At 54.1% G+C, this 224,348-nt stretch overlaps 3 protein-coding genes across 3 annotated transcripts in view; 2 read left to right on the forward strand and 1 right to left on the reverse strand.

Moving 5' to 3' along the window:
- Positions 1-3,134, forward strand: part of MSX1 (msh homeobox 1) — a 4,042-nt gene extending 908 nt beyond the window's left edge. The window contains exon 2 of the mRNA XM_087828320.1: positions 1,903-3,134. Within this exon, the coding sequence (XP_087684446.1) occupies positions 1,903-2,345 (443 nt within the window). The 3' untranslated portion in view covers positions 2,346-3,134. The remainder of the gene's footprint in view (positions 1-1,902) is intronic.
- A 67,537-nt stretch (positions 3,135-70,671) lies between these two features.
- Positions 70,672-74,749, reverse strand: CYTL1 (cytokine like 1). Its single transcript, XM_016203717.2, has 4 exons — positions 74,506-74,749; positions 72,379-72,423; positions 72,120-72,248; positions 70,672-70,968 (listed from the first exon to the last, which is right to left on the reverse strand). The coding sequence occupies exons 1-4, from the start codon at positions 74,653-74,655 to the stop codon at positions 70,885-70,887; spliced, it is 408 nt and encodes a 135-aa protein (XP_016059203.2). The 5' UTR covers positions 74,656-74,749; the 3' UTR covers positions 70,672-70,884.
- A 17,498-nt stretch (positions 74,750-92,247) lies between these two features.
- STK32B (serine/threonine kinase 32B) lies at positions 92,248-215,457 on the forward strand. Its single transcript, XM_087828332.1, has 12 exons — positions 92,248-92,336; positions 124,038-124,093; positions 139,823-139,974; positions 172,342-172,515; positions 196,852-196,889; positions 199,500-199,589; positions 204,644-204,747; positions 205,844-205,960; positions 207,996-208,121; positions 209,541-209,672; positions 211,242-211,306; positions 214,841-215,457. The coding sequence occupies exons 1-12, from the start codon at positions 92,285-92,287 to the stop codon at positions 214,977-214,979; spliced, it is 1,245 nt and encodes a 414-aa protein (XP_087684458.1). The 5' UTR covers positions 92,248-92,284; the 3' UTR covers positions 214,980-215,457.
- Positions 215,458-224,348: the final 8,891 nt, after the last annotated feature.

A 224,348-nucleotide genomic window follows, 5' to 3' on the forward strand; every position in this document is an offset into this window, starting at 1 on the left:
CTGACCCTAAGCCCTGCTCCTTCGCCTTCACCCAAACGGGTGGGTCCGAGTGGCGCCGACGGCTTCCCGGTGCGCAGAGTTTCACTTTCTCCTGCAGAAGCCTGGGGCCTCGCCCCCACCCCCATTAAAGTCTCCCTCTGCCCGAAGGTTCTGGAGCTCTAGCAGGATTCCCCCTCCCCCCTCCAAGTTTGGGGCAGATTCTCGGTGCTTTGGGTGGGTTGGGGAGGGGGCGGGGCGCCGAGTCAATTAGTGGGAGGCGCCCCCTCGGCTCCGGTCGCGGGCGCTCCGACGCTCGGCCTGGGCCGCCGACGCGGACTCGGCCCCCAAGGGCGCTTTCGGGGTGGTTCCGAGGCCTTGCGGGGCCCCCGGCTTCTCTACCCAGCGCACAGGCTCGAAGATATTTCAGGAGCACGGGAAATTCCCAAGTTTTCCTCGTTTCCTCCGATTATTTTGCGCGGCATAATAGCAACCCGAATTCAATGGCGTGATGCTGAGGAATGATTTTTATCTGGGGATTAAACGTCTTTGAAAGGCAAGCCCCTCCCCGGGCCTAATGGCCGGAGAAGGTGGCCCAGCGCTGGCCTGTCGCCGCTGAAAGGAGTGTCCGCCCCTCGGGGGGCCCGGCGGAAATTGAGTCGGGGGCCCACGGCTTCCCCCAGACTCTCAGAGTCTTTGGGCAAGAAGGAGGGATGTTAACCCGAGATTTCGTTTGACTCACATCCTGGTGGTCGGAGGGCCCGAGGGATCATTTGTTTTTGTTTGTTTAAGGCATGAAAAAAATGCGTAATTAGGCAAAACCCGCATGGTGAAACATTCCAGATTTGAATTCATTTTACCCCAGAGGGAAGCTGCTGAGTATGCGGAACGTCCTTCCCGGGGCTTGGGAATTCGGTCGGGGCCTCTGCCGGGACCCTAAAGTTGGCAGGGTCCCCATTGTCCTGGGTGTAATTCGTTTCACCTCTTATCCGGCCACAGCCCCCTGGTGTGGCAGGAGTTGGCTGGACCAGTGGACCGGCCCCCCGACCTGCTCCAGCCCATCCTTGCGGTCTCTGTTGAAGCCGTAAGAAAAAGACCCCCGAGCGCCGTGGATCTCTGCGGGACTGAGCCACAGGTCGAGAAGCCCCCAGCGGTTGCACACACCGCCTTCCAAGGGGACCCCACATTTGAGTGTGACCAGAGGACCAAGGCACTTGGGGCGGGAGAGGCCCAACGTACAACTGAGATAATCATAAGATCTGAAGAAGCCCGTTAGCATGGAGCTCCTCTCCCTGCTCCCTGCCCCCCGACACACAGGGCACTTTATATATTTAAGAGGCTTGGCCTAGGTGTGGCCTTGCGCCTGGGGACTGCCCCTGGAGCCCGGGAGGAACTTGCTGTTCCGAGGTAGAGACTGGAATTTGGAGATCCGGAGTCTACCACTCAGTGGCCTAGCCCAGCGCTGAGCGCTTGGTGAGCACAGATCAGTGTTCAGCCAGCACACCAAACCAAATGTGGTCTTGGGCTGGGCGCGGGGCGCTTCCTGCACGTTTGGTCACCCCTATTAGTAGGTCCATGGCCCCAATGTGCCTGGCAGTGGGAGGAGGTCCCGCTGAGACAGGCCTCCCTAAGCGGCCAGCTAGCATTCAGGCCGTTTGCTTCTTCCCAGTTAAGTTCGGGCTTTGAACATGGGTATGTTCCACCTGAGATTTCAGTTTCATCATTTGCAAAAAGTAGACAAGACCGTCTACCCTGCGGGGTTGTGGTGGGAATTGGAGAAAAATTACTTTCCAAGCGCCAACGCGCACAGTGGCCTGGCCCCAAGCATGAATTGCCGGAATTGTTACCCGCATTACTACTTTAGGGGGCAGGTGAAGCTCCTCAAGCTCTCTTAACCCCCTGCCTCTTTCTCTCTCGGCCCCCTAGGGCGGCTGAGCCCCCCAGCCTGCACCCTGCGCAAGCACAAGACCAACCGCAAGCCGAGGACGCCCTTCACCACGGCGCAGCTGCTGGCGCTGGAGCGCAAGTTCCGCCAGAAGCAGTACCTGTCCATCGCCGAGCGCGCCGAGTTCTCCAGCTCGCTCAGCCTCACCGAGACGCAGGTGAAGATCTGGTTCCAGAACCGCCGCGCCAAGGCCAAGAGACTGCAGGAGGCCGAGCTGGAGAAGCTGAAGATGGCCGCCAAGCCCATGCTGCCCCCGGCCGCCTTCGGCCTCTCCTTCCCGCTGGGCGGCCCTGCGGCCGTGGCAGCCGCGGCCGGCGCCTCGCTCTACGGTGCCTCTGGCCCCTTCCAGCGCGCTGCGCTGCCTGTGGCGCCCGTGGGACTCTACACGGCCCACGTCGGCTACAGCATGTACCACCTGACATAGAGGGGCCCAGGGTCGCCTGCCTGTGGCACCAGCTGATTCCTCCAGCCCCGGCCTTCTGCCAGCAGCAGAGGCCTTCCCCGGCGAGCTCCTGGAGCTCCCCTGTTCGGCACCGCCTGGCTCCTTCCCTTTAGCTCCCGCACTGCTCTGGTTTTCTCCTAGGTTGCTCCCTGACTTCACTCTCTGAAGTCTGATCCTCTCCCAAAAGGAGTGACTGGAAGGGTCCCTTTTGTTCTAGAATCTAGACCCATCCCCTCCTGTTACAGATGGGGAAACAGAGGCCAGAGGGGTTAAGAAATGTAACCACCGGGTCCCCAGCAGAGTTAGTGGTTGGATCAGGACTCAAGGCCACTTCTCCGGCATCCCTGCCTCCTGTCCTGACACCAGGCAGGAAAAGCCCAGAGAAATTCATGTTGGAAGATTTCGGAAAGAACCCAGTGGGAGAGAAGAGCGCCCCGGAGAGATGGGCCCCGGGCAGGTCCTTCCATTGGACACACAACTGCAACAGCAAACCATTCGCTTTGGGTGGAGGGGGAGGGGGGGATACACTGATGCGTTACAAAGGTAGGTTGAGGGGACCTCTCTCTTACCAGTACCAGAAAAAAAAAATTGTATAATAAAAATTTTAAATTCTGTTTCTATTTAACAGTACATTTGTGTGGCTCTCGAGTATCCCTTTGGAAGGGATTGGGTGTAATATACTGTATATTTGAAATTTTATTATCATTTATATTATAGCTATATTTGTTAAATAAATTAATTTTAAGCTACAAGAAATGATCTCTGTACTGATTTCGTCTTTCGTTTGGATTCTGCTTCTTGCCATCTCCTCCCGTCCATGATCGCTTCTCAGTGTGATGGTAGTTTTTATACCAGCCCCTTTCAGAGGTGCCAGCTGGACATTCAGGGACAGAAGGGGGTGTCCTTTTGAACACACCGGACAGATCTGCATTAGCAGAGTCAAGTGGACAATTGAAGCAATTACCTAGGATAATTAGGCTCAATTTTCCAATTCACTTTAAGCTGAAATCGACACTTGTTCAGGCGACCCAGAACCGACTCTTTCTCTCCCTCCCCCCCCTTTAACCTGTCTTTGAAACAAAGCGAATCACCCAAGTGGTTTGATGACTGCGGACAGCTAATCCAGGCAATTCCCACCCCGCCAACCTGTTTTTCCCACCAGAGGCCAGGTGGGGTTGGAGGTATTGCTTTGCTGCTCTCCCATCCCGGGGCGGGTTTGTGGAACTAATTTTGAGCTGCCAGAATGTGAGCGCCTTCACACCCTAATTACGGCTCCTAAAAAAAAAAAATACTGAAAGCCCAGGGCCACCGCTTCCCGCCTTTGCGTGAGTCCTGCCTCCAGACTCTCACAAACCTGTGTTTCTTTTATATAGAAGGTTAAGTTCAGGCTTCCAGAAGAATATTTTGGAGTGAGCGCCACGTGGAGCCTTCTGGGGGGAATTCTGCTAGGATGTTGGGGGCAGAAAATCACTTCTTAGCCAATAAAGCCTACTATGTTCCAGGCACCGCTCGCTCTGTTCTTTCGAGTTGGGGGCCCCCGGCTTAATTCTTAATTCTCACAAGATCTGCGTGCGCCTCTCCCCACCACCCTGCCTCGGTCCCGCAGGGGCTGGCGCCTCCAAACCCCACGCAGGACAGCCCCGGCCGCCACTGCAGTGGGGCGAGCCCTTAAGACAGGAAGCCAGCAGATGAATGGTTGTTAAAACCTGAAGTACCTGGCGTTGGACTTGGGGAGAGTGGACGTCTCCACAGATAGAAACCGTTGCGCACTGTGGGAACAGTCTGGGGCGCGCTGTGTAAATCTAGCCGCAGGAACGGAGGTCTGCCCAGGAATTCCCAGAGAGCGCAGGGTTTCGTTACAGGGTACCCTGGATCTCGGATCCTTCAGCGTCTGTCGCTCCAGCAGATACTCCGTTCGTGTGGCTGGGTCTGCAGTCCGAACTTGTCACAACTCCCTTTTGCGGCACCAGAGAGTCTGGGGGATCCCCGGCCTCTGGGCTTCCAGAAGCGCAGCCAGAACCCGAATCTGGGCCTCTCGTCCCCAAGAGCATAGAGTTACATTTTTAAAAGTTCTCAGACTCGCATGTCCGCACGGCCCTTTAGAGACGTTGAGGGCTGAGGTACATCGCGGCTTCTTGCAGACAGAGAAATGGTTTTTCCCCCTTATAAACTAAGCAACCCGAGTGGCCATGCGCAGGACACCCTGGCTCCCACAAACCTTATGGGTTCCTTTCTGGAACACCCCCTGGCAACCCTCCTTTCCTGGGGATAACCCTGAACTTGAAGTCAGACAAAACAATGTGGTTCCTCCCAGCCCTGCTACTGACTGACTTTGGGTAGAGAGGAACTCTGCCTCTTCCTTCCTCAGTTTTCTCACCTGTGAAATGGGCCTGGGAAGCTTTGCCCCGCCCCTAGAATTTTGGAGAAGCGGCACCGAGCCCTGTGCATAAGGGCACCCAGGGAATACTGGGTGGATCTGAATTTTCTCAGTCCATGGCGTGTCCGCGGCACCCGAGTGATTTCAGCACGCGTAGGATTAGGGGAATGGTGAGGCTCATTCGGGTGTCTCCTTCGGCTGGGGTTTGACAATTTAGGGCCCAGGCAAACTCAGAGCAGCATAATTGCAATAATGGCAAGAGCTCGTGTTCTACTGGCGCCTGGGCTCCAGTGAGGCGGTAGCTGCAGGCGAGGCTGGCGCTCCCCCTTCCCCGACCCAGGGACTGCTCGGGAGTGGAAGGGGACCCCACCCTGAGACCCCGCCAGCTGGCCTTGGGTCCAGGTTTCCTTCCACTTCTATGCCCCTAGTTTTCTCATTTTTATTTCTTTTCGTTCAGCCCTTTCTCTGCCCCCTCTTCTGCTTCTGAATTCCCTCTCTCGACAGGGCGTGCGCACAGAAGGCGCTCAATAAATGTTTGCTGGATCGGAGCGGAGCGCTGGTGTGGGGCGAGGGCCCCCAGCAAGGTTCTGCCTGGCCGGGTGGGACGGACACTGCTTTTCATGCACCCCAGTCCTTCAAACTCCACTGCTTGTTTATCAAGCGACGGCAGAGCGGGCTGGGGGTTCCCAGGCCCCATCAATCACGGCGGAGTCTCCACCGAGGCGTCCCTCCGCAGGGTTCCAGCACCGGAGGCCCCCTCCGAGCCTCCCCAACAATCCCAGGAGATTTTTTTTTTTTTTTAACCAGGGAGATGACTGTGGTCCAGAGAAGTTACATGATTTTCCCAGGTCACACAGCCAATAAGGGGCAGAGCAGGGATTTGAATACAGATTCCACTGCGGAACCCACGCTTTCCTCTGGGCACTGCCCAGTTCCCTCTCCTTGGGGGTCGCATGTACCAGTCCCACTCTGCTGTAGATGGCCAGAGAAATGGGCTTGTTGCTGGAAAACGGGGCCGGCTCTAGCTCTACGAATTTAACTCCTTCCTGCTCTGACCCCGAGCAAAGGAGCAAGCGCAATCCTTTGGGGAAAAAGAGGGCATCCCCCCTGCCCTGCCTGCCGTTGTGAGGGCGTTCTCATTTTATTGGGGAGGAGACTGAAGCCTCAATCTGCAAACTGAGCTTCTGGCCACGCTGGCAGGGCAAAGAGGCCCGTGCGCGGTCCCTGGCGTGGAAACCCGGGCAGGAACGAGATTAGCGGGCGGCAGGGGATGTGGGGCGCTCCCAGCCCTGGGTGTAGGTCGGAGGGGCCAGAGGGTCGGGGATCTGTGAGGCTGAGGTGGGGCCACTAAGAGCGCCTTTTTTAGGGTTCGTTCCTCTGCTCCCTGACCGTGGGGCTGAAGGCCCATGTCGTGCCAGAGACCCCGTGAAGACAGTGACTCACGAGGCGGGAGACCTCCAGTGGCAATCGATGGCTGTGAAGCTGTGAACGTGCCTGCACCACCCCACCACGCCCCACGCACCGAAGGATCCCCCACTCTCGGCCTGGAGGTGAGCCCGGCGGCCTGCGCCCTGCCCGGAGCCCTCCGAGGCGCAATGGGAGGCAGCGCGGAGAGGCCACAGCCGCCTTTCAACTTGGCGCTGGCGCCGCTTGGCCGGGCCCCGGCCGGAGGCCTCCCCAGCTCTGCCCCAGCCGATCCCACAGTGGCACGGCCGGAGGTCCCCGGAAGCACCTTAACCTGCCCTCCCCGCCCCCACGACCGCTAAGTGTCCATTCCCTGGAGTACCTGGGAGCCTCACTGCAGGGTCTCGGGTTTCCTTCTGCTGGACCAGACAGCGCCCGCCCTCAGCGCCCCGCCCGCCGTCCGGGCCTGGAGGACCCTCTCCCACTCCGCTGCTTCCCCCACAGCGCCCTCCCGCGGCCCGTGGGCCCACAGCCCAGGCTCTTTGCAGCGCCTGCTGGGCCTGACGCTGGACTAGGCTCCCTCCACGGCAGAGAGCGCCTGCCCACACCTGCACCCACGCGGGCGCGGGGCGCACACGCACACGGGACCAACACACATCAATGCATGCGTACACAGCATGCCAGCATGCACCGCAACAAACACACATCTAACATGCAAAACCAGCACAACACATGCAACACACACACAACCAATGCGCAGATACCCAAACACACCCAAACAGCATACACCATACACACAAACACAAGCAGGACACATCACCAACCACACACACAGCCAGCAAGTACACACCCCAGATAATACCTCCCAAACACACGCAATACAACGCACATCTCATACACACACACACAGCCAAACACAGACCCCAACCACACGCAAGCTGCGTAGGCTGAACACTCAGCACACACAAAACTAATGCCCACAATCAACCCACGCATCCTAATAAACACACAGCCCATTGAAGAGGCAAATATGCACCCTCAAGGTCACCACCCTCTAACATCTTACAGTTCTGCCACCTAGGACCTGGTGACACTGGCAGACACACATAATCTTGGGGGAGAAGACCCAGAGATAGACATTGATTGGGCGCCAGATAAACCCCCTGGAAATGATGTCCTGAGAGATGCCCAGCAGAGAGGCCCAGAGATGCCACTGGAAGCCCCTAGGGTGCCACAGGAGTGAGCTCCAAGCAGTTTGCTGAGTGGAGGAGTCGGGGGCGGGTATGTGGGAGTCTGGATCCCCTGCCTGTCCCTGCAGTCAATCAATCCCAAGTCACAGACTTTTCGCTGGGAGGCAGCAAGGATCCACTGAGGGATCGCTGGGTACTTCCTTACAAAACTGAGGTGACTTCAGCTCTCCTTTTTCCTCCGGGGGCTTCTCCTCTGCAACCCCCCCGCCCCTCCGTCTTGCATACCCGCCTTCTCCTGCCTCTGCAGAGAGCCTAGGAATGCCTTCCCCGGAATCAGATCCCGAGCTCTGCTGTGCTTGCTGAACGCAGGCCCAGGATCTGGAATGTCACTCAGTAACCCAGCTCCCCCACCCCCCACCTCTGACGGAGAAGGTGGTGCTTCAAGAAGCAGTCTTCATCCCGAGGGGCAGGCGGTGAAACCACCTGGTCTTAGGAATCCTGGCTTGGGCACTTAGTAGCTGTGTGACCTTGGGCAAGTTACTTAACCTCTCTGAGTCCCACTTTCTTTATATATAGAGTGTGGAGTCATGGTAACAACCTCTTTATATTATAATGGGTATAAAATGAAATGTTCTTGAGATGTTTGGCACTGCGAGCATTAAACGTTGATTGTGACTACTTAAAAGAGACGATCTTGGGGGTAGGTGTCAGTATCTCCCTGGAGACTCCAAAAGACAGTTCTGCCAATGACTCAAACAAGAGGCTTGAATCTCAGTGTCTGTCTCTCTGATGGCCATCTCTGGCAAGTTAGTGCGCCCTGCTCCCATGCTTTGCATTTTCCCTCTAAAGTCTGGCTTCTCTCTCTTGGGGTCTAGGGGCCTAGAGCGCCAAAGTGAGGGTGCAATAAAGACGTGTCTTTGGGGTAGTTAAAAGCGAGTTCCATAGCCTGTTCTTAATTCATGATCTGACTGGAGGCAGATAGAGGGAAGGGCCTCAACCAGAGACCCTAAGTGAGGTCAGGGCAGTTCCCTTCCTGGAGGCCTTTGCTCTCTATTTTATATGCGAAGAGACTGAAGCTCCAGGTGGTGCTCAGAGGAGGCTGGATCTCAGCTGCCTCCCCCCCACCCCCCACCCCAGGAGGCTGTGATCTGACTGGGGGTCTCCTCTAGCACGCCTGCAGGGGGTTAAGGTGGTGGGCCCAAACTCACCCCCACCCCCACCCCCACCCCCACCCCCACCCCCGTGAGGGTCCAGTTCTCTGTCTCCCACTCCTGGCACCTCCAGACTCCTGCACGAAGCCCTGTCCCTTTGTCGAAGCTCAGATGAGCCACCTGGGGGTAGGCTGGACTCTGGCCCTTTGGGATGCTACTTTAAAAGATACTTTGTTATCTCTCTGATGCCCTCCCCAGTAGTAGTGGGGACTCCTCCACGGAAGGAATGACCGTTGTCAGGGCCACACGGACTGGAATCGAATGTTTGGGGCAGGCTGAATGCCCCATCTCTCCAGCTCTCTAAGCCTCAGGTTCCACTTCTGTTAAATGGGTACAACAATGACTCCTGGCAGGGAGCTCTCCCCCTCGCCCATTCTGCTGGTCTGTGATGCCACCTGCATTCCCAGCTGGGGGAGAGGAATCACAGCAGACCTGACTCTCCTGATGTGATAGCAGCGGATACCATGGAGCCCTCGCATGCTCCGCAATGACTGCAAGAGCGCCCTGCGGATTGTGGCCACAGTTCCTCACTAGCCAGCAGGTGTGCATCATGGGTAATCCCACTTCTCAGACCAGGAAACTGAGGCACAGAGCTGAAGGACTCAGGTAGGATCATGCGGCTGGTGAGAGCTGGAGCAGAGCTGCTAACCCCGGCTGACTTTGCTGGGTGCTGTCGCCTAGCCTCTCTGAGCCTGTGTCCTGGTCTGGGAATGGCATCATCTCAGGGCTGGTGCAGAGGAAGCTGTGGGTGACTTGAATTGGAACTTGCCTTGAGAACTGGGGCTCAGGAAGCGGAGGGGGGAATGGCCATAGTCTCGCTCTTGGTCCGTGACCTCAGTGGCCCCTCTGGCCATTCGGAAGTGGGGAAGTTCCAATCCCCAGAGAGGTTGGGGGTGGGGCAGATCAGAGGCTGGGGGGATGAGTGGGGCCGACTCAAGAGGCGTTCTTGTCCGGGGATGGTGACGGGAGGACGGGAGACTGTGCCACTGTGGACCCAGAATGAGAAGAGCTTCGGCCTTTAACACTCTGCCCGTGACTCAGCACTTTCACAGCTCACACTACAAGCAAGGAAACCGAGGCACAGAGCAGACTTGCCAAAGGTCACACAGGCGTCCTAGCCCACCAACCTTTGCTGCCACCTCGGCTGAATGCAGAAAATCATCTAAATGATGAGTTTGGTTGGCTGGGGCCCCAGAAGCCTTGGGTGCCCGGGCTGGGGCTCTTGGCGGAGCCCTCCTCCAACCATGGGCAGGCCTGACCAGGCCGCCTGTTCCAGGCGCTTGGGGCATCCCTAAGCCTGGTCATGGGACTTGGAGAAAGCCTTCTGGATGGCGATTCAGAGATGTGCGGTTGTCACCGGGGGGCCAATGTCCTAATTTATAGACCAGAAAACCGAGGCTTAAGAAGGTTGTGTGATTTGGCCAAGGTCAAAGAAAGTCCAGGCTGAGCCTGGATCCCCAGTTTTATCCAGTGTTATTATTTTTTATAAACTCACTTAATGGCATGGAACAAGACCAATGCACTTACAGATAAGTGGGAATTTAAGGAGGAGGTGAATGCTGGGGTGGGAATAACGTCAGGGTCTGGAGCGAGGCGGGGATGGGAAAATCCTGCGTGAGGGCCTTCACCAGTCCTCCTCCCCTGCCTTTTGGACAAGGGCCTGTGCATTTAGATTTGGCACTGGACCCCATAAATTATCTTGTGAGTCCTGCCCCCATGTATTGGGTGGTTTGTGGGTATCTCTTCCTGGGGGCTCGGTGCCACTGACCCGGTCAGCAGAGCTGGGCCTCCAGGGGGCCGGGCACAGGGAACAGCAACCTCTGAGCTCATAAACAAGTCTTCGTGAAACAGGGCGCCCCCTCCCTAGGGACCCCAGCTTTACGAGGAGGTACTCTTGGCGGGACACCAGCAGGAGCTGCTGCCCAGTTCAGGGTGACGCGTCTGCAGTGGGGGGCCCTGGAAACTGAAGACTCGGAGTCAGAGCTGGCAGGGCACACAGACGGCCAGCAATTGGTACACGTCCTGACGGGCCACAGGGGGAAACTGAGGCCCAGGGAGAGGCGGTGACAGCCTCAGGAAAAAGACAGACTCTCTGCCCTCTGGCATCTAGAGTCTAGGGGGAGACAGGTATTAATTAGAGATTACACAAATACGCATGAAAAAATCATTTTAATAATTACAACTGCACCGAGGTGATTGCATTAATAATCACCTTTATCAAAAGGTCGCCGCAGCACGTGACCATGTCATCGTTCCTCTTCTGCTGGCAGGCAAGTCCAGCCCTGAGAGGAAGACACTGACGCTCAGAGACGTGGGCACACAGGGGGGCTGAGCTGAGAGTAGGATTCGAGCTCAGGTCTGGTTTTCTTTTTCTTTTTTTTAAAACATATCTTTATTGATCTCAGAGAGAGGAAAGCGGAGAGAGAGAGAGAGAAACATCAATGATGGGAGAGTCATTGATCGGCTAGCCCACCACCCGGGCATGTGCCCTGACCGGGAATCGAACCCCGATCGCCTGGATCCTAGGTCGACGCTCAACTACCCAGCCACGCCGGCCGGGCCCAGGCCTGCTTTTCACATCCAGGGCTCTTCCTTCTGTTTGCCAAGTGAAACCTGCCTCTTCCTGGGTTCAATCTTCTTGTTCGTTGCCTTCTCCCCAGTTCACTCCTGTCCTGTGGGGGGCCCCTGGACAGCGTTTGGTGAAAACCGTTGAACAGTGTGATGAATCTGCCCGCGCGCCAGTCACCGGCTGAGCCCTCGCCGCAGCTTCTCATCCAAATACGGTCAATAATCTAACGGACGGGCACTAGACTTATCGGGGTGATCACTCTGTAAGGTACATCAACGCCTAAGAGCTGTGTTGTACCCCTGAAATAACATGATACTGTATCTCACTAGGCCAGGGCACAGCCATGAGACTCCAAGGCTGTCTAGGAAGCTTTCGCCAGGCCCGGTCCCCCGTCTGTGCCTGAGACAGTCACCCACAGGCACTTCCCAGGAGTGCTCAGAACGCGTGTGGCGGTGGGAAACTCGGGCGGGATGGACTTAGGGCCAGTCGTTGGAGTCACTAGTATCTGAGTCCTTTTCTGTATATGTGATTGGGGGGAGAGGGGTGATTTCTGTTTGCTGAGCACCTACTGGGTTCCTCTCTCATATTCTTTAATGTAATATTCACATCAACAGCGGGGGAGGGGGGAGGCCAGTCCCTGTTGTTCAGGGAACACTGGAAACCAGGGCAGGTGGGTCAGGGGCTCAAGATCCCACCGGAAGTGAGCCACCATTTGGAATTCACGTAAGTTCGGCGTGAGTCCCATGCACGGGCCCTTTCGGACCCCACACTTGCCCTAAGCACCCTTTTCACACATTCTTAAGCTCTGAAAGCACTCTGGAGGTGCCTGAAAACACTCAAATCAAGGAAAAACTTATACAAAAAAGAAAGAATGCTTTAAAAAAAAAGCAAACAAACCCCCAACTGTCTCCCAGTGTTGATGGTTTTCCCTGGGGAAACAGTTATTATAAAGAAACAGAAACTCTTAAAATCAGTCTTTGGACTCGTTAATAACAGGCTGGTAAGAGAATGCTAATGAAATGTTATTAGTTTTTTTTCTCGTTAAAATCTCATTTCAAATAATTCCGTTCGTCATCTTTTTTTTAACGAGGAATGAAAACAAATGTTTTCCAAAGCTTCAAACCAAAACCTCTGTGTGGGTTTCTTGTTTCAAGACAAATATTCCACGTCTTCTCCCAGCTGGGAATTCCCTCCCCTGGGTCCCTCTGTTCTTCCAAGTCCCACAGGTCCTGCTGGTCCAACTGTCCCCTTCCCAGTCCTCAGATTCTGGTCCTGTCCTGACAGAATCAGAGACTGGGTTCAAATCCGAAATCCTTTCTCGTAAACCATTAAAACATTAGTTGTGTTTTAATATAAGTCATACTTAAATACACTTTCACTGTAAAATAAGTACAGGGTTGTTTTTTGGTTTTTTTTTTAAAGGTGTCTTTATTGATTTCAGAGAGAGGAAGGGAGAGGGAGAGAGAAACATCAATGACGAGAGAGTCATGGATCAGCTGCCTCTTGCACGCCCCCCACTGGGGATCGAGCCCGAAGCCCAGGCATGTGCCCTGACTGGGAATCGAACCCCGATCGCCTGGATCCTAGGTTGATGCTCAACCGCTGAGCCACGCCCGGCCGAGCAGTACAGGAGTCTTAAGAGTATAGTTCCACGCTTCTCCCCAGAGATGACTGGCTTTTAAAACTTGTCTTTAGGATTAATTTTGATTTTTTATTAAAAACATACATTTATATAGTTTTAAAGGTCAAATGGTTCTTCTAAAAGACTTATAATGAAAAAGAGCAGCCTCCCCCCTGCCCCCCCAGCTTACCTCAAGTCTTCTGCCCAGAGGCACCCATCTCCAACTTTTCTTTATTTCTTCTGGCATTTTCTTACCTGTTTCTGAATAACACCTCTTGGTTTTTCTGTATTAAATATTACTGATGGACTTTCTACTACAAAGAAGATTCACTTTTACACTGGCTCCCCCAATTACCCTCTCACGATTCTAATTCATTTTTGTTGTTGTTGTTAAACCAAAATAAATCGAAATGTGAGAGCAGATTGAACACCGTCTTAATAATAAAATTTTATTAAGTTTATTATTATTACTCTGGACTGTTCACTAGTATAATAATAGTCGTGGCAGACTATGCTAACTCTAATTACATTTCTTGTCTTGTATGACTTTTTCTTTTTCCCGGAGTCGATCATTGCCTTTATGTTTCATGTAGAGTCCTATATGCCTGTCATTAATTCATCTCTTTATTCTCTGAGAAATGGAAACTACTCTGGGCAAAGTCACACACACCAGGTAATGTCTCAGTTCCACGGTTTTTCCTCCCTGGAGTCATTTCTCCTGGAGCACATTGCTCTGGCCCTGTTCACCCTCTAGGCCACTGCCTAGCTGTCAGTCTCAGATGTCTCTTCCCCATCATCCACAAGCTCCCTTGTTCTCTGCTGGGTTCCAGGCCTTTTTTTGTTTGGTTTGTTTCCTATCTTTGTGGAGTGTCTCTTCCTGAGGTGGGCTCATGGGAGGTGAAATTTTCAAAATTTTGCATGCCTGAGATGGTGTTCAGTCTGCTCTCACATTTCGACAATAGTTTGCTTGAGTGTAGAATTGTGGCTCCTTCAACCTGGAACAATCTCTCCGTGGTCCTCTCAATTCCAGCTGTGGGGAGTCTGATGTCATTGGACTTCCTGTCCCAGGCACTCTCGCATGTCACTGTTGTCTTTGATGCCTGTCTCTGCTATCAGGGATCTAGCTCCTGGCCCATAGGGACCCTGGCTGTCCTGCTCACTGTTGCATTCTCCATTTCTACACAATGCCTGACACTTAGGGGCTTAATAAATACCAGCTAAATGAATATACTATTGCTCTTGTTACTATGATATTGCATGATGTAGGATTAGGAAAAATCTTCTGTCGGGGTGGGTGAAAAAGGGGAAGGGGGTTAAGAACTGCAAACTACCAGTTATAAAATTAGTTATGGGCCCGGCTGGGCGTGGCTCAGTGGTTGAGCGCCGACCTGGGATCCAGGCGATCAGGGTTCGATTCCTGGTCAGGGCACATGCCCAGGTTGCGGGCTCGATCAATGACTCTCTCATCATTGATATTTCTATCTCTCTCTCTCCCTCTCCTTTCCTCTCTCTGAGATCAATAAAGATATATTAAAAAAAAAATAAATAAAATAAATAAAATAAAATTAGTTATGGGATGTAAGGTACAACACAGGGAATATAGTCGATAATGTAATAATAGCTATGTATGGTGACAGATGGTTACTAGACTTATCGGAGTGACCCCTCCGTAAGGTATATAAATATCTAATAACTCTGTCGTACCCCTGAAACTAATAAAACATTGTATATCAACTATAATTAAAAATTTTAAAAATCTTGTGTGTCATTAATAGAGCGTTATATACCAGATTTTGTATTTATGAGCTGGGACCTTCTCCCAATCATCCCACCTTGAGCCTGATGACCTCCATGCCCGCCCATGCCCTCTCAGCCCCTCCTCCTCTGCCCTCCCAGGCAGGCCCCTACTCTTTCCCATGGGATATTTCCAGACCCAGGTCTGGGGCCCTTTGGAGCCCCAAATCCAGGTTCTGGTGTGGCCCAGAGCTGGTCACAGTGACGGGCCTGGGCTGGGTATGAGCCCCCTGATGGACATGAGAAGATGCCAGGAATCTGAGAAAATCTATGCTTTGGCTGGAGTCCCACCTCAACCTCTCAGGAGCTGTCTTAGTTGAAAGGCGTTTTTTTCTTTTTTCTTTCTTTCTTTCTTTTTCTTTTCTTGCGTGCAGATTATCTGAGAACTGCTTGGCACTTGGGAATTTTCCATTGGCGCGAGCTGAGCCTGCCAGTGCCAAGAAAGGAGAGCAGGAATATCAGAGAAAACGGGCCCCGCTCTCCTGCCAGTCTCAATTTGGGAGACTTTTTCCATCCTTGGGGCCATTTGTGAGAAATCAAGCTCCGAGGCCTTCTAGGGAAAATCTCCTGACTCGACTCTCCAGTGTGGAAATTCTCCGCATCTGAATATTAAGTGGTGACATGAGAAGGCTGTGGGGCAGCGAGGCCAGGAACGTCGTGTGCCCCGATCACTCTCTGCCTTTCACGATAGGGAGGCAGCGCCGTTCCCACACCGAAAGCCTCCATCAGGCTGCGGCTTCATCCCCACGGCCGCGTGGACCCGGCCGCCTCTCCACCTCCGGGTCCCTTCCTGCCCCGGACTCCCTTCCTCGAGTTATTGTGAGGAGGACTGAGCTCTGTGCTGTCCCTCCGTGTGGGGGCTGCCCCCATGTCAATGCCCCCCTTATCTCACCTGATATTTCACCTCTTTTTTTTGTTTTTTGTTAATCTTCACCTGGGGATATTTTTTCCATTGATCTTTAGAGAGAGTGGGAGGGAGGGAGGGACACACACGCACACACACACACACACACAGAAACATTGATATGAGAGAGACACATCGATTGGTTGCCTCCTGAATGTGCCCTGACCGAGGTTGGGGATCTAATCGGCAACCCAGGTACACGCCCTTGACCAGGAATTGAACCCGAGGCTCTTCGGTGCCTGGGCCGGCGCTCTCACCGTTTAGCACCACTGGCCAGAGCTGATGTTTCACCTCTTTGATTCAGTACCATCAGGTCCCCTCCCAGGGCGACGTCAGCTTCCCGCTGGTACGCGGTGACCAGTCCTGGAAGTGTTTGGGACACATTGTCCCCGTCCTGCCTTAGAAGGCTTGGCACCCCCCAAGTGGTCCTGCTGAGACTGGCCCTAAGGATCGATCCGTCCGATGGCTGGAAGGGGGGGCAGGTGCCACAGGGGATGCATATTGTCTTGTGAGGCACCCATCTCAGTGGAGGCTTCTGCATAGTCTTCAAGCAGGGGTCCCTTTACCTTCTGACGAGGGGGATGGGTCACTCTACGGGTCAGAGGGTTCAAGGACTTTCAAAGTTCTCAGCTACACCTCTTCAGAGGTCTCTAGTTTGAGTCTAACACCCTGATACTGGCACAGGACACTGCCAGGCTGCACCCCACCACCTGACAGTGAATCTTGGGCTGAGTCTTCAGCTTCGTCCGCCCTCCCGCCGCAGGGACGAAAGTCTCTGAGACACGGCCAAGGGCATCCTCTGACTTCTCCATTTGGCTTCTAGTGGGTGATTAATCAATCCGAGCCCGTCGTTCCCTCCCTCTAGTTCATCAGCATTGTTTAGCGCACTAAGGTCCACAGGTTTTGTCGTCCCTGTTTCTCCTGCACCCCTCCAACTCCAGACACTGCGCGGGAGAATGCACCTCCCTTCCGCCTATCACCCCAAATGCTGTGGGTGAGACAATCGGCCCTTGCACGGGTCCAGCATGCCAGGGACCCCCTGCCGCCAGCGATGAGGGCCTCATGGCGTCTGGTCGACGAGAGAACCAACCCCGCGTTTTGTCCTGAGGATCTGCTCCCTAAGACTAGTCTTGGTACCAAAAGTGTTGTGTTGAGTTCCCCAGGATCAGAGTCCCAAAAAGGGACCCTTGTCGAATTGCTGTGTGGAGGGGATACTTTCTGACAGAGAGAGAGATGCGTGAGAGAGGCAAGGGGCAGGGGACACGGCTTGGCAGAGATGTGGGTTCAGCTAAAGTCTAGCCTCAGCTTGATCCCATGGGGAGCTCTGGACAATCTCACTCCGAGTGGTGAGCGAGACTTTGTATACACATATTAGTCAGAAATTGGCTGCAGGCAGACCTCGGCCAGCGTGGGGACAGGGCGTAGTTCCTCAAACAGATTCCAAAAACTGGAGGGCACTGCTCCAGAGACGGGGCAGCTCGAGCCCTAGCAGCCGCCATCACAGTGTGGGAGGGATGGGTGCCCACCCTGGGGGGCAGAGTGTGGCTGAACACCGCCAGCATCCACCACAGTGTATCTTGGAACAAGACGTTTTCGGTTCTCCTGCCTTCTAAAGTCAGCATCTTCGTGAGCACCTTCGATTTTTGTCCCAGAAATCCTAAAATGAAGTGAAACTGGTCAAGGGTGACCAAGAAAATAGTACAGAAACTATGAGAGGTTGTACTTAGCCAATGAAAACACTTCGACTGCCCTAGTTGGGTGGCTCTGTTGGTTGGAGTGTCGGCCCATACGCCAAAAGTTTGCGGGTTCAGTTCCCGGTCGGGGCGCGTATGGGAGGCAACTGATATCTCTCTCTCTCTCTCCTTTCCTCTCTTTCTAAAATCAATTAAAAACACACACATATCCTCGGGTCAGGATTTAAAAAAATGCTTTGACGCAAACATTTCTGTTAACAAAAAAATCACTTTTATTGCTTTACAAAGCGCTCTCAAGTCTCGACTCTCATGATTCTCACGGCATCACTGCAGTGGGGTGACAGGGATCCTCACTGTTCCAGAGCAGTGACGTCACCACTCTAAGGCCACAGAGCTGGTGAGCGGCAGAGCCGGAGAGGCGCCAGGCCCGACTCCTCCCGTCAGGCACCGACAGCCTCGTGCGCATCCCGGGGCTACCATTTGATCTCAAACGCGGGCTTTCTCCCTGGTTCACAGAGGGGATGGGCGAGCGTGGAGCAGGACCTTCCTGACCTGTAGCCTAATGTCTTATGCTACAGATGTGAGTATATCATGTTTTCAAGTTAGCTGTGGCGCCCTGGCCAGTTGGCTCAGCGGTGAGAGCACCGGCCCGTGGACTGGAGGGTTCGATTCGGGCCCAGGGCACGTACCTGGGTTGCAGGCTCGGTCCCCAGCCCCGGTCGGGGCGCGTGCAGGGGGCAACCGATCGATGTGTCTCTCTCACATCGATGTTCCTCTCTCTCCTTCCCACTCTCTCTGGAAAGCGATGGAAAGAATGTCCTCAAGCGAGGATTAAAAATAAATAAAAATAAACAAACAGCCGTGTAAGTTTCCCTCTCGCTCTGTAAACGGAGGAGCGCCAGGGAGTGAAGCCGCATCCTGCTCTCGGGCCCCACCTCCCATCCTTTCTGGGTTTAAATCAAGGTTCGCTTTGCCCTGACTTGAGGAGAGGGCTGGACGCTTGACGAGTGGAAACATTTGGTGCCATTAACGGCTGACAGCTGTCTGGCAGCAGCGGGAGAGCCGATGGGCTCTGCGCACAGTAGGCAGTTTTTCAAAGTCCTCAGCCTGGAGCCGAGCAAGGCGGGGTGTCCAAGAAGCTGTCTGGTGGGCGCTGCCTTGTGTGCCTCTGCAGGTCCCTAGAGCGTGCCCTGACGCTTTCCACGCTGCTCGCTGGGCGGGCACCTGTCTCTCCCCCTCTCCAGGTGACAGAAAATCGCAGACGTGAACACCCAGGCCAGCGGTCCCTCCTCCCACCCTGGCTGCTTGGATCGCCCACTGCCATCACCTCTCTTCCACAGCCTGGACACATTTCGAAGCTCTTTTTTGGTCCCCCGCAAACCACGTCTTCCTGCCCTAGCCCATTTGGCTCAGGGGTTAGAGTGTCAGCCCGAGGAGTGGAGGGGTCTGGGGTTCGATTCCAGTCAAGGGCACATACCTCGCTTGCAGAGTCATCCCCGGCCCCGGTCGGGCGTGTGCAGCGGACAACCAATCGATGTGTCTCACATCAATGTTTCTCTCTCTCCCTTCCCTCTCTCTGAAAAGCGATGGAAGAAATATCCTTGGGATTAAAAAACAACACTCTTCTCGGAATTCGTAACTCTGAAATTTGAGCATCCATCAGTAACCATCTCAAGAGCTGTTTTAAGTCTCTGCATCACCCTTGTCACCATCATTTCCCAGGTGATGTATTTATTTAAGGCCTGTCCCCTTACCCCGCAGAGTGTGAGCTCCATAAGGGCAGGAATTGCACCTGTCCTATTTACTGCTGAATCCCCAGTGCCCTGGCACATAGTAGGTGTTCAGTAAATATTTACTGAAGGCATACCTCATGCTTTGTATCTGAATCCTTTCAACCCACCTCCAACCCGGAGGTAAGCAGTGTGACAGACAAGGAGATGGTCTAGGACGGTCAATGATTTTTCTAGAATTGCACTGCTGACTCGACCACTCTCCCCCCAGAACTCCACAGACATGGGCCTCACAGCCCACATCAGACCCTGCCTCAGCTGAGACCCCCTTGTGACCACTCTGCAGAGAGTAAAACCAGACGGACAGCGGATGGTCAGCCAGAAGGAGGTTCATGGACGCTTCCTGATGGACCAAGTGTCACCTAGGAGAAGCGAGGCATGAATGGGGCAGTGCCTGAGCTAACACTATGTCCACTGTGACATCTTAGGATGACACCAGTGAAACCAGGAAAGCTCAAGGCAGTGGAGGTGAGCAGGACACTCCTAAAGGCACACCAGATTCTTGGCCTATGGACCAAAACCCGTTGCCAGACCCCATTTGCCAGGTCCAGCGAGGCTTGTGTCGTTATAGGAGAAGGGCACAGGGAGCAACGTTTGTCTGAGCACAGGTTAGGTGTCCCCGCCGTGTACATGGGCCATGTTGATTCCTCCATCTGTCTCCTTGTCTAGTTTCCATCTAACAACCCATTGACTCGTCCCCGGAGAGCTAGAGCGACTTACAAATACTCAGAGTCTAACCTGGTTAAAAACAAAGCAGAGAAAACAACTTCAGCTCACAGAGGAAATCAGAGTGGAAAAAAAATCCAAGGCAGGCAGCGGGAATAGCCCACAGATCTGGACGGCGAGGTCCTGGAGACTCGGTGGGGTGAGCTGGCCGTTCAGCTCTGACCTCGCGGCCAGTGCAAAGGGCTATGCGACCTGGCACACGATGCCGGGCCCACCGGGTAAAACTAAACTCACAGTTGCTCAGAAGCCGGGCTGGGCTGAGACCAACACAACTACTTCTGGTCCCAAAGCAGAAAGAAATGCCTCCCGTGGGGTTCAGGACGACACAGTGTGAAGCTGTGGGCAGTGTCCTCAACAACGCCCTGCAGTCACTGTGGTGTCCCCGAACGCAGGCACCTGCAGCACACCAGGATGAAAGCCAGTAACAACACCGTGTGTGTGTGTGTATGGGGAGCGATTAAGTGGGATAAAATTTAGAGTCTTTAGGAAAATAGATAAACTCCAAGTCTCCAGGGACTCCTCCAGCAACACTTTCTCTCAACTGGGCTTCTGATGCTACCAGGTGATAGTCCCTGGAGTTCTATGCTCTGTTGCCAACCGTGTGCCACCCACCTGTCCCTTGCATGGTCTTCCGCACCGATCGTTTTAAACCCTCGCCCTAACACTGTGTGGTGCGCATTTCAGCTTCAGTGGGAGACAAGAGGACCTAGCAACTTACCCAACTAGTAAGCAATGAACTTGGGCTCCAAACCCACGGCGGTCTGACCCCAGAGCCGCGGTCTTTCCCCTGCACCGCAGGCTCAGATCCTGCTCCTCCAGGTGAGCGGCCCGGGAAGGTGAGAGCTCCAGGTCTTCCTAACCTGACTGAATGGCGACCACGTGGCTTCCGTCCGGACTCGGGGCCCGCTCTCTCCTCCGGAGTCCCTGGGAACCCACGGAACAGCCTGTTCTCTTGGCTGGAAGGAAATCAGAAAGCATTTCAATATTTTCTAGCTGGGCCTCACCCTTCTCACTCTTGCCTTTGTTTGGAGATCTGTAGTTTTCCAAACCCAAACCCCCTGATTGACTGTGGGCAGCTGCCAAACACATCTGGAGCAGAGGAAGTCCAGGAGAACAGTCAGCCATCCAGGTGTTGGGGAGACCCAGCCAGCGGGTCATCCGCGGTCAGCTGGGCAGCCTCCTGGTTGGTGGAGGTCTGGCCCTCCCCCCTTATCTTTGGAGCCTTCCTCCTGAGGACAGGCAGCGAGGGGGAGGCTGGGTTGGGGGGGGGCGTACTGGGCCAAACATTTGGAAACGCTTGCCTTGCAAAGACTCGGCCAAAAAAGGAGATTTAAACATTTCTTCTACCCACACAATTCAGGAAAGCTTAGCTTGGAATGTCCCAATTTGTATGCTTAATTAAGATAAGTGTCAGAGAGAGCACGCAGGAGAACTTTTGTTTGGCCCGAGGAGGCAGGAACCACCGTGGACCCCTGGCCTGGGGAAGCTGCGAGAAACCAGGGAGACTCCAACACAAGCCTCTTATAAAAATGTGGAAATAGCCCAGACACGGGAGAGGGACTCGCCCATGATCGTGCAGAGAGAGAGTGGCCGGATCTGACCCCGGCTCAGGAGCACCGGTCCTGTTCCCTCTGCCCCGCAAGCCTGCTCATGGAAGGGAAGGGCCAGCCCAGGGTGGAGGGCGCAGGTTGAGTGCAGGGTGTCGAGGCCTCACTCAGAAATGACAGCCACTGTCTGAAGACTGCGGGCCTTCGTTCCCAGAAAGTGCCGGTGTTTTGGAGATACTACCGTTGTTTAAATTCAGGATCCAGGCCAACTGGCCAAGTGGCCTTGGCCGGATGCTTTCCACAGTACCATGGGTCACCCTGTCCATCAGCGCTCTAGGTTACAGATGAGGAAACTGAGGCACAGAAACTGAAGCAGGAGGGGAGAGCAGCCGGGACTTGCACCAGGTGACCCTTCATCCCCTGCGCACCCGTGAGACGTTTACACGAACACGACTGTAGACGCACAGCGTCGGCGGGAAGGGAACCCCACTGGAAAGGGCCCACGGAGGCGAGCGTAGTGAAGGGGTCACATGGGAGCTGCGGGCAGGGTGACAGGCCCAGCAGGGATGTAGAGGCTCCTGGCGGCGCCAACACAGCAAGTCATTACCTCCCTCCCATCTGAGGAGAGGAGGGGACGAAGTCATGGCATCGGTGCCCAAAAGGAGCTGGAGCCGTGAGTCAGGGTGGCCCCTGTCACCCCTGTGGAGCTGGCCCCACCCTGGAGCTGTTTGAGTTTGCACCGTGGTCATCAGACAAACAAACCCCTGCCCCCCTCTTGCTCCCTCCCCAGTGTCCCCAGTTGCTGACCACACTGGAAGCCAGGACGCACAGGACCCTTCGCGAATGGTGCGGAAAATGGGCCAACCCTTGGAGATATGCCCTGTTTGAACCATAGGGTGCTTTTTTCCACTGAAAAACAGACTTAGGTGCCAATTTTAAAACATTGGAGCCATCGCATAAAATGTGGACGTGGGGCTTTCTCTGGAAAAGCAGGAAGACTTGTTCCACTGGCCTCGCGCAGGTCTGCCTGGCGGGAGGGGCTCCGGCGGAACACCTGAGCCTGCACCAAGGCCCTGCCCTCCCAGCCACCTCGCATGGTCTCACACCCCGGCCACCTTCGCCCCAGGTGTCACCTGCCTGGGCCTCGGAGTCAGTCATGTGCCCATAGAAATGGTGGGAAGCCAGAGGCCAGGGAGGACTTCCCCAAGGTCACCAGAGCCAGGACCTGCCCACAGGTGCCCCCGCCCAGGCTGGGTGCTCTCTCAAGGCACAAACAGCTGTCTCACTAGGGGCTTTGTTGGCCATGGTGATGTCCCCAGATCCCAACTGGGTCTGGGACTCTGTGGGGTATGACACGGGGTGAAGACCCCTGCGGAGCCCACCCTTTTCTGAGTCCATATCAGAGATCAGGTTTCACTTCACGTCAGCTTTTCCCAGGTGTCCCATGTGTGCAGGGCCACTCAGGAACGCAAATCTCTCCCCTGGGCTGTGGGTGTTACTCTCTCAGCCAGGCTCCCTGTGAGGACAGTTCTGAGGGGGCCCAGACCATCATCCCCCTTCCAGATGAGAGGAGGGCCCGGCAATGTGCGCAGTGGCTGGGGCTGTGCTGGGATTAGACACCGCTTGTCTCCCTGGGGCTTCACTGCCAGTGTCCCCAGTTACCAGGTTGACCAGATGTGGTGATCCACAGGGCAGCTCTTTGGGGCGGGGCAGAGGCTTCTTGGCCTGGTGTCTGCCCTGGGAGTCTGTCTTTCTTTCTCCCCCGATGCATCTCTGCTTTGTCCCTGTATGTTGGGGGACCCAGACAGAGGGGACAGACTTGGGCCATAATTTATAGGAAGTGCCAGAACTCGTGGACATGAAGGACAGGCCCTGGGAGGCGAGAGCGGACGGGTGTCCCATCTGGTTAACCTGCAGGGCCTCGGGCGCCTGTCTTGCTGACTAGGATGCCCCATTCGCCAGGTCCCGGCGTCCCAAGCTCTTGGGAGAAGACGAGTCCTATGCATCCAACTTCCCGAGCTGCTCGCCTGGGTTCACTTCACTGGAAGCAGCGCTGAGCTCCTGGACAAGGCCGTGCCTGTGGTTGCTGCCCAGAATAGTCCAGAGGGGATGCGCAGAGAAACCCATGACCGGGAGCTCTCAGAGGGCGGAGAGGACCAGTGCTCAACGCGAGGGGTTACCGTAAAGGCACCGAGAGTGTGGCCGAGACCGCAGCTACCAGCATGCCCGGCACCTGCTGCGATCCAGGCGCCCACAGAGCGTGCTCCTCGGCCGCAGGGGGCTTGAGGTCAGCCGAGCTGGTCGCCGCAGGGGGCCTGGCTCTCTTGTGCTGTACAGCCAGTCCCTCTGAATCATGGCGCCTCTGGTTGCCCAGCCAGGTCCCCAGCCAGCCCTTCTGCACAGCTGGGTAACATTAAGGACTTGGCATCCCTCGCAGTGTGCATCAGTCCTCTGGGCCTTTCCTTTGCTGTTGTTGTTGTCAGATGCTGATGGGAGTTTGGGAAGCAAGGGCGGAATGTGCTCATTCTAGGCCAGGTTGAAACTGGGCTACAGGGCGGGGCTGGCCGGAGGTGAGCGCCTCCAGGCCTTCGCCTCCATCTCTAGGTGGCAGCTCTGGGTGGCCAGTTCCAAGCCCTGGGTGCTTTGCTAGGCTTCTCCAAGTGCCAGTTTTCCCGTCTATAAAAAGGAGGGTAACTGTGGGACCTACGCCCCAGACCCAGGAGTATTAAGTGGGAGTGCGCATGGGAAGTGCCTGGAACAAGCACAGAGGATGTGCCCTGTCAAACCCCCTTGGTGCCTCAGTCTCCCCATCTGCGCCCCTCCGTTTGCCCTCCGTCTGCCCTCCGCCTCTGCCACCCATTCACACTGGCCGCAGTTTGGAGACATCCAAGATCCTCATAAGGCCGCACGGAGGCCCTGCCACCCTCCCCAGCCTCTCTCCCACCACGCTTTCCCCGATGTTCCAGGCTCTAGGGCTCTGGGACATTCTGTGTTCCAGTGCTCTAGAGCTTTCTAGGCTCTGGAACAGACATGGGCACTTCCCACCAAGCACTCCTCTGTGCTTTTGCTTTCTCTGTTCCCTCCGCCTTCACTGTCCTTCCCCACCTTCCTCACCTGGCCGACTCTTCCCCTCTTGTGGCGGGAAGTAGTGGGATGAGACTGGGCCTCCCATCCACACCCAGGTGACATTCCTCAGCTCAAATCACCTCTCCTGAGAAGCCGTCCCTGACCTCGCCTGCCCCCAGGTGGACTTAGCCTCCTCGGTGTCCCTGGGAGATGCAGACAGACGCCTCCCACCAGGGCCCCCCTCTCGTTGCTGGGGGCCCTTCTCTGGTTTCTTCCCTGGCTGTGAGCTCCTTCACCCAGACATGAGCCTCATCTCTGCACCCCCCGGCAGGCCTGTAGGGCGCACCCTCGGACACATTTTGATAGACCGAATGGCGGACTGGCAGGCATGGGCGGACGCTGGCCTTCCAGCTAGGAGAGCAAAGCTTCCACAGCCATCCCCAGTGTTTGTCCCCACCCCCGACCCAGTCTGGCCGCACTTTCCATTTGAGGACCCCCAGACTTCTGAGAAGACCCAAATCAAGGCCTGCTCAGCCGCCAGCAGAGAACCTTGGTCCATAAAAGTCATTGAAGATGGCCTCCAGCCCCAATTATTATACAGACGGTCATGGTGTGAGACGAGAGAGATGGAATTGGAAAGTCTGCTGTGATACTTCCGCTGGTAAAAAAAAAAAATTAAAAAAAAATCCTCACCCAAGGATACGTTTATTAATTTTAGAGAGAAGGGGAGGGTGAGAGAGAGAGAAACATCAATGTGAGAGAGAAACTTCAACTGGTTGCCTCGTGCCCGACTGGGGACCGAACCACAGCCTTTCCGTTTACCAGACAACGTGCCAGCCTATGGAGCCACACGGGCCAGGGAGTTGATAGTCTTCACAGCTCCTCTCGAGTCCACATTGCGTGTGCGTTTGTAGGGAGGTGTGCGGGTGGGCGGCCGAGCGTGTGGAGGACATGGTGGGCGTGCTGGGGGGCATCTAAGATTCTTAAGGATCCATTTTTTAAAGCTACTCAAAGATACCTGGAAGGTTCGAGCTCTGGAAACCTGAACACTGAGGGCTGATTTGTCCAAATAGAAACTCTTCTCCCTAGAGGATCGCCCGGCCCCTGGGACCCTGTGCCTTCGAGCCAGGAGCCGAGTTGGCAGAGAGTAGGGACCCTGCCCTGCCAGCCTCTATTCTTCTCTCCTTTGTCTTCTGACTGCCCTAGCACCCTCCATTGAGGTTATTATTATTATTATTTAAATATATCTTTACTGATTTCAGAGGGAGGAGAAGGGACAGATAGAAACATCAATGATGAGAGTCACTGATTGGCCGCCTCCTGCATGCCCCCCGACTGCGGATCGAACCCACAACCCGGGCATGTGCCCTGACCGGGAATCGAACCTCAGTCTCCTGGATCCTAGGTTGACGCTCAATCGCTGAGCCACGCCGGCCGGGCGCCTCGAGGTTCTGATGGTCCCTGGGTGACCTCAGCAAAGTGACCCCGGGCTGCAGTTAATAGAGAAACTGTCCGTCTCTGCCACCCTCACAGGAATGCTGTGAAGATAACTAAACACCAGAAACTAGTTTTTTCTATTAAATGCAGAGTGGGGAGCAGGGAAAGGCAGAGGGCTGGGGGCCGGGGCCGGGGATCCGAGCCCTGGCTTTCTCTACTGCACACAGAGATGGGCCCGTGGGTGACTCACCCTTTCTGCACGCCCACTTTCCTGCTGATGTCGAGGGCCCTGCCAGCCCTGGCCCTTGAGAAGCCTGAAATCTCATTTCTTCTCGACGTAACAGCCCCTGTGGGGAAGCTCCATCAGATTCGGTGCAAGGTGCTTCTCAGAGGATGGAGCCACAGTGCTGGCTCGGGACCCACCAAGAGGCCAAGACCACCCCCCCCATGGGCCACAGCAGCTGGGACAGTGGCCCCCCATTTTCCCAGCATGCCGTGCAGCCTGACCTGGCCTGGCTTCGCTGGCAGCGGGGCCGTAGCCTTCGGACTTGGCCGGCTGAGGGAGGAGACGGGAGCGGGCCTGGTTCTCCGAGGCTGACTCACGCTGTGAAACCCGCTCAGCTCTGCTGCTCTTCCTGGGCGCGGCTCTGCTCCCGGTAGAAAGTCCTCCAGGGCCTGTTTCTCGCAGGAATGGGCTCTCCCACCACTGTCGCCTGGAGAGCTGAGGGGTCGGAGCCTCTGGCCGACCGTGACAAAGTCGGGGACTTACATCCCACATCCTAGCAATGCCAGCACTAAGCTGTGACAAGTCTCTCAGTCAATTCATGTTGCCTAAAAGGGGACGGTTAAGGAGGGCAGACCGCCCCGATGATATGCAGCGGAAAGAACGTGAGAAGGAGAGTCAGCTCCGCCACCACTCACCACCCCCGCAACCGAGGTGGCCCCCACACCTGGCTGCTCAGCCCTGAACAGGGACAGTGATAAAGTTGTCCAGTAATCAGGTTGGGCTCCCCCAAAAGACTCCAACACATAGATTTGACTCAAGTAATTTACTTGGGTGATGGCAGGAAGCTCGGGGAAGGAGAGGGGAGTGGAGGTGGGAAGAGAAGGGAGGTGGTAAAGGGGGTGACATGGGGAGACCTCCACTGCGGGTGATGGGGCTCGATCCCCCGGAGCCTCTGAGTGTGTGGAACACTCAGAGTTGCCCCATGGGAGTTGGGGAGCCTAGGGTTTCACACACCCACTGCGGGTTGCTCTTGGGGTGTTAAAGCCCCAGAATGTCCCACAGCATGGCCCTGTGACCAGAGAGCACCTCCAGGCAGAGATGCAGGAAGCCCTGGATATGTTGGGGACTCTGGGTGATGGCATGGGGCCAGGTGCCGACAGTGACTTCTCCGCCACCTCTTAGGCTATATGAAGGTGACGTGTGGTTGTGGAGGAAAAACCAGAACCTTCTCTTTGTGGCCATGGGCTTCCAGGGAGGCTGCCTCCAGCCCGGCTGCAGGGCTGGGACCTTGATTGGTATGAGTCCCGGCATCCAGGGCCTCTTGCCGGTGACTGTTTTAGACACAAATCTGGGATGTCTTTCTGGGCCATGAGACACAATGGGGAGTGGGCTCGGGGCTAAGAAAGACCCAGGAAGAAAGAGGGTCTCCTGCAAGCCCCTGCAGGTTCCTGAGCCTGGAGTCCCTCCTGGGCCGTGGCCACCACCTCATCATGGTTCAGGTGGCCTCAGCTGGGGCAGGGACCACGTTCCAGAAACTTCTAGAAGATGGTTCCAGCCTGATGGCTCCACACTGAAACTTCCTTCTTGGGGGGAGGGCGGACCAGCACAGGTTTTGCTCCAAAATAAGCTTCCTACGCGATCAACGTGCATGTATTTCCTCCGTTAAGAAAAAAATAGAGGAATGCTCTGGCGTTTTCCCTCCAGAGCGGCCCTTGGTCTCCACAAATGGATCACATTTGCAATCAACGTGCGTGTTTCCCATTCTAAAGGTCTGGAGAGCAGGGCCTAGGAAGGAGGCAGGCGGCCGTTGGAGACACTAGGGGAGGGTTGGAGAAGTGTCCGCATTCCTGCAAATTCACACCTCTCTGAGACAGGCTCAGGGCTGCACTTAGCATGTCCCGAGGACTTCCAGCTCCTTCTGGGAGCTGAGAGGCCAGATGAAATCATTGGGTTATGAAGCAATTTTACTTGGAATGAACAGGCGAATTCTTTTTCCTTTGACAAAGAAACGCCAGCCTGTATTGGCCTTCTTTTCCTTGGTAATTAATTTTGGGAAGGACTTTTGAATACAGTTAAGATGAGGTTGGACAAGGTCGTCCTTGGGTTGTCTTGGAGCTGCAAGGCCAGCAATGGCCAGAACCAAGAAGGAGCTGGAGGGCGGTGGGGCTTGTAACGGACGTGGGCCTCTGCTGGCTGGAGGGATGGGGACTCAGGCTGGGATGTGGGCCACGCCTGAGGCCCCGAGCCTTCCCTGAGCCCTTCCTGGAGAGACAATGCATCGGGGAGAAAGCCTTCCCTTTGGCTGCTTTCCAATGGGCCCATGGAGCTACACACACTGTCTTGGTAAACTCAGGCATGGCCGCGGTAAAACAGGAGCCCGGGAGGGGAGAGGGCAGGCTGTTAAGCACTATGACAGCCACTCTGCACAAGGCAGCTTTCTTGACCCCGTGGCTTTCCCGCAAGGCAGACGTTATTGTTTGCATTTTATATGCGAGAAAGTTGAGGTGCACAGGAGTTGTTAACTTCCCCAGGATCACCTGTCTGGCAGGAGGGTGACCAGCTGTCCTGGTTTGCCCCAGGTGGTCCTGGTTTTAGCATTAAGATTTCCACATCCCTGGAAACCTTCAGTGCTGGGCCAACCAGGCCAACTGGTCACCCTAGAGGCGTCAGAGCCAAGACTAAAGCCAAGTCCGCCTGGCCCACAAAGCTGTTGCTCTCCCATCCACACCACGGCCACTGCTGGCTTCCAGCCTGTGGGGTCCTCACCTGCAAGGTGGAGCCCTTATTCCATTTGAACCCAGGTAAGGCCTCCTCTCCAGGAGCACCTTGCTGTTTATACACAATGGCGGAAGGTTCCAGAATGCCATCAGCCCCGAGCTGCTGCGGGCGGGAGGCCTGCCTCCCGGTTGCACTTTCCCGGGGACGGCATCGTGGGCACCCTTGCCTGCCCCGGAGCCCTGGCCTGACGGAGGGCAGGTGGCGTGAAAGCTCCTGGGACCAGGAGACAGAGATGCCACATGGGTTTGCTTTCATTTCAACAGCAGCACAAACGTTCAGTAATTGGCAGCCAGAAATACAGATGCAGAACAAGGACCCGTTTTAAAAGAACTGCAAACATGTCAGTACAATGTGGTAACTTTTCCCATTAGAATCAACTGCTGTCCCTTGTTGTGTGACATGATCTAGCTCTGATGTTCTTCCAGAGCCGGCTGAGCTGAGATCGCTCCCAGGCTCTCTCCCTGTGCCGGGCGGTGTGCGTGTGCGTGTGCGTGTGTGCATGTGTGTGTGTGCCCGCGCGTGCGCACATCCCCGTGAACACAGTCACAGAGGTTTTTCAAGCTGTCTTTCCTTTACTGAAGGAAGCTGTTTTGAATTTATGAGCAACTGCCGTGGAAAACTTGCTCTTTCACTGTGGCTGGCATGAAGCAGCACATTTAGCTGCTTGTCCTAATTACTCGAAGATTTGTTTCTCTGTTTCGCTACCACCCGGCATCTCTCTCCCCAGCCCCGCTGCTTCCAGGGCCCCGCATCCTCTTGCTTGCAGCTGGAACGGAGCCCGAGCGGGATGACATGCGAGCTGAGCCTAGTCTGAGTGATTTCTGAGTCCGCTGTTGGCAGGCCGCTGGTGTAGTCTGAGAGCCACTCTCCTCTCTCCCTGTGGCAATAGAAGCCTGACGTTCTGGCTGAGCACGTGGCCTCCCCTACCGTGAGGACGACATTTCTCAGCAGTCCTTGCAGCCAGCTGTGGCTCTCTGATGAAGTTTTGCCCGAAATATGTGAGTGGGGCTTGCTCAAGCTCTGGGCTGTGCTTGTACTGGAGAGTTGTACCCTCTTCAGCGGTTCCTTCCCTTCCCGCTGGTCGGAATACAAATGCAGTTCTGCTCGGCGCTGCGGGAACATTTGTCCACTCGCTTAACCGACGTCATCAAATGAACAAGGAAGGGACACTCTGCGAGGGACAACCTGCAGAGGTAAGAGACAACAGAAATAGACCTACAAAGGTGTCAGACACTGGACCGATCAGAGGCAGGCTATAAAACAACACCATGGAGATGACAGAACAGGAGCCAGGAGAAGCGTGGGTCCCTGAACCACAGCTGAGGGAGAGACGCGGGTTTCTCGGGCCTCTGCTGCAGTCCCTGAGTCCACGATCACACACGGCCTTTCAGCAGCAGCTGTGTCCACGCACGGCTCATCGCATTCCAATATTTTGAAATATGTTTTTATTGATCTTAGACAGAGGAAGGGACAGGGAGAGAGAGAAACGTCAATGAGAGAGAAACATGGATCAGCAGCCTCTTGCACGCCCCGACGGGGGATCGAGCCCACAACCTGGGCATGTGTCCTGACCAGGAATTGAACCCGTAACCTCTCGGTGCACAGGGTGACGCCCAACCAACTGAGCCACACTGGCCAGGACCACTGTTTCCCAATATTAGTACACACCGGCATACCAGCGAGCACGGATGTTGCCATGGAATAGCTTAAGCTGACACCAAACGCAATCTTCACATCTAAGGGTTGTTGTTGTTTTTCATCAGAACTTTAATCAGAATCTAGCCAACTCTTAAACGAGGGCAATGGGGAGGCAATGGCAAGGGTCTGGTGATGGGGATCTAGACTTGGTTGGAGGTGGCAGGAAAGAGAGGGAGATGATGATGCCGAAGATGGTAAAGGCACCCAACCTTTACCGAGCTGTAACTACCCACCAGATGCTGTTCTACCCCCTTCACACTAACAGTCCTGTGTGCCAGGCACTCTTACAACCCCCATTTTACAGATGAGGAAACCGAGGCTCTCTGTGCCCAGTCACGTGGTCATCCTACGGTTCCTCGCTCATGCCACGCTTCCTCCTGTGACCATGGCTTCCCACATGCTGTTCCCTCTATCCGGAATTCCCTCTCAACCCCGGCTGCCAGACACTCAAACAAAACAAATAAACAAAAATAAGAGGTGCGTGCAGTTGAATTTGAATATCACATAAACAATAAAAAGAATGTCTCTTACAGCATGTTCCAGGGACTTAGGACATTCTTCTGCTGAACACTACTGGGCGTTCTGTGTTTCATCTGGCAACTCCATTTCCACTCCTGCCTCCTTCCCTTCCCTGGTACGTCCTGCTTGTCCTCCCGGTCTCAGCTCCTGCGCAGGCTCCTTAGGGAGACCTTGGCTGACTCCCAGCCCAGACTGGGCCCCTTTGTTATAGCTTCTCCCAGCTATAACTGTGCTCCTTGCCCTCCAAGCTTTGATCTCCATTTGGCCATCTGATGAACCCCTTTCTGCTCAGGTAGGCCGTGGGTACCTTGATGGCAGGGTTCACACCTGCGTTTGCCCTCACTGTGTGTCTTCTCCCACCCCAGCTCTGCGTCTGGCACATAGTAGGTGCACAGTAAATAGTTGTGGAATGAAACAAAGGGTGGTTGAGTAACTCAGCCAAGGCATTCTCCTTAGCAAATAGGAGAATTAGGACTCAAATCTAAGGAGCAAAGGGAAGAGACGTTAGAATGGAAAACGTAGGCTCCTTCGCATGGCCTCTGAGGTCCCTGCAGCCTCCGCTTGTGGAAGGCAGCTCAGTGGGTCAGGCAGGGCTCTGGAGCAGGACTGCCTGAGACTGAGTCCAGGTCAACTACTGATTCTGGGTCTCGACTTCTCTATCTGTAAAATTTTGAAAGAAAAGTACCCCTCTCATAGGATTGTTATAAGGATTAAATGAATCAGTTCCTCTGGCACCTTAGAACATGGCCTGGCACATGATAAGGGCTCAGTTATGTCATCTTCGCTTAGTCCACTATATTCCAGCCACACCCACTGCACTCGTTCCTGCCTCAGGGCCTTTGCATGTGCGGTTTCCTCTGCTTTCAAAGCCCTTCTCTTGCTTTCATTGCCTGGTCAGTTCCTTCTCATTCTTTGGATCTCAACTCCTTTCTGAGAAGGGCCCTCTCTCCACCGTCCCATAGATGTTTTGTATTCATGCCCCATTCCGTCCTGTCCTGACCACAATATGTGATGAATGTGTGTTTGGTATGTATTTGTTGAGGGTCTGTTTTCTTCCACTAGATTGTAAGTTCCACGAGAGTGGGGACTGCTTCTAGCTTGCTCCGTATGAGATCCACAGTGCCAGTCATACTGTAGGTGCTCAAGGCAGTGTTTGGCGAAGACAAAACCAGCAGGACCTGGTAGAGGGTAAGAGGGATGTGAGAGAGAACAGCTTGGCCTTTAACGGAATCAGGGAGCCGCTCAGTAGGTGTTTAGTGAGTGTTCTGCCCGTGTTCTATTTCTTTCCATCAGTTAATCACACACACTCGTGCATGAAAACCTCTCATGGGCCAAATAGCACAGATGAAAGCTCTTATGCCCTTGAAAGCTATTTCCTCCCGCAGTGGCTGCCGTGAGAGTTCTGTGCGCGTCTCAGGGGGGGATGAAAATGAGAGATTGCTGCCAGGAGCTGCCAGTTGAGAAATACACACAATATAGCCTAATTCTTAAAAATTCCACAAGGTACTCTCCTGGCCCATTTCACAGATGTGTTCACTGGTCTTAAAAGGAGCCAGTGATTTACCCGGAGAGGTAGGAAGTAGCAGGGCTGTGGGATTTGAACCCTTGTCTGCCTGGCTCTAAAGACCCGCGTCCTTGCCATCTGCCCAACAGCCCCCGAAGAGCTGGACCTCGATGCGACTGGTCTGGCTGCCGGTCGGCACGAAGCACAGGAGTGTGAGGGCCGGGGCCTGTGCTTCAGGTCCCACGAGGGGGCCGCAGGTTCCAGGTGAGCGTGTCAGCAGAGCTGTGTGCATCAGGAAGTGGAGTCAACACAGCGGAGGTCGCTCTGTGCAGCGTTTCCACGGTTCTGATAAAAACGACCTGTACACACGCAGACGCGTGCACACGCACACACACGCACCCAGAGCAACTGCTTGTCAAGGCCGTGAGGACGTGAAGATCAGCCAAGGGTAAGATGTGCCTGGGCCCCCCCAGGTGTCTGCCTGGACACCATCCTGGAGGTTAAGGGGCCCGTCTGGTCCCTGAACCCCAGGGTCCCTGGCAATACAAGAGCCAGCCCTCCCCAGTGCCTGCCATGCCAAGGCGGTAACATTTCCCTGTGGTTTCCTGGGCGTGTGTCCGCCTTTTGCAATTCCTTTTACCGAATGAATGAATGAATGAATGAATGAATGAATGGATTGATCAGTGGATCAGAAGACGAAACAATGGGGGAAGGAGTAGCGTGCTAGAGTAACGGCCGCTGAGCTTACCCCCCGCCGCACGCTCCGTCTCGGGTCACAGACCAGTGAGGTAGGACTGGAAGGGAGACGGGGTTACCCCGTCTTGCGTTTCCTTCTGGGTCATTAGTTTCAGCGCAAGTGCCTGGCTGATACCGGGGAGTGATGAGAGTGAGAAGGGTGTGAGAGGGATGCTCGCCCCTTCTTTTTCAGAGTGTCGTTGCCTTCTTTCTGCATCTGACGCAGGTTCTGTTTGTCACAGAAAGTGGGGCCTCTGGGGGGCTGTCAGAGCCCCTGCTCCTTGCTTCGGGTCTTGCTGAGCTCACTCTCTGCACCCTGAGTCCATAGGACTTCTGTGCTCGTGGGGCCCCGCGAACGCTGGGTGTGGACACAGGGCCAGGAACCCCACACACGCGTGTTGTATGCGTCTCCTCTGCCCGTGAGCACGCTCTGCCACCCCATTGCCTTTCATTCACAAACACAATTCAAAGACCAAAGCATTAAAAATTTCAAGATGACAGCAGAGCGTGAAACCAAGCATGGGGCCCTCTGCGTGTGGAGCCCGCGCAAACCAAACAGCGCCCATGCCCGTGAACCTGGCTCCGTTCCCACGGCCTTGGGGAACTTTGGCTGCTGAGTGAAAATCTTCCCTAAGGTGATTGTATTTGATTCAGCATCGATTTGCCAAATGGAAGACTCCCAGGCGGAGAAAGGGGTCAAGACAGGGAGGCCGAACAGAGGCAGGAGGCACTGCAGGATGGGAATTGTGGTCAAACTGGCAGGGCTCAGGGGTCCTGTGCCAGGGAGGGAGGGAGATGATGAGGCTGGATGGGGAGCTGGAACCAGGCTGGAAAGGTCTTTGTTTCCAAACAAAGGAAACTGGACCTCTACCCACTGGCAACGGGAAACCCCTGAAGACACCTAGGCCTTGGGTTTAGAAAGGAGGCTCTGCTGCAGGGGAGGCCGGATCAGAGGGGAGCAGGAATGTCAAGGCCAGAGGTGCTGGGTCGGCGCCTGGGTGGGGCTGCAGGGCTGGGAGGAGAGGCCCACCCGGGGGCGAGCTCAGAGGCCCAACAGATAGGGCTCGGTGAGCGGATGCAGGTGGGGCAGACAGGTGGAAGCGGAGGGTTTCTCAGGTGGGCAGCTGGGTTCTCTAACTTCTAAACCTGGACGGCTTAGCAATACCCAGATCTGCAGACCTCTGGAGAGCCCCCTGGGGAGCCGCTGCCAGCAAACTCTTCCATTTCCTCTTCTCTCTTGCTCAGGACCAGAGCATCGGGGCACAGAAAGGAAAACAGCACAGAGCAGGTTGTTTTTCAGAAAGCCCATGGGGCACCTAAAAAATACAATGTTTCCAGGCTTTGTTTATTTACAGGGAAGAGACCCTGTGGGTCTGGGGTCTGGACAGAGCCCACCCCCGCTTGCCGCTGTGCACACGCCGGGGCAGGAATCACAGCAGCCCCAGTGTTGGAGCCCCCGGCTCGCGGGGGTTGGCACGAGCGCGCTGGGATTTCGGGTCCCTCCTGAGTGGTGTGTGGTTCTCTGGAATTCCAGGGACAGGACCTACAGCTTGTGGTTTCTACGCGCAGCTATTTCCAGAGGGGGCTGGAAAGGCGAGTCTATCAACAGAGACTTGTGGTCGTTACTGTTCTTGAGTTATTGGGCCATAAGGGTCCTTCATACTTTCTGCTCGCACCATAAATTCCCTTACGTGGCCCGGCCAGGGTGGCTCAATGGTTGAGCATCGACCTAGGAACCAGGAGGTCATGGTTCCATTCCCGGTCAGGGCACACGCCCGGGTTTCGGGCTCGATCCTGTGAGAAGGAGATAAGCTTTTCCGTGAAAGGGATTAGAACAGGCCAAGCTGAATAGGCGCCCCGCTCAGCACCCTCCATGTCAGTATGTGCAGGCACCTGTCCATCCCAAAGGTGCGCCCCGCGCGTTGTCCACGTTGGGCTGCGGGTTTAGGCCGTGAAGCCCCCCCAGCCAGCCGGGCCTGGCGCCGCGGCGCTCGCGTGAGGGGTGAAAGCCGAGCGGGCTCCCGTGCTGGGCCCGCCTGCCTGCCTGATTCGGGTAGCCCCGCACCCTCTGCAGAAGGAAGGTTTGCCTCGCCCAGTTACTCTCCATTCCCTGTGTCTTTATTTGGGGCACAGTTGAAACCTATTCCCAACAATCCCCAGTTGGGGGCGTGCAGGAGGCAGCCAGTCAATGACTCTTATCATTGATGTTTCTCTCTCTCCCTCCCTCCCCCTTCCTCTCTCTGAAATTAAAAAAAAAATAAAAAATTGAATTCCCTTATGTTATCTGATCTTCCCCACACGCCTATGGGGGAGCCTGGGCCCCTCAAAGAAATGAGAAAAAAGAGGCTCCTGGAGGGTAGGGACTTGCCTAAGGCCATACAGCTGGGAAACACTAGAACTTTCTCCCAGTGCTTCTTGGTCCAAGTTCCCATTAGATCAGGGCTTCGTTTTCCCACAGAAATATGCCTGTGAAAGAGAGGTCATCTCGGGGGCTCTGGGAGAGAAGTTGACAGCGGTCCCTTCCTATAAGGAAAGTGTAATTTAAGTCTGATATCGTCTCTTAATTCATGCAAACCTTGTATCTCGCAGTGTATCATAACCAAGTGTGTTTTTTAACACAGACATAAGGACTCGTCCAGTGAGACAGACGCTCTGAGAAGGCGCGCAGCATTCATCCTGCCTTCGCCACTGGGTAGGCCCTCAGGTGCTTCACTGCGCGTGGAGGTGAGCTGCTTCCCAAGGTAGCCGCCCCTGTGGCCAGGCCGGGGCTGGGATGACGGACGAGCTACCCACACTAACGCTGTGTAACAGGCAAGCCTGGGGTCTCGGTGGCTCACAGCAACGGGCATTTATTTAGCTCACCGGTCAGCTGGGCTTGGTCACACATCTGCTGGCCTGTCGATCTCAGCTCGCGTGTCTCGTCTGTATAACAGGAGCATCGTTCCATTTCCCAGAGGGATGTCAGCAGGAAGAAGTAAGTGACCTTATGGGAAAGCACGTCATGGGGAAGCAGGGCCTTCAGGTGTCCTGACCATTCCTCCATTTAATCCATCGCCTGAGTTGCTATACTTAGCGCCAAATAACTTTTAACTTTAAAAATAATCGAACCAGGCTACTGAAGGTTTTAGAACAGCGACAGCAATACAAAAAATGAAACTACCAACCGCCACAGCATCGATGATAAAATCACCACAGCAACTGGTCTGTGTCCACGACCGCCTTGCCTGGTACCTCCAACCCTGAGACGTAGCATTTGCTCTAGTGAGCATCTCCTGAATGAATGAACTAATCAACAACCACAATCATGCATTTAAAAAAACATGGCTCTGCCCTAGCTGGTTTGGCTCAGTGGTTAGAGCGTCGGCCCACGGACTGAAGGGTCCCGGGTTCGATTCCAGCCAAGGGCATGTACCTGGGTTGCAGGCTTGATCCCGGGGCCTGGGTCGGTGCTCGAGCAGGAGGCAGGCAATCGATGCGTCTCTCTTACATTGATGTTTCTCTCTCTCTCTCTCTCTCTCCCTCTCTCTCTCTCCCCTTTCCACTCTGTCTAAAAAGCAATGGAAAAAGTATCCTCCGGTGAGGGTTTAAAAAAAAAAAATTGCTCTGGTTCTAAAATTAGTTTCCAATGATGAACTCTAGAAAAACATTCAGGCGAGGGAGCCCCTGGAAACCAGTTTCAGCTGCTTTGAGGAGGAAAGAGGCATCTCCACAGATGCATTGTAGCACCTGCTGGAGCACACAGAGCCACACTAAGCATTTGTCTTTTCTCTCGAGCCAAGGAAAACAATTCCTGGAGCCAAATACCCTTATCTTTTTTCTCTGTAGCCCAGGCAAGCACCTCAGCCTGGACTTCCTTAGGAAAGACAAATTTGCATTTTATTGAGGACCACAGAGCTGTAAGTCATCCCCACGTATGTCAGTCCCCAGGCGTCACTGGCAGAGGGAGGCCCTAGTGCCTGCGATGTGTAGGCGGGCTCTGAGCTCAGAGAGCACATGGGGTTTGAATTCAGGGACTAGCTTAGGCTGGTTCCAGCTTGTTCTAGCTGACATTAGCATTAAATACTTGCTACTTGATAGCTCTATCAACTAACAGGTTGGAAGAGCTACGATTGAGGTAATAGTAACTCGGCATAAAGTTCCAATGTGGGACAAATGGATGTAATACCTGTCCCTACCCCAGCACTTAGGACGGTGACCTGCACCCAGAAGGGCTCAGTGAAGGGTGGCAGTGACGATGATGCTATCAGGAAGAGATTTCTGGAACAGAATTCTTTTTCTTTGGAGACCAGGACTTTAAATTAGGCCAAACATATGCAGAAATTTCTAGGATTCTCCTGGGTTTGAAAACACGGTGTAGTCCAAATGCCTTGTTTTCCAGATGAAAAACCTAGATCCAGAAATGTGAGTGACTTTTTAGGGTCACCCGGCCAGTCAGGGGCAGAGTTTGGGTTTGCCAGATAGGTCTCTCTTCCCTCTCCCACTGGCTCACACACACTCAGCTGAGCTGGGGCAGGACTGGGGGTGGGTGCGAGTACTGGCCGCTTCTTACAGGGAGCCTTCAGACCACAAACAGTGCCCATGATCGCTGTCTGCCTTTCAGAGGAGTGTTGAGAGACTGGGGAAGGCTGAGGGCCTCATGCCCCGGAGGCCACGAGAGTCCGTGAACGCTTATCACGTTGGAACGCCAGCCCTTCCAGCCATCCACGCGAGCGGCTGTCCGTGGGACGGATCGCCCTCCCCCGGGATCCTCAGTGAAAGCACAGGGCGGCCGAGGAGAGGCCCCGGTGAGAGCCGTGGCACAGTGGGCAGCCGAGCTGTCAACGCAGGGAACGGATTCGCCACGGCCGCGGGCGCGAGGGAAGCAGCGCGGCGGGGACGGCAGCTGTGGGCGGCTCGGCGAGACTCGCGCCTCGCCCGTGGCTGGGGCCGTCAGATGGTCCAGATGGCTGCCCCTCTGCCTCTTGGAGCGAAGGGCTGTCGCGAGCCGATGGTGCCTAATGACCGGCTCTGCCTCCTGCGAGGGGGGCTCCGGGCCGGAGCGCTGCGGCCTCCCCACTCACTGCCCCGGGGCCGCGGCAAACCGCCTCCTCTCTGTGCCTCAGTTCCCTCCTCTTTTAAAAGAAATTTTTAAAAATATGTTTTTATTGGCTTTTAGAGAGAGAGAGGAAGGGGGAAAGAGAAACATCGGTGAGCGAGAGCCAGCCATTGGCTGCCTCCCGCACGCCCCCTACTGGGGACTGAGCACGAAACCAGGACATGTGCCCCGGCTGGGAATCGAACCCGCAACCCTCCCGGTGCAGGGGTGGAGGGGGGGGTGCTCAACCAACTGAGCCACACGGGCCAGGGCTCAGTCTCCTCCTCTTAAAAATGAGGGCAATAATAGAGACTGAATTTAACTCACTGTTGATCAGCTCGTCCGTGTATATTAGCGGAGCTTCAAGTCCACTATTTAACTCGTAGTTAAATAACTCATCCCCCCATTTAACGGAGATTAAATCACATATCTTAGAATTTGGAAGGATGCAAACAGGAGGCGCGCAGCCAAGTGTGGCTGATGTTTTCACCACTTCTGGCCTTGTACCTTCCGACTTGGAGCCAACGGAAGGGGCCCTGGCTACTTCGGCTCTCCCCAGGGGCATCAGCGCGGGTTTGCCGGACGAGCACCCCTGTTTTCTCCCCGAAGTTCACGTCTGTCGCTGACGGACACCTGCTGTAGGCCGGCATTGTGCTGGGCTCTGGCACACAGCACCCCTCTTACTGAAGAAGCCCGGTGACTGGAAAGGTTACCCTCAGTGATTGTCGTTGCAAGTTGATTAAGTTTTTATTGTAAAACCATAAACCGCCGTCGCCGCTTCCTGTCCATAAGGAGAGGTGTCCCCAGAAGGGGCGCTTTGCCGCTGCACTGGGCCAGCCCTGCCGGCCTGGGCTCCTTCGCATGCGAACGAGGCCCGGTGCGCACAGGGAGGCGGCCCGCGGCGCCCCCAGGCCCGGAGCGCAGCGCCAGGCGCTGAGAACGCGGGCTGGCACACAGGCTGCCCGGGTTCGAATCCCACCTCGCCGGCGTAACCTCCGGCAGGGGCGCTTAACCTCTGTGCTTAATGTCCTCGCCTCAAACAAGGGGCAGAAATGCGACCTGCCGCTTACACTTCCTTTTCCCCCTGTGGAAATTCAGTGAGGTGAGTAGTACATGCCCTATGCTTATGAGTGTCTGGCATACACTAATTAATGTTAATATAATATTATGTTAATACATAATATTATAATTATATATTATATAAATACATATTATAATATATTAATAATTATATAATATATAACATATCGATACTTAATATTATTATATCATTATATTAATATGCTATTATATAATTATATAAGATAATTATATAATTACATAGTTATACAGTACTTAATATTATGTTATATATAATGTACTGTATAATTATTAACATATAATATATTGTATAATTATTATATATTATGTAATATAAATATATTATAATCAGTATTATAATACAACATTAACAATATAATATTAACACTACTGATATAATAATAGGACTGTTGCTTCTACGGTTATTGGTAAGCAGTCCCTCCCTGTGGGTTATTGTTATTATTATTAGAGGGACTTGAATGTGTCAATAGGTCAAAAGGGCTGTAAGAAATAGTAAAATAATTAAAATCACTGTGATTTCATCACACAGACACACTTAAAATATTCAGCTTTATACTTTGCTTCTGATCATCGCTTATATGGGAATGCAGGCATGTGGTCACACATGTTATTATTATGGCCATGGGCTGTCTGGGAACACCTCCCGTGCGCCTGCAGTTCCATCTGGTACGTCCCATGGGTGACAGCGTCTCCCCCAGTCCTGTGAGGCAGGCGGTACCAAGGTCCAAGGGCCACTTGGCAGAGCACAGCCTGGGCAGGAGGCGGGCGGAGGCTGGGGCCCAGTCAGCTCTGTGTGACCCCTGCTTTGGGGCGACTTCCTTGGGATCAGTTTCCAGGATAAGTGACTTCTCGCTCTCAGAGTCCATCTTCTAACCTCTGTGCTTCCTCTCAGGGCGCTGAGGACGTTATAATTCCCCCAAACCCCAACATCTGGATTGAATTAATGAGCCAAACAAAGCACCAAAGCAAGGCGTTGATCCTGCCCCCCGGCTCCCGCCAGCTAGGCGGCCTCAGGCTCCTTGTTACCTGAACCCCGCGAAGTGGGGTAGCTTCTGCCTTCAGACTGATTCTGCACCTTGGCTGCAGGCAGGTGCTGGGGCCTGGACCCACCGTGGAAGCCTGGGGCCGGGACTCGGTTCCTGGATGGGAGTCACGTTTTGCCTCTGTCAAGCTATCCCTGTGGAAGGAGGAAAAGGTGCCAGATGTTTCTTGCTCCCCAGGAGTTCCCCTCTGCCTGTGGTTGTCCTTTGTCCCTGGGACTAAACACTCCCTTTCCAGGAACAGCTTGGGGGTCTGACCACCTCCAGGAAATCAGGACCCCCAGGGGCACCTGCAGGGGGAGGGAGGGAAGAGATGCGTTCACCACCGTGACTACCTGGAGCAACCAGAAACGTGCCTCAGGAAGGGCTCTGGAGTCCTTGGTTGGTGGTACCGGTGACACCTGGAAAACCTCAGGCTCAGCAGTACGTGGGAGAAGCCTCCTCAGGGACCCATCCCTGGGACCTCAGGACTCCCCAAACAGCCCGCACCCCCATCACAGCCCTCGCACTCTGCAAAGTGATGTGACCATTGTTTCATTCTGACCTCCCAGCAGCCTAGGGGAGCAGAAATGGTAGGCGTGGTTAGTCCCACTTCTCAGATCAGCAAACAGAATCAGAGAGGTTAGGCCATTTGCCCAAGGTCACACAGCCAGTGGGTGACCCAGCCAGGACTGCGGGCCAGGCCTATCTCACACCAGTCTGTGGTCTTTTCTACCATTTCTCTGAGTTAACTTATTCCCCTCACACGAAAAACCCAGATCTCAGCATCGGGGAGGCAACGTCAAAATGCCCTCACCCGAGGGAGCCTGAAGCACCTGCCTGAGCTGAACCCGCCCCCCCAGCCATGCCAGGCCATGGGGACAGTGGCATGGCTCCCGGAACCTAGTTCTCCTGGGGCAGTCCCATGTGCTTCGTGACCCCGGCCAGCTGTGCGTGACTGTAGGGCTGGGCGCAGCAGAAAGAGGGGCCTTGGGAGTGAGGTTGGTTCCTTGGCAGGTATCCCAAAGGGGTCCTTAGCAATAACTCATTCAGCTTAAATCCCAGTTTCTCTAGCCTTTTACACAGGTCAAGCGAATTACTTGCTGAAGCCCCGTGTTCATCCGGCTTTTGTCGTTGGGGGGCATATCATCCATCCGAACCTGGTTTCTCTTGCCTTCTGATGTAATCAGAGGGTTGGCCTGGCCCCCCGTTTTTCTGCTAGTCTTTGCTTATACCCCACAAATATGAATAAGGGAGGGAAACATTCTCCTTCATTACCTTCTAAGAACTGTTTCAGGGTCCTGGTTCTCAGAGTGTGGTCTTCAGATCACCAATGACCTTGTTAGAAAGGCAAGTGAACGGGAGCTCCCGGGTGGGGCCCAGCACCCCGTTCCCACAAGCCTCTGGGGCGGCTAGTGCTCACTCAAGTTTCAGAACCTCTGGTTCCAGAAACGGCCTTCACTTAGGAAGCGGAGCGGCTGGCACCCCACTCCACCCCTCCCTGGCTGGGCGACCTCATGCAAATCGCTGCCTCTCCACCTCTCCCCCTGTCCGGGGCAGGGGTGGAACCACGGACCCCAGGGCCCGTCCAGCCTGGCTGTGTGTCAGACTTCCTCTGCCCCCACCCCCCATGAAGGCAGCGTGCTGGGGGGTCCCTGGGCACCGTGCCACCAGAGTGGGAGCAGTCCGCTAGGTAGAGGCCCATGATGCCTCCCGTCTGGGTCTCTCCACACCGCCTGCTCCCTGCCACCCAGCCTGCGGGTCCCCAGCCAAGAACAAAACGGCACGTGCTGCCAGCTGGCCTCGGAAGGGAGGTGGCCCGGTGCCAGCCCCTGCTAATTGCTAATTTGCACTGAAACAGCAAACAAAGCCCCTCGTGTGAACGCCCTGGTACTTGGCCAGTCCTCCCCAGTCTCCTTCAGCCATCGCCTAGGGGGCCAGGCCCCAAATCTGGAGCCATTCACCCCAGGGTTCCAGGGGGCCATGCCAGCCGGGGGCGCTCCCCCAGCCCTGGGAAAGCCAGCGTCTCTCCCAGCTAATGGGGGAGGGGAGGGCTTGCTGTTGGCCCGACGGTTTTCTCTCCCGTTGACGCCCTTCATGAAGAAAAGGTACAAGGATTTCTCTCCCGGGCACAGAGCTTGCGAGAGGAAGGAGGAGGCGGCGGGAAGAGCTGACCCTCAGCGGGCCCTGTACCCCGAGACTGGCCAGGTCTTCTAGCAGCTGAGACTACCCCACCCCTGTGATGCGGGGACCGTGGGGGGCTCCCCAGCACCCAGACCCAGACCCAGGTAGGACTGCCTGGAATCCCAATTCCTCAGCCAGAGAGAAAACACCAAATCTCCCCAGAGAGTCTGCGGAGCCCTGGTTTTCACTCCCGTGTCTTCATTCTCGGTCCCCGCGTCACCCTGAGGCCCACAGCTCCGCATCGTCACGTCCCACAAAGAAAACCCCCACAGGCTCCAGGCGTTCGGCAATTCTGCAGCACTGATGGAAGACTGGCAGGACCGGGGAGGGTTACGGAGTGAGGTGGGTGGTGCGTCCCACGCTTTAGCTCCGCCCCTGTCCCCGCCTTGTCACCTGCAGCTTCCCAGGTCTCTGATCCTGGTGCCAGCTCTCACCGGTGCCCCGCCAGGCCTCCCTCACCTGGAGCAGGCTCCAGGCCCTCTCTCAGCAGGGGCGGCTGTCTTTCTCAGAGGAACTCCCGTCCCAGAGGACAAACGTCTCCTCATCTTGTCACCAGTGAACATGGACGAAGTCCCTGTCCTCCGGGAAGGAAAAGGCACACCGACAGGTGAGTATAGAGCGGGCCAGGTGGTGGCAAGAGCCAGCGTGTCAGGGTTTGGACCGATTCTCTTCGTTTGTGCCACTAGAATGTAAACTGCACGAGACGAGATTTTTACAAAGAGCTTTCCTGAGTCTAATTAATGTGCTGTAAACTGCACATGAAGCGTGCAACCGATCAGTTTTGGCAGATGTGTACACGGGTGAAACCGTCACCACAATCCAGACAGTGGACGGACACAGGGCCCCCATGTTTTCTGGGGACCCCTGTGCACAGTTTCTGGGCTCCTTCCATGTGCTCCCATCCCCCCTGGTTGGTAGCGACCACTCACCTCCTGTCGCTGTGGACGGCTTTGTGTTGTCTGGAGTTTTATTTAAATGAAATCATGCAGTAGGTGTTCTTGCACGTCTGGCTTCTTCCACACAGCAAAATTATTTTGAGGTTCACCGATGTCGCCATGCTGATCGATAGTTTATTTCCTTTTATTGCTGAGTGATTTCCGTTGTATGGATATACCACAACTTGCGCATTCACCGGTTGATGGACATTTGGGCCGTTCCAATTTTTTGACTATTAAAAATAAAGCTGCTGCCCTTGTTGGTTTGGCTTAGTAGTTAGGGTGTCAGCCCTCGGACTGAAGGGTCCCCGGTTCTATTCCGATCAAGGGCAAGTATCTGGGTTGCAGGCTCCATACCTGGCCCTGTCAGGGCCCTTGCAGGAGGCAACCAACTGATGTGTCTCTCTCGCATCTATGTTTCTCTCTCTCTCCCTCTCTCTCTGCCCCCTTCCACTCTCCGAAAGCAATGGAAAAAATATCCTCTGGTGCGGATTAAAAAATAATAATAAAGCTGCTATGGACATTTGTATATAAGTCTTCACACAACAGGCATATATTTTCATTTATCATGCTTAAATAGCTAAGGGTGGAGATGACTGGGTCATATGGTAGATTTATGTTTAACTTTTTAAAAAACCTGCTAAATTGATTTCCAAAGTCGTATTATCAATCTTTTAAATGTGAGACAGTTTGATAGACATTTAGTGGTATCTCGTGGTTTAATTTGCATTTCATGACTAGTAATGCTGAGCATCTTCCCAGGAGTTTATTTATCATGATCCCTAGTGAAATGCATGTTCAAATTTTGCCCATGTAAAAAAATTGGGTTGTTTGTTTTCTTATTATTGAGTCTTAAACGTTGTTTATATGTCCTGGATGTAAGTCTTTTATCAGATACACACTTTCCCAAGATTTTTCTTTTCTCTCTGTGGTTTGTCATTTTATTCTCAACAGTGTCATTTGAAGAACAAAAGTTTTAAATTTTGGTAACGTCCAATTTATCCATTTTTTTCTTTTGTGGATCACGCTTTTGGTGTCACATCGAAAACCTTGCCTAACTCAAGGCGACAAACATTTTCTCCAGTGTCTTCTTTTAGATGCTGTATGACTTTAAGCATTACGTTCAGGTCCATGATTTATTTTCGTTAACGACTGTACACGGTCCAAGGTGGAGATCAAAGTTCGTTTTATTGCATCAGATATCCAATTGTTCCAGCCTCATTGTTGAAAAGACTACCTTCGCGTCACCAAATTCCCTTTGTACCTTTGTTGAAAATCAACTGACCATAGGCTTGTGCCTCTATTTATGGACCCTGTATTCTGTTCTGTTGGTTTATTTGTCTGTCTTTACACCAATAATGCATGTCATGGGTAGTGTAGATTTACAATGTCCTGAAGTCAAGTAGTTTAAGTTCTCCAAGTTCATTCTTTTTCAAATTTGTTTTGGTCTTTTTGTTTCTATATGAATTTTAGAATCAGTTTGTCCATTTCTACAGAAGAACCTGCTGGGAATAAATTGGGAAAGGGTTGACTCTATAGATCAATTTGGGGGGAATTGACATTGAACAATATAGAGTCTTCTGATCCGTGAGCACAGTATATCTTGCCATTTATCTAGATTTTCTTCATTTTCTCTCAGCAACATTTGTGGTTTTTCTATTTATTTTTATTTGAAAATATCTTGCATACTTTTAACAGATCATCTCACATGATAATTAATTTTTTTATGCTAGTGTAAATGTACTTTTGATTTCTGATTGTTAATAATTAATATTTAGAGATATGATGGAATTTTGTATTATGATTTTATAGCCTAAAAAGTTGATAAGCTCACTTAGTAGTTCCAGTAGCTTAAAAAGTTTTTTTTTAATTTAATCAGATTTTCTGCATAGAGGATCATGTTATCTGTGAGTCAAGACAGTTTTACTACTTCCTTTCCCATCGGGATACTTTTTATTTCCTTTACTTGCCTTATTGCACTGGTTACAATCTCCAGTAAAATGTTGGATACAAGAGGTGAAACCGACACCCTTGTCTTGTTCTTTGGGGGAAAGTATTGCCTCTTTCACCATAAATTATGATATTAGTTGTAAATTTTTCATAGATGCTCATTACCAGGGTAAGGAAGTTGTGATATTCTGAGTCTATTAAGATTTTTAAAAAAAATCAGAAATGGATGTTGGGTTTTATAAAGTGTGTTTTCTGTATTTATCATGATGATACTTGCTTTTCCGTATTTATTCTGTTAATGTGAATTACATGGAGTTTTAAAAATGTAAACCCATCAGGTATTCCTGGGATAAATCCCACTTGGTCTTGATGTATTATTGGTTTTTATATATTATTGGATTCTAAAATTTTGATATTTTTTGCATCTGTGTTTATGAGGGATATTCGTCTTTGGTTTTCTTTTCTTGTGTGTTTTTGTCCAGTTTTGGTATCACATTAGTACTGGCTGAAGAGAATGGGCTGAGGAATATCCCCTCTTGTTCAATTTCTGGAAGAGTTTGTACAGAATTGATATTATTTATTTCTTATGTGAATTGATATTATTGATTTCTTACATGCTTGATAGAATTCACCAGTGAAGCCTACTGGGCATAAAGCTTTCTTCATGGGAAGATTTCAAACTGCAAATTCAATTATTTAGATAGATTTAGGGTCATTCAGGCTATCTGTTTATTCTTCAGAGAACTTTGGTAGTTTGTGTCTTCCAAGGAATTTGTTCATTTCGTCTAATTTGTTGAATTTATTGATATAAATTTCTTTATAATACTCTCTCATTATCTTTTTAATAACTGCAGAATCTGTAGTGATATTACCACTCTCATTCTCTATGTTGGTAATATATGTATTTATCTTTTACTGTACTGATCAGTCTGGCTAGGAGTTGATTAATTTTTATCATTAAACATCTCAAAGAACCAACTTTGGTTTCATCAATGTTTTTGCTTTAAAAATTTTTATTTTATTGATTTCACCCTTATTATTTACTTTTTTCTATTTATTTTGATTTCATTTGTACTTTCTTTTCTTAGCTTTTTAAGGTGCCAGTTAAGGTCATTGGTTTGAGACCTTACTCTTTTTAAGTATAGGCATTTTGTGCTAAACATACACCTCTAAGTACTGCTTTAGCTGCATCCCATAACTTTTGTGTTTTTATTTTTATTCAATTCAAAATATTTCAAATTTCTCTTTTGATTTCGGTTTTTACCCATAGGTTCCTTAGAAGTGCATTATTTAGTTTTCAAATATTTGAGGGTTTTTCATATAGTTTTCTGTTTATGATTCCTAATTCAATTTTCTCATGACCAGAGAACATACTTTGCTTTTTAGTGTTTTACATTTATTGAAACTTAATTTATAACCAAAAATATGGACTATCTTGGTAAATATTTTATATGCACTTGAAAATAATGTGAGTTCCCCTATTGTTCAGTAGAACATTATCTAAAAGTTAATTAGGTTAAGCTGGTTGATAGTGTGATTTAAATAAATAATATCCTTACTAATTTTCTGTTTATTTTTTCTATCAATGATCTAGATGGAGTGTTAAGATCTCCAGTTATGAATTGTGGGTTTCTCTATTTATTTTTTCAGTTCTGTAGTTTTTGCATAATGTGTTTTGAAACTCTGTTATTGTGGGAAAATAAATGTTTGTTATGTCCTCTTGATGAATTGGCTCCTTCATTACTATGAAATTATACTCTTTGTTCCTGGCAGTATTCTTTGCTCTGAAATCTTTTGATAAGGTGTAGCATTGTGTATCTTTTCTCATATCTTACTTTTAACACTACCTGCATCTTTACATTTATAAGGTTTTCTTTTTGTTTGATCCAGACTTCATCTGGTATTATTTTTATTTTGTCCAAGAGTCTTCCTTTAACATTTATTATAGTACAGGTCTGGTGTTGATGAATTCCTTTAGTTTTTGTATCTTTGAAAATGTCTCCGTTTTGTCTTCATTTTTGAAAGATAGTTTTGCTGGGTGTAGGATTATAGATTGACAGTTTCTTTTTTAATTTTCATTTGTTGAACCATTTGTTTTTTGCTTTGGTTTTTGACATTTCCTTTTTATCTGCACTCTAAAGATGTTGCTCCACTGCCTTATGGCTTCATTATTTCTTACTAGTAGGCTGTCTGCCATTCTTATCTGTGCCTTCTGTATGTGACATGTGTTCTTTCCTCTGGCTGCTTTAATGTTTTCTCTTCATCACTGGTTTGAAGCAAAAACAGTTTATGATATTCATTAGTGTTATCTTCTTCAGGTTTCTTGTGTTTGGGCTATATTGAACTTCTTGGATCTGTGGGTTTATGGTTTTAATAACTTTGGAAATTTTGGCTACTATTTCTTTAAATAATTTTTCTTCCCATCCTTCTCTCTCTCTTCTTTTTTCCATGACTCCAATTATACATGTCTGCTCATTTTTCAGTCATTTTTATCTCTTTCTGTTACTTTGAATAATATGTATTGTTATATTTTAAATGTCACTAATATTTTCTTCTGTAGTATAAAACCTGCCACTAAACTTATCCAGTGTCTTGTTTATCTCAGTTGTTATGGCTTTCATCTCTAGAGGCTCAATGTGGGTTTGTAAAAATATCTTATACATTGCTTCTCAATATACTCAATCTTTCACTTAGATTTTTGGGCATGCAGAATATATTTATCATAATAGTTTTGATGTACTAGTTTTATCTTCTATATCATTCCTGGATGTGCTTGTGCTGAAGTTCATCACCATGTCTGGGGTAAACAGAACTTTTCTGACAGCTGACCTTGGCTAGAAGATACCCCTGTGGCCTTGTGGGACCTTCTTAAGACCACATGGTCTACCAACCTTCCTTCCCTCTCCCTTTCTCGGGACAGACTGCATCAAGGTCAGTCCACTGTCCTGGCTTTTTTGGCTCCTCTCACAGGTAGTTTCCTTACACTACCCTTGCACATTTAACCCCATCTTGGCATCTGCTTCCTGGAGGACCTGGACCAACATGGAGGGAGGCATGGACAGAGGAGCAGCTTCGGGGTCTGAGATACTGAGTCCCAGTCTCAGCTATGCCCACCACTAGCTGTACAAATGTGGGCAGGTGACTTTCCCTCTCTGAAGCTCAGTTTCTGCATCTGAAACATGAGGATTTATGATACACACTTTGCAATGTTATTGTGAAAACTAAGTGAAACCCTCTATGTGAAATGTACAGATGTGGCCACATTTCCCTCCTTCACGGTTAACAGAAACAGTGGCCTATTTAAACATGTGCAAAAGGATAGTGATGACACAGAGGCCTCCACATGCCCAGGACCCAGTTATAACCTGAGCTATCACTTCAGGGCCCTTTCTGATGGGAAACTTTGGAACACTGCCCTCCAAGCATCAACCTTGGGCTAAACTTTAGTGACTCATGGGAACTCAAGCCAGACCCTGCCCAGGAAGCCTCTTTTGCATGAATCAGAAAACACACATCTCAGCTCATGGCCTTGGCTCAGAACTCATCCACTGACCTGGGGTGGGGTTTCTAGGAGAGCTTGTTTGGAGGAAAAATCCACATAATTATAAGATTCAACAAGTTCCTGAAACCAGAGGAGCATCACAGGGTTAACAGAATCTGTTCTGGAGCCATGGCAGGGGACAGTCCAATTCCTCTCAATCTTATGCAGTGTGACTTTCGGCAAGCACTCTCTGAGCCTTGATTTTTAAATCTCCAGCGTGACAAATATTTGTCACTGCTGATTCTCTGTTGATTATCTTATTTTTAAGAAGTCCTGGAGTTTGACCTCCAGTTTGAGAGAAAGGTCGTGGATAACAAAAGCTTTTACCATGCTTGATTTTCCTCTTCATAGCTGGTAAATGACTGGGGGTTGAGGGAAGAGTATTATCTGAGTGATCAGAAGACACCAACATTTACTGAGTGATCATGATGTGGCAGGAGCTGCAGAACCCAGCCATTTAATTCCCACAACAATCCTGTGAAGGAGCTGTTTATGCTGCCTCTATATTTAGATGACAAAACTAAGGCTCAGAGAGGGAAAATAAGCAGGCCTGCTATGGACTGAATGCTTGTATCCCCCCCAAAATTCATATGTTGAAGCCCTAATTCTCAATGTGGCTATATTAGGAGGTGGAGCCTTTGGGTGCTGATTAGGTGATGAGGGTGGAGCTCCAATGATGGGATTAGTGCCCTTGTAAGAAGAGACAGCTGAAAGCTTGCTTCTCTCCCAAGATCTGAGGATGTAAGGAGATGGTGGTTGCCAGCAAACTTGGAAGTGAGCCCTCATCAGAACCCAATTCTGCCAGCACCTTGATCTTGGACTTTTAGCATCAAAAATAAATTGTGAGAAATAAATTTCTGTTGTTTCAGTGCCCCTGTCTATGGTATCTGTTATAGCAGCCTGAGGTGACTAAGTCAGGGGCCAAGTTTACGGTACTTTCTAGTGTCCTTTAGTGGAGCTGTAGGCTTCCTGCCAGGACTGAGGGTGCTTGTGAGCTGGTGTCTGACTCTGATCCAGTGAGCAGCTCTTTCCTTTTGTCTTTTTTTTTGGTCTTAATTGAAAAATTTCAAACATACTAAAAGTACTGAGAGCTACATAACAAACAGCAGTGCAGCACCACTAAAATTTTTCAATGTTAACATTTTGTCTTTTTGCTCAGATTTTTATTTCTAAAAGCAATGAAATGCTACAGATAGAGTTGGGGTCCCATCTCTCCCCTTTCCCTTTCCTGTTCCAGAGACCATCGGTTTCTGAGCAGGAAGGAACTTTCCCATCCAGATTTTCAGCTTGTTACTATGTCTGAGTGAATTCATAAGGAAGAGAGAAACTGCTTGTTGGGCTTCAGACTTTACGCAAATGGCTTTATACTGTATTTATTCTTGTGCAAAATATTTTTTCCGCCTCAGCTCTTTTCTTCTGCTCTAACCTGCTGATCCAAACAGGTGTTGTCACCCTCATTGTTCAGGGAGTAGGTGCACCCATCTGACTCCGCGGGGGGAGGACCCTGGCTGCTGGTTTCCTCTGGATTTCTCCCCCAGTACCTTTCCCGGTGCTGGTTTTGCTTCACATACACACTTGTGTGGTAATAAATCACAGCTGTGAGGGCAAGTCTATGCTGAGTCCTGCTAGTGAGTTGAGTCTGGGGTGGTCCTGGGGGCCCTAGCACACCCCCCCTCTTCCCCCGATCCTTCCGGGGACCCAACACTCGCCTCCTGCTCCTTCCCTCCCCATTGCCCTGGTTAGCCCTGAATCTTTATTCCTGGATCTTGTCACTCTGGAGGGTTTTGTTGGCATCTCACTGCATTTATGATAAATGTAGGGGACAGTCGGTGTCAGTGGCTGTGCTCAGGGCTGTGTTCCTTCCCAGCACCAGCCTCACTGTCCGGCTCATCCCTGTGCTGCAGGGTTGTGGAGCCTACAAGCCACGTTTCCTAGACTCCAGTGCCATCGGGTCCAGCTGGAGTCCACCTGACGGCCGGGTGTGAGGCTGGGAGGAGGGAGAGAGCGCGGTTCTCCAGGGGCCTCCGTGGGTCTCACAGAGCATGGCCACCGGGCTCCGCCTGCAGCTCGAGAGTCTTCCTGAGTGTCGCTCAAGCCAGGGCCACAAGGATCCTCGTGATCGCAGCCCCCGGAATCCCCCAGAGCCATCGCGATGGCCCGGCTCCCACTCCCCGTGGCTTTTATGCTTCCTGCAGAAGGGCAGGCTCGAACTGTGCGTAAATCCAGCGCGGCTCAGCATTTACGGCCACGCGAAGGCTTAGGGGTGCTGTTTTATAGTCTCTGTTTGCATGGCTTTAGCATCATATAGGCTAAAATTAATTTCGCAAGACAGGCCGCTCCCTGGCTGAGCCAAGAATTTCCTGGGAAGGGCTTCGGTCTGGCTTTGGCAGCCACTGTGCAGCGATAAAGCCCTTCAGACGGTCTCACACGGCCACGGGCATCCAAGGGGATTGTATTCTTTGGCCCCCAGAGGCCAGTTCTCTCTTTTCCAGAACACTGGGTGTGGAGTGCGGGCTTGAAGTCAAGGCTGATCACAGGGGAGACAGAGCCTGGCAATCTCCCTCATGCCAGGTGGCATGGCCCATAAGGCTGGTGGGACCCGGACAGGTCAGCTGTCTCCCCTGTCCCCAGGGCCCCGCAGCCCTCAGGCCTTACCCGTCGCCCGCTCCCCTCTCCGACATCAGACTCCTCACTGCCCACACGATGGGCGGTGCGGGTCCTCTGGTTTGCGAAGGGCACTCCAATGCGTCGTCTTATCCGAGCTGCCCTGGAGCCCGGCGGTGGGCTAGGTGACCTCCTCACGCCTCCGCACGGACCCGAGCATGGTGGTCACGACCGACGCTCCCCGAACACCCGCTGGGCAGCAGCCCACGTTGGAAACACTTCACGCCCGTGGTCGCGTTGCTTGGTGGACAGGCCCGAGAGGGCAGGGAAATGACTAAAGGCAGAGACATTCCCTGCGCATCCCATGGCTCCAGCCACCCTCCTCCCCGGAAATTTCACAATCCGGCAAAATCGCGGAGCTCGCCGCCTGCCAGACATATTGTGTTAATCCCGGCTCTGGGCAGCCTCCTCCATCCGTCTGGCACTCCATGGGGAGAGCCTCTTCAGCCCTCGGAGCACAGCCCAGGAGGGGCGTCCTCCATGCACCCCCGGGGCGGACGGCATCGCCTGCCCATCGCCAGGAGTGCCCTGGGGAGGCTTCAAGACGGGAAGGGGCCTTACCTGCTACAAGCTGAGCTTAGCGGCCGCTGAGTGTGGTCCACCTCCCCCCCCACTCCCACTCCGGGCCACACAGCTCTCTGCTCTGGGACAGGGGGCTGACTGTCCCTGGGCCTCTTTGCCCCTTGCCTCCCAGCTGGGTTTTGACCACTAGGTGACATCGGCGGGAGACTGGAGAGTGGGAGTGCAGTGAGAGGTGGGCGTCTGTCCCCCTGGCTCCTTTCCGGGGTGTGTTAACCATGTCTTTTCTGTGTTCTGATGTTTGACCTCAGGGGCCTCGCCAGCTGAAGGGACTGGCCCTCCCAGGGTGAGCCAGTTCCTAGAGAGTAACAGATGACTCACCTGTGCATCTTCCAAATTCAGTCCAACCACCCCAGAGCCCACACCCTCCAACGGCTCCTCCATGGGGTTCGCTCACTCTGGGCTACCCTGTCCACCTGCCCTACTCACCCCAGGGCCAGGTACCAGGAACCTGGGGATGGCCCCTGCCCCACCCCAAGCCTGCTGACTCTGCCTCTCTGACCCTTCCCCCGGAAACCTCAGTCCAGGCTCCTGCCTGCTTTCCCCTCCCTCTGCCTGCTGACCGGCCCTGGTGCTTCGCTGTGTGGCCTACCCTGGCATGGTGTCCCCTCCTTTCAGGATCTGTGAGTGTGATAAAAACCTTTTCAACCGCAGTCCTGTCCTGCTCTGTAGGCCTCACCAAACCTACATAATAACAGAACCTATATTCGACCAAGGCCGCTGTGGGCAGGCTGCTTCCCTCTGCTGGATGCCCTGGGCTCCAGTCTGGTGACCAGTGCGCACCCCCCCTCTCCCCAGGCAGAGGAGAGGTGGTGGCCCCCACGCTGCTGACGCCCAGGCTCGCCCTGTCCCTCGATGCCACCCAAACCTCGCCCACACCTTTACTGCAGTCTTTGTATTAAAGCCTCCGTTACATGGTTTGAGAGCGTGCTTTTCCCGAGGAGCCCCGCCTGGTTCACAAAAACAGATCAGTGAGCAGACAAGATCCGCGCTCTCCTTGAGGCCACCTCAGTGTGGCTCCTGTCACACGGCACCTGGCCTCGTCTACCTCAGAATCAGCCACAGAACTGTGAGCTCCTGGAGCCTGGGCCTCTGCGTCACTCATCCTGGTGTCCCGGCCACCAAGCTGGCGCGGCCTTACGGGGAGCTGAGACGAACACCAAAGGCAAACTCTAGGACGGGAGGTGACACCTTGGTGGCCAGGGGAAGGAGTCACAGATGATGCCCAGGTTTCTGATTTTAATGATGGTGGTGCCAGGCAGAGCAGTGGGCCTGGGGTGGGCAAAGGCAAGTTACTTGGGATATATGGAGTTGGAGGGGGCCCGGGTGTCCACGTGGCCAGTGGGTCAGAGAACAAGGGAGCCACCGTGTGGAGAGACCCTCAGGGACAGTGCACAGAGAGATGGGAGTGGGCTCAGGGAGTCGGCCCCACTTGGAAGCAGGAGCGGAGGCGAGTCTGCAGTGGGGCAGGGTGACAGCGGGAGGTGAGGAGCCCCGACTTCAGAGCAGCGGACAGACGTAGACTTGACAGTGTGCGTGCGGGACTCCGGAAGGGGCGAGCCACTCGGCCCAGGGGGTGTGGGTGGACGAGGCATGAGAGCAGGGATCTGAAGGCTGAGGCAAAGCTGAGTGGTTGAGGGGCAGGGAACAGCATTCCAGGCGGGGGAACAGCATGGCCAAAGCTGGACGCAGAGGACATGTGGCTCATTTATGTCACTGGGAAAAGGCCAGTCTAGAGGAGGACTTGCTTTGCGTTGTGTGTGTCTTTATGTGGATGTTCTCGCGAAATGTGCTCTATTTGTATGTATATATTTTTAATTGTTTGTAAGATATATTGGGCCATGCATCTCATTTTCTCTCTTCCTCCCTCCCTTCTTCCCTTCTCTCTCTCTCTCACCCCCCTTTCTATGCCACGCCCGGCTCTGTGTTTTGAGATCCACTGTGTTGCTATGTTGCAGTGGGATCCATCCGTCTACACTCCAGGGTGTGCCAGTCCTGCATTTTGAGCTCTGTCCCCTCTCCCCAGCCCGTGACGGACTCCCCGGGTGTCTTCATCTCCCTGTCCTAGAGGCTAATTTGTAGAGAGTTGAGGAAGAAGGGAGGCAGGAGGCCAGGAGCCGCAGGGGAGCAGGATGGGGAGGTCTCCTTCGGGACACGGAGGAGGGGTGGAGGCTTCATGTCCGTGTAACTTTGTCCAGGGACATCGAGAGCCAGAGGGGCTGCTCCGGGTTGGAAATGGGCAAGACTCACGCGGTGATGGGGAAGGGAGCAGATGCCAGAACCTTCCGGAACACCTTCCCTTTGCATTCCCAGAGTCTGATGCAGGAGGGGCTGAGCTGAGACGGGCTGGGGCTCTGGCTGGCTGACCAGCCGGCATCCCTTCCACAGACACTCTTAAATACTTGCTGAAGCTTGTTAGGTGGGGGGCAGAGAGGACTTCTGTTCTAATAATAAAGATTGCATGTCTGTCTATGTTTAAAATAAGAGATTTAGTCTGTGCATTTGTTATAAGCGATTTCCCAAACCAGACAGCATCTTGGGAGGCATATTAAAGTGTTTAAACTGTAGATAATAAAATAACTCTGCCTAATACCTCCTCCTATTTCTGCAGCTCAGCCACTGGGGTTTGCAGCCCCCACACCCTCGTGTTGGCGGGAGCGAGGCGATGCTGCTGGCAGACCTGGGGGAGGGATCAGCGGGGGGGGGGGCAGGCTGGCTTCCTTTCCTCTCCAGGCAGCACCCACCTCAGCAGGACCAGGGCAGGCGGTCCCATTCTGCCCGCCCCACAAGGACCCCTGTGCAGAGAGACCTGCTCTCCACGTAGTCCTGTCCTCAAGGCCTCCACGCCGGGTGGGGTGGGGTGGGGTGGGCAGGACAGGGGTCGCAGCTCGGTGGCATTGTAGCTGGAATCAGGGGGAGCTCAGGTGACTGGGGTCTCCCTGACCCCCAAGATGGAGGGGCCATCAGCCGATCCAGCTAGGGCTCACCTGTGCCCTGGTGGTTGGAGCCTCGTGTCCAGCAGAGCCCAGGGCCTGGATGGCCGAGCCCCGCCCCTCTGCCCGCCACTGCTCTCCCTCCCGCCCCACACACCCTTGGTCTTTCCTAGCTCGTCCCGAGATCTCATTTGATGTCTTTCTCACCATTTGTCCGTCCGCCCCCAGGTCAGCTGGTGGGCGGCTGGGCCTGGAAGTTTCACTCTCCTGGGGAATCTGAGAGAGTCCAAAATGTGTCATCATCTCATTTAGTCCCCACACAACCAGCGGAGCGAGCAGGTAAGAAAACGAAGACTTACGCTCACACCCCCGGCAGGTGGCCACGGCTCCTGGCCTCGCTCCGTGAAGAAGGCGGCTGCGAACTCGGATTCCGTGGAAGCCGAGGCCCTTCTGGGCTCTCCGCCATGCTGCCCGCAGTTAAGGGGCCCTTGCCAATAGGACACTTGGTTCCGAGGGTGTCCAAGTCAGCATGTCAAATCAGCACAGAACCTCGGAACAACCCACGTGCCCATCTAAATCCACGCGGAACCTCAAAACAGCCCACGTGCCCATCTAAATCCACGCGGAACCTCAAAACAGCCCACGTGCCCATCTAAATCCACGCAGAACCTCAGAACAGCCCACGTGCCCATCTAAATCCACGCAGAACCTCAAAACAGCCCACGTGCCCATCTAAATCCACGCAGAACCTCAGAACAACCCACATGTCCATCTAAATCCACGCGGAACCTCAGAACAACCCACATGTCCATCTAAATCCACGCGGAACCTCAGAACAACCCACATGTCCATCTAAATCCACGCGGAACCTCAGAACAACCCACGTGTCCATCTAAATCCACGCGGAACCTCAGAACAACCCACGTGTCCATCTAAATCCACGCGGAACCTCAGAACAACCCACGTGCCCATCTAAATCCACGCAGAACCTCAAAACAGCCCACGTGCCCATCTAAATCCACGCGGAACCTCAGAACAGCCCACGTGCCCATCTAAATCCACGCAGAACCTCAGAACAACCCACATGTCCATCTAAATCCACGCGGAACCTCAAAACAGCCCACGTGCCCATCTAAATCCAAGTGGAACCTCAGAACAACCCACATGTCCATGTAAACCCTCACTGAACCTCGAAACAGCCCACGCGTGCACCTGCGGGGGATGGTCGGGACACGCTTTGTTCTGGCCGGCAGCTGGCCGCCCTGCTGGCTTTGCAGATGTCGAGCAGGGTATTGACCTGAGGGAAGTCGTCCATCGTAACTACTAAGTTAGAAAAGAGCTTGCAAAGTGTGACATGCATGACACTCCGGGTGGCTTAAGTATCTGGAACTGTGTACCTGTGTCTGTGGGTGGAGGGTCAGGTGATATTCAGTCTCCTCGGGCTCACGCGTGGCTTCTCCATATCGGTCAGAACAGGCATATGTGAAACAAGGATGCTTTTACCTGAAGCCATCCCCCCTGCTTCCTACCAAGTCTGTCCCCGGGTACAGAGGAGGCCCTGGGGCAGAGAGAGCTTCGGAATAAACGGGCCGTCCCAGGAGCTGGGAGCTGATGGTCCCCTAGGTCCCAGGCGGGGACCTTGACGCGCCATCCTCTGGGGCGTGAGACGCCCGCCACGGCCTCTGCGGTAGAGCTCTGTCCGTGAGAACAAGCATCGTTCCCACTGTCCTAGTCTGAGAATCGAAGCTCCCAGCCGAGGCCCGGCTCAGCGCGTGCTCAATAAGAGCCAGGTCGCGTCTATCCAGCGGGGGTCTTCTCCAGGTTGTCCTTGTGTCCCTCCGCTTCACTTCCCTGTCTTCCGTCACTCTGCTTTTCCTCACCCTGTGGCCTCTTGTCCTCACTCTGGTGACCCTGCCTCGGTTTCACTGTCTGGGCAGGAAGGAGGAGACCCCCTGTTGTTGAGGGGTCAGCGTGGCCTCTTCCCGGAGCTGCTCCCCCTGCTGTGACCTCACTGAGGGTCAGGGGACGGGGGGGTAAGAGTGCCCGGTGCAGACGGAGTGGCTGGACTCTGATGCCGGGGAACCATGCCCAGGCTCAGATGGGCCCCGCCTCCAGCTCGGGGGAACGTCTCCAAGCTGCCTTTCCCCTGTTCACTGGGGATGACATCAGTCCCTGCCCCACAGGCTGCTGTGTTGGTTAAATGAGAAAACCCGCAGAAGGTGCTCAACAGGAGAGCTCGGGCCATAGGGGTGCAGGACAGGTCAGCGGTGGGACCTGAGGAAGGGACCAGCCATGTGCCTGTGCCTCTGACCGGGTAGCCACCTGGGGCCTCACCTGGGACAGTGACCCCTGCCCCCTGCCTTTCCAGCCGATGCCCTGGGCTCCATGGCAAGTTCATTTCGAGCCCCCAGACCATCAGCTGCCACTTCCTACCCAGGACCCATGAAAACCAGCCACATGTTTCCTCTGCTCTTGATGAACCAATAACCTTGAAAATTTGAAAATAAAATGTCTACGGCCCCACAGCCAACCAAGGCTACGTGGCTTTGCAGACATTATAAAACATCAAATTAGATGGAAAATTGCCCGGGGTCCCTGTAAACGAAAATTACTCTTTTTATAGGGGGGAAAATGACCCTTATAATAGCAACAAACAATCTGGGGCTCTTCCTTGTATTTGCCGCTCCCGTGGCTCACAGTACTGCTTCATTCCACCCCCCTGGCCCCAGCCAATGTCTTTACAACACTTTGCTTTGCGTATGTTCACAGCACTGAAACGTGAGCTTGAGGCTCTGCCCGTGTCTTTGGTTCCTGTCAAGAGAGGGGGCCTTTTGCCTTGCCCCAAGTTTGAGCCTCCTGGCTGGTGCTGGCTGGATCCAGGCTGCGTGTGGGGCAGTAAATGTAGCGCTGGGTAGAGAATGAAATGACAAAGCCTGCTGTGTGACTTCAAGCTAGTTGCTTAACCTCTCTGGGCAACACTTTCTCTGTGAAAGAAGTGGGTTAACTGGATCAGGGACACTCAGTGCCTCTAGGTACCAGCATGGTGATATCCATGTGTGATTGCCACGTGGGAAGTGCCCGCTCTCCACCAGGGCCGAGCCAGGGTCTGTGCCCACCCATTAATGTACACGTCCCAGCCGAAACACTGAACAACATTTGTTTTCCTGCTGTGGGATCTCACAAGAATATTTTGGGAACAAGGCAAAGGGGGAAGATGCTGCTGGTTCTAGCTCAGAGGTTCTCAACTGGTGGGATTTTGCCCCACGGGACATGCGGCAACGTCTGGAGATATTTTTGGTTGTCACGGCTGGGTAGGCATCTGGTGGTGCCCCTGGCCACGTGGTGGGTGGAGGCCAGAGGTGCAGCTAAACATCTACAGTGCACAGGGTGGCCGTCCATGAGAGGCTAACCGGCTCCAGAGGCCCCGTCCCCAGGCCGAGACGCCCTGCACAGAGAGCTGGAAGTAGGAGTTGAGTCTGGCTGGCCATGGGCTTGTCCCCACCACTGGCCTGGCTTCCTATGATGCAAAGCAGTGCCTGTGGGACTCTGGAGTGTTGGCTGTCAACCCCGTGAGTCACCACGCCCGGGCAGCTCATGACGTGAGTGTGGCATGACCTTTGTCGGGGAGAGAATTTCTGAGGCCAGCCACCAAGCCCGGAGCCAGACCTAAAGAAACCAGGGCAGGGGGGGCAAGGATTGAGGACCGAGTGAGGAGCTCCAGCGATGAAGGCGGAACCTGGGCGGCACAAGCTAATTTTAAGGAATCCCAGCTCTGTCCCCTCCCCGGTTTAGACACTGTGAGAACAAACTTTCTCTTGCTTAAATGGAAGCAAACAAAAGTCACATTTAGCTTCCTTTTTGCAGATCAGAGAAAATAAACTGACCTTTTACAAAATCAAAAGCGGGGCATGTCTGACCCTTTGCTGTGCCCCACAGTGAGCACACTGGATCCTGGCACACAGTAGGGCTCAGTGCCATCGGGCACCAATTTCCCTGCATCTCCCGGGGACACGGTTCACTCTGGCCAGTGGCCACTAGAGGGCAGCAAGTGCTTTTCCCTGTGCACGAAGTTTCCGGACTCCAGCTTCAGCCTCAGAATCAATCCGGGGGTCTGGGGTCAACCATGGGAGGCAGGCACCTGACTGGCCATCGCCCCTCCACCAGCCCCAGCCTCCTGCTCAAGCCAGAGGAGAAGGGGACACTGGAGGGCCCTGGAGGGAGACTGGACCATCAAGACCCACATGGCTGTACCTCTCCCTGGCCCCCCATCTCATACCTGAGAAATCCAGGCCCAGAAGGGGGAAGGCACTTTCCCAGGTCACATGGAGACTGGATGCCAGTGTGGTTGCCAGGTTCTCTGAGGCTGAGCCCTCTTCCCAGGTGACACTTTCCTGAGACCCCAGGGACTTCCGTCTGCCCAGCTGACGCTGGGAGGCCGAGGTTGGGGAGTGTGGGGTGCCCATGGTCGGATTGGTCTCTGTGGCTTCCTGGGGAGGGAGGGCTGGAGGGGCCTGTCAGGGAGGAGACCAGCGGGGACAGCCTGCTGGCCAAGTCCTGGTCTATTTTTTTCTTTGTCCACAGACTGGAGAGCAGCAATTATGAAAAGCAAACAGTATTAAGTTTCTCAGCCGCAGTCAGCATCAGTGACGTTAACTGAGCGTGCATTGATTTTTAAGCATCTACCTGCCACTAGAATTGACCTTCAATTAGTTTAGAAATGTTTCCAAAATCCCCAAATAACTATTTGCCCGAGGAGCTGAGAACCTGGTTTGCATGTGTAAATCTGTTCATAATTAATAACATTGGGTGCGGCCGCCTCTCCACAGCCCTGGCCAGCTTCCGGAGGCGCTGGCTTTTCCTGTTGATGGTCAGCATGTCCAGGCAAAGCTCTGGGGCTTCTCCAAGCAGCGCCCCACTGTCCCTGACTCACTTCAACAGGCGACGCCCATGGAGGCCCTGCTCTCCAGCCGCGCCTCCCCCTCCCTGGGAGCTCCCCCTCCCTGGGAGCTCCCCCTCCCTAGCCAGGCAGCTGCTGACCTTTATCCATGTGTCACTGACTATTGACACAACACCCACTGTGCGCCAGCCCCTTTCCCAAGTTCTCCAGGTAATCGCTCATCCATACAACTTTGCACAACTCTGTTCAGGAGGTATTATGATTAACCCCATTTTACAGATGTGGAAACTGAGGCCAAGAGATGCTTAGAAGGGACAGAATTAAGATGTGAACGTAGGCTTCTGGCTTGGGGTGTATCTCATTAACCTGTGTGTTGTGCTCTGTCCTGCTCTAAGCCACCTGATAGCATCCTGGACCATCTGGGGTGGATCCTGTTGCTGTGGCCTTCCGGGCCCTCCTTTCTTTGTCTGGCAGCTCCAACTCTCTTTCAGGTTTCCCCTGAGCCCCTCTCCTCCAGGAAGTCTTCCTAGCATCAGGCCCCCAGCTGGTCATGTAGGAAATTCTCAGTTCGTACCCAGGCTCCATCACCCATTGAAAATGCTTTTCTTCCCTGCTGTGGCCAGGTGTCTGCATCCCTTTGCTTCTGCTCCCAGAGGCCTCCCGGTCTTCCCAAGGCCCAACCAGGTCCTCCTGTTTGTCACCGAGGTTCCCTGTGAGATACAGGAGCACAGCCCATGGGTTTATCCTATTTGCTTTTTTTGGCTAGAAGAGTAATCAGAGGTTGGGTTGACTTCGAGGTCAAAACAAGCCCCTTTTGTGTGGGATGTGAACCGCTAGGCCATTTCCTGTGGAGCTCTATTACTTACAGCCCCCCCCCCCAGCTTTGCCCCCTCCCCCAGCTCTCCTCCCTCCCCCAGCCTAGAAATGGTGGAAGTAACCCTTTCACTCCCAAAACACAAGTCAGGGAAGAATGTTGTAAACAAAATATTTAACAAACGAGCAACCATGAAGGGCGAGGATTCCCCTACAGCTGAGAGCCCAGGTGCGGGGGCAGAGCCACGTGCCCTCGGGCAGAGGAGGGGACCACAGCCTGGCTCTGCCTGGTACGCGTGCTCTCAGGTAAGTTAGAATCCGTTTTCTTCCAAGTGCATCTCAGTGTTGTTATGAAACACAAAACATAATATGGGTCACTGTGTCTACCCGGGCTCCGTGAAGCTCGGTCATTCTGGGAGACAGAGGCACTCGGCTGGAGGTGAGTGGGCCTGAGGAGGGACCAGGAAGAGGCTGCTGCTTCTCCGGTAGACGGATCCCTGGCCGTGTGTCCAGCTCCGACAGGGGCGCCTATTCCGGGCCCCGGCTCCTGCGAGGAAGCACAGCCTGTGGCCAGAGATAAGCAGGGCTCTCGGTGCGTTTTACTGAGGCCTGGAACCTGGAGGGCGGTCGTCTCCGGCAGCCGCCCGGGGCTTTCTGGTATCGGGGCTCCCCCCCCGCCCCCCCAGGCCAGGCTGCAGCCCGAGAGGCCGGGCCAGCTGGGAGCCAGGCTTATCGGTGATTTCAGGAGGCCTGCGACACTGATAAGAGGGACCCGAGAGCTCACCCCGCTTGCTACACCAGAGGGGCTCAGCGGTGCCAACAGCTCGGGAGCGGCCTGCCCGGGTGGCTGTAACCCTCCGCGGTCACCCTCCTCCCAACGGGGTTTTCAATTTGTCGCCGTGGTGCTGCGGCTCCAGAGAAATTTTGCCGCATCAAAACTGCATCTGGCCCTGGCCGATGTTGCTCGGTGGTTAGAGCGCTGGCCCACCCATCGAAGGGTTTTGGGTTTTCCCGGTCAACAGTACGTCCCTGGGTTGCAGGTTTGATCCCTAGCCCCAGTCAGGTGCATGTGGGAGGTAACCAAGGACGTCATGTCTCTGGCTCTGGCTCTGTCCCTCCCTCCCTCCCTCCCTCCCTCCCTTCCAATCTCTCTAAAAATCAGTGGAAAAAATACCGTCCAGTGAGGATTCACAAAACACACACACAAAACCCCCGTGCATCTGAATGAATTTTCTCTGCTAAATGTGTCGTTTCCATGTGCCTTCCTGGGAACAAGATGCTATGTTTGACTCACTTTACAGTAACAATCCCTTGTTTCCTCACTTTTAATCAAAACAACACTGTTTTGTTTTGTTTTCTCATAAAATACGTAGCACGAGTCTGTGAACTTGATGAATCACTCCAGAACTTTCCGAGTGGAACCGAGCAGGGGAGGGAGAGGTTTGGGAGAGACAAGGAGGAGCTAAGGGAGAAAGGTGGCTTTGTGAAAGGAGGGGGGCGGGAGGGGGGCAGGAGGGGGCCCCCCCGGGAGGTGACCTTCCTGCTGGGGACGTTCGATTGGTCCCGGGCTGGAGCAGAGAATTCTCACCACAGGCCATTGCAGATGCCAATCTGAAGGGAGCACAGGAAAAAAAATCTATGTGGAGCAGAAAGCACAGATCGCCGAGGGACGTTTGACCGGATGCCCAAAAGCAGCAAAGGTGCCAGGGACACTTCTGGGCTGAGACCCTTCCACAGGACTGTCAGGTGGAGACGCCGTGAGGAGGGAGGACAGATGATGCTCTTCCGCCAGGAGGCCGGGAGCTGGGGCTCCCACACCGTCTTTGGTACCTGGGGTAGATGGGCACAGGGCTCCTGCTGGGGCCGAGCGGGGCCGAGTGGGTGAGCGGAGGCCCCAGACCACCCGCCTGGGCATCAGCTGGAAGCGCGGGGAGGGGAGCACTCGGGCTTTGGCGGTTGTGCATCCGGGAGGCCAGGCGGCCCCGACAGCCTGTTTCCCTCTCTGAGACTCTGGAGCAAACCTCTAAGCTCTGGCCCAGCCCCTTGGGCTCCTGCAGGCACCGTGCCAAACCTAAAAAGTCCTCTGAAGGGACCTTTTGAGCCACCTGCTCCAGAAACGGAAATCGCAGTGCGCTCCGCCTCTGGAACCCTGCTTAGGCACCGGTCCTGCCCCGTGGCTGGGTTACCTTTGGCAAATTACTGCACCTCTCTCTCTGGCTCTGTGTTAAACAGCAAAGCTTAGCTCTGCTCTTTGCAGGAAGAAGTGACGGAAAACAAAGGTAACAACCAAATAATAATCGTATCATTTAATGGAAAGTGATTCCAGCTATTCCCCAGAATGAAATGGCTCGTTTAACATTTTAAATTCTGGAATATTTGTAACACAGAATGATCATTAAGCACCAGGGACCCACCACTCGGATTCAGTAAATGTGAGGGATTTTTCATCCACGCTTGTTTTTAAGAAATCGAGTGTGACCCCTGGGGTTGCGGTCCTGCTTCCCTCCCGATGCGGCGCCTCTGCCGGGCTCTCCGGGAGCAGCCAGTCCCCTGGACGGGGCGGGTGTGCTTCCAGCCCCTTTTCCTGTGCTTCCAAGAAGATGTTTTTTTGTTTTTGCTGCAAAAAGCTTTATTGTTTCCATTTGGCCCTCAGCATGGGATTGGGCTCCCAGGTGGTTAAAAGGATGCCCAGTGGTTGCAGGGAGAGGCTCAGGCAGAAGCCAGACACCAGGGGTCACAGAGGAGCCCCTCAAAGGCCTCCGGGCTCCACAGGCTTATGGTCCTGCTCGAGGGTGAGCCTTTGGAAGAGACTCGCCCGGCCCAGCCTGGGGACCCACCAGCCCGCGGAGGCGAGTCAGGTGTCGCCCATCTTCTTGATGGCTTTCACCTGCTCCTCCGGGACGTGGCTCCCCGGGAGCCACAGAGCTGAGGGTCTGTGTGGGGAGAACCAGAGCACACAGATCCGGAGGGCCTGGGCCGGGTTCCTCTCCAGGCCCATGGCGGCTTCCACGGGGTCCTGAGTGTCACCCACGCATCTTGGAAAGGGCAGGGCAGCCAAGGCACTGGCTCTGCTTCGTCAAGAGCCGCTTCTCCTCGCCCTGCCCACGCCCTCCAGGACCACACCCTGCAGGTGGAAACAGAATCGCGGAGAGAGGTAGGTGTAGGAGGCCCGCGGATGCAGGGTGACAGGGCGGTTGGGGGGCCTCCACCTTGAGGGGAGAATTCTGGCGAATTTGGGAGCTCGTGGTTGCTCGGAAATAGGGAATTAAGGTAAAAAAATGGTATTGGCCGGTCTCGGAGGCTGCGGATGGCTGAGGTGGTTCCGAAGGTGGCGACTGGAAAACAGGCTGGAGGGTGGTCAGAGGCTGGAAGAAGGGGCGGCCCTGGGTCTGCTCTGTCCAAACACTGTTGAAGCCAGAGACAGATCCGGGGCACCACTGAGGGCTCTGCCCGAGAAGTGCTTGAAAGCTCTAAAAATATGCAAATACCGTAAGGGCCTGTAGTTGTCCGACTCGTTTTCCTGTTGGATGGTGGTTTTGAGGTCTTTGCACGTGGATCCAGGGGCGCCTGACTCGTCACTTTATCTGCTGTGTCCTATCGGAGTTCGTTTTCGGAGGGACTTTTAGGATGTTTCTTTTCCTTTCTCTTGTTTGCTTTGTAGCCAATTATGAGGCAAGAATGAGCCTCCTTGTGCACCCCCCGAGAGAGTCTGCCTGAGATACACCCCAGCAGTGAAACAGCTTCACCAGACACTAGGCACCTGCTCTGGTGCTGGGAGCAGCTCCCACTCCGAAAGCAGCTCCAGTCCCGTGTCTCCCCCTCGCTACCCGTTGGCGTTAGGAGATGATTTTTTCCTAGTCGGTGGCTATCAGATTGTATCACATTGCGGTTGATGTGCCCCTCTCTGGTGGCTAGAGACGTTCCACCTCCCCCCCCGGGCCAGTTTGGCTCAGTGGTTAGAGTGTCGGCTCGCAGACTGAAGGGTCCCGGGTTCGATTCTGCCCAAGGGCATGTACCCCGTTGCAGACTCGATCCCCTGCCCCAGTTGGGGCCCGTGCGGGAGGCAACCGATGAATGTGTCTCTCACATCGATGAATGTGTCTCTCACATCGATGTTTCTCTCTCTCTCTCTCCCTTCCACTCTCTCTGAAAAGCAATGGAAAAAATATCCTCAGGTACTGATTTTAAAAAAATTACTTAATTAAAAAAAATAAAAATCTGCAAAACTGGTAGGTGTGTGATGGTATCTTATAAAAACACAACAAAAAACCTCTCTCCTACATCTAAGCGCCCATTGTGATCCCCTCTTCCAGGTTATGAAACCCTTGTCCTGCCCTTTTCCCACTTTCTTGTCGATCTGTGGGCAATGTGGAGGAGAGCAGTTGTCAGTTGCCATGTCATTTTTCCAGCCCCGGCGGGTGTTTCTTTAGCTTGGTTTCCGGTGTCTTTTAAACTGATCAATGTTTATCTTTCTTGGATGCCGTCGCTGGGTCCCGTTCGAGGCTCCGCCCCTAACGCTAAGTGGCACAAAGCTACCCTGCCACCGTCTGTCTGCCTGTTTGAGAGTGTTGCCTGCCTGGCGCCTGCCGTCCCTCCGGATTCTTCGTCCGCGCCGTCAGGCGGGGAGCGGGCTCCACCTTTCCTAGGCGCGGCCTGTCGCCCGGCACGTGTATTGTGTCGGCTCTTACTGTCCCGTGTTCTCAGAAGTCCACCCCGTCTCCGGTCTGTTGCTGGGCCCTCTGTTCTGCTCCACTGGAGGTTTGTCATCCCTGCGTCCGACCCCCTGCGCTGATTCCTATACTGTGGGTACAAGTCTCCATGCCTGCTGGGACGTCGCCTCCCCCAATTCTTTCTCAAAATTCAGGGATCTTTTTTATGCTTCTCTCTGGGCTCAGCATCTTGTTAGAGTAGGCAGCTGGACAGGCGTGAGCGGGGAGGGGTAGTGAGGGCCTGGAGGGGGTACATGGGGACGTGACAAACCAAATCTAGTAAAAAACAGCAGACCCAAGTGGGGGGGGGGACCTAAAACCCGTCCAGCGTGTGGTCCGATAGCACAGCATCGGGGTAGGGCAGCCTTGCAGCTTAAGGAGATACTATTTTTTGAGACATGAGAGAGGGGGTGACTTGCTCCTTGCCTAGGGGCGTGCCAGCCCCGGGGCACAGATCCTCTGAACTCCCAAATAAGCAGAGCGCTTGGTTCAGCGTTGGCAGGCCGAGCGCCCCGCTCAGGCGGCCGTCTGAGTGTGTTCCTTTTCTGCAAATAAACTCTCATGCGCTTTCGCTGCAATTTGCTGTTGTCTCTTGTTTGGGTTCATTCCTACAAGCAGGGCAAGAGCCGGGGGCACACAGACCATCTCTGGCCCAGAGCCCACCTCTGTCTGCTTCTGACGACGTCAAGACCCATCCTGCTGGGATGGTCACTGGAGAGACCGAGTGTATGTTATTTTGAGACTCATAAACATAGCCTACCGAGTAGGGCATTCTTCTGTGTCCTTTACTGAAGTTTTATAATTTTCTCTATAAAGTTTGTACACATATTTTCTTAAATTCATTCCCAGGTACCTTATAGTTCTTGCTGCTATTGTAAATGGGAGTGGTTTCTGTTTTATTTTTATAGAATTTTAAAACCCATATCCCCAGGATATGTTCATTGATTTTAGAGAAAGAGGAAGGGGGAGAGAGAGAGAGAGAGGGAGAGAGAACCACTGACCAGTTGCCTCTCCTGTGCACCCGACCAGAGCTCGAACTCGCAACCAGGTATGTGCCCTGGCTGGGAACTGAACCCGCCACCTTTTGGTGCACAGGGCGATGTGCCCACCAGCTGAGCTACGCGGCCAGGGCATCGGGTTGGTTTTTAAACTGCATTTGCCGCTAGTCTTTGATGTTTTATGTGAATGCTAGTCATTTTAATTTTTATTAATTAAATGTGGACTGAATAATATATATAACTTCCTAAAGAGTAACAAAATACTGAGCCATCCCCCAGTTTAAGGAAAAATCATGCTTTTATTTTCAAAGTCCTCTGTATTGCCCTCCACAAGCCATCTTCTTTCTCCACTCCTCGGGGGGCTAACTGCTGCCCTGAATATTATTTTAAGGACTTTCTTGAACTCCTTTAAAACTTTATCCCATGTGTTTCTCTCCCCCCAGATATATTTTATGCTTTGCCTGGTTTTGTTTCTTTACAGAAATGACATCATTCCAAATGTCTTCTGCTCCCCAATGCTAGGTACCTGAGGCTCAGCCATGAGATCTGTGCCTGAAGCTTCAGCTCATCAATCCATCTGTCCTTGACGGGCGTCTGCTTCTTTCCAGTCACGTGCTGTTGTGAACATCTGGTCTTGAGCATCCTTAGATGTATTTGCTGGGGTACATGAGCAGGCGTTTCTCTGGGGCACATTCTAGGGTTAAAACTGCTGGGTCATGCCCGGCTGGCATGGCTCAGTGGCTGAGCATGGACCTAGGATCGCGGTTTGATTCCCATCAGGGCACATGCCCAGGTTGGGGGCTCAGTCCCCGGCCGGGGGCGAGCAGGAGGCAGCTGCTCAACGATGACTCTCTCATCGTTGATGTTTCTATCTCTTTCTCTCCCTCTCCCTCCCTCTCTCTGAAATCAATAAAGATAAAAAACAAACCCAAAAACCAAAAAAAACTGGGGAAAAAAACAAAACCCTGCTGGGTCATAAAGTATAAACATCTTCAGATTTACTGGGTAACCCCAAATCATTTTCCAAGTTTTCGCACCACCCCCAGCGTTATGTCAGTTGCCACGTGTCCTCACGTATGCTTGATAGTGTCAGATCAGAAAATATTGGGCATATTTATGGTACAAAAGGTTATTTTAATTGAAGCTTCACTCTTGAACCTATAAATGGAGATAAGCTGTCCTAACCCACCCATCCCATTCTCCAGTGTTGGCATAAGAGCTAAAGTTAACAAGGGGGAATACAGATGTGGAAATATTTTGTAAATTGCTCAGTTCTCCTCACACTGAGGATGTTATCATCACCAATAAATTAAGAGTATTTTGGACCATCAGTACACAATGTCAGGGCTCAACTCCAGACCCTTCCTCGTTAGAGCTGAGCGATTTCCAAACTCAGAACGTCTGCATAACAGGCCAGAGGCAGGGGGTCCACTGCTGGGACAGTGACCGTGACCTGAGTCCATCTTCCAAATAAGGAACATCTTCCAATTTCATGGACCTGGGTTGACAGAGGAGCCCTGGGATCAAGACGAAGTGAATTTACAAGCAGTAACCCACAGCACGTTCCCTTGTCTTTGTGTGGCTGCCAGAAAATTCTTGAAAAATAAATCGAGCTGCGTCTTAGGAACTTCATTGCAAATGTTTTAGAAATGCACATCCAATGTCCAGATGATTCCCAGGATGCCTTTGGGGTACAGGACTGTAAATCTGAGTGAGGCCGCTGACTTGGCCATTCTCTGCAGAACTGTGCTCTATTTTTCTATCTTTTCCCCTTTTCCTCCAACATTTAATCGATTTCAGGCCACTTCCTCACTCTGTCCTGCGAGTTGTTGACCTGACTATCTACAGACCCGAACATTCTGCAAATGCAGGAGGCGATTTCTCATTAGTAGCGCTTTCCCAAACTGACTGGGCTTAAAGGATGAGGATTTCTGCCTAATGATGCTCAGCTGGGTTAAATCGCCCCCGGGCGTGAAGGTGCCAAGCTGATCTTAGCGGTCAAGATGCTCCAAGACAGCCAGACTGACGATGAAGCTTTGAGATGTGCTCCGCAGGGAACGCTGAGGGTTTTGTTCAGGTTTCTGCTGCTGGCTGTGGCCCAGACAGTCTTGTGTTATGGTCGGAGCACTGGGAGGACAGACACTCACAAGATGTGTGCCTGTGTGTGTGAGTTACTGAGGTTTTGAAGTTGACCAAACCAGCAAGGATCAGCATTTCCTGGAAGCAGGAAGCAGGCCGCTGAGCCTACGAGTATGCGAGTGTGTGCAGACAGTGTGCATCCTATGAAGAAAGAAAGGGCACGGCCCCCCGGAACTGCAAGACCTTAACTGTGGAGTTTTCTTGGTCTTTCCAGTAAGCAGTGTCCAGTATTTATAAACATCCAGTTACTGAGCATCTACTGAGTGTCAGGCACAGTGCTGGGTGCGGGCAAGAAGGCATGACCTCCGCCTTCCTGGAGTCTGTAGTCCAGGGGGAGACACACGACAGGCAGGCAAACCAGTGAACTGGTGATCAAGCGCTGTGTGTCGGAGGATGCTTCACAGGGGCTGCTGCTGATGGCTGGTAAATAAGGGATTTGTAGACTGTACGGTAAATGGGATCATGGGCCCCTTCCCGTGTACCAACCCCCCCCTTCCCTGAGGGCAGATAGCCAGGGCCATCTGTAAGCGGACTGAGACTTGGGAATCTGGCCAGCAACTCTGTCCAACCAAGAAAGGCCAAAGGGAAACTGCTTCTAGCTGTGACCTGGACTGTAAACAGCTAGTGTTTTGATCTCACACAGCTTGCACATGTGCCTCTCCCCCCGCATGCCCTGTTTTTCTGTTTTCTGCACTCTCTAAAACCTTGTGCTGGGACGGTCGGGGAGCCGCAAAACACTAGCACGAGCCGGCCTGCAGAATCCACAAACAATAGCTGAGGTTTTCTGGGACCTCAGCCCTTTGTGTAACAGAGACCAAGGTGAGAAGCTCACAGTCCATTCCGAGTGAAGCCAGAGGACGTTGTTCAGTAGGTGGACGACATGCCCTGATGGACGTTTGAAAGAGAGGGTCCTGGGTGGGAGCAGCAGCATTGGGAGCCGACGGGGGTACCTGCTCCAGCAGCCCGGGGCCCAGTGCGGCGATGCTGCGGGCTCGCGCTTCTAAACGGAATAAAATCCTGACGAGGCCTCCTCATCAGTCATCCGAGAAGCCAGAGGCATCTGAGATCAAGGAGGAAACGCACGGCCCATATGTACTGAAGGGAGTAAAAGAAACAAAAACCCTAACGTCCCACGCGACCTGTTTTCAACAACCCAGTGGCTTGACGGAGGTTTCTTGTCAGGGTCAGGAGTTAATGAAACAGGCTGCTTCACCCGCCGAGAGCCGCGTGGGGCGTGGGGCGAGCGCGGGCCTGGGAGCCCCCGAGGTCAGCCCGCTTACCAGCTGCTGACCTTCGGCAGTCACTTCACCTACAGGAGCCTCGGGCCCCTACAACGCCCGCCCCTGGGTTAGTTATGAGGACCCAATGGCCTGATGCTTGTGGTAGGGACCAGGTACTATACTGCCCGTGGGTCCCATGCCAAGTGCAGTATGTCCCCAGACCCAAATTGGAGCATCTCCCAGGGCCTTGAGGACAGACATTCAAGCAGGTGGGTTGAAGGAGACCCAGAAACACCTGTGCTCGGCGGGAAACGGGAGGGAGGTGCATCTTGCTAAGAGCAGCGGCTTTTGGAAAGAGTGTCAGACAAGCACTGATGTCCACCCTCAAAAACTGCAGGACTCGCACGCCTCACTGGAAAGATCGTCTTTATTTGCTTTGCATCACCTGCCGTTGAAAGCGGTTCCCGTCAGCGCTGTGTAATTACAGGCCTTGCAAATACATCTTATAGGCGGTAACGTTTCCTTAAAGACAAAAGCAACTCTGGGAAGGTTTGTGGTGGGAGCGGGCATAAGGCGGGAGGCTGGATAAACGTAAGCAGGTTCCTACGGAGGAAGGAAAACGGCCCGGCGGCCCCACTCGAGGAGCACCACGCACGCGGTCCTTTGCTGGCCCTGCAGCTGGCTGTCGGGAGAGGAGCTGGTCCCCCTTTCCTGCTCGTGAGCGAATGAATACGCCTGCGTGCGGCCTGCTGAGCGGCCCGGCGGCCCGGCCCGGGGAGGGACAGCGGGCTTCTCACTAGGCTCAGGCCAGCTCCAGCGTCTGGGCGCAAGCCTGCTGTCCAGAGGCGGAGAGGCACGTGACAGTTTGAGATGCTACCGTGGACGGGGAGACCTGAGGGGACACGGCTGTAGCCCATTGTGCCTGGGCAGCCGACCTAATTCAGCCCCCTGGGCGCTGTCTCCGGTGTGGCCGCCTCAGCCCCGATGGTCTGGCAGGACCGTGGTCGCCGGGATCGGGTATTCCAAGGCATTGCAGTCATCCGACAGGAACACCAGGTCCTGAAAAAGATGTGCGGGGAGCAGGGCTGTCGCTAAGGTGGCCCGGAGCCCGGCACGAGGACGGGACCCCTGGTTACGCTCCAGGACTGTTCAGCTGTCCCCCTGGGTGAGAACTTCCTGTCCCTTCCTCCCCCCGGGAGAGCCAGTCACGCCTTCACTTCCCATGGAGTCTCAGATGTTCTTTGTTATTTATTGAATGTCATACGGTGGTTGGCGGATGGATAGATGGGCCGGGCGTGAATGACGAATGAACCTTAATTACTGAGCAGCAGCTCTGGGCCGGGCAGAGGGGCACCACGGGAAGCAGCCGGGGCTCGTCCCCCGGGAGGCCGTAACCCCGCTTACCTGGCTGTATTATTTATGTCTTCTTCCTGTCTGTCTGTCCGTCCCCAGACTGAGGGGACAGGGGAGTGAGGAGGTAAACGGGTGTGGGGAGGAAATGGGTGTATGAACAAATAAACTATCACTTAACCGCTGATTATGCCAGTTTCCCGAGGACTTACCCAGGGCCAGGCCTGCGGCCAGGGGCGCTGGTTTAGTCACCTCCTGGGCTCGCAGGTCCAGGGAGTTACCGAAAGCCCCGGCGCACGGTCAGGGTGTAATTGGCATTCTCCCAGTGATCTCAGGACAGTCACTATCTGTCCCCGGGTCACAAATGAGGACCCTGTGGCTCAAAGAGGTGAGGGGATGCACCCACCTGGGAGGCAGGACGTCAGGTGTGCTGGGGCTGAGGCCTGCGCCCCTCGGATCACACGCAGGCTCTACTTCTCCGCGCCGCACCTAGCGCTGAGTCCCTGCCTCTGTCTCCTTGCCCTCTTCCGCCCGTCACAGGGGACAGCTGAGCCCTCGCCTCCAGCCTCCTCTGACCCGGGACTGGGCTCCCGGAGTCCTCAGAATCCACAGCCCGCCCCCCACCCCGGCCCGTCTGGCTCCAGCGCTTAGCATGGGGTCAGTCCTGGGTGTTGGCCCCACATCAGCGTGGAGCTCGAGGAGGCGATGGGGCTTGTCCTGAGTTCCTGTCACTCGCCAAGGGTGACAGTGGTTGTGGAAGGACTTGGGGAATGGGAAGCACCCCGTAAACTTTTTCTCCTTGCCCTCCCCTTCGCGTCTCGGCTGACACACAGAGATGGAGTTTCGGTGACGTCACTTACTCTCCTGCAGAACGAGTTCATGATGGTGTAGAGCTTCCGCACCTTGTCCTTCAGGACGTCCACCTGGGCCACTTTCCAGCAGTGGGGCGATGCCACGAAGTCCCGCAGCTGGGCCAGCACGCAGTAGTTCTGGGAGTGGACATCAGGGGGCGCTCGTGGGAGAGGCCGGCAGCCAGAGGGTCGGGAGCTGCAGCTCCCCAGACCCTCTTCTCAGATCTGCCCCCACCACCACCTCCCCCAGGCAGGCGGCCCTTCTTACGTGTATATCCAGGTACAGCCGGGGCAGGTATCTCACGCACGGCTCCTGCAGGAAGGGCAGCGGGCTGCTGTGATGCCCACAGGAACAGCCCTCCCCAGCCTGGCCACAGCGGGCTCTCTGCCAGCCCTCCAGCAGCCAGACCAGCCCCAGGTCCCCGGCGCCTTGTGCTTTGGCTACACTCCTTCAGAATCCGAGTTTCAGAGGGTAAACCCTATCGTTAACAATGAGTTAGGGAACTGCATATATGTGTGTGTATATATATATATATATATATATATACACACACACACACACACACACACACGGATATGTATGTCTATAGCCACACCCGTAAGTACACATATATATGTATATATATTTAAAGTTCTATGACTGTAACCTAGATATAGCAATATATATATATATATATACAGTGTAGTGTAGCATATGAAAGTGCTCATGTACACATACTTGATATCACTGTATTTTACTTTTTGTGCAGGACTGAAGCCAGAGACCCAGATTCTGGTCCTGCTCCACCAGTGTGGGGTTTATGGTCCCCTAACACCTTCTTTGAAATTCCCTGTGTGATCCTGGGCAGGTCTCCTTCTATGTGACTCAGTTTCCCAGTTGTGAAATTAGAGAGAGAATATATAATCCCTCCACTTCTGTCCAGCTCTGCAATTATGAGCCTATACATTCTTTTACATTTTAAAATCAGATTCCTTTAAAAGATGTTTGCTCTACATATGTAATACCAAGGAATCTGTGGATAAATTATGGAGCAAACACACAACAGAATGTTACAAAGGAATATTAGTATATGTGATGGTGTCACTAAAAAGTAAATTGCAAAACTGCTGTGCTATTTGATCCAATCTGCTTTCATACATGCACACACACACATGCACACACATGCACTTGCAAATGCACACACAGGCATGCACACACATGCACTCACACAAGTACATGCACACATACACATGCACTTGCAAATGCACACACACTCACAAATGCATATACTTGCTTGCACACACACAAGCACACACACACATGCACACATACACATGCACATACACATTCACATGCACACACAAGTGCATCAGATGCATGCACACACGTGCACACACACGCACACGCACACACACACACACACTTGGACACCTCTGCATAGATGGAAAGCTGAAAATAGCCTCCAGGATGTTATGGCAGCAGTTACCTCTAGGGGGTAGAATTGCAAGTAATATTTATTTTCTTCTTTGTCCTTGGTGCATTTTCCAAACATTCTGCACAGTATATGACTTTCATAATTAGAAGAAAGTAAACATTAGTTAACTTTTAAAAGAAAATACAAAGAAGGTGTCTAGGTACCATAACCCCACATCTGAAAAACATCACATTTTGTTTGAAGTGCTTACAAGTTTAGGTAGAGACACTTTTACACTTCACCAAACCTCTTAATGGAGTTTATCATTCATTTCGTTTCTGCACTGCAGTCAGGAGGCCGGGTTCCAGTTCTGGGCAGCCCCTCGGTCTGATCTGAGCCCTGGGCCCTCCTCGTAAAAGAGTGATAACAGCGGCTGCCACTCCTGGGGTCCCCATGCAGGCCTTGCTCTGCCTGCTGGATCTGTTCCCTCCTCGAACCCTCACAGCTGCCCGAAGCGGGTGAGAGGGGGGTGCTCAGCCACCCCTCTCAGAGCAGGACACTGAGATCAGGGGCTGAGCTCCTCGCCAGGTGCCAGGCAGGTAGGGGTGGAGGGCAGTTCCCAGAGTCACCCCCGTAGCACACGGCGAGGGCAGAGAATGAATCAGCCACAGTCCGCTCCTCCTTAACTCCAGGGGAGTTCTAGACCCTACTGGGAGGTTTTTCCTTCCTTTTTTACATTTTACAACAGATCCTCTGATATTTACTAGCAAGTTACAAGCAGAAGTTGTGAAGTCTTTGGTTATGTTTCTTTGTACTTAAAAGAAAGCACAAACCATTGGTATCGTATTTAAAAGGGTGGGAGTAAAACACAAATACCCTTAAGAGGAACAATGGCCGGAAAAGAAAAACAGCATTCTTTTTTTGGTTCAAAGGCAAGTTATTGGGAATCGGGTCTGCATCGAACCTCCTGGTCTGCAGCCGGCGGGGCGGGGGGGACTCACCGCGGGCTCCATGGCCTGCAGGCTCTGGAAGTCACCGGTGATCTCCCGGCTCAGGCCCAGCATCCTGGAGTAGCAGGTCGGGGGCGCAGGCCGCACGGCTGGGGGCCCGGCCAGGAGCAGCAGCAGCAGGGTCAGCAGCCAGGGAGTCATGGTGCAGGGGACCTCCTGCAGCCGCAGGCCGATGCCCCTTTAAGCGGCTGCTTGGGGGTGGTCCTCCACGCCTCCGTTTCCTGTGGGGCCCAGCCAAGGCCGGGGAGCACGCCCACCTGGGCAGGACACTGGATCCTTTCAGACCTGAAGGCCCCCCTTGGCGGGAGGAGGGGCCGCCTGGGGGTGCGCAGGGCGCCTGGAAGGGAAGCAGGGCCGACCTCTGCACGTTCCAATAGAAGCCGCTCCCTTGAGGACTTTGCCTGAAGGGGCAGGACCCGCAGATGAGGGGGACAGAGGACAGAGGGAGACAAAGATGGGTGAGGGGGGCTCATCAGAGCCAGGAGTGGGCAGCCTCAGATCGGGGACCAGGAATAAAACTGGCTGATTTCCTGGAGCAGAGCTGGGGGAGGAAAAGACCAGAAGTGATGGGTTGAGCAGCAGTGACCCGGGGCTTGGGCTAGGCAACTGGGTGCCGACGTCCACCCACACTGACCGGCCAGGGGAGCCTTGGGCGGTCACCTACGCTCTGCGCAGCTGTGTCTGTGCATCTGGAAAGCGGGCGGGTGCTGGCACCTGTGGCGGGGATGGGTGAGCATTCCCCAGCTAGCCCACTTCAGGCTCCCGGCGCAGGGCCCCCCCGCACAGAGCAGACCTGAAGCAGGTCACGGGGGCTCTGCCCAGCCCTCTCCTGAGCCAGGTGCCAGTTAAGGGAATACATCGTCTCCCTAGATGCTCAGTGAGTGGAACGTATGGATGGTCACTCACTTCTGAGTGACCTTGGGCAAGTTTCTTAGCCCAGTCCCTCTCCTTATAGGTGACCTGGGGGCGATGAGAGCTCCCCGCTGGCTCAGAGGTCGTGGTGAGGAGTGAGAGACGCTGAGCTGATGTCAGAGCTGATGTCACTGTCGCCATTCCTGCAAATGTCCCCATGCCGCAGGGGCCTCAGAAAATCCCCATATTCCAGGGGGGAGACTGAGGCTCAGGCAGTTCCAGCAACTTGCCCAGTGTCACCAAGCTGGAGGCAAATGGGTGCCACTGGACTCTGTGCCTCATCTTATCTTCCTTCCATCTCCCCCCTCCCCCCCGCCTGCCCTGCCCCCGTGAGGGACCAGGAGGAGCAGCACTTTCGGTGGAGATGAGTTTGGGCCCCTGGGCTGCCCGAGACAAGGGAACAAGCAGGGGAAGGGGAGGGAGAGGGAGGGTCTTCCTTAATGCCGAGCACCACTTAGGCTCCAGCAGTGATGCGTGAGCATCTCTCGGGCACCAGGGATGCAGCAACTGCGCAGCTCTCGTCTGAGCTGCAGAGTCAGCGAAGTGGGCGCGTCGTTTCCATTTCCAGAGGAGGAAGCTGAGGGTCGGGGATGTGAAACTGCCTGAGGTCACAGGCTGAGGAGGAGACGGGCGAAGCTCTGGACCTGTGTCTGCCTGTCTCCCGAGCCTCTCTCACTGCAAGTGAGGGCAGAAGGGGGCCCAGTGAGGCACATGCCCCAGAACGAAACAAGCGAACATGAGAAGCGGGGGTGAGGGAAAGGAGTGCAGGGTCCTGGGCGTGGGGTGGCACGGGACCAGCCACAGTGGTGAAGCCCTGGCTGCAGCCTGCCCCTTGCTGTTTGCCTGGTCCCTGTACCCACCCCTGTCCATAAGCAGTAACGTCACCCTGGGCAGTGCCAGCAGTCCCTCCAGTACTGCTGTTCCATTGGTCAGGTTTTCTGCTGGTGAATCCCCAGTCAGGGGCACAGCCACGCCTTCCTGTTTTGCAGGTGGGTGTGTTCTCGAAACACCTCCGGGGGGTGACCTGGGACTGTCTCCTGGGACCCTCTCAGGGCAGACTGGAGGGACAGGGGCACACAGAGGTTTTCCTTCTAGATGAAGGAGTCTCCTCCCTCCCTCCATCTGTGGTGGAGCCTGGGCGTGGGCCTCCCTGGCAGACCAGCGGAGGGGGCCCAGCCAGGGTCGCTAGGTCCCCTTTGAAATGCTCCAGGGCTTCTAGATGTGTTCATCGAATGAGCATCACATTCAAGATGGAAGGAAAACAAGCCCAGGCACCAAGTCCTGGGACCATTCAGATCCAGGATGGTCCCCAGGCTGGAAACTGGGACCTGTCTGCTCCTTTGAAGTTGCGATAATGTGTCTCCATAGACCAGACCCTGTGCCATCCGGCTTGCCTTGTGATCATGCTTCCTCACAGCCTCATCCCAGGTCGGCTTGCATACCTCCTTCGATGGGGAGCTCACTGCCCCCTACAGCCGCTCTCCAGTCTTTGTGCAGCTCTGACTGACACAGATTCTCCCCAAGGTGCAGGTGACACGTGGGGACTCCCCACTGCCGCCATCCTTGGCCGAACCCTCCTGTGCCTCCTTCCACAGGACAGGCCTGTGGTGACTGTAAGACCACGATCATCCCTCATTCTGTCACCACCAGTCCCCCCATGAAACAGACTTGGCTCCCTTTCGGAGCAAACATCCCCATTTCCTGAAACCTTGTCCGTGGGAAGTGGCTTTAAGACCCTTCTCCACAGTCACATCACAGTCACGGCGCCTGCCCGGAGCCCCGTCCCCTCCCCGTAGCCGGTCCCAAAGCAGAAGCCCGCCCTTGCCGGCCGGGGCAGACTCTCCCTGCGTCCCGAGGCCTGGGAGGTGGGCTGAGGTCTGCAGCCGGGTCCCGGCCCAGCTCCCAGCCACCCTGAGCCGTCCCCACCTGCGCTCCTCCTCGGGGTGACGGTGAGGGGGTGACAGTGACGGCAGCTAGCCCTGAGAGTGCTGCCTTGCCTGGAGCCTGTACAAGAACCAATGCCTTTACTCTGTCATCCCCGCTTCAGGGCCCCAAGGCTGAGTGCCTTGCTCTGAGTCGCACTCCGTTAGCCATGGGAAGGGTCAGGGGTTACCACCCAAGTGACCTATGACCTTCGCCCAGGCTGTTCCCCTGGTTCTGCTTCTTTGGTTGAACCTGAAGTGACACACACACCATGAGGTCCGTCTTAAGGCCGGGTCCCTGTGTGGTCACAGCGTGGACACACGCTGTCTGCCCCTGTCCAGGGAGAAACGTCTCCCCGGCCACCGGAGGAAGTCCTGAGCTCCACGCCGGGAGCAGACCCTGCCGCGGCCGTCCTGTGGGCTACTGGGTGTTCTCGTAGCCCGGGGCTCCTTTTTAGCGTTTCTAGAGAAAGAGCATTTAACCTTTGCCTCTGGCTGCTCAGACGGGCATAGGCCAGTAAGTGATGCCGTAACCGGGGACACACTCTTTGTGCCCAGCCCCAAGGGTTCTGGAAAGTTCCTGAGCAGACCGTAAGCAACAGGAACTCGCTGTTTTCTTGGTCCCTGGTTCCTTGGCTCACACACAGAACCACACCTTCCCCACGTGGGCCCTGTATTCCCGTCCTGTGTGTGCTCGTGGCGGCGGCCAAGGTGGAAACGGCCCTGGCCAGTCTCAGTCTCCTCTGCTGCTCCACGTCCAGCCAGCCACCGTCTTTGCCAGAGGTCGGAAGAGCCCGGTGGCAGCGTCCATCCTGTGGAAAACATTGCGCGGGTCACACGCCGAGTGAGCGGCTGAGGTCAGGCCCCGGCAGCGGAGGCCGCCTCTGGGCCCCTCCTCTCCTGCTGCCTGCGAGGTCCGCGCCCGGGGGCAGACCCGTGCCCTCTGACCCGGCGCGCGGCCGGCGGGTAGCTGAGGGGGGCAGGCAGAGCAAGCGGCCAGACCTTGCCTCCGGTGTTCCCTTGACGTCGGTGTCCCTCTGGTTAAAAGCAACACGTCTCCCCCGGTTATGAGATGCGGTTTTGAGCTTGTTACTTGCACCGTTGGCAAACCCGAGTGGAAAGTTGGCCCGCAGGGTCCAGAGGGAAGGAGCGAAGACAAACACCAAGGCTGGGCTTGGCTTTTGGACCGTGGTTATGAAAAGAATCCATGTTCTAGAATAGAGAACCCTCTGTGAGCCTCAAAACACGGATCCAAAATATAACCAGAAGCCACGTGCGGGGCAAGTCCCCCCACACGTGCCCCTGGGCCTGTTTGTGCAGAATAGACTCAGAGGACCATTTTCCAGGAGGGGTCCCGACTGGCCTGAGCAGAAGGAGCACGGGCTCTGGAGTAAAAGACTTCAATTTCCACCTCCCTTGTGCGTTTTTTGTTTTTATTTTTCAGGTACAGGTGACATCCAATATTATATTAGTTTCAGGTGCACAGCACAGTGATTAGACATTTAGATACATTACAAGGTGACCCGGTGGCACCATAGTTGCTACCATGTTATGACTCCTCCCCACGCTGTCCTTTGCATCCCGGGGCTATTTGAATGACTGGCGACTTGTGCTTCTTAATCTCTTTCGCCTCTGTTTGGATGCAACTGTGCGGGTCCCGTCATCCCTCAGCCTTCTCTGATGCGTGGGGTTCGAAACGCTCAGCGTTTTTGTAAAGATGAAATAAACGTGAAACAGCGGGAGTGATTGTGGGAGCCCTGGTTTCCTTTTTCTATCTTGTTTTTTTTGTTTGTTTTTCTCCGGTTTTGGACCCTGCTCCTTATTAATGGCATCTTAGGCCAATTCTTGCCTCCCCGCTATGGGAACGGTGGGTGGGTGTCCCAGGATGGACCCATCGGCACCCTTCCCTGGGATGAAGGGGCCGGTACAGGAGAAGTGGCTCTCTAACACCACGATGTTCCCGCGGGGTCGCCAGGGGTGTGTCCCTGCCCCGGGGCCGGCCTGGCTGCCCGAGGAGCAGGCAGAGCCGGGAGGGAGACGGAGGGGAGTCGGGATGGAGCCCCGTCTCTCGTTCCAGTCCCGGAGGCCAAGCCCTGACACACTCCCTTAGCTCTGTAAGCGGCCCTGGGTCATCTCTAGCTATAGAGATGTTTAAGCCGGTTCCAGTGGGTTTCTTCCATCTCTGGCAAATGAGGGAGTCCTGACTGTCACAGTGCCCCGCCCAGGGCCAGGGCTCCCACCGGCTTTCTCCTTGGTAAGTCTCTTCTGGTGGCCATCACTGGGGCCGGTCATCACAGCCATCCAGGCTCCTCTCTCCCAGCCCATGGCAGGACTGAGCTTCCCCGTGGTCTTGAAGTGAGGCGTGGCCGTGGGGGTAAGTTTGTACAGGGACACACAGGGGATGTGACGGGTGTCACTGGGCAGAAGCTTTCAGAGCCCGTGGGCGCTTTGCCACACTTTCTCTCTGCCACGGGGCCAGTCAGAGGTGGTGGCTGCTCCGCCAGCCTCCCCCGAGGTGGAGGAGACCTGGAGGGTGCCCAGCCCCCCTATAGTGTGGACTACGGCCTGTGTGTCATCACAGCAAAACCTAGCCCGGCCTGACTGTGGAAGGCAGAATTCTACAGTGACCTGCAATGACCCTGGTACAACCCCTTCCTCTCGGGGGCGTGGAACCTGTGCATAGATGAGACACCAGCCCTGAGCTCAGGTTAGTTGTATGACGGAAGGATTAGCCATATGGCGAAAGGGATCCTGCAGAGGTCCCAGAGGTGACGAATCAGTGGGCTCAGGGTTAATCAAAAGCGATCACCCAGGTGAGACTGATCCAGTCACCTGGACCCTTTAAGGGGCTATGGCATGCCACCTGTGTCCCCAGGATCCAGCCTGCACTGGGGACAGAGCTTGTTGGGGGATGAGCGGGTACACGATGCCCTGCACTGCCTCTCCTCTCCTAACAGACGGCCACCAGGAGCCCGGCGCCCGGCACCAGCACCACACGCAGGCTCCCGGCTGGGCCCAGCCCCCAAAGTCCGCCTGGCCGTCCACGCCATGGACGCCAGCCTCTGCGGAGGTGGGGCTTCCTCCCCAGGGGCGCACGGGGAGCATTTGGCCTGGCAGCCAGCACACGCCCAGGGCAGGAAGCGGCGAGAACAACGCCAACATTTCAGGCCTGGCTCGGCCTCTCCCCGCGGCTTGGCACAGGGCGCCGGGTTAAGTGGGACCCCCCCCTTTTTTTCTTTTTCTCTGAATAGTTCCTTTTTTCCTGAGGAGGCCACAGTTTCCAAGAGCAGGGCTTGCCCAGGGCATGGACTAGGGAAGGCGAGGAGGACAGGAACATTTGTGGGGCGCTTACGGCCACCACTCTCAGGACTTGCCCTCCCACAGGCAGCCTGAGAGAGGACAGCAAAGTCCCTCTCGCACTCGGAGCTCTTAGGCTCAAAGGGCCACACGTCTTCCACAGTTATGCTGCTGGTGACCGACGGGCTGGTAATAAAACCTAGATCTTCCCGGTAGCAGAGCCGATGCTCTTCAGGGCACTAGGCGCCTCGAAACCACCTTCCCTGGCCGGGCTCCCCCAAACGCGCGGACGCTCACCTGGGCTGCGCTTGCGTATCGCAGACTTGCAAAGACCCAGGGAGCTTGGTACATTGCGCCAAAGTCACTGTCGCAGAGGAGACGGAAGACCCCTAAACATAACATAAAGCTCTCCCACTGAAACATTTCAAAACAAAGAAGAAAAGGGAAAACAGCAGAGCTAGGAATAATGCCTGGTTTCCAGGCGGGTCACGTCGATTTCACGCCCTGTCACAAAGCTCTTCCTCCTTCCATTTCAGCTCCCAGGAGCTTGGGACTCCTGTTCAGACGCTTATTCATTTGTTCGGCAGAAGTTTATGAAGTAGCAACGGTGCCTCTTGTGGCTACAGGCTTAGTCTTTTGGAAATGAATCAGACAATGCGTGGAAATGAATCAAGACTTTCTCACTGACAGTGCCATAATGATAATCTTTTGTTCGGTGGGAATCCAATGTTGGCAAAAACGGTGCCTCAAATGTGTCATTTTCCCCTCCGACGCCTGGGTTTCTGACCACGCTGTTCCCTTGCCTGAAACACTGTTCCCTGCTCTGAGCCCCACGGCTATCAGGCCGCCAGGCATCTGGATTGTCCCTCCCCTGACAGGCAGGGTCTGACCCCAGGCGGGAAGGCTGCGTCTGCTCTGTTCTCCCATAGATTCCTGTACTCACCTGTCCTGACGTTAGTCACCCATCTTTGCCTGTTCACTGTTCCTTCCTGTACGCCTGTTGCTTGCAGCTGGATCCTGAGCACCCAGCACAGCCACACATGCCAGAAACATTCCATGTGCTCCCCTCCTCCCAGATGCTTGATAAATGAATGGGAGAATGAAGCCATTTCACCAATAGCTTTTTTTTTTAATGTTTTTATTGATTTGAGAGAGAGAGGATGAGAGAGAGAAACATCAATGCATCAACATCCATCTGCTACCTCCCGCATGCCCTCTGCTGGGGATCGAGCCCAGGCATGGGCCCTGATCAGGAATCGAACCGGCGACCTCTTGGTGCATAGGTCAAAGCTCAACCACTGAGCCACACCAGCTGGGCTTTGCCAGCCGCTTTTGTAAGCACCGCGCTCCTGCAGGGCCTCGTGCCCCAGCTTTCTCATTTTCACTATTGATGGCACGATGCGTTTTTTGCCTGGTGCTTTGCAAAAATTAATCTGCACACTGAACACAGCTTTGCCTGTGGTGCACATGCCTGGGGTTTCACAGAGTAATCTCCGCATTTTCCAGCTGCTTATTTATCATCTTAAAAAAAGAAAAGGAAACCATCCTCAGCCTTTTATTTATTCAGCAGATTCTTACGCTGGCCTTGGATTCTTCTCCGGCTCCATCGGCCTACCCTGGGTGCAGATGCACTTCCGTGGCAGCCTCATCACAGGGCCTACAGGGAGGTCAGCAGCAAAAAAAACAAAACAAAAATCGGGCTTAATGAACTCCCCCTGCTGATGTCTGCTTTCCCCCTACCGGCCCTCAGCGACTTCCTTCCAGTGCCGCTCCAAATGCACTTTATGGTTAGATGTAAATTTGATTACAGAATCCAGGAAGCATGGCACAGCTGCCTGGAAGCGTCGGCCCCCCATTTACAGACCCCTCTGGGGGGCATGTAGCGCACAGTCGAACAGTCTGCATTGGAGCCGGGAAGCCTCCGGGATGTGCTGCGGGATTGGAGATCCGAGCTCCTCTGTTTCCCCACCGCCTTGTGAGCACCGCGTGTCTTCTTTATTTGCAGCACCCAGCAGCGCCCGGACCACGGTGGGTCTCGCTACAAGTTCACTGGAGAAGTGACACAATGAACCGATCACCGAGACTTACTGTTCACATATGGAAAATGGAAACATAGTCTTTCCAGGATGGTTGACATGATTAGTTTTTGCAACATGCTTATTACGTGGCACATAGTAATTGCTCATTGAATGGATGGATGGTGACAAATGCTCTTAGTCCTGGTAGGGGCTGGAGGGGGAACTGGAATATCATGCAGAGAGGAGGAGGAGGGGCATTAGAATAGGGGAAACTACATCCAGCAATGCTTCCTTCCCCAATATTTTGGGCGGCCCCTCCCTATGTCCGGGGCTTCTGACCATGGGATGTCCTAAGGGTGCCAGAGGGTAGAGATAGATAGTTAGCATCTCCAATACCGGTGACTAGAAGCAACAGGACCATGTGGTAGCCTGTTCAGTGGGGTGTTATAATTATGGCTCCCGCCTGCATCAAGTCCTGTGCAGTTCTCTGGGCATCCCAGGGATTGTGTAAGTGAAGGAACATCCTTTAATTGTCTTCCTTTATTCTTCTATGACCTAGGAGTCATTCTGCAGACAAATAATCCTGATTGTGCATTTGTTGGTAGGTGTAATTTTCTCACCTGTAGCAAATACCATTTCTGCCTGTCTCAAAGGTTTGTGCAAATTTAGTAATACATGCTAAAGCCATCTGCAAGCAGCTAGGTATGGTGATTGTAGAGACTGTGTTTGTTTTTCCTCCCACAGAATACACTTAGCACAGCACCTGGAAGGAATGTAGTAGGTGCTCAATAAAAATGGCCTGAAAAATGCTATAGCAATCACAACTTAACTGGTAATCGTCATCATCACCATTCTGCTCCTTCCTCATTTCAAGCCCCACGTGGTTCCAATTATGCAGACTGGGCCCAGATGCCTGTGTAGTCAGAACATAGATTCCTCAGCGGCAGGCCAGACTAGGCAACCTGATTGCAGGGATCCTGGAATCAAGGGGACCCGAGAGAGTAGGATCGGGTTCTGCGAGCAACGGTTCATACGTGAATGCAAAATTAAAGCTCATGTTGCTGGTATCTTGAGGCAAATGCTTCCAAAATTCCAATAGTCACAGGGCGGCATTTAAAACTGCGCACAACAGCTCTCTAGCAACAGTTTGAATGTATCACGTTGACATCGGTATTTTAATGGGTTAGAATGAGGTCTCCCGGCGTTGACACTATGGACATTTTGGGATGGATGTTTCTTGGTTTTGCAGGGCTGTCCCTCGTATTAGAAAATATTTAGCAACATCCCTGGCCTCTGTCCACAAGATGCCGGCAATGCTTCCGGGCTAGAGAAATAGTCCTCATGCTACCAAATCAGGGTCGATTCACTCATATCGACCCATTGGTAGGCAGCAGGCACTCGGATGGGTACTTTGATTCAAAGTTCATATAAGGCTATAAGACAGGAAACACGATTCCCATTTTACAAATGAAGAGACCGGAAGGCAGTGACTTGTTTGAATTAAATGCTGAATGAGGAATCCAACAGCCAGTGGTGGGTTAGGATCACAACCAGCCCTTCTCGTTCCCCAGCTGGAACTCGGACCCCTCCAGAGCCCCAGGCTCATGGCTAATAAGTGACAGTTGCTCTGCAGACAAACGGGGTGGACCTGGACGGAGGGGAGGCCTTGAGGACTCTGAGAACCGGCTCTGACCAATGAACCTCCCAGAGCGAAACAAGAGCTCCTGGCCTCACTGAAGTCAGTGAAGATAAACAGAGCTCTTTTCCAGGGACCAGCTCTGGGGCAACTCTGCGCTCAAAGATTAAAACATCACCACGTTTCAGCTCCCATTCAGCCAAAACATGCTGTCCCTCACCATCGCCCGGTTCTCCTCACTGGCGTGCGAGGGCCGAGTGGGGACCGGTGCACTTCTGTCCAGCGGGCGCCCGGCGTGTAATACGCACATGTTTGTGGAGTGAATGAATGCAGGCCGGAGAGGGGCCTCTCTTAGAAACTTTCCTCCCTGTCCCTTGTTTGGTAAGCACTTGGCCGAGACAGTGCTGGTCACCGCTGTGCTGTCCCAGGTGACCCTCAGTCCTGAGACACAGGACCACAGGATCTTAGTCTTGGAAGGATGCTTAGACATGATCTCATCCACAGCCCATCTGGTTCATGAATCACCCCTATGATATTCCTGACTGTGAGACCGTTCGGGTGTTCATTTGTTCATTCATTTCTTCGGGTTGCTGGGCGTCTGGTGGGTGCCTGTGTTGCTCTGGATGTGAGGGGGGAGGGGGGTCTGGACGGCAGTGGTGACAGTGGGAGGCATTCATCCGGCCCTGTGAGTTAGACAAGGGGCTCAACGCTGAGCCAAAGAAACCCCCAAATTCACAGTACAGCAGTTTAACCATAACAGTGTTTTATTCTCTCTAAACCCTGCAGAGGTGGACACGCAGTCCAAGTCCACCAGGCCTCCTGCTGAGTGAGGTTATCCAGGGCTCCTTCTCTCTGGTCTTCTGTTGCTCCCTAGGGTGCGGTGGTCCCCGTGAAGCTGGCTCACGCTATCCTGGGGCATCACAGTCTTACCTCCGGGCAGGGGAAGGGAGAGCGCAGTCCCTCTAATATCATTTCTCACATCTTATTGGCTGGAACTTAGTCACATGGCCAGTCCTACCTGCAAAGGATGCTGGGAAGTGTAGTCTCTAGCCAGGCACCCCCTTGGCTCAGCTAAAACTGGGTGAGGGCTCGCTTTTGAAGAAGAAGGGACAGGTGGATACGGAAGATCGCATAGCCGCCTTTGCCATACAGCACAGCACCTTCGCTCTGTCAGTTTACAGAAAGGGAAACTGAGGCCCCCAAAGGGGGGAGTAGCTTAGCAGAGGTCACACAACGTGCCAGTGGCAGCAGAACTTTTAAGGCCTGTCTGCAGCCGGGTAGGCCACACACCTCCCCCCTCAACGCACGGTGTCCTTCAGTAAATCATTTTTATCGCTTCTGCTACACGCGGCTCTGCTCTCCAAGCGAAGGATTTATTTTCCCTCGTAGACTATTCTATAGACCAACGGTTCTTAGGCTTTTTCTTCGAGGGGAGGGGTGGATTCACGGAGGCTCTTACGGAACTGGGAAAGACTTTAACTCTCCCCCCCTAAAAACACTCAAGTGTGCACACACGCACAAGTTCAGGTACAGCCTCAGAGTGTTCCTGACTCCTCCCGTAAGCCCTGAAGAATGCCTGCACACCCAGGTGGAAATACAATGAAACGTAGTCCGCGGATGCTGCTCTTGGCAGCCACGGAGGCTTCCTTCTGACCCAGCCTGGCTCACATCACAGCAGGGATTCTCCGCAAACGCTTAATCTCGGGTCACCATGGAGCCACTATGCAAATAGCGTTTCAGTGTAAGAACAGGAGCTCAGAATTGCTGGGCTACCAAGCTCCAAACTATGACAAGGCCTCTGGGAAAGTCTGAGAGTGCCAAGAAATGCAGACACACCACATTAGCAGCCGTTGGCGGACCCTTTGTTTGTGTGAATGCGTGATCACGCGCGCGCGCACACACACACACACACACACACACAGGGCCGCAATAAAAAGGTTACTCTTGAAATCACTATCTTTTCACCATGAGGGATAATTTGCTGTCTGAGTGAAGTGATTTTCAGCCACAGAACTGAATGTGCAACCGTGTCTCACCTCGGGGGCCACAAAACGGCCTGCGTTGCTTTTCTCCTTTGTGATGCTGATGCTGTGGGACAGAGCTAGCTGACGTGCCAGCAGGCGGCATTCACAGCGACTGAACCAGAATGGAGTTTTAAGTAAAGCAGCTTACCAGGAGCGATAAGATCTGACCTGGCCGACCCTGAAAAACAGCTTGAGGACGCCCTGTCCCCGGACGGACATCAGACTCTACAGTGTGATGGGGTTACGCCCAATGCAAGCTTCCAGCTGCTGCAGTTGGTAGCTCCCAGCGTAGGAAGCTGAAGGCTCGGTCCTGTTCCCAGCGACAGGACTAGAGCCTCAGGAGTCTCCGCATGACATTTACATCAGAAGAAGAATCCCAGCTGTTACTTCTGTGCCTGGACTTGGGACCTGAGAACACAGACTCATGCACTGGACTCCTTGTCAGGTTCATTGGAGGACCCCCACACCAGTGACTTTCAACCTTTCCCATTTCTTGGCACCTAAACTACTAAAATTCTGCGGCACACCAAAAAATATATTTTGTGTGTGGATCTGACCAAAAAAAAAAAAAAAAAAGGTGTAATTTTGATTCAGTCACACCAGACGGCTATTGTTGTTGGCTGTTGTTATTTTTTTAGGTGACAATCTAAGGGAAAAGAGGTCAGTGTCCCTAACTAGTCAGGTATTGCATGTTTTAACAATTCTGTGGCACGCCGGTTGAAAATCGCTGCCCTAGACCATAAGTTTCATGATCTTTCCACAGTGACCCTCCCAGGAAAGCCAGCTACACTGAGCACGGAGCAGCAGGCGGCTTTTATTTTATTTATCTATCGATTTTACACATAGTTTGAGGATCGTACAAAGCCTTACTAGGCTGTGGGCCAGAGCTGGCTGCATCTGGGACAGCAGAAGCCAGGTCCAGCCATTGTCTCTGGAGGGGACTCGACGCTGCAGAGGAAATAGAAGAGGAATGTGCTTACTTCGCAGCAAGTCAGCCAGGCTGTGTCAGTGGCACATGCCCCATCCCTTCGGTCACGAAGAGCCACGGCTAGGGCTGCCAAAGGCTTCCGCACTCGGCTGCCTGCAAGTACCAGCTTGCCATCCATGCCCCTTCCCATACCTGGAGACCTTTCTGGTTGAAACTGAGCCTTGGCATGAGGGCAGCCGGGTTAGGTGGTCAGATTAAATGAGTGACCTGTCCCTTGTCAAAAGCAGCAGCCCTCGCCCAGTAAGAGAGCAGAGTTCTCACCTGCCTTCTTTTGGCTGCAGGTGTCCATTGAGTCTCCTCTATTTCACTCCTTCCCGATGACACCTGGGAGTTTCTTTCTGGGGGTATTTTAGAGAGTTATCCGTAGGAAGAGTTAGAAACTGAACCCTAATCCTCTCTTTGGAATGAAACTATACTTGTACTGAGCCTTTAAGGATTTTGAGCATGGGTTAGTCTCAGTGATGCATCAGTCTAGAGCTCTGTGTCTTACATGCCCCTTGGAGCAGATGGGTACATTGTGTGTGACACAGAGACAGTCATAAAGGGTCCAGACACCTCTTACCACTGGGGTGGGGCGAGTGGTATACACTCTGCCCACTTCCCCCTTCGTGCTCCGAGTGAGAGTCTGACACAAAACACACGAGCTCGGGGGAAATGGGAGAGAGGAAGCCGTTGCCAGGAGCAGCTGGTGACCTCGATCTAGGTTCTTACCAGGCACAGGTGATGTAAACACGTATTGATTGCCGACAATACACAGCTACCCCGCTTCTCAAAAGTTCACTCGACGCCACTTTGATTTTGCAAAAGACCGACATTAGTACCTGTTTTTCGCTAACTGAAAGAAATCCCGAGAGGAGTTTTGCTTTGATGAATGAAGGCAAAAAGCAAAAATAGCAGCCCGAAGCCAAAAAGCGCCTGGAGCTGCCAGAAGCTGGAAGCCACCTAGAACTGATTCCCCTCAGAGCCCCCAGATGGAGCCCACCCTGCAACACCTTGATTTCTGACTTCCGGCCTCCAGAACAGTAAGAGAATATATTTCTGCTGTTTTTATCATTTTAGTTTTTTTTAAAATCCTCACTTGAGGATATGTTTTTATACATGAGAGAGAGAAAGGGAAACATCAATCGGTTGCCTCCCATACGCACCCCGATCAGAATTGAACCTGCAACTGAGGTACGTGCCCTGACCAGGAATCAAACCCGAAACCTTTTAGGTGCACAAGACGACGCTCCAACCAACTGAGCCACCTGGCCAGGGCTATTTCTGTTGTTTTAAGCCACAAAGTTTACAGTAACTTGTTACAGCAGCCATAGGAAACTAATACAATAACATGGCACGAAGGACAAGCCGTTTGGCCCTCTAAGCCTCTTTTTCTCCATCTGTGAAATGGGGATGATCATAGCCGCCCCCCCCCCCATGTCATACAGTAACTATAGTGATGAATTGTGAAACAACACACCTTACAAAATCAGGTATAGCTTAGTGTCCACAAGATTTTTTTCAGAATGGAAATATTTATCATTCTTTTTCCTGATTATTAAAATAATACATGACACAATACAAAGCACTTAACAACTAAAATACAAATGATCTGAATTTTACAACTCCAGAAATAGCCACTATTCCATCTGTCCTTTCTTTCAGATTTGATCTATATGGTTAATTTGGCCTTGGTGTGGCCTCTCTGTGCCTTTGTCCCCTTTAGTGGGGGGATGATAACACCCACCTGGCAGGTCTGTCATGAGAAAGAAAAGGGGTGGCCCAGAAGAGCTCTTGAGATAACAGGGTCTGGCACATTCTCTGTAAATGGGGAGAGGAAAAGGGAAGGGGGAGCCTGGAGGGCTGGTACCCTGCAAAGTGCTGGCACAGAGCCTGCCACCCAGAGGGCACTCAATACCCACATGCACTCAATACCTGCATGCACTCAATACCCGCACTGTTGTTGCTCTCCTGACCATTCATACACTCCGATGCCGTGTTCCTTGACCTGGAACTGCTCCCAGCTTTGGCAGGTGTCCTTGTCTCTGGGCCTCAGGGACTTTGCACAGGCTGCCCCTCTCTTCTTCTCACTTGGCTGATTCCTGGTTGCCTTTCCAGACTCAGCTCAAACACCATTTCTTTCAGGACACGTTCTTTGACCCTGAGTATGGTCCAGGTGCCTCCCCCTGTCTTCACAGCCTTTACTTATGTTCCTCTCATCCCTCCAAAATATGACCCATTCTTGATTGCTGTCCCTGGCCCACACTAGACTTCTGAACTTCAACTTCGTGAAAGCAGAGCCCGTCTTATTCCCCACTGGGTATGGCCCACACTAAGTGTTCAGAAAATGCTTATTCAGCAAAGCAGGAAGGGGAAGGAATATGTGCTCATGACTCTTCTTTGGGGACCCTCTGCCTTTCCTGCCTCTCAGAGCTGTGTTCCCATAGCCTCCTGGGATTCCTTCCACCACAGCACAAATCGCAGTGTGGTCTTTGCATGCCCGACTGTTTATTTAATATATGCATCAGTCAACTCTTTCTGCGACAATGCTGGGAAACAAACACCCCACCCTCCAATCTAAGTGGCTTACAAGAACACATATTTTTCTTATTCATGAGCCTGCAACTCTGCTTAGGATTCAGGTGGGGTTCAGGTATACTGCTTGGGTCTCTCATTCTGGGAAAACTGAGGCTACTCCAGGGCCAGGTCTTTTCAGGATGGATGGAAAAAGCACAAGATGAAACATGTAACATCTCTAAGGCCACCCCTCACTTTGAACTGGCAACAGTTGCTTCCTCCCAATACCATTGGCCAAACTAAGTCCTGTGGCGAGCTCTACATCAGTAGTGTGGGAGAAAGGGGAGACACCCCTCGCCCCAGTGAGCAAAGGCAAGGACAGGGAGAGAAGGAAGAATTGTGAGCAAATAGTATGATTTCCAGAATAGCTCATTACTGAGTATTACAAGTAACACCTGTATTGTGTTTATTTTGTCTCAAACACCAACATCAATGCATTTATTCCTCCTAACAACCCTAGGAGTTCCTCCTGTTATCGCCATTTAACAGATGAACAAACTGAGGTCAGAGAGGTTAAGTAAGTTACCACATTAGCCTGTTACAGTGAGGAAAGTGGGGTGAGACCCTGGCAGAACAGGGCCCAGAGCCCACGCCCGTCACCATTGCTCCCCCTGCCTCTTGAGGTAGGGTCTGTGTCTCCCTTACCTTGGTTCGGGAAATTGCCTGGTGTAGACCAGCCGCCCAATCAATGCTTGCTGCTAGAATAAAAGGAAAGAAATATGTATTGATCATTTACTAGATGCCTGGCACTGTTATGCTACCGGCTTTTGCAAATATTACCTGATAGAATCCTCACCGCAACCCTGGGTGTTCACATCAACCTCCCCAGTTCACGACGACAACTCCAAGGCAGACACGACAGACAAGAGGTGGTGGAATCGGCCTGTAAGTGAGGCTTGTAGCATCCCACAAGCGGTTGGGCCCAACCCTGCAACCCCAGCTGGGTTGTCCAGGATGGGGCTGTCTCCACGTTTTCAGCTCCTTTCTGTTGTGTCTGGGAGTTTTTGTTGCCTTAGACAGAGACACCCCACCCCCGCCAGAGAAAGGGAGAGACACAGAGAGAGAGACAGAGAGAGAAAGGGAGAGAGAGGGATGGGTGGGGTGGGGATGGGAGACTCCAAAGGCGCCTCTTCCTCCCCAAGCACAGGCAGTGGCCCGACGCGCCCAGCAGGTGGCGCTATGCGGCCGGAGACGCGGGCGGCCAGGAGGGCGGGGCGGGCCGCTGCGCCCAGGGGCGGCTGCTCGTTCTCGGGGAGCGCCCTCGGAGGGCCCCCGCTCGCCCCACTCGGCCCCACGAGCCTCGGCGCGCACTCACGGCACCCCAGTCTTTACCACCCCGTCTCCAGCGCGTCCCCTTTACCCCCCTCCTCCCGTAAAGGGCCCCCCGCCTCCAGCCGCCAGGGGCCCCCCAACCCACATGGGAACCGCCCCTGATTCAGGCTCCGAGGCCGCACAACGGGTCCTGGAGGGGGGCGCGTGGCGGGAACCGCGGGAGCTCAGCCCAGGGGGCGGCCTGGAGGAAGGGGCGCGGCCGCCGCCTCCCGCCACACCTCGGGAGCTGGGTGCAGGGTGAGCCCCGGGGCCGCGTCCGCGCGCCTGGCGCTCCCTCCAGGCGGTAGGCGATCTGCAGGCGGCTGCTCCACGCCCCGCTGACCGCCTTACAAACACCATCCCCTCGGTTAGAAAAGTCACTGCTCCCCCTTTCGGAGCCGGGCAGACCGGGTTCAGAGGTAAGGGAGCGCCTCGCTCAGGGCTTACCCGCGCTGGCGGCCGGGGAGTCCCCACGACGCCCCGTGGGGCCCTAGGAGCCCACTGGGCTGAGGCCTGTTCTCCGACGCTTTCCCTCCGAATGGGTCTCCAAGGGGTTACTGAATTAAAGTAGGGCCCAGACCTTTTAGGGTCCACTCTGCCCCTACATTGTACATGGGGAAACTGAGGCCCCCCAAGGGGCGGGGTTTGCTCCAAATCCCTCCCCCCGGCAGCTGAGCCCGCCCGCCGCGCCCCCCGCGCGCAGCCCCCGCCGGTCCCCGCCTCCCTCCGCCCCGCCCGCGCCCGCGCCCGCGCCCGCGCCGCCCGCCTCCCCCGCCCGCCTCCCCCGCCCGCCGCCCGCCGCCCGCCCGCTGCAGCCGCCGACGAGCACGCCCGTGGCCCGGCGCGGAGGGAGCCCGGTTCCCCGCGGCCGAGCGGAGCGCGCGCTGCCCGGACGGCGCGGGGTGCAAGGGGCGCGGCGGGCGGCGCAGCGCGGGGCGCGCAGGAGGAGGGGCGCGGTCCCCGGCCCCGCGCGGCGCTCGGCCCCCAGCGCTCGGCGCGCGGCTGCAGCCGGGGCTGGGCGCTCGCCCCGCACCCCGAGCCCCGCACCCCTCGCGGCGCCCCCGCCCCGCTCCCGGCATGTAGCGGCGGCGGGCAGCGCGCGGAATATGGGCGGGAGCCACTCCCACCAGCCCGCCGCCCCGGACCCGAGCGGGGAAGGTAAGCGGGGGGCGCCGGCCCCCTCCTCCCCTGCCCCGGGCCCGGCTCCCTGCGCGCGGGGTTCCCCGGGCCGCCCCTACGCGTCAGGGCGCCCAGGGGGCACCGGCTGGAGAGGGAGCCCGAAGCCTCCCTGGGGAGCAGGAGGGAGGAGTCCGGCCCTGGCCTGGCGCTGCGCCCCGGAGCGGGTCTCCCTCGGAGCCCGAGGCTGGAGGAGGGGCCGGGGCGGCGGGTGTGTCCACCATGCGTGTGGCCCCGGGCGGGCAGGGCCGGGCAGGGCAGTGTCCAGGCCGCCAGCCTCACCCCTGGACAGCCCAGGGAAACTTTTCTTGGCTAAACTGTGTGGCTCCCAGGACGCCTCCCGCTGGGCAGTGGTGCGCCTGGCACACCCTCTAACTCCAGGGCCCTGGTCCTCTGGGCCCAGGCGCCGGGGCTCCGTACCTGGGCTGGCAGAGCCCCGCTTCCGGTGCTGTGCGTCTGTGGGTGACTTCCTTAACCTCTCTGAAACCTTTCTTTCGTCACCTAGGAGGCGAGGATTATGATACTACTCTGTAGGTTTGTTTGAAGCTGAACCACCCGTAACCATGTGAAAAGTGCCTTGTAAATCCCATCAGCACAGAGCTCTCCACATGTTGTGGTTACCTGCTAGCTCTCTGCCTCTGAAAGCTCGGTTTCCGACTGCCAGGGTCTCCACCGCACCCAGAAAAAGAGCTAAGTCTGCTGAGCTCATACTGTGCCAGGCCCGGTGCTAGGGCTTCCTGTGGGCACTCAGCCCTCACAGCAACCCTGGGAGCCGGTCCTTGTGTCCCTCCATTTGATAGTTGAAGAAAGGGTCACAGCCTAGTCACAGACCCCAAGGGGCAGGGCTGGCTTTGAGGCTGGACGGTCTGCCCGGGAGGCATGGGCTTGTGTGCCCAGGTCCTGGTTTCAGAACTGCCAGGGCTGTGGGTGGTAGTCAGGTGCTTGCCCAGACAGCTTCTTTCGAAAGGATACTGCAGTCAGCGTGAGTTAAGTGAGTCAGGCCCATGTGGTTCTTTCTTAAGGGACTTTCTAGTCTAGTGGCACTAAATAATCAGCAGCCATTCCTGGTGCCAAGGGCAGTGAGTGGGGCCAGTGCAGGGGCTTGGGGACCCAATGAGGCCCAAGCCTTCCTGGCTCTTTGGTGTGGATGACAGGCAGGTGGGGATCCAGTAGGTGACCGAGGAGAGGTGGCAGGGAGGTGGTGGAGGCTGTGTGTGTCCCAGGAAGAATTAGGACACCATGTAGCTGAACTCTTCCTTAGCCGAGTCCGTGTTGACCCTGAACTGCCCACGGAAGTCCGTGATCTTGACACTGAGACCAGCATTTGAAGGTCCGCTCTGTATGGGACAGCCTGCCAGGGGTGGATTTCCCCTCTGGAGCACGGTCGCCCTGTGCGATGACATTCAGAGCGGCTCGGAGGCCCTGAGAAGATACTCATTGACAGCTGGAGCAGATGACATGGGCCAGAAACTTTCTGTCCTGAGCAAGCCCGAGTTTTCCTGTCTGTTTTGGGGAAGGGATCTGTATTGGTCGCTCGGGCTGCCGTAACAAGATACCGCACACGTTTAAACAACAGAACTCGTTGTTGGTAGTGGCTTGAACAACAGAAATTTAATTTCTCGCTGTTCTGGAGGTTGGGAGACCAGGGTCGAGGTGCCATCGTGGTCGGTTTCCGGTGGGAACGCTCCTTGTGGCTTGCAGACGGCCACCTCCTCACTGTCCGCGCATGGCCTTTCCTCGGTGCGCTGAGGAGGCAGAGGGAGATCTCCCGGGTCCCTTCCTCTTGTAAGGACACCAGTCCTATCAGATTCGGGCTCACCTTTATGACCTCACTTAACGTGAATTATCTCCTTAAAGGCCCTGTTTCCAAATGCAGGCCCATTGGGGGTTAGAGTTTCAACGTAGGAAGTTTGGGGGATACAGGTGAGAGCAGTGGACAGACACCCTTCTCTGAAGAAAGCACAGACTTACGTATCACCCCCAATTTTAGGGCTTCCTTGTTCTAGCCTGGGTCCAAGCTCATACTTTGGTAATCCTCTTAGCATCTTTTCTCTTTATTTGCAGAGGAAATTCACCTCCCTTATATTTACAACTGTCTTTATCTTTTATCCCAGAAAAATGAGCTTAAACGTATTTATCAGCAAAAGAGTTACCGCTGGCATCACCAGCCTTTGATTTTCCTGCTGTGGTTCCTTGTTCCAGAAGGGGTTGGGGACCAAGGTCAGTGGCCCATTTCGGGGCTGGTTGAAACGCAAGGTTCGTACAAGGCCTGGTGCCAGCTGCCTGCCCAGTGAGATATTAACTTCCTTGACTTTGCCGGCGTGTTTCTTAATTATTTCTGTGTGCAAGTAAAACACTCTTGCTTGCCATCGGTGAATTTCTTTCTTTCATAGGCATTTACTGACCCTCTTTTCTGCACCCGCCCCTGTGCTGGGCACCAGGGACTCAGAGAAGATGAAGGCAAAGTCCTAACCCTCAGGGAGCTCCCCGAGCAGAGAGGGAGGATAGTGCGGGGAGCTCAGGGGACTGTGCTATTCTAGAGCAGGGTCCCTAACCCTGGAGCAGGGAGGGCAGGTGGGGGAACCCTTCTTCTTGGACTTGAGTCTTGTAGAGATGGTAGGAGTTACCAGAGAAGGTAATTGTAGGGGGAGAAGGGTATTTCAGAGGGAGGGAACAGAAAGTGCAAAGGCAGATGGTAAAGAGTAACCGTGGCTCACTGGGGAGATTGTAGGGGGCTTTAGCACTCCTGCAGTGTGGAGTGTGAGGCTGGAAGGCACAGGGGATGAACCCTGAGTGAGTAGCCATGTCTTTGGACTCGATCATATAGGCTCGATCATATAGACTCATTCTGGAGTCACTGAAGGAGTTTAAGCCGGGGGGTGACACAGTCCAGTGAACAAACACGCTCTCCCAAACCAGAGCCGTCAGGTTGTTGAAGATGCAGACACCTACCCGACCAGAACAGGTTTTGTAAGTAACTTAATGCTAAACCAGAGCCGAAAATTTTCCATCTACATTCAGATGGCAAAAATTTAACCTGTGTTCAGATGATAGGAATAAGCGGAACTTATATCGCATGGACTACTTTTCGGACCTAAGTGGGAATCGTTTTCATGACTCAGCCAGGGAAGTCGCAGAATCTGCATTTTACTGGAGGGGTAGCTGAGGGTCCCACGGCCTGCGTTGATGAGCCGGGACTGCACTCGGACCTGCATAACTCCAGAACCTGGGACCTGACAGTGTCCCCTGCGCTGGGTCTGGAGGCCCACGGGACAATTCATCTCTCATGATATGAGTGAGCACGCAGGAGACTAGCATGCAGATCAGGCTCCCATAGGGTCTCTCTAGATAAACACGGACAGGATGATAGTAAGAATACATTCTGACAGCACTTGATGGCCTCGGAGACCAGCTTCCAAAAACATTTGTGGGGCAGTCCCATCATAATACAAGACTTGGGAACAGAAACAAAACCATCTGTTGTTTCAAACTCGTGTCAGAACTGCTTTTAAGTTGTTTTTCCCCTTACTGTCCTTAATCAAGTCTAGACATTTTTAATTTATTTTGTTAATCAGTCCTCACCTGAGGATATTTTTTCCATTGACTTTTAGAGAGAGTGGAGGAGAGGGAGGGAGGGAGAGAGAGAAACATTGATGTGAGAGAGACACATCGATGGGTTGCCTCCCACGTGCGCCTGGACATCAAACCTGCAACCGGGCACGTGCCCTCACCTGGGAATCCAACCCGTGACCCTTCAGCGTGCAGGCCAGTGCTCTACCCACGGAGCAACACCAGCCAGGGCCCACGTCGAGGCATTTTTATGTAAGTGTACACCTACCACCAAGAAAAGGATTCCTGCTTTTCCACTTAGCATCATATTTTAAGGAGTTGTTACAATGTCTTCAAAATTAATATTTTAATGGGTTTTAATATTCCATCAAATGGAACTATCATAGTTTACGTAAATATCTTCCTATTGTTAGAAATGTAGGTTTTCAAATTTCCATCTTTATACATAGTTGCCTCAAAATTTTATATGTAAAGAATTTCTCTTCTTTTCAATGAATTCCTTAAAATGAAGTGCATGAGTGAGGTGATTGGATTGAAGGGATTGAAGACTCTTGCGGGGGGCGGGGGTGTGTGTCCAGAAACCTGTTGTAAAATTCCGTGTCCAAGGGGCTTTTAGTCACTGTTTTATCAGTTTATTACCAGCACCCACACTTGAGAGGTATCGATTTAACAACGTCATAACCAGCTCTGGGCATTCCCACTGTAGAGTGTCTTGAGTAGAAGAGATATTTAAAAATAAGTGTTGCCACGCTGGGTGGCTCGTCCCGACCACCAAAAGGTGGCTGGCCTGTCCCCAGCCAGGGTGCAGATGGGAGGCAGCCAGTCAGTGCTTCTCCCTCACGTTGACGTTTTTCTCTCTCACTCTCTCCCTCTCCCTTTTTCTCTAGAAAAATCAATAAAAAACATATCCTTCTTGTGAGGTTTAAAGAAAGAAAGGAAAACAGGAGGGGAATGTTTCTGGGTAGAAGGGGAAAAAAATATGTCTCACTGTCCCCTTTAATATAACAGAGTAATAATAAGTGTTATTTCTCTATGACTCTCGGGTCAGGGAACTTTGCACGCAGCTCACAACATGAAAGCATCTTCTTGGTCTAAATAAATACATAACGAAAGTCATTTTCCTGAGAAGCTGTCAGCTACCCAAGGCAGTTACATAACCATCCCTGGGGTTGCCACCGTGCCTGCCGGGGAGACAGGCTCTGGAGCCCGGGGGCCTGTGTCGCTGATTCACAGGGAGGCTGAAGCCTCTGTGCTGCGGGGCTCTCTCCCAGTTTTGTGCCAGCTTTTTCAGAACTTCAGGCAAACTCCCTCCTGTTACACCTTGGTTTCCGTCCTTGTACCAGCTGCGACTGGTGCACAAGGTGGAATCCACCAGAAATGTCCTGGGAACGCTGTGCTCCTGGATGGAGAGAGTGCCCAGAGGTGGAGGCTGGAGAGACGCCTGGTGAGGGCCGTGGGCTAATGGGCCTGGCTCCTATTTGTACGAGGCTCGCACGTGTCTTGTGTGGGATTCTGGGATGTACAGCTTTGAGTTTGAGAACCGCACCTCCTTAGAAAATGCGTTTTGATTGGTCTTGTACGTGAGGTTTAAGAAGATGGCCCTAAGTCAGTGTGAGCTGGTTTCGGAGAAGTGAACGGCAGGACTCATCTCTCCCTTTCCGTAGCCACAGAAAGGAGGGGTGGATTGTTTAGGTGTCAGACACTTACGGGTCGTCTCTGTAAAGTGAGACGCGTTTACACGCTCCTGTGCTCCGTTGATTCTAAGGCGCATGTTTCCCGTGTTTGGACGTCTCTGAAATTGGGCTGTGGCTTACGATCACTGCTCCCACGGTGATGTTTGGGCTGTTAGTTTTATTGTGGGCAAGCGGTCGTCTCATTCACACCAACGTGACAAGTGTTGAGAAGGAATCATGCCCTCGATTAATGGGCAGCATTTCCTCTTAGCCGTCCCTGAAGGAATGGCGCGCTCCACGTGGGTGGCATCTGAGGTTAGCCGGAACAGGGCAAGTCAGACCAGCCCCTTCGGTCGCAAATGACTGACCACCAACAAGAAGTTCTTTGAGAAGAGTTAGGCGGCCCTGGCCACTTCCGACCCCTCTGTCCCTGCCCTTCTGGTCCGAGCCACGGTCACGTTTCTTGCGTAGATTATTACGGTAGCCCCTTAACTGCTCTCCTTCCTTCCCCCTGCAGCGTCACCGCAGTGCAGTAGCCAACGTGGTTCTGTTCAGACGGGCATGGAGGCATGTCCGTCCTCTGGTCATCCTGCCCCACGCCTGCCCCAGCAGCAAGTGAGAGTGGCAGCAGACGTCCCTAGGGATGCCGCTGGGCCTGCCCGCTGGCGCCACCTCCCTCTTTTCTCTTAGTTATTGTCTGTCTGCCTCCACTGGGTGGGTCGCCAGCTCTAAAAGCAGGGACTTTGTGTGTTGTCCCCTCCCAAGGAGTTACAAACCGTGCTGTGGTTTATTCATAACTGTATGCTCAAGGCCGAAAGGACCACCTGGCGCACAGGAGTGCCGGGCAAGCCTGCGATGGGTGCTGGGTACACGCGTGACCACAGGTGTGGCCACCACCGGCGATGGCGGGACCCGTTCCTGAATGAGGTCATCAGGAATCACCCTCCTGATTCTCCCATGTCCCCTGGGTGGCTTCAGGCAGGTACGGAAAACGGAGCGTCTGTTTCATGGCTGTTGCAGAAAACAAATCCCGGTTAGTCCTGCTCAGTTCTGCTGAAGTCTTGGGCCATCTTGAACCAGTCGCTGTGACCGGAGGAACTGGCCAGGCTGAGTGACGGGCCCGGGCTGGGACCCGGCGGGTGGGGTTGGCTGGAGGCGTTTGGACTGAGTGTATGTGAAGAATCTCCCCAGGGGATGGTGTCAACAGAAGGGCAGGGGGATGCAGGGCAGCCAGGGGCAGGGGGATGCCGGGCGGCCGGGGCAAACGGCCCACAGCCTTTGAAATTTAGGAGGGTTGTGCCACGTGTCACAATTCTTCTGGAGTTTCCTGGCCTCACTCAAGCTTGTCGGTGAGATTTATCCATGCTACTGTGCGTTGCCCCAGCCTGTTCGTTTTCGCTGCCGTGTGATGTTCCACTCGGTGACCTCACCGCAGTTCACCTCCTTTCTTCCGCCCGCGGACGTCTGTGCTCACAGCTGGGAACTTTGTGTACGTCTCCGGGTGCACATAGGTCGGAGTCTCCCCGGGGGACACACCTGTGGGAGAGTCGTGGGGTCACAGAGGGGGTGCCCGTGCGACTTTGTAACGCAAGCAAGTGATTTTCCACTTACACGCTGGACCAGCTTACGCCCTGACAGCCCCGCGCAGGTGTTCCCGCTGCTCCACGCCAGCACCGTTCTAAACAAATATGAGTAAGTCCATGATACCAGCCACATGTGCAATTTTACATTTCCTAGTGGTGCCCTAGCCGGTTTGCGCAGTGGTTAGAGCATCAGCCCGTGGATCGAAGGGTCCTGGGTTTGATTCCAGCCAAGGGCATGGACCTCGGTTGTAGGCCTGCTCCCCGGCCCTGGTCGGGCCACGTGTGGGAGGAAGCCAATCAGTGTGTCTCTCTCACATCGATGTTTCTCTCTCTCCCTTCCACTCGCTCTGAAAGGCAATGGAAAGAATATACTCAAGTAAGGATTAAAAAAATAATAAAAATTTTTTTCCTAGTGGTAACATTGTAAAGGTAAAAAGACACAGGTGAACTTAATAATCCCATTTTATTTCACCCAACATACCAAGAGCAATATGGTTTCAGTGTGTAAGCAATGTCAACATCATTAAGACATTGTATATTCTTTTATTCCCCTTTGGTATTGAGCGTGTAATCTGGACCGGCTGCGTCTCAAGCGCTCCAAAGGCACAGGCGGCCAGTGGCTCCCACGCAGGGCCGCAGACCTTTACGTCCGTGCGAGCCTTTAGTGTTACTGCCTTTTTCTTATTTGCCGGTTGAATGAGCCTGACACGGTATTTCGCTGTTGTTTAAATCTCATTTCCTCACGACTGAGCGAGGCTCCCTCGTGTGTTTAGTTCCCGCGTGTGCAGTGCCTCCTCGTAGCTTGTGAATTCCTCTGCTGGAGGAAGTCTGGATGGAGCCAGGTCTGCGGGTCCTGCTTCCCGGTCACAGGGCAGTGGATTTGGAGCTGAGGGGTGACATTAATAACTGGCCCGTGTTCCTCTGTGACAGCAACTCGGTAATTTACCTCTTTAATTCGCATTTCTCCTGTGGGCTCCAAATCCGTGTTCCAGGGTTTCATTCCACTTGGATGTCTCAGAGAAAATGAGCACCCCGAATTCAAAATGACCTCGGCCAGACTCACGTCCTTTCAGAAGTTCTCAGTTTTGCAAATGGGACCATTATCTTCTCAGTTTGCAGAAGCCAAAATATCTCGAGTTTTCCTTGACACGTCCCTGCCCTTCACCCCACAGATCCAATCAGGCACCTAGTGGCTGTGTTGATTTTACCCCTAAATATCTCCCACCGGCCCCCGTCTTTCCAGCCGCACCGCCACCTGCCCCGTTCCAGCGTCGCCCCTCTCGGGGACCCGCGTGCTGTCTCTGAACTGTCCCTGTTCAGCATGCCCTCCGCCCAGATCCAGAGTCACAGCTTTAAATCACAAAGATGGTCAGGCTAGTCCCAAGCTTAGCAGTCTTCAGTGGCTTCCATAGCTCTTGGGGTCAAGACTAGAGCTGTGACGGGGCCCCACGGCTATGGCCTAGACCCTGCCCACGGCTCCCCTCTCCCGCCTACGGTTCTGAGCCCAACGCCTGGCTCGTGGTTGCTCCCGTGCCATTAGCTGTTTTTGTTTTTATAATCAGTGTTGTTATTTATACTCTTCAACCATGCGGCGTTCCTCGCGTTTCTTGTAAGCTGCATGCTCAGTCCTGCCAGGCCTCCTCCATGCATCCCTCCTTGGCTTGGTTTTCTCCCACCCTCGGGCTTCAAGCTGCCTTATCTGTTTCCCAGACAGGTCAAGAACCCCCCCCCCCGGTGACCCCCTTCGAATGACCACATGCCCTTCAGTGCGTTTATCACGGTGGTCGTTGTACATTTACTAGTGTGAGTGCTTCGTGAATGCCTGTCTCCCGCGTCTCCACGAGGGCAGGGCCCTGACTGTGGTCCCAGCATGGGTCCCCTGCATCACAGTGTCTGTCCTTGTAGCTGTTGTCCCAGAGCGTGGGTCAGAAAAGACCCAGAGAAGTCACGGTGTCATCTAGGAAAGTGACCGGGTTCTCTCCTGGTATCTGCAAGGAGAGCCTGGGGAAGGAGAAAAGCACGTTGCATTTAAGAAACCCCGGCTGTGGGCCAAATGTTTTCCATACACAGTTTTATTTGCTTGTCGCGGTAACACTTAGAGAGGTGCCAGCTGCGTTTTATACCTGGGGACCTGGGGTTCTGGCCTTAACCAGGCTGCCTCGGGTGAGGGACTGTGGGACCCGGTCTCGTTCTTTCCCTGTGACTGACGGGCAGATTTTTCCGCACTCAGCAGCTTGCGTCCGAGTTATTTTGTCCCGTAGCCACGCATCACCTGCACTGTTACGTATTCAACGCTTTTCTCTGTCTGGACCGGTTTTACTTTCATAGGACCCTTTACAAAGGAACTTTATATTCCAGCTCAAGTTGAAAGCAGACTACGACTTCCATAGACAGGAACTGAGATAAAGTAAGTCGAGCGGAACAGCGACACTCAGTGTGGGAGGAAACCGTTAGCCTGTTGTAGCCCCTCGGGGTGGGACTTGCTCAGCGGGTGCTCTGCGGAGGGGTTTGTGGTGAGTGACCTGGCGGTGGTACCCGGCGGCAGTTGTATGGAGGCAGGGATGGCGCCGTAGACGGGTCTGCAGGGTGCACCCGGCCCGGGTGTGGGCACGTTAGCGCCAAGGTAACGCCAGGGCCCGGGGGATGTGACCCCACACTGCCCTCCCGTCCTTGGAGCTGCATCTGATGCTTTTCCATCCGATCTCTCTCTCCGACCACATCCAACCCCAGCCCAGCTTATAGGTGGGATGTGGGCCTCTGGGCCCTTGTGTCCCTGGGATACACCAGGCCCCCGCCCGGGTCCCTCACGGAACCGCCCAGCACGGACGCTCTTCCATGGCATAGTGGTGAAGGGCCACACCCTGGAGTCCCCTGCTGGCCCTGCCGTCGATTAGCTGAGTGAACTCGAGTCCATTTCTTCACTGCCCTGACCCTCAGTTTCTTCATCTGTGAAATGGGGATTAAATGGTACTTTCTTGATAAATTGTTGGGAGGGGCCAGTGGGTTGCTGTATGTGAGATGCTGACGACATAGCGCGGCACATAGCAAGTGCTACGGAAGGTTTACTAAGTTAAATTAAACTTTGTGGCTGAAGGAGGTCGCTATGTAGAGGTTAAAAGCACAGACTTTGGGGTTAAAAGCACAGATTTGGGGTTTCGCAGGTTCAAATCCTGATGTTTCTACCTGTTGTGTGTGTAACTTTGGGCCAGTGACTTCACCTCCCTGAGCCTCAGTTTCTTCTGGAGAATGGGGGGGGGGCAGTCTGACATGGTCGCCGTGGGAACGGAGCGAGGTGACGTATGTGGGGTGCTGTGCAGTGGGCAGTGCTTTGGGGGGCACCTGGCAGCATAACCATGAACTTGAGAGAGGCCAGGCGACAGCCGCGTCCGTCAGCCCCGGAAGGAGGGGTTCTGACCCCCCCCCAACATTCAGTCCAGTTGTCAGGAGGTCCTTGCTCATTTCCATTCTCATAGGAAACAGCCGCCCACAGCCCAGGCCCTCGGGGCTCCCCAGCCTGAGCCCCCATCTGTCTGTCAGGAGTGTGAGTCTGGTTTAGAAGCCTGACCCTGGCAGGTCCTTGTGGCCAGGGGTTGGGGTCCAGCCGTCCTCACGTCGGGGTGTCACGCCCGCTTTCGAGTCTCGCCTTTGCTCATTCCTGGCAGCCCCTAAGGGGGGCTCTGGGCTGGAGGGGGTAGAGGGGTCAGCTACCCAGCCCCTGTCTCTCAGAAAACGTCAGTCAGCTTCGGTGCTCGAGGGGAGAAAAGGAAAGGCCTCTGGACGCCTAGTGTGGTGGGTGGAATTGTGTCCCCGAGATACGGCGTGTTGAAGCCTCACCCCCAGTACCTGAGTGTGGCCTCATTGAGAGATACAGGTGTAATTAGGTTAAAATGGGCCCCTAGTCCAATAGAATTGGTGTTCTTACAAAAAGGGGACATTTGTTACTTTTTAATGCCTTTTTAAAAAAATTTATTGATTTTAGAGAGAGAGAGAAACATCCATTTGCTGTTCCACTTATTCTTGCGTCATTGGTTGGTTCTTGCATGTGCCCTGACCAGGGATCGAACCCACAACCCTGGTGTATCGGGACAACGCTCTAACCAGCTGAGCTGCCTGGCCAAAAAGGGGACATTTGGACACAAAGGCACACATGCACACGGAATGTGTCTGGAGGCAGAGATCGGGTGATACACCTGTAAGCCAAGGAGCCCCCCAAAACTGCAGGCTATCCAGTGGCAGCTGGAGAGAGGCACAGGACAGGTTCTCCCTCACGGCCTCGGAGGAAACCAGCCCTGCCACCACCTCCACATGGACTTCAGCATCCGGGACGAGGGAATCGGTTCTGTGGTTTTGAGGCCCCCCTCCCCACCCAGTGTGGGATACTTGGTGATGGCGGCCTGCGGAAAGGAATGAACTGAGTTTTACTATTATATAGTAACTTCAGTTACTACGCAACACCTCGGAGGAGGCCCAGACCAGGTCCCCGGAATGTTTATTTATTTTTAAAATACGTTTTTATTGATTTCAGAGAGAGAGAGAGAAACATCAGTGATGAGAGTCATTGATCGGCTGCCTCCTGCAGGCCCCCTACCGGGGATTGAGCCACAACCTGGGCCTGGGCCCTGACCGGGAATCGAACCGCGATCTCCTGGGTCATGGGTCGACGCTCCGCCACTGGGCCACGCCAGCCAGGTGCGATGCCAGTTTTAAACGTAGACACGAGAGCATTTAAATCCATGGGTGGTGTTGCCAGAATGACTCAGTTTATAGTTCAGAACACATACGTATATTTTGTTCTTCCCAGAACAGTGCAAACGCCGCATAAAAGGAACTCAGCCGTTTCATTTCACTCCTGTGTGCACCCGGCCTGACCCCGCCCCTCCCTCCAGCTCACTGAGGAGTAAGACGGACTGGAAGGAAAACCGCGGTCGCCCCCTCTTTTCCTTTCCTTCCATGCCATCGTTCTGGCATCAGCAGTTAGCTACCACAAACGAGAGGGTCCGCAATGGGGCCCCCTGGTCCTCGCAGTCTCCGAGGGCACCGTTGCTACAGCAAGTTCACTCCGGTTGGAACAGACCCCGGGGCCTTCGGGCCATCGGTGCGCCGCTCACACAGGTGTAGACGGCACTCACCGGGGTCCCGCGGGACCTCCTGTGCTGCCCCAGGATTCTGTGCTCACGGGGCATCGCAAACGCGGCGCGTGAACGGGGGGTGCGCCCGTCGAGGGCACGGCCTCCGCTCCTGCGCGGGCCCCCTTGTCATTCCTTACAGAGCCGCGTTTTAAGGATACAAGACAGCGCGGCCAGGGTGTGAAACCACGCGGGCCCCGTGGGGACCGAGCACTGCCAGCCTGCCCTGCTGCGTGTCCGAGGGGCCGACCCTGCAGGCGGGGAAGGGGAGGGTCCCCGTGGCCCTGCCCCGGGGGTGCTGTGGGAGGCTTTCACTGTGGAAGGACCGTGCTAGCTGCCGACCGAGGAGTGGGGGCAGCGGGAGAAACGGGTGGCTAGGGACACACGATCGGAATCCTCAAGAAAGGGAGGAGTGCCACAGGCGTTCCTGGTTGGATGTATTTGCATATAGGGAGGAAGTTACTTTTTTAAAAAAAAAAAAAGATATTTTTATTGATTTTTAGAGATAGAGGAAGGGAGAGGGGGAGAGAGAGAAACATCGATGTGAGAGCAAAAGCATTGATCAGCTGCCTCCTGCACGCCCCCTACTGGGGATGAAGCCTGCAACGTGGTCACACGCCCTGATGGGAATCGAACCCGCCACCTTTCCGTGCGTGGACGACACCCAGCCCAGCCACACTGGCCAGGGCTGGGGACAGTTACTGTTGTCACTGTGAGTACGTGGGAACACAGACGCTCCTACGGACGCTTTACAAATCTTCCAGCCCCTTGGTGCTATATAAAGTGCCACTTGCAGGCAGTGCAGCTTATCAGACTCAACAGTCAGTGTGCAGCAGGATTCTCTGCAGTTCCCTTACGTGGTATAAGATATTCATAAATTCCATTTAAAATGTAATTGTTTTTAAAGCACATTTTAAAACAAAGTCGAAAAGTCATTGTGTGCCATACTGAATACGTTCCGACACAGGTCCTTATTGTCGTCTCCGGAGTATAATTACTCCATCAATCCCGAGAATCAAAGGGAGCCTCCCTCCGTGGGTCACACCTCTCCTGTGTTCACAGAATTATGCATTTGCATCAGAAAGTGATTTGCATTGGAAAGCGGTTTGCATCGGCATTTTACTTCTTCCAGGAAATAGCAAGTGTTAATGATCTTTCTGAGATACCATGGCCTCTTAACCTGAGGTTATAAATCTTCCAGAGCTTCTGTTTATCAATCCCTTAACTTCTGTCTCATGATGGGGAGGCAGAGAAACAAACAGGTACTGATTTTTTGTTTTTCTTAGCGACTGAGACAAAAGGGCAGGCCCTGGTATGCAGGTTGGTACTTTGGTTTGTGCCAAGTGTGCCTCTGACTTGCCCCTGTGGGAGGGGCACTCACTGCCCATCCTTCGGATGCATTTGTCTCTTTGTAAGTAATGGGAACACTGTCAGATTCTGATAAAGATTTCTGGCTGAGGCCTTTAGGCCAGAGGTCCTCAAAAATGATGTTGGTTTGGGATGGGGTGAGTGGAATAGCTGTTTAAAACACGTTTCTATCATAGGCTGACAACTGCTTCAGTTTTTTTTCAAGGCTCAGCCTGCACCCCACAGACTCCGTTTTTAATTGCCAGCCCGAAGATTTTATATGGTGTCTAGTTAGGAACCTTCCGCTTAGTGGCCCTCAGTTGAACTCTCGCTTTTCTGACTCATCTCCTTCCCATGGCCCCTACTTCAGCAAATAAAAATTCCATCCTTCCAGTGGCTCAGGCCGAAGCTTTGAGGTCATCCTTGCCCGATATTTTTTCCATTTCTCTCTCCCTCTCTCCTGGCTCTCCAACAACATGCTCAGGCCACTTGATAGCATTCCACAGGCTACTGGGGACTGTTCATATTTTTCCCTATGTTTGTGTTAAATTAGTGTTTTCTCAGTTTGTTTCCATTTGGATATTTCTCTATTGATCTGTCTTCAGGTTCACAGACTTTCTTCTGCATCATCCAGTCTGCTCTTTCAAGTAAACAAATCTTAAATTTTAAGATATGTTTTTCAGTTCTAAGATCTTTATTTGCATTTTCAGAGTTTCTATATTTTTCCTGACGTTTCTCATCTTTTCCCACCAATTCTCCCCCCCCCCCCAATAAATTCTTTAACAGTTCTACTAATTTCAACATCTTAATCGTGTGTGTGTTTCTGTGGATGTCTTCTAGGCCATGGGACACAGTCTCTTGTGTCTTTACACATCTAGTAATTTTCTTTGTATGCTGGACATTGTAGACGGCACATTATAGGAGACGGCACGTGGGAAGCAGTAACCTCAGCCCTGGCACATGACTACTTTAGAATTTTTGTGTGAATACAACATCATTTTATCCAATTAACTTTTCTAAGATATTGTATTTTTTAGTTCTGAGATTTCCTCTTGGCCGATTTCTTCCTCTCAAGGGTGTGAATTTTGTTCCACTAGGAAAAGAAATTACTTCCATTTCATTTTCATGTTCAGCCTTGACTTTAGGTTTAGGATGGTTTTGGTTTTACTTTTTATTCTAGCATGTAGCCTTTGATTCTGGGTGATGTAATGTTCACAAGTTTCAGGAATTGGACCGTGGGCATCTTTGGGAGGGAAATTAATCTGCCCACCATAGAGAGCTTGTACTAAATGGGGAAACACAGATGAATTAGGGTCTCTAGTCTCAAGTTTACAGTCTGGTGCATGTGCATACATACGTGTGTGTGTGTGTGTGTGTGTGTGTGTGTCCACAGTTAAGTGAAGTTACAGTCAGGATATAAAAAGCCCATGGCAGGGACCCATGTAGGATGAGAGGAGGGGGATTGCTTCAGGTCAGGGAGTTGGGGGAGATAGAGAAAGACTGGAGGAGGTGGTCTGTGAACTTGGCCTTAAAGGGTGGTTGCAGTTTCAAAAGGTAAAGTTGTTTGGAAGAACATTGTAGGCAAAGGGAATGGCCCAGAAGCACAGTTACTACCCAGAGGATGAGTGCTGTGCTAAGCGTAAGTCCCAGTCCCCATCTCAGCTGCCTTCGGGGTACAGAAGTCACAGGAATGACATGTTGGCTCCTGTGTTTTCAGGAGGGCCTGTCCCAGCCAGCGTGGGCAGCCACCAACCAGCTCCAGGAAATGGTCGCCCTTCAGGAACCTGTGCTGGGGTGGCCAGATCATAGCTTTTCTGAAGAAGCCAGATATCTGGATTTTTATGTGAAATGTTCAGGTTTTAAAAGTTAGTGTCTAAGCTTAAACACACACACAAAAAAACACTGAGTAGGCCAAATAGAAATCAGAATGTTTCCAGCTGCAACCTCTGATGCGAGGCACAGAGAGGTTGAGTTACTTACTGAGGGTCACACAGCGGCGAAGCAGAGCCAGCACGCTTGGTGGTCTCTGGGCTCTTGATACCCAAATGCTCCAGGTGACGGACCCATAATGAGCATCCTCTAGAGAGGCAGCTGGGCAGCTGTCACGGGCCACAGGAGGTGTCCAAGCGGGAGAAGATGGCCACTGATGAGGGAGGAGGCACCGTAGGAGCACTGGTGCAAGATGTCAAGCTTTCCTTCAACCCCAAGGTGCTGTCCACGTGGCCTCCCTGGAGGGGCTGCCCTGCCCCGCAGCTGGAGTTCTGGTGCACTGGCTCCCGAATTTATGTCTTTCTGGAGGAGAGAGGGTAGGAGCGGGTGGGAAGGGAGAGAAGGAGAGAGGAGAGGAGAAGATAAAGGAAGAAAGGAAGGAAGGGAAAAACCCTAGAATCGCCTCTTTTGTTTATGCCAATAGAAAAGACACTTAGCTTACAAAAGGGGATGGATAATTGAGGCCATTACTGATCTGAAAGTTCACTGGAAATTCTGTTGTTGTTTTCGAGAAAGGAACGCTGGAGATGGTTCCTCAATCATCGTCTCCGATAGAGTAGAAAGCGTATCCCGTCTTGTACCCCAATTACAGACCACAGTGACTTCGCCTCCCGAAAGATTTTTTAAAAACGCACAAAGCATTTCTTTAACGTGCATTTCTGCTCTCTGGGGCTGAGTCACAGGCTGTGCAATAATAAAATCGCCCCTGAAACCCCCATCCGACGCGGGCTGCTGCGGGTTTACATCGAGGAGCCTGCTGCCCCACGTCGGTGCAGGTCAGTCTCACAGAGGCGTCGTGCTAGGTGTCGTGTGGTGATTAAAATCCAGGGGCCCTCGGGTGGAACAGGCCCCAGTGAATTTTCAACACTTATTGATAAAGTCACCTTACATCTCCGCTTGCCAGGGACTGTCCTGTTTTTCCAGTGCCTGCTCACTTAGTGTCCCCTTTTATCTCAAAAGTGTGCTGGTTCTGCCCCGGCCAGTTTGGCACCCTGGTTAAAGTGCTGGCCGCAGGCTGAAGGGTCTCGGGTTTGATTCCCGGTTAAGGGCACGTGCCTTGGTTGCAGGTTCGATCCCCAGCCCTGGGTGTGTCTCTCTCACATCGATGTTTCTCTCTGTCTCCCCCTCCTCCAGCCCTTGTGCTCTCTCTAAAAATCAATGGAAAAATATCCTCAGGTGACGATTAACCACAAAAAAGTGTCCTGGTTCTAACACTCAAGTAGGCGGTTGTGCTAACCGTGGTGGGCCTGGTAGATGGTCGTGCTAACCGTGGTGGGCCTGTCCTGCCCCAGGCCCTGCTCTCGGCTGGAGGAAGGGACCCTGCCCTTTCCTCTATCACCACCTCATAGCTTAGTGACCCCGCACACAAGTCACTGCCGATCATTGTGCCTCAGTTTCCTCGTCTGTAGAACACGGCTGGCTGTGTCTACCTGGTGAGGTGGTTGTGAGAATGAGACGATCGTCGCATGAGGAATGCTTGGCCGAGTCCCTGGCACAGAGTGAGCGGGACACGCGTTCGTCACGAGTGCTGCTGGTGTTTCTCCGTAACGGTCCAGCAGGCTCGTGGGAGACGAGGGCTCGCTGAGAGCTGTCAGCCGGCGTGCACCCAAATGGCAGAATCCAAAGGCATTTTTATTCATTTATTTACTTAACAGATAATTGACATGTTTCCTAGAAACGCCCCGGCTCTGAGCTGGGTTCTGAGGATTCCCTGGTGAGCAAGAGGCAGCCCCTGGTCAGCGTGGCCCGAAAGCGCTGGCGTCGCCGAGGCCCGCGCTGTGTGCGGGGCAGGTCTCTGGTTTGGTGAGAGGGTTGTGGTGGGCGAGTTGTCTCGAAATTCACCTAGTGAAGCTCTGACCTCTGGGACCTCAGTATGTGACCTTGTCTGGAGATAGGATCTTTACAGAGGTAATCAGGTTAAAATGGGCCCTAATCAAGGACTGGCGTCCTTATAAAAAGGGGACATGTGGACACAGACACGCAGGGAGAAGACGGCAGAGATTGGGGTGTTATGTCTACAAGCCAAAGCACAGCAGAGATGCCAGCCGACCCCCTGAAGGTGGGGCAGAGGCCTGGGCAGATCTTCGGTCACAGCCCCCCATCCTGCTAACACTGTGACCTCAGACTGAGAGAACACACTGCTGTGCTCCAGGGCACTTCGTTACCGCAGCCCCAGGACACAACACAGCTTCCCTGAGGACCGGGCACTGTGGGACACACACGGCCACTCGGCAACACTGCCCTGGGCCAGCCCCTCTCTTGCCCTTGGGTATGGATGCTCTGAACTCGAGTCCAGCCCAGGCCCTTCTCAGGACTCTGGAGCAGCGTCACAATGTGATAAAGCAGAGATGAGTCTCCAACTCGTGTCCAGAAGGAGGAAAATGCAAAGGGTGGCTTTCCAGGAGCAAGTGACCCCCCTGTGGTAGCTGGGGAGGAAGGGATGTGGGCTGCGAGGAGCCCTCAGGAGCGAGGCCGCAGGCTGACCCCTCGGCCACTCTGGGTGTCACTCTGGGCTGGATACTTGAACCGACTCGCAGAAGGAGAGATGCTCACAGGCATGCAGGCCCCCTACAGTTACGGGGAAACTGTGACACCTTCCGTGACCAGACACAACCAACCCTGGCCATTGGGAAGGGAGAGGTCCAGAGTCCCTCGTGAATTTGGATGTTCATGGATCCATCACTCTCTCGTTCTTACTGATTTTTTAAATGAAATATGTCAAGCCTGGACAAGTGTGGAAATAACATGAAGGAAAGAAACTTCGTGCATGGAGTTGAGGCCCCGTCTGTCACACCGTAACCCAGAGGTTACCGCACACGCGTCCGCGGGGCGGTTTATTTTTTTGCCTGATATGTGACCCAAAGCAGAGGTCCTGTTTTTAAACTCTGCCTCGATGAGGCGAGAGCGTCCCGCATCCCGCCTTTTCACTCCCCGTTACGTTTCCGTTGACTCACCCGTGGTCACCCACAGGGTGCTGACTCGCCCCTCGCCGACTGGATGGGTAGGTGGGCGCCCTCCTGTTGGGGTTCCTGGGAGCGTCCGGAGGGTGCTTCCCACAGACCCGCGCTGAGAAGTAGTGGGACTCGGGGCCATGGGCGGCCGCCTTGGAGTCGGTAAGGGTGAGGGGACAGGTTACTGCCCGGGGGTGACGGGCATGTCCCCCTGCAGGTTTTGGTAGCCCTGCTTGTCCACAGGCCGTCCACACTTGGTAGTGTCAGACTTTACATGTTCGCCAGTATGAGTTTTTAGAATTGCATTTCCTGGTGTGAGTGAGGTTGAACGTCTTCTGAAATATTTATCACTTGCTGAGGTTTCCAGAATGGGCGAGGATATTGGCCACACACACCGGGGGCCCATTCCCGCCCCCCGTAGGTTGACTCAATGAGCAGCGTCCGTAATAGACGGCCTCCTGCTCCTATTCCTGCCTGCAGTGGAAATGCTTCTGAAGTCTCAACATTAAACACGTTTGTAGGGTTTTTGTTATTAACCGTCGCTAGGTTAAGGAGGTTTACTGTCGTCCCAGTTTCCTCGAGAAAACATAGGGCTTAGCCACGCAGGCTCAGACCCGCGACCGACTTGCGATGGATTTTTCCAGGAGGTGTCGGAGACGGGTCTTGACCACATTTGATGAAATTATCAGTAGTTACTTCATATTATTCGGTCCATTGCCCAAAATGTGCGTTTTATTGATTAATTGTTGAAATCAGGATCCAGTCGAAGTTCCATCCATTCCGTGTCTTGGTTTTCTTTGTCTCCTTTAATCTATAATAGTTGTCTCCCCGCCTTACTCCTTCATGCTATTTATTGAAGGAAGAGGCAGGTTTTCCTGAAAAATGTTTCACAGGTGGGTTTTATTATTGCCTCCTTGCGGTGCCATTTGATGTGTTCCTCTGCACCTCATATGTCCCACTGGTCTTAAAATTCCAAGCGCGGGTTAGCGTTTTCCCTGGGAGCTGTGTGGCCCGTCCGACTGTGGACGTTCCGCTTTGGGTGACGCTAAGATTGCTCGGTGGGTGGGGCAGTGAGCTCCATCCCTTCCGTGTAAAACCTCTCGCCCTCCCGCCTGGTAATTTACCACCGTGGACGATGATCGTTGCTGGAGTCGCTTGTTGACGGAGGAATTGCAAATGGCAAATTTTAACTCTGCCGCGTCCTCTGTGTCTAATAAGGGACAGGGTGCCACCAGCCTCTCTGCTGTGCGGTTACCCTGGGATGAAATTCACTCTAGAGCAGCAGAAGAAATGCTGATTCTTCCCCGTACTCACCACATTTCGGACGACTTGGTATCCTTGGGGTGTAATATACTGGGTCTTGTTTCCTTCGGTCTCCTTTTTTATTTTATTTTTTTTAGGCTCATTAGGAACTTGGTTTTTGTAAATTCCACACATTTTAATAAATTTTGGTCTTATTTTCTATATAAACTTTTTGAAGCATAGCGTGTGAACGGGTTATTACGATGCGGTCGTACACACAGCTCGAGGTAGTCGTCACAAGGTGGACACACCTGTATGACCACCACTCACAGAAAATAAACGCACCCCCAGGCCCCGGGAGGCCCCCGAGCTCCCTCCGCTCCCCGCCCCCGAGTGGCCGCTGCTCCGACCGCAGCGCCCTTGCCCGGTTGCTCCTGGCCGGGACTTGCGCGCACAGCCCCGCGGCACGGCGCCTTCTGCGTGGGCCGTTCGTTCGCCGCCGTTTCGGGGGCTCGCCCGCGCAGTTTCAGGATTTGTAGCTGGTTTGCGTTGTGTCCGGGGGCACAATACTGCCGTCCTCCCTTCTGCTGCGGGCGGGAATCGGACTGTTTCCAGGCTGAGGCCGGGACCGCCCCGTGTGTGTCCCGCACGTGGGTGTCGCTTTCTGCAGCTTTTCGGGCATGTGCTCTGGCGTGTCCAGAGTGGAACGGCCAGGTCACCCGTGGGCCCTGCCAGATGGTTTTGCAAAGAGGTTTTTTTAATTAATGGCAACCCCCACTAGAAATACATGAGAATTCCAGTTGTTCCACATCGTTGCCGACAGTATTCGTTATAATTCTTTATTGTTTTAGAAATCCTGGCGGGCTGTGTGGTGACGTTCTGTTGTGATGTCAGTTTGTGGCGCTCTGATGCGTGACGAAGTGGAGCACGTTTTCGCGAGTGTGTGAACACTTGGTACCCTTTTCATGAAGTCTCTGTTCAAGTCTTTTGCCAGTTATTTCTCAAATTGGGTTACCTCCCTTCTTACTGATTCTTAGCTGTTTGCTGTGTTTTGAATAGACTCACTCATCAGTTATTTACACTGCAAACATTTTCTCACGCTCTGGCTCCTTCATTCCTAAGGGTACCGTTTAGTGAACAGAAATTGTTACTTGAATGTAGCCAACATAGTAAGTTTGTCCCTTTGAACCGTGAGATACATTTTGTTTCCTGTTTTAAAATTCTTTGCTACTCATAAGTCGCAAAGATTTTTGCACGTGTAATCGCCTGAGGGTTTACATCCTTACCGTCTGTTGCTGTTTTCCGTCCACCTGGAGTGGAGTGGATGTGTGGGGTGGGGAAAGGAGACACTGCTGTCGACTCGCTTCTGTTTCCAGCCGACTCGCTACTGTGTTTTGAAGACGAGGGTAACAGTTTGCTATCTCTGTGTAACAAAAACCACCCGCGACTCGGTCACTGGAAACAGCTACCACTGATTTTGGTCACAGTTGGGCACATGAGCAGTCTGGGTGGAGCTTACTCAGGGCCGCTGGCTCCTGGGGTGGCGGGGCCCCCGTCCGTGGGGCTGGTCACGCTCTGGCAGGGTGGCGTGGGCTGGCTCCCCCGGCGGGGGGACCTGAGAGAGGCCAGGGAGCACGTCATCGTGTGAAAGCACTTTACATTCCCCGCACGTGTCACATCCGCTGTCATCCCTTTGGCCAGAGCAAGGCCAGTGGCCCACCCCAGACTCCTCGTGGGCAGGGCCTGCCCAGGGCACGGGTACGGGGAGGCGTGACCGGCATTCACGCCCGTTCTGCAGCCGTCGCCCAAACCATCCTTTCCCAGTAGCACCCACCGCTCGCCGCCCTGCCTCAAAGGCGCCGGCTGCGTACCTGGGAGCCGGGTTTTGTTTGGGACTCTGGACTCCCTGTCATTGTTCTTGGTCCCAGCTCGGATGATCTGTTGCCTTCATTCCCCTAAATCTGTGGCTGCACATCTGGCACCCGAACTCTCCTGACTTGGCTGCTTTTCTTCCAGATCGCCGAGGGCCAGACTCCAGCAAGTAGGCCCATCCCTCTGCCTCCCAGAGTCGCAGGTGGAAATCACAAGGAAAACACGGGAGGGCGGCTGAAGCAGTAATTAGGAGAGAATTGTCCTGTTTAAGTCTGAAACACTCATTAGTTTTGAAGAATGGGAACCTTAAAAGGCAATTTATATGCAGATGCTCCTGATTTTCACAGTGCGTAAGGGCTGCACCCCGTCATTAGCGGGCAAGGACCTCCTTTCCCCTCTCTCCCTTCCTAATTGCCACGCTCTCCTGGCTTCCTGTCACATTAAGGCAGACTGGAGTCACGCTTTTATCCAGAGCCTTGTCCTGCAACAGAGCCAGGAGCTTCATCATCCCGCCCGCCCCTGATGTCGCAGGATCTCGGGCTGTGAAAGCCAGAAGCAGCCTTGCAGGTGCCTTGTTCCCTAAGGCGGGGCCAGGGTCAGGGAGAGAAGACGTGTGTCCAGGGCTGGTCCTTCATTCACTCATTTACTCGACAGGAATGCACTAAATATTTATTGAACAACTATTTCCCGGAGGCACCGGGGAGATGAAGGGGGACAAGTGCCCTTGATACAGACAGGCAATGAGCTAACAAATGAATACACAGAAGCGAGAGAATGTGATATAAGCTGGGAAGGAGGTATGCAGGGTCCTGGGGTGGGAAATGGTGTGTGCATGGACCTCCTTAGGGGGTTGCTTAGTTTGGGTTTCTCTAGAAGCGATCCTGAGACGAGGGACCACATGCAGGTAGTTTGTTTGGGAGGTGACGCTAGGATACCCGGGAGGGAGGAGAAGTGAGGCCAGGAAGGGAAGGCAGCTGGTAAGGTCTGTTATCCAGCAGGTCACCACTGTGGGCAGCTGCGGCCTTTGGGGAGCATGTGGAACACGCCTCAGAGGCATCCACTCTGCGGTCAGGAGACAGGACCGTGGTCCACCCACGCCCCTCAGTCACAGGCTGAGGGCTGCGCCCGGGTGCTTTCAGTTCGGGGTATTTCCCATCTGATGTGTGGGGCAGAGCAGAGTCCCGTCCCCAGAGAAAGCCCTCCAGTGAAAAGACGCAGGTGCCTGCACTGCGTGGACGGAGGTGTAAGGACAAGGGGAGGTGAGTGGGGCGCCCACAGTCAGCTCCCAGGTTGTATTAGGGAGTATAGAGACACAGGACCAATAGGATGGATGGGTGGATGGATAGAAAGAAAGACAGAAAGATATTTATTATAAGGAATTGGCTCCGGAGGCTCAGGCCCCACATTAGTGAACCAAGGGAGGGAGGGACCACAGCTTGCGAGAAACCCGCTCTGCACGTGAGAGCAGCTGGAGATGTTCCTAGGGCTCTGTCATCCACCTCCAAAGGTAATAGTGAAGTTGTGGTTATATTTGGTTGGAAGTGCAGGGATTTGGGAAATGTCAAGGACAGTTCTCTGTGAGCGTGACATCAGGAGCCGTCTGTGTCGTGGATCAGCTTTTCCGTGTAGTGTTATCCAGATGCGAGATCCCGCCTCCCACGCCTCCGGGCCTCAGGTGCCGATTTGCACACGGTTGGCTGACTGAGCCCAAACCCAGTTCTGGTCCCTGCAGCGCCTCACTTTCCAAATAGCCCCACCCTGGAAAGGGTCACGGGTAGTGGGGGACCCCATGCTGAGCTGGAGAAGTTGCTTTTCCAGGGCAGGTTGAAGTTGGCTCAGCAGGCGCTTGATGTGTAAGGAGGATGGCGCAGATGAAAACATGAGCGGAGACAGAAGTTAGACGTGTGCCCGAAAGCCCCGCGCAGGTCGGCGCTTCCTCCTGCGTGCAGGGCAGTTGCCCACTCACAGGTCTAGACAAAGAAACCAGGCCCACTGCTCAGGAGAGGCCTGGGGACTCCTGGCCCCGAGGGACAGACGCCGCCCGGCCCTCAGGACAGCTGGCTCCCACTGTGGCTTTGCTGGTCATGGGAACTTGGCCAAATCCCTCCGCTACGTATTAAATCAAAGACAAGCATCTCTGCTCTTTTTCACGATGGCCCCAGGAACTTCCTGCCCCCCTCCCCCCCGTGATTGTGTTATAACAACGGACCTCGTGTAGTCACACGAGCCTCTAAAAGCAGAGATTTCCCCGACTGGTCAGTGAAACAAGCTCAGAGAGACCGGGTGCATGAGACGGGTCTGAGGCACTATTAGAAACCTCTAGGTGCTTAGAGAACTCTGGGCTCACAGCCAGGAAAGAAACAGGGACCCCCATCCTTCAGCCACAAGGAGCTGGACTCTGCAGGCCTGCCCAGCCGCCCGAGCTCTTCCTCGGACCCGCTGCAGGGCCGTTTCCTGTCCCCGCCTCGGCCCGTTGCTCAGTGATCTGACCCCAGCCCTCTGCCAGAGGCCCTTGACCTGACTCAGGTTAAGGGTCATTTTTTCGCCAACGGAAGTACCATTTACTGAGAGGCTCTCCTTTCTCCATTGAGTTGTTGCACCTCTGTCAAAAATCAGTTGAGCGGATCTATGTCTGGTTCTCTGTTCTGTTCGATCCATATGTCCGTCTGTCCCTCCACCGGCACCCCCAGTCTTGATTTCCATAGCTAACGGTAGGCCCTAATGCTGGATAGAGTGGGCCCTCCCGTTTTATTTCTCTTTTTCAAGATTAAGTGGTTCTGTGGCTGTAGCATCTCACCCTTCTTAACATAGCCCTTGGGCCCTGTATCTCTTCTCTCCCCCATCCCTCCTGTCTCTCCCCCTTGATCTCATGGTCAGGGACACCACACAGCAGACCGCTCCCGGGCTCGGGGCGCACGCCAGCGAGCTCGGCGCCCGCACGGCTCGCGGCCCTTCGGGTCGGCCCTGCTCGCTCGCCCGGGGCTGGCTGGTTGTCAGAGAGGCTGAGACGGCCCCACCTGGGACAGCCTGGCTGCTGGGCCGCCCGTGTCTCAGTGTCCAGAAGGCAGCCTGCCCGTGTCCCTGTGCTGGAGGCAGACAGGCAGGAGGGGAGGTGAATACGCGCAGCCCTTTCTCACGCCTGGCGTGAACCCGCCTGCTAAGGTCCCCTCGGCTGCATCCAGTCATGTGCATGTGGCTGCACAGAAGTCCGTGGCGGGAACTGACCTTCACCTCTGGAGCCAGGAGGTCCTCTTGCGGAGGACATGGGTCAGGGATGGGGTGATTGATGCTCTCAGTTACCCCCAAGCTGCTCCCTCTGCCCCTGCTCCCAGAGCTGCCCTGGGCCCGACTCTTGGACTCCAACGCCAGGCCAGCCTCACCCTTAAAGATTTGGTCCCAGGAGCTGCAGTCTAAGGCCTGGGTATGATGGGAACCCAGCATATAAAATGAGGAATTCTCGCCCGGCCGGCGTGCCTCAGCAGTGGAGCATCGGCCTAGGAACCAGGAGATCGCGGTTCGATTCCCAGTCAGGACACATGCCCGGGTTGTGGGCTCGATGCCCAGTGGGGGCGTGCAGGAGGCAGCCGATCAAGGACTCTCTCATCATTGATGTTCCTATCTCTCTCTCTCCCTCTCCCTTCCTCTCTCTGAAATCAGTAAAGACATATTTTTTAAAAAAATTTTTAATAAAATGAGGAATTCTAAGATTTCCAGGACCCCAAATATATGGCAGCTCTTGGAGGATGTTTGCTTATGTTTAATGAGAAGATTAATCAAGACAATTGTTTGCATCCAAGGACTGGCTGAGCTCCCTTCACGGCTCATGAATGAAGCACTTCGGCCAAACCATGTGCAGGGCGCCTTCGACTTGGCTTCGAGCATCAGATTGGTGATGCTGTTATCTTTTTTTTTTTACTTTTTTTTTTAACTGTATCTTTATTGATTTCAGAGAGAGGAAGGGAGAGGGAAAGAGAGAGAGAAACATCAATGATGAGAGAGAGCCATCGATCGGCTGCCTCCTGCACGCCCCCCACTGGGGATGGAGCCCGCAACCCGGGCATGTGCCCTGACCAGGAATCGAACCCCGATCGCCTGGATCCTAGGTCGACGCTCAACCGCTGAGCCACGCCCGGCCGGGCGACACTGTTATCTTGACTCCGCCGCCACCTCCCCCCACCTGCTGACCGGCAGAGGTGCTGAAAAACATCCGCAGACTCTAAAGCACAAGTCAGGAGCCTGATCTTGCGCTGTCTTTCCCTAAAGGAATCAGGAGGTCGGTAACCTGGTTTTCAGAGAAGTGGTCCTGCTCCGCGCATCTGCAGAGCTCGTCTTTGGATCGTCGTGTTGAGAGCCGGCGGGGGCCTAACAGACGGTCCAGTCGTGACACTTTCCTCCCACCCGGTTTGTCCAGAGTCAGCAGGGGAAGTTGGTTTGAGAAGTAACCAAACCCTGCGTCTCCCAGAGCTGGCGGGAATGAAGAGCCAATTGTGTTTCCAAAATATCCTTTCGTTTCTGCAACCTGTTTCTGCAGGTGTGCACTCAAGTGCTCAGAAATGTGGGCTCCCTTGGGGCCATCATTCCAACCATACGTCAGTCACCCTTTATGGAACCTGGCCTCTGGACCTGGTGCTTTTCTGGGTGTCCTGGGTCGAATACTGTCCCCCCCAAATTCATGCTCACCTGGAACCTCAGAATGTGACCTTATTTGGAAGTAGGGTCTTTGCAGATGGGATTAGTTAAGATGAGGTCATCCTGGATTAGGCCCTAATCGAATGGCTCGTGTCCTTATAAAAGGAGGAACAGAGCCGACACTGCAGGAAGAGGCCATGTGACGACGGAGGCAGAGACCGGAGCCAGGGAACAGCAAGGATGGCCGGCAACAGCTGAAGCTGAAAGACCCTCCCCTCGAGCATTTGGAGGGCGCACGGCCCTGTCAACACCGTCATTTCAGACTCCTGGCCCCCAGCCCTGGGAGAGAGCACATTTCTGTGTTTTAAGCCTCCGGGTTTGTGGGGCTTTGTTCCAGCAGCTCCAGGCAGTGGATGCGCTGGGAGAGAGAAAGCACCGGTGTCTCAGACGGTCCCCGCTTTCGAGGAACTGTTAGGGTCACACGCACACTTTCTCTCTCAGACCTGTGTTTGGCACCTTCCTTATCGCGGATCCCACATTTTCCCAGCAGCCACATCAGCCACCGTCCTGAGATTATCGCGTGTAATATTCTCCTGTCTGATTTGGGCATGTGGTTTCCTGAGTGCTCAAGATTCGCTGTTTTTGCTGATAAGAGTGCAGCGTGAGAAAAAGCCCTTTGGGTTTTACAAAACACACTCATCAGCTAGAAAATAAAACCGTTTTTAATGAGGCTGAAAGGAGGGGCTTGCGGCTCAGCTTAGCACACACTGGTGGTCTGCTCTGTGCTGGGGACACGCGAGAGGTCTGTATGGAGCGTCTGGTCCCGTGTGGCCCTGGCCAGCCAGAGTGGACGCTGGCCAGGAGCTGGGTGGGTGTCCCAGCTGAAAACCAGCCGTGGATGTGAGTGTGGGTGACACCTGCACCTTCGGGCAGAAGACCAAGGAGGAGTGAGGGAGGCTGTGTGCAGACGGCTAGGACAGGCCCGTGAACAGATGTCATGGGGGTTTCCAGGCACAACTGTTATTGGAGAAATATGCCTCATCTTTCCCCACTGCTCGTGGGAGTGGGTTTTTTGGGGTTACTGCTGGAATAAGCGTTTCTGGAGGCCCAGGCTAGTTACAGTCCATTAGTCCATTGTGTGTGGGGCCTGCATGGCCATGGGGCACATGGGAGAATGGCAGGAAGCCGAGCGTGAGCCGTGAGCCAAGCGTGGCAAGAGAAACCAGGAGCGTAAGAGAGCCAGCTTCTTTGTTTAGAGGATGCTATACCCCAAATTTCCTCGAGCTTACAGTGGCCATGCCCATTCTGGCCAAGCATCTCTGTCCCCGGGTGTCACTGACAGGCAGGTATCTTCCCCATGTGGTTCCAGGGAGCACGCCTGTAACGCCTGGCCTTCCCTTTGCTCCTTTCCGGTTATTAATAACTAGTTCATTACAACGGCATCGCAACTACTGGCCTTCAGCATTCGGAGTCAGTGTGTGCACGTGGCCCCCAGGGCAGGCTCTTCCTGCGGGGAGCTGTCCGGCTCAGCCCTGCTGTGTCCTGTGGAACCACGGGCTTCGAGTGAGTGTCCCGCCCGGCGAGGGAGGGAGTCACACACCTCGATGGGTCACGGGGAAGGGAAGAGACTGATTATTCATTCATTTATTTTTTTTAATTACAGTTGACATTCAATATTAGCCTCAGGTGTGTAGCATAGTGGTTATATATAATTTATGAAGTGATCCCCGTGATAAATCTAGTGCCCACTTGGCATCATATTTATTACATATTTATGGTTATTACAATATTATTGACTATATTCCTTATGCTGTACTTTAATCTCCGTGACTATTGTGTGAGTACCAATTTGTGCTTTTAAAAAAATTATTTCAGTTAGAGCTGACATTCAGTGCTCCTTTGCGTTAGTTTCGGGTGCACAGTGTAGCAGTTAGTCACTTTACCAAGGCCGGTGATGTTTATTGAGTGCCTGCCTTGTCGGGCGCTGCGCTTTCGGGTTCTGGATGTTGTTACACGTAACTGATTCGCTCACAACTTTATTTCGGGATCTCGTGAACAGAGAGGTACTCATTTGATTGTCTTTGGCCAGATAGCTGACCAGTTCTCCCAGCCCTGCTCACGGGCCAGCCCCTCTCTTCTCTGCTGGAGCCTGGCCCGGGCCTGGTAACCTGAAAAGCCAGTTCCTTGCTCCACTCCCGGCATTGCGTCTGCCTGTTCTCGATGCCAGGCACTGTTCCTCGGTTCCGGGGACACGGCAGTGAGCAGGCAGACGTCCCAGCCCTCAAAGGGGTGCCATTCCTGAGGGGTGGTGCAGACAGTGAACAGATTTCCAAGAGGACAGCAGCTGTTTCAGTTTGTGGCAATTACCATGAAGGAAATAAAAACTGCCGTGAGGTAGAGGGGACAGGGGGGAGGCCACCCGGGCAGTGTGGTCAGGGGAGGCCTCTCACTTCTCCAGAAAGGACAGACCTGAGGATGGGGAAGAGCCGGTGTTGGGGCGAAGCAGGGCCAAGCATTCCAAGCAGGGGAACAGCAGGAGAGCGCCTGGGTGTGTGGAAGCAGCCGGAGGCCGGGAGGAGGCTGAGCGAGCCCAGGGAAGGGAGTGCGCGGGGAAGGCCTGGAGGGGGGCGAGGACCGGGTCCGACCGGGCAGGGCAGGGAGGGGACCATGGGTTTTGTTACCACACGGCCGGCTGCTGCTGAGGAGTGGAGGCGGTTCTCAGGCTGGAGGCTCTTGGGCTGGTGGGCGCAGGAAGGGGAAAGGGCTCTTCTTGGTCTGGGGCCTGGGAGCAAACCCAGAGTGGTAGGTGAATTCCCAGCAAGTGTCCCTTTCTGAGAACTGCAATGGTGTCATCTCTTGTCCCAAATTGCCCCTCAGCGGGAGGCTGAATCAGCCCGTGGGAGGGTGGCTTTGGTCAGCGGGCGGATGCCTGGCCCCGGGAAGTGCCTGGTGACCTCGTGGGCTGCCCCCCCCACCCCGCCTAATCATGCCTTTCCCTTGCTGCCGTCCCGTGTTCCGGGAACTCACCCACGCGTGGCCCCGGGTTCTCGTGTTTGCCATAGTTTTTCCTGGAATCCCTACGTCCCCTGCTCAGCCCTGGGCAGCTCTTGTCGTTCCTCAGACCCACACTCGGGGTCTCATGTTGTATCTGTCCCTCCTCGTTAGGACAAAATGCTTTCCCAGAAACACCCCCAGGAACCCTCTGCTTCCATGTCATCGACTAGGCCTGTGCCCCGAGGTCACTGCCAGCTGCACGGATGTCTGGGAGAATGGGGCAGAATCGTCCAGATCGCTTAGCCGGCCCCCTGACCATCAGCATCCCCTGTGAACTGGCTAGAAATGCAGATTCCCTGACCCCTCCCTGGAAACTCGGGGTAGGGGAGGGGCACGGTCTGTCCTCACACGCCTCCTGTGATCCTGATGGCGGCCCCGGGATGGGACCGGTTGTGACTCAGCGCCTGGGCCCGGCCACACTGGTCCCTAAGCCGACCTGAGGTTCCTCGTTGCCCAAGAAGGGAGCAGGGAGCCTGGCTGGGCAGACAGCCAGCTCTGCCACAGCCGTGCGTCATTTCATGTCCGAGTGACAGCCCTCCAGGCAGGTGTCACTGCTCTGTGCCTTCGAGTCAGATCACCTTGCCCTTTGGTGGGTGGGGAAGACCTGACAAGATGGAATTTCTTTCCTGGCACGTTATTCTCGGAGGAAACCAACCTCTGTGGAGCAACCAAGGGGTCGCCAAGTTACCCGTCGGCCCTGTCCCTCTCGTCTGAGCACGCTGGGCGTTGAGGGCTCACGGTCCTGACCGGCCCGGCAGGGACACAGTTCAGCAGCTCCCCTCCCTGTGCAGACGTCATGCAGGGGGGTGGTGGTGGCCCCCGGCCCCCATGCCTCGCCCGCTGTGCGGCGGGCCGACCCATCGGTGCCCTTATCTTTCGTCAGTAACAGGCCTTCCCTCGCGACTGGGAACCGGCTGTGGGCCCGTCCGATTAAAGACTGTTTCCCGAACACGCGCTGTGCTCGAGGAACGGCATTCGGCACCGTGAGGGTGGAGACTTTCTCTCAGTCACCCCTTTAGTTGAGGACTATTCGTCGAGGACTGAGGTGGGCTGACTCTGTGCCGTGCTAGGGACACAGAAGAGAAGGACACCTGGCCTTTGACCTCAGGGAGCGTGGGGTCTGGTGGGGCAACGGTGATCTTTGTATTTCACTCGTTGCCGGGAAGGGTGATCTTGGTCAAGCGCACGGCTCCGTGTGAGCTGATGCGGGTGACGTGTCCCGGAGGAAAGCGGCGCAGTGGCCGGGGGGCGGGCTGGCCTGGAGGGAGAGGGCCGCCTTCTGTTTGCAGAGCAGACGGGGCCAGCGTGACGTGTGTGGGGCCAGAAGGGCACTGAAGACCCGGGAGTAGCTGCCCAGGCACAGGAGGCGGGCTCGCTGTCGCTCGGTGGGGTGGGGTGGGGCGGGTGCTCCTGAGGCTGCGGGGCCTGGAGCCCTCGGAGGGCTTTGCTCTGTCCCCTGAGCAGTGGAGCAGCCTGGAGCTCGCGCCTCCGGCAGGAGAGTCGGGAGAGGATGTGGCAGGTGATGGGAGGGAGGAGAGTGGCAGTGGCCACGGGGCCGACAGAGGGAGAGACGGGGTAGAATGGACCTAACCTGCTGAAGGACTGGCCGTGGGGCCGGAGAGGGGAGTCAAGGATGCGCTCCTAGGCTTTGAGCTTGAGGTCAGATGGATGTTGAACTGCTCATCCCGGGCCCTGCTTCGGACCCGTGGGGGTTAAGGTGGCTTGGAAGCCTCCAGGAGGAGCTGCGGGGCGGGCAGGGATCCGTGCACACAGCCTGGAGCCCAGCGAAGCCCCGGAGAGCCCTCGGCCTTCGTGGTGATGGGAACCCCGCAGCCAGTGAGAAGGGGGGGGGTCATAGGATGCGGGCTCGATGGGCTCCAGTGTGTAAAAACTGGGAGGGCGGGGCTGTGTGCGCAGACGGAGCGGAAAGCGAGAGGGAGCCCTGCCCTGGAAGCCAGGCAGGCGCTTCAGAAAGGCGAGCGGGGCCCAGGAGGGAGCCAGAAGGTGGCCGCCGGGTTTAGCCCGTGGCCAGGCACCGCTGTGCGGGAGGGTTATGGATAGAAGCCGGGCTGGAGTGAGGAGCTGGAAGTAGCGAGCACGGGGAACCCATCGGGAAGTACGGCACCGAGGGAGGCGGGCGACGGGGCCACACCGGGAGGCGCGCGTCATCGCCAGCAGCTCCTACTGCCAGGGCCCAGGCCGGCGTCCAGCAGGAGGGGACCGCGACGCGGTCCTGGTGGTTGAGGGTTGAGAGTTTCTGTAAAGGAGGCAGGACTAGCCTCTCGGACACTCAGGGAAGCCGATGTCGGAGTGAGTAAGCGAGAGGGCCGGTGGACGAGGTGGGGACCAGAAGTGGGGAAGGGTCATTCTAGTGAAGGGGACAGCACAGCACGTCCAAGAACTTGGTAACCCAAGCGCCCAGGGTCTCTGCCATCCCGTCCCCTGTGTACCCACTGGGGAGGTGTTAACTGCCAGGTGCGTACGTTGGGGTGGGGACGGAATAGGCCCAGAAGTGCCCACTCAGTGGCGACGAGACCAGAAGCTGTTTGGAATAAGCGGCGAGGTGTGTAGGTGAGAACTCTCGGGAGCCGCTACGAGGTTTGGCCAATCTGACTTGTTTCCCCCCCCCCCCTTTTTTCTTTTGCAGTCAACTTTGACCATTTTCAGATTCTGCGGGCCATCGGTAAAGGGAGCTTCGGAAAGGTAAGGATGATGGATCTTGAAGAATTTCACCCACACAATAGAAAAGTCCTGCCTGCCGGGCTCGTGCGTGCGCGTCGGGTTTTCTGTTGGTCGCCGGGCACGGCTGGACCGAAAGATTTGGGCTTAGCAAATTGGAAATGCGAGAGGAAGTGCGAATAGTTTCCTTGGGATCCGCTGTAATTTCATTCTGAAAATTAACTTACCACGGCAGCCCCGGTGTGGTGAATTACAAAGGCAATTATGTCAGGATCGCTGAGGCTGCTTCTCCCTCTAGTACCTAAATGAGGAAAGTGGAAAAACTGCACAAACTTACGAGATGGCCAATGCCAGCTCCTTCCTGCCGCACAGGCGTTTTATTTAAATAAGTTTGTTTGGAGAGAACACTTAACGTGAGATCTATCCTCTTGACAAAATGGTCAGTGTACATGTATTATTGTTGAGCATGGATACAATGTATCCTCCGAACGCAACAGTACCGAGACCTTAATGTGCATAAATGGGATCCTACAGGAAGGACCCTTTTGTGTAAGGAAGGCTTCGTAATGGTTGGCATCTGGCATAATGTTTTTGAGATTCATCCATCTCGCTGTGTGTCAGCACTTTTTTTTTTTTACTGATGAATAATAGTCCGTTCTGTTGACATATCACAGTTTGTGAATCCATTTGCATCACGACAGACTCCAAGACCATTTCTGGTTTTTGCGGTTTTGCAGAGCGTCGCTGTGAAAATTTGCAGTCTTTTTTGCGAGCCTGTGATCTCACTTCTCTTGGGTTGGTATCTGCCGCTGGAGTCGCTCGCTGTAGAGCAGGCGTTTGTTTAGTGTTGTTCGAAACGGCCCGGAGGCTTTCAGACCAGCCGCGCTGTTACACGCCTGCTGGGAGTTACACTCCCGCTCGGCCTTGCCCGCGTGCGGCGCTTTCCGAGTTTCTCACTTCAGGTGTTCGCGTGCTGAGCAGGATCTCACTGTGCTTTTCATTAGCATTTCCTGGATGAGCAATGGTGATGGACATTTTTTTCTTAGGCTTCATGACCAGTCTTATATCTTTAATGGTGAAGTTTCTATTCAAAACTTTTTGCCATTTAAAAAAAATGGGTTCACTTATAATCATTGAGGTGTCAGATATGTATCTGGACACCAGCCCTTTGTCAGATATGAGATTATTCTTGACAAAACTGTGGTTTGCCTATTAATTTTATTAGTGGTGTGTTTCTGTGCACAGACATTTTACATTTTGATGAGGTCTAATTTATTGAGTTTCTCCTTTTAGGGTTATTGCTTGATGTGACTTGTAGAAGAAAACTTGGCTCAAGAAGACATACTCAAGTCACAAAGTTATTTTCCTGTGTTTTCTTATAAAAGCTTTATGGATTTAGCTTATAAGTTTAGTTCTATGAGTCATTTTGAATTAAGATTTTATATGATGTGAAGGGTTCAGGTTCATTTTTTTTTTGTATATGGATATCCATTTCTTGAAAAAAATTTCCTTCGGTGTTTCATGCGGTGCAAGTCTCCTGCCAATGTACTCTCTATTAATTTTATTTTAACTGAACTGCATTTACTCCCCTACTTTCTTGAAGACTGTTTCTACTGGATGCAGGTTATTGGGTTGGCAGTTGTTTCCTAATTACAGTAAAACCTCAATGTAATGGACTAATTCAGGTGAGGGAGTGTCCAATAAAGCTAAAAGTCCGTTATATATATAATATAGTAGGTTTTCAGAAAGCACATGTTAAAAAATTGACATATTAGTTAGTTTACCTGTTTTTACTTATGTAGACACATATGTATAATTAAAATTAAGAATGTATGAACAGTTTAATTTCACAGAAAAGTTTTCTCTATGTATTACTGTAATTTTAAATTTATACTGAATAGGTCTAGTAAATGTGTGCACTCACCAGTCAGCGAGGGTAAGCAAACCCACACCGGTGGGAACATTGGCCTGCACATGTTAAAACTGCTGTAGAAAGTCACATCGTGCCTCGTGGCAACAGAACCCATTACTGCTCGAGATGGCGTGATCATGTGCTAATCACTCACCAAACAGTTCACAAGCAGTGACTCTTGGATTTAAATATGTAGACTGTAGTTGTGTAATATTTATTCATGTTGGCAAAATTACTGCAGTGTTTTTTCCAACATACGGCCTATTTGCTAAAATTTGTTAAAAATAACTGAATTAATAACTAAAAAAATAACGTGTTAATTTAATTATAAGAAAATCTTGGTTAAAAGCATTTTAAAATTAATGGGACGTTAATTTTCACGTATGACATACAGATCAGAATTTTGCCCATTAATCCGAAGCCTGTTAAATTGAGGTCTGCGATATTGAGGGTTCACCGTAGTACTTTAAAGATTCTGTACCATTGTTACCTGACTGCCATAGTTTCTGATGAGAAGTCATGAAACTTAGAACCATTATCTGGTGTGTCACGTGTCACTTTTGTCTCTTTCCTTTTAAGATTTTCCTTTAATCATCGACTTTCAGCAGTTCAATTGTGATGTGCCTAGGTGGAAATTCTTGATTTAGAAAAGCATTTTTCTCTTTGCTTAGATTTCCTACATTTTCACTTATTTGTACCACATTGCCCTTTGTAGCATGAGCATAGTCATAGTCATCATAGCTGTCTTAATGTCCTTTATGCTAATTCCAACATCTGAGTCATCTTACAATTGACCTCCATTGAGAATGGGTGACGCATTTTTGTGGTTCTTTATACATTGAGTTGTTTTAGGTTACATCCTGGATGTTGTGAATATTCTGTAGAGACTTTGGATTCCATTGTATTTCTTCGAAAATGTACCTTTTTTTTTTTTAAATCCTCACCTGAGAATATTTTTTCCATTGCTTTTCAGAAAGAGCGGAAGGGGGAGAGAGAGAGAAACATTGATGTGAGAGAGACACATCGATTGGTTGCTTCCTGCACAGCCCCGACCAGGCCAGGGATTGAGCCTGCAACTGAGGTACATGCCCTTGGCTGGAATTGAACCCAAGACCCTTCAGTCCAAGGGCCGATGCTCTAACCACTGAGCAAAACTGGCGTGGGCTGAAAATGTACTTTTAACAAGCAGTTAACTTGGTTGGACTCACACTTTTTTGCTCTGCCTCTTGGGCAGGTGTGCAGACCTCCTTCCTCTTCTCTTTCCTTCTCTGCCGAATTGCGTCCAGTGACCTTTAGGGGCCCGCCACAGAGTCGGGCAGAGTGTCTGTGCCACACTGGAGCTTCCTCTCCTCTAGATTTCTCAGGAGAGTGTGGCCCAGAGAGTTTAGGAAGTTAGCCTGTAATCTCATGGATAGTGAGATTAAAAATCCCCTCCAGCCTTCACTGTCCCTTGTCTGTCATCCTCTTGTTGCGCATCTCACGACTTAAGGAAACTTGAGGCGTGTCTTTTCGTCCACAACACAGTTGGCACCACACAGAACACACAGAAACAATCACTTTTACCCTGGTGTCATTTACAGTTTTGGTCCTGAGCCCTCTGCACCTGTTCATGGCATGCCACCAAATCTCGTAGCATGCAGCCTCATGATTTTTTTCTGCTTTTACTTTTATTAGTATTTATTTTATGTTGAATTTACTCCCACGTCTTAAATTTTTGTTTCTTCGGTTTCTCCTGGGCTATCTTTTCCTTCTGTGCGGCCTCCTTTCTGGCTTAGGAACAGTCTCTCTTTCAGCAGGATCACCTCAGCGTGGCAGGGAGAGCTCCTGCGTGGGGTAACCCGCCCACGGGCTCTGTAAGTTCTGTGCCCCATCTTGGGAGCTTCGCTCACCTGGACGTGCTCAACGACCAGAGAATCTACATCTAAACCCTTCCGTTTAGCATTGCTCTCTGCATTTTAAGCACGTGTGACAAACATTCAGCACTCTTCTCAGGCCACCAACCCTGTGTCCAGCCCCACTCCCCGGCCTGAGCACATCCACCAACTCCACCGTTGTGACGATGGAACGGCACACACTGACTGCTTCTGTAAAGTGACATCCTTCAGATACTCGGTGGCTTTTCGGATGTGCATACCCTCGATGGCTGGGTGGTCTCACGGGTGTTCTTAAAGTGAACACGAAGATTTGATTCTCTTGAGGTGCATGATTTTGTGGGGTTTTCTGGGTCAAGTGAATAGAGAACCGTTTGCGGAGGTCACCTCCAGCCACCTTCAGGAAGAGCCTCATGATTTTTAAATTGGTTATATCCCGTCACCATCCTTGGAAGGTTTGTCTAGCTTTTCTGCCTCCATTTGTGCTGCTGTTTGTCTGCTGGTTTGGCTCTCAGAACCTGTCGTCCAGAGCATCATTGTTAAATATGGCTCTCACGGACCTTTTGAAAAATGCAAGGTGTCTAGAGGCTCTATTTTTAAGCCACTTTTGGGTCCTAGCCATTTCTTGGTGACCCCCCAATTCACGTGGAATGTATACAAACCTCGGGTATTCAGGATGAAGCTGGCTTACTTCAGGGCAATAGAACCGCGCTCTGTTCTGGTCAGAATAGCAGGTAATCGCCGCCTTGCATGGTAGGTGCAGAAGTCTGCGTGCCTGTCACTAAGCTCCAGGCGGAGGGGGCCGGCGCAGGACGGAGAAAACCACCCTCCTTGTATTGCATTATTTAGGCTTTGCTTTCTGTCTTTGGCAAGTTCAATATCAGGCATTTATTAATAGTTTTCCAGAAAGACATTCCATTGTTAAACTGTGACAATAGCCTTGGTTATCAGGAGAGAGCACCTGTGAATGGACAGAAATCTCATGTGACATCCGTGCCTCCTCAGTGCTGCACCAACATAAACAGTGCAGGCTACTTTAGCGGGAATTTATCGACATTTTAATAACCTTTCAGGGCTGAATTCGGGACAGTTGAGGCCCAGCACAGTTGTTGGTACGTCTCTGAGATTTGGACGTCAGGCTGACTCCTCTTCGTGTTAGCTGAGGGGACCCGGGAAAGTAAATGAACACTCGAGATGAATTTTCTCATCGGTAAAATGGAACAAGAACAAAGACCTGTGGCGGCGGCTGTTTTTTACTCCCCTGCAAGCCATTCAGTCCCCTTTCTTGTTATAATCACACCCCTTTCCTTTGGAGACCACTGCCTCACTCCCCGTGGCCCAGGGGCCTGCCGGTCACTGTGGCCCAGGGAACTGCCGGTCACTGTGGTCCCTCCATCCCCCCTGAGCCGGCGTGTGATGTGCCGGCCACATGGACCCTGTGCAGCTAGACCAGTGCTTGCTCCTCGGAGTGGCCGTGTGGCCCCAACCCGGCCATCCAGGATCCTTCCACAGAACTGGAGGTGAACGGCTTGCACCCCCCACTCCTGGGCCTTGGGCGGTGAGGAAACAGGTCTGCATTTGTTCACCGTTTTCCTCAACAGACGCTGAAAGTGCAGGTCCGCCTGTGGAAGGAAAGACCCCGGAGGGGTGGGACCAGGAGGGAGAAACAGGTGAAGAGGTGGACTGGGAGGGAGCGCCGCCGGCCGGAGTGGGGCCTGGGGTGCGCGAGGCGCCTGGGTGCAGAATTGAAAGAGGCACCGCTCCCTGGCTTCTGTCTGTCTGGCCGCCCCTGCTTCCCTGCATTTTGCTTGCTTGGCTCCTTGCCTGCCTCGCACGGTGCCGGTGCTGCTGGTGACCCCCTGGGCTCGGGTCCCTCCAGGAGCTGGTTTGACAGCCAGTGCTGAATGCACGCGTATCAGGAGGCGATCCCCGGAATCGCTTGCAAGAGAGGGGGAGTGACGCACGGAAAGGAAGGGAGCTGATGATGGCTGTTTGATGAAGCCACTGGCCACTGTGGCACCTGCCTCGCCTCCCTGCGGGGCCTCCCGAGACAGTGCAGAGGTGCGTTGCGGGCCGCTGACGGCTGCAGCAGCTGACGCCCGCATGCCCAGCTCCGAGGTCGGCGCTGGTGGAGGCCGGCCCCAGGCAGCGCTTCCTTCCCGGCCTCGGGCCTCCAGCAGACAGTCCCAGTGTTGACAGTGGGCGGCCTCGGGTCTGGAGGGGACTGAGGAGGACGCGGGGAGGCATCCCCAGTACCACCGTCTCTGTGCTTTTCCGTCCCTACGCGCGGTCCACTGTCCTTACCAGCTGCGGAACCAGCATCCTGTTTTGCTTACGGGAGATCGTGTCGGGCTCCCAGCATTTCCCACCCGGAGAATCCTGACCAGTGAGAAGCTCACAGTGTTTGCTCTGGGAACCAGACACCTGTCATCTTCCTGCCCCACAACAGCCCATAGGATCAATCGGAGGCCGAGAGAGGACCCCACGGCGCACACACCTGTTTTGTTGGCACACGTCCGTCCCAGATACAGAACCTGGATTGAAACGGGCTTTAGCCACATGCAGCCTGCAGGAAGTGGAGTCAGGAGAGTGCCCACAGTGGCCAGCACTGGACGCTGGTTTTAGGAGCAGCAGAGCTTGGAAGAAAGAGCCCAGGCCCCTGAGGCGAGGAGGTCGGGCCTGCCGCCTCCAGCCCTGTGGACTTGGTGCAGTCACATGGCTTCTGCCAACCTTTCCTCCTTCCCCTGGAAACCAGGAGTGCCCAGGGTGGCCTTAAAGCTTACCCTGAAAATAAGGGGTGGTACCCTGCAGCCCCAGGTCTTGAAGCCGGCATGCTGGCATTTCCCTGGCTGGCCCGGTGGGTTCCGGAAGGGTTCGGGTACCCACGGGGAGGGAGGTGTCCGGAGAAGCCCGGTTCCCTTAGCTTCGCCTCGCCAGCCCTCAGCACGGCTGGCTGAGGAGTGGGCTTCAGGTTGCTCATCTGCCTCCACCGTCAGACTGAGAGATTCCTGAAGGTTCAGGACTGGTCATTACCGCCCGCCTGGCCCCCTCAGCACCCGGCTCCATGCTCAGCACGCGGGCAATGCTGCCTCCTGCAGTGCTGAGCGGGAGAGAGGAGGGAGCCCCGTCCACGCAGCAGCCGGTGGTGGCTTGAAGCACAGGGTAGTTCGTGTGCTCCTGCAAATGGATGTCGTCTCTGTGTCAGCCCACGAGGCCCTGCGGTCTGGCCCATGCCTGCTCTTCTGACACCCGCTCTGCCCCCGACTTCGTGCTCCGTCCTCTCCAGCCCCTCTCATCTCTCCAACATGCTGGACTGACTGCTGACTCGGGACCTGTGCACTTGCTGTGCCCCCGTCGCCACCCCCGGGTATCTGCAAGGCTCTCTCATGCCATGCAGGCCTCTCTCAGACGTCCCCTCCGCGGGCCCTTCCCTGAACACCCTCCCACCCACCCCACCCCACGCATTCCCCACCCCACCCGACGCATTCCCCACCCCTTACCTTTCTAGTCCCCTCTGCATCAAAGTGCCTGTCACCAGCCGGGATTCTGTGTGTTTGTTCATCTGTCCTCCTGGTTGTCCGGCTCCTGCACCAGGACAGAAGCTCCGCGAGGGCAGCCGTGGCTCCTTGTTCACCCGTGTAGCCCAGCACCTACTAAGCAGTGTGCGTGTGCACACATGTCTGCACTACGCATACCCATATACACGCCCACTCACTAAGCAGTGTCTGCATATGTGCACACATACACCTACACACAAGCATACGCACCCGTAAGCAGTATACATCCACATGTGTATACACACACGCATGCATATGCATGTATCGACACACATAATGCATACATACACATGCACATACATGTATACTCTCTAAGCAGTGCACATGCATATACATATGTATACGTACCCACTAAGTAGTGTATGCGCACCTATGTGTATGTCTATGCAGGTAAACATACACCCACTAAACAACATATAGGTGCATATATACACATACATACCCCCATACACAGGGTGTATACACACACATGTATATATGTACTCTCACAAAGCAGTATATACACACACGTTTATCCACATAGCCACACGTATGCATATATACACATGCCCACAGTGTGTATACACACAGAATATATTTATAGATACACATATGTATAAATGATGCTGAGAACATATGTTGATACATGTGGCAAATGAATGACTGTTACATAAAATGAATGTATATAAATGAGTGAAGAGCACAGTGACCATCAGCTGATGAGATTTAGCTGACTGGTTTACACCGTTGTCTCTGGAATGGGGTCCTCAGGCCCATTCTCATCCCCCCTCTGCAGACTCAAATTGTTCACGACGGCCCCCTCATTTCCACCCGCCCCCTCCCCTCTTGACCCCCCTGATGCTGGGGCCTCGGAAGTTTTGCTCCTGCACCGGCAGAGAGAGGGTGAAGAGGGCAGGGCTTGCTGATCCTTGGGGGGGGGGGAGACCTGTGGGAGAACTTTCTGAGAATTGCTTCAAAGGTGTCCTTTCTGGATTGGCAATGCACCCTCTGCTTAAAGCGCCGGAGGGTTGAAGCAAAATAAATGGGGAGTTAATTAAAATGCATGGAATCGCCCGAGGCAGTCTGCACACAAAGTAGCAGAAAGTGTTGCAGAGTCAGGTGATAATAGTCCTTTACTCCCTCAAAGGAAGAGCAAGGACCCAAAGACTCCAGACTCCCTGTGGCCTTATTATGCGTGGTGATCGTTTCCGTATGCAAATATATTATTAGTCGTCTCATCCCACATTCCAGACCTTCACAGGTGCATGTGAATTTAGGGTGTGAAAGAAATACTTGATTAATAGCAGACTAACCAATTTGGGGCCCAGACTGCAACAAATCCATTTTGGAATTAAGCAGGGATTAGATTTTACATATGCGTTGATCAGTTTAGATGTTCAGAAACATCTGACTTGGGTTTTTTTCCCCTTTAAAAATATAGTCTTTGGAATTTTTTTCATCTTTTAAGTTGCTGGGCCTTCGAGGTCATGGTAGCACGCTGGAAACACACAGCAGGGTTTTCAGTTGGATGGTACACGTTTGTGGCCGCTGCTCTGATTAGCAGTGTTCTAGGTGGTTGTGTGTGACGTACAGCTGGACGAGGCCCATGAACTATAGAGCTGACAGTTCAGTAGGGGACAGACAAACATGCAGACAATAAACAGGGTGTCTCAGCAATGACCATTGCTCTGTGGAAGAGAGGAGCGCAGTGACCCAGGAGGGCAGGAGAGCTTTTTTTGACCATGCGAAGATCTGGGGGAAAGAACGCCGTAGACAAAAGGGGCAGCATGTGCAAAGGCCCTGAGGCAGGCACGGAGTTAGCCATGGGGTAGGAGCAGCACATGCAAAGGCCGTGAGGCAGGCACAGAGTTAGTCATGGGGCAGGAGCAGCACATGCAAAGGCCCTGAGGCAGGCACGGAGTTAGTCATGGGGCAGGAGCAGCACACGCAAAGGCCCTGAGGCAGGCACGGAGTTAGTCATGGGGCAGGAGCAGCACACGCAAAGGCCCTGAGGCAGGCACGGAGTTAGCCATGGGGCAGGGGCAGCAGAAGTGTGGGAGATGCCCAGCCAGCACTGTGTCTGCCAAGTGGGGACTCCGAATACATGGTTGCTCTTCTCAGGAAAGTGGTGAGTTAATCAGTCTCTAGCGTGATGGTTAGAGAGCCTCAGCTCCAGAGTCTTGCAGAGCTGAGTTGGAATTCTGGCTCAGGCAGGTGACTCTGGGCACGTTGCCTAATGTCTCGGAGCCTGAACCGTAAGCTGTGATTCTTATGCAAGAATCGTTTTTAGGATTCTGAAACGCGATGCTCATCCTGGAAGCCTTGATGGTTTGCACAGACATCTTTCCTAAAGGGTGGAACCCATTTCTTTTTAGTGAAATATTTGTTCGTTTGATGTTAACTAGGCTGTGCCGGCTTGAGGCGTACTTTGGAGGAATTTGCTGGCTCCCAGGTTCACTTTCGTAAGAGCTGAACATCGCAGGAAATGCGGGCTCACTCATGGATGGCTTTCGGGCCTCGGCCAGGGCACTGACCCGTTACTGACCAGTTTAACAGACTCCATTGCTCGTGCGCGTTTCCCTCGTCTTCTCACAATGAGTCTCATGCCCTCCGCTGGGTGAGCCTTCCTGGGCCTTTCCACGTGCACAGAGCGGTTCCAACCTCGAGTCACCCTAACTACACATTTCTAGCACCGAGGGCATCAGAATCACCAGGCTGGCCCTGGCCCCTGGCCCCTGGCCCCATGACTTCTGTTTCCTGACACCGTGGCCTCCCCTGTGATTCCACAAGGGATCGTGTGTGCGTAGACAGTGGCATTAATTTATTCATAAAACACATGGTCACCTCTTGGAGCTGCCTCAAGCTCTCCTCCACCTGCAGTCAGAAAGAATGCCCCTCCCCCCCCTCCTCGCATCTGATTTTCTGTGGTGTGTGTTTGTTCTTTGTTTTATTTACTCATTCACAATTGTATACCTAGGGTCCCCTTTTAAAACCCTTCTGAAGCTCCCTAGTGCCCTCAGGACAAAAGCCAGCCATGTGAGTTTGCTAACTGCCATGACAAAGTCCCTCGGGCTGGGCATAATGGGCAGGAATTACCGCCGGGTTTAGGGGCTGGAGGTGGGCCCCCCAGTCCGGAGGATTAGCGTCCTCTGGAGCCTCTCCTTGGTGTGTAGACGGCCACCTCTCCCTGTGTCGTCACATCAGCTTTTCTCTGTTTATATAGACATCAGTCCTGTTGGGTTAGGGCCCACCCTAATGACTCTATTTTAACTTAATAATCTCTTTGAAGACCCTCTCTTCTAAGACAGTCACGTTCTAAGGTGCCACAGGTTAGGGCTTCAACTAATGGGTTTTGGGACATGTGATTCAGCCACAACACCAACCTTTTAGGTATGTCATTTAAGGCCACCTGTCACCTGTCCCTTACCTTTGTCTCTACCTTGAGTGAACACCAGGGAGCATCGCCCAGCTCGGGCTGGAACTCAGAGGCCAAGGGTCAGCGGGGTGGGTGTGTTGTCTCTCAGCACCTCTAGGAGAGGCCATCGTGACTCAGAGCGTAGCAGGCCCCCCCCCCCCCCGGGATGCCGCCCCTGGTGCTGTCCCTTTTTACATGTTGACTGGGGACAAAGAGTTTAGAACTAAGTACCAGAATTTTGAGGGAACTGTGGGGAAAAGCCAGATGCCCTCCACTGGTGGCCTCAGTGACTCCCTGGGCCCATGGGAAGTTGAATTCAGGTGCTGACTTCTGATCCCGGCTGACTCATTGCCAAATGTATTGGTCAAGCTTCTCCAGAGACACAGAACTAACAGGATGTGTGTGTATAGACATATATAAGACCCAAATCTGGAGGCCCGGCTCTCAGGCTAGAGACCCAGGAAGAGCTGATGTTGCAGTTCAGCCCCAGAGGCTGTCTGCTGTAGAGTTCCTTCCTGCTCAGGGGAGGTCTGTCTTTGTTCTACTCGGGCCATCAACTGATTGGGTGAGGCCCACCCATATTATGCAGGGCAATCTGCTTTATTCACAGTCCACTGATTTAAATACATCAGAAATTAATTTCACCCAAAAGCAACTTTGCAGACACATTCAGATTAATGTTTGACAACATGTCTGAGGATTGTGGCCCAGCCAAGCTGACATATAAAATTAACCGTCACACCAGGCAATTGGGAAATTGTTCCTGAGGTCCTTCTTGGGCGACTTCTGCCCATGTCTACAACACCCTTACCTTCAGAACATGTATGAATGGTGACCATAGTCACAATAGCAATAAATAACTTAGTACATGCTTGCCATGTAGCCTCCTCACTACCACTGAGGTAATTACTACTCTTAGCCCATTTTACAGATGAGGAAGGTGAGAAAACTACTGACGCATCTCACATGCTAACGGCATGTCCCATCAGTCTGCTTCTAGTAAGGCTGTGCCCTCTCCCCATAATGCACCCCATCCTCCCTCCCCTATGCCTCTATCTCCCTGATGCCAACTCCAGACCACTGAGAAATAGTTCAAATGCCGCCTCTTCCAGAAGGCCTCCCCCTAATCTCATATTCTGGCTCAGATCCCTCTTCTGCGGTCCCTGAGCCCCATGTGCTCACCCTTCCCAGTCGCTGTCCTTTCCTAAATAGTGACTATCCATTCAGCCAGCTAGAGATATCAATGAAATGCCTGCTTTGTGCCAGGCACTGTTCTAGTCACTGAGGATGGAACAGTGAATGAAAGAGAGAAAAACCTCTGTTATTTTGGGGTTTACAACCCGGTGAGGGAGACTGACAGTGGGTAAACAAATAAACCAAGACGCATGTGCGGTGGCAGGAGCTGGTCAGGGTGTTGGAGGAAACAAGCAGGGAGGACAGTGCTGAGGAGGGGTTGGCTCTTTCACACAGGGAGGTCGGGGATGCCCCCCTCGTAAGGTGACTCATGAGCAGAGCCTAAGAAGGTGAGGCCCCGAGATTGTGGACACGTGGGGAAGAGCATGACAGTCACAGGAATGGCAGGGCCAGGCCAGGGTTGGAAGTGAACAGGGAGGAGAGTAACAAATGGGACTGGAGGGGAGCAGGGGTCAGGCATGGAGGGCCCAGGGACCCACCGTGAGGAGTTTGGCTTTCTTGAGTGTTGCTTGTTTATCCCATTAAACCTTGAGTTCCTGGGGGACTGTCATATCTTCGTGGCCAGCATGGCACCAGGCCCAAGTCATTTAATAAGCACTCACTCACCCAAAGGAGTATTTTTCTTGAGGCCAACTCTTCTCTTGATTTATTTTTTTTACCTAAGAGTAGTTGGTATGCAAGCTTATATTGGTTATGTTAGTTTCAGGTGTATTATAGTATAGTGATTCGACATTTTTGTACCTTACAGCGTGATCACCCCACTAATTCTAGTAATCATCACTGTGCAAATGTATCACAATATTACTATGTTCCCCTTCCCCTTCCCACTCACCCCCACCCCATCCCTCCTGTAACCATGCCTTTGGTCTCTGTTTTTGTGAAGCCAGCTTTCTGTCATTCCAGTGAGGCCACCATTGACCAGAGGCCGCATGGGCTTTTTGTGCTGTGTATCACGTGGGGATGTGCTGGACAGTGAGAAACATAAAACCTGCCTTATAGTGGCCGAAACAAAGAGGGGTTTGTTTTTCTCAGATAACAAGAAGCCTGAAGGTGGGCAGCTCTATGATAACAGGTTCAGCATCTCTGAGAGGCTCTCGGCCTCGTGGTCATACGATGGCTGCTGCAGCTCCAGACGTTACATATGTGTTCAGGTAGGAAAGACAAGAAAGTGGTGAGGGGAGAAAAGTGGACCATTCGTAGCTGTTCCCTTTTATCCAGAAACAAGACTTTTCCTGGAAGCCCCTGGCAGACTGTCTCATTGGCAGAACGATGGCCACCTCTGGCTGCAAGTGTGTAATGGGTCACGTTGCCTCCTTGGGGAAAATTGTTGCCCTGCTAGAGAAAGGTGAGGCACACTGGGCAGTTAACAGTCATTGCCTTCCTGTCAGGAAGGACATTTGAACAGCGGGCCCAGCGTGATCACTCTCTTAGCAATGGTATCGAATTCTGATTTCCCCCCAAATTGGTTGTTTCCCAGAATCCTGCTCCTGCAAACATAATTGTCCCCTCAGCGCCACACACTAGCTGTTTATTCATTCGGCAGCGTTCGTTCGGGTGCACGCCAGCTGGGGGGGCAGTGCCCGAAGGTCAGCTGAGTCAGGTGAGAGGGGCCTCGGGAGGGCAGTGCCAGCCTTGCACCCATGTGGCTCTGGGTCCCAGCTCCGCTCCTGCCTCTCTGGTTCTGGGGTCTTTGGGTCTGGCTCGCCTGAGCTGTGAAGTCGGGGTCCTCTGAGCTGGCTCGCCTGAGCTGTGAAGTCGGGGTCCTCAGAGCTGGCTCGCCTGAGCTGTGAAGTCGGGGTTAGAATCCTGACCATCAAGGTCGGTGAAGATGCAGCCAGCCAGAGACTTTCCAGAGGATTCCAGCAAAGTGATGCTCAGCCAGTCAGCACATCAGACCCCACGGGAAGCTTTTGAAAAGCACAGAATTCAGGCCCTCCCAGAGCTCCGGGTGTGGCCGACACCGTCCCAGAGACCAAATGCCGCGGGCTGTAGATTCCTGTCACCCTTATTTCCTGCTCACTCCAGACCCACTCCCCAGTTTCGGATGTGCAGTGTGCCTGCCACATGCCTTTCTTACGGCAAATCGCCTGAAATCCGCACTAGCTGGCGTTTATGTTTGTCCCAAAAAACTAATAATGATGACATCAGTTCCTAACTGAATTAGACTAATGAGGACTGTTAATTGGGTGCCTGCCTCCTAGCAGCTTGGGTGGCTTTGGCCACTGGCTTGTTCTCTGCCTCCTCAGCTGTGAGTTCTCGTGGACAGGCCTGAGCTGCCCAGCTAAGGGGCCGAGGTGCCTCTGGGACCCAGCTCTTCCGTTCTAATGTTGAGTGTCCCCGGGACCTGGGCAGGGTCGCCTGTTGGTGAGGAGTGCTCATGACCCTCTAGGACACTGGTCTTGAGCTCCTGAGGCTGAGGCGCTGCTCAGGTTCCACAGGTTCCCTCCATCACGTGGTTGCCGTGGGATTGAGAGCTGGGAGGACAGGAGCCCCTCCTCCCAGGCTATAAATACAGGCAGGAGGACCACCCACCTGCAGGAGGCCGCACGGGGCTTGGCAGACCCAGTAGAAACGATATTCCAGCTCCCCCGTGGATTCCAGCTCAGACCTGGAGGTGCAGGCCGGGGAGGCCTTCAGGTCAGGAGGGGGTGATGCCTGCAGGAAGGGCATTCTAAGCAGAGGGAAAGGAATATGCTGCAGCTCCCATTCCCGGGATGTGGGGTTCAGACCCGGGCACATCTTTTGGAGGGTAGCTGTTCAGCCATGACTATAGCCTGCACTCCTCTCCTCTGATTTTTCCCATTCTGTTCTCTGTGCCTCAGTCATCCAGCCTGACACAAAGCCTGGGGGGTGCCCCCGAGTATCCTCACTCCTTGGTTCTGCACCGTGAAGGGCTTGGCTCAAGCTACCCTGCAAGTCAGTGCACGTCGCCCAAGCTGCCCAGGCACCCGTGGCTCTGGCTGTCGGGGAGAAGTGTCTGAGCCTGTGTCCTAGAGCAGACCTCCCTCGCAGCACCCACCTTCCTTCAGACGGATCCCGAGTGGTGGTTACGATGACAGGACTGGTCATGGTGATAATGATGGCAGTTCGCTGAAGCCCTCTGTCCAGGAACATCCTGTGTACCTAACCCTCTGAGAAGTAAAGAAAGCTCGCCCCATTCAGTGCCCGCAGTGTGCTGGCACCACCCCACGCCCTCGCGGATGCGCCCTCCCTGTCCCCACAACAGCCCTGGCAGGAAGAAAGTCACTCCCGTTCTACTGATGGGTAGACTGAGGCTCAGCGCGGGCGGGTGACCTGCCCATGGTCACACAGCAAAGAGCTGGAGTATAAGCCCTGGGCAGAGGACCGCAGGGCCCAAACTCTTCTGCGTCTTACCCAGTGCATTAGTCTTCCTTAGGGTTTTTTTTCCGTTTTGGCCTTTCTGTACCTCCCGGCCAGGCTGACTCAGTGTTGCTACCAGGCTCGCCTGGCCAATGAGGAAGCAAGGCCGGAGGGGCCGGGCATCTGGTGGGCGTGAGGGCCGGGCATCTGGTGGGCGTGGGGGCTGGGCATCTGGTGGGCGTGAGGGCCGGGCATCTGGTGGGCGTGAGGGCCGGGCATCTGGTGGGCGTGGGGGCCAGGAGCGAGCCCAGCCCTCCTGCCCCGGCCCAGCCTTCTTAGCTCTGTGTCCTGAGAACGGAGCGTTTCTAAGAGGACGCAGAAAACAGAGCCCAGCCCCCATTCGCCCAGGAGCGCGTCAGGGCCCAGCCGCCCCCCTTCATCAGCGCAGAGGTGGCCAGACCCCCACCCGCCGACCTGACTGCCCTGCGCTCTGCCGCCCCTCAGGTGTGCATCGTGCGGAAGCGTGACACGAGGAAAACGTACGCCATGAAGTACATGAACAAGCGCAAGTGCATCGAGAGGGACGAGGTGCGGAACGTGTTCCGGGAGCTGCAGATCATGCAGGGCCTGGAGCACCCCTTCCTGGTCAACCTGTGGTGAGTGACCCCAGTGCCCCGGACCCCCCGGCACCAACGCCCACGCGGCGCTGCCCACAGCATCCGCTGTGCTGTCAAGGGAAGGGAACGAGCTTTCCTGGGTGAAATGTCCTTTTGGATGTTTTGCAGAGTGCATTTTCTGACGAATAGCTTAGAAACTACATTTTCTGGTGAAATCTTTAAGTGTGTGCTTCGTTTTAATTCTGTTTTCTTACCTGATGCGTCCCAGTTGAAAATAGATCTGGAGGTTTGTGTCTATCTGAGGACATGGGGGGGGTGACAAGGGGATGCCAAGTAGTCTTCTGAGGGGCCTTGAACTTGTTAGAACAAACTCGGGGACGACTGAGGGTGGCTGCCCAGTGTGGACACCCTAAACTCCAAGTTCTGAATCCAGGCCGCGGGGCCAGCCAGGGCCCATGTTCTGGAACCTTCCGTCTCCTCCCTGGTTACTGTCCCTGCTAGGGGCTCCCTGCCTCGGTGCCTTTGCCCGTAACACCTCCTCTTCCTAACGCTTCGCCTGCCCTGGCTCCCGGCTTCCTCTAGCCCAGTCCCCTGTGTGCCTTTCGTCCAGCTCACGGGGGACTCGGGCCAGGAGCCTTCAAACAAGGGCTGTGCCTTGGTCCTTTGTTCCGGGGAGTCTGACGCAGTCTCGAGCACGCCGGTGACACTGAGGGCCCCTGAGCTGGGCTTTGCCGACGAGAGGGGACAGGCTATTCCAGGAAGCAGATGCTGTCTCATCCTGACCTTGGCTGATGGAGCGTCGATCTTAAGACGCTCGATCTTAAGAGCATCCAACGTGACCCTATGGGAAAGTCCAGTCTGGTCGTAATTTCTAATATCACCGGTTGTTTCTGTTGATCACAGCTGCACTGTGAACACTGGGCGAAAGAACAAGGAGGGACGCGGATTGTCCTGTTTGAGAAAGTCCGGGTCTGCCCTGCAGAAGCTTCAGTCTTGGGCGTTTCCATGGGGAAAACCAAGCCGCGTTACCCACTGGAGTGCGAGTACCAAGGGCAGGCTCTCCACGTCCCCCGCAGTGATCCAAACCTTCGGTATTTGAGGGAAATAAACCCCTTCATGTTCTGATTGCTGTACAAGGGATTTTTTTTTTTTAAGTAGATTTCTAATCAGGAAAGCATCACACGTTCATTGCAAAATTCAGAAAGTGAAAGACCTCGGAAGGCGACAGTGACGCCACCCCTAGGTTGCTATGGCATCGATATAAAAACACACAGATCATTTCGTATCCTGCCTTTTCAAATCAATAGTTTGGTAGGAGCATGATCTTATTATCGCAAACTTCTCCTAAATCATTTTTAACGACTACATAGCATTCCACATGGAGAAGTCCAGTGAGATATCCGATCGTCAGCCCGTGATGTACATGATTTTGGGCTGAATCTAATTATCCTGCCTGTGGAAACAATGCTGAGGTGAAGGACTGTGGGCTTTTGAACTTGCCCAGGGAGACTCCGAGGGAGAGTCTTGCCAAGAGAAAGGAAGGGGCAGTGAGGTCGGATGCATGTCTGGGCTGTGACACGAGTGGAAGGCGGGGGGTTATGTCAGCACGGTGCCTTCTTAGGTACCATTTTCGGGTGCTTCGTTCAAGGTCTCCAAGACGCCAACCCCTTGATGATAGACACCCCTTCATCTGTGAAAGTGCGGGGTAAATAAGAAGACCCTCACCTCTGCTGGTGTGGCGCAGTTGGTTGAGGGTAGTCCCGTGTACCAAAAGGCCGCCTGTTCGATTCCCAATCAGGGCACGTGCCCGGGTTGTGGGCTCGATCCCAGGTGGCGTAACCAAGGCATGCCACCAGTAAGTGAGGAGATGGGACTTGGATCCAGGCTGCCTGGCTCGATGGCCACCCTCGCAGCCCCTCGCACGGCTGCCCTGAGAGGCCCTGGCCCTTCCCTGCTTCGCCCCCCGCCCCCGCCCTGCCCCCCAACCCCGCCCGGGCTTCCATTGGCTGCCTCCCTGCGGCCGCGGGAGGGGAGCGGGGTGAGGAATCGCGTGGCGGGTTCTAAGGGCGCCGCTGCCGTTTATGACTTATATGCCGGCTCTTTATCGCCCTGCGTGGCGCGTGGCGCGTGGCGTGTGGAGGGTGAGTTACGGCGCCCGGGAAATCCTGACTCAGCCCCCCCAGTCCCCGTTTTTGCTGACATGCTCCGTGGCTGGCCCAGGCGGAGGCCGGGCCGGGCTTGTTTTCCTGCCGGTTTTGCCTCTGGAATATGAGTGAGGGTGATGGTCCGGGTTGAGTTGTCAAGAGCAATATTTCCTCTTGCCCTGAAGCAAAGCTGGTTTGTACTGTTGGGCTTACGGCAACCAGGGTGAAGGGGAAAGGGAATGGAAGAGTCAGACCCTGGTGCGGGAGTGTGGCAGGGGGAGCCCTGGGGGCCCAGGGGCGGTTCAGCCCCCCCCCCCAGCTCTGAGGCCTGGTCTCCACGCTTCTAATCCCAGCTCTGCCTCCTGCAGACGATGAGGCTGCCGTGCACTGAAAGGTGTCCCCGCCATGCTGGCTGGAAGCCCTAACCCCCAGTGTGACTGCGCCTGGAGATGGTCTTTAGAAAGCAGTTATCACGGTTAACGAAAGGAAAACCCCATCACAGGGTGGCTGTGAGGACCGCATGGGGCAATATAGAGCAAGTGCCTCCTGAGGTCTGCCTCGGGCCGGCGATGTGCTCGCTCCTCCAGCAGGGCCTCCAGGACTGCTGGCTTTGCGAGACGAGTCTTGAGTTTTCAGTGCCAGACTTTTTGTCCCCGTTGGCAGTAAGTAGTTCATGTATGTTTTCAGACTGTATTTCTGCTTCCCTGATTATATTATATTTACCGACTAGCTGTTAAAATGTTTTGTTTGAAATTGGGCACATGTTTTCCCTGCCCAGCTTTCTGCTGAAGTCACTGGGAGTGAACAGCTGGCAGGATTGGCTGAGAACAGATGCCCAGAATCTGTTTAAGCAGTTCTCACAGCAAGCGCATGTTTCTAGAACCTTCCCTGAGTAGCGACGGACTGAGTGACGATACCAAGACAGAGCCACTTACATCTGTGGCTATTTTTTAAAGGCATTGAGACTTCTGGTTACAGTAAAACCACGTAAGGTGTTCATGGGTGAGCTGGGCTGGCCGAAGCTGGGGCAGGTGGATGAGGACAGAGACTGGCAGCCGCCGGGGAACCTTGGAGGAAGGATGGAATGATCGTTCCTTTACAAAGGCCCTCCAGGCGCAGAGCAGCCTCATTTCCGTAAGAAAATCACCCTTGGCCTTGACTGTTGCCACCATCTCCCATCTAGCGTTTCCACCTTCAGCGGCTGTCTGTCCCCAGGGTGCCCTACACAGGTGCCTTCGTCAGGTCCGGCCACCGTAAGAAGTTCCTGGGGGCTGGGTGGCTTGAACAGCCGACTGTATTCCTCACAGTCCTGGAGGCTGGGCATTCTGAGATCGAGGGCAGCAGGGTCAGTGTCCGGGGAGGACGCTTTTCCTGGGGTAGGGATGCTGCCTTCTTGCTGTGGGCTCCCTCTTACCTCCTCCTAAAAGGGCACTGATCTCTTGCTGAGGTTCCACCCTCATGACCTCATGACCTCCCAAAGGCCCCACCTCAGCTGCTATCTCGCCGGGAAGGAACTGGGTTCCAATCTGTGAATTTTCGCAGGACACAGACATTTAAGCCATAGCACAGGGCGAGTCTTATCAAAGTGCACATCCGAGCCTGCCCCCGTTCTGTGTAGAGCCCTGTGGTGGCTCCCAAAGCCCGTAGAACAAGTGTCTCCCCATGACCTGGCCGTGGTCCCGCCTCCTGACACCCGGCCCTGCTTCCATCCGGGTGCATTGGTGTCCTAGCCGTGCTACCTGGTGAGCAGTGCCTGGAACTCAGCTGGCTGTTTGCATCTCTCCCGGCCTTTGCACATGCCGTTCCCTTGCCTGGAACACTCTCCCCCTTACTCACTGCGAGGACTTCCGCTCACCTTCCCATGCGTTTGCTCATTAAAGAGATAGTCATTGGGCTCATATTGGCTGCCAGGCGCCGTCTTAAAGCCTAAGGTCGCAGAGATGAGCAGAGGTAACGTGGCTCCCGCCTTCCTGGAGTTTTTGTCCAGGCGTCGCCTCCTCCATCCGGTGTCCTCAGGACTCCCGCCCACGCCCCCCGGCAGCACCTGCTTCTGGACCCTGTTACCGTACAAGCAGCTCTGCCGTGTGTCTCTGTTTGCACGTCTGTTCCCCCCATTAGCGCTGAGCCATTTGGGGGAAGGGACCGTGCCTTACTCATCTCTGGTCCCAGCATCTGACATTCCAGAGGTTAATTCATTCAGCATTTGCTCAGGGCTCATGACGTGCCAGACACTGTGCAGACGCGGGCGATGGAACAATGAACGAGGCAGCACTCGCCGATCTTTCCGGAGCTTGCAGGGGAGAGAGGACAGACGTGAGATCCACAGTTGCTTGTGTTCCTCTGCTCTCTGACTTACGTCTGGAGGAGTCAGGCCTTTGGGGTCCTGGGGTAAATGAAAAATGCACAGAGATTACAGATACCCACCATGTCCTGGGGGGGGTGGGGGGGCCAGGTGATGCCCTGGTCCATCCCCGACACAGACAGAAAACGCTTGTGGAGGTTTTCCAGTTCCAGTCGGCACCGACGCCATCGTCTCCATCACCATGGTAACCCTCAGTGACAGGGGACCGGAGGGATGCTGTCTTGTCCAGAGTCCTTTCCTCAGCCTTTGCTAGTCCAGGATTTGTTATTGTTGCTGGTGACTTCGGCTTGTGTGTTCAAGATGCCAGGTTTCCCAATTTTATTTGTAAGTGATGTAAGTTTGTTCTGCTTCAGGGGACAGGCTTGGGGCTGTGCGTGTGGGCGATAAGCTGTGTCAGCCTACATTCTGATGTCCAGAGGGCCAGCTGTGTGAGGGGCCAGACGTGCAAAACCAGGGCTCAGGGACTGTGGGGTCGGGCCTGGGGGAGTGGCCCTGTGGGTGAATGGGGGATCCGGCTGTCAATCAGGGAGGGTGTGGGGTTTGCCCCAGGTCATGCTAAGAAGAAAGTGCCCAGGAAGGTCTGATTGAATTAAAGGGACCCTGCATTCCCTTGTGGCATCAGGGAGGCTCCCTGAGGAAGTGGCGCCTTCTGGGTTTCACGGCACTGACCGCTGACAGCAGGTCCCCAGGGCAGGTGTCATTACAGATGGGGAAACTGAGGCTCAGGGAAGTGGAGCGAGCGAGCATGCAGGGCCCCACCGTGGAGCCAGGATTCGCACCCAGCTGGCCTCACCCCAGAGCCTACGCTTCCTAGCACACGGCATTGCCTTCATTTTTCTAGCCAGTGCGATAAAAGTTGTTTGAAATTGCGAAGGAATTTCAGTGGGAAAACAGACCTGTCTTGGGGGTTTTAGCCACTCATTGGAAGTCTGTCCCTTTCCTTCTGGGGGCTGCAGTTTTCTCAGCTGTGAGCCGAAGCCTTAGACTCTGTATCCGGTTCCCCGGTTTCCACAGAGCCCCAGGGGGTCCAGGAAGGTCCTTAGGGCTCCCCGGGGGCTGCGGGGGTTGACTGTGCTGGGCCCAGGCTGTGCTGCTGCATCCTGCGCTCCGTTTGCTGTGGGTTCGTTTCCACACTGGGTTTCCTTTAAGGAAGGGTTTTTACCGTTAACCATATTATAATAGCCAGTAGCCTGCATTGTCGCTCCTGCTCTGAGTCTGAGATTTGACAGCCCCCAACCTGCTCTCTGGGCTGAAAACTGGGCCCAGGCAGCCCTGGCTGGGTGGCTCATTTGGTTGGAGCTTCGTACCGGACACCCAAAGGTTGCGGGTTCGATCCTGGGTCGGGGCACATACCTGGGCTGCAGATTCGATCCCGACGAGGTGCTTACAGGAGGGAGGCAACTGATCGATGTTTCTCTTCTCTCTCTCTCTCCATGTTAAAAATCAATAAACATATCCTCGGGTGAAGATAAAAAAAAAAAACTGGGCCCAAGTACAACTGACTTTGATGAGCGGGGAGGGGTGACCCAGACTGTGTGTTTGAATCAAAAGGATTAGGGGCTCCGTGAAAATCAGTCAGCTTGTAAAACCAGAGGTGGCACATTAGTGGATAAGTGTTCAGTTCCACGTCCACGTGAACTGCTGTGACCCAGGCCCGTAACACACACTGCAGGGGATGGGAAAGGTGTCCTGGGCTGCTCCCCCGGCACCGCACCCTCCCCGACCCGTGCAGAGGCCGGCGTCACCTCCGGCAGTCAAGAATCACGCACAGAAAGCCGACCACGGTCCACGTCTGCTCCCGGGAGAGGCCACATGTGCTCCTGCGGAGAGAACAGTTTGAGAGGTGACAGTAAATGACAGTATCAGTTTAAGGGCCGCATTGCTCATAAAGGGCAGAGTGGGGCATTTGCAAGGTCTTACGTCTAAAATAGTGCTTCTTTCTTAGAAAACCAATCCTGGGGGACCTCAAGGGACCTCTTCCTGCTCCTGGACCCCCAGTGAGAGCCCTGCTGTGCCCCACTCTGGGGGACTGCCACACGCTTACTCTCTGACCGCTCAGTAGCCTGGTCCCCAGGCCCTGGAAGGTCCAGGTGGAGCCTTTTGATCTCCCCAGTCCCCCCCCCACCACGTTCCCTCCCTGGCCTGCCTTCCTGGGCAATAGGTGTGGGGGAGCCAGAAATATGAGTGGAATGAATGAACGGATGGATGGATGAATGAATGGGTGGGTGGGTGAATGAATGAAAGAATGAAGGGTGCACATACTCTCCTTGCCAGTGGTCACAGCCCTCACCAGCTCCCTTGTTTGGTTGCATCCATAACCAATGTCATCCTTTCATTCTCTTTCTTCTGAGAGTATTCTAATCTCCAGAATTGATTTTGAAATTTACCAGACGCCTCTGGAGAGTCAACATGATGCTCCGATGTTTGGTTTCCTCGATCTGGGGCTGTGTTAGTTATGTTATTAAATTTGCCAACAGTGCACCGCCCCACCCGGAACGAATCCCACTTTGTAACGTTTCACAGGAGAACACGTGTCGTTTTTTCAGCAGATAACGATGTGGCGGCAGCAGCAATATCGAAAGTTCACTGCATTCTCTGCGTGTCGGTCTCTCTCTAACACCCGTGACCTGTGCTCTCCCAGGTCACCCTAACCGCTAACGACGGACCAGCCCTGCTCCAGGCAGTGTGAACGCCGCAGAGTCCTGTGAGCTGAGGACGCGGTGCCCAGGGCGGGTTACATCTCAAAGCTCGCTATTATCGTGATTATAAAACTTAGCTTCCCTGATTATTCGCTTAAACCATTAATTCCTAGAAGTCAACATGCCAGACCCTGAGGGGCTTTTTAGTGTGTTTGGTTTTTTTGGTTTTTTTAATCTTCGCCTGAGGATATTTTTTCCATTGCTTTTCGGAGGGAGAGAGAAACATCGATGTGAGAGAGACACGTCCATTGGTTGCCTCCCGCACGTGCCCGGACCAGGGCCTGGGATGGAGCCTGCAACCAAGGTCTGTGCCCTGGGCCAGAATCGCACCTGAGACCCTTCGGGCCGCAGGCCGATGCTCTAACCACTGAGCCAAACTGGCCAGGGCCGGCCCAGAGGGGTTTTGAAACGTGCTGTGAAGGTGCCCCTCAGAATGGGGCCCCCGGGCAGAGTCTCTTCGAAGCCTCTTCACCACCTTCTCTCCAGACAGTTGGAGGGACAAAAAAAGATGGTGCCTTGTAGCTGTTTTCCTGATGTGTCTTTGATTCCCGGTAAGGTTGTTTTTTTTTCTTTTTAGAAAATGATTGGCCGTTAGTTCAATGAAGTCTTTTTGAATGTATATTTGAGGAAACTTAGACTTCACTATCTGGTGGTTGGTCAGTGGGGCAGGCGTGGCCGTAGAAGAGACCGCGCACACGTTCAGCCACGTGGTCCGCATTTCATCCTGGCAGCCCCAGTGACGACATCCCCACCCAGGTGATGACACCATCCCCACCCAGGTGTGACACCATCCCCCAGCCAGGTGTGACACCATCCCCACCCAGGTGTGACATCATCCCCCACCCAGGTGATGACACCATCCCCACCCAGGTGTGACACCGTCCCCACCCAGGTGTGACACCATCCCCCACCCAGGTGTGACATCGTCCCCACCCAGGTGTGACACCGTCCCCACCCAGGTGTGACACCGTCCCCCACCCAGGTGTGACACCGTCCCCACCCAGGTGTGACACCGTCCCCACCCAGGTGTGACACCGTCCCCCAGCCAGGTGTGACACCGTCCCCCAGCCAGGTGTGACACCGTCCCCACCCAGGTGTGACACCGTCCCCACCCAGGTGATGACACCGTCCCCACCCAGGTGTGACACCGTCCCCACCCAGGTGTGACACCGTCCCCACCCAGGTCTGACATCATCCCCCACCCGGGTGTGACATCATCCCCCACCCGGGTGATGGCATCATCCTCCATCCAGGTGTGACATCATCCTCCATCCAGGTGATGACATCGTCCCCACTCCGGTGATGACATCATCCTCCATCCTGAAGAAGCAGCAGGTCACGGGTAGCAGGAAGGGGGAAGACGGAAGCAGTGGGTGGAGGGACCACGCTAGCGAAGGGGCTTGGCCTTCACGTCAAGTCCAAACACCGCGTCCTCTCTTTGCATTTGGACGGCACAGGTTGTGTGGGGGCACAGTGGTGTCAGCCGGTGGCAGGCTGGTTTAGATTCCTGCCGTGACAGCATTTACACAGGCGGCGAGTCCCGCCCTTTCCTCCTCCTTACGGACTCTGCATGAGGCGCAGTGGAAAGGAAAGGAAAGGAAAGTCAGCCTGCACCGCTCCCACGATTTCCGCTTTGCCCACACCCTTGAGCCTGTGCTGGGAGCAATGAGGTTCCTGATGAACCCCGAGCCAGGCCCCGGCTTTGTGACTGGATGTTGATCTCAGAGGACTCATGGGTCTTGCTCATGGGACGCTGTGATTCAGATTGGTGGCACTGGCTGCCCTCCGGCCAAGTCCAGCTGAAGCCAGGCGTGCGATGAGTGTCATTTTAATTAAGGATGCAGGGTGGTTACTTGCACAGAAACAGCCGAGTGAGGCAGGTACAGCGACACTGCAGGAAGTAGGAAGTCTAATAAGGTGTGGACCGAGTGGTACCTTGGGGACCTGTTTTAATGAATATTCAGTTTGTCATTAGCATATCTTCATTGCTGTGTGATGTGCTCCTGAACACTGCGAACTTAGCAGTGCCTCCAGTCTTGCTTCCGTTATCAACCAGCTTCTCAGATGCTTTGTTGCACCTCTCTGGATTACTGTGTGTCCCAAATTAGTGGAGCCCGCCGTAATAAGGTTTTATTCTACTTGTTTAAATTATACTTTCTCTCCACTCTCTTTGGTTTCTAACTCCACTAAGCTTTACAGTTAGTTACTTTGTTAACCTCATGCCATACTCCCCTGTCCTCAGCTCCTTGGGGCCTCTAACACCAGGGGTTTTGGGGCAGTTGTCCAGGTCTTTGCACGTGCTGTTCCATCTTCCTGAATTTTTCTCCCGCCCTGTTCACCCACTGAGCTCCTCTTTGAACCACAAAACCCTGCCCACCACTTACCCATGTAACTTTTTCTGATTCCACCAGCATGATGCTTTTTTTGAAGCTAGCATTTGGGGGGAAATGTGCCTTTCCTGAGCAACTGGAGAGCTTCCTCATTGTCATGATGAAAACTGTGTCCAGCTGTGGCATCCTCTCCCCTTTGGTTGGAAGGCAGCTCAGAGCTAAACCACTTTAGGGAGGCCCTGTGGGGCCGTAAGAATAGAGACCCTCCAGGCAGGTTTCCTCTACTGACACTCGGTTTCATCATCTGTAAAATGGGACTAATGCCTGTTTTTTAGATTTTCAGTGTGTACTATTAAATGAGATGATGCCTGAGCTCCAGACACATTGAAGATTGCTCATTCTCAGTGTGTGTATTCATTCCCTGCTCTGCTTTTTAAAGATTGTCTTTCTACTTGGCATTGAAATGCCTTGGTCCCCCATCTCTTCCTATTTTTATCATTTTTGTTTTCTGTGTTTATGTTGTAAGAGTCACTTTTGGAACCAGCCAGGATCTTCTGAAATAAGCTCTTCTGTTTTTAAAGTAGTTGAGACCCCCCACTGGTCAGGAGGGAGGGACGGAGCCTTGGCACCCTGTCCTCCCACACTGCTGTTCTCCAGAGTGGGGGAGATGGGACCGGCCCGCAGGGAAGCTGGGCCAGATGCAAGCGCGCTGCTTTATTAATAACCTGGCAGAATCCCATGCCCCATTGTGTGGTTCTGCCAAAAGCAGGTTTGGGAAGCTCGGTGTGAACTAGAAGCCAAATTGGAGTCCTCTTCCTTCTTCTTGCAGCTCAACTCTAGATTTGGGGTTGTGGGGATCCATGAACCCACATGTGGCTGCAGAAATAGCAAGAGTCAGGGTGAGCAGACTCTGAATGTACTTGACCTCACCAAGTGCCAGGTCACTGGGCCAGCTTTACTGATGTGCTGTGGGGTCCCCACTCACCGGGTCGCAGTTGAGTGGGTCACAGGTGTCATCACTGGAAAGCTCCCTGAGTGATTGTAGGGTGCAGCCGGGCTTGAAACCATTGAGCTGCTCAGCCCTCAGTACCAAGTGGAGCGGATGAATGGGTGCAGGAAGTGGTGGCCAGCCCCAGCCCCAGCCCCAGACCACATGGATGGAGGAAAAGGTGGCAGGTATAGTGCTAAGCACTTTCCATGTATTATCTGTCAGCTCCCAACAAGTTGAGATAGATTACAGATCCCCCTTTTACAAATAAGGAGACTGAGGTTCAGAGAAGTTAAGCAAAATGCCCGGTGTCACACGGCCAGTAAGTGGGGGAGCCGGGTTTGAGCCCAAGTCTTTCTGCTTCCAAAGCCCATACTCTTAACCACCTTCCTAAGAAACAGGGTGGATTCCCTACCTCAGAGGGTTCTTGGAAAGTCTTAACGAGATCTAAAATGTCCAACACCTATTACAGGGGCTAGAGTATAGTGGATGCTCAAACACGGGAGGAAAGGTATGTTTTGTCATTATGGTTAACAGCGGCAGCAAAGCAGCTTCTTTTTCCTCTCCTCTCCTCTCTCTTCTATCTCCTCTCCTCCCCCATCATCACTGTCAGCACCATCATTACCACCATCATCATCACCACCATCATCATCACCACCATCACCATCACCACCGTCACCACCACTGTCACCACCACCGTCACCATCACCATCACCACCACCATCACCACCACCATCACCACCACCATCACCACCATCACCACCATCACCATCATCACCACCATCATCACCACCATCATCACCATCATCACCATCACTACCACCATCACCGTCACCACCACCATCATCACCACCATCACCACCATCACCACCATCACCACCATCACCATCATCACCACCATCATCACCACCATCATCACCATCATCACCATCACTACCACCATCACCATCACCACCACCATCACCACCACCATCACCACCATCACCACCATCACCACCATCACCATCATCACCACCATCATCACCACCATCATCACCATCATCACCATCACTACCACCATCACCGTCACCACCACCATCATCACCATCACTACCACCATCTCTACCACCATCACCATCACCACCACCACCATCACCATCATCACTGTCATCACCACCATCATCAAGGCTCCCCTAGGTGCCCTGACCACTGTGCATACTTCCTTACCTTCCATCTCATCCCTCCTGTGCCTGCCCAACTACCTGGGCCCTGTGTTCTCCAGCCTTCCTGCCCTTGTCCATGCCACTCTTTCTGCTCCACCCATCTCTGCACGTTCACCTTAGCCAGTCTTCCATCCAGATCACAAAATATTTTTCCATGGAGGCTTTTCTTGTCCTTCCCTAGTCTCAAACCAAAGTGAACTGTTGTGCTTTTGTGTTCTTAATGGTGTTATGAACTCTACTTGTGGGTTTATTGACTTGACAGCCATTCCCTTACTAGAGCTCAAACTCCATGAAGCAGGGAGTAGGTGCAGGGTTCACGCCATGTATCCAGCCCAACAGTAGGCATTGGCAGGCATTCAACAGCAAATAAACGGGCACTGAATACATTCTTAAGTCTGTTCCTTGGAACACTGTTATATACTACAGTGTGCAGAAGTGTGTTCTACCCAAAGGTTCACCTGGTCAAGGAAGTTTTAGAAAAACTTTTTATATCTCCACTCCTGAAGAGTCATGAGAATGGTGGCATGCAAAAGGCTCTGAGAAGGCCTGCGATAAATCACTTTCATTTTTTAACCTAGTAAATTTATTTGCCCATTGACCCTCCCCTTTCCACAAATGCCCATTACTCCTCAGACCTCTTCCCTGGGTATATTGTAAGAAATTAAGAAGAGCCCTGATCCTGTGCTAATGGAAAATATTTGTAATTCTGAGAGAGAGAGAGAGAGAGCGCGCGCGAGCGAGCACTGGCTTCTCCACAACTTCAGATTTCTGGAAGTAAAGCTGCCAGTGAGGAACAAGAGCAAGATTAGCATCAGCACCCACCAGAAGTGGCCTGTCAACAATGGGATGGCCGGAAGAATTACCTTCCCTTTAGTGACAGAGCTCAAACCATAGGAGGTCACCAGGAGGGACCAGGGAGGAGCAGGGACCATAGCTTATGGGGTCAGTCAGGGGAGGGAAGGAGACAGAGATTGACAGCTGTGACTCCCAGGTGCACACATTGTTTATTCGTTTGTTTACTTGTTTGTTCGCTTTGGGAAGGAGACACTCAAATGTGGAGCATGTCCTCGGGCCAGGTGTCTCCAGTGTTAACTCACTTTCTCTGCTTAATGACCCTGTGAGGTGGTGTCATCCCCTCCCGGGGAGAAATGAATACACAAAACCATCTTGTTTCATAGTTTGAAATACATGTCTGTTCATTTGCAACGTAGGCAGACTTGCACTTTAAAGTGTGGACTGAGCAAGCTCTGATCAAGTGGCCAGTCTCCCTGACGCGTTTTTAGTTCCGCGAGCAGGGCTTTTGAGGTTCATTTCATATCCTCCGCGAACTGGGCACCGTCCGCGTCCTTGCATCTTCGTCATAAACGGGGGAGTTAATGTTTCTACTCCCTTTACTAGTGAGGAAACCGAGGCCGAGAGGGTAGTGATGATTCATTCACTGTCCATGCAGCAAAGGGCTGACCCCTCTTGGGCCAGGCATTGTCGCGGATGTGACACGGGTGGCCTTTCGTTGGAAGATGTTACCCGCGAGTCTTTGTCGGGCACCGTGCTGGGGCTGCAGCCTGAGTGTGTCCCCCCAGATTCATGGGTTGAAACCTACTCCTTCCTGGGTGGTACAGGAGGTGGGACCTCGGGGAGGGGATTGGGTCACGAGGATGGAGAGAAGACCCGGGAGCGCTCCCCGCCGCTTCCCCTCCCGCCTCGTGTGGGCCGGCGCGGAGCCCGGCTGGGAACCAGAATCCATCGCAGGTCGGCCTTGGCCTCCCAGCCTCCGGGTCCGAGAGGGGCGCGTGTCTTGTCGGAGCCCCCAGCAGCCAAGCCCACTCGCGGGGCCCGCCGAGACGCGGTGTTTTGTAGGGGCCGTCACCCCCACAATTAGGAGGCGTGGAGTGGGTGGGATTAGTGTTGACATTTAACAGACAGAGCAACTGAAGCACCAGATTCAGAGAAATTCATCCAAGGGGACAGCTGCCGAGTGTCCAACCAGGACCCAGACCAGGTGGTTGGGACCATTTGCCCAAGTGACGCTCGGACTCGACACCTCACAGGGCGAACGTCCTTTCCCGACAGCCCGCGTGGCCTTGCGTCAGCCCGATAAAGAGCTCTCGGGACACCAGTCACACTTGTTCACTCTGCAGAGACCAGGGACCACGGGAAGGGTACAAAAGGCCCGGCGATCCTGCCCCTCCCCGTGGCCCCTGTGAAGAGGCCACCGCTGGTCGCCTGAGCAGAGTTAACCGGCACCCCGGGTGACACCGCCCTCGACATCCTGCGGTTTCGTCCAGACTTTCCAATTCTGTTATCTCAGCAAAGGCCACCGGGCAACCTCTCCTGCATTGTCATCGCCCCTTAAAACATGGTGTGGTTGGAAGCTGCTGTGACGGGCTGAGGGCAAGGTGACATTTTATGCACATTTAGTCCAGGCATAAATGTCATATTTGCTCCAGGCCGGGGATGCGGCTGGAAGGACAAGTTGTTGTGTGATGCGTAGGCCCTGGAGAGATGTCTGGTGAGCGAGGAAAGCGGCCGGTGGCTCAGGCAGAGGGACACTGATTACTGCAGGGGGAGGGCTGGCACCTTCTCCCAGGAGCGGCTGTTGCTCCCTCCACTTTCTTATTCTGTCCCCAAAACGGCCTCCCCGGCCTCCTGCCCGAGAGTCGGATGGAGCCCGATCTGCCTTCATTCGCTAGGAGACATGGAAGAGCCCCCGAAAGCGTCCTCTCCTCTCTAGACGCTTCTCCGTTGTTTCTTTCCCTGTTGCCTGGATTCCTGGTCCTGGCTCCCGCTTCTCCCTCCCCTGCCTCCCATCAGCTCGCAGCAAACCCTGGTCACCAGGCCACCCTTGGGCGTCCCCGGCGGATGGTCTCTGAGCCTTCGTCCCTGTCCCTGCCGTCTGTTTTCCACGGAGCCCCCGGGTGGACTGAAAGGCTTAAGTCAGATCATGTCGGGCTTGTTCAAAACCACCCAGAATGAAACCCAGACGCCTTTCTGCGGGGAGCTGAGTCTAACAGGCCGCCTCCCCTTCCCGGCCCCAGCTTGGAGCCACTTGGGAAGCGAGCCCCGAGGGGAGGCAGCAGAGATCAGGTCTCATGTTTATTACTGACCAGGAGGCTTTGAAGAGCGTGTCCCGGGCCCACTGAGCGGGTGGGCTTCTGATACCCCGATTGCACTGTCTCCCCCCGTGGACGCCCACCCCTCGGACGCACGTGGCTTCCCTGGGAAGTCCTGTTTCCGGAGGCAACCCTCCCACCTACATTCATTCCTTTTTACTGTTTTTTTTAGTCCTCAGGATAATTAATATGAATATGTTTTTATATTTTTATTGATTTGAGAGAGAGGAAGGGGGAGAGAGAGAGAAACACCAATGTGAGAGAGAAACATCGATTGGTTGTTTCCCACATGCACCCTGACCAGGGATTGAACCCACCACCTGGGTGTGTACCCTGACCAGGAATTGAACCTGCAAACTTTTTGGTGCACGGATCAATGCTCCAGCCCACTGAACCACACCAGCCAGGGCAACCCCTTTACTCACTTTTAACAAGACTGTTTTTTCCTTACTGATGTAGGGGGGATTTATATTGTTGAATATCTCCTTGCAATTTTTAGTTTGTAGTTTACACATTTTGGTGACTTTTGATAAAAATAATCAGCTTTAATGGAATTAAATTAAATTACCAATCTTTTCTTTTTAAAGTTAGTCTATTTTATGTCTGCTTTGAAAAATCTTTCCCAATCTTGAGGCCATATGACATTTTCATGTATTTTCTCCTAACAGTTTTTGAAGATTGGCTCTTCACGTTTTATTCTTAAATTCAAGAGGTTCCCGTGTGTGGTGTGAGGTGTTGATTTTTGTACGTGCTCATATTTAGATCCAGTTCCATTTTGTTCCTCATAGAAAACTGGTCATTTATTACAGTCTTTCACGGATCGAACACCCCCTCCCCCCAACGACCTCATACCTGTGGGTCAGCTTCTGGGTTATCTGCTCTGTTCCTGTGGTCTGTTTGTCCAGCCCCGCACTGCATTCCCAGTGCGTGTTATTATAACCAGGTAATAATGCATGAAAATCAAGAAGAAATGGAAGATCTCTCAGGACCCCGTGAGCTAAAGACTGTCTGCCTCAGGCTTCTTGGTGTTTCCTTTTAGTTCAGGAGAGATTCGAATTTTCATTTTTCCCTTATAAGAAAAATATTTTCATTTTTTTTCTTGCATTTTCATGCATATTTGTAACTGCTCCAAATTTATGTTTTTGTTATGAGAAAGATATGAACAATGTGTTGACGTTTTTATGGGAAGCAGGATGGTATTTTCACTGAGAGAGAAATTGTGTCTCTAAACTACTTACATACACAATTCATTTCTGGTTCATAAATGAACAGTAACAGTCCATGGGAAGGATCGGATCATCCATTCATAACTGTGACCAGAGACATCTGGGAACGACTGTATTGAGAGTCTAAACATCATTTTTTCACGTCCTCTAGATGGGAGCAAGCGTGTGCTCTGTGGGATCGTCACTGATAATTATTTCAGAAACAGACTGTGACATGAGAGTATGTGGAGTCCTTTCCTTTCTGTAGGGGGCCAGGGACTCGGGAGAAACAATGATTTCACTGGGTTCTAGGTCAGAAGGGACCCACCCTGGAATTTGTCTGGGTGTTACCATCCTAACTAGCTAGCTAATGTTAATAACAGGAAGGGAGCAAAGGAAAGGCCACACATTATAAGCACGGTCACCCGGGCAGCTTCACCAGGAAGCTGCAACTTTGCACTCCCTGGGGAACCACCCGTCCATTCCCTGCAGATCACTGGGGGAAGGGACCAGTCAAAGGGGAAGATGGGTGCGTGCGCAGTGAAGTCAGGATGACGTAGGGAGAGTGCTCGCCTGTCAGTCTAACCTGGGAACAGAGATAATCGGCCAGAGGGGTGGAGTCATTGCAAGCTCAAGAAAATTTGGGAACACATGATCCCCAGACAAAGGAACCCTGTCTCTCTCGTTCCTCTGCCTCACTCCTGCTTCCTTGCACTTGCTTGCTCCGTGACCTGTGCTGGCCGGCTGCGTGGCCTTAGAAGCCACATGGCCCGTGGCTGTGCAGGCCCTGCGCACAGTGGAGTGCAGCTGGGAACACAAGCTAACCCAGCCCAGTGCTGGGCTGGACTGTGCAATATGGGGCGGGAACTCTGGGCACTGGCTTTAATCCCAGCTCTGCTGAAAGCAGCATGGGGCTTCTTTCTTGGCAGGACAACGGGAAATGGGGCCTTGGGAACTCAGGGGTTTGATGCCACAGAAATAAAGCTTTCCACAATACCTCACGCTCCTGTGGGGGCCTCAGGAAATTCTTGTTCCCATAGCACCCCAAGAAGCCCACTTCCATCGGCAATAGGTGGGGACCCGGAGGGCGCCCCACTGATAACACGGGCCACAGGATCAGCTGTGATTTCAGAGCAGGGAGTCGTGTTGATTGCAGCTTGGAGGCGGGCTAAAGATTTTAGTCATTTCAATCAGACTGCATCTTGCTCTAATTTGACTGCAGGATTTCCAACATCATTTGGTCTCCAGATGATTATCTGTTCTCAGCTATAGTTGGGAGATGGCGCGTGCACGCGGGCACCTTGCGTGTGGGGACTCGTCCCTTTGATTTCCAATAGGGGAGGCTCCTCCTCTTCGGGTCGCTGGGAGGCGGGGCTGCTCTTTGTTCCCTCACACAGCCCCCCACTCGGATTTCACGGCGTTTTTATTTACGCCCATTTATAAAGTCCTCCCTGCTTGGCTTCTCCTGCCGTGGGGTGGGGGACTGTTTATGGTTTTTGTTGGACGTTGTTTTAATCTAAGCAGCTTCCAGCATCGTCACACTTCATCACACCCTGCACTCTCGGAGCACAGGCACTGTGGTGTCCCCCAGACCGTAAGAGACGAGGGGGACCGAGCAGCCGTCCTGCCTGACTCAGGAGTCTCCTCTCCAGCCTTCCAGCCAACACTGACCGGGGCCAGCTCTCGGCCCAGAAATGCACCTGATGCTCAGCCCGGGTCCGGCTCGCTTTTCCAGGGGCATCCTGCTATGGAACTTTCCTAAATGTGAGGAGGTCCCTCCTGTCCCTTATTGAAAACCAGCCTGCAGGGAATACCCGCCACTGGCACCAGCTTCGCCGTCCGTGCTTGCTCCATGCGAGCCTCGCTCAGTGGAGGGTGAGGGCCTTAATGTCACAGCGCGTGCCTTCACGTCACAGCCCAGTGGCTCTCAGACTTTACGCGCATCACACGGCCTGGAGAGCCTGCGAGCGCGGGCTGCTGGCCTGCACCTCAGGGCTTCTGATCACATCAGCCTGGGAGGGGCCCAGGAAGGGTGCGTTTCTCCCGGATCTCCAGGGGATCCGATGCTGTGGATCTGGGAACCACACTTGGCCTCCTGTTGTAGACACAGAGCATCCGTTTCTCTCGGGGTTTATGCTGAGGATCCAGCCGTGAACGAAACAGGCACAGCCTCACCCTGTGGAGCTTGTTTGCTATGACAGAGAGAGGCTGAGAAAGTCTAAGAGGAGAAGGTAGGAACCTCGTCTGGTCTGGGCTGAGTCAGGGAGGCCTCCTTGCAGAGGTGGTTTTTGAGCTGCGCCTTGAGAGATGATTGGAGTTCCTGAGACTGCGGAGAGGAGGGGCAGGGAGGGAGACGCTCCGGTGAGAGCACGGGGTCCTGGTGAAAACGATGGGCAGGGCTGGAGGAGTTGGGGTGCTTTCGGAACTATCAGAGGTTTAGTCTTTAAAACAAGCAGCCATGAAAACCCCACAGGGTTTAAACCAGGCGGAGGGTGTGATGTTTGCTCTGTTAATTGACACTGATTTGTTAATTTATAGAATCCAGTTGTATTTGGAACTGTTTCCAGTGCCTAACGTGGTCGGTGCACGGAGAAGCTTCCAGGCCCTGTGCTCTGCGCAGCAAGCGTTCCAGAAATGCTCGTTCCCCCAGGTGGCAGGCGGAGGCTCATATGCGTGTGTTCACACATGTTGACAACCGGAGCTTTTTAGGACGTTCCTATGTACAGGCGGGCCGGTGACACGGTCGATAAGTAGCTCAGGTGCAGCCAACTCACCTTTGTAGTGCGAGCGAAACTGGCGCTGCTGAGGCCGATTGCAGTGCCCTGCAGATGACCCACCACGGCCCCCTCCAGCCGTCCGTAATTGAAATTACACATTATGCTGATCTGGAGAAGGCATAATTCTGCATTGTTCCTCGCTTGGGCAAGATGATGATTGACTGGCATAATTTCAGGCTCACAGCCGCATCGCCAACCCACAGGCCTGGAACATCTCTGATTCTCCCTCAGCAGGAGGTCATTCTCACGTCATGAGAGAGAAGGGGTGGGGGCTGTGATGGCCAAGGGGCCATGGGGGGAAGCATTGAAGGGATGGGAGTGCCGGGCCCCGTCCGCCTCATTCGTGTGTCTTGAGGGGCAGTGACACGCGGAAGGAAGGATGTGCTCGTGTGTCCAGGGCGTTGCCTGACGTACGGCTCCAGTTACAGGACTTGGCCCTTGCGCTCGTGGGGAGTTTCTTGGGGCAGGACGAATCTCAGTCACACCGTGTGGCGTCTGACTTATAGTTTTAATAATTTGGAGCAAAGATGATCTCACCAGTGACTGGACTTGTCTCTTAATTTCCACTGTGATATGGGACCTGAAACCGTGTTAATGAACTTTTCCCATCCCGTTCTCTTAAAATCTTTTAGCCTGGCCCTGGCCTGTGTTGCTCAGGGGTTGGAGCGTTGGCCCTTGGACCAAAGAGTCACCGGTTCGATTCCTGGTCAAGGGCACGTACCTGGGTTGCAGGTTTGATTCCCCAGCCCCCGGCCAGGGCGCCTGTGGGAGGCAGCCAATCGATGTGTCTCTCTCACATCAATGCTTCGCTCTCTCTCGCCCTCCTTTCCACGCTCTCTAAATATCAATGGAAAAAATATCCTCAGGTGAAGATTAACCACAAAATCCTTTAGTCTGAATTGAACAAGAAGTGGATCTTTTACTCGTGCGCGATTTGGGAACATAGTACATCGATAATTTGGAAAATAGCCACTGACTTTTTCAGATGTTCCAAGTGTTGGCATTGGCACACCCCACTGTACAATATTTTCAAATCACAGTTATTAATATCACTACCAGACTCATCAGAAACATCGTTACGCCCTAGAAAGCTGTTAAACTCATGTGACAGACTTGAGTTTCCTAAAAGTGTAATTTTCCCTTGAAAACTCACATTTTGTCATTGGCAACAAAACCAGCCCGATGATGTCCCTGCAGTGACAGGCTTGCTTCGTTCCGTTCGTCTGCAGGTTTGTAGGTCAGTCGGTCTCTGAAGTAGACGCGGCTTCCCACGGAAAAGCGTGCCCGGCCCAGCTTCCCACGTAATCGCCAACGCGTCCTATTTTGTTTTGTTTTTTTTCTGGAGAGAGGTGCTTTAAGCACCCTTCCCACTTTGTCACACAGAATATTAAAAAGACGCACATCCCCAGGAACATGAATTTCATAAAGCTCCCATGCTTTCCTGCCCCAGCAATGCCACCCTTAGGGGAAATCGGCTCGTTTGCGAGTGTGCGGCGGCGAGGAACACGGTCTGCTGGTGTCCCGCGGCGCTGCGTCCATCTTTGCGCAGAGTTGCCACGGGCCGTGCCACGGCCGTCCGGGCAGCCAGTGAGGGCCCAGCCCGACACTCAGAGGCGCCGTCGCCAGGCCTCCCATAAAGGTGTTCGATGGTCAGCGGACACCCCAGGAGAAAGGCCGGCCAGGTGCGCAGACGCGTCTGCCTGTGAGACGGGAGCGCGTTCAGCCCTCGAGCGGGTGCCCCGCTCCGCACGTTGGCAGCTAAAGCTTGAATTCGAGGGGCCCCTGCGCTGTTGGGAACCGGAAACGCTGCGGTTTACTTTGCTGACCCGTCGCCCGCGGGAGGTTGACCGGCCTCTGCGCGACCATCGGCGCCTGCCCAGCCGGTGGAACGCGATCACCTACCTGGACTGCGCGTCCGTGGCGTTTTCGTTGTAGTTCGAAAATCCAGAATAAGCAGTGTTTTGGCTCTTAAGGAAGGTTTTTGTCTGTATTTAAAACATTTAGGCCGTTTTTCTTTAAACTCGGTGGTTGGTCTCCAGCGATGCCCCGGTTCCCCGGCGCCGCGGCTTTGCTGGAACACTGCCCCTGGAACAGGGAGGACGCGAGGAGCACGCGGTTGTCGTAATGATGGGAGGAAAACTGCCAACGGACACATTCGGCGTCTATGGAAAAGGGCCCAGAAACTTCTGGAGACAGACGCAAGCGAGCAGGAGGGAAGCAGGCAAGCCGGCCGATGGGGGAGCAGCGCCCCAGGCCCCCAGCGTCCTGGGGGCCGCGCAGCCGTGGGCCACGTCCCCTGCCCGCGTGAGGAGCCACCTGCGTGAGGAACTCGGCCGTCACTCTCACAAGGGTTGGGAGGCCTCCCTCCTGCGGCGCATGGCGGGGCTGTCGCCTGTCCCGTCTGCCCGCTGAGCTCCGAGGCCAGGGCTCCTGGAGGGCTGCTGGCTGCTGACCGTCCGGCGGCCGCGCCTCGCACACGGCAGACGACGAATGTTCGGCGAGCGGATGAATGGGCGCCGTGACCTTCGGGGGAGCAGCCGCCCCCAGGATGGCTGTGGGTGGGAAGAGAGGTCACGCCGCTGAGGGCCGATGGGGGGGGGGGAAGCCGAGGGACAAGCGTCCGCACGTCTTTGAGGAAACGTGACTGTGAAGGGCGGGGGGCGAGGAATCAGCGGCCAGTCCCACGGGGACCCAGGGCCCGGAGAAGAGCCGCTTGGGCGGACGGACGAGCAGAATCTGTGTTGAGACGAGACAGGGGGGCGGGGGGGGTGGGGATAAAAGATACAAAGAGCCCCGGCCGACGGGCTCAGTGGCGAGAGCGTCGGCCTGTGGACCGAGGGCCGTGGGCTTGATTCCCAGTCGCGGGCACGCACCTGGGCTGCAGGTTCGCTCCCCGGCTCTGGTCAGGGCGCGTTCGGGAGGCAGCCAGTCGGTGCGTCTCTCTCACGTCGACGTCTCTCTCTAAAAAATATCAACGGAAAAAACATCCTCAGGCGGGGATTAGCAAAGCACAAAACTAAACAAAGGGCTGTTTGGGAGACGCAGCCTTTCATGCCATGAGTGCCACTGTTGGAGTAACTGGCTTATTTCAGAGGTTTTTCCGAAATACGACTATAAAAATACCGCGTCTTTCTGCACCGATTCTGTCCTAGTGGCAACCCCCTGCCCTCCCTCCTGCTGCTGCTCCAGGCAAGACTTTTTCCTGGATTTTGTGGTCTAGAGAAGGTTTCTACTTTTATAGTCTCAGTTCCCAAAAGAACTCTGGCCATGGGGAGGCATCACCCAGAGACAAGCGAGGGTACAGAACGGGTCCCAGGGAGGCTGATTAATGTTAAGGTCACACAGCCAATAAAAACCAAAGCCAGGCCCGAACAGAGCTTGCTGGAGACGTGGGGCGGGGAGCGGCCTGTGGCTCCCCTGCGCCTCCCTCCTTCCCCTCCCTCCGGCCTTCAGTTAACAAGCGTCTGCCGAGCACCCACACGCCGGACGCCGACGTTTTACGGTAAAAATCATATAATATTTGCCACCTTCACCGTTCTTAAGTGTAAAGTTCAGTGGAGTTAACTATAGTCACAGGGTTGTGGGACTAATCCCCAGAACGCTGCTCATCTTTTGAAGCTGGAAACAGAATGAAACTCTGACCCCGTGAAACATGAACTCCCCAGGCCTCCCCCAGCCCCGGGCACCCACCGCCTGCTTTCTTCCTCTGAGTTTGACTCCTCCGGGGACCCCACAGGAATGGAGTCAGAGTGTTGGTCTTTTTGTGACTCGCTTATCTCACTGAGCACAGGGTCCTCAGGTTCACCCAGGTTGTAGCAGGTGTCGGGGTTTCCTTCCTTTTTAAGGCTGCATAATATTCCAGTGTGTGTGTGTGTGTCCGTGTGGGCGTGTTTCTTCCTGTGTTAGTTTCGGTAAGCTCTGTTTCTCTAGAGTTTTCGATGCATCTGCATTTTCAAGTTTGTTGTGGTAAATAATGTACCCCAGATGTCTCCGTGGCCCCCTCCCTTTCTCGTGGGGGATGAGTCCGCGGTCCTCTGAGGGGCATGGGTGGTGACTCCCAGCCTCCCTCCCCGCAGCTAGCTGCGCATGAAGTCTTCACCTGTCGCTTTATGGGGCTCAGAACCTGTCCTCAGGCCGCAGGGAGCCGCCACGGTCCCGTGGCTGTGGAGAAGACGGGCAGACTTGCCTGCCAGGAGACCGGCCTGCGTCAGCTGGGGGAGAGAGGACGCTGCTGGCGTCGACCTCCGCAAGAGCTATGCCAGGCATGCGTTTTTACACAGGATGCTCAGAGAGGCTCGGCAGCTTGCCTGAATCACACAGCAGTAAAGAGCCACGTCAGGAATGAAGCCCAGTTTTACCACGCGGAAAGCTCCACGCGGGCGTGGGACGCGGCCCTGGACAGCTTCTGAAACGGACGACGCGCGCAGACTGGGAGCCGTCGCCGGTGTCGCCGGTGTCACCGCCATTGCCATCCTCTGGGTAGGATGCCGGGCCTGGTGGCGGGTCTGTGTTTCATTCGGTGAAGGAGGGCTGAGGACGCTGACAGCTGAGATCCACGGCAGCGTGACAGGCAGACGTGTTCACACGCGATTCCAAACCGCACGTGCGGCAATCGGCCGGCCGTTACCGGTGCACATGCGGTCAGCACGCCGCGGGTTCGTGCCTCTGACAAAGCGCCCGTGCCCCGCCCTGCCCTCTGCGAGCCGACGTTTCCTCCCGTGTGTGCCCACGCGCTCTGTTGGTGGCCGCGGTCTCGTTAACGCGACTCTCCCGGAGCCGGCCAGCGCCCACCGCGGCTCCCTGGAGGAGCTGGCGCCGCAGCCTCCGGGGCCAGTGGGCGGCGCCTGGAGAGCTCGGCGTCCTCTCCCTCCTGCTGAAAAATGCTGCTCGTGGAAAAGGTTGATTTATTGTTATTATTTTATTTTTAGCAAATACTCAGCACCCACTGTGCCGGGCTCTGTGCCGGGCGCCAGAAGACGCAGGGGCATTGGTTCACATCTTCCTTTATCTGCCAGGCATCGCTGGCCGCCTGCTGGGCGCCGCGCCCGGGCCAGGCAGCGGGGACCCGGAGAGGAGCAGGGCCGAGCTGGCCGCTAGGGACTCAGTCCTTCGGGGGAAGGCAGGGACGCCAATGGGTAGTTTCCACGCCGCGTGCGCTGTGCGCGGTAGAGGTCTCGCCTATCCCAGAATCGCACGTGGGCGGAAAGACCGTGCCCGCCTCTCGGAAGCAGCAGCACAGCCTTGGGGACCCGGGCGCGTGGTGATGTGTAGACCAGTCATTCCTTCTTATTCCCGCGCAGTGTCCCCAGGAGGACGCCGCCCTCGATAGACGCGTGCAGCTTGGGGCTGTGGTGCGCATCTGCAAGCGTCAGTTTTTGCGTGAACACCTTTCATCTCTGGTGGGTAAACACTTAGGAGCTGAACTGCTGGGTCACGAGGTGGGGTATGTTTAACTGTATACGAAACTGGCCAAGAGTTTCCCAAAGTTAGAATAAAGTTGACGCTCGTGATGGCAGATAATGAGCGTCGTGGTCGCTTTACACGCTTGTCAACATCCCGAATCCTGGTCCTTGTGGTCAGGGTGCACCGGTATTTCTTTGTGGTTTTAATTCCCTTCCTGCTGATGACTAGTGGTGTTGAGAACTTTTACTTACTTATTAGCATTCATCTATCTTTATGAATTGCCTCCTGAGACTTTCGCCTATTTTTTTTTTTTAAACCGGGTTGTTTTTGAAAATCGTGGCGTTGTAGGAGTCCTGTATAAATTCTGGGTGGAAGATCTTTGACAGACTCACAGTTACACGTTTTGTGACTGTTTTACGTGTCTGCGGCTTGCTTTTCGGCTCATCGATGGTATCTTTAATGAGTAGGGTTTTAATTTGGATAAACTGTAATTGATCAGTCTTCCTTCTTTATATCCATTGCTTCCTATCTCCTGTCTAAGTATCTTTACTTATCCCAGATCACAAAGGGGTCTTTTGTGGGGGTTTTTCCTAGAAAATATGTTCAACTTGTAGATCTGTTATCTGCCTCAGATTACCTTTTGTGTGTGGTGTGAGGTAGTGATTTCTATCCCACGTGGACAACCACCTGTTCCAGTCCTAAATGTTAGAAAACCTTTCCTCTCTCCACTGACTTTGTTTTTTGGTTAGAATCTGGGAAATGATGCAAAACATCCCCCTTGGAATTACGCCACCTGAGAAGTGAGGGTGCTGGGGTGTTTGTATGACTAGTCACCAAAGGATTCACCCAGGAAAGGGGTAATTCTTCGGTTCTTCTCACCGGCTGTGTGCTGGGCCTCCTGCAGGTGCAGAGAAATGCTCTCAGGCACACGGACGCAGGTACTGACCGTGGGGAGCTGACCGACCTGTGGGGTCCGGGCTGGATGGGAGGTATTGGCCCAGCTGCTGTATCCTAATCCTGTGTTACACCACGAACATCAAGATGCTTCTGAAGTATTTTGAATGAGGACAGTCTTTTATTTGCTGCGTATATATCAGCTGAACGTTAAAGGTGAAAGCAGACCTGTCCACAGTCTTGTAACCCTACGCTGACTCCTCATTGGCCCCGGGGGTTCCAGCCTCTGTCCCTCCGACCGATTTTTATATCACGCGATGGTTGTGGACTTTGCACTTTTCCTCCTTAATTTCTACTCGATGTTATAGCCCAAGTGTCTTCCCTGCGACTACGTACCGTTGGTTTTAACAGCCGCGTAACAGTCCATGACCTGGACGCAGCAGCGTGTGCCTGCCGGTTCTCTTACTGGCCGACCACGGGCTCGGGTCTGGTACCTGGTCGTGTATAAAATGGGCATCTCGGTACGGAAAGCTTTTCCCTGTTGTTATTATTAATCCCCACCTGAGGATATTTTTTCCGTTCCTTTTCAGAGAGAGTGGAAGGGGGAGAGAGGGAGAGAGAAGCTTCGATGTGAGAGAGACACAGCGACTGCTCGCCTCCTGCATGAGCCCCGACCAGGGCCGGGATCGAGCCTGCACCCGAGGCACGTGCCCTTGGCCGGAATCGAACCCGGACCCTTCAGTCCTCAGGCCGATGCTCTGACCACGGAGCCAAACCGGCCAGGGCTCCTTTCCCCTTACTTATTTAGTTCTTTGGGGCACCTCGCTCTAGTCCCTGGATTGCTGCGTGAGAGGGGAAGGTGGGTGGGTGTGTTTAGTCGGCCGATGTACACGCAGATGTGTCTCCTGAAGAAACATGTGCATTAAGTAGGCTTGGGATTTAAACCAGAGATGCCGCAGTGAATTGTGTTAATACCTTTTCTAATTACCGAACATCAGTAATAACAAAACCATCAACCGCGTTTGGAGGCAATTTATGGTGTTTGGATTTTGACAGCGCACATCGGGAGCTGGCTGGCAACCCATCCCTGGCGAAATTAACTTTCCGAGACAGTGCGGTTATAAAACTCCCTCTGCAAACCGGGCGTGTAACGTGGGGTTAAAATAACAGTTATCTTCAGAGCCGCAGGACGTCTCCGGTGGACGGCTAGGGTGAAAGGGTTAGGCCTAGTTTCAGAGGAGATCTTAATTAATGATCTGGAAGATCTCGAGGGCGGCTGGTTAATTAAATCCACAGATGGAACTCAGTCGAGAGGTGGTGTGAGCTCTGGGAAAGGTGAAGAGATTAGATGCAGTCTTGCCGTGGCCGAGGAACACGAGGTGAAAGTGAATGTGGCCGTCATCTCAGTCAAAATAACTTGGTCTCGTGTGGATCCAGCATCCGGCCTCCGTCACAGCTCTGTCCGTAGCTTGGTTTGCTCGAAGGGGCCCTGCCTAGGAACAACCTAATAGAGAGTCCAGCAAAAAACAGACCCACAAACACATGGTCAGTTGATTTTGACAAGGCTCCTATGTTACGGAGCCGACCTTCTAATGGGGAAGGGGGACCGGGAATATTCACATAAAACAAACCCATTATATAATATTAATGGTGGTATGAGCTCAACTTAGCCCCTTATCTATCTTTCGTGTTCTTTCGTTGCCACAAAGAGGCAGCGTGAATGGGTTCTGTTCCAATGCGTCGGTTTGTATTTTATGGTAGATAATTGTTTTCTAGTCATGATTTCAAGAGTCTGTTGTTTCCATCTTATTTAAAACGGCCGCTGCCCGGCCGGGCGTGGCTCAGCGGTTGAGCGTCGACCTAGGATCCAGGCGATCAGGGTTCGATTCCCAGTCAGGGCACATGCCTGGGTTGCGGGATCAATCCCCAGTCGGGGGCGTGCAGGAGGCAGCCGATCAATGACTCTCTCATCATTGCTGTTTCTATCTCTCTCTCTCCCTCTCCTTTCCTCTCTCAGAAATCAATAAAGATATATTTAAAAAAAAAAGAAAAGGATTTAAAACGGCCGCTAATCAATTTTGGTGCAGATCTCTTCTTAGCTTGGAGGGACGGTGTCTGGGCCCCTCTGACCCAGCCGTGAAGAGGAAGCTTCCGGGGGGTGCGCTGTCTCCCATGACCGTTTGCCCCCTTCGCCATCCCTCTGAAACCCCGTGAGTCCTCTGCTTGCTGATTGCTGTTCACCCTCCAAATCTTCGTTCTGATGTTGCCGTGGTGACGGCCAGAGCCGTGTTTGCAGCAGCCGGGGGAGCTCGGGTGCTTAGGAAACGCTGGGAGAAGGGATGGAGGAATGAATGGGCTTGAGGGCCGAGCCGAGGGGCTCTGAGGGGCCCCCCCGGGAAGAACCACAGTGTGAGCCGTGAGCACCGCGAGAGCTGGGGCCCAGGCCCCCGGCGTGAGGAGCAGGGTGGGCCGGAAGGAGAGGCAGGGCCCTTGTTCTAGAAGTCGGGCGAGACTTGTGAAGGATGTTAAACAGAACCGGCTTTCCAGCCAAGCGTCACTCGCCCACCTCTTCTAGGTGCCCTGACGCCCCACATCAGTCACCTGTTGCAGATGCCCCAGAGCATCTCTTTTCATTCCAAGAACAAAGTGAGAACACGGTGAGCCCATAGTTAAAAAGACATCTTACTAAGTGTTGATGCCTTTTAAAAAATGATACAAACTTCTCACCCAGCTGGAGTGGCTCAGCTGGTTGAGCATCACCCATGAACCGAAAGGCCGCTGGTTTGATTCCCGGTCAGGGCGCGCGCCCGGGTTGCGGGCTCGATCCCCAGCAGCGGGCGTGCAGGAGGCAGCCGATCGATGTTTCTCTCTTGAATTGATGTTTCTCTCTCTCTCTCCCTCTCTCTAAAAAATACCAATTAAAAAAAATACAATTATACAAACTTCTTAAAACGCACGTCCTACTCTGGGTTCGCGGCGAGGAGCCCTCTCTTAATCTGCCGCCCCCGCCATGCGAAGGTTCCATTGCGAGCGCGTCCCTGGCGCTGCCACTTAACACAGAGAAGCTGGTGTTTCCCAGAGTCCTGAGGTCAGACCTCGAAGGAGCTCATGAGGGTCGTCACCTGTCACGTAGCAGCTTCTTTGCTGAGAAGGAAACCCAAGGACTTAAACCACAGGCAGGTCCTTTTGCTTTCATTTATTATTTGAGCGAAGTAGTAATTACATCTGTTCAAACTGCCTCCACGTTGCATCGCATATCAACCCTGTGATTTTTTTTCTGATTTTCATAATAAACATGTTACAAAGAAGGCAAACGCAGCTCCAAGACTTGAGCACTTGCCCGGAGAGGCACAGCTGGCAGGTGGGGGCACGGAGTCTCCGCCTCGGCTCTCTCCAAATGCCCAGCTCTGGTGTTTTTCTGCGGCGGCAACTCGCCGCGCAGTGAGGACAGAGGCCTGTGGGTTTTCCGGTTTCCCCCTTAACTGACTCAGATGAGAGGACACTCTGTAAATACTTGTTTAATCGCCATTCATTTGAACCGGCTCCCGCTGGATATGAGGGCCAGGCTTCGGGACTGGCCTGGGTCGCTCCTGATGAACTCCTGTCTCCCGGAATTGGCTCCCTCCCGCCCCAAATCCTTGTAATTGTCGTGGGCCACTTGAAAGCCAGCAGATGCCTTTGTTTCAAGCAGCGTACAACAAGCACGCTCAGTCTGCGGGGTCGAGTCTCTGAGTGCATCCTCGCTGAGGGGCCTGAGCTCATCGCCGACTGAGCGCGGCGCCCAGACCCTGCGCGTCCGCCCCGTGCAGACCCCTTACGGAACTGGACTTGGACGCCTTCCGTTCACCTTGAGGAACATCCTGTGAAAAACAACCCCTGTTAAACACGTTCCTCCCTCTAGAGCTACTTTAGATGGGTCACTGTTCAGCACTTTCCAGAAGCCGTCTCTGTGAATCCGGGGAAGAGATTTCCCTCTGGCTTCCGTACCAGGCATAATCATTTTCTTTACTAAACACAGTTGATTTTTTTTTTCTACCCTGATGCTGAATCATGAGGCTGGTCCTGTTTCTCCTTTTGCTGGGCTTTCTGGGAAAGTCAGACTCGTCGGTGGCCGGTGTGGGGCAAGCAGTAAGGTCTTTGTGCGGGAATTGGCCTGTTTTCTCCTGCTTCTGGTCTTTTGAGGTCCTTTTATATTTTTTGACCTGGTCTATGGCTTACATAGTTTCAACTTTATTATATTGTATGTATTTTGCAAGTCACTTTTAATATATATATATATTTTTTGGAACAAGTTAGTAAATTAATGTTTAAAAAAAAAAATAGACACTGGGTTCTTCACGCTGGTCTGTTTCCATATCCAGGCCAGGATGGATGCCTTCCCAGCTCCTGACCTTGTCTGTCTTCAAGGTCATCCTAATTACCCAGACCGCCCCACCGGCCAGCTTTCCCGCAGCAGAGCGTAGCTTTCTCACGGGTGACCCCGTCACTCCCGTGACAGTCTGCAACATGAGAGCTTAATTATAACTGCGGACAGAGCACTGGCACAGAGCTGTGGGAGAGCGCAAACTTCAGAGAGAGAAACAAAAGGCCAATCTCTGTCCTCCAGTCGTAACAGCGAGTCTCTTTGGGAATGAATGCAGAGTCCGTGGCGCAGGCGAAAAATGGGTCTGCAGCAAGAAAAAGCTGTACCCCGAGCTCTTGCCTAGTCATTGCTCCCTCTGCGTCTGACTTTCCTCTTTAGAGTGCATTCCGGTCTGTTCTCCTGAACCTCACGTTGGTGGAATACGCATGAGATACCCTTTGACACTGTAGCTGGCAACGGAGGGTGCAGTTAAATATTAATGTAACGTTGAAATAGTCCCTCAACTGTTAGAATACAAATCGAGCATCTGTAGGAGGCATGTTATGGCCGATTCCTGTCATTTCTTTTGAGCGTCTCAACCCTGCTCTCCAGTAGCAAATGGAAAGATGCATCAGCTCAGACTTTCAGTTCCAGGTGACAGGAGCTTAAGTGAAATAGCACAGTCATGGCAGGTCATTGTCAGGACGAGGTTCAGGATGGAGCGCTCTTCTGCGCAGGCTGAGGCCGGCACCGCCCGCCGCGCCTCGCTGCGTCTGCCCTCCGGCCTGCTGGGCCCTGGGCAGCTCCACCCTACAGATGGGCCTTATCCCCAGGCTGGGCAACAGGATCCAAACAGCCCCTTGGTCACAGCGTCTAGCCTGGCAACCCCGGGAGAGGCGGTTTCCTTTCAACGTGCACGCTGACCCCAGAGGAAGCGGGGAGACTTCCAAGCCCCTGGCCCTGTATTTGCTCATTTCTTTGTTGGGAGGAAGGAGCAGGACCCATCAGACAGGACAGCTCCACTGGGAGCACCTTGGGGGGGAGGCAATGAGTCAGAATCGGAACTGGAAGGCATATGGGACCGACTTTCTACAAGCAAGCGAGGCCTCCCGGGGACTCTTCTTGAACAGAGAAAAACCGCTTCCTCCTAGGAGGCTGTTCCCCCTTGATGCCAAGACTGGGACAGGCAAGAGGACAGTGGTGGGCAGGGAAGTGTGGGACATTAGGTGCAAAAACCCTAAGTGAAACGGGCAGCTTTATTTTTTAACCGTGTCCTTGACGTCCAGCCACTCCCGCGACGCGGCGAGTGAGGCAGCTATCAGGCGCCAGACTGAGCTCCCATTGCCCTGCGGCAGATGGACAGTCCAGCTGGTGCCCTGCAGATGGCCCTGGACCACCCGCGAGCCCCTGGACCCTCTCGTCCCTGCCTGAGCTGGCAGCCCCTCCACTGGCCCTGAAGTGAGGCTGAAGCCAGAAGGAAGGAGCTGGTCCATCGCCCCCCTTTGCTAGTCGGTGGCTAAGATGCTGGAAATGGGGGAATGGGAGGCATCATGACCCCGCAGAGTCCTGAAGTCCTGGCACCGGAGGGTGCATGCTGTCCCTGTGTCTAAGTCACAGTCCCTGTGTGCGCCCGATCCAACGTACCCCTTGTCGGCAAAGACCTCCCCACCCCCCACCTGCTGGGGAGCTGACTCCTGCCTTCCTCGCACCACCCTGCGCCCCTCGAGTCCCCCAGAGTACCTGCAGCCCTGCACGGCAAGCGCCGTTGGCTCAGCCCCCTCTTACAGGGGACGGGGTGCTCCTGCAGAGCAGGGGCGGTTTCTTTGTCCCAGTGTCCCCAACACGTAGCCCAGTGCCAGTCCCAGGGCAGGTGCCCTGTAAACGCCTGGTAGGTTAATGGTTTGGGGCACAGTCCCTCGCCTCTGGCCTTGACTCGGGACAAGTCAAGTGGGACACACAAGGCCTGCAGCGTCTGGGCCACCATTTCCCGCCTCTGGGCCCCAGTCTCTGTGATGCAGGGCGGGCGGGACTGGGTGGCCTTTAAGGTTGTTCCCAGACCAGAATTGCCCGTCCTGTAAGCACGTGCCTGTGACCTCCTGTGGCTCCCTCCTCGGGGCTTCTCGCCCAGGTTACAGAAACTGTGTGTGCGCGTCCCGGCCTGTCCTCGTAACAGTGCTGGGGAGAGTTGGAGATCTGGGGGTTTTGTCCCCAACATGTCTGTCACTGGCTCACTGAGTTGCTCTTCTCTCTGGGCCTCAGTTTCCTCTTCTGTCCAATGAGGAGAATGGCCCGGCTGACCCAGGTCTGATATTCGAGGACCTGAGACTCAGGTGTTGGCCGCCATGACCACATCTGTCGCCGTGATTACCCCTCGGGGTGCCCGCTCACCTCCGCGGCTCTACGTGGGACCGTTTTACGACACTGTGATTCTACTTTATGGTGGCTCAGCACTGTTTATTCTCGGAGCCTGCTGTTGGCTTCTCAGTCCTTAATGTGCCTCAGTGTTCGTTTTTATTGAATTCAGTGCTGTGCCAGTTTCCTGTTGCTTTGGGGGGGGGGCCCTAAAACTTAATGGCTGGCTTAAAACACAACGCTTTTGTTACCTCATGTTCTGTGAGTTGACTGCTCCACGTGACATCAGGGGGACTCCATGGGACGCCCAGACGCCCGAGGGGGCTCAGTCCCGAGGCCGCCTGTCGGTGCTGCGTCACTGGCTGCTCCTCCGAGGCCGACCGGAGCGCCTTAGTTTCCCTTCTCACGGCTTCCCCCGGGGCTTGGGCTACGCCCGCTTCCTAGAGGCAGGAAGTAGAAGCTGCGGGTTCCCTGGGGCCTGGCCACGTCGGTGCCTCTGTCCGAGCCTCAGTCTGCGCACCTGTGAAATGGGGGTGCTGGCCTCGAGGCCGTGGGAGTCCTCTCCTTCCCTAAGGTGCTCTGTCCTCCTTGCTCCCAGGTACTCCTTCCAGGACGAGGAGGACATGTTCATGGTGGTGGACCTGCTGCTGGGCGGGGACCTGCGCTACCACCTGCAGCAGAACGTCCACTTCACGGAGAGCGCGGTGAAGCTCTACATCTGCGAGCTGGCCCTGGCCCTGGACTACCTGCAGAGGCGCCACATCATCCACAGGTGGGCAGACGGCTGCAGGGGGAGCCGGACGGTGCGGGGTGGGTGTGCGGGAGCCACTCCCCCTGGGGACGGGGTGGGTGGGTGTGCAGAGCAGGCTCCCCTGGGGACAGGTGGGTGAGTGTGCAGAGCAGGCTCCCCTGGGGACAGGGGGGTGGGTGTGCGGAGCAGGCTCCCCTGGGGACAGGTGGGTGGGTGTGGGGAGCAGGCTCCCCTGGGGACAGGTGGGTGGGTGTGGGGAGCAGGCTCCCCTGGGGACAGGTGGGTGGGTGTGGGGAGCAGGCTCCCCTGGGGACAGGGGGGTGGGTGTGGGGAGCAGGCTCCCCTGGGGACAGGGGGGTGGGTGTGGGGAGCAGGCTCCCCTGGGGACAGGTGGGTGGGTGTGGGGAGCAGGCTCCCCTGGGGACAGGTGGGTGGGTGTGGGGAGCAGGCTCCCCTGGGGACAGGTGGGTGGGTGTGCAGAGCAGGCTCCCCTGGGGACAGGGGGTGGGTGTGGGGAGCAGGCTCCCCTGGGGACAGGTGGGTGGGTGTGGGGAGCAGGCTCCCCTGGGGACAGGTGGGTGGGTGTGCAGGGCAGGCTGCCCCTGGGGACAGGGGGGTGGGTGTGGGGAGCAGGCTCCCCTGGGGACAGGGGGTGGGTGTGGGGAGCAGGCTCCCCTGGGGACAGGGGGTGGGTGTGGGGAGCAGGCTCCCCTGGGGACAGGGGGGTGGGTGTGGGGAGCAGGCTGCCCTGGGGACAGGGGGTGGGTGTGGGGAACAGGCTCCCCTGGGGACAGGGGGTGGGTGTGGGGAGCAGGCTCCCCTGGGGACAGGGGGGTGGGTGTGGGGAGCAGGCTCCCCTGGGGACAGGGGGGTGGGTGTGGGGAGCAGGCTGCCCTGGGGACAGGGGGTGGGTGTGGGGAGCAGGCTCCCCTGGGGACAGGGGGTGGGTGTGGGGAACAGGTGGCAGCAGGGAGGCTGCAGCGGGCGCCTGACGTTCCTTAGAAGGGACGCTGGTGGAGACCACGGACAGCAGCCCACCTTGGCCCCTGCTGAGCAGCCGCCTCAGGATCGCCTGCCCGCTGGTGACCTGCCCGGGAGGTGGCACCCAGTGTCTGTGCACGGAGCTCTGTGGCCCCCGCTGCCCAGTGCCCTGGCTGGCGGGTGGCCTCTGCGTCCCCGTTCAGGTGCCTGTGGGAGGCTGGAGTGTTCTGTCCCTCCAGGCGCGGGTGCCGTTAGGCGGGAGCGGAGGGGTTCTGCTCGCTCCCTTTCCACTCCTGGGGGCCCATGCCCTGCACCTCGGAGGGTTCCTTCCTCGCTGGCTCTGGGCTCCGAGTCCCGCTGCCTCCTCGGCCCTGGCTTCCCCCGCCCGCCTGTGCGTGGTGCCGCCCGGTCCAGCCGGGCGCTCGGCGGGGCGGAGAGGCTCGGAAGCCGTGTCTCCTTGGCGAAGGCTCCTCCCTGGGCACACGGGCGGGGCTGGGGAGGGGCTCCAGGTTGTTCACTGCGGTCTTGCGCTGAGCCTGGCTCACCTTCTGCCCTGCCCTCGGCTGGGGGACTTGAGAAAGACGAGGACTTGCACCTCCAGGGGAAGGCCGTAGATTCAGCGCACGCTTCTGCATCTCCTTTTTTCTAAAACCCCAATAAAGTGACAGGCAGGTACGTTTGAAGAGTAATAAATTCACAAGGATGGGGAAAGGTAAGGCGGAGACGATAGCACAGCGGGGGGGGGGGGGGGGTTGCAGAGGAGACGTAGGGTACAGATGACTAAGGACACCAGGGCTGAGCTTGTACTTGTCCCTGGAGGGACCGAGAGCTGATAGACCTGAAGAGTCCCGAAAGGCTCAGGAACTGACCGCACCCAGATCTAAGGGGGGGCTGTGAAAAGAGGCCGAAATTGGGTGAATTGTTTGAACGCATTTTTTTAAAGAGTTGCTTTAACGGCCTATACGATATTTAAAAAGTTGCCGAATTAGCATGACGTGTCTTGGGATAAGTGGACGCAACTAAAATCTCACCTGTGGTCTCTTCTTTACTTTATATTTTAGTGGCCCTCTCCCCTCCTCTGTGGGCCCCTCCACGGCTTTCACACATTGCGCCCTCCAAAGCCCTTTGCGCGTTAACGTCTCTCGTGCGGCGTGGCCTGTCTGCGTCTTCGCGTTTTCTCGTCTGTCTGTCCGTGGACTCCGTAACCCGCTAACTCCCTGGAGGCCGGCCTACCTTTCTGTCTGTCCCTGGTGGGGGCTGGTGTGCTCTGCCCCACGTGCCCGCGCCCTCCGACGCTGGTAGGTGGTGGGTCCTGAGACTCCGCGATCGCGGTTACTGCCTGGCTCTCACGGCGGCAGCGACGGCGGCTGCCGCGTTTAACCTTGTCGCCCAGGGCCGGCCATCGTCTCCGCCCTGCGCAGTGTGACCACGAGTCGCCCTTTCCTTTGAAGAAAGAAGTGGGTGGAGGAATTTTCTGTACGTTAAACTTGCTCCTTTGGTTAGGGAGAGAGCAGGCCTGTGACAAAAGCAGTCTCAAGTTCACAGCGCAGGGGAACCAAGTTACCGCTTCCGTCGCGGTGCAGAGAGCAGATCAATCCGGCGCATCGGCCGTGAGACCCGTGCCCCCGGCTTTCCTTCTCACAGCTCGGTGTGAACAGTGCGCGGGACACGCGGCCCGGCACCCGCCTCCTCGACGCCGCCTCCTCTCCATCCTTAGTTGTGGGACTTCCCTTCGTCTAGACTCAGGCGGTGTCGCTTAGTTGTAATTTTGACGTGGTTGTGGCAGGTTCCAAGCACCGCGTTCACCTGCGCCACCGCCTTGGCCAGAAGCCTGAAAGCTTTGTAAGAAGTCCTGAAAACAGACATCACGGGATCTCACTTATATGTGGAATCTACTGAACAAAATAGACTGACAAACAAAGTAGGTCCAGAGGTTTAGATGCGTGGAACAGACGGACAGATCTCGGGGAGGGGGGGACAGGACTAGATTAACCGAAGAACACGTATGCATGTATGTATAACCCATGGATACACACAATAGCGTGGGGAAGGCCTGGGGTCGGGGGGGAGTTGGGGGGAGTGGGGAAAAAGGGGGGAAAATGGGAGACATCTGTAATACTGTCAACAATAAAGTGAGTTTTTAAAAAATAAATATTGGAAACCCCGGGTCTGCTTACCAATTCTGAATAACTGGATGGCCACCCCTTCCTCTGTCCCAAGCGGAAGACTGAAGGTTTGTAGTAAAACAGGGAGCCTGGGCCACAGGACACCAGATCTGCTTCGGGCGAGAGCTGTACTGAAAGCTGCAGGTCTGACTGGGCATAAATACACCAGGTGCTAAAGTAACGCCCCCCCCCCCCCCCCTTCTAGCTGGGCTCAGAGGATGGTGTCTCCAGGCCTCCCTCCTCCAGCAGGAAACTCGGAGGATTTCCACGGGAACGATTTCCACGGGAACGTGAGAGAGCCCAGAGGAAAGACGCTGTGACATCACAGTGTCCCCATGACGCCATAGAGGGCCGGTCACGGCCAGCAGGCCCCACCCATTCACCATAAGCTCCCACCTAGGTTAGCGGCAACCAAGGAGGACCAGACGCCCAGGGAAGCCTGACATGGACATTGAGGTCCAAACAACCAAATGGACACAGAAGGAAAGCATGGAATAAACAAAGATTCTGCCGGGAGAAAGAAAACAAAATAACCGGGATCATTATTTTCAGAGCGACGGGAAGGGTATTTGCCATTGTAAGACAGGAAACGCCGAGTTTCTTTAAAATTCAGAGAACAAACATCGGAGCAGCAACGAATGAGCAACGTGGAAGCAGAAGGTGTGCTGGGAGATGAAGTCGAGGACGCCCCTTACGCAGTAGGACAGAAGGACAGACAAGGTGAGGGAATTCGAGGACCCGCTCCATGACTTCAACATCAGAGAGAGAGGAAAGAGAGAAAGCCCAGGGGAAGCAAGCATTAATGAAATAATTAAAGGAAATCTCGTGGACCAGAGATACGGGAGTTTCCAGGTTGGAGGGCTTCTCAAGGATCCAGTGCAGGGACTGGAAACAGACCCACCTCTGCCAAACTCGAGGTGCAATCAGCGTCCTCGGACGAGCCCCAGGTCCTGAAGGCTGAGGGGTCCGCGTGCCGTGGGGTGTCTCGGGTGCTGGAAGGCGGTGGAGACGCGCCGATCAGTCGGTTGGGAGGTGGCGCATTCTCCCAAGGTCACGGTCGCAGGGAAGGGACCTCGCACACACCTGTTCTTGAGTAGCGTTTAGAAAACGAGAGGAACTCCACTGAAATGCAGGATAATTCGAGAAGGGAGAGGAAACAGAACACTGACGGGCGGGTCTGCACCAGAGGAGCGGGGTGCAGGGGTGCAGGACGTCTCCGGGGCGGTGGTGAAGGCGCGTGCCGAGGTGTAGACCGTGGCCGGTTCTGGTCGGAGTGGATCGGGGGGACCCAGGGAGAGGCTCCTTCAGGAAGAGGGAGCTGGCCGATCCCCCGGGGCCGCCTCTGGCTTCGAGAGATTTATTTCGTTGGTAAGAACCCGAAGTTGAATAGATGAGAAGTTCAGAAAGCAAACTCCACGCGTTCGTGCTCTTCCAGCTAGTACGTATTCAATCGGCACTGACTGTGTGCCGGGCAGAGCAACAGACACCGTGATGCATAAGTACATGGTCCCCTTTCTTCAAAATGCAGATGCTTCCATCAGATGCACTGAGCACCTACTACGTGCCTGCCACTGGGCTCATAGGTGGCCAAGGGAGACGCACGTGGGACGACCATCCAGCTGCCAGGGTGAATGCGGCTTCGGGAGCCGCCGGGCTTTGCGGAGACGATGGCCTCCCAGCCGAGCTTTGCCTCGAGGGGGAAGGGGGCATTTCCTAAGCCGAGGCATTCCAGAAAAGTGTCCCCTGGCAGTCCGCATGTGCATTTTCTGGTGACAGGAGAAATTGTTGCAACCCCCTCGGAAAGACAGTTGGGAACAGAATCAAGCACTTTGCAAATAATCCTACACTTGGGCCCACGGATGTCGCCTCCTGGAAGCGTCTTCACGGCCAGTCTGGCCGAGTCCAGGTTCTCGCACGAGGATGTTTATCCCAGCGCTGCTAAGGGAACCAATAATTTTGAAATAACCTGGAAGAAAGTAAACTGTATCCCTCCTTCTAAGAGACTTGAGGCATTGATAACACCCTTCTATATAATGCTAACTATAGAAACCCGGGACTATCCTGGCCGGTGTGGCTCAGCTGATGGGAATGTTTTACCAGGGTCAGGGCACAGACCCAGGTTGTGGGTTTGATCCCTGGTTGGGGCACATAGGGGAGGCACATCGATGCTTCTCTCTCTCTTCTCTCCCTTCCTCTCTCTATAAAATCAATAGAAAACATATCCCCAGGTAAGGATTAAATGTTTAAAAAATAGCCCTGTCTGGTTTTCTGTGGTTAGAGCATCGGCCCTCAGACTGAAGGGTCCCAGGTTCGATTCCAGCCAAGGGCATGTGCCTCGGTTGCAGACTAGATCCCGGCCCCGGTGGGGGCTTGTGCGAGAGGCAGCCAGTCGATGTGTGTCTCTCCCATCGATGTTTCTCTCTCTCTCCCTCTCTCCCTTTCACTCTCTCTGAAAAGCAATAGAAGAAAATTCCTCAGGTGAGGGGAAAAAATTTTTAAAAAACAAACAGCAATATTGAAAGGTTATATTTATGATCTTGAGAGAAAATGATCGCTTATAGAGTTTCATGACTATGTAGAGAAATGTCTGCTTATTAAACGACTCCAAAGAAGTTTCCTAATGAGCTGCGGTTGAAGGGAGAGTCCATGTAATTTCTCTTTCATTTTCTATTTTGAAACTGTTTTTAATGAGGGTGTCATCCTTTCAATGAGGAAAATCAAAGTATAATTAACTTTCTGCACTAAGGGAAGGTGTTTATCACACATGAACACCATAGTCATGATTTATTTCTGTCTACATTGATTACTATATATATTTATATATGCAGTTGAGCATTTTTATAGAAATGGTGCATTTTTAATACTGATTAAAATTATCTGTTTCTCTTGTATATTTTTCCCTAGGTCCTATTTGAAAACTCTGTAGTTGGGGGGAAAGTGTTCTTAGAAAAGCAAATCCATTTCATTAAAATTCAGAGTTCTAGAAATCATTTTAACATTAATGTTAGCCCTTCATACTTGGACTTGGCTCTGTCCTATCTCATGTCTGTCAGACGTGAGCTCTAGATTGGTGGCTTGGGTTCCAATCCTCATGCCTGCTGAGAGCTCAGAAAAGTGCATCCCATGGGGCCTCGGTTTTGCCGTCCTTAAAATGGGCTTGTGCGAGAATGGAATGAAATGACCCATGAAGACCAAACAGCACAATACCTGTCTGCCGAATCCTGGGCCTTCAATGGGATTCACAATAGAATGGTAATAATCAATAATCAATAAACATAGGCTAAAATTGATAGGACCTATTTTTGTATCCCGGTATCCCCCAACCTCACTCTACCACCACTGCGTCAAAAAATAAACTTCAGTTCTCAACCGATTACAGAGGAAATCCATCAGCAGACCCTCCCCGCCCTGTGTGCTGGGCTCATATCAGCTAGAAAGTTTCAGATGGAAAAACACACACCAAGGACACACAGAAGTGCCATTTAGGAGGGGGCTTCCGTTCAGTTTCGGGAGCGACTGCCACTTCTAGGCATGGAGCTTGGTCTCTGGCCTGTCGCAGGCCAGCTCTGGGAGAATTTACGGCTCTGTGATGATAGAAGGAGTGAGATACGAGAAAATCCAATTTATTCCTTAAAGCAGCTCTTCCATCTCCTGGGGATAAATTATTCCTGCAGTTGGGTGGAGAGTGTTTGTGTTAGATAATAAATTTTGAAATAGGGACCTCAGGCTCAACTTAACAGCCGAGAAACAGGAGTGAAATCGGGGGCGGAGCATGAGGCGGGAAACAGGTTTCTGAGAGGCTGCGGTGGGTGAGTCGAGGCTGTTTTACAGAGGACGGGCCGTGTCGGGGGGTCGGCGGGCGTGTTTGGAAAAGTCAGCATGCGGTGAGGACCCTGAGGTCCCTGAGGCTTCCGCCCCACGCTCTGCCCCGCAGCCCTGACACTTGCCCCGAGTGGACCTCATTCATTCCCGTGGGCGTTCAGCAAACCAACGGAGAGGGCTCAGAGCTCGGGCATCAAGGACAGAGACATGGAGACAGTGAAGCTCCAGCCTTAAGAAGGCTCGATCCCGTGGGGGGAGCGCACCCGTTATTAGTAATTATAGTAATATAGTTACCGTATTTCGGCTCTAACCACCATATGCCAGGATGTATACAAGGTGTCCCAAAAAAATGTGTACACGCTTGTACCAGCTGATAGCTCAGTTTTGAAAATGAAATGTATTTTAATAAACACTGCCTTTACAGTTATTCAAAGTGCATGTATACATTTTTTGGACACCCTATATATGCACATACATATATATACATACATACAAAGTTGCAGGTATATGTACAAGTATATATCTTATTGTAATTAGGTGTAGCCTCCCCTCGCCCTGCCATTTACCAGTGAAGACAATATAGGACTGGAGGGATATGAATCATAAGGCAGGTAGCTTGGTGGTTGGTAGGCAGGTAGGGAGCAAGTATTCTGAGAGTTCAAGAAGTGAGAGATCAGTATGCCTTGTGCCTCACCTGGGCTCGTGGAGGAGCTGGGCTTTGAAGTATGAATGGCATTGTCACAGGTATGGATGGTGGAGATCGTCTTTCCAGGAGGAGGAATTGACCAGGAAAGAGGTTCACAGATTCACTAGCAGACACATTCTCTGGCTTCCTTCCAGTCTTTTTGTGCAGGACCCTAAGTGTAAGGTGATCAGATGTGGGCGTTATGTTGGTAACTCCTTAAAGTGAGGTAGGGTTGTGATAAGGAAGAGAGGAAGATGGTGTAGGTTTCCTGTTTTTACAGGTTGGTGACACCTACTCTGGAACTAAACATTCTCTCTCGTGCTAAACCTGACAACCCTCACAGGTGTTCATTCATTGACTCATTCACCATTCATTTGTTTGTGCATCCATCCACTCACCCATCCACCCATCCATCCATCCATCCATCCATCCATCCATCCATCCATCCATCCACTCATCCATCCATCCATCCATCCACTCATCCATCCATCCATCCATCCACTCACCCATCCACCCACCCATCCATCCACCCACCCATCCATCCATCCATCCATCCATCCATCCATCCATCCATCCATCCATCCATCCATCCATCCATCCATCCATCCAATCCACTCATCCATCCATCCATCCATCCATCCATCCATCCATCCATCCATCCATCCATCCAATCCACTCATCCATCCATCCATCCATCCATCCATCCATCCATCCATCCATCCATCCATCCATCCATCCAATCCACTCATCCATCCATCCATCCATCCATCCATCCATCCATCCATCCATTCCTCTACCCATCTACCCGCCCATTCATCCATCCATCCATCCATCCATCCATCCATCCATCCATCCATCCATCCATCCATCCATCCGCCCACCCATTCCTCCACCCATCCGCCCACCCATTCCTCCACCCATCCACCCACCCACCCGTCTACCCATCACTCATCCACACATTCACTCAGCAGTGACTTACCAGGTACCTACATCGTTCTCGGTTAAGGCTGCAGCAGTGAGCAGCTGATCAAGTGTTTGCCTTCCTGGTGCACGTGAAGACAGACAGACATATGCACAGATAGTATGTCGGGTGACGATAAGTGCTGTCAGGTGGTGCAGCAGCACAGGGAGGACCACAGGCGAGGGTCTTGCTTGTGGCTGCTTTACAGAGAGTGGTCAGAGAAAGGCCTCTCTGATACAGGGACATGTGAGCAGAGAGCTGGAGTGAGGGGTGAGATGTGGCATCTGGGGTGACCTTTCTAGGCAGAGGTGCGTAGGCCCTGAGATAGAGTGTGCTTGGGTGTCTCAGGCCCCATGAGGATACCAGCATGCCTGGCACATCAGGGAGAGAAACGGAGGTGAGGTCGGGGGAGAGGTGAGGCAGAGGGTAACGGATTTTATTAGCAGCGTGGTGACGTGGTTCGATCTCTGCTTCCAGTAGAAGTGCGGGCTGGCTGCTTTGTACAGGGTCCAGCGGCTGCTGTGTGGGTGCGGTGCCGGCGACGGCCCACAGGCGGGAGGAGGGGAGCGGCCCCTGCCTGCAGATGAAGAGGCCAGGCTCTTGCTTAGCGGGGTTGGAAGCAGGTCCTGCCGGGGGTGCTCTGGCTCGGAGCTCAGGGCCCTGGGATGTGTCTCCTGGGTTCTGGGCTGACTTTGTACATTAAAGATGGGCCCCATCCTTGGTGCTGGCACCGTGGCCTCAGCTCAGTTACCATGCCCAGCGTTACCTCTGTTAGTAATTATGATGCGAGGTTCAGGCCAAGACAGTGAGCTCTGTTCAGGGCTATGAGAGGCTCAGCTGCTCTTCCCTGCCGAAGAATTCCCTGTGGAGAAATGCATTTGGCCAGGCGCTCCATGGGGACTGTCCCTTTGTTTCCTTTCTTAATTGATGTGCGTGCTAATTGTGACACGGGGCCTGTTACCTAGGGGGATTTTGCTGTATGAGAGATGTCCCTTTGAAGTGTTTACTCTATTATTTAACACAGAAAAATTCAATATTCATTGTTAATGAAATAATCTTAGTTACTAAGCTGGAAAAGGGAATGACCAGTATTGTAACACGCACCCTGCTCTCCCTGCCCCCGCTCAGCGCGTGGACACTCTCACAGTGTTTGCAGGAGCTAATGAATGAGGGTCCCCTGACTCAGCCCCTGCTGGGGTGTCCCTGTGAAACAGAACCGAGCCCTGCCACTGTGCTTCTTAAAACCGGTCACTGACCCCCGGTGCCTGCCCACAGGGTGCAGTCTGAGCGCCCTGGCCTCCTTCAGGATCTGACCCTTGGTTCTCATTTCACCCAGTAGTCCCATTAGACCACTAGGGTACAGCACGCTGTGTAGTTGTTTTGATCAGTTCTGGGTGATAGGAGCCCAAATCAAGCCAGTTTCAGAAAAGAAGAAATTGTATTTTACAGATTTGCATGTCTGATGTTGTTGAGGCTCAGTCTCAGAGAAACAGAGAGAGCTCTTGCTTTTGGGGTCTCTGCTAACTCTGTCTGGCGAACAGGCTCTCACCAGGGGGCCAGCAACCCGGCTGTCCCCCAACCCCACACTCCATGGACCCAGCTGGACCCCAGCAGTGCACCGCCCGCCTCCCTTTCACCAAATTCTTATATCAACCCCAGAAAAGCCTCTGATTCATTCTCCTTGAGTCCCCTGGCCATCCTTGAACAACGTCTGATTGTCTCTGCTTGAGTCCCGTGGCTGTCCCTGCGTGAATTCCTCTACCCAGGAGGGTGGAATGTTCTCATTTAGCCAACTTGAACCGTGTGCCTGTCTCTCTGAGCCCCATGGACAGCCCCTTTGGGACCACGGGGGGGGGGAGGGGGCAAAAGAACCAGGGGAAGGGAGCAGGAAGCCATGCTGAGCAGGAAAAGATGCTGCTCTAGGGCACACCCACACGTGGACGCCAGGCCTCGTGTTCCCATGCTCCCGGCCTGAGTGCTCTCCCTGGGGAAAGCCGCCTCCTCTGGGCAGCCTCTCCTGCGCTTTCGGACAGCCCAGTCGTTCCCTCTCCCGTATTTCCACTGCCCTGCGTGCGTCTGTCACAGAAATGACCTGTTTCCATAGCCGCCGTCTCCTCCAGACTGTGGGTTCATCCGTCGGGGTCCTGCCGTGTATCTAGGTGCCTCCAGGGCCTAACACGATGACCAGCACACAGTGTGGTCTCGATCTATCCAGGAGGAGTGAGTGAATGAATTGAACTCTAAGGACTCTTAAGATTTCTCTAACCAGACCCTAAATAGAAGCCGTTTTCATTCCTATTTTTAAATCCCTGCATGTTCTCGCCACTCACCTGCTCGTCTGCATTCGTGAGGAGCCGCGTGTTCAGCAGGGAGACCGGATGCCGGGCTGGGGGGCCCTGTCGTGTTGGGAAACCTTCCGCCCACCAGCTGCATGAGAACACGGAGAATTTCTACTCAGCGGCAGCAGGGGATTCTTAACGTGCTCACATGCATCTTTCCTTCGGAGTGTTGAACAGTTAGCTCGGGAGCTAGTCTTTGATGTTGACACGGATCCTTTTGCAAAAAAGACTGATGAGTGAGTCACTGCGGAAGAGGAACTTATCACGAGTGTGTGTGCGCGTGTGGCCCTGGCCTGGGTGGCTCAGTGGTTAGAGAGCTGGCCTGTGTGCCAGAGGGTCGCAGGTTTAATTCCTGCTCAAGGGCACATCCCTGGGTTGCAGGTTTGATCCCCGGCCCTGGTCGGGGAGCTTGTGGGAGTCAAGCAATCGACGTGTCTCTCTCACATCGATGTTTCTCTCTCTCTACTCTCCCCCCCCACTCCTCTCCCTTCCACTCTCTCTAAAATATAAATCAATTGAAAAAATATCCTCACTCCTGGGGTGAGAGGAGTGAGTTATGGTGTGTGTGTGTGTGTGAGAGAGCGAGCGAGTGCACATGCGTGAGCACCGCAAACATGTGCTGCTGTGGACCAGACCCCTGAGGACGCGGATTTCAAGGGCAGGCTATAGACCCCGGCGTAGAACTCGTGACCCGGCACAGTCGTGCTCCCCGATGTTTGCAGGCGGCCTTGGGGAGTTTATGGGCCGCTCACAGCTGTGCGGACGTGGCGTCGCTTCCTGCTGGGTACTCGTTTCTGTCAGCGATGTGCAAACTCAGGTCTTCTCCTAAAAGAACCTGGTGCCGTCAGTGGAAAGGGAGCATGAGAGGCAGCGGGAGGAGCCCCGGTCCCGAGGTCGAGTCCCAGCGGCGCTCTCTCTGGGACGTTGCCTCCGGCCCCTGGGCCTGGGCCTGTTTTCTTCCTCACGGTGGGGATGGAGACGACAAGCTCAGGTTGCTGTGAGAATTAAGGAGATGACGGGCGTGAGGGCCCAGCTTTGGGCGTCCCCTCACTGTCGTCACCGTCACCGGGTCCCTTTGTTGCGTTTCCCCACCGCTTACCTTCTCGAAGGGTTTGCCAAGGCAGATAAAACAGACTGAAATATTTCTTCACTAAAACTGGGTTTGGAACCCGCTGTGCCACTTGCTGTCTGAGTCACAGGAACAAGCTTGTAAATCCCTTCGGTCCTTGTTTCCTTGATCTTGAAAACGAGGCAAGTGGGCATCGCCCCCAGGCTGGTGGTGAGATGCCGTGTAGGAAGGTGCTTAGTGCCTGGGAGGTGCAAGAAGAAGACACCGGTCCCCCACGGGGGCAGGAGGCATGAATGGCCCAGTCACCTGGCCAGGTGGCGACTCAGATGGCATCACATGCTCCTGATTCCCTGGTGGCCACTTAACCCTGTGCCAGGTGCCCTTCTGTAGCACTGAGCCGATCCCAGACACCCTGTCTGCCTGGAGCTTGTGTTCTAGAATGTTCTAGTGCGTTCTAGCGGTCCAGATGCATCGCGTCAGCCCCCGTGTTCACTGGAAACTTTCAGACCAACTTCTACAAATGCAGAGGCCCTTCCTGGACCTTGTGTAAACCCCTCCAGGAGCCTAGCTCTACATTGGACCAGACCCAAGGCCCTGCCTCGGCGGAAAGTGTCACAGTGGTCCCCCCTCCCTCCCAAACGCTCTCCGGGCCTCCACCCTCACTCCTCACCTCCACCTGCCTCCCTCCTCCAGCAGAGGCTTTCGTCAGCTCTCACATCAGTCCTCGCAGCTCTCCTGGGGGGACAGTGAGGTTCAGATCACCAAGTGAGGCCCCAAAGTGGGCAAGTGATGCCAGCTGGGTCCGTGGAGGGTCTGACCTCACAGGTGCCCTGGCTCCCAAACCCCGCCCTCCTCTCGCAGAAGGGCTGCTGGGAGAGCACAAAGCCGCTTCCCTCCCTCCCTGTCTCCCTCCCTCCCTCCCTCCCTCCCTCCCTGCCATTCAGAGCACAGTGGAGGGATTCACCTAAAGCATAAGACCGGGAGCCAGGGGCCCTACTTATCTTACAAAGGCTGACACATGCAGAGATTTACTTCTGTTCTCTCCCGGCACTGTCACAAATTCGACCATCAGTCAGCTCAGGTGGATGAAGGGGGGCTGGAGGAATCGGGAGCCCCATGGCACATTTGGCCCCCTTTCCGCTCAGGGTCTGCAGCCACCCCACCCTTGGCCTTCACCCCCCACCCCTCCACCCCCCACCCCTTCCCACCTTTACAGATGAGGTAATTGGGGCTCAGAGAGGGTATGAGACCCTGGGCTAGTCCATTTCAGATAGACTTGAGGTCCCTTCCAGGGCTGACAGTCTGGGACTCTATGACGCTTACACATTTTGGCAACGTGCACCCTTGGACGAAATGCAGAGATTAGGCCCTAAAAATAGCAACTCTTAAAATATGAATTCGCTGTAATGCACCGTGTAGACTCTGCTTTCTAATCAGGGCCCCGCATTCCTAGTGAAATCAGGGTGGGAAACCCTCCTGTGTCTCAGCTGTGGGAGGTGGGGGTGGGGGTGGGGGGTGTTTGCCTGTTTCCTTTGCCCGCTGGTGGGTACTTTGGTGTCCGGTTGCTTTAGGTCTCCACTAAATTAGGGCCGCTTGTCTCCCTCCTGCATGTGCTCACACTGTCAGTCAGGAGGTGACTCCCCCTCCCGTCACGCCAGTCAGACGGCGCAGTTCCAGGGACTTGGCAGCTAGAACAAGACCATGCTAACCGCTTCCCAGAGGAATCGTAGGCCACCACGGGCCCTGTGTTTTAATGAAGCTACTCTACATGCCAGAGGCCAAGAGTTCCCCCAAAATCCTCTCCGGAACGCAGCGTCCCCCTGGGAGCCAGGGCAGGTATCTGTCTTCCCTGTGAGCAGAGCAGGGCTCCCAGACCCCAGGAGACATCAGAATCCCCTAGGGCTTGTTGAAAATGCAGGTTCCGAGGCCCCCCCCCCAGAGTCTGGGGCTGGAGCTGGTCTGGGGTGGGGCCTGGGTACTGCATTGGTCACAGGGACCCTTGTTTCTGAAGCCACTAGAAGGGCAGGTGGGGGGACTCCGCAGAGGTGGGCAGCCGCGAGCGCCGGGCCTCCATCCGCCCAGCCGCGCAAACAGCTCCTGGCCGCCAGCACCGTTTGCTGCAGACACTGCCCCAGGCCCGGGGTCCTCTCAACTGCAGCACCCCTGTGTTTTCCCGAGCGTACCAGGCGGGTATTTTTACCTTGCCCAGGGCCCTGCAGAGTGCCTGCTGGTGAAGTGTGGTCCGGAGGTGCTGGCGATGGGAATGGGGTAGAAGTGGGAGAAGCAAGTTCACGGTGGTGGGAGGGGTGGTGGGAGGAGCACCGCCAGGGAGAAGCCTCGCCCGGCCCGAGCCCAGCTTAAAACAGACATGGCTGGAACTTAGAGCAAGTAACCGACCCTCCCTGAGCCTCCCTTTCCTCATCGGAAGGGGGGGGGACGGGACACAGTGATTTCTGGGGCCCCACTTACCTCTAAGATTCGTCCTCAGGGACTCAGACCAAACCCACGCTGTTACGAAGCTCACAGAATTCACATCCCAGCTCCGGTGCTGACTCACCAGGTGACCCAGGGAAGTTACTGGGCTCTTCGGAACATGAGTCTCTTCACTTAGAAAACAATGGGGTTGTTCCCAATGGTGGGCACCCCCCCCCCCCGGGTCCGGGTCCTCAGATCCAGTAGGAATGGCGTGGATAGATTAAGGTTAGTCCTTGATAGGCACTCGCTCTTTCCAGAGTTTTCCTCGGAGTAGGATTAAGAATGTGAGGCCCATGGAGCATCTGAACAGAAATGCACAGAATTGGGTGCCGTGGGGCCCGGCCACTGAGAACCCCCCGGGATCAGTGAAGCCCGGAGGAAAATATGACATCCTCGTGACAGTTTGCAAGTTACCCCAAGTGAGTGGACTAGAATGAGAGCTAGGCCTCAGGCTCCGGGGGAGTGGAAGTGTTGGGGAGTCCCTTGCCTGCCCCGGGGGCCTGAGCCCCAAGCTGGGACCTGATACTCACTGGCTGTGGGCACCTGGGTCTCTCTTGGGAACGTGGGACTCCACGTTAGAGCTCTGGCCAGCGGCCACCAAGCGCCTCCTGCCGACTTATGTAGACTTAGTAACTCCGCCGGTAGTTGTTGGACACCTGAGCTGTGCTCAGCGCCTTCTCGGGGCTGCACGTCCGGATGTGGGCCCTGCTCCGATGGGACCCAGAGCCTCTTGGGAGAGAGAAGCGTCGGTCAGATCATCACACAGATGCACATGCGTACCATGTTCACGGCTGTGACAGTGACGTGCAGGGACCGAGAAGATGCAGGACGGCCACCTGGTCCATCCAGGGCCTCTTAGGGAGTGACGGCCGAGTGGGAGTTCGCAGATGCAGAGGGTGACCGGGTGGAGTTTAGGGAGAGTGCCAGGCATAGGGACATAGGGACAGTACACTCACCGACGCAAGGACCTTGATGTAGTGGAGGCATTCACGGGAGTTGGGGGGTCGCATGGCTCTGCCCCCTCCATCTGTGCCCCCCCCGGAGGTGGGAAGGAAAGATGGGCATGGGGAGCTGGGTTCAAATCCTGCTGCTGCCACTTTTCAGCTGTGACTGTGGGGAAGGCAGTTTCTTGTTCACGAAAAGCACATCCTGCTGGTTCTCACAGGCTGTCAGGCGGGTTGAATGACTTGCCGCAGGGAAGGGGTGTTTTGAACTGTAAAACCGCGTGAACGTGAGAGACGGTCATAATCGCTTTCGGCTCAGCTGTCCGTCTTTCTTTCTGCCACACCCTGTTCCCTCCAGACTCCCTGCTAAGTCGGGGTGGGTCGGGGTGGTGATAGAATCCCCCTGTATTGAGCACCTACTATGTGCTGGGAACTGAGCTTGGTTCTTTACGTACATTATTCATTTTTGCCCATTTTATGGATGAAAACTGAGACCCAGGCAGTAGTAGAGTAAGGATATGAACTGTTGTTCATGTGTGAAGGGCTTTGAGGTTTTACCGGTCATCACAGGATCTTTCAGTCACCGCAGGCTGTGGGCAAGTGTCCTGCCCTCCCACAGACTTAAATTGTGTTTCACGTGCTGTGCAGTGAGTGGCTCCTGCCATGAGGATGTCACAGTCTGGCCGAGCAGGGTTGCTCAGGGACAGACGGGGGCAATTCAGCTCTCTGAGAGCAACTAGAAAGAAATGACCCTGAGCTGGGCGGGCCCGGAGGGCTTGGGGACCCCCTCCCTGCATCTAGGGCGCTGTGTTGTTGGGCTCACCCATCCAAGAAGGGATGAAGGGAACCCACCCAGTGCGTCCTTGAGCACGTTCGTGAATCCTGAAAGCCTCCAGACCCTCGGGAGATAGACTGAGGGGTAATTAGCTGAGTGATCGCCGAGTAAACACGTTCACAGTCAGCCCCAGGGAGTGGCACAGCTTCTGAACGAAGTTCATCTGTGTCAACCGTGCCGATGTCTGCTCTTTGCAAAATTAAAGAGGAGCCAGCAGCCCCCGAGCCTGGCTGACGGGCTGCACTTCCCGCCCCAGAGAATAAAGCGGGAAGATAAACGACGGAGGCCGCAGTGTGGGGTTTCAAGCTGGGTGCAAGACAGGGCTGCCTGCCAGCTGTGTGTATGTGTAAAACCTGCTTCCATGCCTTTAAGTGAAGCCCCCGGTCCCTAGCGGACCTGCCTGGCTCTCCCAGGACTGCGACCTCAGACATGAGGTCACTCGGCTGCAGTCTTACTATCAGGAGAACAGGGATAACCACACCTACTGTATGAGTCTGTATGAGTCTGCTCGGGCTGCTGTAACAAAATGCCACAGGCTGGCACTTAAACAACACATTTATTCCGTCACAGTTCCGGAGGCTGGAAGTCCATGATCAAGGCGTCAGCGGGGTTGCTTCCTTTGAGGCCCTTCCCCTTGGCTTGTGGACGGCCGTCTTCTTTCAGCGGCCTCACGTGGTCTTTCCGCTGTGTGTGTCTGTGTCCTGATCTCTACTAAGAAGGACACCGGTCATTGCATTTAGGGCTCACCCCAGTGCAGTACGACCTCACCTTAACTGAATTACCTCCACAAAGAGTTTCCAAGTAGATCCCATCACAGGTACCGGAGACACTATTGCATCCACTGCAGTTTCCAGGAGAGTGAAACTGAGCTGTGTCCTAAAATCTGCACGGTGAGGCTTACAGGGCGGGGGGAACCGCGCTAAGAGACGGGGCCAGGACAGCCGGGGTACCAGGGAGCCCGCGGGTGCGGGGGCCAGACCGACGGGCCAGTTCGGGAGAAGCTAAGGACTCTGGACTCTGGCCTGTGGTCGGCACTTTCTAAACGCTTGTCCGGGAAAGGGCCTGGGGCCCATGACAACTCTACCTTGTTCTGTGTGTCTTCTGACTCTTCCAGGTTAAAATGCCCCCTTTCCCTCTGTCGTGTAGGCTCAATGCCAGTGCTTGGTACTTTTCTTTTGATGCCTCAGTTGACAGATTTAAAAGTTGACAACTACATATCGACGTTCGCTGTTTATTTTTGAGATTATATTAGAGAATCCCAGAGTCCGGCCACCAGTGCTGCAGGTCCAAGAGGGCCACCGAAAGGGTTTCTGTGAGAAGAGACAGGTCAGATCTGTGCTTTTCGGACCCATTTGGGTCTCATCAAATGCCGCCTTGTGTGTGGGTGTTGTAATAAATGTATTCTGAAATGCAGATAACAGTTTTATTTATTAAATCATATATTTATTATAAGCATGCTCCTCAGATGGTTACTGCCTGGTTTAGATTCAGGCAACTCTAATTCCCTTTTCTTTGTTGAGTTTTTTCCAGCGAGAGAGCACTGACCTAGAGACCAGGCAACGTGGGCATGGGTCTCCTCTGCTAACGTGTGACCTCTGACTCTCTCTAAATGGTTCCTTCTTCATCAGCGAAATAGGAGTAGTGACACCTGCCTCTGAGAGTTGCATCAGAATTAAGTAAGGTGACATACAAGGTGCCCCCAGAGCACCTGAGACAGAGCAGCCACCCTGCATGCTAAACTCCTGTGACCTGCTCACATTGCGCCTGGCACTACAAGCACTTGGTAAAGGTCAGCTGCCACTATTACCAGGGCTCCTGGTAATGTGAGGGCATCGCACTGGGGGCCGGGGTCAGTACGTAGTCCTTGCCCTCCACAGAGAGCAGGAGAAAGAGAGAGGAAGTCATTTTTTTTTTTTTAAATATGTTTTATTGATTTTTAGAGAGAGAGGAAGGGAGGAGGGGAGAGAGATAGAAACATCAATGAGAGAGAAACATCATCGATCGGCTGCCTCCTGCCCGCCCCCCACTGGGGATTAACCCGGCAACCTGGGCGTGTGTCCCCACCGGGAATCAAGCCGGGGTGACCTTTTGGTTCAACCCAATTCATGGGTTAACACGCCACCAACTGAGCCACACCAGCCCTGCAAGAAGTCACATTGAATGAGTAGCAGTGATATGTAGCTTCATCATTTTTACCCAGTTTCCAGAACAGCCCATGCCAATATGGTGAGAGATTCCAAAATGTGTGAACCAAGTTGATAAGCTTCCTGTCCCACGTCAGCCTGTTGGCGGGTGAATGCAAGGCCCTGTCCCAGCTGCCTAAGACAGAGGTCACCGGCCAAGGTCAACCCCACCAGGTCACCCCAGCAAACGCCTCTGGCTGGCCGTCCTGCCCAGTGCCATGCGATTAGCTCAGGTTCCCTACTGAAATGTCCCGCCTCCCTCTGTCGTTAGTAACAAGCCCCCCCCCCCCCCCACACACACACTGGCTGGCACCGTGCTGGCTGCTCTTACAAGTCCTCGCCGAAACGAAACTGAGTCATCTAGGATTCAGCCAGAGCAGGATGATCCCAGAAGCCCCCCCACGCCTGGGAGCCTGAGGTTGGCTTCAGAACGAGGTGCAGCCTCACAGGGGGTCTCAGCCCACCCCTTGGGACGAGTCTCCCTTTAGCCAGCAGCCTCCACCCACCACCCCAGCCAGGGCCTCTCGGGCCTCCGAGCGGGCCCCAGGCCTGCCTGCGGTGCCCTACATGCCCTTCCTGGCGACCAGTGGGAGTGACAGACGCTTTTGGATCAGAGGACTGGCGTCTCGACTGTGTGTGTTAGAACATGATAAAGAGAAGTCCCCCTAATGGTAGGGATGTAGGTTCAGGTGCTTTAACGAAACGGCTGAAACAAATCCCCGCTCTAACACATGGAGTATGTGACACTGACCAGCTTGCGGCTGGGGAAACTGAGGCTCCGCTGGCGGCGAGCCGAGCCACAGGGCCAGCGAGAGGCGGATGCAGGGCGGGACCTCGGCCTCTCCTGCCTGCCTTCCCCCTTCCCTGTGCCTCCATGCACATCAACAGCATAGTTCTTTCTCTGAGGGGAAAACGTCCTCAGATTTCCATTTCGCAGGCCTGCCTCTTTCTCCACGGGTCATCTGCCCTCATTGCTGCGTGAGGTTGTCAGCACAGGTCACTCAGAAACCCCTGCGAAGGGGGGACACATGCAGAAACGTCCTCGCGGTCCTCGTGGCAGTTGGAGTCAGAGCCCTATCTGTGCTGGTTTTTAAAACAGCTGAGCTGACATTTCGTGCTTTGTTTTATTCGGGGGCTGGGCAATCATTCAGGAGCAAGAGCCGGGTTTTATAGCCTCAGATGCGTCCTTTCCATCAAAGTATCGTTTCGCCCGGCTCTGAAATAATGGGCCTGTCCTCAGAAAACCCGCCACGGCCTTCCCCTCCCGCTCCCGGCTTCCAGCGCCCTCTCTGAACGCTTGAGCCCTTTGCAGGGCGATGACGCACCGGGGCTGAGATACGATCGATGTGAAAAACAGAACAGAGGAAATGGCCCTGAAACCAGCCAGCCTCAGGGCCCTGGGAGCACACTTCGCCATAAAACGCTGTTCTTATTAAATCCCAGGGCACTTGGGCTCTCTGTCGCCTCAGACGGCTTTGCAGGAGTCTGCTGGTGAGTCTCCCATGAAAGATTCAGTTCATTTTGCTAAAAGGTCAAGAATCCGCCCCTGAGTCCTCCCCAGCCCCTGTAAAGAACTGTGAGAGTTCCCCGCACTCCCTCCTTTATTTTGGCACTTCTCGCCCCCCGGGAGCTGTGCTAGGCCTTGTGTGAGTAGCATCTCATTGCCGGCTCCAGGCAACAGAGAGGGGCTGCTGTTCCCAGATGAGCAGGAATAGGGTACATTAGCTAGTGTATGAGTTTCCTATCGCTGTGTAACAAGTAACCACTAGATTAGCAGCTCAGAACAACTCGCATGGATTTTCTCCTAGTTTTCAGGGGACAGGAGTCTGGGCACAGGTGAGCTGGCTCCTCTGCCCAGGGTGCCACAGAGCTGCAATCCAGGTGCCCACTGGGCTGCGTCCCTCCTGGATCTCCCCCCCTTGTGTGCTCGCTGGCAGGATCCCATCCCTGTGCTGCAGGACCAGGGTCCCAGAGGCACCTGTGGTACCTGCCACGTGGCCTGTTCACACATGACAGTTGGCATCTTCAAGGCCAGCAAAGGAGGGTCTCTCGCTCCAGTCTGCTGAGATGGAGCCTTAGATAATGTCACTGTGGAATGGAGATGACACTGGTCGCCCTGGTCATGCTCCCTCAGGTCAGATCATTTTCCTGCTCCGCCTTCTATTGCCTCATCTGCAGAACGAGAGCTTGCTCCCAGGGCTGTGCAGGCCTGAGCCAGTCCCGTCCTTCAGACGTCATCCTAACATCACACCTTCCGAAAGCTCTTCCCTGACCACCTACTGAAGCAGGACCACCCGGTGGTCTCTTTTCCAGACCCTCGAAGCACTTGTTCCAACTCACGATCACGTCATTTATTCGCTTGCTTTTTGGCCTGTCTCCCCTCCTGGCAGGAAAGCTGGGTCTGTCTTCTTCGCTGCTCTGCCCCGGTGACCACCAAAGGGACCCTGATAAAAGCGTGAGAGTCATTTATTCCCCCTGCCGTGCTGAGAGCCAACACAGAGGGAACGGAGCCAGAGAACCTCTTTCCTGGGAGCCGTGGGGCCTGGATTACCAGCCGCTCACACCCGCGCTCATCCGGTCCTCGTAATGTGAGAGACTGTGCACAGGGGACTTTGAGATATGGGTGTGGGTGGGGCCTGCTGTAGTCGGTGGGGGACTCTGGCTGCCACTCGAGACTCGCCAGCCTCCTCCATCAGCTCTCCCTCGGATCTGGCGGGCGTGTTAACTTCCTGTGGTCACCGCAGCAAATTGCCACAAACTGGGTGGGTTAAAACAACACAAATTTATTATTTCGCAGTTCTGGCCAGAAGATAAAAATTAAGCGTTAGCCGGGCCGTGCTCCGCAGCTCTGGGGAGAGTCCTCCCTGCTCCCAGTGGCGCCTGGTTCTCCTTGGCTTGTGGCCACATCACTCCAGTCCCTGTGTCTGTCTTCACAAGGCCACCTTCTCTCCTTTGTGTCTGTGTGTCCAAGTCTCTGTCTCTATCCTTTTATAAAGACGCTGGTCATTGGATTCAGGGCCCACCCTAAAGCCAGGACAATTTCATCTTGAGATCCTTCACTAATCCCACCTGCAAAAGCCCTGTTTCCAAATAAGGTCCCATTCTGAGGTCCTGGGTAGACCTGAATTCTGGAGGAACGCTCTGCACCCCACTAACCAGGTCAGCTCTCCGGAGGTTTGCCTCCGCTCACCTTTTATTGGCTCTGACACCTTGGCCCCTACAGGTCCAAGTGCAGCCCAGACCATTCCTTCTCCAGCTGCCCTTGTGGTGCCCTGTCTGCCCTGCACCCGTAGCAGCCGAGCCACTTCGCCAGGTGGCACCCAGCCTGCGTGTCTCCCTCTCCCACCGATTCTGAGCTTCGGGAGGGGAGGGCCTGTGTCCCCAGCTGTCTGCCCAGACCTGCCTGGAAGAGGCGTCTGAGGAATGTTCATAGAAGGAAGAAGAAGGGGAAGGAGTGAGGGGAGAGGGGAGAAAAGACAGTGAACAGGACGCAGGAGGGCGAGGGGAAGAGGGGCCGGGGTTCACGCTCCCCGGCCACGGCGACGCCCTCGGTGACCCCCACGCCCCAAACAAGGTCATCTGATGGATGCGCTTTAACACTGCTGCTGTGCGTCCGGTTTCAACAAGTGCTCTCTTTCTCCCCACTTCTCGGGGACCCTGCTGGGGGACCCTGGGCAGCAGCCAGTGTTGGCTGATTTCACCCACAGGGGCTCGCCCTGAGCCTCCCGCCTTTGCTGTAATTTCCTGAGTTCTCAGGTGCACCCTCCCCACGGGGGCTCCAGGACGAACCAGCCTCTAGGCCCACCGGGGGTGTTCTGTGAACTCGGCCGTGGGGCCCATTGACGCAATGCCTGTCGATCTTCCTAGGCCCCAGTCACAGTGGAAACGGAAATGGAAATGCGTGGGCTGAGTGTGCCTTTCATCCCGGGGCCATCAGCATCCCCCCGTGTTATTACAGACAGCGGCCCTGTGTTTTCGGGTAGAATTCCTATTTGATAAGCCAGGAGCTCCCGCTTTTATTTGGAAGAAAGCTGCCACTGGTCCCAGAAGACCCGACATTTACTTCAATGAGTGCTCGGGGCTCGATGTTCCGGAACGGGCGTTGAACACGGCCTTGCAAGTGCGTGCGTGTCGGCCGAGCCCCTGGGAGGCTGTGCGGCTCCCACACTGTCCATTCCTCGCGCGTGGCCCCTGGGTGTTGACAGCGCCTCTCCTCTGTCAAGCCCTACCCAGGTCCCGCTGGTGCTGCTGCAGCCAGGCCTGGACCTGGGCTTCCGTGTCGGCCTCGGCGTTGCCCAGGCTCGGCGAGGACCTCATCGGCCCTTTGGCCGGAGTCCAGCACCCTCCACACCCGACCGGGCCCCTCAGCCAGGTGGTGCCTGTCACCCGGGCCTGCCTTCAGCTGGAGTCCTGGCGGGTGGCTTAGCCAGTGTCCCCTCACCTCTCACCCCTCACCCCTCACCCCCAGCGTTTCCTTGGAGTAATTTTCCATCCCCTGACCCTGGCCTGCTCCGTGGCTGTAAATCCCCACTTGTGCGTGTTGTACGTGGGACTGAGCTTGTTCTACACTGACATCTCTTTCTTACTATTTCTTTTTTTTAAAATATGTTTTTATTGATTTCAGAGAAAGGAAGGGAGAGGGAGAGAGACAGAAACATCAATGATGAGAGGGTCATTGATCGGCTGCCTCCTGCACACCCCCTGCTGGGTTTCGGGCCCGCAACCCAGGTATGTGCCCTGACCGGGAATCAAACGGTGACCTCCTGCTTCATGGGTCGACGCTTAACCTCTGAGCCACACTGGCCGGGCTTTTTCCCCCCATCGGTCCTGAGTACAGGTGTCTTTTCCACGTTAACTGCTGTCCAGTCTGGTTTTCCTTTGACGGTGTCTACTAGTGACAGGCACCAGGCTGGGCACCAGGGGGGCAGAGGTGACGAAGCAAAGCCCCTGCCCCGAACAAGCACGACTTGGGCTTGGGAGCCTCTCTTGCTGTGGTGATGTAAGGCAGAACTTTCCAGAAGCTGCCCAGCTCAGATTTTCTGCATGGGGTCCACTGTGTGGCCCTAAAAAGGCATCCACACCCTGGCCGACGTGGCTCAGTGGTTAGAGCACCAGGCTGCGCCCTGGAGGGTCGAGGCTTCACTTCCTGATCAAGGGCATCCCAGTCGATGTGTCTTTCACGTCGCTGTTTCTCTCTCTGTCTCTTCCCCTTACCCCCTCCCTTCCACTCTCTCTCAAAAAATCAGTGGGGAGAAAAATATTAAAAGAAACGGCATCAGCCAACTTTCTCCCAAAAGGGCCAGATATTAAATATTTTAGGCCTTTAGGGCCACATTCGTCTCTCTTGTACATTGCTTTTCGTTTCTGCTGCTTGTGTTTTGTTTTGTTTTAACAACCTTTTAAAGATGCAAAAGCCCTTCTCACCCACAGACTGTGCACTAACTGGCTGAGGGCTGGCTTGGCCCGTGTCCGACTGGGACCCGTTCCCGACCCTCCTCAGCTCCCGAGTCCACAGAGTGGAGACAGTGACACCTGGATGTCTGTCCCTGGCGAGGTGGGCGGCTGAATTACATCGGGAAGGGAAGTGTCTGCGCCTGCTGGTGGAGACCACGAGCTCCGCGAGCAGTCACTGCGGGGAGAGGAGAAGCCAGGCGTTGTTAAGAATATTCCAGAAAAAAATATTCACGCAATCTCCTTGCAGTTCCAGGAAAGAAAGGAAGCCGGAACACAGGCACCCTGTGATCGCAGCAGTCACCCCCCTGCTCAGACCTCGGCCTCGAGCGGGGCGGGGGGCACGCACTCGGTGCCGTTGGGCGCCTGTCCCCTACTGTCCCGTCTGTCGTGCGCTGTTAGTGGCTCTGGGAATCGCGTCTTCAGCTTCTCTTTTTTCTGTTGCAGAGACATCAAGCCGGACAACATCCTGCTGGACGAACATGGTAAGCCCGCCGCGGGTGCTTCCTAGGAAAGTGGGGTCTGAGGCTTGGGAAGGTGGGGGCCCCACTGAGTTGATTTTTTCCAGAGGTTAGCAGGCCTTTGTTTGGCTTCCATCCTGGTGGATGAACATCTGGCTAAATTCCTGGTCAGTGTCCTGCTAAGGTGAATGTATTTGAAGCTTTCGCGTCCAGAGAGTGTGGCTGTCGATTGACGTCTCGGTGTGAGGCGGCCTGGGCGAAGTGAGCATGAGATAGGGAAGCCCTGCGGTTTCTGCCCTTGCGCCTCCACGTGTCACCCTGTGGCTTCAGGACAGGGACTCGCCTCTCTGAGCCTCAGTGCCATCTGTCAGACAGGGAAGGCGGTGCCCATCTCCCAGACCATCATGGGGACCAGATGGGCTGGTGTGCGGCTGGCGAGCCAGAAATCAATAATCAATAATCACTAAGCCGTCCTTCACCCAGACTCCTGGAGCTCTCGTGTGCGCCCGGGGCCTGGCCGTCTCATTGGACGGAGTGAGTGAGTCTGAGTGGGGAGGGGACTCTGCGTCCCTCACAGCTCCCGGGTGGGGCCGCCTCTGCCGGTCCACGGACCACGCCTGTAGCGTCAGGCTCCGTGTCGGTGGCCGTCCACCTTAGTCTGTGGGAATCTCCAGGGGGCTTGGTAAGAAGCAAAGGCCAACCCTGACCTGCTCTGGGGAGCTCGGGCCCCTGCGTTCTGGGTCAGACTGAGGAGGTGAAGCCCAGCTGAGCTAGGACCAGGGGCCTAGGGCACAGCCCAGCGGAGCACAGCTGGCTGAGCTGACCGTCCACTGTGCAGCATCCCACACACGCCGAGGGCCTCCGGACCCGCCCCCCTCTTCTCCAAGCTCCTGTTTCACCAAGCGTCTCTGCTAGGCGTTGGGACAGAGTGCTGAATACGCTATCTTATACTAAGGGGTGAATGGCTTATTCTACCCTGCCCCTTTCGTGCCCAGTGAGTCCTTCGCAGGCAGTGCGGGGAATTCTCAGAAAACCCAACTCCCCTCCCCTAGGAGAGTCCGCCTTTCCCTGATTTGTGACCAGAGACGCTCGTCAGCATCTTTATTTTTTCCATAGTCATTGTTGCCTTTTTTCTCTCCAGCTTTATTGAGTTATGACTGGGAATTAAAACTTGTATCTGTTTAGGTTGTAGAGCGTGATATGTTACGGCGCACAACGCGATGGTTTAATGTGCATGTGCACTGTGGAATGATCACCGCAGTCGTGTTCACTAACACATCTGTCACCTCACACACTTACCTTTTAATTGTGTCTGGCGAGGACATTTAAGATCCACTCCCTTAGCAAATTTCCAAAAAACAAAACAGTATCATTACCTACGGTCGCCATGCTGTCCATTCCGTCCCCTTCACCTTTTGTTAGTGGCATCGCTAACCAGCTTGCAAAGCAGGTAACTATGTGTCGCTCCTTAAAGAGTTTGGTCATCAATCTCAGAGAACGAGTTGGTTGGCTGTGTTTACAATGAAATAAACGCATTAATTAAGTATTAATAATGTTGAGAATCTGCTGCTTACACAAAATCCACGGCTTTCACGGAAGCTGCCCCGCTCCCCGGGCCTGCCTGGCTTTCTGATCCCCCAGGCTGGATGTTATCTCCCCGAACAGGCACTTTGATTCTGCTCTGAGGTTTGGGGTCCCTTCCCTCTCGGGTTTCTTGGAAACCTATTTGTAGGAGCTCCCAGCCTATCCATATCCCATTAGGCTGGTTGGAAGGGGGTGTCAACCCCCCAGTCCCCCCCCCACTAAATTCGTCAGGTACAGTCCTGAGGCCCCCGCTGACCACAGCAGAGCCAGGAGACCAAGAGTGTCCTCTCTGCGCGCCTGCCCCAGCCATGATCACGCAGTTTTCCTGAGACAGGGAGTCTGGGCGGACCTGCCTTTTATTTACCAGGAGCTTGCACTCTCTGGGTCAGTGCCTCTAAACGTATAATCTATAAATTTGTTTTACCATGCCCTTCCTCAATATAAATAGATTTGTTTATTTATAGGTAATACGCATGAACCACCAAAAAAATTGTACTATAAAACTTGCACATAAAATAGATATATAAACAAGTCCCACTCTTAGCAAATGTCCATTATACAACAGTCTGCATGTCTCCACTAGATCTTCAGACCTTACTCATCTCATAGCTGGGAGTTTGTGCCCTTTACCACCCTCTCCCCATTCCCCACCCCCAGCCCCTGGCAACCTCCTTCTACTCTGTTTCTATGGGTTTGGTATTTTTTTAGACTCCACGTGTGAGTGACATCCTGCAGTCCCCCCTTGTTGTGGCGAATGGCAGGATGCCCTTCTTTCCCGTGGCTGAATAATACTCCGCTGGGTATACACACCAACCCCTTTTTTTATCCATCTGTTGACAAACACTTAGGTTGTTTCCATATCTTGGCTACTATGAATAATGCTGCCAAAATAAAGACGTTTTCAAAGCATCAGATAAAATACAAACGTAAGCAGGTGCTGTCACAGTTTCTTCCCGCACGGCACCTGCAGACCACAGCTTCCGATCACGCCAGGAGTCACGTGGCCACCTGCAGCTCTCGCTAACCGGGCCTCTCCCTCTCCGTCTCCAGGACACGTTCACATCACAGACTTCAACATCGCGACCATCGTGAAGGGAGCAGAGAAGGCTTCTTCCATGGCTGGGACCAAGCCGTACATGGGTGAGTGTCCCAGGACCCCTTTGGGGTGTGATCTGCCCAGTGGCCGAGGCCTCAGCATTCTCTCCTGCCTCGCCCCCACCCCCAGCAGTTTCCGGTATGCGATGCTCTCTGAGACCTTTGGGCTTTACTCAAGCTGCCTTCCCCTGCCAGAGACGCCTTCCCCTCCTGTGTCTTCTCGGGAACTCCTACCCAGCCAGGAAGGCTAGCTCAGGCTTAGGGGAAAGCAAACAAGAAAACCCTTCTTTTCAATTCAGGTCCAGTAGTGTTGCTGGAATAGAACCTTGGCGTTGGTTGGTCTCTATGCTTAGGCATTTGGGTTGGTTTTTCTTAATGACTTTTGATGGAAGTATGATTTTTAGCAAGCATCCTGTTTCCTTTAGTTTTCTTCGGGGGCACCTATTATCTGAAAGTTGGATCTTCTTTGCCATTTTCAAATCTTATCTCTTCATTTATTTTTTTCTCTCATTTTTATTTCTCTTTATTTTATAGCATTATCTAGAAACATTACTTTGTGTGCTTTCTAGTGAAGTATTTATTACTGAAATAATTTCCCTTTATTTCTGATTTTTTTTCCTAAGTCCTCTTGCTTGATGGCTGAGTTTTTCAATTCTAACATATGTTGTTTTATGTCTGGTGTAATTTTAATAATGTCTTTGTTCTTAATTCTTGATGTCTGTATTAGTTGCTGACTGCTGAGTAACAAACCATGTCAAAACTTAGTAGCTTAGCACAATAATGATGTTATTTCTCACAGTTCTGCCGTTTAGCTGCATGGTTTTTCTGCTGGCTTTGGCTGGCCTCACTCATTCAGCCAGTGGGTCAGCTGGGGGCTGGGTTCAGTGAGGACAGCTGAGATAAAGGGACCTCTCTCTGTGTGTGGTCTTCCGTCATCAAGGGAACCGGTGTGAGCTTGTGCACATGCTGACAGTAGGCTCAAGAAAGAGAACCCGCCTGGCCGGGCGTGGCTCAGTGGTTGAGCGTCGGCCTAGGATCCAGGAGATCGCAGTTCGATTCCTGGTCAGGGCACATGCCCGGGTCACAGGCTCGCAGCCCATCAATGACTCTCTCATCATTGATGTTTCTATCTCTCTCTCCCTCTCCTTTCTTCTCTATGAAATCAGTAAGATATATTCCTTTTTAAAAAGGAGAACCCAGTTCCCACATGCTTATCAATCTCTGCTTACCTCACATTTCCCAAGGTCCAGTTGTCCAGAGCAAGTCACGTGACTAAAACCAGGACCCTGTGGGAAGGGACTGCACAGGCATGGATACCAGATGTCCTGATTCACTGGGGAACCAGTAGTAAACCAATCCACACAGTGTTGTTTAACTCTTTAAATAGTAGGTCTGACCTTTTTTTTTTTTGGTACATCTCATCTTACAGGTCTGATCTTTTTTTGTTTTTTTTGGTACATCTCTCAGGTGTGCTTTCATTGTACAGAGCTCTTCTGCTCTTCATTCCCCTTTGTCATGTAATAAGTTTGCATGGGTTTTGACTTGGATACTTTCCTGTTGCTCTATTTGATGTAAAATTTGTTTTCCTGAACTTTTAGACGATGGTGTGGTTTAGGGTAGCTTTTCTAACTTAATAGACTTCTCTCTTCTGTGGTTTTGGTGAAGTCAAAACCCAGGGCAGCTTGCTAGCTGGGATTTCCGGGCTCGGTTCCACTTGCTCACTTGTACCTGGATCTACTCCGTTTTTGGTCTGCGGGGCCCTGTGCTTCTCAGTTTGATTACAGTCCCACCAGTGTCTCCTTGGGCTCTTTCCTCAAAGGGGCTCTGGCTGCGCTGATTGGAGGGATTTGGTGGCTCAGACTGCTCCAGCTCCTACAGGACGTGCCGGGGCCCTTACCCTCCCCTGACGTCAGGCTGGACAAGCTCCTCTTGGTCTTAGCCTCTGCTTTCAGAGTGGCCGCTATGCTTCCCAGTGGCTGGGAATTTGGGGGCCTGCAGGCTATTTTGGGGTTCTCTGTCCTCTGGTTTGTCATATGCTATCCTGCTTCTTCCCTGTGTCTCCCCCTGTGTAGAAATCCTCACCATGGAGGCTCACACTGTTGCTGGTTTGTTCCTACCCACTTGTATCTTGGGTTTGTGGGGACAACTTAGTTTTGCAGTAAATGTTGCCCATGGTTCTTGGGTTAGCTGTTTATCTGCTCTGTCAGTTTTTATATGTGGATTTGTGGAGATTCGAAAACTGTGTTACCACCTCCCCAGAATCCGCTGCTGGGCCCTTCATCTTTAACTTATTACATATGTTAAGTAAATGAAGTTTGGCAATAAATAGTGACAAAAATATTACTTTTTAGTATTTACTAGGGGCCAGGCATTGAGCTAAGTGCTTATTTCATCCTCACAGACAGCAAGTGGCACAATTATTTAGTCCTGCCGCAGAGCTGAGGAAAAGGCCAAGAGAGGTTGGGTGACTTGCGCAGGTCGACATGGGTGGTGATGTCAGACCCAGGCCAGGGTGAATGCGAGAGGTGCACACACCAGGGTGTCCCCTCTCTTCAGATGATCCCTTTGGGAGCCCAGCAAGGCTTTCGCTGTTGATGATCTTTTTGAAGTCCTTTCCAGAAGGATCCAGAGCTGGGTCAGATCTGTCTAAGGAGATCACTGACTTAGGATTCCAGAGAGATCAGATGGGCAGGAGAGTGGGGTGCGGGAGGTGTCAAGGCCACCTCACAGGTGTCCGGGTCATGCAGAGGGTTACGGTGCTGTCCTCTGGGTAGGAGCAGCAGGTGTATGGGGTGGTGAGAGTGACAGGTTTGAATCTGAGGTGTCTGTGGGAACCTCAACATAGTCAGGCGCTCCTGGGGCAAATGGAGAGTGATGTGGACGGGACCAGTGGATTGGGGGGTTTCAGTGCTGAGATATGAAGCCCTAGGGGAGGACGTGGGAGGAAGAGCACTGACCCTGAGGCCCAGGAGACCAGGCTGGAGGGGTGGGGAGAAGTTGGAGTCACCATGTCCAGAGGGGGCCGAGGAGAGAGCGATCACATAAGAGAAGGCTCTTCCCTCTGGCCTCCATCATCCTACGAATGAGTTCTGACTTCCTGGGGTTCAGGCTCGATCTCCAGTAGGGGGCGTGCAGCAGGCAGCCAATCAATGACTCTCCCATCTGTGATGTTTCTCTCTCCCTCTCTTCCTCTCCCTTCCTCTCTCTAAAATAAATAAAAACATGTTTTTTAAAAAATCATCCAACTGCCCTGGCAGGTATGGCTTTGGTTGGGCTTCATCCCGTGCACCAAAAGGTCGCCGGTTTGATTCCCAGTCAGGGCGCATGCCCTGGTTGTGGGCTCCATCCCGGGTAGGGGCGTGCAGGAGGCAGCCATCTGGATGTTTCTCTCTCACATCGATGTATCTTTTTCTCCCACTCCCTTCCTCTCTCTCTAAAAATCAATGAAAAATCTTTTATTTTTTATTTTTTTATATATCTTTATTGATCTCAGAGAGAGGAAGGGAGAGGGAAAGAGATAGAAACATCAATGATGAGAGAGTCACCATTGATCGGCTGCCTCCTGCAGGCCCCCACCGGGGACTGAGCCCACAACCCCGGGCGTGTGCCCTGACCGGGAATTGAACTACGATCTCCTGGATCCTAGGTCTACGCTCAACCCCTGAGTCACGCCCGGCCAGGCATAAAATCTTTTAAAATTTCAAAAGAAAGAAAAAAAATGTTGATACAAACCTTTATTTCAGATGGGTTGAGCCAGTGCATAAGACACACCTCAACTTTGCCCTTCCCAGCTGTGTGACTTCCTTCTCATGCCCTCCCTCTCTGAACCCCCCTAAAAACGGTGTCAGATGATGACACGGCCCTGGGGGCCGTTGTGCAGATGAAAGGAAAACCCAAGGGGGAAGGAATGTTCTAAAGCACCAAGTAAATGGAGAGTCTTGCTAGAGGGCAGCTGGAATTTGGCCGCTGGGCCGATTCGTGTCCGGCCTCCATGTGGGGCCCAGATGCGGGCGCCTGTGTCCTCCCTCGTCTGCCTCGCCCGCACACCTTCCCACGCTGTCTGAATGCCAGTCTGGAAACGGAGTGAAGATGTCTTTAATCACAGCATGTCCTGGTTCCCCGGGACAGGTTCTGGCTGCTCCGACAGCTGTAAAATGGAACAATGTTGTGAATTAATTTGCTAGAAATGATGCACATTTCACAGAATTTTCCTGGAAGCCCAACTGAGCGATTAGACCTTAGGGTGCACTCCTGACCTCGAGGTGGGGTGAGGCAGAGAGATGAACCCACCACTCAGCATCCTGGAGAGTGGCGGGGCCGGGGACCCCGGGACAACTGCAGTCCCCTGGAGTGTAAGAATCCGCCACACGTGGGCCGCGCCCGTCCTTCACTCCTTTCAGATTGAGGTGAAATTAAGCATCTTAAAGCAAACGTTTCTGCGGCATTAGCACATCCACATTGTCGTAACCTCTACCACTGTTTAGTTCCAGAGCATGTCACCACCCCATAGGGACACCCACTAGACAGTTGCTCCCCTCCCCCCGCCCCTGGCAACCCCCTTCTCCCTCCTGCCTGCAGACTTACGGACGCCGGGCATTTCATGTTCGGTCCCACATGTGCTAAAATAGACTCGCTCCTGAGATAGGCGGCGGCACCGAGGGCTCTGAACGTCCCTGGTGGTCAGGATGCCTGGCCCAGTGTTGGTGCCAGAAGCAGGGTGACGTCTACTAAGTTCTCAGCCCCTTGGGGTTTTGTTTCTTCATCTCAGCTCACACTTGCACCCCCCCACACCCCCTTCCTCATGCTGATGTGATTCACGTTCCACCAAATGCGCCTGCTCCGGGGGCCTGTCCCTGACCCCAGAGCAGCCGGCTCCACCGCACACGTGGCTCCCACTTACATTCTGCCCGGTGGTCCCCAGTGTGTCCTGGGATGCCCGCCGCTTTTCTCGGGCCAGCTCCAGGCTTGTGGAGGGCAAGAAGCATGTGGCATAGCGGATGGAGTGCAGGCCTACGGTTCCTCTCCCCATGTCCCCTCTCAAAGGGGCGGTGGGTGTAAACAGACACGTGGTGACACTTTCTTTGTCCTATCTTTGGCAGCCCCAGAAGTGTTCCAAGCCTACGTGGACGGCGGTCCCGGGTACTCGTACCCTGTTGACTGGTGGTCCCTGGGTGTCACGGCCTACGAGCTGCTCCGGGGCTGGGTAAGACCTACGCCTGTGCAGTGGACATGGGGGGCTGTGGAAGTGGGGGGTTCAGGTGGTCCCAGGCTTGGGAGGAGGCACGTCCTTCTCCTGGGAGGCACAGGGTGGCAGGAAGGAGCACCGTGTGGGGAGTCAGAGGCCTGGGTGTCAGCTCTGAGGTCCCTGAGCCTTAGCAAGCTTCTGGTCCACCCCTCAAGGGGAGGATCGCGCCGAGGTCAGCAGCTAATCAGTGGCAGCTCAGATTTGGGAAGCACCTTGACCTGGTGATTTCAAATGCTGCCTCTTTCCACCCAGTGTGACATGCCTGCCTCACCTTCCAGCTTGGTTTGAAGTTCTTTTGGGGTGCGGGCCATGTGTCTTCCACTCTTTCTGTTTGTCTGTTTGTTCTTTGGTGGGGCGGGCTGGAGGGGGGAGCAGGTGCTCAGGTACTGTCTAAGCTGCTCCCCCAGGGTCACCGTCGGGAGGGCCTTCCCAAGCTTCGAGAGGTCCTTAGACACAGGCGGCTGGCCGTGCGATGTTCCGAAACAGTCAGGAGGCTTAACGCTCTATCAGGCTGGGAGAGGAGAGGGTTATGCCTCCTCGACGTGGGGGGAGAGGGTGGCAGCTGAGAACAACACGCCTCCCCCATCTCTCAGCGCACCCAGACCCAGACCTTGGCAATTCCAGCCGTGTGCCCTCGCAGGCAGGTGCAGCCAGGGCAGGGAGAGGTGGGGGCTGGGACTGAGGTGCCCAGTGGAGGTGCCCAGAGCCGACTTCTCCAGGCCACCCTCCTAACCCCCCATCCTGAGCCTAGAGCAGGGACTCTGGGTTAGGTGGTTGGCTATGGCTCCTGCCTCTCTCTGCCACTTACCAGCTGTGTGACCTTGTCAAGACCCTTAACCTCCTGTGGCCTTAAAGGAGTGCCCACCTGCTGGCTCCTGCACTGCCCCACAGGCCTGGTCACTGTGGGCACATGGGTCCAGGCCACCTGCTCTGCTGCGACAGAGGACACCCCCGCTCCCTGAAGGAGAGTGAACCGTCCCTGGTAATTACACAGTTGTAACCCACCATGAGGTCTCGCCTTGGCTCCCTCTGATCTGCCCGCTGTCCTTTGCAGAGGCCCTACGAGATCCACTCGGCCACGCCCGTGGATGAGATCCTCGGCATGTTCAAGGCGGAGCGCGTGCACTACTCCTCCACATGGGGCAAGGGGACCGTCGCCCTGCTCAGGAAGGTAAGGCGGCCGCAGCCTGCCTGGCCGGAGCTGAGGTCACAGTGCGCGCACAGGCCTCCCGGCATGTTAAGGAAGGAGATGATGGAGCGACAGTGGATGTAAAGCGAGCGGGGCTCTCACCGGCCTCCCACGCGGGCCCAGCATCTTGCATTCGGGATCCCAGAGTTGCTGGCGGGAGGAGCGGGGCTCCGAGTCCCGGCTGTGACAGCAGAGCCCGGCTTTCTCACCACCACAAGCTCCTAATACACAGAGATACTTACTGCAGGTGGCTCTTCAGAATGTTTCTGCAAAGTGTCCTTAACTCAGTGAGCTTTAAGAAATCCGGCACCTCCTGACTTTATTCGGGAACTGTTGTTATTAGAATGAGGCCGTGGTTCCCAAAGTGTGGCCCAGGGACCAGCAGGGTCAGCACCTCCTGGGAGCTCATTGGAAAGTCAGGTTCTCAGAGTCGTCGAGCCCTGGGGGTGAGCCCAGCTGTCTGTGTTTTGATGACTTCTCCGGGGCAGTAGGTCCCCGTGCCCTCCCTCTGAGGCTGGCTGTCCGCTTTGGTCACTTGGAGTCCTCAAAGCCTCCAGAGTGGAACGATGCTGACGGCATCGGTTGTCCTGTGCCGGCACTGGTTGAGGGTGTATGTCCTGGGCTATGAGCTGGGTCTTCTCACTGCACCCCTTCAAGCCCTGTGGTGTTGTACCCTGAGGAGTGGCGTTATCCCATAGTAGAGATGCGAAAACTGAGGCTCAGGAGTGTAGAACACTTCCATCAGTGCCACAGGGCTGCCAAGGGGCAGAGGCAGGGTTTTATCCAAGCCTTCTGACCGCTGAGCCCAGCGCTTGCTCCCTACCCCCACCAGCCTCCCCCAGGCTCCCCCGGCCCCCTTGAATGACGCACTGTTAGCTGACTTGCGTTAGATGAGAGTCACTACCTGGTTTTTAGGAGTCAGTGGCACTTAGCCCACTGGTCACTGGATCGCTGGAAGCCCCTCCCACCTGCCAGTGCCCTCCCCACCCACTCACCCAGTGAGTCAGACAACTGCCACCCAAACCTTGAGCCCCCTGTACAGCAATGAGGTGGGGTCTCTGTTTAAATGGGCACCCCTTTTGGGGGGCATCCCCTAGAAAGAGGCCACCATGACCAGCAGATGCGGCCCTGCCAGGCATCCCTCACGTGGTGACTCTAGCCCATCCCCTGGGCGCGGGGAGATTTCTGCAGTGACAGACAGGAACAGACTGTCAGGGGCTCTGACTCCCGGCCCCCGTCTGTGGGCAGCTGGGTGCTGACCTGCCCTTAGCACGTGCCGGTCCTTCCTAGTCCCCCTAGGGTCTCACCCAGTCATGAGCTGGATGTGGAGCGTGACCATTGCTCTTCTGGAGGAACACAGGGCAGCTTACCCGAGGCCACTCATGTTGGAGAGGCCGTCCCAGGGCTAGGACTCCTGTCCTTACGTTTTTAGGCCAGGAGCTCTCTGCATCAGATGGGCAGAGTGTTTGACAGGCTGAGAGCCCCGTTTGCAGGGTGGTAGCCTGTGGCTGCTCTTACACTGCATCGCCCTGTTAGCAGAAATCTCTTTGGGAAGCTGAAAATTGTCCCCTTGACGACAAATGGGGTCAGTGCACCTGGCCACAGAGGTCACCTCACACTGTCCGGTGAAACTTTATGACACTTGGCATGTCCCATTATCAAGCTGAAAGTCCTGAGACAGGGCAGCTGGTTCCTTTCATTTTTAATTGGAAGCCTCTGCAGACACCAGGGAGAGCCAGGGTGTCATAGGGTCACAGTCCGTGAGGGGGCACAGTGACCGCAAAGGTAGTCTCTGCCCAGAGTCCCTTGCTGGGTGACCTGTGGAAGCAGCCTGACCTCTCAGTCCCTCCTTGCTGTAAAGATGAGCGTAGGTCCAGCGACAGCGTCCCAGACAGGACACAGCATGGCTGGAGCGAGAAGAGCAGAGGCCCCTCTATTTCCCCAAGACCGCACCCTAGGAACCCGCTAACCTTGGTGGCACACAGCTCAGGCAGGCACATTTGCCCTGTGTCCCCAGCTCCTGACCAAGGACCCCGAGAGCCGCCTGTCCAGCCTCAGCGACATTCAGAGCTCACCCTACCTGGCCGACATGAACTGGGACGCGGTGTTCGAGAAGACGCTGGCGCCCAGCTTTGTGCCCAATGTGAGTGGGGTCCTGTCTGACGGCATGCCACCCCTCTGCAGGTCCCCCGCCTTGGTGTGAAGGAGGGTCCCTGATGCTGGCCAGAGAGGCCACCGCCGCCCACGGCTGCTGAGCAGCAAAGGGTCTCGGTTCACTGAGATTCAGCGCGAGTGCCAGATCGCTGCCTCGCTGGTACCTGTCGCCACCTGCTGTCTGCGTGCAAGGGGACACTGGCTCAGCAGGCCTCCCACCCGTGGACACACACACTCACACACACACACACACACACACACTCATACACACAAACACTCACACATTCGTGTGCACACACATAGTCACACACACATTCATACACACTCACACATTCGTGTGCACACACATACAGTCACACACACATTCACACTCATAGTCACACACACACATACGCTAACTCAAACTAACAGACACATTCACACACACTGACACCAACACTCGCACACTCACACACACACATTCGCGTGCACACACACATTCACACTCATAGTCACACACACAGTCACACACACATTCACACTCATAGTCACACACACAGTCACACACACATTCACACTCATAGTCACACACATAGTCACACACACATTCACACTCATAGTCACACACACAGTCACACACACTCACACACTAACTCACACTAACAGACACATTCACACACACTGACGCCAACACTCGCACACTCACATTCACACTCACACTGACACACACACTCTCACCCACAAGCTCAAAAGCAAAAGAGCAGAAAGACTTGCTGAGGCCACTAGGCCGGCAGGTGGGACCCAGTCTCCCCGGAGTGTATGTTGTGTTAGATTATTTTAAAGACTGTCGCTCCTTTGGATGCAAATGTCCCCTCAAATCGGCGTCTACAAGGATCCAAGGCTTCAAGCTCCCCCCACAAACCCTGGTCATGACACTCGGGCACCTTCCTGAGGGCAGATCCTCCCACAGCCTCATCTGTGTTCTGGACGCGCTGCTCAGGCAGCAGAGCCTGGGGACACTAGTTCTTCAGGTCCCTCCCAGCGAGCACACCGGGTCCCCGCCCCCCAGCCTGGGGCAGTGTCCTGGGGGGTCTGGCCCTGCCCTCCGAGCCCGCCTTCTCCTCGCTGCCCTCCCGCCAGCCCGGTGTCCACAGCACCCTCTGCAGACTCTGTCCCCCAGGACTGGGGAGTGTCGGATGTTGACGGTGGGGCTGCCCGGGGTGGGGGTCAGGGTCGTGGAGATAAATGAAGGGTGCGTGCAATGGGAATGTGTTGCTTTGCATCGTCAGAAGAAAAATACACAGCCGATGCACCACCCAGCAGTAGCTCGCTGTTCCCTGTTGAATGAATGAATGAGAGATTGAATGAATGAGTGAAAATAAAATTCAGTGATGGGCGGAACCAAGAGAAACCATGTTTATCTTTCCAGAAAGGGAGACTGAATTGTGATCCCACATTTGAACTTGAAGAGATGATCCTCGAATCCAAGCCCCTTCACAAAAAAAAGAAGAGGCTGGCGAAGAACAGGTCCAGGGACGGCACGAAGGACAGCTGTCCTCTGGTGAGCGCCGTGCGGGCAGGCCTCGGGGGCCGGGGCCCTGGACTCCCGGGGATGCAGCTGGGCCAGGCTGCCTTTGAGACAGGGAGGCATGTCGTTCACCATCCAGACACCTTCGCTGGCCGTAAATGAGGCGCCTCCGTCCAGCACGTGGTCTTTCACTGCACAAAGCTGTGACTGCCCCACCGCGAGCCTCCAGGCGCGAGTTCGGTGCTGGGTGACGTGGGCGCCTTGCTGAGTCTCCTGAGCGCCCTTTGAAAAGCTCCATGCTGTGGAGACATCCAGGGCTGCACTGTGACATTTGTGGGGCCCTGGGCACGCTAGGCTGCCGTAAAGTGTCACAACCTCAGTGGCTTACAATAAGTGAAATTTACTCTCTTACAATTTTGGAGGCCAGAAATTCAAAATAAATGCGTTAGCTGCGCCAGGCTCTCTCCAAAGGCTTCAGAAAGGGTCCTCCCTGGCCTGTGCTGGCCTCTGGGGTTGGTTGCAGTCTTTTTTTTAAAAAATCTGTTTTCATTGATTTTAGAGAGAGAGGAAAGAAGGGGAGATGTGAGAGAGAAACATCAACCTTGATGGCTGCCTCCTGCATGGCCCCCACAGGGGATTGAGCCCTCAACCCGGGCATGTGCCCTGACTGAGAATGGAACCATGACCTCCTGGTGCATGGGTCAGCGCTCAGCCACTGAGCCACACCGACTGGGCTTGGCCAGCTGTCTTGACTGCATCACTTTGTCTCTGCCTCCATCGTCACGTGGCGTTTTCCTCTCCGTGGCTCTGTGTCTTCACGTGGCCTTATTTGAAGGACACCTGTCATTGAATTGAGGGCCCACCCTGCTCCAGTATGACCTCATCTTAACTAGTTATAGCTGCAACAGCTCTGTGTCCAAATAAGGTCACATTCACCCGTTGAGAGGGTAAGACTTCACCATATGTTTTGGAGGAAGGGACAGAATCCAACCCACAATCGCCCCTTCTTCCAGAAAAGTATTTTAAAAATTATATTTTATGACTGCAATGGTATGAAGGTGAATATTACCTTCAGTGCTAGAAGTTCATTTCTTTTCTGCTTATTTTTAGGGAAATTAAAACATCTTTGTGGATCCTAAAAGTAGGGTGGCCCCAGACCCCATCCCTGGAGCCTCCTGAGTGTGTTTCTGAGGGCGCAGTGGGGTGGGCGCTGCCCAGCTGTGCGGATACGGAGCGTCGGCGAGACAGGTGGCTCTTGACACCTGTTCTTGACGGGAGCAAGCAGCTGGCAGGATGGCGGCCTTCCCTTTCTCCCCACCCCCCTGCTAAATTAGGCCTGACGGACATTCACGTGATCAGGAAGCCAAGCCCAGGCTTTTCCACCCATAATCCACCCTAACGTGGCTTTCACGTGGGATTTAGTGGCTTCAGGTTGAGAAAAACATCTTCATCTGCCTGGCTCCCTGGCACAGCCGCCCACGCAGTCAGGGCTGCTCCCGCCACTTAGCGGCTCAGGCCCTGTGACCGGTCCCGTTTAGGTCAATCCCTGCTCGTCACGGTCTTTGTCCGTCACTCACAGTCACCTGTCCGTGTCTTTGCCAGAATGGACACCTGCAGCAGTGCTTGGAGACCGTGCGGAAGGAATTCATCATATTCAACAGAGAGAAGTAAGTCACCGGCCCCCCGGGCAGAGCCCCTGCAAACCACGGGGCTCCGGGAAGCCAGCCGTGACCCTGGGGGGGAGCAGCCGCTGACCCCGCGAGGCTGAGCAAGGCGCTCGCTCCCCTTTCTGGGCCTTAGCGTCTCTGTGGGAAACGGGGAAGCAGGCGGAGCCGGCCCAGGGAGGTGGCACCGACAGGCAGGATGGCAGGTGGTGAAGGGCCTGAGGCCTGGAGGGAAACTGCCTGGGGCCGAGTCCTGGCACTGCCGCTGCGGCCACTGCTGGTGACCTGAGCAAGGTGCCTACCTTTCTGGCCTCGTTTCCGGCCTTGGCAAGTGGAGCTCACGGCCTTGCCCTGTGGTTGTTACCAGATTAAATGAGGTTGTTGCTATAGTGCCTGGCGTAGTAAAAACGGTTACTATGATTATTTAATGGGTGTGGGCTGTGCTGGACCCCAGCTTCTCGGGCTGGCAGGAGATGGGACGACGCTGAGTTGGGAGGGGCTCGGCTGGGGTCTGAGCTGGCCGAAGAGTTGCCCTCACAGGGGCCGCTCAGCGAAGGAAGCAAAGGGCCAGGCCTGGGCCCACCCACATTTCTTGCCACATAGGTGAGTCCTTGGGCCACCATGATGGTGTCATGTCTCTGTCTCGGTTTGTGGATTCCTATGTGAGCAATGTTAATTCCTTCAGAGCGTGGAGAAGTCATCCCATGCTCTCCTTTCTCTAGCTCCAGACCAAATGGCATAGGATTCAGGGGAAAGAGCAGGGGTGTTGGCAATAGGCAGCCCCTGGGTTGAAGTCCAGCTTCCCCAAGTCACATGGCTAGTAAGTGGCAGCCCAGGGATGGAAACAGCCTGGCTCTAACCCGGGCCCTTAATGGCCCACAGTGCCTGGCACACAGAGCCTGGCACACAGATGGTGCTGGTGGAAAGGATGAGTGGAAGCATGGGGGGGATGGATGGGTAGATGGGTGGAGGGTGGGTGGGCACCGATCAGATGGGTGGGTAGCAGTAATGAATGGAAATGTGAGAGTAGGCAGATGAATGGATGGGCAAAAAGGTGGTGGGCAGATGCACAGATGGGTGGCTGGGTGGGTGGCTGGGTAAGCAGGGATATGGGGGGATTCATGGATGGGTAGATAGTGAGATAAGATGGACGGATGGATGGGTGAAGGAATGGATGAGCAGATGGACAGGGTGGTGGCTGGGTGGATATGTCAGGATACGGGTGGGTGGTGAATGAATGGGATAGATGGACAGGTGACTGTGGACATGTGGGTGTATGGAGGGCGGACAGGTGAATAGATAGGAAAGGAGGTGGGATGGACAGGTGCGGTTGAGGGTAGATGGACGGACGTACAGAACTGGGTGGGTGATTGGATGGGTAGGAGATGGATACGTGGGTGGACAGGTAAAAAGAGGGCGTAGGGCGGATCTGTGGGTGGGCAGGTAGTGAACAGATGAAATGGGTGAGTAGCCGGGTGAGTAGGTGGATAACCTGATGGATGAGGGGTGGGTGGATCCATGGGGGGGGGGGTTAGATGGCTGGGTGTGTGTACGGGAAGTGGGTCTGTGGGTGAGGGGTGGCCAGGCAGGTGAGTCAGGGTGGGCAGGTGGAGCCGCGGGGGGGATAGAACAGGTGGGCCGACATGGGAGTGGATGGGTGGGTGGATGGGTGGAAGGGGGGAATGAGCGGGCAGATGGGTAAGTAAATGGATGGAGAGATGGGTAGGTGGACAGAAGCGGTGGGTGGGAAGATGCATGTGTGGGTGGGGGGGGTGATGGGTGGTGAATGGCGGGGGGGGAGGGAGAGCTGATGGAGCAGGCAGAGCGCAGTCTTTGGAGCCTCCGGAACCAGATTAGAACCCCGACTCTGTAGGCTGCAGGTGGGGGGGTGGGTGGGTGCCAGGGCCAGGGTCCTCCCTTCTTATTCTGCCCCCGAGGCTCCCGCTGAGCCTGGCGGTAAGGTGCAGGGGCGTGACCCACAGCTCATTTAGGCACTGCTCCAGGCCTTCAGTGCTCACGGCCACCCCACCGAATTCTGCATGCGACGCCCCACAGAGGGGAGACTTGAAACAGCTAGTGCTCCTCCCCAAGGGGGCCCAGCGAGGACTGGTAGACGCTGCCTTACCCCCGGGTTTCCCTTCACGTCAGTCCTCCTTCCACTCCTCCCTGCGGCTCCCCCCGTCCCATACCAACCACTACAGTCCAGCTCTAGTGCTGCCTCCTGCAGGAAGCCTTCCCTGATCCACATGAGATTTCAGAATCCCCCCTCCCTCTGCGGGGTTCCCGATCACTGTGCTCCACTCTTCTTGAGCAGCTTTGCTCAGTTATATTTTGTGTTAAAACGGGAGGACAGGAGTCTAGAGATAGCAACGCTGTGCTCAATATAACCACACTTGGGCATGTGCGCTATTTTTAAACACAAAATCCCAGCTTTGGGGCATTTGAAAGAAAACCTTAGAGGGATTCATTTTTATCTTACGAGAGCCCCAGAGAATTGCACCGTGTCACAGTTGTGAGCCGACAGCGGTGTCCTACTTTGGAAGTATTTCCCTCTCGCTTTCATAGGTTTCGTTGGCATTTTAGTATTTCCCTGGTTTTGACATGACTTCCTCTCTGGAGGTGCCCGAGTCTCAGGATGGAGGGGAGGGGAGGGCTGGAGAGAAGATTCTTAGGCGCCCACGGCCTTGTCTAGGGGTTCGAGCACCTCCTCCCTCCTCCCCTCCGCCCCCCCCACCCGCCTCTCACCTGGGCTTCAGCCCTGCCCTCCGGGTCCAGGCGCCCCCACCGCTAGGAGGGCATTGTGCCCTGACCACCTTCCCGGCCGCTCTGCCTGGGAGCTGCCAGCCCCGGGGGGAGGGACTGCGCCTGGCCCTCCTCCTGCAGGGGGACACAGGCAGGAGGCAGCAGCCCCCAGGCTCACTGTCACAAAACACGGCGTTGCTGCTGGTATTGCCTGAGGACTCGCTCAAATACCGGTGCTGTCGCTAACGCTAGGCATCGCCACCCTACCCGCGTCGTGCACACACACACACACACACACACACAGCTGTGATCCGTCCAAGGCCATGGACGGCGCTGTATTCACCTGGGGCCATCCACAGTGCCCTGCACGTGACAGGGACACAGATTTCATTTAAATCAGGCCGTAGGTCTGCGCTCTGATGGAACATCCTAATGTCAGAAGCACATGCAGCCCAAACCCCGTGTTTTTCAGACGACGCAGAACCACATTGGTGTTATTTCCAGCCCCAAGCTGGATATTCACACACGGTCTCTCTGGCCCTTGAGCCCCCTGCTGAGAGAAGGCTCTGATCCCCCTTTAGGTGGAGAAACTGAGGCTCTGTGTGTACACTTAACTCACCTGAGTGCGCCCGAGCCGGGCTTTCACCGCAGGCCCACCTGGCTCCAAAGCGTCAAGCTTCCCTGGGCCAGCGGATGGTGTGGGCCGAAGGCTCCTCTGTCACTCTGCTCGCCCAGGTGTGTCCCTCCGCCCGGTCCCCGTGTCCCTAAATCGGCCTGTGCTGTGCTTGTTTGCAGGCTGCCAAGGCAGCAGGGCCAGGGCTGCCAGCTCCTGGACCCCGAGGGCCCCGCGGGGAGCCAGGCCCCGGACAAGCTCCAGGACGGGCACAACAACAACGTTCTGGGCCACGCCTGCTCCCGCAGCTGCAGCAGCTAAGCCACCACCGGTGGCTGCCCAGCAGGGCTGCACCCCTCTCTGCCCTGCCCACCAAAAGACCCTCTGTGCCACGGCACCCCTGTCTCACCCCTGGCAGCGTCGGATGCAGACAGAGCCCTGGGCTTGGAGCTGGGGAGCCTGGGTTCTGGTCCCAGCTGCCGGAATGATCCCTGTGTGACCTTGGACAGGCCTTGCCCTTCCTGTGCCTCAGTTTTCTGCATCTGCCAAAGGGGTCCAGCTCTCCACCCACCTCTAATCACACGGCTATTGGGAGACTCCAGCTGGGTAGCAGACACACCTGACATCTGACATTTAAAAAATTGTGTACATGTGTCCAATCTAACCGGGATGCTGGGCGTGACTCCCATCCCCCCACGCAATTAGACCGTCACGACTTTGTGATCCGGTCCATCCTCGCTGCTTAGACGGTACTTTCAAAAATGTAGCTCAAAGGAAAATAAACATTGATGTGTTTGCCCTTCTGTGGAAGCACCGGTCTGCAACCGGGACGCCAAGCCTGGGGTGTCCTTCCCACCCAGCCAGTCCCTCCGACCCTCTGAGGGGGCAGGGCCTGCAGACCAGCCCGGTCCCCGAGGTCTCCGGGCTGTGGACGCACCTCCCTCATCCACAGAAGACTGCCTCACCCCGTTTTAATTTCAGCAGGTCCCCACCCCGGTGTAGGTCCCCATTCACGAGGTCAAGTCCCTGACCACCCGTCACCCCTCTAGAGTGTCCTCAGAGTCCCCAAAAGCAAGCCGGCAGCAGAACTCTGACTCCCGCCCCCTCCAGGGTTCCCTGGGAAGTCATCTCATCAGGATCGTCTTGAAGAGGGTCCCTGGCTGCCGTTGATGCGCGGCCCCGTGTTGATACACGAGGACCGGGTCACCACAGACCGTGTGCTCTCGGGGACAGTGGGTCCAGGCAGGCCACACTGCCCACGGCTGCTCGGGCGCGCCCGCCTCGGCCTGGAGAGCCTGCAGCGCCAGCAGTGAGCTCGGACTGGCACCGGCCTGTGCCCGCGGCCGCCCTGCCCGTGCTGACGGGAACTCCTCGGGCAAACGCGTTGTCGCCTGAGCGTCTGTTCCCCCGTTTTAAAACGGGAGAAACAGCCACCACGCAGGTCATGACGGGGTTAAATCGGGTCCTGCGTGTGAGCATCGGGCACACACCGCTCGCTGCCACCGTGGTCACCAGGGTCGTCGTCGTCTGGAGAAACTGTCCTGCGTCCCTCACTGGCTGGTTTTCTGTAGAACAAGCCTGGTGTGTGGGACCCTGTCACCTCTATCTGTCCGGCCCGCTCAGTGTTCGGTTGTTTCTACTTTTCCATCCGGCTTCCAGTTCCACTCAGCACATCGTGAATCAGTCCCCGGAGCTGCCGGTGTCATCGCGTGGGTTCCCTAAGGGACGTGCTCACGTGTGGTGTGGCTCTATGTCTTTATTTCTCTAGAAGGCCACTGTCTTCCCCCTTGGAGCCAGGGCGACATCTGGACGGTGGTGCCCAGGGAAGCCTACCGGGCCCGCCCACTTTTCATTCCCTGCCCCCGTCGGCACTGGCACTGTCCTGCCCCCTCCAGGGAGTGGCCGGTGCTTCCCTCTGCGCTGTGACCCCGCAGCGTTCAGCGTTTCTCGGGGGGCGGACTCATGAGCCTGGGGCGGGAGCTGGAGGAGCCAGAGGCGCGGGCCCGGCTCCGTTCAAGTCCGCGCTGCTCCTGTGCAGAATAAACTCTCTCTCGGACACGCCCCCCTGCGCCCACCTTTGTTCTTACGCAGGGCTGGGGGGCTGGGCAACGTCCTCTGGGAGTTAGGACCCCAAGTTTAATGAGAAACAGAGATGGGGGGGAGGTACCCGCTCAGTGATGTGTTTTCTTTGTCCAGGAAATAAACCCACGCTTGGAATTTCAAGGCCCTGCCCGACTTGATCACGGATTATTATTACCGTTACGTTATTGTTACTATTAATCCATCATCATCTTCGTTATTAGTTTTTACTTACCAAGGTGCAGTCTGTACACCAGGGGAAAATACCCCAAATTCTCCACCTAAGAAAAATACTCCCCAAATTCCCTCAAACTGTGGGTCAGACTTGACGCGGCCCCCACGGGGGTGCGGAGGGACCAGGGTTTGCCTTGGGGCGCGGCCGTCGCCCCGTCTCCTCTACGCGGGGTGCCTGGCGACTCCTGCCCCTGCCCATTGAGACGGGTCTTTCTCAGGGGCCAGCCCCCTCTCCCAGGACACCCCTGGGGGGCCCCGCAGCACTAACCCGAGCCAGGTGTGGTCTCCTCCCCTGCTGCTCACGCAGCTTCTGGACCCTTCCCACAGCTCGGTTGCCGTCACCTGCCCAGTAGGGCTCCTTTTGCCCCTGGCTCACCCTCCTTGGCCTCAAGTGAGCGGGCACAGGCCCTTCCCATGTCTGTCCCCTCCCGCCCTCACCTTCCAGTCCCAACAGCCCCCGGCTCTAAGAATGTCACTGGTGGGTGAGTGCCGCGCCCCAGGACTGAGGAGGGACAGCAGATGGATTCTGATGCTGGTCGAAGTTGGGGGTGCTTCAGGAGCCCTCCAAATAGGTGCATCCCCACTCCTGCCCCGCGTCTCAAAGGCACCGTCACGTTTGAGGGCGGGGGGCTAGCCCACCCCCAGGGGTCCTCTAAGGGTCCTCGCCTTTGTGCCAAGTCTCTTGGGAACAAACACTCAGATCCCCAAACACAAACTAGGCTGCCAGGGAACAGAGTCCAATTCCCTCCACCTCCTGAGACTGCCTTTAAGAAGCAGGGTTTTCTCCGTATGTTTTTGTTTATGAAGTTTCTTTTTTCCTGAGAAAACTGAACTGAGCATCGGCGAAAAAGCTCAAGGTGCCGAGCTTAGGGGCCAAAAACTGCCTTTTCCCAGCATCGGAGCTTTCCTGACAGCTTCCAGCTGAGAGAAACCGGCCGGATGCAGGATGAAGCCACCCAGAGAGGAGACGGCTGGGCAGGACGGTGCCATCCCCCCCCCGGCCGGGCACTAGTTTCTCCTGGAGCCCGATTTGACGAGGTGCCTTCCCAGCCAGGGACCCCTCTGGGAGCATGCATCATACTTCACACATCGCCTCGCTTTGCCGGCACAACAAATCGAGGATGCGTATGATTTTTTTTTCCAATTTAGAGATTAAAAATAGAAATTCAAGGTTACAGAGCTTGCTTGAGGTTGTTCAGGTAATAAAAGACTCTGGATTAGAACCCAGGGCCATCTGCCTCAAAACCTGAGCTCTTTTGTACGGATGTCAAATCTCTTAGAGGCCAAGTTCCCTCTGCCGTCTCTGTCCATCCCAGCTCTCCAGGCAAGTCCCGTGAGGGTTGGTGAGACGGGGCGTGTCAGCATACAGGCTGTAATGCTCTAGGACGGGGGTGTGTGTGGGGGGGGGGCTGCTGTTGCTGCCCTTAATGTGTGACTGAGCCTTGGGTTCCTAATGCCACCTGGGGAGCCTCACAACCCTGATCAGGAAGGGGCTCGAACCGCCCACTGCACAGATGAGGAAAAGGGAGGCTGGGCCTGGCTCACTCATTCGCTCGGCAGGCCTGCCTGTCGCGAGCCCCTATCCCAGGAGCTAGGATACGCCAGTGGCAAACGAGACGCGAGTCCTTGCTCATGGAGCTGTCACTGGTAGGGAGAGAGAGACAACCAACGAGCAAATAGGTAAACGAGGCAACGTGCTCCCAGTTGGTGGGCGCTATGGAGAAAATAAAGCAGGAGGTGAGGGAAGGCGACAGGTGCAGAGGAAGGGGAGGGGCTGCAATTTTCAACCAGGGGAAGTCTCACGGAGATGGTAGCATTTGAAGGCTTAAAAGAAATGAGGAAGCAAGCCGTGCCGGTGTGGCAAGAAGAGCATTGCAGAGAGAGCATCGGCAGGTGCAAAGGGCCTGAGGCAGCAGCGTGTCTGGCTGCTCAGGGCCAGAGTGGCTGGAGCAGAGTGAGAGGGGAAGGAGACGCAGGCAGGTGATGGGACAGTGAGTTTGGTTTTCCAGGGCAGGGAAAGGAGCCTGGCTTTTCCTCTGTCCGCACCGGGAAACCCTTAGAGGCCTTGAGCAGAAGTTTAAGGCCATGACTTACATCTTCCTAGGACCAGAGATGAAGAAGCTTGTCTCACGCCAGGCGGCTGGTAGGGATAGAAGAGAAGGCCAGTGTGTCCGACCGGGAAGCCTACATGCCCCTCCTCCACCCCTTATATCCGCCGAGTCCGTTTCCATCGCCAGTGACGGAGAGAGCCATGGGAAAGATAAACCAGGTGCTGGGGGAAGACCGCTGGGCGTGAGGCCTCTCTGAGCAGGTAATATGTGAGCTGAAACCCGAATGGTGGGGAGGAAATACATGCAGGAACAGATGTGCCAAGGTCCTGAGGCAGGACCAAGCTTGGCACGGGGGACGGGCAGAGAGAGAACAAAGGTGGCTGGATTAGGGGGAGCAGGGGAGATCGAGGCGGAAGAGGGGGTCAGAGAGAAGCCAGACCCTTCAAGGCCTTGCAGGCCACGGGAGGGAATCTGGATTTTATTCTTAGAGTAGAGGAGCCATGGAGGATTTTAAGCAAGAAGTGACTTGCACTGTTTAAAGATCTATCTGGTTGTTCTGTGGAGGCAGAGCATGCAGGCCCCATGACATGAACTGTAATTCTCTATATAGAAAATCATACTTATTTAACGCACCTGTGCACCGTGCTGTGCGAGTGTGACATGAGTGTTATCTCCACGGAGGGCAGGAATTTGCACGAAGTGTTCACTGATTCTAGAACGGTACCTGGCATACGGCAGATATTCGTTAGCTATCGGTTGGATGGATGGATGGATGGATGGGTGGGTGGATGGATGGGTGGGTGGGTGGGTGGGTGGGTGGATGGATGGATGGATGGATGGATGGGTGGATGGATGGATGGATGGGTGGGTGGGTGGGTGGGTGGGTGGATGGATGGATGGTTGGATGGATGGGTGGATGGGTGGATGGATGGGTGGATGGATGGATGGATGGATATGCTTTGAAAGCTGTGAGGCACCACAGAAAGGTGAGAGGCTGGGGTCCTGCACTGACCATCCACGTTTCGAGCCTTTCCCAAGAGAACCTAACACAGCAATGGGAACTGAAGTGTTAACGTTCACTTCTGAGGATTTTTCTTCCATGGAGTGTGGTCAGTCAGCGCCAACAAATCTCCTGTGATTTTGTTGGGGGTGGGGACAGGGGTAGGGGTGGAAAATAACCTCCTGCTAAATTATCAAATTAACACCTTTGGGCTTCCTTTTAGGTAACTTCGAACGCCTCACCCCAGGCAGCCTGGGGGATTATTTTCCAGGCGGACTGGCTGAGGGATGGAGGCTTTTGTTTTTCCGATTCCCGCTGGTGGAAGCGTTTGATGGCCTGGCGGGTTTCTGTCTGCGTCTCACAATGATCTATCTCTTAGCACAGCATCTGGTGCATAGAAAATGCTTGATGCCTATTTCGGTGAACAAAGGGACGGCTGGTGGCCATACACATGGCTTTACTTTCTCTCATCTCTATTGTCTAAGGAAAAAACAAGCAGCATTTTTTCTTATTTATCTCCCTTTTTTTTGGTCAGCTGTGACAAAGCTGCAAGTTTCAAACGTGTCTACTGACAGGCCTTAAGTAACAGGCAATAGCTGAAGGTTTTCCAGCACCAATTCCAAGATGTTTGGGGGGGGGAACCTTCCACCCCCAAAGGGCCTGAGGATGAGGTTTGGTGGCTACAATATCCAGGGACAATGTCCAGAGAACCCTGCTGGTCACTCGGGTGGCGTTCTCCCCTTGCCAGGACCCCTGAGCTGACATCCTAGCCCAGGCTGCCTGAGGCTGGCCCGCCCGCCCCTCTGTGAGGTGGCCCTGCTGTCCCTCGCCAGGGGGTGGGTTTCCCTGCGTGCTCGCCTCAGCCAATCGCTTCTCTTCCAAATCGAGGTTTCCTGCAGGTGCATCTGATTGGTGGAGCCTGAGTCACATGCCTGCCCCGACGCAAGGGAAGCTGGGAAAGGGAGGCAGGTGTCACAAGGGGGGGAATCTCCCAGATCTGCCAGGGGCCTTCCAGAGCCTGGCAGGACAGACAGAACGCTGTCTGTCCGCCGCCCCTGGGCACCTGCTGGCTTCCCTGCCCCAGGGGCACGGCGGGCGCTCGGTCGGTGGCCACGCTGCTCGGTTGGGACCAAATGTGTCTTTCTGCTCAGGCTCCGGGGCGTGGAATTTACTCGCAGGGTCCACGTCACCGTGACCAGGATTTTGAGAGGAAGAGCTACCGAATTCAACACGCAGTTTATCTTCTTCAGCCTCAGCAGCGGATTTCTAACATAGACACGTGCACTTATTCATGCAAATGTATTTCAAAGACACTGTTCTCTACAAAGACCTGGGTACGGAGTCTAGCTGTCATATCAGGGTGTCAGAGCCTCTCGCCAGGGGATGCGAGAGGAATCTGTTTTGCTTGATTTCCACCTGATGTGCTTATTCATGTTTGTTTGTTTGTTAATTCTCACCAGAGGAGCGAGGATATTTTTTTCCATTGCTTTTTAGAGGGAGTGGAAGGGAGAAGGAGAGAGAGAGAGAGAAACATCGATGTGAGAGAGACACACAGATTGGTTGCCTTCTGCACGTGCCCTGACTGGAGGGGACAGTGGGGATCAAACCTGCAACCCAGGTTACGTGCCCTTGACCAGAATCAGACCCAGAATCCTCCAGTGTACCGGCTGACGTTCTAACCACCGACCTACACTGGCCAGGGCATGTTTGTTTTTTGAAGAAATACATTTAATAATTTAGAAACAGTAAGGAAAAATATTTGTATATAAAAATTAAAAACATTTGCATGACAACATAAAAATTAAAGTGACAAATATTACTCTTGGAAAATATTTGGAATTTAAAACACAATATTGACCAGGAGTTGTTATCCCTAATATACAAATCTCCATAGAGTGTCCCAAAATCATAGGAGAAAGAAAAACCCTAGAGAAAGAAAAATGAGCCCAGAAGTGAAGAAGGAATTCACAGAAAAAGACAAAGAATGTTAACTATGAAAAGGTGCATAACCGCGCTAACATGGGAAAGGTACATTAAAACTACTTTAGCTTAAAGCTTATAATCAAGATGTAGTAACAAGGACCAGATTTACCCTCTCACTTGGATAACTTAAAAAAACAGACAAAATGTACAAAACAATCGTTTTGAAGACACTGGACATCAGACAGTGAAGGACGTTGACCCTGAGAGATGGAAACAAAGGAGGTGAACCCCACAATCGCCGCACTTTCTGCCTGGAGAGTCATCCAAGGCCCTGCTGCAGGGAAGGGAACCCAGGGGGAGCCCGGGGTCCCTGAGTTTAAGAGATGGAGGGGAGAGTCTAGAGGTGCAGGTGGCCAGAGGTTGTCAGGCAGAGTATCAAAGAGGACAGGACAACAGGGGGCAAGAACTGCAGAGACCTGCGGAGGGCACCCCCACTATTCAGGGGAGTGCGGTCAGCACACACGTGCGAGAAAACCAGCGCCGGAGGCCACGCGGGGCTGGGGTGCTGCTGCCCACCGGCCAGACCGGAACCCCTTGTAGGTCGGGGTCCTTCTGCAGAGCGCAGCAAACCCTCGATTTTGTGGACCTCGATTTAATGGACAAAACTCACGGCCCATATGTCATATGTGAAAAGGAACACCTCGTTAATTTAAAAATGCTTTTAACCAAGGCTTGCTTATAATTCAACTAATGGGTTATTTTTTTGTTTTGTTATTAGTTCACTGTTATTTTTATTTTATTTTTTTTAGAAGAATGTGCATTCTGTTGTGGTTGCATAAAATGCTTTTTTTTTTTTTTTTAATATATCTTTATTGATTTCAGAGAGAGGAAAGGAGAGGGAGAGAAACATCAATGATGAGTCACTGATCGAGCCCGCAACCCGGGCCTGTGCCCTGACCGGGAATCGAACCCCGATCGCCTGGATCTTAGGTCGATGCTCAACCGCTGAGCCACGCCTGGCCGGGCTCACTGTTATTTTTAACAAATTTTAGCAAATAGGCCATATGTTGGAAAAAACACTGTAGGAATTTCACCAACATAATATTACGTATCTACAGCTATCGCCTACATATTTAAATCCAAGAGTCACTGCTCCTGAACAATGTTCAGCGAGTGATTAGCATGTGACTGCACTGCGTGGGGACTGGTCCTGTTGCGCTGTGGTGGGTGTGACTGTGCGGCAGTTATCACCCCGGCCGGCCCGGGTTCCCACGTGCGCTAAGCCCCGCTCCAGCAGTGTGCGTTTGTTTACTCTCAGTGACTGGGGAATGCACGAACTCACTAGACCTATTCAGCATAAATTTAAAATTACTGTAATACATACGGAGAACTTTTCTGTGAAATTAAACTTCATGCATAACTTAATTTTAATTACACAAACGTGTCTACGTAAGTCAAAAAGGTAAATGAACTAATTTCTCAATTTTTTAACATACCCCTTTGGAAAACCTACTTTATCATATAACGGACTTTTGGCTTTCACGGACACCCCCTCTCCAGAACTAGTCCGTCATGTTGAGGTTTTACTGTGCTCGGAAGGATCATGTCTCAGTAGTGGGGGGTAATGGGTCACAGATGAAACACTGCCCTAGTCCCAGCAAACAAACCTCAAGAAACCAGACTCCAAAGGGTTAAAATGTCTCCAAGTGCTTAACTGTGCCCCAGAACAAAGCTCAGGGCTATTTATAAGAAACACAAATCTATCCAGCACCTAACAAGCTAATTGGCATTCAGTTAAGAAATGCCAGGTGTGTACAGAACAGAGCCTATGACGCAGGAAGGGAAGTGACCCACCAGACTGAGCCGGGGCTGACACCGGCTGCCGGCTGTCACTAACACATTTCCTCCAGGGCCCTTTAGAGCACCAAATGCCTATGCTAGAAAAGAAACCAGAGGGAAAGGGAGGAAATTAAACCTGCAGTATGTAGACTAAAGGAAATAACGAAGATAAAAGCAGAGATCAATAGAAGAAAAAACAGTGGAGAAAGCCAACGAAACTAAAAGCTGGTTCTCCGAAAAGATAAAAAAAGTTTAAGCCTCCAACCAGGCTGATCAGTAAAAAAAATAAATCAAAGAAGACAGATTATCGCCATCAGGAATGAGAGCAGCGGAATCACCACAGATCCCACAGGCACTAAAAGGAGACTAGGGAAGCGCTAGGAACAGCTTATGCCGATCAATTAGGCAACTCAGATAAAATGGGAAAACTTCTTGAAAGACTGAAACTATCAAAGAGTTTTCAAAATGAAACAGATAACTAGAAACATTCTGTATCTTCAAAGAAATGGAATTTTTAGTTAAAAACCTTCCAATAATGAGAAATCCAGGCACCAAAGTTCACTG

Source organism: Miniopterus natalensis, chromosome 1 (genome assembly GCF_054644295.1).
Source record: "Miniopterus natalensis isolate mMinNat1 chromosome 1, mMinNat1.hap1, whole genome shotgun sequence".
In the NCBI taxonomy this organism is placed as follows: domain Eukaryota; kingdom Metazoa; phylum Chordata; class Mammalia; order Chiroptera; family Miniopteridae; genus Miniopterus; species Miniopterus natalensis.

Excerpts from the sequence above, each read along its gene's own strand:
- CYTL1 (XM_016203717.2), bottom strand. The coding sequence starts at position 74,655 with ATGACTCCCTGGCTGCTGACCCTGCTGCTGCTGCTCCTGGCCGGGCCC. Across the intron at positions 72,249-72,378 it reads GGCTGTACCTGGATATACAC|AACTACTGCGTGCTGGCCCA; the intron begins GTAAGAAGGGCC and ends GTCCACTCCCAG. Across the intron at positions 70,969-72,119 it reads TGAACTCGTTCTGCAGGAGA|GACCTGGTGTTCCTGTCGGA; the intron begins GTAAGTGACGTC and ends CATCTTTTTCAG.
- STK32B (XM_087828332.1), top strand. The coding sequence starts at position 92,285 with ATGGGCGGGAGCCACTCCCACCAGCCCGCCGCCCCGGACCCGAGCGGG. Across the intron at positions 204,748-205,843 it reads ACGAGCTGCTCCGGGGCTGG|AGGCCCTACGAGATCCACTC; the intron begins GTAAGACCTACG and ends TGTCCTTTGCAG. Across the intron at positions 205,961-207,995 it reads CCGTCGCCCTGCTCAGGAAG|CTCCTGACCAAGGACCCCGA; the intron begins GTAAGGCGGCCG and ends CTGTGTCCCCAG.